Here is a 288,358-nt window from a genome sequence, read left to right as displayed (position 1 = left end):
TGGCCATTGTTGGTGAGGACAAATTGCGGACTGGCAGACTGGTTGTAGCCTTGGAAGGCCAGGGGCCTGAGGCTGGCGTTGTAGCGCAGGATGTCATCGTGCAGGTCTATCGGGGACTGCAGCAGGCCCCCACAGGAAGGGTAGGTCTTGGACCAGCTCTTCTCCCCGTCAGGACCTGGAAGGGGAGGTTCAAGCCCATGACTTAATCAGTTTTCCACTAGAGTTTTTTCCTCACCTTCTAATTCTGTGTGCAGTACAGTTATTCCTTTTCTGTTCCTAATCCCCAGAGGTATGCTCTTCAGGGTCCAGGGACCCCAGCCTACAGAATCAGGGCATGCAAACGCGGGGCCAGAGCAGTCCCATGGCAGGGACTCCAATTTGTTCTGTACATTGTTCATATTTCAACCCGGTGCACATCCATTCCGCAAGAAGACCTCATGACTCTCAGCAATTTAGCATCTGTATATTGAACACCTACTATAAGCAGAGTTGCTCTGAGTCTTGGGGCCACCCATGCTTGCATTCTAGTGGGGAAGAATTTTTTTTTTTTTAATTTTTTTTTTTAGAAGCAAAGGAAATTAGTTTTTTCTTATTTTTTTAAAAGTTCAGTTTAAAATCTCTGGCTCTATTCCCTTTGGTACTTTTAGAAATTGATGTATTTGTTGTTGTCATTGTTCAGTCACAGTTGTGTCCAACTCTTTGAGACCCCATGGACTGTAGTCCCCCTTCCCTGTCCTTCACTATCTCCCAGAGTTTGCTCAAACTCATGTCCACTGAGTTGATGATGCCATCCAACTATCTTATCCTTTGTCACCCCCTTCTCCTCCTGTCTTCAATCTTTCCCAGAATCAGGGTCTTTTCCATTGAGTTGTCTCTTTGCCAACTCAGGTGCCCAAAGTATTGGAGCTTCGGCATCAGTCCTTCCAGTGAATATTCAGGGTTGATTTCCTTTAGGATTGACTGGTTTGATGTATAGTTATTGTACAATATTATATGTTGCAGGTGCACAATATAGTGATTCACAATTGTTAAAGGTTATACTCCATTTAAAATTATTATAAAATAGAGGCTATAGTCCCCTTGTTGTATAATATCTTTGTAACTTGTCTTATACCTAATAGTTTGTACCCCTTATGCCCCTACCCCTATCTTGCCCTGGTCCCCTCCCCTCTTCTAGTAGGGAAGAATTTATTTAATCCACTGGAAAGTCCCACACTGGAAAAATTGGTGTCTAACTGACTACAACTCCAGGTAGGTCTTTGAGGCTGGTAATCTAGACTATGTTCTTCCTGATAGGAAACCCTTGAGGACATAGACTCTGAATACCCACGTCTAGAGTAAGTAAAAACCCTACAACCTGATAGGGAAACTTGAAAGATAGCAAGTAATTATCGCCCAAATCACAGAACTAAATGCAGTGTTTACACTGGGGAAAAGAATGACAATATTACAAACTAATTATTACAATCTAATTGACAAACTAGCAGTGAGGAGGAACAGACTTAACAAATAAACCCTCCAGGGCTCAGGCTTCTTGCTAACTACCAGGTAGTAGTCCTTCCCCTGGAAATGAAAATAAACAATCCAGTCCCACTGCTGATAAAATTTCTGACTCCCACAGGGAAAAGTCTTTCAAGAATGTCAGGCTGTGTTTAAAAGATTATCTCCCATGGTAATTAAATGGATTTTCAAGCTGAAGTTTCTCCAGAAAAGCGAATAACTGGCAGGTCATGGCTCGTTGGAGTGGAACAGCTGTGCCCTGTGGGCTCTCTAGGAGTTGAGAATCAAGGTTTGCCACCTGGAGTTCATTCATCAGTATTTCAGCACAAGGAAAGATGTACTGAGATGGAGTGGGGGGAAGGAACACCACTTCTGGGCACTCTTACATAGACCACAGCATTGTTTCAAAAGAGAGAGAGAGAGTGTGTGTGTGTGTGTGTGTGTGCGCGCGTGCCCGCTTCACAGAATCCCCATCCCCTACCTTGTTCTCTAACTGCTGAGTAGGGAGAGTCAGAAGCGAAACTTGGTGCGCACGTTCATTTAAAATGCTATGAGGAGGGACTTCCCTGGTGGTCCAGTGGCTAAGACTCCACACTTCCAATGCAGGAGCCCCCGGTTCGATCCCTGATCAGGGTGCTAGATCCCACATGCTGCAACTAAGAGTTTTCCACATGCCCCAACTAAAAAAATCCTACATGCCGCAGTTGGGAATTCCAGTGCTGCAAGTAAAGATCCTGTATTCCACAACCAAGACCAGGTGCAGCCAAATAAATAAATAAACAAGCAATATTTAAAATGTTGAAAGAAAACTGTCAACCCCAGAACTCTATAACCAGTGGAAATAAGTATTATCAGATAAAACTAGAGAATTTGTGACCAGCAGAAATACTCTGTAAGAAATGTGAATGAAAGTTCTTTAGGCTTTAAGGGAAATTATCCCAGGAGAAACTTTGAGCTTCAGGAGGCAGGGGAGAGCACTGGAATTTTTTTTTTTTAAGATGGTATGAGGAGTTGGCCCTATGTCTGGACACATACAGGAGAATCCTCTAATTCTTCAGGCTGTCAACCTTCAGGTATACCTTTTCAGAAATGTTGGAACTTGAAGAGATTTCAGAAATGGTGGAACTTGAAGGGATTCCAGACTCTAGTTCAACCTCTCACTGGACACCAGTTTTCTCAGCTCTCACATATCATAGTTTCTACTGGACTGTTTTGTTTTTATTTCCACAGCCTCAGAGCCCTGGACTCAAGGCAACTAAACTACACCAAGATGGCGACTAGGGGAGAGGAAGGCTGGAGGACACCCAGGCAGTCACTCCAGGGAGCAGACCGGAGCAGGGCGGTTACTCAGCTGAGGGCAAAACTGAATTCCTTAGAGACCGCAGGGAACAGAGGTGAAGCCATCAAGAGCTATCATGCAAACCCTGAGGGTCAGGAGGAGGTGCAGCTACCGGTGGCAAGCCTTCCAGAACGAGGCCGCCAGCCTTTGCTCTGCTCACAGCAGCATCTGGGCCCGCGGCCAGGGTGGCAGAAGCTGCCAGACAGGCCTGAAGGGAAGAAACTCAGGAAGTGAAGAAGTGGCAAAGCTGTGCATCCCGTAGATAAAGGGAACTGAATAAGAACAACTGTCTTTTCCCAGAGCAGGGGTTCACCTGAAGGTTTCCTGAAAGAGAGGCCCAGGCCCTCCCATTTCATGTCTGTGAACCCACATCGTGATGGGGAGCACGTGCGTAACAGGCACTGAGGAAACATAATCCCCAAAGAATGAAAGCCCTCAGAGAACAGAGAGCTCAGGAAGCATTATCAGGAGGAATTTTTCTTTTGTCCTAAGTAATTTTCCTTGGATGTTGGCTATATTAGGTGTTTGGGAGCAGAAAAGACTAAGGATATAAAAGGAAACCAAAGAGACTTCCCTGGTTGGTCCCTCATGGGCCAGTGGTTAAGATTCTGCCCTCCCAATGCAGGGGGCCTGGGTTCGATCCTTGGTCAGAGAATTAGATCCCACATGTCACAACTAAGACCCGGCACAGCCAAAGGAATAAATATTAAAAAAAAAAAAAAAAAAAAAGGCAGCAGAATTCATGGTTGAGAAAGAGAAAGAGAAATTCCTAGGACAGAGAAGTGACTGTATTGGACCCGGAGAGTCCAAAGAACCAGATCCAGCTGCTCCCCCCCCCCCCCCACTCACCCCCTCAACCGCCACCCCTCCGTGAGTGATCCCAAGCAGGTCACATTCCCTGCCTAAGTCTCCTTCGCCCTTTGTACCAATGGGAGGGGTGGACACTATGTTCTGGAAGATCCTTTCTGGCTCCTAAGCTCAGATTTACTAAGATTACTGGGACTAAGCACCTTCCTTCACCTCTGTATCAGGCCAGTTGGAATGGGTTGGAAAGAACTGCTCACGCCAAGGCAGCTCCTGGGCATGTGACGGGGTGCCTAGTGGGAACCAGCTGTGGAAATGAGGGCACAGGGCACTGCTGTTCCCCAGGCTGGTCCAGTGCTGCCAACCATGGGGTGGGGGTGGGGGGCCGCCCGTCCTGAATGCCCATCACAGGCCCTTAGGGCAGCGGAGTCTAGAAAGCCTTTTCTTCTCCTCCTCCTCATTATGGTTGATGGAGATAGTGATGATGATATTAGTAGTTTTGGTCCTTATACCTCTACAACTCTGTGGGGTCCACAAGGCAAGAACTGCCCCATTTTGCAGATGAAAAATTGAGATGAAGCAATTTGCCCAAAGTCAAATTGGCTTAGTAACAGAGTTACCTTGCCTGGATCACACAACTTGTGTTCCTTCTGTTTCAGGGTTTATCTGAGAGATTTTGTCCAGGCCCGTTTCCTCTCCCTCCCGTGATCTCCTTGAAGGCAAAGACCATGTCTCATTCATCCCTGCCTTGGCCACAGTGCCTGGCACAAAGCAGGCCCTCACATGTTTACTGAGCTGGATTTTCCTGCTAATTTTGTGCTTGCTCCTCTCAGGGAAGTAAGTGCCTATATTAATCCCCCTAGCTTCTCTCTATTCCCCCCACATAATTTTTTTTTCCTATCAAAAAAGAAATGAAAAATGATGTCACTTGCTCAGGTTCAAAATTTACGCTCCTAGCTTTCTTGTGTACCTGCATGAGGTTTTGCTCTGTTTGAAGCCACTCATTGAAAGATAAATCCGATTGCTGGCCCCTGGCTTGGGAGATGATCTGCCAAGTTTGGGATTTTATTGGAGTTCAAAGGACCCTCTGCCAGCATGTGATGGCTGTGTCTCCTTCTTACACAGCTAGGGACATTGTCAGAGCAGCCTCCCATCTCTTTGACTTGTAGGTGAGAGAGGTGCCAGGGTCGGGGGGTTGCACCAAGGCACCCAGTGTCGGGCATGTCAGCAGCGGCTCCTTTCTGCCCCCAGCTGCTGTGTGGGCAACGTGTGACTTGTTGATCTAATTCTGCCTTTTCGTCAGCAGCTACAGCCCTGGCTGTCATCTTTCAGCTTGTTCTCAGCTGTCACACTCATGCCAATGGCTGTGCTACCAGAAAACCTCTCCCAGGACTGACTCTTCCAAAAGAAGCATTTCTAGCTACCGTCAAAATGTGACTTTTCTCTTGAGTTGTGGCTTTCCCTCTTCCATGGATTAGATTCCTCCCAAGATCGTGATAAAAAGGAGATCATACGGATCTCCCTGTTTGTTTTCCCAACTAAAATCAAGGCATTATTTCTTTCCAGTTCATGAATTTTTCTGTTTGAGGCAAAACAGAAGCAGGCCAAATTTCTGTTTTGAACTGTAACAGGAGATTAACGTTGCACAGCTCAAAGTGCCTCTCATGCTTCCCAGCAAGGTGTTATTGAGGCCCAGAGTAAAGACTTGTTACCCCAAGGACCAGGATGGTTTCAGGGAAAATGCCAAATGTGTGGAACCGAAAAGAGAGGAGCAAAGTTAGCCCCACATCCCCTGGCTTTGACAGCTAACAATCCTTAGCCAATCTGCCTCCATCTCTACCGTACCCACACTTCCCAACCCTGGATGATTTTTGAAACAAATCCGAATATACTTCATCTGTGCATGTTTCAGCATGTCTTTAAAATACAAGGGCTCTTGGAACAAAAGCATAAAACCATTACCACACTCAGAAAGTTAACCGTTCCTTAGTCTTACTAAAACCAGGCAGAATTTTAAAAATTTCCAAGTATCTTGTATCTTTTTATTTGAAATAGATGATCTTTATCTTTAATAACTGTAATTAAAACTCCTCATTCCTCTTCTCCTATCTTTAAAAAATTTTATTTTATGGAAGTGTAGTTGATTTACATGGTTGTGTTAACAGCGAAGTGATTCATTATACATATACCCATTCTTTTTATATTCTTTTCCATGATGGCTTAATCCCAGAATATTGACTCTAGTTCCCTGTGCTATGCCGCAGGACCTTGTTGTTTTCATATCTTTTATAACGGTTGTTTGTAAAATTCAGGATTCAGATAATGTCCACAGAGTGCAGTTGGTTGATGTGTTATGGCCTAGATCTCAATTTGTTGGTGCTAAGCTTTATCAGAGGACAAATGACCCCACTTTTCCAAGGCTCAAAGGCTCAAAATCTCAGAGCCAGGCCAGTCTGGTCCATCCTTTGCCCTCAGGGTGGGTCATGGAGTCCCAAGTTTCCATCGCCACCACCACACCTACCATCCCGGGTTAGGCCTCCTCCCTCAACATATCACACTGCAAAGGATCCCTGCAGGGTCCCCACCCCAGCCTTTCCTGTTGGCTCCCAGGCTCCTTTCTTGTTGCAGCTGGGTTTAACCAGGTGGAGCCCTGCGCCCATCCGTCCACTCCCTTTCTCCACAGCATGCCCTGCCTTGCTCCTGTCCCCCAAAAAACAAAGTAGAACCATAGCCGTCTTTCACAGTTTTAGCCTGTCAAGGCCTTCATTAATTTTTTGCTTTTTTCTTTTTTTGGCTGTGCCACAAGGCATGTGGGATCTTAGTTCTAGGACCAGGGATTGAACTCACATCCCCTGCATTAGAAGGCAAAATCTTAACCATTGGACCACCAGGGAAGTCCCTATCAAGGCTTTCAAAAGCCCTCATACCTTCTCAGGGTCGACTGCCATAGTCAGGCCAGCTGCCCCATCCTCAGAACAACCTTCACAAATGTTGTTATGCTAAAAATCTGCTTAAAATGCCTCCTTTCCTCTCCACCTTTGCAAATCTTGTCCATCTTCAAAAACAAGCTCAAGTCCTGGACAAGCTACTCCAGCACTTTCTTGCATTGTCGTTCAACCACCTCCCCTGTGACTGTTATCATAAACCTGCTCCAGGCTAGAACTCTGCCTTCAAGTTCCAAAGACCTTTGGAAGCCTAGAAGCCAATGTCACATCCCTCCCCTGTGTCTGAGCACATAGTGGCATTTACTAGACACTTAATGAATGGTTTCTTAAGCTCATTTCAGAAATCTGGCCATAAAGGGATAGGAGAAGGGCATGTGTGAAGGAAGATGAGGGTGACGAGGGTGACAAGAAGCATTTTTGTTTTTTAATGGAGAGACTTCAGCACACTTCCATGCAGGAGGAAAAGGAAGCAGATAAGGAAGGATGGTTCCAGAAGAAAGTCATGGAGTGTGGCCCTGAAAAGAGAGCAAGGGAGGGGAGGGCCTGGAGGCAGAGGTAGAAATTACCTCTGGGCTAAAGGAGGCATGCAGTAAGTGTTTGCTGAATAGATCAGACCAGTACACTGAAGCCTTCCTAGAAAGGAAGCCCACAGACTGACAAACACAGCCAGAAATCCTAGAGCTCACAGGCCTGCAGGGGTGATCAGAGAGAAGACTGACTGTGGGATGACAGGCAGTCTCACTTTCTCACATTCTGAGATGCACCGCAGCCCCAGTACATCCATGAGCCTAAAAGAGTCAATGTGGTTTTTTAAAGAGAACTTGTCTTGTTTTAAAATTTAAACAACAAAATTTTAAAGCAGGTACAAAAGTAAAGAGCACAGTAGAATGGCCCCATGTACCCATCTATTCGTGACAGATTTAGTGTTACCCATGCCCCCACCTCATCCATTTCCTCGACCGGATTACTTTGAAGAAAATCTATGGATGCTTATATACAACTAAAGGTAAGAACTCTCTAAAAATAACAGTTTTTAGATGTGAAGATGATATGAGGTTAACAGTGATTTCTTAATGCCATCAAATATCCAGTGCATGTTCAATTGCCCCAGTTGTCTCATAATTTTTTCCTATTTTTAAGTATAGTTGATATACAGTGTTTCAGGTATACAGCAAAGTGATTTGGATATATACATATATATTTATATAAGAATATATATATATATATATATTCTTTTTCAGATTATTTTCCATGATAGGTTATTATAAGATATTGAATGTGCTAAAGTCTCATATATTTATGAAACAGTTTGTTTGAATCACGGTCCAAATAAGGTCTATGTACCATAACTGGTTAACATGTCCCATAGGTTTCTTTGTATCTACAGGTCCTCCTTTTATTTCTCTCCAACATGGGTGTATTTACTCATACTTATGTACATACAGACTCACTACTGCTTTGGGCAAATAACAATCTATGCAAGTAAATGAAGGATAACTTTAGCATTTTATAATGTTTGCAGACATGGTATAGGGGTAAGTAAAACACTTAATGGGGTTGAGTAATTTCTACATTTACTAGATATACTACATATTTGACAGCATATATTATAATTTAAAAAAAGCATATATAGCTCCGTAGAAACCAGAACCATGTAATTACTGGTACAGTTTGATTGCTGTTTCTTACTGATTATTCTTTCTCACTGACTGCATCCTATGTGCTTAAGAATAACAGAAAATTTAATGAAGATAAATATTGTTGTAACTTGGACTACATCTGACAAGTCCGGACCGAAAAAAAAAATGCATTCACTGTTATTTTATTTTGATATTTGTCCTTTGAGGCCTTTCTAAGTCTGTCCCTCAGACCTACCTGGCGCCCCTGACATTGGTATGGTAACAAGGGTGTGGTGGCAGCCATACCCTTGGGGTAGACCCTTCAGTGTCTGTGTGAACGCCTGCGCAGCTGGTCCTGACCGCTGTCTCCGGGGCCTGTCTCTGGACTGACTACCAAAACACAGCCAGATCAAAACTTGCCCCCACAGATTAAACTGTAGTGACGAGGTCTTACACATTCTAGATGTTGACATACCTTTTTTGTTTTTTAAACCAACAGTCAAAATTTTAGTACAATAAAAGCTTTTGATCAGTCCACAAGGTTTGTTTTTTAAGATCTGACTGGTAAAAATGCCCCTAGTCTGGGCATGTATATTTATTGAAAATGGTCATTGTGTATCAAATTTGAATACACACTTAACTAAATAGATACTTTCAGTTTAAGAATGAGTATTCCAATGTTGAATAAAGGAGAAAATCACTAAATACCCTCCTTGGAGTGCTATTTAATTTTGAAGTTAATTCTTTCATTTCTTGAACAAACATTCCTACTATGGGCCAGGCATTGTATTTAGTATGGAAGATACAATGGAGAACATGACAGATCTGGTCTCTGTACTCATGGACTTAACATAATAGGGACTTCCCTGGTGGTCCAGTGGTTAAGAATCTGCCTTCTGATATAGGGGGTGCAGGTTCAATCTCTGGTTGGGCAACCAAGATCACATATGCCATTCAGCAACCATTCCCATGCACCTCAACTACTGAGCCCATGCTCTGGAGACCGTGAGCCACAACCGAGACCCAACCCAACCAAAGATAAATAAATGTTAAAGAAAGAAGAAAAGACTGATAATAAATTACAAATAAGCAAACCAATGTATATGAGTAAGATAATTCCAGTCTGAAATCAATGCTATGGAGGAAATAAGCAAGGGCTGATGGAGAAAAATGGAGGGACTACAAAGGACCAAGTGGTACAGGCAGGCTTCTCAGAAGAGTTGCCATTAATGTTGAGATTTAAACGATGGGACTGAATCCATGGTGAGTGAGACTTGGGGAATAGCATTCCAAAGGGCAAGCACAGAGCATTCAAAGGCCCTGCTGCAGCAGAGAGCTTGTATATTTTTTGTGTATGTGATATAAAGACTCAGAAAGAATCTAGGGTTCATCTGGCTTCCTCTTGGCTAGGCTGGGCATTGCCCTGTGACAAGGCTGAGTGGGTGTCATTCGGCACCTGCTCAGGCACACTCCTTTCAGGGAGCTGGGACTCACCTTTCTCCAGGGGTCATCCATCCTCTGTGGTCCTCTGGCTGGAGCCACAGAGAACACAGCTAAGCCACGGGACCCCATTCAGAAGAGAAGGCAGCCTCTGTATCCTTTCTGCTGCTGCTGCTGCTAAGTCACTTCAGTCGTGTCTGTGCCACCCCATAGATGGCAGCCCACCAGGCTCCGCCGTCCCTGGGATTCTCCAGGCAAGAACACTGGAGTGGGTTGCCATTTCCTTCTCCAATGAGTGAAAGTGAAGTCACTCATGACTCTTAGCGACCCCATGGACTGCAGCCTACCAGGCTCCTCCGTCCACAGGATTTTCCAGGCAAGAGTACTGGAGTCAGGTGCCTTCTCCACTGTATCCTCTCTAAACCCATCTTAATGTCACACATTATGGGACTTCCCTGGTGGTCCAGTGGCTAAGACTCCATGCTCCCAGTGCAGGGGACCCAGGTTCAATCCCTGGTCAGGGAACTAGATCCCACATGCCACAACTAAAGAGTTTGTATGCCACAGGTAAAGACCTGGTGCAAATAAATAAATAAATATTTTTAAAAATACTACACATTCTCAGGATGTTGTTAGGATATAGAAGTCACATTAAAAAAATTTTTTTTTAATTTTTATTATTTATTTTTGGCTGCATTGGGTCTTTGTTGCTGTGTGCAGACTTTCTCTAGTTGCAGCGAGCAGGGACTCCTGTCTAGTTAGGGTGCTCAGGCTTCTCATTGCAGTGCCTTCTCTTGTTGTGGAGCACAGGCTCTGGGGTACAGGCTTCAGTAGCTGTGGCACACGGACTTAGTTGCTCCAAGGCATGTAGGATCTTCCTGGACCAGGGATCAAACCCATGTCCCCTGCATTGACAGGTGGATTCTAAACCACTGGACCATCAGGGAAATCCTAAAAATATGTTTAATATATATTCTATAGCTCCTGCAGTTCACTTCTGGAGTTGATTAAAAGATATATGGCTTCTCATACAAGTCAGGGAGCTGAACTGTTCAGTAGTATGGGGTTCCCACAGTATCTGCCCTGGCTGGATTCTTGTCCCTGCTGAGCAGAAAGCCACACTGTGCCAACTCGCTCTCTGTTTTCCTGCCAGTCGAGTGGAGAGGCATAGCCATAAAGCCCTATATCCTGCCCCAAAGGAAAGACGGCTACTAGAGGGGTGGGTTAATGATTAACCGGTGATGTCTTATGATTTTATTATAAACAGAGGTCAAGGAGCCAAACTGGTGTCGAAACTTTTTCTTTGTTAATGTTAGAATTGAAGCAGAGCAAGGGCTGGAGGATCAGGGTTACTTATTATTTACAAAACTTAAAGCTGGACAGCCGTAGCAGGCCCATTCTGCTTCCTTGGTTTTTAATTGTTGTAGGTCAATAAGAAAGATTATTCTTATTTCAATAGAAATAAGAAAGTTTTCTAAGGATGCTCTAATCCATACTTTGTATCAAACTTTTCCTTTTATTATTTCAATTTTTTGAGGGGGTCACTTTGAGAGGGAAGAGACTGGGACGGGGTAAAGTCCTCCCAAGCCACTCTTTGGCAGCCTTTCTGGTTTAGCCTCGGCAGTGGGGCCAGTAGTGCAGGCTGGAGGGTGAACAAAGGTGAGCTGCAAGACTGGGGCCGCCAACTCAGCTCTCTGCTAGCCTTGGGGAAGTCCTTCCCCCACACCTTGCCATATTTAGAGGGCCCCTCCTTCTCCAGTAATCCCTTCCCAGTTTTCCTGGGGGAGAGGGGAGGTAAGGGTATAGCTAGGAGGAGACTTTGCAGTCATTTACCTTTGGCTTCCAGGCACTTGTCAGGTTCTCTCTGGAGGGAAGGCTTTTATAGGGAGGAGGGTGGGGCTTCCTAGCTGTCAAAGATAGATGGTGGCAGCTATTTGCTTTTGCTCCTGTCTCTGGCACCCTTTTAGGTTCTGTTGCCTTAGTGTTCAGTGCAGTGAAGCTCTGTCTACTTCTCAGGACTCCTCTGAACCTGCTTTCCACCCCCTCTTTATTGCAGCAATGCTGAGACACACCCAGCTGCATCTCCTCTCCCTGAAACACCCTCTCCTGCCCCTCTTACTCCCCAAAGGCAGGACCAAGTGTCTCCCTGTCCTGGTGCTCCCATGGAGCCTTTACAGTTGTCTTTCCTAGAGGCACCTACACTTACCAACACCAGTAGACCAGTGGTTCTCAAAGTACAGTCCCTGGACAAGCATCACCACCATGATCACCTAGGAATCTGTTAGAAACCTTGGGACCCACCCCAGATGCCCTGACCCAGACACACTGGGGGTGGTGCCTGCCATCTGTCACTGAACAAGCCCAGTGGGTGATTCTGGTGCTCACTGATGATTGGGAACCACCGTGCTGGGCTCTCAGCTCATCCCATTCACTCCTGTATCCCTGACTCTTCCCTCTGAGCCCACACATCCAAGTGGTTCTTGAACAAAAACCACCAATAAGTTAGCCAAGTTGCTGAGGTGGTAACAGCTTAACCCCAGCAGGGAAACCTAGCCAGGCCCGTCACGTCTCCATGCTCAGTACTTGTTATTCTCTTTGATCTTCTTTGACTGGTTCACAAAGGAATTTTTGTCACTATAAACGTGCTAAGTCCCCAGTAGAGGCAGACATCCTGCCCTACCCTCCTAAAAAAAGCACATGAAAAATATTCTTTCTCCATGTTCAGGCAGGGACCATCTCTGACTAGTAAGAACTGCACACACCATCTTTTTAATGCACTGTTATATGTGTCATTATGGAAACATAATTATGGTGTTTAAAGTCATTTTTATTCAATGTTGACCCATTAGGAACATAACTTGCTTTTCTAAATTTGTTTTCATGGCTCATTTCATGTCTTTAATCTTGCATGTGTGTGTGTGGTAAAATATACATAAAATTTACCATTTTAAAGTGAATCCAGTGGTATTAATTACATTTACACTATTGTGAAGTCATCATCACTAACCCTTTCCAGAACTTTTCCCATCATCCCAAATGTATATTCCTGGTGGTACATGGCTGTGGAAAATAGTTTGGTGATTCCTTAAAAAGTTAAACACAATTATTATAATACCTTACAATTCTGTTGCTATTTAGTCACTAAGGTATGTCCAACTCGTTTGTGACTTCATGGATGGTAGCTTGCCAGGCCCCTCTGTCATAGAATTTTATAAGCAATACTGGAGTGGGTTGCCATTTCCTTCTCCAGGGGATCTTCTCAACCCAGGGATTGAACCCCTGTCTCCTGCATTGCAAGTGGATTCTTTACCATTGAGCCACTTGGGAAGCCAAGGTATATAATGAAAGGAATTGAAAGCAGGAACTCAAACAGATACTTGTACACTAATATTCATAGCAGAGTTATTGGTAATAGCCAAAAGGTGGAAATAACCCAAGTGCCCATCAAAAAATGAAGGGTTTAAATAAAATGTGGTATATACATACAATGAAATACTGTTCAATCATAAAAAGGGCTCATCTTGTTTTAATGTACAACTTCTTTCCCAAGAATCTAACTCACTAGATGGGTTAGATGTTTGAGGCGATCTGAGGTAGGTTTCTACACTTCCAAAGCATCTGTCACAAAGCAAGCTTATGATAGATGCTCAGTAAACAGTCAATGGTGGAGGAAAACTCTTTATCTTGGTCTAGATGCAGAAGAGTTGGTGTCAGATGTTGGTGTGTATCAGACTCCCCTGGAGGGTTTTGTTAAAATACAGATTTCTTACTAAAACAGAGATGACTCAAACACTCTTATAGTTTCTGATTCAGAAGGGTTTGGGTGCAGTCCCCAAATCTGTGTTTCTAACCAGTTCCTAGATGATGCTGATGCTGCTGGTCTAGGGACCACACTTTGAGAAGCACTGGTCTAGTCTAACTCAGGATTTCTGAACTCTAACTGTGCACTGGAATCTTCAAGACCTTCTCAGTTTACCCCCAGCCCCAGCCTCTGAAACCTGGTTTAATTGGTCTTGAGTGGAGTCTAGGTACAGGAAGCTTTAAAAAGCTTCTCAGGTGATTCTGCTCAGGTGTGCAGCCAAGTTAAGAAGCACTGGTGGAAAGCCCTCATTACTTTGATGGTGTTGGGGTTGGAGCCAGAGCTTTTTATTCTGCAGTGTCAAGGTAAGATTTTTTTTTAAATTAATTTTTTATTGTGGTAAAATGTATATAACACAGTTGGGCTTCCCGGGTGGCGCTAGTGGTAAAGAACTCGCCTGCCATTGCAGGAGACCCAAGAAATATGGGTTCAATCCCTCGGTTGGGAAGATCCCCTAGAGTAGGAAAGGGCAACCCACTCTAGTATTCTTGCCTGGAAAAATTCCATGGACAGAGGAGCCTGGTGGGCCACAGTGCATGGGGTCGCACAGAGTCGGACACGACTGAGCACACGGGCACACGCACGTATAACATACATTTACCATGAGTGACATTTAGTATATTCACAGTGTTGCACAGCCTTCACTGCTGTCTAGTTCCAGGACATTTTCTTCACCCCGAAAGAAACCCCATATTCTCTAAGCAGTCATTTCTCATTTTCTCTCTGCCCCTCCCCCGCCGCCAGCCCTTGGCAACAGCTAATCTACTTTCTGCTCTATGGATTTGCCTCTTCTGGTTGTCTGGCTTCTTCCACATACTATAATGTTTTCAAGGTTCATTCATAATGTACTTCGCTCCTTTTTATGGCTGAAGATTATCCCATTGTGTGAATATATCAAGCTTGTTTCTCCTTTCATAGCGCTGCTCTTCATTGTAGTTTAAATATCTGACTCTGGTTAACTTGCTCTTGTCTACTATAAAATAATCATCGACTGAAATGAAGCATTGGTGTTCCCCCTGTCTGGGTTTTAGAACATAAACTGTGAACAGAGCCTGCATGAAACAAAGGTGGAGGTGTTACAGCCTGGTTTCCTGGAAGCGAGGGTCTGGGGGTCAGGGAGGCTGTTACTTATAACTAACTTCTCAATAAAGAGGGAACACTTTTGAACATTCATGATAATAAAGGTGTGTTCTATACAAGGTGATGAAGCAGTGTTCCCCGACACCAAAAGGAAGCTGATGGGAGAGCAAATAATGTCAGCTGGGGCTGCCTTAATGACAGGCTCCTTCCCTGGCAGAGAGGGTGGACTATGTCACAGGTGCCTCTTCTGGCTACCAAAAAACTGCTCTCCTCCCCCTCCCTCTCCCCATCCCAGCTCTCAGCACTCACCTTTGTTAAAAGTGTGAGGCTGTGTGTGAGCAGCCAAGCCTGGATCGGCTGGTCAGACAGCAGGTCAGGGGTCACCCTGGATATCGAAGTTGAAGGCGGCCCTGAACAAGCTATTTAGTTGTGGGCTTCTGGTATCTGTTTACTAGGACGAGGACCTCCCCCTTCCTCCTGCTATGGTGCCTCGCTGCCTCTCTCACTTATTTACAGCTGCACTGGGTCTTTGTTGCTGGGCATGGCCATTTCTCTAGCCTTGGGCTTTTCTCCAGTTGTGGTGAGCGGGGGCTATTCTCTAGTTACAGTACATGGGCCTCTCGCTGCAGTGGGTTTTCTTGTGGAGCACAGGCTCTAGGCGTGTGGGTTTCAGTAGCTGCGGTGCATGGGCTTAGTTGCTCTGTAGCATCTTCCTGGATTAGGGAATGAACATGCGTCCCCTGCATTGGCAGCTGGATTCTTTACCACTGAAGTGGGTGGGCACCCCCAGGAAGTGCCCCCCCACCTCCTTTTTTTAATGTTTATTTATTTATGTGACTGCACTGGGTGTCAGTTGCAGTGCTCAGGATTCCTGATCTTACTGGTAGCATGTAGCATTTTTAGTTGCAGTATGTGGGATCTGATTCTCTGACCAGGGATTGAACCCAGGCCCCCTGCATTGGGAGCACAGAGTCTTAGCCACTGGCCCATCAGGGAAGTCCCCCTCACCGCCTCTTTGCAGCCAAGCATCGTATTAGAATTGTCTACACTGCTGACTTCTGCACCTCCACTCCCCCTGAGATCTCACGGCCCCAGGACTCTGACCTCCAGGCCCACCTCCCACTGGATTCACGTGGACACTTCAGCCCTCATTTTTCTCGTAGGCCTTGGCTCTGGTGATCCCACTCATTTCTGAACCTCTCCTCTCTGGGTTTGGGGGATACTGTTTGAGCTGTTTTCCCATTTCTCCTGCCCCTTTGCAGCTCTCAGTAGGCACCTGCCCTTCATGTCAGCTGTCTCATGGTTTTTGTGTTTGGCTCTTTCTCTCTCATTCACATTCCCCTGGGGTAATCCCGTCCCCTCCCATGGCTTCAGCACAGCCTCGGCCCTGCCGGGAGTTTCCTCCTGAGCTCCAGAGCCATCACTTATGGGACACCTCCTTAAGACGTCCCATGGCCTCCTGAAATCAGACATGACTGGAGTGGGGAGGCAGACAGGCAGACAAACAATTTGAAAAATAACCAAACCTGCCATCTTTCCCTCTCTCACCTTCCTCTCCCCCAAACCACCTCTACCTCCTTTGAGGTCCTCTATCTCAGCTAACATTGCCACCCACCCGCCAAAAGCCAGAGTCACAGTCTACTCCTTCCTCTGGCCCCCGTTTTCAGGCACAAGGAGGTGACAGTTTTCCTCTCTTAGCAGTCTTTTTTTTTTAGAACAATATTTTGTCTTTATTTTTAAACTTAAAAAAAAATTGAAATATAGTTGATTTACAATGTTGTGTTAGATTCAGGTATACAGCAAAGTGATTCAGTTATATATATATATATATACACACTATATATATATATATATATATATATATACATATATATATTCTTTTTCAGATTCTTTTCCATTATAGGTTATTACAAGATATTGAATAGAGTCCCCTGTGCTGTATAGTAGGTCCTTTTTATTTTATATATAGTAGTGTGTATCTGGAAAAGGCAATGGCAACCCACTCCAGTACTCTTGCCTGGGAAATCCCATGGACGGAGGAGCCTGGTGGGCTACAGTCCGTGGGATTGCGAAGAGTCGGACACGACTGAGCAACTTTCACTTTTCACCTTCATGCACTGGAGAAGGAAATGGCAACCCACTCCAGTGTTCTTGCCTGGAGAATCCCAGGGACAGAGGAGCCTGGTGGGTTGCCGTCTACGGGGTCACACAGAGTCGGACACGACTGACGCGATTTAGCAGGAGTAGCAGCAGCAGTGTGTATCTGTTAATCCCAAACTCCTCTAATTTATACCTCCCCCCTTTCCCCTTTGGTAACCATAGGTTTGTTTTCTATGTCTCTATTTCTGTTTTGTAAGCTCATTTGTATCATCTTTTTAGATTCCATATATGTATATGTGATATCATATGATGTTTGTCTTTCACTGACTTACTTCACTTAGTATGATAGTCTCTAGGTCCATTCATATTGCTGCAAATGACTTTATTTCATTCTCTTTATGGCTAATATTCCATTGTCTATATATGTATACATATGGTATGTGTGTGGGCATATATATGTATATTATATGTGTTTGTGTGTGTATATATATAAGCACATCACTTCTGTACTCTTTGTGCCAAAATGGACAACCTGAATCTCATAAGAAACTCTCAGACAAACGCAAATGGAAGGACATTCTACATGATATCCGGTCTATATGCTTCAGAAATGTCAAGGGCATGAAAGTCCTTAAAAAAACCACAAATAAATGCAAAGGATTATCCCAATTGACTCCCAATTCAGAAAAAATGCTGTTAAGATCCCGAATTGAGTTTCTTTTAAACTTGGCCTTCATCTGCCCCCACTGGATATCCTATTCAGACGCATAGCTCCAAATCTATAGGCCTCACTGGCCTCGTTTCTCCAGCCCTCCACTCCCCAAGCTAGATCCACATCCAGACATCTCTTTGCTGAAAGTTCTTCAGTGGCTCCTCGAGCCTTCAGGCTTAACCCCAAGGTCTGGAGTGCAGCCCCAAATCCCTTGGTGATCTCCACACACCCCCGCCCCAACGCAGCCTTGGCTTCTCCCACACTACCATGTGTCCAAAAAGTGGGGGTGGGATCTAAGACTTCACCCAGACTCACAAGTTAGCCTGCCACAGTTTCACAGATGCTGGTGAAGACACGAGACTCCTGAGTCGAAGCACAGTTTAATACTCACAGGGCCGGCAGAGTGACATTTGCACCTGTTTCCTAAGCTCAGATCCACAGGGTGATGTAATGAGGGCCTTGTGACACTTGGCTTGCTCCACATGATGAGTGTCCCTCCCAGCTTAAGAAACCCCCGTGTTTAGAGGAGGCAGTGAGCAAGCATGCCCAACATTCACCTCCGAGAGAGATGATATTTTCCTGGGCAGCCAACCAGTCTGCTTTCTGCCCTGGAAGGAGACACTGTCTCGATCTTACAGGATGATTTTCTACATAAACGTCTTTGAAAAGATAGTCTGGACCAAAAGGCGTCAGAGCCCCTGCTCCCAGGCGGAATATTCTCCCCATACCTCCACTCCAGCACGCTGCCATCCTGAGTCTGCAACCCACTCTTGTCTGGCTTGGGAGCTCTGTTGCCTGAAGTGGAATGCCATCCTCACACTCACGCTCCTTGTCCTGCTCATCCCTTTGTCTTTCAAGAATCAGTTCCTCAGGCAAGCCTGACAGCCCCGTCACCACCCTCCAAATGCAGGAATTCTGCCTCACCTTTGTGTCCCCAGGGCCAGAGTACACTATCTTAGGACTTAATCTGCATTGTGACCTGTTTACGAGTCTGCTCTACCAACTCTCAGTGCATGAAAGGCATGGCTGTGTCCTGCTTGTGTCTGATCCCCAGTGACCAGCCCACAAAGGGAATCATTAAGGATCAGTAAAAGAATAAGTGAGTCAGTGAATAGCCTGTTATTTTACAGCCTCTGGCAGTTTCTTGTTACTTGGAGGAGCAGGATGTAAAATGGATGAAGCTGGAAAATCTGCATGTGGTAAGGGGCAGGGCCAGCAGGGAGTACATAAGCATTTTCTATGATCTGGGAGAGGGACGAGAAATCTGTCTTTGGGGAGACCCTCCCTGTGTTATGGGGCAGGGCGCTTGGCCAAGCCCTCTTAGGGACCCAGGCTTGAGGCGGGTAACTATCCAGTGATGCTGTCAAAGCGCAGCTCCAGCTGTAACAGTGCCATTGCTGGTGCTTCAGGCCAAGATGCTAAGCCTTCTGTCTAGCCATCCAGTGATATACATGGGATGCGTCTTTAACAGGTCTGTGCCCTTGCAAAGAACACTGTTTTTCTAGGGATTTAGCTATCCTGGACTGGAATGTCGGTGCCTCACCTGTGATGTTATTACAGACTAAGCCAGAGGTTCTCAGCAGGAGCGATTTTGTCCCCTCAGGATGTTTGGTGGCATCTGGAGACATTTTTGGTGTCATCACAGGGGGGAATGCAGCTGGCATCCAGTGGGTACATGGGTAGGCCAGAGATGCTGCTAAATACTGTACAGTGCAGGGATGGCCCCCTGCAAAGAAATCTGCTGCCCCCAATGCCAGCAGTGCAGAGGCTGAGAAGCCCTGGACTATTGTGATGGCCCTGCCTGAACCACACAGATCACACATTGCAGAGAAGGTTTTTCTAAACAGAATGAAGCACTTTGGCTGTCAGTCATCCTGGGGCCTGGCCTCTGGAAAGAGGAAACATAGGAGTCCAGGCTAGAAGGGCAGGACTGGCACCCACGACTGATGGTAGGCTATCCCAGGGTCAGGGATCGTGGTTGCCCTCGGGGAGCACCAATGACAGACACACCCATTTTAGGTTTTTCTTTGAGGCTCTTTGTGTTGCCCCAGGACCTCAGTCAAATTCTGTTAAACCCCAAGGCTAGTGAGTTGTGTTTTTTTTTTTAAGTGACCATGTAATGAGTACTTTCTACATGCCAGACATCATTCTGCATCAGAGGTGGGCTAACATTTCCTACCAAAGGCCAGAGAGCAGATATTTTAGGTTTTGTGAGCTATATAGTCTCTGTTGTTACTACACAACTCTGTTGTTAAAAAAAAAAAAAAAAAAGCAGCCATGGAGAATATGCAAACAGGAGAATGGTGAATGTAGCTGTGTTCCAAGAAAATTTTATTTACAAAACAAGTGGTGGACTGGATTTAGTCCATGAGCCATAGTCCACCAACCACTGTTCTACATGCTTAGCAAGTGTTAATTATTTAAGTGCATAACAAGCCTAGGACAGAGGCAGTAAGCTCTCATTTGGCAGACGTGGTGACTGAGACCCAAATCAGTGCCAGTAACCAGCCAGGCTGCCGCTGACCCTGACCCTCACATTCTCCCCCACAGTAGCCTTTGGAGGGTCCGGAGCCTGGGCAATGGGTGGCGGTTATCAGGTGGTGAGAGAGGACCTGCAGATAAGCCCTGGCGATGGTCCAGAGCTAAAGGGGAGAACAGCAGTGCAGGGATTTGTGACCTGGTCAACATTCCTGGGGGTGTCTAGAAGTAACAGATCTGATAAAAGACGTGAGCTTTCTGCAGCTCCCCAGGGTGGAACCTGACCTAAGGGAAGGCTCATTGGCCCCTCAGTGTTGACCTGCTATGAGCCCATTCTTCACCTACCAGCTTTCACAAAGAGGAAGTCCTTTCTGATATCTAACCTGCAGTACTCTTGCTGTTATTTAAAGCTGCTCCCTCAGTTTTCAAACTTGCCGTTTGATGGTTCTTCTCACACCTAAAGATCTTCATCCAGGCTACTTCTGTCTCCCTTCCAGTTCAGTTCAGTCACTTGGTCGTGTCTGATTCTTTGCGACCCCATGGACTGCAGCACACCAGGCCTCCCTGTCCTTCAACAACTCCCCGAGTTTACTCAGACTCGTGTCCATTGAGTCAGTGATGCCATCCAACCATTTCATCCTCTGTCGTCCCCTTCTCTTCCTGCCTTCAATCTTTCCCAGCATCAGGGTCTTTTCCAATTTATCAGTTCTTTGTATCAGGTGGCCAAAATATTGGCGTTTCAGCTTCAGCACCTGTCCTTCCAATGAATATTCAGGACTGATTTCCTTTAGGATTGACTGATTGGATCTCCTTGCAGTCCAAGGGACTCTCAAGAGTCTTCTCCAACACCAGAGTTCAAAAGCATCAATTTTTCGGCGCTCAGCTTTCTTCACAGTCCAACTCTCACATCCATACACGACTTCTGGATAAACCATAGCTTTGACTAGACGGACCTTCGTTGGCAAAGTAATGTCTCTGCTTTTTAATATACTGTCTAGGTTGGTCATAACTTTCCTTCCAAGGAGTAAGCGTCTTTTAATTTCATGGCTGCAGTGACCATCTGCAGTGATTTTGGAGCCCAAAAAAAGTCTGTCAGAAATCTCCCTTCCAGAGCAGTGTGAAATGCAGTAGGAAGGTCAAGGGCTTTGGAGCCATTGATTAAGCTGCCGATCACAGCTCCACCACCTACTGGTTGTGTGACCTTGAATACAATTCTTAGATTCCCTGAGCTTCGCTTACAGAAGGAATGCAGTAACAGCCACCAGGCAGGACCCCAGAGCTGTTGGGAGGAATAAATGTGGCAGCTTAAGATCAGTGTCTGTTTGTGATGGACTCCCAAGACATGCTGGTTCCCAGGCCCTTCTGAATGGAATAGTCTCAAGTCTTTTTTTTTTTTTAACCTTAAGGGCTGTTTCCAACCTTTTAAAGCAAGTTCACCCTTTCACCTCACTGGAAAACAAATCTAGGGCTCCCTGCATGTCTCCTTTTACTTCTAATGAGGTATGTATGGAGATGTGGCATTTCATTTCAGACGGGTTTCACCTCTGAAATCCTACCATCCCAGATCAAGTGCCTTCTCCCTGGTGCCTTCCCTGACACCCAGAGCCAAAAGCAAAGAGAAACAAACCATTCTTTCCTCATTCACTCAACAAGTATATCTCCAGCTCCTCTCCTGGACTGGGGTCAATGCCTCTGCCCGAGCAGCCTGCTGGGGGAGGGTGTCACTCCCCACACACTGTGCTGATGTCCTTCTAGATAACTCTCCTTGAGACCAGAAAGGGCTCCTTCTCACCCCGTACCCCTCAAACACTGCCTTGCTTGCAGCAGGTTCATGCTCAAACACCACATGGAGGAAAACATTCTCCAGTGATAACCTGGCACGTTAGCCTTAGCTGGAGAGTAGGCACTTGGTCATTAACCCAAGAGGTACCTATGCTTATCAGGGCAATTAAGTGAAGGGACAACATTAAATTCTGCAGTTCTCAATGTTTTCCCCATAATGGGTTTTCTGACCAGGCATCTTTGCACACACAGTCTTCCCGACAGACCTTCTGTGCTCGGTTTTACTCAGTAATGGGGTCTTTCCTACTCCAGCCTTGCTGATGGCATTATACCAAGAGATTCATCAAGAGCTGGTTTAGGGGAGAATGGATACATGTATATGTAGGACTGGGTCCCTGAGTCCCTCTGCTCTTCACCTGAAACTGTCACACACTGTTAATTGGTTATACCCCAATACAAAATAAAAGGTTAAAAAAAGCCTAGAAACTTGGGATAGGGCAGTAGGAGAGAGGCTCAACAGGGTGGGGACATACGTATACATTTAGCTGATTCACTTTGCTGTGCAGCAGAAACTAACACAACATTGTAAAGCATCCAATTAAAAAAAAGAGAGCTGGGAGGCTCTTGGGAAATAGTCAGAAAGAAGCACCTAGGGGCGAGGGGCAGGCTGTAAGATCTTACCCCAGCACCGTGATGAGCAATGAGATGTCAACACACGTTCCGGTAGCTCAGAAACCAGCAAGGAGCCTCACTCCAGGTTCGGGGTGCAGGAGATGGAGGTTGAGTGTGGGGTAAGGACACATCTAAGAATGTATGATAGACGCACATGAATGTGGATGTGTGCGTGCATGCGCATGTGTGCATGTGTAAACGCATGCTTACACCTCTTTCCTGAGTCACCAGGACTAAGCACGGGGCAGGGTGGGGAGCGAGCAGCTCTCCTCATTCGGTCCCTGCTGCCTTGCAGAGCAGCTGCGTTCACTCGATGTTCCTCACTAGGTCCTACTTCCTGCCCCACTCCACCCGCCCTCTTTGATCTGCTTTTCCCTTCTGGCATCTATTCCATGTTCTTCTTTCCAACACTCATCTTTCTGACTCCTTCAGCTGCCCATCCTACTCCCAAGAATCTGAAAATGGTCATTACAGCCCCTGGAGGGTCCCTGACATCTCTCCCAGCTGTGTGCTGCCGACAGTAACAATGACTTGAGGATATTGATTTTTTTTTTTCCCTAGCAACCACGTTGGTCTTTGATCTACATTTCCCAGGAGTGTGTTACAAGGAACTGTATCAAATGTTTATTTATGTCAACGGGTATTAAGTGTATTGTGTTTTCTTTAACCACTAAGACTTTTACTCTGATAACAGAGAAGAAAAGCAAGTTATTTTGGCACAATTTGTTTCTGGCAAGTCTGTGATATTTACTTTTTTGAAAAATCACTGCATTTCCTCAGTGACTTTTGCCAGTGTTGTGATGTGTCATGTAGAGTACACAATGACTGGCATAAGATGAGCATCCACTATATGTCTGGGAAAATGCACGAGACTGAAATCAGGAGACACAGATTCCAGTCTCTGCTCAGTTTCTCATGCTTGGGCCAGTTGACAACTCTGTTTTTGTTGCCTCATCTGCAAATGATTGTGGGGCTTGGCTGCATCAGTGGTCCCCACTGGGGTCCCACCTGGGCAGCAATGGCAGGGGATGCTGATTTGAATACTTCACGCAGCCCAACAGAAACTAGCCCTCGTCCACAATCAGGCTGCTCCAGTGTCTCCATTGTCTCCAATGACAACATTAAGTGTCTACGTTTCGGGCTGACTTATATCAACAGGTCAGGACGCCCATTGCCCCTCCCTTGGTTCAGACTCCTGTGCTGTCTGGCCCCACTTCCTCCAGTGTTTCACACCCCATTTACTCTCCATGCTATAGCCAGGATGATCCTTCTAAAATGCTTTTCTCAGTTTTCTACTTAAAATACTCCATTTGTCTCCTGCTGTCTCCAGAGCGAGGTCCCAACTCCGGCCGGCTCATGAGCCCCTCACTCTCTGGTCCATCTCCCCAGCCCCTTTCCTCCTCCCTGAGATCCTTGTTGGTCCCCTGGACCTACCAGCCGAGTTGATCCCTTACACCCCAAAGCTTTTTTAACCTCTGCCCTTTGCCTGGCTAGCTCTTACATGTCTTCCAGGCCTCAGCTCGGACATCACCTCCTCCAGGAAGCCTTCTCTGATTCTTTCTCAAGACACTAGGCAAAGTCACTCTCTTCTGCACTTCATCTCTCTGCATTGTAAGGCCCTATCTTATTCACTGTCTCCTTCCAGACTCTCAGTCTTATTCACACCTTATTCATCATTTCCTCAGCATCTAGTCTAATACTTGGCATTTAATACTTATTAATGCTTGTGGAATAAATATGGATCAGTTATCTTGGGCTAGCTTAAAACTTTGATTGTCTTCAGATCTGTCTTTGACTAATAAAAAATATGGGAGGGACTTCCCTGGTGGTCTAGTGGCTATGACTCCACACTCCTGTTGTAGGGGGTGCAGGTTCAATCCCTGGTCAGGGAACTATTAACAGATCCCACATGCAGTACCTAATTAAGAGGTCACATGCCACACCTAAAGACCTGTTGGAGCCAAATAAATATATGAACAAAAATTTTAGAAAACAATTTGGGAAAATGAATTATTTCATTTGTTAAACCTTTTATTTTATTTTATTTTCATTTTGTTAAACCTTTTAAATAATGGTGTCCACAGAGGAGGGCAGAATAAAAGAGTGATGAATGTGTAGGGTACCATTACTCTCTGGTCCTTTCTAGATAATGATTACAAAAATTTATTTGTATAATATTTTGGTTCAGGATCAGGAAAAATACCTGAACTAGAAGGGCATCATCAATGAAGAATCTTTAGATTTGCAGATCATAGGAGAATGGGCAGTTACTCAAGTTGGAATCACCAGTTTGTCTCTGGGCTTCCTGGTGTCCAAAGCCAAAAGAGGAAACAGCCATTTGCGTCAGTGCCTCAGACTTGCTACAAAACTTCTTTGTTCCACAACCTTCAGAGTCACCTTTCTTTCTTTCTCCACTTCTCACACAGTTCCCAGAAGATGGGGTGCCAAGCAGGGGCCTCACGACAAAAGCCCAGGCCCCTTCACCCGTGTCACCATCCCCTGCTGTAAGCAAGCCTCACTCTGGTCATAACCAGGGAGTCCTTTCTGAGCCAACTATCCCAGAGGTGGGGGCATCATGACTGTTTGCCCCGAAACTAACCACAGGCATCCTTACAAGGTCTGGATGGGTCTCCTCCCATTCACTCAGAAGTCACACAGCTGATGTATGTCTCAAGTTAATGATTGCAAAATCATTTAAAAAGCTAAAATGAGCTAAATGAACTACTTTATTTAGTTATACCAGTTGTGAGGCAACCTTTATGGACACAAGGAGGTGGCAGCCTGTACTAGTTCCTTCCTGGTTGGCAAAAATCAATACTTGCCAGGTCATTGGAAAGCTTGTACCTTAAAGGAATACTTCTGTCAACTAAAAAAAAAGGAAAAGCCCACATAGCTATGGGAATTCCCTGGACTCTGCACACTCACCACCATGGCCCAGTTCAATCCCTAGTCAAGGAACTAAGATCCCACAAGCCATGTGGTATGACCAAAAATAAAAGATAAGCACATAACTTATTTTCCTTAAAAATATTTGTAATACTGATCTAATACCACTTAGGCATATAAGTAAACTGTTGCTTGACTGAAAATTGGAAGAAGTTCCAGTTCAAAATCTAATATGATGCCGCATTATTACTCTATGCTATGCATACTAGCCGTTAGTTTTACATTTTCTTGCCCCCACTGTTTCACTAGTTAATTGTGGAAATTTAATAATTTCAGCTCCTAGCATCTAACAGGGAACTTCTCTGGTGAGTATTTGTGGAACAGCTACCATATTTCATTGCTTCTAGATGCCATGGATTATAAGATATATCCCACTTACAGAGATGCTATAATGTAAAAAAAATTGTGTCTGAGAACCACTACAATACAGGTTTTTGTTCAGAGCAGGTGCTGGCTCTTTCCTGGTCATGTGGCGTGGCTAGCTATGTTCTTGGGTTCCTCAGTAATGCCTATGCCCTTCACCCCCTTTGCCCTCTACAGAGGAAGACAATAACAGAGCAGGCAAGAGGGCCCTTGCTCCCTCTGAGGAGACACTAGGAGCTTGTTGAGACATCTCGGATCCATTCTCCATGAAAAACCAGACCTTCTCTGCCCAGGGCACCTTCACTCATCTGCTCTGAATTCAGCCTTTTTGCTTTCAATCTTTTCTTATGATCTGGTTTACCCCAGGTGCTCGGTCCCCTCTCTCTTCCTGCTGGGGATGGACTGCCAAGGGCTTTAACTGGCTGCTGGAGGGATGTGCCCTGCCCTCACCTGACTGCCTGGGGCTTGAGACCAGCATGCAGCAGAAAGGGCAAGTTTGAGCACAGCCAGAGGCCCCACAGAGCCTCTGGCAGGACCCCTCCCAGGCAGCTCTTACCTCGCAGTTCCAAGGCTTGTCAGGGACCCTGCATGGGGCTGGGCTTATGGAGCTCAAAATTCCCTGTAGCCCAGCCCCAGATTTCTTCCCAGCTCCACTCCTACACCCGAAATCAAGGCTCAGCCCAGAGACTCAGAGGGGAGGAGTGCATTCTCTGGACAGGGCAGCAAGGGATGCTCCAGTGATTTTAGCTGCATGACTGAGGTGGCCACGGCTATGGAACTGGATATCTGTCCCGTAGATGCCAGGAAAGTGCCAGGGTGGCTGGTCTGAAGGACAAGCTTGGGAAGAACTTTCTGGCATGTGAAGCCCACGGGACAAGAGCTTGGAACCCTTCGGTTTTTTTTGCTCAATCCCTTTTTTCTCACAAGGGAAACTCCTTTTTATTTTTCTTCAGAATATGGATGAACCTAGAGTATTCTTGCCTGGAGAATTCCATAGACAGAGGAACCTGGCAAGCTACAGTCCATGGGCCGCAAAAAGTCAGACACGACTGAGTGACTGACACTTCTTTTTTTTCAAGAAGGTAGTATGCTGAGACAGATAACAAGTCAAACAGAGAAGGACAAATGTGGTATAATTGCATTCATATGTAGAGTCTAAAAAGTAAATAGTCATAGATACAGAGGACAAACAGGTAGTTGCCGGGGGGAGGAAGGTAGGGAATGACAAAGAAAAAAAAGATAATTATGTGAGGTAGGGCTTCCCATGTGGTGCAGTGGCAAAGAATCTGCCTGGAATGCAATGACCACGGAGACGCGGGTTTGATCCCCAAGTTGAGAAGATGCTCTGGAGGAAGAAATGGCAACCCACTCCAGTATACTTGCCTGAGAAATCCCATGGACAGAGGAGCCTGGCGGGCTACAGTTTTTGGAGTCTCAGAGAGTCGGACACGACTGAGCTAAAACAATGCTTATGCTTATGTGAGCTGATAAGTGCTAATTAGCTTGATGGTGGTGACCATTTCACAACATATATGAAACTTATCACATTGGAAACCTTTAGTATATACACAGTTGTTGCCAATTATACCTCAATAAAGCTGAAGAATGATCTAATAAAATAATAATAAAAATTTAAAAGGAATCCTCCTCACCCTTAAAAACTCAGGCAATTCAGAAAAACATGAAGAGGTAGATCCTTACTAAGATCTACCCCTCAGGTTTGTTCGGTCTTGTAGACTTGACAAGGCAGTTACCCACTGATTAGCTAATAGAATTCCACCATAACCGAAGGGAAAGATGGTGATTGGCCCCACTGCGTGCACACTATGCAAGCCCATTTCTGTGCATTATCTTACTACATCCTCACCACAACTTGGGGAGAACAGATTCTCAAACTCGAGGGGGCATCAGCATCACCTGGTGGACTTAATAAAGCAGAAGACTGGGCCCAGCCCCAGAGTTTCTGATTTGGAAGTAAATCTGATATGGGCCGGAGAACTTGTGTTTCTAACAAAGTCATGCATGGTGCTTTCCTTGCTGCTAAAGGACGGGAGGTGAAGCATTTGCAGTTTTTCTCCCAGACTCCTCCCGTGAGTTTCACTTGCAGTTCAGAGTATCTGGGAGGAGCATCCTGAGCCCCAGGGGATACTGATGCTGCCCCATCCCAGTGCCACTGAGGTAGATGCTGTTACGATTCCCATTTTGTAGTTGAGAAAACCAAGGTCCAGGGAGGTTAAGTTACTTTCCTAAGGCCATTCACCCAGAAAGTGGCCGAGCTGCGATTGCCAGGAGGTCTGGCTGGTTCTGGGCTCTGTACACTTTCCTCTTCTTCCCCCTGGTTTCCTGCCTCACCCGCCCCTCGCCACCACCGCCCTACCCCCACGACACCACCCCCGCCTTTAGGAACAAATGCTAGCTTCCCTATCTTTTCGCCCAGTTGGTGAGGCCAGTTGTGGACATGAAAATGCAGGCACCCAAAACACACAGACCTCAATTCTGCAACTCAGGAAAGATGAGAAATGATGACGAACGGGTGGACCACAGCACATCCAGGCTGACCCTGGATGTCACAACTCCTACTAGAAGTAACTGGAACTATAGCACGGATTTAATGAATAAATCATAGCGGGTTGGATTGCTAAGCCTCAAGGGAAATCCCCAAGATGCAGGCATAGCAATTCAGTTTCCTGGTATGAAAAACATGTTCTGGCCCTTCTGGTTCTCTTTCCCCTAAGAGTGCTTTGCGCCTCTTGTCATTCATCCTCAGGTTGGCAGAGGGAATGGGGAGAAGGCGCTGGGATTCTGTGAGTTGGCCAGGCTCTACCTTTGGTATAGATAAGAGTTCTCCTTAATGAAATCAGCCTTTTAATTGCATGTGTTCTGTAACTGCTGTTTTAAGTTCTCCCTTTAGCTCTAAGTGATAGTCTTTTTTTTTTCATTTATTTTTAATTGGATTACAATTGCTTTACAATGTTGTGTTGGCTTCTGCCGTACAACAACCAGAATCCACTCCATGTATACATATATCCCCTCCCTCTTGAGACTGCCCAGCCCCACCCCCCAGGTCATCACAGAGCATGGGCTGAGCTCCTGTGTTATATAGCAGCTTCCCGCTAGCTATCTATTAGTCTGTTTTTCATATTGCCTTTGATCATGAAGTCACATGGTATCTTTAACCACTCCTAAAGAAGAGAAAGGAAAGAGTTCTTCCTCCTAGCTTCCTTGCATGTGTCCCATGTCTAGTTCTAGCTCAGGAAGAATGTCCTGAATTGCAGGAATAGTTTGATTGTAGCAACCTAATATTCCAGCAGATTTAGGACAGAAGAGGGTGGAGGTGGGAGCCTGAAGAACCAATGAGGTTCGCCCTGATGGAGGAGCCCTTCCAAATTCCCAAAGGAAATCCTTTAAGATAAAGCATCTGTTTTCTGGGAGAGAGGACAGCAGCTTGAGGAATGCGGTGGTAGTGCCTGGTCATGGGAGTCCTGCCCCAGGCCAAGAAGCTGGGCAGGAGGGCCTATGAGTCTGGTGCCTGACACCCCCAGGCTAAGCTGCCATCTTTCCAGAGTCCCCACTCCAGAATAGAGGGGCTGGCATCTATCCCTAACTTGGGGTGAAATGGGACTTGCTCACCTGCCAGGATGGGGGCTTGACTTCCTCTTCCCCTTACATCCCATCACCCAATGATGTGAATACATGCTAAGTCACTCAGTTGTGTCTGACTCTTTGCAACCCTATGGACTGTAGCCCGCCAGGCTCCTCTGTCCAAGGGATTCTCCAGGCAAGAATACTCGAGGGGGTTGCCATTTCCTCTTCCAGGAGATCTTCCCGACCCAGGGATTGAACCCACATCTCTTACATCTCCTGCATTGGCAGGTGAGTTCTTTACCACGAGTGCCACCTGGGAAGCCGTGAAGGTTTGTCTTATTTCTCCCAAATAGTGAACAGTGGCGTTTGTCTGTTTCTGAACTACTCATATCGGAGGACCATCAGAGCAGTGTCTGGCAGCCTCAGGGATGGAGCCCCAGGTCTGTTCTCTGTTCACATGATGTGTTCTTGGCTCGCTAGTTTCTGTCCAGTCATTCCTTTCAGTTGCTCTGTTTTGAACACACTGAGGGTTTTTTGGTTGTTTCTTGTGGGAGGGCTGAAAACTCTATCCGGGTAAGCATGACTCTCCCAGCCAGCTGGAATTTAACTCTTTTATTGAATATAATATACGTACAGAAAAGTGCATGTATCATAAGTAAGCTTGATGGCTTTTCACACACTGAACACAGCACCCACATCAAGGAACTGAAGGTGACCAGTATCCCCTTCTTCCAATCACCTCCACACCCAAGGGGACCCCTATTCGGCTTTCTAACAGTCCTTGAACAGGCTGGAGTGAGTCAGCCTGACTTGCAGTTTCCCTCCATCTCAGAGTTGGTGGCTCTGGAGGATCGGGTTGGGACTGACTGCAGGGGGCAGGTCACTGACTCAGTACATGCCAACACATACCCAATGCCTCTGCCTCCCCCCAGGAGGGACACCTGGGGCGGGGTTGGCCCCATCCTGGCTGTCAGATGGCCCTCCTGTCTCCAGGAGGCCATCGAGGAGGTCAGTCCAGTGACTCAGTGTGGAGGGGAAAGGGGCTTGAATTCCCTTTCCACGTGCTTCTAGAAGTCCTAGCATGTGTTCCTGGCAGCCGGAGGCCCACAGAGCAGGATGACTCAGTGGCATCTACGTGCAAAGTGCTGAGGTCTGCACCCTGGGAAAACCAGCATGCAGCCTCGGGCTGGACTTGCCTCATTTGGTGCAACCCGTGTTGTTTGGAAACCATTTTCCCCTGGCATCTATGCCAGGCTCTCTGTTTACCATGTGACTGTGAACACTGATGCCAGCTGCCAGCCTGGACCTGTTTGCCTCCTTAGCTATCCTCCATCCGGCCTCTTTCATGGGCCCCCACTGACCTGACTCCACATCACGTGTGTGCTCACTTCACTAATAAAAAGCCAGGTTTTGCCTCTGTGCTCACCCCCGTGCATGTCTTGCATCCTTAGACTCTGCCCTCTGCTTCCTCAGCAAAGAGCCACCCTCAGTCTGGGATAGGAGGGACAGAGGGCTGGCCAGCACAAGGGGTCAGGAAGAAATGCTTCTGGATTAGTCAATATGGCTGTACTGAGGCCCTCCCCAGGGAGCCCCATGTCATTCCTAAGTGGCAGTAAGATTTTCCTCCTATACCTCTTGACATGGTGTCTCTCTGCTCTCCATGACTTCCTCGCTCCACTCTGTAGGCTGTCCTACAGAGGCAGGGAGCCCTGGAGAGACATGACTGGTGTCTCCACTCTACCTGGGAAGCCAGAAGAAGAGGTGGGGCAGGGTTCCTCTGACTCAGGCTAGAGAAGTCTTGGGAATCATCTGGTTAGAGATTCTCTAACAGATTGCCTAAGCATCACCTGAAATAGACACGTTTTTCAGGTTCCCTCCCTCCCCCAGGTCCAGGCTGAGGCCCAGAAATCTGCATATCTGGAAGGCATTCCAGGTGATTCTGATGCAGGTGACCCCAAGCCATAGCTTCAGGAACACTGATCAAACAACCCCTTCCCCAAGTCACAGGTGGGAAGAAAGTGAGACCCTGAGGGTTCACACCAGACCATATGGAATGAGGTGCAGACCTCAAGTCCCTGCTTCTTTCCGAGCCTGCCCTGCTCCTGTCTCCGACACGCCTGCCCAGGGTGGAGGGGTGAGGTGGGCGGGGAGCGGGCTGATACCCAGACTCTGTGGATTCCTCCTTCAACAGGGCTCTTGCCCTGCCCTGGCCTCTTACTGCCATCACTTTAAACTGGACATTAAGACACAGAATGGTATTTCTTCAAGGGCCAAACGTCTTCCTGCCTCTCTCCTGTTTTTTCTCTTGCACCCCCTATCACCCCCTACTCTCCTTAAAACACAGATTACCCCCAACCCCACCCCTCCATCCATGAGACAAAGTGGGGAAAGCCTGTCCTCCTCCTCCATGCTCCCCTGTTTGACCCACCTTATCTTTCTGACCTTAGAGTCTATCCCTCCACCCCCGCCCCACCCCACCCCCCGCCGTAACAACATCTCTGTATGTATCCCCTAAAATGCCATCTTGCTCTTTCTTGCCTCCACTCATGTGACGCCATCATCAACTTGGCCAGTAGTACTTCCTTCTGGCCATACTGAATCCTCCCCATGCCCCAAGGTCCACGTGAAAGCCCTCTTCCTCCAGGAAGCTTTTCTTTACCATCCAGTCCTAGCATTCTTCTTCTCTGAACCGTCAGAGCACAGAACCGTTTACTTGTTATCTGCTTTTATTACCTATTATATTCTGCTTTGAACTGTGAGCTTTAAGTAATTCCCAGCTACAGACCACAGCCTACCAGCCTACGCTTCTAATTATCCACCCACTTAGCAATGTGCTTTGCACACAGTAAGTAAGTAAGGGATGTTAGCAGTGATGAAGCCTTGCAGTGCTAGAGGCCAAGAGACCTTGGCCTGTAGGCAACTAATTGATTAGCTCAGGGAATTTTCTAAGCCTCTTGGGCTAACAAACATCTAAAGGCTAACTAGAAAATCCAAGTCAGATCTTTCTCCGGATTCTGCTTTCTCTGCTGTAATGGACTTCCCTGCCTGTTGCCATCCCTCCTGTGCCAATGTGGTCAGTTCCACCCTCCTGCTCCCCACAGCAGTCTCTCTTGCATTTCCTTGTCACTCAGTCCCAACAGGAGATTATTAATATCCCTGCACTTGCCAGTGGACCCTGAGGCTTGGCGCTCATTCCCCATTCCAGCTGATGACCAGTTCCCATTCACTGCATACACATGAGCTGAGCCGATTTCAAGCTGCTTATCTCAAAACCCTTTTGCACACCCTTGACAGCCCTGTCCCTCCATTTAAGACAACTATTCCTCTTTAACTGAGGATCAATCATCACTGCTTGGTCCCTTGCTTACTTACAAACATGACAACAAGAAGTTAATGCTAAACACACTGGCAGCTTAAGTTCTGGGACCTGAGCCTAGTTAACTTTCAGAAAGGAGCCCTTTATTCATTGTTTATTGTAGGATGAATGTCCTACAGAGGAGAAGGGCACTCTCCTGCTTAGGGCCCCTGCAGTCTGAAGGGAACCTGGGCATCCTCACCTGGATGGTTTGCAGGAATCTGAAAACCTTAACACTGTGACTCGCAATTTGATGCACGAAGCAGGCTCAGCTCCTCGGAGAAAGAGCTGTCTGTGACCCGTGTGGAGCAAGTCTTTAGGGAGGACTTTGTGTCCTCCTTTAACAAGACCAGAACTGCTCTCCCTAACCCCCTAAATAATCTCCACAAAACAAGAAGTTTCTCATTAAATACAGCCATCTCTTCAAAAAAATAAAGATCGCTACTTACCTATATAGGTCCACTTGGATCCTGCAAAGAAGAAAACAAAGCAAGTAAGTACAATTGAACTTGAACAAGTTAGAGAAAATAGGACAGATTTTACTACTATTATTTGGGGGATGCGGGCATGCCACACAGCTTGTGGGATTTTAGTTCCCCAACCACGGCTCTCAGCAGTAAAAGCTCTGAGTCCTAACCACTGGACCACCAGGGAATTCCCCAGATTTTAGTTTTAAATGGGTGAGATTGAAAAGGAGGTAGATGCTGAGAACTTCAAACTTTTTCATTGTGGAGAAAAGGGAATAAACCCTTTTGCACTGTTGGTGGGTATGTAAATTGGTACAGCTACTATGGAAAAGAGTATTCAGGCTTCTCAAAAAAATTAAAAACAGAACTACCAGATGATCCAGAAATTCCACTCCTGGGTATTTATCCAGAGAAAACAAAAACTAATTAGGAAAGATATATGCACCACCATATTCACTGCAGCATTATTTACAACAGCCAAGATATAGAAATAACCCAAGTGCTGCCCATCAATAGAGGAATGGATGAAAAAGATGTAGAATATATATGTATATATGTATATATACACACACACACACACACACACACACATATACACCATGGACTATTACTCAGCCATTAAAAGAATAAAATATTGCCATTTATGACAACATGGATGAACCTAGAGGGTATTATACTAAGTGAAATAAGACAGAAAAAGATAAATACTGTATGATTTCACTTATATGTGGAATCTAAAAAAAATGAAAAAACAAGACAAACAGTTATAGATACAGAGAACAAACAGTTGGTTGTCACAGGAAAGATGCATAAAGAAGAGGAAATAAACAGGTAAGAGAGATTAAGAGGTACAGACTTCCAGTTACAAAATAAATGAGTCACCAATATGAAACACACAGTGTGAGGAATACAGTCGATAACTGCAATATCTGTGGGCAGTGACATATTTTAAATGTATAGGAAAAAACCACTAATCTGTATAACAGGAAATAACATACTGTTGCAGGTCAACATACTTCAAAAACAAACTCACTCATAGAAAAGGAGATCATATTAGTGGTTCCCAGAGGCAAGGGGTTGGGGCAGGGGGAACTGGATAAAGGTGACCAAAAGGTTCTAACTTCCAGTTATAAGTCCTAGGAATGTGATCTATGAATACATGATAAATATAATCAACACTGCTGTATGTTACATATGAAAATTGTTAAGAGAATAAATCCCAAAGAGTTCTCATCACAAGGAAAAATTCTATGTAATTTTTTACGTGTATAATAGATGTTTGCTAAACTTATTATGATAATCACTTCATGAAATACATGTCACATCTTTATACCAGACACCTTAAATCTATATAGTGCTTTATGTCAAGTATATCTCAATAAAACTGGAAGAAAAAAATTTAAAACAAAACCAAACCTTTCTCAGAGTCTGTGTCGGAACAACTGCCTCTCAGAGCACCTGTGCTTCCAGGGGAGGCACAAGGCAGTGATTCTGTGCAGGGGTCCAAGGATCAGGGAGGGGCTTCATCAGAAGCCTCCCATGTATCTTAGAAAAGCCACATTTCACTATCCGAACAGTTAATAAGTTCACAAGGCTCAAAACTCAAAAGCCGCCAAGAGGAACACAGTGAGAGCACTGCCTACCATCCAACCTCCCGCTTCATTAGACTCAACCAGTTTCACAGCTGATGGGAACCCTTGCACCGTGTGACTGCATACAGGTATCTGTATTCTCTTCCCTTCTTTTTTTCACACAAATGCTGGCATCTGGGAAATGCTGTTTTGCATCTTGCTTTTCCCCCACTTAACAACACAGCCTAGAGAAGAGTTCAAGCTCATTCCAAAAAGGAAGGTTTTTATTTGAGGAAGCTGCCACCATCATCATTGGAGTTAGAATTCCATGGGTGGCGGCAATGTGGAGGAGAGGTCCTGCCAGGAATGTAATGAAAGTCACCTGTCACCTCCCATTCACACCCTTCACTCATAAACGTCCTTCATGCTAACTAAATAAGTTTTAAAAAGTCATTGCACAGATAACCAGCAGGAAACTATATTCAGTATTTTGTAATAACATATAAGGATAAAGAATCTGAAAAATAATATGTATGTATCTGAATCACTTTGTTGTACACCTGAAACTAACACAACACTGGAAATTATCTACACTTCAGTTTTTTAAAAAAGTCATTGTGGAGCTATACTCTGGACACGCCTCCCTCTTCATCTCCAGGATGAGACCGAGACCCTGAATTGAGACTCGGGGTGTCTGTCTCAGGACACATTACAGGGAAGGGACTGTTCAACTCCTATGTTCCCGTCTCTCAGCCTGTATTCCCGTCTCCCAGCCTGTGTTCCTGTCTCCCAGCCTATGTTCCTGTCTCCCATGCTTCCAGGATTCTGGGTCCACCAGGGTCAAGCTGCAGGAGGAAGACTCACATCTCCTTTCTCTTGGGAATTGATTTGCAGTAAAACTTACCTGACCAGTCACCTGGTGCTCACTTTTCACAACTAGGCATTTCCTATTCAGGCCGATTGTGCTTTTGAAAAACTTAAGAGAATTTTGCTTGTTTTTCTTTGTAAACTGGTTAATCACCTCTTTTTTTAAATTGCTTTTCTGTTTCATTTCTTTGTCTCGGTATTTTTAATTTTCAAATTCAATTTTTTTGGTTTTTTTTCAAATTTCACTTGTATGTGGTTTAAAGACTCAGATGGTTCTATCCATATCAGGCTTTCAATGAACAATCAGTCCCCTGACACTCCTGAGTCACTTTCCTGTTCCCTATGGCAACCACTTTGAATTCTTTAGACATGATTCTTTTGGCATTATCTTCACAACGCTATAAAAATATATCTATATTGAGCCTTCATGATTTGCTTAGGTTTAGGCATTATTTGTTGACAGCCCACTTTGGAAGAGAAGGACAAAAGGGTTCTTTCACACACCCATCTCCTTGATTTCTAGATAAAGCAATGAAAGGCCATAAGGCAAAGTGGATCAATGCCTGTTAAGAAGCGTTTCTCCACATTTCCCATCACTTCCCATGAACTTAGAGAATCTTTGAGCTAGAGGGGGTAGTCCAAACCCCTTAAGAGTATTTGCTGCCTTTCCTCATTAAAAATGCCTGTAAGCTTGAACACAAGAAATTTCACATACAGTTAATTTCAGGAGGTCCATAGAACTGTGTTGGTTTTTTGTTCTGTGTGTTTTTTCCTTTTTCTTTATTTTACTGTAAACTTCTTTGCCACAAGCATTTTTGCCAGAAATTGTTGTTGCATAATTAACTGGCAGTAAGACATTTCTGCCATGAAAGATCAAATAACTGACTGACAATTTTTGGTTTGGCAGTTGGATTTCCACTGCATTAGCATTCCAATGCATTAGCATTTCTTCCAGTTAGTGATGTTATTGATGGTTTTATCCAGCTGACCAGTGATGATCATTAGCACCAAGAATTGGTTTCTCCCTTTGAAACACACTACACTGGAGGAAAAAGAGGCTGAGGGCCTCAAAGGTTGAGCCAACATTTCCCACAACTTTGAAACATCTATGAACAGTTAGGTGACAAGATGCCAAGAATCTACCACAGGGTAGAGGCTTTCATACTGCAACAGAAAGCTCAGGTACAAACATGCACCCTCATACCTGCAAACCGGTACCTCTCTTAAGGAAGGAAAAGTGCAAGGCCGACTGAGGAGATGAATCAACAACCAACAAACAAACAAAAAGTATAAAACACTATGAACGAAAGACTTGGAAGGCAAATGCTTCGGTAGAGCCCACAAGATAAAATCAAGTTATTTGCACAGTATTACTATGAATCTACATACATTTTTTTATGTATTCAAATATTTTATATTTGTAAGAAAGTCTTTTAAATTTTTATTCTTTATGTTCCATTATGTCCTTTAAAAATTTTATTGAAGTAGATTTACAGTGTTATGCTAGTTTCAGGTGTATGCAAGCTGAGTCAGTTATATATACACACACACACACACTTTTTAAGATTCTTTTCCCATATAGGTCCATTACAGAGTATTGAGTAGAGTTCCCTGTGCTTTACATAAGTCCTTATTAGTTATCTGTTTATGTATAGTAATGTGTATATGTCAATCCCAATCTCCCAGTTTATCCCTCCTCACCTTCCCCCCCCCCCCAGTAACCATACGTTTTTGTACACTTGACTCTATTTCTGTTCATTATGTCTTTTTTGATGTCCTGCTTTTACTTTTTATTATTTTCTACAGCAAAATTGCCTTATGGGCCAATTAGTTATACCTTGAAAATGCTTGTGGCAAAGATGTGTACCATGAAAGTACCCAGGACCCCAAAAACCCCCTGAAACCTGCCATGGACTGGACAGGGCTTAATAGTCCCTAAATTCATCTCCTCTGAATCAGCAGTTGGATGAAAACATTCAGAACCATGGTGAACCCAAACTTCTATGTGACCCCCAAGTTTACTGCTACCCTCTCATTGAAACGAGTGAAAAGGGGGAAAAAATAGCATGGCTTGGGAACCAAGCTACAGAAAACTTTAAACCACTTTTCTGAACATTTTCCATCAGCATTCTGTTTGAGGGGTTTTATTAAAATACAACCATGGATTTGAGAGTCAGAGGAATCCAGAGGATTGTCACTTAGCTGGCCAGAACACTTGGAGGCCCAGGATGTAAAATCTCACAAGGAACAGGGAATTTCATCCTCAACGCTTCCCTGGAGAGACACAGGCCACTCAGTGATCCTGGAGAATCACCAGGATCACCAGCAAAAAACATCTGCAGCCTCTGAGTGACTGCATTGGCCAGAAATTTTAATTGCACCTGCACCAAAATCAAGCCATGGCCTTAACAGCCTATATCTTCTACTCCCTTCCCTGAAGCTTGCTAAGCTGAGGTTTCCACACTGTTGCAGCGCTCATCCTCAGATGAGGAATCAGCACAATGCTCTGGTAAGGTCAGTGTGATCACGTGCCTCTGGGACTGTAAGGGCTCAGGCGGTGACACAGGCCTGGGGACATGTTCTTAAAAAGCAGCAGAGCAATCTTTCCTGCCCGTGTTTCGCTGAGCGACCCTGCTTGGACCTCAAGACTCGGTGCTTTGGGTACAAATGGCCATGTCTGGAGGGGCTTGAAAGCTGGAGTCTGGAGAGGAGAGGCACTGTAAAATGAAGGGGAGGGTGATCTGAGTCAGGGGGTCTCACTGGATGAAGGTCAGTGCCCAGTTTGGTTCACTGTCTGCTAGAACTGAGGTCAAGAAAACTTTAGAAAGGAAGGGTGCACCTTTGCTTTATTTGGAAATGGCCCCTCCTGGTTTCCCACCTCTCACTTTAGGGGCAAGGGTCTTCACAGAATTAAACTGCCCCCCCTCCAGGCAGACCAGGCAAAGCCCCCACCCCCACCCCCGCCCCCCGTGGCTGCACTTCAGTAGCTTGCTCAGGGTGTCTGTTCTGAGATGGTCATCACTTCTGTCCTGAGCACTGGGAGGTCCAGGTGGATGCCCGTTAGAACCTGCAGCCCAGCTTATCCTGGGCAGGGAGAACATCCTGGCAGCTTTCGGAGGAGTTGATATTTACAAAGATTCAGGTCAGGGGTTCTGGGCCCTGCTTGCTTCCTGTCCTGGGTGCTAGAACCTTCCCTGACTAACCGACATCCGGGGAGCCCAAAGCTGCCCAGTTCCCCACATCCCCTGCCCCAGCAACTGAGAGTTCCCAGGTTATCTCTGGAAGATGTTTGACTTTTATTATGCCTGCTCCCTCCCTGACCCCCGAGGTTTGCCAGTGCCAGTCACTGAGAATTCAGGTGCTCTAGGAAGATCCCCTGGAGGAGTGCATAGCAACCCCCTCCAGGATTCTTGCCTGGAGAATTCTATGGACAGAGGAGCCTGGCGGGCTACAGTCCATGGGGTTGCAAAGAGCTGGACAGGACTGAGTGACTTAGCAGGCAGAGGGCAGACCATTTTCTCACCCACTGCCCAGCTTAACCCCTGCTCCACACTTGGGTTAGTACTGACACTCTACATCTCGGTGAGTTTTGCTCTGACTAAAAAGCCAAGAAACCTGCCTGAGGAAGAACAGAATAAAAACTGTGTTCTTAGAATCAAGGGGGTAAGCAGGCTGGCTGCTCGGTGTAGAGTGAAAGTAGATTTTTTTTTTTTTTTAACTGAAAACTTTCCCCAGCCCAGCTGGGAGAACGGAAAAGAGAAAAGGGCAAGGAGAAGGGGGAGAGGAGGGTCCAGAGGGTCAGAGAAGCACAGTAGGGAGAAGGAGCTGCCCCCAGAGTGAGGGGAGAAACAGGCTTTCAGAAGAGAAACAGTAAAGGGCTTCTCTCTCGTCTTGGAGCTAAAAGGGAGATTTCAAGTCAGACTTTGGGTTTCAGTGCAGCTTTCTTCAGAGGGGAATATATATCAAAGTCTGCAGTTTTATAAACTAATTTCCACTTTTATAACTCCTTTCTCCCATCCACTTTCTCCCCCATGAGATGAGGAAGATAACTACCAAGCAAATCAAGCCAGCTAGTGGACTTGAACTGAATTAAAAGGAGTGACAAAGCTGCTGACATCCTGGCTCCCTCTGCCTCTCCTACCATGCCCCAGGGGCACCATGCCCTCTGACGGGAGGGAGCTCCAGCTTTCATGCCTCTGAGCAGAAGCAACTTCTCACCACCACCACCCAGCCAGGGAATAGGGACTGGTAGCCATTCTAGTCACTCTGGGCCCTTCTAGCAATGTTTCAACCTAGCCTGGGTCTAGGAATGGTCGCCGGAGAAGGCAATGGCAACCCACTCCACTACTCTTGCCTGGAAACTCCCATGGACGGAGGAGCCTGGTAGGCTGCTTTCTATGAGGTCGCACAGAGTGGGACACGACTGAAGCGACTTACCAGCAGCAGCAGGAATGGTCGCACCTACAAATGTCCATACAACTTGGGGCAAATTCTGTCAAGGGCAGTAGCCACCATCTGTTACTCGGGAAGTTTCTGTAAGTCACCATCTACTCCTCCAGAAAAGGACTCACCCAGATATGGAGACCCAGGCAGAAGCCCTCACCTTAGCTGTTGGCTGTCTACGGGCTTCCCTGATGGCTCAGAGGGTAAGGATCCGCCTACAAGGCAGGACACACAGGAGAGCCAGGTTTGATCCCTGGGTCGGGAAGATCCCCTCAAGGCGGGCATGGCAACCCACTCCAGTATTCTTGCCTGCAGAATTCCATGGACAGAGAAGCCTGGGGGGCTACAGTCCATGGGGTCCCAAAAAGCGGGGCCCAACTGAGCAACTAGCACTATAGCTGCTGCCTGCAGCTCACCTCCCAGACCCAACCCCCTCTACCATCTCCTGCTACTGGCTGGGCACCGCCAGCCTCCAGCCCTTCAGGGTTCAAAGCCCTAACTCACTACACTCAGAAATAAGGTTATGTATGCTCGTCTGAGGGCACGTGGGGCACACACACGTACAACTTCAGAGTAGTAGAGCCCTTCCGGAGAAAAACAATGATTAGGGATAAGATGCATCATCTCTTTGACTTAGAGGTAAAACTTAATGGTAAAGAGGGTCTCCTCCAAAGAAAGCACCCACCACTGTGCCAACCCTCCCTGGTAAAGAGGCTGCTGGGGAACACCCCAGGCACTCCTCTGCCCTCAGCACGTGGGTCGGGGCACAGTATTTTACATCCTGGTTCTGTTTCTTCTCCCTGGGTTAGCAAATTCCCAAGCCACCTCTCCAGCGCTGCGGGTGGGTGTGGGGGGTGTACCCCGAGAAGGCACAAACGTATTTTAACACAAGGACAATGTGCGGCAAACCGCTCCCCCCACTACCCCGCCCACCCTGCGAAACCAGAACGGATCCTGCCTTCCAAAGGAAAATGAAGCATCCTTTGTAAAAACATGCTGTTGGAGACCCTACAGGTCCTTCTCCGCTCCCCGCAGATGATTTTACTTTAACGAGCCGCGTGAGGACTCCTTCTGCCCAGGTGTGGCTGAGCGCTCGGGGTTGCTCGGAAAGAAGAGGCAGAAGAAACTTTACCGTTGAGCGGAGCTGGGCTGGAAGGCTGTTCCTTTAAGACCACGAGCAGCAGCACGGCCGCCGCGTGCAGGCTGCAGCGAGGCATCTTCGGGCGGCTCCCGGCGCGGGCTGCGGGCGGCTGAGCTCCTTCTCGCGCTCTGGCTGGCACGCTGGGGCCGGCGGGGTGCTCACCGGGACCTCGTGCGCGCAGCCGGGGCGTCACGGCCAGCACCTCTGTTCTTTGGGCTCCTGGCTTCCCGCGGGCTGCTTTTATGGAGCGACTCAGCCCCAAACAGATGATGTCATCGGGTGGGGGGGAGAACGCCCTGCCTACGGGAGGTCTGGCGCCCCGGTTCTAAGGTGAGTTGTAACCCTGACTTCAGCCGCTCTCCGCGGGGCAGTGGCGCCGGGCGCTCCTTGAGCCGGGGCTGGCGCGGAACCCAGTTCTCCGTGGAAGCCCCGGGCGGGCGTGGGACAGATCCGCCTGCCTGGGCCGAGTGGGGAGGGGTGCGTCTAGGGACGCGCCTCAGTGGCCACGACCTTGGACTGTCATTTCTTCTACTTGAGAAGCCCCCCAAGTGCAATACCAGTCTGGGCCAGAGACTCCTGTGCCTCCATCGTGTGCTTGCCTGGACTGGGCACACCTTACGGACTGGACGAGTCACCTATGGATTAGGAGGGGTGGGCTGCATTCAAGTTAAGAATTTCTGTGGACTGTACAGTCAGTTCACAGAAAGGCCCTGATAAGGTCTTACCTTTGAAATATAGACGCAACGAAATTAACAGGTAAATAGCACGGGGCTGGGGGTGCACTGTGAAATAGAAATAGATATGTAGGTAAAAAGAATAAATGAACAGCTTTGCTAAGCAATTAGACTTTCACCTCAGAGCAGGTAAGTAGGCAAGGCTCCTGACTAGTTCATAATATCAGTCTTTCTCTAGGAAGCTGGGGAGGGAGGAGGGGGTCCCTTTTCTGGGCACTTGGATGATTTCTTGAGCTCCTACTTGACTTCCCAGGTGGCGCTAGTGGTAAAGAGCCCGCCTACCAATGCAGGAGTCACTAGAGATGCTGGTTCGATCCCTGGGTTGGAAAGAGCCACTGGAGGAGGGAATGGCAACCCACTCCAGTATTCTTGCCTGGAGAGCCCCATGAACAGAGGAGCCTGGTGGGCTCCTGTCCCAAGGGTCGAAAAGAGCTGGACCTGACTGAAGCAACTTAGCATGCAGGTTGGTCACTCAGTGTAAGACTCTGTACCAGGCATTTTGCATCTTGACTCAGATTAGTGTTGGTGTTGTTTTCAGTGCATATTAGCAGCACCTGTTGCTCATTTTTGCCCACTTGCCTCGCATGTCTATATTCTTTTAAATATATATATATATAGTGTGTTAAAGTTAGTTGCTCAGTTGTGTCTGACTCTTTGGGACCCCATGAACTGTAGCCTGCCAGGCTCCTCTGTCCATGGGGTTCTCAGGCAAGAATACTAGCACGGGTTGCCATTTCCTTCTCCAGAGAATCTTCCCTACCCAGGGATCAAATCCAGCTCTCCGTCTAGGCACACGCTGATACTTGTTGTCTGATCCCCTTTGTATTTAGTCCATGTTCAGTCACTAAGTCAAAGGTCTTACAAACTTGCTGCCTCTGGCATTCACTGAATTTTCCTGCTGCTGTTACTGCCACTGGCTGTTCCCACCACCAGTCTTGTTATTGGTGCTTCTGGCTTCCGTGGGTCCTCTGACTGTGTCTGGACCCAGTGGTTTGGCTCTGTTTCCTTCCTGCTCAGTGACTCTGCCAATTCTCTTGGCTCCCTGCCGCCCCCAGGCATTGTTCAGATCACATGGTCTGCCAAAGCGTGCCCACCCCCAGCCCTGGTACAGGACCCCTGGTCTTGTGACCTGAACCATCCTACCCTCTTCTCTTGGCCACAGGTGCCTGACCAGCCCTCCCCACTGTGGTCTGTGCTGACCTCAGTCCAAGTGGAGTCTCAGGCTGGCCTCAATGACTGGTGAAGCTGCCTGTCCGTGGTAGTTTCAGCTTTTCTGCTGAAGCCACAAGGAGCCCATGCCACCCACATTTCAAGGGGTGCTACCGTTCTGTTCATATCTGCTCAACCATTGTTTGGGTTAATAAAGGGCTAGGAAGTCTTATTGAGGAAGTTGTTACAAAGACAATCTTGTTACAAGCACTTTCAAACCACCTTAGGCTTAGGGATGACCTTTTCTGCTTCTAACTCTTGATCAAGAGCCACACCTCTAGGGTGGTGAGTGAGTGTTTCACTATCGTTCTTAAGACATGTCTCTGATTCGTCATCAAGGTCTTTACAAGATGAAGTGCACTAGAGGAACACAAGAGATTGTGGAGGAGCTGCTGCAGGTTCAGAAATGCACACTGTGGAGGTGAAATCACTCACCCCACATTTCACCATTAGTTCAAAGGAAGCTGGGTCAGACACCCACATTTTGTTACTCCTATTCTGGCTAAACAGTAAGTCCAGTTTCTTCTTGAGCATGCATCTCTAAGTGTTCCCTAGGGATCCCCAGAGATGGAGAAGTTTAAAAAGGGGATGGATTTAACAGAATGTTGTGAACTGAGTTTAATGGAGAGAAAGGAGAGGGTTGGGATGTTTATTGCATAGCTAGATCAAAGATCTGGTTAATTGGTAAAGGATGGATAGCAATTAAAAGAGGATTGAGAATATAAACAGACCTAATTGTTCTAAGTATTTTGTTTTTTTCTTTCTAGTTTTATTGAAGATATAATTGATACATAGCACTGTATAATTTTAAGGTATACAGCCTAATGATTTCACTTAAATACATCATGAAATGATTTCCACAATAAGTTTAGTGAACATCCATTATCTGGTATATGTACAAAACAAAAGCAAAAAAGGAAATTTTTTTTTCCTTGTGATGAGCACTCTTAAGATTTACACTAACAACTTCATATATAATATACAGCAGTGTTAGATTTGTCATGTACCTTACATCCCTATTATTAATCTTTTTTTATTATGAAAATATAACAGGAGACTTGGAAAATACGGAACAAGGTTACTTATAGTTCCATTATATATTACAATTATTTTTTAAGTAGATAAATTAAGATTTTTAGTTGGAATTTCAACATCAAACTCTCAAAAATTAATTGAATATACAGAGAAGTAGAAGGATATAGTAGACATAAAAAGCACTATGAATCAACTCAGCATAATTTAGATTTACATGCGTGCGTGCTAAGTCACTTCAGTTGTGTCCGACTCTTTGTGACCCTCTAGTCTGTAGCCCACCAGCCTCCTCTGTCCATGGGATTCTCCAGGCAAGAATTCTGTAGTGGGTTGCCATGCCCTCCTCCAGGGGATCTTCCCAACCCAGAGATCAAGCTCCCATCTCTTATGTCTCCTGCATCAGCAGGCAGGTTCATTACCACTAGTGCCACTGGGAAGCCCTAATTGAGATTTACCTAGTATTAGCATTTTAACTGGAAATTTATACCTTTTAACTGTCTTCATCCAATTCCTCTGTCCCTCTGCCTCTAATAACCAGAAATCTAATCTCTTTTTCTATGGGTTTGTTTGTTTGAAGTATAATTGACCTACAAGAGTAGGTTTGTTTGTTTTTCATTTTAATCTTCGGATATCAGAGGGAGGGAAAGTGAACAGAAATGAACGAAATGATCAAACTTCTGAAACATTGAAGCTGAATATCAAGTCTCTCCCTCCCATACCTCGGCAAACAGCACAAACCTAACCAGGTTTAGACCCTAACTCTGGGAACCCTCCCTGCCAGAAGCTTCCTGGGCCCTGTGCAACTGAACATGTATGGATTTGCCTTGCCAGCAACAGATGAGGCCGTTGTCAGTTGATATATAGCCCATTACTCAGTGGATTAAGGTAGAAAGTGGACCATCAGTGCTCAAGAGATAGCACCAGGCCAACGAACAACACGCCCAGATGGAAGGGTCCAGGGAGCAGAGCTTCTCTCAGATGTCACCATGTGTGTATCAACAGGGGGGTGAGACTGATGAGTCAAAGGGCAGAGGTGTGGAGGAAAGGCATACCCGATTTTGTGTCAAGAGGTCTGGACTGAAGTGTCTGCCCCACCGCTTACTGGGTGGCCTTGACAGTGGTGCAACTTCTCTGAACTTCAGTATCCTCGTCTCTAAAGTACAGATTATCATCTTGGCCCTATGCTCATCAATAGTACTGATATATGGCTGAAATGAGATAAAGTGGGTGGAAACTTCATTCATTCCTTCACCCTTTATGTGCCAGGCACTGTGCTAGGCATAGTCCTTGCTCTCGGAGAATGTGTAAACATAAAACAAGCCATGTCATAAATATTAATGTAATTATTGGGTTGGCCGACCAATATTTCCTTTTTTTCTTTTGTTTTGTACATATACCAGATAATGGATGTTCACTAAACTTATTGTGGAAATCATTTCATGATGTTTGTAAGTGAAATCATTAGGCTGCATACCTTAAAATTGGGTTCTAGATGAACGTTTCCGCCAACCCCAAACGAACATTTCTGCCAACCCAAAAGGATTATAATAAGCTTGATGTATAATCAGAAGAAGAGGCCCACTCTGTCCGGGGGCTGTGAGGGACGACATCATCTGTGTAAGGGTGAGATTCTGTGACTTCCTACAGCCTCTGAAATGCACAGCTAATGCCAGGCTCTTCTTTCTCAAAGTTGGTGCTGTCTGGCAGTATTTGCCCCTTACACAAGCTAACCATTGGCTTTTCAGGCATAAAGATTAAAGTACAGAGATTTTATTTCTTAAGGTGACAATTCATTCTTCAAATAGTGTCACTCAGTGAGGAAAGCCCCTTTGGATGGGGCAAAAGAAAAGGCTGGTAGGAGGAGATCTAACACTTATTGAGGGCCTACTGTTTGCCGGACACTTTATTCTTACAACAACCCATGGGGATTAGTGTTATGTTTGCTGTATCATGGAAGAGACACATGAGGTTTGGAAAAGTGAAATCCCTTCCTTGCTTAGGTTCACAAGTCTTCAGTAACAGAGACTGAATTTTCAACCAGATAATTTTCTGGAAAGATTTAAGGCAAGAGGGCAGCAGAAGATAAGATGGTTGGATAGTGTCACCAACTCAATTGACTTGAGTTTGAGCAAACTCTAGGAGATGGTGAAGGACAGGGAAGCCTGGCGTGCTGTAGTCCATGGGTTCGCAGGTCGGGTATGACTTAGCAACTGAATAGCAACAACAATTTTCTGTCTCCAAGGCCCAGGCAAGCATTTTCCATGGCTGCGGTAACAAATGCCTCAAATGAGGATGCTGTATTTCTGGGTCCCTCTGAGATGTGGATTCTAGATGCTGTGATTGTGTTTTGTTGATCTGCGGTACAGCGTGCCACTTCTAGCAATCGCATGATGCTCTGCCCAGGACCCGACTGTATCCTTCTCCCTAGGTGCCATGGGGAGGGATGCTGAGGGACCCTGCACTCTGATCACTGCATAGGGCATCTGCTCTTCAAATGGGATATGAGGAACCTGAGACCACAGAGCTTTGATTCAATAAGTTTTCTAGCAAAGGAGACTATGAGCCCAACCATGTAATTCTTTGTTATATTAATGAGTTCTGCTCTGACCAGGTAAAGGCAGTGTGGAAGGAAGGTGAGGTAGAGGAAAGAAAGAAAGGAAGGAAAAGGCCAAGAGAATGCTTGGCCTGGGCATTGGCTGAGGGAACAAAAAGCCAAGGTGTGCATGGAGCTGTTGATCCCAGTACAAGTGTCAAGGTCTTTGAAAATGCAATCACTTTTGCCACTTTCTTCACATCTTTTTTTTCCCTTTTGCAGTTGTGGCTTGGAGTCATAACCTCTGTATGAACCCTAGCTACCATGCTCAGTTTCAGGCAGGATCAGGTGGAGGGCAGTGTGACCCGCAGAAAAGGCCAGACTCTTGACTATGCCAGGAAGCAGCTCTGGGCCCTTAGCAAGTCTCTAGCCCAGTATGTGTCTTAGTTTTCTGACCTGTAATTTGAAATAAGAACGTCTAAGCCAGGGTGATGGATGTAGAATGAGACCACATATGGGAAATTACATTGGAAAACAAAAGCATCTGACATATATAAGATACTCCTGAGTGTATCTTGAAACAAAAGGAAGTTGTCTTGATCTCAGCCTTGGTTTACTAACTTAAATTGAAATCTGGATTCCAACAAGGGGCCCATAAGTTCTTACCCAGTCCCTGCCACCAGTTACCATGGTAACTAGTGACTCTGGTCCAATTATTTGTCCATGGACTCCCAACTGCTGCTTCTCTCAAATAGGGAATAATGGCTTCTCACCAGGACTTTTTTTTTTCCCTGCTGAGACTTTTATAAAGCAGTCTAGGTGACTGATAAAAATGATAATAAATCAAAAGCCTATGTGACAGGAAAGTTTGCATTTTAAGTGAAAATAAACCTTTGTGCAATATGTGTTATCTTCCTTCCAGGTGAATTACTCTGAAATCCATGGCTAGTTGACACCAAGACTGCTTAGGAGATATCATTAGACTATAGTAGCTTAAAGTTTCTCCTACCCATCTCTCCTTTCACATTGTCTGGTTAGATCCACTCTCCTCTAAGCTCAGAGGTTTGGTCCAGTTCCTGTTCTTCTTGTTCTCAGTCTGCGGCACTGTCCTCTCTCACCCCTGTGTTTTAAACCAAAATGCAGTCACAGACCACATTCCAGCAAGCTCACAGATACCTCCATAAAGCAAATAGTCCTCATATCAATTCTGACAACTTCACTGATGTTTAGGGAGACCAAATGGTGGAGGGGAAAGAACTTTGGCATCTCATGAACCTGGGCTTTAAGACTCAGCTCCACCACTCACTTCCTTTGTGATTTTGAGCAAGTCACTTAACCTCTCTGAGTCTCAGTTTTCTACTTTTTAAAGATGAAGGCCATATAATAAATATATCCCAAAGAGTAGGAGGAAGGAATAAATATTATGAGCTAGGCGTGTGGCGAACTCAGCACAGTGGCTCATAATAAGTGCTGTGTAGATATGTCAATGGTTCTCTGCTGTAGAAAGGTCTTGACTGGATGAAGGGGGAGACTATTTCATCCCAAAGTTCCTAGTTTGGGCAGCCCTATCAGCTTCTCTGGTTTGAGCAATCACACTAAATTCATGAACCCTAAGAAAAAATGAGTGTTTTCCAAGTTTCACTTTCCCTGCAGTTCTACATATTGGCCTCTCAAAGAATGTAGCTTTTGTCATAACAAGCCAGTCTTCCTGCTGAAGCAATGATGCCTCCTAACTCAGTAGACCTGAACCAATTTTCCACAGGAAATGCCCTATCACCAGACTCGTGGGGCTGGGAGGTATTCTTGGGTTCAGCAATGTCACATTCTATCAGCATAAATTGGCAATTTCCTCTTGTTTGGATGCTCTAGTTCTGTGCAATGGCAGGAATGTATGATCTGATCCCTCATTTCAGTTCCTTTCAAAGAAAACTGGCAAGCACTCCCCAGATGCTTGCATTTCAGTTTGCATCCGTCTCCCCTGGTTATCGGGTGCTGGAACACGTGGGATTCTTCTGCCCCTCGGCCATCTCATTGCAGTTGCAGTGCCTGATGAAGTCCTCAGGAGGCTGGAAGCCCAGTGCAGGTAGCACTGTCAGTTGCATGGCCTGGACAGATGAAGGCCAGTGAGCATCCTGACAGACCTCTCAGGTCAGGTCACCTCTGTGGCCAGAGGCCAGCTCTGTCAAGGATCCAGGTTTCTGTCTAGCTCTGAGAAAGGGCGCAGGTGTATCTGGTGACCAGCAGGGCAGGCAGACAGCCAAAAGCTCATAGTTCTCTCACCCAAGGCAGCACAGCCAGCAAACAAGAGATACTTCCTTGTGGAGCGGCTTCATAGCAAACCCACTGAGATGAGTTAAGAAGTCTTACCTATGGAGCTGTTAATAGCTTCTTTCTTAAAATGTTTATTTCATATTGGACTAGTCTTGATTTATTGTGTTGTGTTGATCTCAGGCATACAGCAAAGTGGTTCAGTTATACATACACATACCCAGAGCTTGCGTCTTCATGCCCGTCTCCCTCCCCGTCCTTGAAATAAGAGTTTGGAGCTCACTTTGTAGTGGAGTAAATTATAACTAGATTAGTTATATCTGCATCCTAGTTTTTCTTTTTTTAACACAGATATGCAAAACTTCTTTTTGATATTGCCTATCTATTTTCTCGACTTGACACGGTTTCGTGTGTGGTAGAAATGAGGACAGGATACAGAGGGTCCTTAAAGGGTATTCAAAGAATCAGAAAATTAAAACTCAATCTTAGGCTCACTCTTCAACTTTTGTTTTCCCTGGGGGGATGGGAAGGGGAAATAGCTTCAATACCTCAGTCATTCCATTTTTATCATAGAGATTATAGCACTTAATTCCAATGAGGATTTGTAAAATTCTTTTTGCGAGGTTTAGGAAGGATACTATACTCCAAAATTATAAAGTGTATTGAAACCTGTAACCATTGAGTTGATTGGTGGTTTTTAGTGGAGGCATCAGACATGTCTGTGATAAGAAGGAACCCAGGGCTTATTCCTCCTCTGACAGAACAAACAAGTTGATGCAGGCCCAGTTCACAGGAAAGAAATCAGTTCAGAGATCTTGGGTAGGAGAAATCCCATCATAATAGGTCTCATATAACTAGCTGTCAGCAGGAGAAAAATGGTAAGAAGTGGGGAAGAGGGCAGAGAAAAGTTCTGGAAGGAAGAGTTTGAACTTGTAGCCGTTACCTGGACAAAGGGTGAGAGGCAGGGAAGTGAAAGATGGTACCGCGGGCTTCCGCCTGGGGGCTGAGCAACAGGGCGGGCTTGTATAGACTCATCACAGAGAATCTGGTGCTGTACAAAGCATACCAGCCAAGACTGGAAACAGAACTTTTTTTTAAAATTGAAGTACAGTTTAGTTACAATATTATATTAGTTTCAGGTGTATAACATGCTAATTCAGTACTCCATTTGAAGTTGCTATAAAATACTGTGTTCCCTGTGCTGTACCGTATATCCTTGTAGCTTATTTACTTTATACATTGCTATGTTTGTGCCTCTTAATCCCCTACCCCTATCTCGTCCCACTCCCTTCCCTTTAAAGTTCCCTGGAAACAGAACTTTAAAAAATTTTTTTAACATTTTATTTTCTATTGGGGTATAGCTGATTAACAATGTTGTAGTAGTTTTCAGGTGAACAATAAAGGGACTCAGCCATACATGTATCCATTCTCCCCCAAACTCCTCTCCCATCCAGGCTGCCTTATAACACTGATCAGAGCCCTGGAAACAGAACTTTCAACATTGAAGTAGCACAGGGAAACATCTCAGCTAAGTGATTTTTATATACAAAGCTATATAGAGGGAGTTCATAAAGGAAAAGAATTCCCACTACTCAATCCTACCCGACAATAATGTCATTCTTGTATCTTTCATTTTTATTCCTGTCCATGTCAACAAAAAATATTTACTGAGTTACTACCAAGTTAATACACTGCATTTTGTATGCTACTTTTAGGGGAAACTAACAGTGGGTCGTAAGGATTTTTCCACATTTCTGCATAGCCTTAAAAATGTGTAGCATCACAAACATCTTAAATAGAGTTTCAGTAAGTCATGAGCTTGGCAAGGCTAGCGATGTAAAACAGGGAGTCAAGTTTCTTGAATGACTTTCAGGAAACTCCTTGGAGAGCAATAAGGACGCAATTTGACAGATTCAGATAAATATGACAGTGGGTAGATTGTCAGTAAGTGAGCAGCTTGATGTCTTTGGGGACAAGTAGGAGTGAATGCACACAGTGCTGGCCGGGTGGGGGGCAGTGAGCCCTTAGGGTGGATCCAGGTTCACAGCTGAGGGCAGAGGTGGCCACGTGCATGATGGTGAGTCTTCATCCTATCTTTATATGCTGAGCAGTGTCTTAGCACCAGTTCCTCTGAAGAAGCCAAGCTTCTGGGCCTCAGAGCTCCTCAGAGAGCCCAAGCGTGTGCACTAAGTCATTTCAGTTTTGTCCGACTCTTTGCAATCCTGTGGACTATAGTCGGCCAGGCTCCTCTGTCCATGGGATTCTCCAGGCAAGAATACTGGAGTGGGTTTCCATGCCCTCCTCCAGGGGATCTTCCCAACCGAAGGATCGAACCTGCCTCTCTTATGTCTCCTGCATTGGCAGGTGGGTTCCTGCGCCACCTGGGAATCCCCAAAGAGCCCAAGAGCCATGACTGAAAACAAAGATGTTCAATAAAAAATGGATTGGTGGGTCTTAGAGCTAGACATCTATGAGGAGCATTTCATTTCTCTTTTTACTTCCAGGTGGCTGCCAGCCATCCTCCTCATCTTTACTCCGGCTCTGTCTTGCTCTCTTCTCTGTTTCATCTACTCCTTTCCCTTAGTCTTTCTCTATCTTCAGCCTCAAGAATCAATGGGCAGCAGTCTTCCAGCTCCATAGAGTGAGTGCTTTCCTAGGGAAGCTGAGGCAGAGACCAAGGAAGAATGACCTCAGACCCCACAGAGGGGTCCGCTAGGGTAGTAGGAAATAAGCTTTAGTGTCCCAGGAAACAAGATAACAGTGGTACTTGTTTCACTACTGTATTATTTGGATTTTTTAATCAGCAGTTCTGTTACACATTAAAACAGTCAAGATAAATTTTTTTTTTTTAATTTAAAGGAACAAGCATCTTGTTTTTCTAAGAGAAATAAAAGAAGCAACAGACTATCACAGGAGAAGAGGGCATCAATGATGCCAATGAAAGCAGCAGGAAGATCACACATGGCAAGTGCAGAGAAAAGGTCCTGGGCAAGGCGCGGTCCTCAGTGCTTCTGAGAAATCTGGTTCTGCACCCAGAGACAGTGGACAGAAACTAGAGTGCGCAAAAGAACTTTGAGAAAAGTGGTGACTGACAATAAGAAATGGGTCGCTTCAAAACGTTAGCTGGGAGGACAGGGAGAGAGGGCAAGAGCAGAAGGAGCCCTGAGGGTTGGGAAAACTTGAGGCACCTGAGAAGAACAAGGAGAGTGCCAATTTCTGAGGTCAAGAGGGAATGTTCCAGAGACACAAGAGCTGGAAAGAAGGGACCAAGAGGAGTGAGGGAGAGCTGTGAAGGGGCACTGTGGAAAAACACTTTGGATTTTTAAAGACTGTTATTATGGGAAACTACCAAATGTACTTAACAGTAGAGTATGGTTGTAATGAACCCCCAGGTAGCCATCACCCCAGCTCCCACAATGATCACCTCATGATCCAGTTTGTTTCATACATATCTGCACCAACTCTCACCCTTCCTTGGGTTATTTTGAAAGAAATTCAAGACATCACATTATTTCCCTTGGGAAGGAAGTGGCAACCCACTCCAGTATTCTTGCCTGCAAGATTGCATGGACAGAGGAACCTGGTGGGCCATAGTCTATGGGGTTGCAGAGAGTCAGACATGACAGACGTTGAGCATACACGCACATTATTTAAGTGGTTGTCAAACTGGAGTGAGCAGTGGAATCCCTTGGAGGGCTTGTTAAAACAGATTGTTGAGTCCCACCCCTAGAGTTTCTGACTCAGCAGGTCTGGGGTGAGGCTGAAAATTTGTATTTCTAGAAGTTTCCAGGTGATACTGATGCTGCAATCCCAGGGGCTACACTCTGAGAACCATTGTATTATTTTATTTACATATCTCTTTTTTCAAAAGGACTTCCTTTTTAAAAATAATTTTTACATTTTGACAACTTTATTGAGGTACACTTGATATACAGTAAACTGTACATATTTAAAGTGTCTTAACTTGAGAAGCTTTGACATATGTTTATATCCTTGAAATCATCAGCATAATTAAGATAAAGAACACTTCTAGTGCCCCCAAAGATTGTTTGTGCCCCTTTCTGATTCCTCAACCTGTAGTACAGATCCCCCCACCGCCCAAGAGCCAGTGAGCTGCTTTATGTCATTATAGATTAAGACTTCCCTGGTGTCTCAGACGGTAAAGCATCTGCCTACAGAGGCAGAGGAACCAGAGATCAAATTGCCAACATCCGCTGGATCATCAAAAAAGCAAGAGAGTTCCAGAAAAACATTTATTTCTGCTTTATTGACTATGCCAAAGCCTTCGACTGTGTGGATCACAATAAACTGGAAAATTCTGAAAGAGATGGGAATACCAGACCACCTGACCTGCCTCTTGAGAAACCTGTATGCAGGTCAGGAAGCAACAGTTAGAACTGGACATGGACCAACAGACTGGTTCCCAATAGGAAAAGAAGTACGTATATTGTCACCCTCTTATTTAACTTATATGCAGAGTACATCATGAGAAACGCTGGGCTGAAAGAAGCACAAGCTGGAATCAAGATTGCCAGGAAAAATATAAATAACCTCAGATATGCAGATGACACCACTCTTATGGCAGAAAGTGAAGAGGAACTAAAAAGCCTCTTGATGAAAGTGAAAGAGGAGAGTGAAAAAGTTGGCTTAAAGCTTAACTTTCAGAAAACTAAGATCATGCCATCTGGTCCCATAATTTCCTGGGAAATAGATGGGTAGACAGTGGAAACAGTGTCAGACTTTAATTTTTTGGGCTCCAAAATCACTGCAGATGGTCACTGCAGCCATGAAATTAAAAGACGCTTACTCCTTGGAAGGAAAGTTATGACCAATCTAGATAGCATATTAAAAAGCAGAGACATTACTTTGCCAACAAAGGTCCATCTGGTCAAGACTATGGTTTTTCCAGTGGTCATGTATGGATGTGAGAGTTGGACTGTGAAGAAAGCTGAGCACCGAAAAATTGATGCTTTTGAATTATGGTCTTGGAGAAGACTCTTGAGAGTCCCTGTGACTGCAAGGAGATCCAACCAGTCCATCCTAAAGGAGATAAGTCCTGGGTGTTCATTGGAAGGACTGATGCTGAAGCTGAAACGCCAGAACTTTGGCCACCTGATGTGAAGAGTTAACTCATTGGAAAAGACCCTGATGCTGGGACGGATTGGGGGCAGGAGGAGAAGGGGACGACAGAGGATGAGATGGTTGGATGGCATCACCAACTCGATGGACATGGGTTTGAGTAAACTCCGGGAGTCTGTGATGGACAGGGAGGTCTGGCATGCTGTGATTCATGGGGTCGCAGAGAGTCAGGCACGACTGAGTGACTGAACTGACTGACAATGCAGAAGACCGGGGTTCAATCCCTGGGTCAGGAAGATCTCTGGGAGAAGGACATGGCAACCCACTCCAGTATTCTGGCCTGGAAAATCCCATGGACGGAGGAGCCTGGTAGACTATAGTCAGTCCATGGGGTTGCAAAGAGTCAGACAAGACTGAGCGATTTCATTTTCACTTTCAGACTTTATAAGAATTTTATCTATAGGGTCATAAAATATATATCTTTTATGTGTGGTGGCTTTTACTTAGCATAATCTTCTTGAGATATATCCAATTGTATGTGCATACATAGTTCCCCCCCACTGCCCCCACCGGCCAGGACTTCCTTATTTAAAACATAATCGTGGTGTTACTATCACTCACAAAATTCATTAATAATTTCTCAATATCACATTTTCCTCATTGTCTTTCTCTGTTTCACCCTTCAGTTGATATTTGATACCCATCATTATCATTAATCTTAAAATGGTCAAATCCCTCAATTTTTTCCTTGGCCTATAGTTGTATTTTTTAGGGGCCCCCCCCTTTTTTTTTTTTTTCAAAGAATCCTCCCCCACTTTTGAGATCATAGATATATTCTCCTGTAAATATTTCTGCTTGTTTGTTTTGCAGGGTTGCCTTTCACATTCATATCTTTAGTGTCTCTGAAGTTTATGTTTGTTTATGGTGTTAGGAATTCAAGTTAATTTTTCTCCAATAGAAAAACTAAGTGAACCAGTTTTCCCTGCACTATTTACTAAGCAACCTATCCTGTCCCCAGTGATTTGTGGTGTGTGCTTTTCCATGCATCAGGCACACTCACATCCAAATGCATAAGCGCACACACACGTTTCTGAACACTCTCTGGCCCTTGGTCTATTTGCATGGCTTTGCACCAACGCTATAGTGTCTTGGGCTCAGTTGTAAAGAATTCCCCTGCAATGCAGGAGACGCAGGGTACTTGAGTTTGATCCCTGGGTCAGGAACATCCCCTGGAGGAGGAAATAGCAACCCACTCTGGTATTCTTGCCTGGGAAATCCCATGGACAGAGGAGCCTGACGGTCTCCAGTTCATGGTGTCGCAGAGTCAGACACAGCTGAGTACAAGCACAGAGACTATAGTGTTTTTTTTTGTTTTTTTTTTAATATTATTTTATTAGTTGGAGGCCAATCACTTCACAACATTTCAGTGGGTTTTGTCATACATTGAGATGAATCAGCCATATAGTTACACGTATTCCCCATCCCGATCCCCCCTCCCACCTCCCTCTCCACCCGACTCCTCAGGGTCCTCCCAGTGCACCAGGCCCGAGCACTTGACTCATGCATCCCACCTGGGCTGGTGGTCTGTTTCACCATAGATAATATACATGCTGTTCTTTCAAAACATTCCACCCTCACCTTCTCCCCCAGAGTTCAAAAGTCTGTTCTGTACTTCTGTGTCTCTTTTTCTGTTTTGCATATAGGGTTATCGCTACCATCTATCTAAATTCCGTATATATGTGTTAGTATACTGTAATGTTCTTTATCTTTCTGGCTTACTTCACTCTGTATAATGGGCTCCAGTTTCATCCATATTACATGGCATTGGAGCAGAGTGGGGCAAGTCCTTTCTCTTTATTCTTTTCTCGATGTCAACTCAGTTGCAGACTTTGGTTTTATTTTTCCATATATATTTTTGAATATGCTTTTTTTATTCCCTCAGAATATTCGCAGGAAGAGTATTGAAATTACCTTGAATTTCTAGATAAATTTTGGAAGTGCTGGTATCTTTACATGTTAAGGAGTCTTGCTCACCACCATGGCATACCTCTTTGTCTATTCAAGTCTCATATTATGAACTTTAATAATTTTACATTTCTCTCCAAAAATTTATTTTGAGCTTTTATGTTAATTTTAAGTGCTTTATATTTTTAAAATTTTTATTTTCTATTGGAGTATAGTTGATTTACAATGTTGTATTAGTTTCGGGTGTATGGTAAAGTGATTTAGTCATTCATTTACATGTCTACTCCTTATCAGATTCTTTCCCCATATAGGTTATTACAGAGTATTGAGTAGAGTTCCCTGTGCTACACAGTAGGTCCTTGTTAATTATTTTATATATGGTAATGTGTATATGTTAAGCCCAACCTTCTAATTTATCCCGTGCCCCACCTTTCCCCTTTTGTAATCATGATTTTGTTTTCTAAATTTATGAGTCTATTTTTGTTTATAAGTAAGTTTATTTGTATCATTTTTTAAAATTGTGCATATAAGGGTATCATATGATATTTGTCGCTCTCTGACTACTTCACTTAGTGTGGTAATCTCTAGATCCACCCATGTTGCTACAAATGGCACTATTTCTTTTTTATGGCTGAGTAATATTCCACTGTGGGCTTCCTAGGTGGTTCAGTGGTAAAGAATCTGCCTGCCAATGCGGGAGACATAGGTTCAATTCCTAGGTCAGGAAGATCCCCTGGAGGAGGAAATGGCAACCCACTCCAGTATTCTTATCTGGGAAATTCCATGGATAGAGGAGCCTGGTGGGCTACAGTACATGGGGTTGCAAAAGAGTTGAACACTACTTAGAGACTAAACAAGAACAAAGTCCATTGATATGATGAACATTTAGGTTGCTGGCATGTCTTGGCTGTTGTAAATAGTGCTGCAATGAACACTGGGGTCCATGTACCTTTTCAAAGTATTGTTTTCTCTGGATATATGGTTTTATCCAGATATGTTAATTTTTAAGTACTTAAGACTTTGTTGCTCTTGTGAAAAGTATCTTATTTTCTATTATATTTTCTGGTTGAATATTACTGACATAGAGGAATGCTACTGATCTTTGTAAGGAGATCTTGTTCCTGATATCCTCACGGACAATAAGTAGTAGTTCTAAAAGTTTTTCTATTAATTCTGTGAGGTTTTCCATGTAGGTAATCCATGTAAAATAAGGATACCTTTGTCACACCCTTTTAAATCCTTACACCTCTTACTTTGTCTTCATGTCATATTACACTGGTCAAGACTTTTAGTACTTCTTGTCAGTTATGTTCTGTCAGCTCCAGTTCTTAGAGGGAACTTGGGCCTGTCTGCACCTGTTATCTCCTTCCCGACCCTATGGGTTCAGTTCAGTTCAGTTGCACAGTCATGTCCAACTCTTTGTGACCCCATGGACTGCAGCACGCCAGGCTTCCCTGTCCTTCGCCATTTCCTGGAGCTTGCTCAAACTCATGTCCATTGAGTCAGTGATGCCATCCAACCATCTCATCCTCTGTCGTGCCCTTCTCCTCCTGCCTTCAACCTTTCCCAGCATCAGGGTCTTTTCAAATGAGTCAGTTCTTCTCATCAGGTGGCCAAAATATTGGAGTTTCAGCTTCAACATCAGTCCTTCCAATGAATATTCAGGACTGATTTCCTTTAGGATGGACTGGTTGGATCTCTTTGAAGTCCAAGGGACTCTCAAGGGTCTTCTTGAACACCACAGTTCAAAAGCATCCATTCTTCAGTGCTCAATGTTCTTTATGATCTAACTCTCACATCTATACCTAACTACTGGAAAAACCATAACTTTGAGTAGACTGACCTTTGTTGACAAAGTAATGTCTCTGCTTTTTAATATGCTGTCTAGGTTGCTCATAGCTTTTCTTTTCTTTTCTTTCTTTTTTTTTTTTTTTTGCTCATAGCTTTTCTTCCAAGGAGCAGGCATCTTTTAATTTCATGGCAGCAGTCACCATCTGCAGTGATTTTGGAGCCCCCCAAAATAAGGTCTATCACTGTTTCCATTGTTCCCCCATCTATTTGCAATGAAGTGATGGGACTGGATGCCATGATTTTCTTTTTTTGAATGTTGAGTTTTAAGCCAGCTTTTTAGCCAGAAACTCCATCTTCTATTGGTGCAGGAATAATGATTCTGTTTTGTGTTGTCTTATAGTAGAGTTGGGGTAGACATGTAGTGGAGTTGGAGTAGACAACAATCTGTCCCTGAAAATATTGAGGGAAAAAAAGATCCCAAGATGAAAACTTTCCCACCTGTAGCATCTTTCCTCTTCTGTGAATTGCAGTCACAGACACACATAGCTTGGAACCCAAGTATTTCTGTCCTTCTAGAGGCTTCTCACAATTATTACATTAGATGCTCAGATCCAACAACTGCCCCATTTCTGAGGCACTCCCAAAGCTGGGTTGAGGGAAATAGCCAGTAGCCTAACGTGGATTGCCATTTTGTCAGAATCCAGAAGCCAGAGTAATATTTCTCAAATAACTATGATCATAAGAATGCTTTAATCATAGGCCATTGAAGACCCTCATTGTAAGGTCTTTAACAAGAGCATTCAGAGGTCCTGACATGCTGGTCTTACGTCCTTTTCCACTTACTACAACTTATCCCACACTCAAACCACTCTGGGTGATTGCCTTTCCCTGAACATGTGTATTTTAAACCTAATCTGTTTACCATATGGTGACCATACATAGAGTACTCTTATCCTTTCTCCATGTTGAGAAATCCTACTTATTCATCAAGGCTCAGAACAACTCATCATTCTTATGAAGTCTTCTCAAGTTCATCCCATGGGGGTGTATCATTTCTGCCCCAGTGTCCTCCATGGCACTTCTCCGTTAGATGTGTCTTATAGTTTTCTGTTCATTATCTAACGTCACATTAGATGTGACCTCCAGAAGGACAGGACTCTGTTTTATTCTTCTCAATCTCTGTAGCAGTTCTTAATATGTAGTAGATGTTCCATAAATTTTTATTCATCAAATTAGATTCTAGAGGTTACAAATTACAGGAAAAAAGGGTCATTTGTCAGGGTGAAGAAATGCTCTTGCCCAATCTTGGCGCCAGTAGGAGTGAATATGAATTTGCAGAGGTGTTGTTCCCTTGAGTAACACTTAGCAACATGCAAATAGGAAGAAGAGACACTGTGAACTCCTAGTCATTCTCTATACTATCTGATGAATTGTCTGAGTGCTGCACTAACAAGTGTTCAACCTGTGCAGTGCTGAGCAGCTATTCAGAACGAAATGTGCCTGTGAAGTCTAAAACACATAGGGGCATTGTGGAAGTTAACATGCAGACTGACATTCCTGGGTCTCTGTTCCTGAATACTACTCCTACTTACACCATGAGGTAGGTATCCTCACACACAGCCCTTGAAATGTACCTATTTACAGGTAAAGATTATGAGATAATTGGAAATTTACTTTGAAAATAGTACCTTTCCTTTCAATAGGAATTTCCAATAAGTGGGAAAGATAAGTCGTTTTATGGAGGAGACATGAGAAAGGTAAATGAAGAGACTGAAGTAAAATTAAAGTTTATATTGTTCCTCTTTTGAATAATATATAGCAGCTTCTTCTGTGTGTTTATCCCTTTTGCATTCCTGGACAATGGGTAAAGAAAGTATTATTACCATTTTAGTGAAAACTGAGATAAAGAGAAATGAAGTTTATTTTCTTCAGTAGATTGTTGGAGCAGTGGCTGTTAGTTTGTCCATACCTCCTTGGATCCACCCCATTGAATCACACCTTTCCCACTGACTCAGGCTTGGCCATGTAACTTGCTTTGGCCAATAAAACAAGAGCAAGCAGAACATTTTAAGCAAAACAAGTCACAAGCAGAACATTTTAAGTGCTCATAGGGATTTCTCTGGTGGTCCAGTGGTTAAGAATCCACCTGCCAATTCAGGGGACACAGGTTCAATCTCTGGTCAGAGAGCTAAGGTCCCACATGCTGTGGAGCAGCTAAGCCTCTGCACCACAACTACTGAACTGAGCCCGCATGCTGCAACTACGGAAGCCCGTGTGCCCTCGAGTCTATGCTCCATGACAAGAGAAGCCACTGCAATGAGAAGTCTGCACACCACAACAAAGAGCATGCCCCACTTGCCACAACTAGAGAAAGGCTGCGCACAGCAGCAAAGACCCAGCACAGCCAAAAATAAATCAATGAGTTGAAAAAATTAAGTGCTTACATATTGAAGCTTGCCTTCTCTTCCTGCTCCTTGGTACCCTGAGACCGTCATGGTGAGACCACCATGTGAAGCTGGAGGAGGAACGATCACGTAGGGCAGAGATGTCATCCCAGCTGAGTCCCCCTCGGCCAACCAGTCTATCAGTCTCCAGGTGTGTGAGTAGGCCAGCCAACTCCGGATGAACCATCTTCAGACCTCAGAGATCCACCACACCAACCTAGATCAGATTACTGTTCAAATGACTTATGGGATCATGAGAAATAATATGTTTGCTATTTTAAGCCACTTAGGTTCCAGGTGGTTTGTGACACAGCATAACTAAATGGTACATTTCCCAAGAAAGCCTAATCAGATTAGATCTCGAAGTCTTGGTGCCTAGGTTCACATTCAATTGCTCCTCTTCTAGTCAAAGGTCAAGTTGAGATATGCAGATCTAAGAATATTATTTTGTATCTTAGGTATGATCAAGCCTCTTCTTGAATTTCTCAAGATCAAAGGCCAGGCTTTGATTTTCTCAGTACATTGTTTTAGTTGTAAAGCAATGTGAGGCGTATTGCTCAGTGAGGGGTATAACTTTTCTGAAAAGGAATGAAACTTTAGTATTTATGAGGCTGGATAAACCTCTATGTGGTATGTTTAACTCTGAAAATGTATATGGGACACAGATATTTCTAGTTACAAAGATTTTAGACTAACATTCTTTCCTAAGAGAGAAAACAGAAAGTGACCAAAAAGCAGAGACCGTTGTTCTGTTCCCAAGCCTGAACCAAAATCTTGCAGAGCCTCCTGTCTGAACAACTTCAGGCATTACATTGAGGTCTATGTGAACAGTACCCCTCACCACTGCCCCCCCTCCCCGAGTTGTGCAGTGCACAACTTATGTGGCTGTACATGAGACCTCTTCTTGGCACACAGTAAATGTTGAATGAATCAATGAGCAAGCAGGTGACTGTACATGTGTATGTGCATACATACCATGTTTCTGGCATTTAGGAGAGTTTTCACTGGAAAGAAAAACAAACCAAATTAGAATGAGTATCCCTCTTTAGTGGACTCCCAAGAGCACAAGCCATTTTGCTTTTTGTGTGACAGAATTCAGAAACTGTCAAATACATTGTATAGATGAGATATAGATTCAAAGATGAAACTTTCACCAAATTTTGCAGGTCAAAAAAATTAAAACTCATTTTGGTTAATGGTGACACCTAGTGGTGTATCAAAACTGTAGTTTTTCCTTGGAGTAAAGTATTTTATTTTACAAGTGAAGGTGAACAAGCCCTTAGGGTATTGGACCCCTGCTCCCTTCGCAGACTAGGGAGTTGAGGCCCCTAGGCCTCCCAGGGTCAGTGCAGGTAAGATGTCATCCCGAAATTTAACACTCCAGAGTCTGTTCCAGTGGTGCTATTGCCGAGACCTCAGAATGAATGCCAGTGGTGTGGGCACTTATGGTAGCACAAAGTTCCTCTCTGTCCCTTAAGACTGTTCTCAACTGTCTGCCTTTCCACTGCATCTTACTCTTTTTCCATCTTCTTCCCCTGCTTCTTCTACTTGTCCTTTTATTCTCTTCCCTTCTCCTCCTCCTCTGACAAGACCCAACGGCTTCTTTCTTCTGGTCCCTTGCCTTCCTTCTTTCCTCATCTGCTTTGACTTTCCCCTCCTTTATTTTCTCCCCTCTTTTCACTCCCTTCTCTCTGTGTTCATTGATGCCTCCTAAGGATGGCGCACTGTCTGTGCTGGAGACCACTAATCCATGTGGCTGTATAAACTCAAATGAACTAAAATGAACAATTCAGTCCCTCGGTCACACTAGGCACCCTTCAAGTGCTCAGTAGCACCAGTGGCTGCCCTCTCAGACATTGCAGAACGCAATCACATCCACTTTTGCAGAAAATCCTCTAGGAAGGTCCTGGTCCAGGGTTTGGCTGACCTATATCTCCAGTCTCTCATCTCTTTCCTTTCTCGGTCCCTCTTCTGTAAGTGGTCCTTGAATAGTCTGTATTCTGTTCCTCTCTGCTCACTCCACTTTATTTGGTGACTTCTGTTTTCTGTATGTTGTTATATAAACTTGTCAAGGTGACCTTGCCATGTAAAAAATATATAATCATATTGGACAGTTCATTCAGGGCAGTGAATGATTCATAGCATCATGTTTTCCATGCGTTGGGACACATCAAAATATTTTTAAACTCAACACATCAACACAGCATTTAAAACAATTATACCTCAGACCTCTTTTTCTTCTTTTTTTAAGCCACAGTTTTCTACCTTTCTGTCTTGAGTTTAAGTATTTTTAAAAGTAAAAAAAATACAGCTTCCAATGCCTGAAAAAATACACATTTTGTGTATAGAATGGCTTTGAAATAATACACAGGAAACTAGTTACAGATTAGCGTTGGTTGGGATGGAATAACGTTTACTTCTTGTTGAATACCCTTTTATAGTATTTGAGTTTTTACCAGATTTTTATGTGTGTTCAAGACTTATTGAATTATACATTACCTTTGAAATTAAAAATACTATTTGAAAATGTCACATCAAGAAGATCAAACCAAAATGGCCCATGAAAATGAGCTCTCAGAAAAGGTAACTTTTGAATGAGCCTTTAGGGCTTTGGGTGGTGATGATCTCTTTCAAGAGATAATGTAGGGGGCATAGGACTGCATTAAATTTAGATTTATATCCAGTGATAATTTACCAAGAATCAGAATGCCCTGAAGAATGTCCCCTCCTGACTGCTGATAGAGATTGATACTAAAAAGAAAGCCTTCCTGAGGCTTCCTTGGTGGTCCAGTGGTCAAGAATTCACCCTCCAGTGCAGTGGGTGCAGGTTAGATACCTGGCTGGGGAGCAAAGATCCTGGGTGCCTCATGCATGCATGCTAAGTCTCTTCAATTGTATCCAACTCTCTGCGACCCTATGGGCTGTATCCCTTCTCTGTCCAAGGGATTCTCCAGGCAGGAATACTGGAGTGGGTTGTCATTTCCTCCTCCAGGGGATCTTCCTGACCCAGGGATCAAAACCCAGTCTCCTGCATTGGCAGGTGGATTCTTCACCACTAGTGCCATCTGAGAAGCCCCAGATGCCTCGGGGCCAAACCCAAAACATAAAACAGAAGCAATATTATAATAAAATTCAATAAAGATTTTAAAAGTTGTCCACATTTTTAAAACTCTTTAAAAAAAAAGCCTTCCTTTTTCTTCCCACCCATCATTGGGAGCCTAGCCCTTTGGTGCCCGACTCCAAAGGGATGGAAAACACTAACAGACAACAAGCTTCCTTTCTGGCATCTACTCATCCACCTCTCTTTCAGTAAGACCTTGATGAATAAAATGAAAGCTACCCTTTCTCTTCCTTTTCCTTGGCCCTTCGGGCTAATAATCATGGTTACTTGACCTCCTTCGTGCCACTGGATCTTCAAGGAAGAAAAAAAGATGAAACCTGAGATCTTGCATGACTTCAAGACTGGTTTCAGCCCGAATGTGCTTCGAAATTTGGATTTCTGTGGCATTTACAGTAGAGACTTGGGGTTCTTTAAAAAGAGGTTTGAGAATCTGGATAGGACTGTCATACCTATAAGATATGTGACAGCTGTGCTGCCAATTTGAGAAAAAGGGAAAGTGAGGCAGGGCACAGTAAATTTGGTGCGAGCTGGGATTCACAATCAGTGTTCTTGACTTGCTCCAAGACCACACGGCATCCAGACCATGTAATCATATGCCCAGACTGAACTGTAGCATCTCTGTGTGCATTCATCTAAATAAAGTGCCGCCCAGACCATGCCACCCAGGCGAATTAGTTTGTGGTTCTCTCTGACTGTGGACTGCTATGGTGCCAGCCTGGCCTCGGGAGGAATCATGGTTCTCCTAAAAGAACAAAGGTTTAAGTTCTGACTCTGTGGGACATGCAGGAGTCAGTTTCTAATGAAAGGCTCTCTGGTGCGCTATGTTGGGAATACAGATCGCAGCCCATCCCTTCAGCAGAGGACCAGCACTGTCTTACTCCAAGGAACACTGGCCATGGGAAATGGAAAACTCAAATCCTCAGTGCTACAAGGGCGCTTAAAGTGTTTCTAGTCTACTTTTGCATTGTAGAGAGAGGAAAACTGAAGCCCTGAAAGGTTAGGAGGTAAAGTGAGCTTCCTAAGGTTATATACCAGGAGTTTATAGGGCTGGAGCTTCCCACCAGGCTCCCCAGCCAAGCTGGGGCTGCTTCCACTGCGCCATCCCCGCAGCCTACAGATTCTTCCTCTAGTCTCATGGAAAGATACAAACTTACCTTCACAGTGTGCACTCACTCATAAGAAGACTGACACGTCAAGGATTCCACCAGATTTTGAGGGTACACTGGTGCTAATACTGAGCTTTTTAAATGTGGGTAGCACAGATTAGCATGTGCCCTAACTGTGAAATGCACATCAGATTTTGAATACTTGGTGTGAAAAATTATGAACTGTCTCATCATTTTTATACTAAGTACATATTGAAATGAAAATATTTTAGATGTATGAGGTTTGTTTTAGACATATGAGGTTAAATATGTTATTGAAAGTACCTTTTTTTAAAAATGTGGCTACCAGAACATTTATTTATTTTTGGCTGTGCTGGGTCTTCTTTGCTGCCCAGGCTTTTCTCTAGTTGCAGTGAGCAGGGGCTACTCTCTAGATGAGGTGTGCAGTCTTCTCGTTGCAGTGGCTTCTCTTGTTGCAGAGCATGGGCTCTAGGGTGAGTTGGGCTTCAATAGTTGCTGCTCCCAGGCTCTAGAGAACAGGCTCAATATTTCTGGCACACAGGCATAGTTGCTTCACAGCATGTAGGATCTTGCTGGATCAGGGATCAAACCTGTGTCTCCTGCATTGGCAGGCAGATTCTTTAAAACTGAGCTACCAGGGAAGCCCCTGCCAGAACATTTAGAGTGACATTTGGGCTCACATTACATTTCTGTTGGAGAACTCAGAGATATAGGACATAGAGCCTGCCTTTGCTTTGAATCTAAGACATTATATTACAGCAGAATCATCTCATGTACACACATTTGCCATACTTATGCTGGAAGGATGGAAAGAGGGAGAGACAGACACAGAGGGAAAGAGGTGAGCAGAACAGTGACTGTGTGGATGCCCTGAGTGGGTGTGAAATGGACGGAATGTTCCATTGTTCCCTCAGGTCTCCCAACCCCTGTTCTCTCATAGAGTGAGTACAGTTGGCCCCCCATATCCACAGGTTCCACATCCAGGGATTCAACCAATCTTGGATTGAAAATATTTGGGAAAAAGTCCCAAAAAGCAAAACATTAATCAGCTGTGTGCCACAACTGTTTACATAGCATTTATATTGTATCAGGTATTGTAAGTAATCTAGAGATGGTTTAAAGTATACAGGAGGACACGAGTAGGTTATATGCAAATACTTAAATGTTTTATACAAGGGACCTGAGCATTTGTGGATTCCAGTGTCCACAAAAGCTCCTGGAACCAATGCCCCATGGATCCTGAGGGACAACTGTATCTCCCCCCTCTATTATTATTTTTATTGTCTTACAAATACACATATCTGTTTTAATATCCAGGTAGAGATACCCAACCTCAGGATCCAAAAACAAGTCTAGAGTTTTTAGTATATTGAACATATTTAGCAGAAGTGAAGCTTAAAAATATTTCATCAAGCTGTTTTGTGATTCATTAGAACACAATTCAGCAAACTTTGGCTTGTGGGCCAAATTCGTCCAGCTGCCTTTAATTTTTACAGTCAACCAGCCAAGAATGGTTTTTACATTTTTATTTATTTTACCGATTCTTAACTTGGAGTATAGTTGATTTATAGTGTTGTGTTTGTTAGTTTCTGCTGTGTAGCAAAATGAGTCGGTTATAATGACTTGTATCTTACTTTTCTAAGAATAGAGTCCAGTGGGTTACCACCTGAACCAACATGGATAAACCTCAAAAACCTCACCCTGAAGATAAAAAGCAAGTTGGAGATGCATATGGATGATTCACTTTACATAAAATTGTAAAACTGCAGAGTTGTATATTAAATGTGGACATACATGGAAATAATAATCACCAATTAGCATTAGTGACTCCATCCAGAGGTAGAAGGAGGAGAATGCTATTGAGGAGGGGCTTTCATCTTATCTGTAACAATCTTGATATTTATTTTTTATCCTTTGTGTAGACTGGAAGTATTTCATAATGCTTTAACAACAAAACGGTGCTTTAAAATGCATGCTTTTCCAGCCCAGGTGGGATGCATGAGACAAGTGCTCGGGCCTGGTGCACTGGGAAGACCCAGAGGAGTTGGGTGGGGAGGGAGGTGGGAGGGGGGATCGGGATGAGGAATACATGTAACTCCATGGCTGATTCATGTCAATGTGTGACAAAACCCACTGCAATGTTGTGAAGTAATTAGCCTCCAACTAATAAAAATAAATGAAAAAAAAAATTTTTTAAATGCATGCTTTTCACACAGTGTTTAGGTACTTGAAGAGACAGTATATATTTTTATGTATATCTGTTTCATTTGCCTAATAATAATTTTGCAAATTCCTATACTATCCACTATTTACCGCTTTAAAAATCCCATTTCCTTGGAGAAGGAAATGGCAACCCACTCCAGTATTCTTGCCTGGAGAATTCCATGGGCCGAGGAGCCTGGTGGGCTACAGTCCACGGGGTCGCAAAGAGTCGGATATGACTGAGCGACTTCACTTTCACTTTCAACGCTCAGCTGAGAAGACTTTCAGCTCTAGTGTTTGCTATTGATTGTTTTCTTGAGTTCTCAAAGACCTGTGACCATATTTTTTTAAGTTGCCTGTTTTCTAATTGCATCACTTTACACACTGTTGTCTAATAAATGTGGTATGTAGAATGCCTTCTTAATTATTTTGAGCAGCCATTGCCTGTATTTTCTTAGCACCTCCTTGGTTTTCTTATGTGAACTCATCTGACAGGGAAATGCAGCTTTGTTGTTTGCCCTCTCTGCATACTGGACCGTCTGAGTCAGTGTTCTAACTAATCCCTGATGGTCTCTGAGCTACTGTTCTACCAGACTCAGTAGTTATGTGCTTCAGGAATTTTTCAGTAGAATTGGCCCTATTAGGAGACTCTTGGTGTCACCTTTGTTATCTTAAAAGCTGGTCCCTTCGCTGAGGCTCTTAATTTTTTGAAAACTTGATTCTATTTCAGCTGAAAATTGGCAAGGCTATTTAAAAAATTGATGGAAGCCATTTAAGAAACTGAAAAGTAATCGCAAACAACATTGGGTAGTTGTGACTTTCAGTTCTGTATCAGTTGAATTTTTGTGCTCTTTTCCCTGTGTACGTGGTGGTTCTATTTTTCTCCAATAAAACTTTTTATTTAAAAAAAAAAATCCCATTTCCTTTATTCCCCCAGGGAGAGGGATAATGTTTTTATTATTTAAATTTTTTTTACATTTTAATTGAAATATAGCTGACATACAATATTATGATCATTTCAGGTATATAATATAGTGATTTGATATTTATATACATTATGAAATGATCACCACCACAAGTCTAGTAACCATCCATCCCTATACAAAGCTACTACAGTATTATTGACCATATTCCTCATGCCATATATTACATCCCCATGGCTTATTTATCTTATAACTGGAGATATATACCTCTTAATTCCTTCAACTGTTTCATCCACCCTTCACCATCCTTTCCCTCTGGCAGCCACTTGTTTGTTCTCTGTATTTATGAGTCTGTTTTTGCTTCATTTTATTTGTTTTTTAGATTCTACATAATAAGTGATATCATAGTGTTTGTCTTTCTGTCTGATATTTCATTTATAATACACTGTAAATCCAACCGTGTTGTTGCAGATGGCGAGTCCTTTTTTTTCAATAGCTGATAATTATACTGGAATAATTAATATTCCATTGCGTATGATATATATCTGTGTGATACACACACAGACACACAGACACACCCTGGACATCTTGATCCATTCATCTATGGATTGACACTTAAATTGCTTCCATATCTTGGCTTTTTAAAATAATACTACAAAGAGACTTCCCTGTAGCTCCCTGTAGCTCAGGTGGTAAAGAATCTGCCTACAATGCAAGAGACCTGGGTTCCATCCCTGGTCAGAAAGATCCTGTGGAGTAGGAAATGGCAACCCACTCCAGTGTTCTTGCCCAGAGAATTTCATGGACAGAGGAGCCTGGCGTGCTACAGTCCATAGGGTCCCAAAGAGTTGGATATGACTAAGCCACACACACACATCTTTTCAAATTAGTGTTTTTGTCTTTTCCAGAAGTGAAATTTCTAGGTCATATAGCAGTTCTATTTTTAATTATTTGAGGAATCTTCATACTTTTCCCCTATTGGATGCACAAATTTACAATTCTACCAACAGTGTACAAGGATTCCCTTTTCTCTGCACTCTCATCAACATTTCTCACTTGTCTTCTTGATGATAGCCATTCTGACAAGTGTGAGATGATATCTCATTGTAGTTTTGATTTGGATTAGCCTGATGATTGATAAGTAGAAATCAACCTGGAGTAACAGGCAAATATGGCCTTGGAGTACAGAATGAAGCAGGGCAAAGGCTAATAGAGTTTTGCCAAGACAACTCACTGGTCATAGCAAACACCCTCTTCCAACAACACAAGAGAAGACTCTACACATGGACATCACCAGATGGACAACACTGAAATCAAATTGATTATATTCTTTGCAGCCAAAGAAGGAGAAGCTCTATACAGTTATCAAACACAAGACCAGGAGCTGACTGTGGCTCAGATCATGAACTTCTTATTGCAAAATTCAGACTTAAATTGAAGAAAGTGGGGAAAACCACTAGACCATTCAGGTATGACCTAGTCAAATCCCTTGTAATTATACAGTGGAAGTGAGAAATAGATTTAAGGGACTAGATCTGATAGACTGCTTGAAGAACTATGGATGGAGGTCTGTGACATTGTACAGGAGGCAGGGATCAAGACCATCCCCAAGAAGAAAAAATGCAAAAAGGCAAAGTGGTTGTCTGAAGAGGCCTTACAAATAGCTGAGAAAAGAAGAGAAGCTAAAGGCAAAGGAGAAAAGGAAATATATACCCATTTGAATGCAGAGTTCCAAAGAATAGCAAGGAGAGATAAGAAAGCCTTCCTCAGTGATCAATACAAAGAAATAGAGGAAAAAAATAGAAGAGGAAAGACTAGAGATCTCATCAAGAAAATTAGATATACCAAGGAAACATTTCATGCAAAGATGGGCTCAATAAAGGACAGAAATGGTATGGACCTAACAGAAGCAGAATATATTAAGAAGAGGTGACAATAATATGTAGAAGAACAATATAAAAAAGATCTTCATAAGCCAGATAACCATGATGGTGTGATCACTCACCTAGAGCCAGACATCCTGGAATTTGAAATCAAGTGGGCCTTAGAAAGCATCACTATGAACAAACCTAGTGGAGGTGATGGAATTCCAGTTGAGCTATTTCAAATACCAAAAGAGGATGCTGTGAAAGTGCTGAACTCAATATGCCAGCAAATTTGGAAAACTCAGCAGTGGCCACAGGACTGAAAAAGGTCAGTTTTCATTCCAATCCCAAAGAAAGGCAATGACAAAGAATATTCAAACTACTGCACAATTGCACTCATCTCACACACTAGTGAAGTAATGCTCAACATTCTCCAAGCCAGGCTTCAATAGTACATGAACCGTGAACATCCAGATATTCAAGCTGGTTTTAGAAAAGGCAGAGGAACCAGAGATCAAATTGCCAACATCTGTTGGATCATCAAAAAAGCGAGAGTGTTCCAGAAAAACATCTGCTTTATTGACTGTGCCAAAGCCTTTGACTGTGTGGTTCACAACAAGCTGTGGAAAATTCTTCAAGAAATGGGAATACCAGACCACCTGACTTTCCTCCTGAGAAATCTGTATGCAGGTCAAGAAGCAACAGTTAGAACTGAACTAGTTCCAAATTGGGAAAGGAGTACGTCAAGGCTGTATGTTGTCACCCTGCTTATTTAACTTATATGCAGAGTACATCATGAGAAATGCTGGAATGGATGCAGCACAAGCTGGAATTAAGATTGCTGGGAGAAATATCAATAACCTCAGATACACAGATGATACCACTCTTATGGCAGAAAGCAAAGAACAAAAGAGACTCTTGACGAAAGTGAAAGAGTGAAAAAGTTGTCTTAGAGCTCAACGTTCAGAAAGCTAAGATCATGGCATCTGGTCCCATCATTTCATGGCAAACAGATGGGGAAACAGTGGGAACAGTGACAGACTTCATTTTGGGGGGCTCCAAAATCACACAGATGATGACTGCAGCCATGAAACTAAAAGACTCTTGCTCCTTGGAAGAAAAGTTATGAACAACCTAGACAGCATATTAAAAAGCAGGCATTACTTTGCCAACAAAGGTCCATCTAGTCAAAGCTCTGGTTTTTCTAGTAGTCATGTATAGGATGTGAGAGTTGGACTATCAAGAAAGCTGAGTGCCGAAGAACTGATGTTTTTGAACTGTGGTGTTGGAGAAGACTCTTGAAAGTCCCTTGGACTGCAAGGAGATCCAACCAGGCCACCCTAAAGGAAATCAGTCCTGAATATTCATTGGAAGGACTGATGCTGAAGCTGAAACTGCAATACTTTTGCCACCTGATGTGAAGAACTGACTCATTTGAAAAGACTCTGATGCTGGAAAGATTGAAGGTGGTAGGACAAGGGGACGAGAGAGGATGAGATGGTTGGATGGCATCACTGACTCAATGGACATGAGTTTGTGTAGGCTCTGGGAGTTGGTGATGGACAGGGAAGCCTGGCACACTGTAGTCCATGGGGTCGCGAAGAGTTGGACATGACTGAGTGATCTCAACTGAACTGATGATTTATAATTTTGAGCATCTTTACATATACCAGTTGGTCATCTGTATGTCTTTGGACTGTCCAGATCCTCTGCCCATTTTTTAAATTGCATTGTTTGTTTTTTTGATGTTGAGTTTTATGTGTTCTTAGTATAATTTGGATATTAACCCCTTATTGGATATGTTATTTGTAAATATCTTCTCCCATTCAGTAAGCTGCCTTTTTGTTTGTTGATAGTTTCCTTTGCTGTGCAAAAGTTTTTTAGTTTGATGAAATCCTATTTATTTTTGCTTTAGTTTCCCTTGCCTAAGGAGGCAGATCCAAAAAATATTACTAAGACCAATGTCAAAGAAATTACTGCTTATGTTTTCTTCTAGTTTTACGGTTTCAGGTCTTACATGTCATCTATGTTGAATTTATTTTTGTGAATGCTATGAGAGAGTAGTTCAGTTTGATTCTTTTGTATGTAGCTGTTTTCTTAACACCATTTATTAAAGAGCCTATATATTCCTCCTTGTATATTCTTGCCTCCTGTGTCATAGATTAATTGGCCATGTAAGTGTAGTTTCATTTCTGGTCTCACTATTCTGTTCCATGGATCTGTGTTTGTGCTAGTACCATACTGTCTTGATGATGGTATCTTTGTAGTATAGTTTGACATCAGGGAGCATAATATCTTCAGCTTTGCTCTTATTTTTCTAAAGATCAACTTGGCTTTTCAGAGACTTTTGTATTTCCATACAAATTTTATAATTATTTGTTATAGTTCTATGAAAAATGCCATTTGGTATTTTTATAGGGATTGCACTGAATCTATAGATTTGCCTTGGGTAATATGATCATTTTAGCCTCTGATTCTTCCAATCTGTGAGCACACTATACCTTTCCATTTGTTTGTGTTATCTTCAATTTCTGTTATTAACATCGTATAGCTTTTCAAGTACAGGTGTTACCTCAGTGGTTAGATTTATTTCTAGGTATTTTTTTTAATGCAGTTGTAGATGGCGCTGTTTTCTTAATTTGTTTTTCTGAGAGTTTGTTATTAGTGTATAGAAATGTAACAGATTTCTGTATATTAATTTTTTATCCTATAACTTTACTGCATTTGTTTATTCTAATAGTTCTTTGTGGCATCTTTAGGATTTTCCATATATGATATAATGACATCTGCAAACAGTGACAGTTTTACTTATTCCTCTCCAATTGCATTCCTCTTATTTCTTTTTCTTTGCTGACTGCTGTGGCCTAGGACTTTTAATACTATGCTGATTGAAAGTGGCAAAAGTAGTCACTCTTGTTCCTGACTTTAGAGAGAAATTTTACATCTTTTCACCATTTAGTATGATGTTGGCTGTGGATTTGTCATAATGGACTTTATTATGTTGAAATATGTTCCCTCCATATGCAGTTTGTTGAAAGCATTTTTTTTAATACCACATGGATGTTGAATGAAAAGCCCATTTCTAATCTGTACCCTGAATATGGGGAACATCCAAAGGGAGTAATTTGCCTTTAAGGTCTAAGGAACTTGTTTTCTTTAAAATGCACATACTTGGATTTATACACACACACATACTCACTCTCACAGTGGCTTGAGGATGCCATGTTGTTTCATTTATATATTGTTATTTAACAAACCATCCCAAAAGCTGAGTGACTTAAAACAAAATGATTTATTATTTTTTGCACTATTGTGGACCTGCTGGGTGCTGGTTCTACTGGTATCACCTGGGCTCATGCAAGCGAAAGGTCTCACCTGAGTTCATGAGCAGAAAGGTCCAAAATGCCCCCACTCATGTCTGGCAGGTGGTACTAGGTTCTCCTTCAGGTGGCCTTTCACCCTCCTGCAGGAGAGACTGGCTTCTTAAAAGATAGTCTCAGTGCAGCGTTTCCAAGTGATAGAGGCAGAAGCTGCGAGTCCTCTTAGGCTCTGTGCCCCTAAACTCATAGGATGCCCGTTCTGCGACCTGTTATTGGTCAAAACAAGTCACAAGTTCAGCCTAGATTCAAAGGGTAGAAAAATAGACTCCACTTCTTGATGAAAGGACCTGCAGAGAATCTGTAGCCAGATTTCATCCATCACACACATATATTAAAATATTCATTTAATACTGAAATATAGATAATATACAGCAAACCTAGAAAACATAGTCTAAATTTCCTTAACTGATCAAAAGAAAAAACATCTATTACTAAACTATTCTTCCAAATGCAGAAGTTTTCACTCTGTTTAAACCTAGAGAATGTTCTTTCGTTACTGTCATTCAGTTACTACGTCATGTCCAACTCTTTTCAACCCCGTGGACTGCAGCATGCCAGGTTTTCCTGTCCTTCACTGTCTTCCAGAATTTGCTCAGATTCATGTCCATTGAGTAAGTGATGCCATCTGATCATCTCATCCTCTGTCGCCACCTTCTCTTCCTGCCTTCAATCTTTCCTAGCATCAGGGTCTTTACCAATGAATCAGCTCTTCCCATCAGGTGGTCAAAGTACTGGTGCTTCAGCATCAGTCCTTCCAATGAATATTCAGAGTTAATTTCTTTTAGGATTGACTGGTTTGATCTCCTTGCTGTCCAAGGGACTCTCAGGAGTCTTCTCTAGCACCACAATTCAAAAGTATCAATTCTTCAGCCCTCAGCCTTGTTTATGGTCCAACTCTTACATCCATACTTGACTACTGGAAAACCATAGCTTTGACTATATGAACTTTTGTTGGCAAAGTTATGTCTCTGCTGCTTAATATGCTGTGTAGGTTTGTCATAATTTTCCTTCCAAGGAGCGAGGGTCTTTTAATTTCACAGTTGCAGTCACCATCCATAGTGACTTTGGAGACCAAGAAAATAAAATCTGTCACTGCTTCCACTTTTTCCCCTTCTATTTGTTCTTTTTTAATGCAAGAATGAAAGAGGTGAAATTGACTATATTTGGAGGGAATGATGAAACACAGACCTGAAAACTGTCTCCAGCAGGGAACATATTTTACTACTTAATGTATAACTGTGTAAGCCCCAGACAATTAAGAGTGGGTGAGATTTTTGTAGTTTGGGACTTATTAAGTACCATCTATTTCTAAATCAATTTTTAGTTGATGTGGAATATTGTGTTTTAGGAAGATAATTTGAAGGGCACAAAATAAAACTAAGAGGAATAGAAATGAGTACAACTTGAGGCAGCTGCAACAGGAGAGCAAATAGAGGGGATTCTGCCTCTGCCTAGGTGAAGCTGGGTATTAAGCAGATGTTGTTATTTGCATTAAGAGAGACTGAAAATGTCAGTTTTGCACCACAAATGCCTGGAAGAAAAAGAGGAAAGGGAACACAGTGAGAGTAGAAGAATATTAAATGCTAAAAAGTGCAATTTGTATAAAAGCTTTACTTCCAAGAAAAAATTCATATAATTTTGGAAGAAGGTGTTCTGGAACAACTGCTGTTTTATTCCCTAAAACCTAGCCTCAATATGGGAGACTGTAGTCAGATAAAGAAACATGTCCTAAAAATGATTTATACACTCAGGCATCAGGAAAGTCACTGATAAGAGAGAATATGTGATTTTCTTGAGCAGAAAATGACTGATGGACCCCAGCGATTCAAAGAGCATGCAGTTGGGACTTCCTTGGTGGTCCAGTGGTTAAGACTTTGACTTCCAAGGAGGTGTGGCTTTATACCTCTGTTCCTTGGTCAGGGAGCTGAGATTCCCCCATGCCTCAGGGTGAAAAAACCAAAACATAAAACAGAAGCAATATTGTAACAAATTCAATAAAGACTTTAAAAGTCTTTTAAAAAAACAAAGAGCACAGAATAAAATCAAGGACTCCTTGAGCCAGGCTGAAAACAAGAGAAAAACATAAGCCAGGTGAAAATAGTCTGATTTGAAGGGTGTGGGAGTTATCTGTACATGCAAGAACCTACCCACTCCCTCTTCACCACAGTCCTGGGAAAATGTTAACTGGCCTTCTGAAAAATGAGAAACGGGAAATAAAAGCCCTGTGACTTAACCAACCTGGACAAACCGCCAAAATGGGGCTGTTCATAGTGAGTTGCAAGGAATTCTGGGTAGGGAAGATTAAGAGCCTGTGGCTGCTTTGGGGTCTTGACCTTACTAGCTCTTTGACCTTGGGTGAGTCATATATTATCTCTGAACTTCAAGTTTTTATCTGTAAAATGGGAGCCTAAGGAAGTGTACACAGCATGCCTGGCAATCACTAAAGCCTGGGTACTTAAAAATACCTTCTCAGTAAATTCACGTTATCCCCTTTGGGAGGGTTAAGCTCCTGCTAGTTAGTCCCATTTCCTGTCTCCTGGCCAGTCCTAACATTGAAGCTCACATGAGACAGGCCCTGATTCAAACATAGCAGCTTCGGGACTCCCAGGGGTACTGGTGAATAGCTCTCCTTCTGGCTGGGATCCACCTGTCCCCAAGTGGCAAACCTCAGTATGGCTTCAATTTTTAGACATCTTGTTGCCTTAAGAGGCTCAGTAAATTTCCAAGTGTTGCCTGTGTTGCTGCATCTGTGTTTCACTCCAGATATAAAATGCTAACTTTTCAGATGTGCATTTTCCTTCCCAAGAAGCCTTTAAAAAGAATATAGATATTCATTCACTTGAGTGCTTTTTGCCAGGAGACAAGAGAGTGAAGGGAATAATCTGCTGAGTTTTATTTTGAAGCAAAGATAGTCTTTAGCAGTGGTTGAATTCACTTAATATTTCCTGAACATTTATTATGTGCTTGGCAGATACAAGTGCTCAGTTGAGACAAAAAAGTAAAATACAGTCCCTGTCCTTGAAGAGTTTATGGTCCAAAACTAGTATATTGTAATAATTACATTCAGGCCATAATGTAATAAGGATCACAAACCAAGTTGGGACAAGGTTAATCGGGGATTGTGAAGGGAGGGTAGCATTTTTTTTTGAGATTTTTATTATATCAACAACATTCTAATAAAAATAGTACCCTAAGAAGTAATGATTTTCCTTTTTCTGTGTTCCTTTGCACATCTTTATTCAAATGTATATGTGATTTTTTATAGTATCTTCACGGTACAGTTTTATGCTCTCATAAGCATTATGTGATAAGCATTTCCTTTTGCTAATAGTTTTCATCGTATTTTCCATCTGGTGGTGAAAGTAATCTCCTTTATAGGCCCCTGGTGTGTGATAGTTGGGCTGTTTCTCCCGTTTCTTTGCCGTTAGCAATTATGATGTAAGTATGAAAGTGAAAGTTGCTCAGTCTTGTCCGACTCTTTGCGACCCCCATGGACCAAACAGTCCATGGAATTTTCCAGGCCAAAATACTGGAGTGGGTAGTCTTTCCCTTCTCCTGGGGATCTTCCCAACCCAGGGATCGAACTCAGGTCTCCCGTATTGCAGGCAGATTCTTTACCAGCTGAGCCACAAGGAAGGGGTACCTTTATTATGCATGTAGCTTTTTTATTCTTTAGTATTGTTTCCTTTTTTAATATTAATTAATTAATTGGCTTTACCAGGTCTTTGCAGCTGTGCGGGGTTTTCTCTAGTTGCGGCGATCAGAGGCTGCTCTTAGTTGTGGTGTACGGGCTTCTCCTCGTGGTGACTTCTCTTGTTGCCCAGCACAGGCTGTAGGGCATGTGGGTTCAGCATTTACGGCTCCCGGGCTCTAGAGCATAGACTCCGTAGTTGTGGTACAGGGGCTTAGTTGCTCTATAGCATGTGGGGTCTTCCCCAACCAGGGGCCAATCCTCTGTCTCCTGAATTGACAGGCAGATTCTTTACGACTGAGGCACCAAGGAAGCCCAGTATCATTTTCTTTTGCTTAGCTCTGCAAAGTAGGATTGATGGGGGTCAACAGGCATTGAACATTTCTATTCCCCTTGAAATATATTGCTCCATTGTTCCTCCCAAAAAGCTTGGACCAATTTATACCATCACCAGCAATAGACTTACCCATTACATCAGAAGTGCCTCAGCACTGGGTGATTTTTGTTTTTTGAGGGTTTTTTTTTTTTTTTTTTTTTTTTGTAATCTGCTAACGTCATAGCCATGCCATGATGTCTTGTAATAAATTTTAATTTCCATTTCTCTCTGATAACTATGTTTCCCTATCCTTCCTGACTGTAACTCTTACCTGACTTACCTGTTCAGGTCAGAACAGCAAAGTTTCCACAGGCAGAGAGCCGGTGAGGGGGCACTTGGAGGAGAGCAAGCAACCTACTCAGGCAAAGATGTAGGAGACAGCCGCATTTGAAGGGACACAGACTTGTTGTTTGTTTCTGTTTTTCAGACTTTAAACTTTTTATTTTGTACTGGGGTATGGCTGATTAACAATGTTGTGGTAGTTTCCAGTGAACAGGGAAGGGACCCAGCCACACATATACCTGTATCCATTCTCCCCCAAAGGCCCTCCCATCCAGGCTGCCACTTAACACTGAGCAGAATTCCGTGTGCTATACATGAGGTCCTTGTTGCTTGTCTGTTTTGAATATAGCTGTGTGTACATGACCATCCTGAACTCCCTAACTGTCCCTTCCCTCCAGCAACTGCAAGTTCGTTTTCTAAGTCTGTGAGTCTCTTGGAACACAGACTTTCTGACCAGGGCTAGGGTGGACAAAAAAGAGAAGTGGCTAGGGATGAGGCTAGAAAGGAAAGTGGAGGCTAGCATGTACAAAAGTTGGTTTTGAATCCTAGAGGATATTTAGTTTAACTTGGACAATGTGCCTCATAGGAGTAAACAGCTGGGAGAGCCTCTGTCTCCTTTTACTCTGATGGGTCCATGGGCCCAGCAACCAGAACAGCCAGCTCCACGAGCCCCTCTTGCCAAACTCCTGCCTGCCTTGCTTCTTTTCCAGCCGGGGCCTGCAGGTTCCCACGGCTGTGCACACCTGCCCGCCTTCCTCCATCGTCAGTCCTACACTCCTGCTCCTAGAGCCAGGGCCCCTCCCATCCTTGGGTGCCATCTGACTCCTAGCGTGTGGTGTGGTTCAGTCCACTTCCAACTGGTCCTCTATCCTGGTTCAGCTCAGGATCCCATGCTGGACCCCCAGTTTGGCAGGCGCCCCCTACCCCCACCCCACCTTGGCCCCCTCCGGGATATTTTCTGTCTGTCTTCCAAGAGGGTTAAAGACCCCAGGACTGGGAGGGAGGTACCCACAGTCACAGTGTCTTTCGTCCTCTACTAGGAAAAAGCAAGGCAGCCTGCAATAGAGCTATAAAGGAGACAGATGTTGTCCTTTGAGAAAACACTTGGCCTTGGGTCCTGAGAACTGCGAAGTCCCAGGGGTGTGTTTCTGCCCCCACAGAGCTGATAGACAGGCCTTCTCAACAACCATATTTCTTCTGTCACATCCCCAGCCAGAGTCCCATGTGCTGCTGAAAGAGGCAAAAGCTGACAAATAGCACTGGCCACTTTCCCAGGCTCAGTCTTGGTAACCACAGGGAAGCTTCCAGAAGGTGTGGAGAAGGCCCTGGATCAGGAGTCCCAGACTGTGGGAGTGAGCCCTGCCAGGCTAGCTGGGCCTCTGGGGACCTGGAGGTGACACACGACTGCACAGTGAGTTTTGTGGAATCTTAGGTGACTGAGCTTCCAAGTATGAAAACCTCAGATGTCAAAATAAGGCTCTCTAAGCTGGCTCAGATGTTAAAGTGTCTGCCTGCAATGCAGGAGACCCGGGTTCGATCCCTGGGTTGGGAAGATCCCCTGGAGAAGGAAATGGCAACCCATGCCAGTACACTTGCCTGGAAAATCCCATGGACAGAGGAGCCTGGTAGGCTACAGTCCATGGAGTCACAAAGAGTCGGACAGGACTGAGAGACTTCAAACAATGTCCTGAGAGCACCTTCAACCCAAGTGTTACACTCCTGACTTTTTATAAGCTGGTTTTTTTTTTATAGAAAGTTCTTGGTTCCACCACTTATAGCTGTGTACTTTGGGAAATTTCTTTTCCCCACTAAACCTCATTTTCCTTATCTGTGAAATGGGAATAATGAAACCAATGCAAGGTATTCTGAGGATTAAATGAGATAATGTATATGAAATAATTAGTGCTTGAAGATGCTCCATAAATGGTAGTGTGATCATTTGGGTTACTTTGGCCAGCTGCCTGCCCTTGTACCTCTGTTGAGTATATCGGCTTGAACACCCATGAGGTTGCTGAGCATCTGACCCCAATCCCTGAAAGGCACCATGTGTCCAGGACTATGTCTTCCAGCCAGATCTGCAGCCCAGAGCTCCCTTTCAGAAATCTGGGGCTCAAAACATGTGTCTCCAGATGCCTACATGTGTTACAAGCATCTGTTCCTCCAGGGCAGACAGAGGAAAGACCAAACCCTGTATCCACGGCATGAGCTTCCCCATTAGCCAGGCCTTCATGGGAAGGATTGCACTCAGTGGTCCATGGGTGGGGGTTTCTCTGAAGGCATTGTGGCTTCCTCACTTGTTAGAGGTCTTGCAGAGGTGAATCCCAGCAGCATCTAACAGGCACTTAATGAGCACTGTCCTCTCTCCAGCCCCCAGAACCAGCACGATTGTCTCCAAATGTTCTCCCAAAGGGAATTTGGGGAATGCAAGTGTTCTATCCTTGGGTTCTCTGTGTAGTGAGCACCACTCTGTCTCTAAATGAAGATGATGGGAAATCCTGCCTACCACACCCCTATGGAAATAGCAGAGTGCTACACAAGTGTAAGGGATGACAGCTGTGATTTCTGGCAAGAGCCACATGCCCTGCAACCTCACCAGCCTTTGAAGACTATCCTCATGTAGCATGGTTTGATATTTTAGCAGATTTCATGGTTATCGGCGTGGGTTTTCAGTTCTTCCTTTCTTTCCAGACAAGACAGATTAAATCTCACCCTCATTAAGCTGGATACCCCCAGCAAGGGTCTGGCATAAGCCATGATGATAAGACCATTCGATTCTAAGCTTTTCCCCACACTCACCTGGTGCACAACCATCAGGAATTCTGCCTGCTCTGAAAAGTAGAAAAACAATTGCTTTTGATCCCAAACTACAATTTTCTCTCATATTGTAGGTGAGCAATTATTAACTTGGCTAACTTGACATTTAAAAACGTCTTAGTGCCTATTTTTTATTAACTAGATCTGACCAGACATAGTGAGGGAAAAGGTAATGCTTTGAACATTATCTTAGGGACCAGCTGGAGGAAAATAGAACAATTATATCAGCATGTGCTAAGTGCTTACCTCCATGAAATACTGCCTGCATTCTCTGTTTATCCTCACGCTGATGTAGGGAACTATTATTACCATTTTTTTTCAACAAATGAATCTCAGTGATTAGAATAATTTGTTTTTTCCCCTGACTTTTAACATGAAAAATAAATTAAACTTGTAAGTCCAGGTTTATTAATGCAGTGACTTTGGGAGCACTTTTCTCCCTACACCGAGTTAGGAGTTCTACTAAATGTGTTGGTTTCATGATTCTTATGCTTTCTCTGAATGTCTCCCATTTGTTCTTCTTGGGGCTGGCCCACTACTAGCATTCGCAGAGACCAAGGCAAGAACTTAAATGAGGGCTCCCTGGCCCACAGTTCATTCTGCTGCTCCCTACACCTTTGTCTCTGTTTCTCATGACAGAGGGCCTTGCAGGCATGGGTACAGACAGCCCTGTCCAGACTTCATTGGCATGCTCCCACCACAGCCCCCTTGGCCCCTGTAGGGCCCTCCTTTGGTAGGATGGATCTGTATAAGAGTTCATTAATGGCCCTAGAAATGAGGTCAGGTCATTTCAGCAGAGTTCCAGGGCCCTTGGGACCCAGAGCCTGGATGTGGAAGGTCCTCCTTGTCCTCGGCTCCCCCTGGCTCCTTGATGTCACTCTAGGGATAGGGCCCAGCGACAGGAAGGCCTGAGCAGATGGTCCTGAAAGCGGAAGGTGTGGGACAGGCACCTTGACCACCCTGATCTAGGGATAATACTGTCTTTGTGTTTAGTGCTGGGTGACAGTGCCAACCCATGTCGGCTGGGAAGCTGAGAAGCTCTGGCTGCCCTGGACCCAGAGGACCAGTAAGCACATCTCTGGACCCAGTGACAGACCCCAAAGTGGAACTCAGAGGGACTGATCCCCCTCCTTACCTAAAAATTCTTCCTCTGTTGCCGAAACTTTGTTCTGTGTTTTGTTTTCAAAATTATTTCTTTTGCCAAATTAATTTTTTATTGTAGTATAGTTGATTTACAACATTGTGTTAATTTCTGCTGTATAACAAAATGATTCAGTTATACATATATACATATTCTTTTTAAATATTCTTTTCCATCATGATTTGCCTTTGGATATTGAATAAAGTTTCTGTGATATACAGTAGGATTTTGTTGTTTAGCCATTCTATATATAAAAATTTACATCTGCTAACCCCAATCTCCCACTCTATGCCTTCCCAACCCCCTCCCTCTTAGCAATCACAGGTCTGTTCTCTATGTCCATGATTCTGTTTCTCTTTCATAGATATGTTCTTTCTGTCATATTAAAGATTCCATATATGTGATATTGTATGTTATTTGTCTTTCTCTTTCTGACTTCACTTCCATGGGATCGCAAAGAGTCAGACATGACTGAGCAACTAAACTGAACTGAACTTCTGACTTCACTTAGTATAATAATCTCTAGTTATGTTCGTGTTGCTGCAAATGGCATTATTTTGTCCTTTTTATGGCTGGGTAGTATTCCATTGTGCATACGTACCACATCTTCTTTTTCCATTTATCTGTTGATGAAAATTTAGGTTGTTTCCATGTCTTGGCTGTTGTGAATAGCACTGCTATGAATGTAGAGGTGCATGTATCTTTTTGCATTATGGTTTTCTCTGGGTGTGTGCCTAGGAATGGAATTGCTAGATCATATGGTGACTCTATTTTTAGTTTTCAGAGGAACCTCCATACTGTTTTCCACAGTGGTTGCACCAACTTCTATTCCCACCAACAGGGTAGGAGAGTTCCGTTTCAAAATGATTTTTTAAGTCAAAATTCCATGGTTCTTACTTTACATTCATAAGGCAATTCAGTTAGAAAATCTCAAAGCAACTGGGAACAATTTTGCAAATGGACAAATCAGTTACCAGAGAGGCTCTCCATTCAGAGGTTTGAGAGAGGGACAAGTGGCCTTGATGCTAGATGTCCCTATTTTCAGCTTCTGATGACAAGGCGTCAGTCTCTCAGAAAGACAGTGCAGTAACTTGCATGTGTAGGTACATGGTGTGCTCTGGGTCTGGAATACTTACACATGAAAGAACGAAGCAGATCTGGGATTTATAAGGGCTGGAATTTCCAAGAGAATATAAGCCCTTTTGCTTTGAGGAGAACCAGTGTATGAACATGGAAGGAAGCTAGAGTTTTCCAAAGGGAGAAGCCTCAGCCATCAGTTGAGGGAAATGAAGATGGGGTTTCAAAAAGAGGGTGAGAACTCTTAAATTACAGAAAAATAGAATTTTCTTTTTTAGATACCCAAGGTTGCAGCCTGAGAAACATAATACCCACACATGTGTTATCTGATTTATCCTCTCAACCAGCCCTGCAAGATTAGTACCATCCCTATTTTACAGAAGGGAAAACCAAATCTTAGAGAAGTTAAATGACTTAAGATTTAACCTGACAGCTTCTCAGGTTTAGAACTGAGGTTTGAACCCAGAGTCCAAAGCTGACACCTTGTCAGGACTCCAAATTCCCTTGTAAGTGGGGTTTGTTTCAGCACTTCTAAAAGAGGTTCACACATTTGCTAACTACGAGGCTGGTTGGCTTTTAAGGACTAAATTATGCTTTTGAGTTGAGGGTAGGAGAGATAGAAATGGGATGAATGGGAGAAAATAAAGGGAAAGAAGTGACCCTCCTGCTCCCACCCATCTCTCTTTCCCTTTTTGGAGAAGGGGCTTGTCTGATGTGCTCTCTCTCTTCAGTACAGTTTGATCTAGCTGTGTCTCCCGCTCTACCTTGATTCCTGGCAAGCCAGTGTTTGGGGGCCTGATTTGGGAAGGCTTGAGTTGACAGGATCTCCAGTATTCTTGCCTAGAGAATCCTGTGGACAGAGGAGCCTGGTGGGCTGCTGTCCACGGGGTCGCACAGAGTTGGATATGACTGAAGTGACTTTGCATGCATGCATGCACTGGAGAAGGAAATGGCAACCCACTCCAGTGTTCTTGCCTGGAGAATCCCAGGGACAGAGGAGCCTGGTGGGCTGCCGTCTATGGGGTCGCACAGAAGTCGGACACAACTGAAGTGACTTAGCAGCAGCAGGAGCAGCAGCAAGTTGACAGGATAGGCCATGGTTTCATGTAATGGGATGTCTGTTATTGCCACAGTGTCCTCCTGAGGGACTGTGATGTGCCTTGATGGTAATTTCCCCTGAAGGCAAATGAGCTATGCGGTCTCAGTTACTCCTGAATAGAACCAAGGAATCACAGATGAAGCTACTGCCCAACCCAGGATGTTAGTTACTACTTATTGTATGAGTGAGTGAGTGGGTGGATGGATAGATGGGTGAAGGATGAATGGTAGGTGAAGGGAAAAATAGAATGATAGATGATAGATAAAGGAATTGTTTCTTTGGGAGCTCTACCTTTTTCTTACTCTCTTCTACATATAGTGGCTTACATCACTTCTTTCTATGCTTGGGGTCACTCAGAGATGCATCTAGGACTGTATTGAAAAGCAGGTCTCCACTCTGTCATAGACTGTTCTCTCCATTTGAATTCATAGGATTCAAAGGAGATTCCAGTGATTAAAGAGCAACAATATTCCTTGTGGCAAAAACTTAGGTTGTTTATACAAAAATAAAAAGGATGAGTGAGACTATGGAAACTGGAAATCTTTGCTTATTGTTAGTGATAGGAGAGTTTCATGTTTACTCAACACTTTCTTTCTCCTGCTGCCAGAGTTACTGAGTCCGTCTTCCCTGTTTTCATGTTTTGGCCTGTTATTTGCTCTCCAGGGTAGTTAACTAATTTCTCCTTACTCCTTTTCTGCACCTTCCATTCTGGTTGAACTAAATGACATGGGTCTGACTTTTCTACTTCTCTGAGAGGCAGGTTTGAAAATCTCAAAGAATAGTTGTGAATTTTTCTGTAATTCCTTGCAGTTCTATCAGTTTTTGCTTCATGTATTTCGAAGCTCTCTTATAAGATATACAAAGATTATTATTATCATTTAGAGGATTATGTTGTCTTAATGAATTGACCCCTTTGTCATTATGAAATTAGCCTCTCTATTCCTGGTAATATTGTTTCTCTGAAATTTACTTTGTCTGGTATTAATAAAAGCACTCCAGTTTTCTTCTGACTAATGTTAGCATGGTATATTATTTTCTATCCTTTTAACCTACTTGTATTTCTTTGGGACCCCTTGGACTATAGCTTACCAGGCTTCTCTATCCATGGAATTTTCCAGGCTAGAGTACTAGAGTGGGTTGCCATTTCCTTCTCTAGGGGATCTTCCCAACCCAGGGATCGAACCCGGGTCTCCCACATTGCAGGCAGACGCTTTACCATCTGAGCCACCAGGGAAGCCCTAATTATAAGATATACAAAGATTATTATTATCATTCAGATGATTATGTCATCTTAATGAATTGACCCCTTTGTCATTATGAAATTACCCTCTCTACTCCTGGTAATATTGTTTCTCTGAAATTTACTTTGTATGGTATTAATAAAACCACTCGTTTTCTTTTGACTAATGTTAGCATGGTATATTATTTTCTATCCTTTTAACCTACTTGTATTTTTGTATTTAAAGTGTTTTCCTTATAGGATCTTGCCTCGTTTGTATATAATTTTATTTATTTATTTTTGGCTGTGCTGGGTCTTTGTTGCTGCTTGGGCTTTTCTCTAGTTGTGGCAAGCAGGGGTTACTTTCTAGTTGCCATGCGCAGACTTCTCACTACAGTGGCTTCTCTTGTTGAGGAGCACGGGCTCTAGGGCACTCGGGCTTCAGTAGTTGAGGCACATGGGTTCAGTGGTTGTGGCTCCCAGGGTCTAGAGCACAGGCTCAATAGTTGTGACATGCAAGCTCAGTTGCTCCACGGCATACAGGATCTTCCTGGATCAGGGATCCAACTCGTGTTTCCTGCATTGGCAGGCGGATTCTTTACCACTAAGCCACCAGGGAAACCTGGGTCTTGCTTTTATATCCAAAATGACTATCTCTATTTTAATTTGGAATGTTTTGCCTTTTTTAATGTGTTGTGATTTTGGATATGGTGAGCTTTAATTCCACTGCCTTGCTGTTTTCTATTTTTGCCATCTATTTTTTGGTTCATTTTGCCATCTTATTCTGACTCTTTATGGATTAATTGGGTATATTTCATTATTTCATTTTATCTCTATTGTTGACTTACTAGCTGTAACTTTTTATTGTGCTACTTTAGTGGTTGTTTTAATTTATCATGGTTTACCTTCAAGAGATATTATGCCACTTCATGTAAAATATGAGAACCTTTTAATAGCTATTTCTATTTCTCCTCTTCCAGCCTTTGTTATTGTTGTCATACATTTACTCCTACATAAGTAAATTGTTTTTATTTTGTTTTGAATAGTCAATTACCTTTTAAAGAGATTTAGAAAAGAAAAGATCTTTAAATTATCTATCTAGGAAATTTCCTGGAGGTCCAGTGGTTAGGACTCAGCACGTCCACTGCAAGGGGCACAGATTTGATCCTGGTCAGGGAACTAAGATCCCACAAGCCACATGACATGACCGAAAAAACATTACCCATGTAGTGTAATTTCTGACACTATTCCTTTATGTAGACCTAGATTCCCTCTGCTATCATTTTCCCTCTGCTTGTCAGACTTCCAATAACATTCCTGATAGAATAAGTGGTGGTGGTGGTATAGTCGCTAAGTCGTGTCTAACTCTTGTGACCCCATGGATTGTAGCTTGCCAGGCTCCTCTGTCCATGGGATTCTCCAGGCAAGAATACTGGAGTGGCTTGCCATTTCCTTCTCCATGGGATCTTCCTGACCCAGGGATCAAACCTGGGTCTCCTGAATTGCAGGCAGACACTTTACCCTCTAAGCCACCAGGGACTGGTGGTGAATTCTTTAGTTTTTATATATCAGAAAAAGTATGTCCCTAACTCCCTTTTTTTCCTCTTATAATTCCTTTAAAAAAAATATTTTGTTTTTTTAGAGCAGTTTTAGGTTCACATCAAAACTAAGAGAAAAGTACAGAGATTTTCCATGTACTCCTTGCCTCCACATGCACATAGTGTCCCCCATTATCAGCACCCTCAATAAAATGGTACGTTTGTTGCAATTGATAAACCTGCACTGACACATCATAATCACCCAAAGCCCACATTTCACCTTAGGGTTCATTCAGGGTGATGCACGTTGTATAGTTTTAGACAAATGCATGATGATAAGTATCCACCATTATGGTGGTTTAGTCTCTAGGTCATGTCCAGCTCTTGAGACCCCATGGACTGTAGCCTGCTAGGCTTCTCTGTCCATTTCCCAGGTACGAATACTGAAGTGGGTTGCCATTTCCTTCTCCAGGGGATCTTCCTGAGCCAAGGATCAAACCCAGGTCTCCTATGTTGCAGGCAGATTCTTTACTAACTGAGCCACGCGGGAAGGCCCATCCACCATTATAGTATCATATAAAGTATTTTCACTGTTCTCAAAACCCTCTGTACTCTGCTTATTGTTTCTTTACCCCTTCCCCCACCTGACAATCACTGATCTCTTTACTATCTTTGTAGTTTTTCCTTTTCCAGAAAGTCACGGTTGGAATTATATAGTCCATAGCCTTTTCACACTGGCTTCATTCACTCAGTAATATTTTAATTTTTTTTATGCCTCAATATCCTGTTTCTTTTTAGCACTGAATAATATTACATTGTCTACAGGTACCACAGTTTATCCGTTCATCTTTTGAAGGATATCTTGATTGCTTCCAAGTTTTGACAGTTATGAATAAAGCTATTAAAACATCCATGTGGAAGGTTTTGAGGACATAAGTTTTCAACGCCTTTGGGTAAATACCAAGTGTATGACTGCTAGATCATGTGGTAAGAGTATGTTTGGTTTTGTAAGAAACCACCAAACTGTCTTCCAAAGTACATCCAAATAGGATGTACTATTTTACATCCTACTTGAATGAGAGTTCCTGCTGTCCTCATTCTCACCAACATTTGGTGTCATCAGCCTTCCAGATTTTGGCCATTCTAATAAGTGCATAGAGATATCTCATTGTTTTAATTTACATTTTGCAGTTGACATGAAATGTGGAACAGTTTTTCATATGCTTATTTGCCATCTGTATAACTTATTCGGTGAGGTATATGTTAAGGTCTTTGACCCACTTTTTAATTGAATTGTTTATTTTCATATTATTGAGTTTTCAGTGTTTTTCTGTATATTTTGGATAACAGCCCTTAACAAGTTGTGTCTTTTGGAAATATTTTCTCCCTGTTTGTGGCTTGTCTTCTTATTCTCTTGACCATCTTCATTTTTGAAAGATATTTTCATTGGGTATAGAAGTCTAGTTTGACTGTTTTTCTTTCTTTTTAGTACTTTAAAGATATCATTCTACTGTCTTCTAGCTTACTTTGTTTCTGACAAGAAATCTGTCATTTTTATTTCTGTTTCTCTATAATAATATATCTTTTTTCTCAGCTTCTTTTGATTTTCTCTTTATCACTGGCTTTAAGCAACTTGACTATGGTATGTCTTAGTGATGTTTTCTTCATGTTTTTGTGCTTGAGATTTATTGAGCTTCTTTCGATCTGTGAGTTTATAATTTTCACCAAATTTATAACATTTTTGGCCATTACTTCCTCAAATGTTATTTTTGGCCCCCTGCCCACTTCCCATTTCAGGGACTCCAATCTCTACCTTACATGAGTGTTAAAATTATCTCACAGTTCACTGATATCCCCATTTTTTAGTCTTGCTGTAAGTTTAATTTTGGATTGTTTCTGTTGCTATTATCTTCATGTTCACTGTTCTTTTTTTCTGCAATGTAAAATCTATTAATATTAGCAAGTGCATTTTTCATCTTGGACATCACCATTTTCATCTCTAAAAGTTCAGTTTATTTTATATCTTTCATGTGTCTATATATTATGTTGAGTCTTTCCTCCATCTTCTTGAAATATGGAATGTAGTTATAATAACTTAAAAATATTATTGTATGTGAATTCTATCATCTGTATTCTTCAAGGCTTTGATGATTTTTTATTGATTTTTCTCCTCATTCTGAATTGTATTTTTCTGCATTTTTGCATGCCTGGTACTTTTTGTTGGGATGCCAAACATTTTGAGTTTTACTTTGTTGGATGTTGAATATTTTTGTATTCATGTAAATATTCTTGAGCTTTGTGCTGGAATGCAGTTAAGTTACTTGGAAACAGTATTGTAGGGGAGCAAAACTCGCCACCCAAAATGTCTCTTTGGCATGTGAACTGTTTTGAACAAAAACAATCAAGGCCCAAAAGACTCAGAAAGAAATTTTGACCCCTCCCTGAGCTCCCTAAAAACTTTTAGATAAAGGGTCTGTTTCTGGATGAGAGCCATCACCAGAGATCTCTGCAAAGACATGGGCTAGGATGGTAGGAAAAACTCTAGGCAGGGCCTAAAGACCAGTGTTCCATTATCTCTGCATGGCTTTTCCAAACAGTTGCTTTTTCTTCTTCATTGTCAGTTGCCTACTTCCCCTCTGCAGTCTTAAACCACTGCTCCCAACATCCTCTTTTGTCTTTAGCTGAAGATGGTATTTAAGGTGAGGGCTTAGGCTATTTCTGTGAATTACTCAGTTTTCCTGGGTCTCTCCCATATACCCATGTTACTAAACTTTCATTTAATTTTTCTCCTCTTAATCTGTCTCATGTCAGTTTAATTCTTAAACAAACCAGAAGAACCTAAAAGTGGAGGAAAATCTCTTACTCTCCAACAGTTTGTTAATTTCAGGTCTTATATTTCAGTTTTATTAGGCCAGGTCAGAGTTGATTTAATTTAGAGTTCATTTTTTCCCCCAAGGCAAGACCCTCCTTGGTGCTCTAATCAGTGCCTCCTGAATTGTGAGATTTTCTACTCTGGCTGTGGGGAGCAGGCATTGTTCTTGGCACCATGAGTGCGGAACCCTGTTCCCTCAAATCCTGTTGGGTGGTTCTTTCTTTGGTTTAAGCATAAGTCTTCACATGCCAGGGCTGGTCAATACTCAGATGAATACTCAGGAAGGACCCTCTGCAGATCTTCAGAATTCTCCTTGTGTGCAGCTCTCTCCTCTGCTGCTCTGCCCTATGAACTGTAGATGCCATGGCTGCCCTGCACCCTATCTCTGCTCACCCAACACAGGGAGACTCCCAGGTTCTGCTTGGGTTCCCTGCCGTATGTCACAGATGGAAAACTTTCTCCAGGCAATGAGCTAAGTAATTGTAGGGCTCACCTCATGTGTTCCCATTGTTTCCAGTATTTCATCCATCTTTTTCATTGTTTTGAATGAGAGGATAAATTCAATCTTTGTTATACCATCATGAATAGAAACAAGTTCTTTAACTGATGCTAGAAGTCCCTTTGCACTGATGGGAATGAACAGAAGACCTTCCCACATGGTGGTCCATGGCAATAAATCCTCAAAGCAAGTCTGTCTGCTTGGGGACTCAAGTACAAACCCACCTGACTTGGGCAGTTTTTATAGACAAATGTTATAGTATCTTCAAACTGACAGTCAAACATTGTGTCTAGAACAACAGAAAAGTTGACATTTAAAGACAGACCTACTCCTATAAGACCACACTGGTCTTTATCTTTCCCCAAGAAAATAGTGAGGTGTAACCTGGAATTGACATTACTCCCGAAAGCCATCAGTGGTGAATCCCTAGACCTTTAGTAGTATAATATCCCACACTTATAATATCTTAATGGTTTAGCCCACAGGTTACTTCCTTCTGTAGACCATCTCTTTTTACCCTATTCTATTGGCAGTAGTCAAAAAGAACCATGGATCTTTTGCTTTGATATTCTATAGCCCCCCAATCAGACTTATTCTCTAGAGCCTGATACTCAGTGTGAGGTCCATGGAGCAGCGGCAGCACCTACAAGCTTACAAATACAGAATTTCAAGTCCTAATCTAGACTTACCAGATCAGAATCTACAATACAGCAAGATCTCCAGGGGATTTGTGTGCACATTAAATTTTGAGAACCTCTGCTCTAGAGGAAGTGTTCTGAAGATTTGTCTGCGATGAAATATATGTTATAGAACATTTTCAATATGAAGCTGTCTTCCCAATATATTCCTATCCTCAATCTTAACTTCCAACTCTTGGTCTAACCTCTAGTAAACTTGAAGATGTGTAACCCTGTTTTCCGAGAACTTGGCCTCCAGGTATTTATCTTAAAACTCCCACGGCGTATATGAAAGGAAACTGGTACAAAAAGGCCTAGTGCAGCATAGTGTGCAGTAGCAAAAGATTGCAGATAACTGGGATGTCCATTAATGGGAGAATGGATGTGTACCCTGAGATACATTCACTGTCTTGGTGTGAGTTCCCTCCAGAGCAGAGCCTGAGACAGGACACAAGTACAAGGAGTTTGTGTGGGAGGTGATACCAGATTTGTGACAGAGGAACAGAGGTGTGCTCTTGTGGTGCACGTGGACACACTGCCCAGAGCTCCCTTTAGGAAGGTCTTGCAGCCCTGGTGAGGAATCTGCCTGCAATGCCAGAGACCTGAGTTTGAACCCTGGGTCAGGAAGATCCCTTGGAGAAGGGCATGGCAACCCACTCCAGTATTCTTGCCTGGAGAATTCCATGGACAGAGGAGCCTGTCAGGCTACAGTCCATGGGGTCACAAAAAGTCAGACATGACTGAGCAACTTTCACTTTCACTTGCTGCCCAGCAGCTGGGGCCAGGTCCTCCAGCCGTTATCTGCTTCAGCGTCTGCCTCAGCTATCTGAGCAGCCTGGCCCAAGGTCACATCCTCCCCAGGGGAGCCCAGAGCCAGGGACTGAGTGAGTCAGAGGTCTTGAGACCCAGCCCTTTGGGGCTTCCATGAGCTATTCTGCAGGCCACCACTCCCTCCCTCCCAGGTCCCCCTGCGGGGTGGGCCAAGGCTTCAAGGCCCACACTGCAGTTCTGTTTTTCCCTCTGCCTGATCCTGCTTCCTCCCCACTTCCTTTTGCAGGTGTTGATTCCTAATAAACACCTTGTGCCCCAAGTTCTGGGTCAGCATCAGCTTCTGGAGAAGAGGGCCTAAGGCAATGACCAAACCAGTCACTACTGTGGGCAGCCACCCAGACCTGAATCCTACCCAGAAACTCCCAGAAACAATGTAAAGGTTCTAAGATGTGAGGTGATGGCAGTGGGGAGCCAGGCCTGTGGGCAGGGAAATGGGGATCATGGAGAGAATGGACATGGGTAAGACACCAACAGGGATGCTCCATTCATACACAGGAATAGTAAACAGCAGCAAAAAATGAAAAAACAACTTGTACCAATATGGACAATTCTCATAAAAAGTATATTGAGCAAAACAAGCAAGTTGCAGAAATTTATAGACAAGTTTCAAACATGCAAAACAAGAGCAAATATTTTTGAGAGCTTTATATACATAGTGGAAGCTGAAAAATATGAACAGTAAATTCAGGAGAGTCATGACGCTGACAGGGTGGAACAGGGAGATGAAATTAGGAAAGTGTACACTGTACACCTATAAAGCTGTATTTTAAGTGTTTTGTTTTTATACTGGGTAGTAGGTACACATATGGTCATTGCATTATTTTCTAAATTTTTCATATGTCTGAAAAATTTTCAAATTAAAAAATGTTAATAACCAAATTCAAATCTTACTAAAAGAATTCAAAAGATCTGAAAGAAAGACATAACAGCTGTTGTGCAGGAAATGACTTATTTTACTTGTGTTATAGTTAAAAATATATTAAGAATCTTTTTAAATTTAAAAACACATCCATGGAATGGGCACAAGAAAATGTGATAGGAACTACTATTGGATAATACAAATACTTTCAACTTTATACCTTCTTTATTGCTTGAAATTTTTTTAATGTGAGCAAAAATCGCTTAAAAGTAAATAAAAGCACCTCTTCCCTAGCAGCTCAGCAGTTAAAGAATCCACCTGCGATACAGGAAACCCCCAGTTCGAGCCCTGGGTCAGGAAGATTCCGTGGAGAAGGGATAGGCTACCCCACTCCAATATTCTTGGGTTTCCCTGGTAAAGAATCCACCTGCAATGTGGAAGACCTGGGTTTGATCCCTGGGTTGGGGAGATCTCCCGGAGAAGGGGAATGGCTACTCACTCCAGTATTCTTGCCTTAAGAATTTCATGGGCAGAAGAGACTGGCAAGCCCCAGTCCATGGGGTCGCAAAGACTGAGCAACTTTCCCTTTCTTGGTTCTATCAGCCTAACAGTGCTGTTTACATTTTCAGTAATTCTTTCCCAGGCTTTGCCCACATACACATATACTGTGCTTAGTTGTAATCACACTGCACATGTACTTGATGCTCTGCTATTTTCACTTAATCATACACGATAATATTTATAAATGTTTATCTGTTTCTGTATAAACTAGGTAATCATCATTGCAATGGCTGTGTAATGTCCACTTGTGTTGATGCGCAGTGGGCCACAGGAGTTCCTTATTTTGGACATTGACGTTGTTTCTAAATAGATTGAAATAACTTCATGATAAATATACTCATGGAAGTTTTGTTTATGTTAAATATAACTTCAGCAGAATCCCAGGGGTGCAATTAGTAAGTCAGGGGGCATGACTGTCTGCGTGGCCTTTGCCACGTAACACATAGAGCTTTCCCTTGGACAATGGCTGTTTACTTAAATCCCTGGGTCCTCCCAAACGCTTGGGAATCTTCATTTTAGAAATAATCTATTTGGGGCTTGTTTTTGTTTTACTGGGTTGTGGGGAGGCTAAAGAAGACAGCGGGGAGAATATGAGCCAACCCCAGTTTGCCCAAAGAAATGTCTATTTTCTCAGGGGCATGAAGAATTTAGGAGTCAGGCTGACCTCATTTCTAATCCTGACTGCCAGTAGCCAGGTGGATGACCTTGGCAAAGTGGTTGGCCGTCTCTAAGACTCAGTTTCTTCCTCTCTGAACAGAGGTATCAGCTGTCTCTCCCTCTCAGGGCTGCTCCAACAGTGAGGTGAGAAAAGGCACCTTGATGTTGGATGTAGTCCTTCACCCCAGGCTGAGTGCTCTGTGAATGTGAGCTGATTCTGAGCTCTATAAAAATGCTCCACCCACACGCAGACTGCGCCCCAAGGGCAGAGCGCAGCTGTGCTGAGGCAAAGACTGAGAAAGCCAAACCTGCAAAGCTTCCTGGTGACGGAGTAGAGTCCTGGATGAGGGTCTGATATTTTCGATGGCTCTGATGCTGGTGAATTAAGTGATCAAAGTGATCATCTCTTTTAGTCCCCAGAAGAGAAGAAAGTGGTGTGCACTGAGCACCTATTACGTCCCAGGTGTTTCACAGGCATTTTCTCCCTCAGGCCTCCCTGCAGAATCTTCTAGGTGACCTCCTAGAAGGTCCTCCTAGAAGGTTTCTTGATCCTCCTAGCCCTGACCCACAAGCTGGGGAACTGCAGTGACCTGTATGTAATGTTTCCTCGTGTGTAAAATGGGGTTGACTATCATGCCGGGAAGACACCATTTCTGTAAAGGGCCTGGCACATAGGCACCCAGGGGTAGCTTATCATCGGAAACTTGCCCTTGTGCGATCAGGCACAGCTGGAAAGTAACAGTGCTGGCACTGGGGCCAGGTCTCCTGCCTCCAAAGCCCACATTCTTTCCAGCACATCACGTTTTATTTCTTTGCAAACACTATAGTCTGTGTGATACAAATTACTTGAGAAATCCTCTTATGATGATTCAAATCAAGGATTCTTCTGGGCTTCTTGTATTCTGTTCAGAGTGTTCTATAATCAGGAAATCCATCTCTAGTCATTTCTGAAAATTTCCTTTTTTCTTGATAAGTTTAAAAAGGATGGGGACCGCCTCAACATTGTAAAGCAATTATACTCCAATTTAAAAAAAGAAAGAAAGAAAAAAAAAAAGAAGGATGCAGTCTCCTAAATGTAAGAAAATTTCCCAGAAATCAGAGCAGCCAGCCAAGAACAGCAGTGCAGTCACCTGGAACTTTCCCCGCCTTTTCCTGGATGGCGGCATTCCCTGGAATTACGAGACACTCACAAGAGGGGAAGTATGTTCAGAGAAAAGGGAAACCTCATTTTAGAGCCTTGGGATGTTCACTATACCTTGTCGAACCAGTTTGGCTAATCGATAGGGAAACTGAGGCCCAGTCAGTCACATTGGTCATGACTGCTCTGTGCTTTCGTGTCTGAAATGAAATTACTAACCACACTTGGGTTTCTGGTAAACAGTGTTTAAGGTTTAGCATCAATATGAGCGATCATATATGAGCACATCTCTGGTTGTATGGTTAAATTACCACCTTTCTAAAGTAATCGCTGCCTGAAATACATTGTGGCTGGAGCAGTCCATTGCACGTGAAATGACCATGGGCTCCAGAGGCGTGCAGACATCTGAATTAGGGGAAAGATGTTCCACTTGTGAAGATGCAAGCAAACTTCATGTATTTCATCTTTCTGGTGTGTGCATGCATGCTCAGTCACTTTGTCATGTCCAGTTCTTTGCGACGCTGTGGACTGTAGCCCACCAGGTTCCTCTGTCCATGGGATTCTCTAGGCAAGAATACTGGAGAGGGTTGCTGTTTCTTCCTTCAAGGAATCTTCCCAACTCAGGGATCAAACCCATGTCTCCTGAGTCTGCAGCATTGACAGGCAGATTCTTTACCACTGAGCCACGTGGGAAGCCCATCTTTTTGGTACCAGACTCAATACCAGTCAGATAATTCCTCTTTGTTGTGGTCCTCATGTGAGGGGTTTGATCCATCATACTAGGTTTTATCAGCCTGCTAGACCAGAGTAGGTGTTGCTTAGTAGGGGAAGACTAGGCTTAAAGAACTACCTGCCCATAGTAGGTACCATTCTTTCTTCTTAACCTCTGTCCTGTTCTCTAGAAGAATGCAGTAGTATTTCCCTGCATCCAGTCCTATGACTTTCAATACAGACTATAAGCTGATGCCTCCCCATTTGAGCCTGCAACCCCAGTTTCTCCCTTGAGCTCCAAGATTCATTTATATAACCGTCTACTCATGAATTTCTGCTCATGGACATCCAATAACCAACAGACCCCAAACAGAACTTCCCATTCCCTGCCTCCAAGCCTGCTTTCCACCCCTCATCTGCCTCTTCTCTGTAGAACCATCTGTTTTCACCCACCTGTTCAGGCCAGAGACCCGGGAGTGCCACCTTCTCTTCCTTCTCATTCCACACTTAATCCATCAGCTAGTTCTCCCAGCTTTCCCTGCAAAATATATCTAGAACCTGACCATTTCTCACCACATATACTATTTCCACCTTGTCCTGGCACCCTTTTTACCAGAACCTATGAATCCCTGTATCCAAATAATGTTCTTAAATACCTAAAATAAAGTACTGAGGATTACAAAGGAAATCAATCATATTGAAATGCAGTTATCAAAATATTTTAAAGAATAAACTTGATATATGAATATATGTGCTTTATTATTACCACATGAAATGAAAAGAGCTGGTGACAAGTCTAATAACTATTATAATTCCAAGGTAGTGATGAATACAGACAATGTTTCTAGACCTGCAGTAACTATATATAATGTGAAATGAAAACATTGGTAGTGTTGACAAAGTCACAGGCAATGCTCATATTAATGTGATTTGTTGCCTACATTGATAAATGAAGGGAAGGTTAAATTTAGTTGAAGGGTAATGAAAATAAAGATATATATTCTGTCACTGTTCCCGCCCCCATCTCAGTGCATGAACTCCCTGAGTCCCGGATGAGAACATCTGACGTCTACACTGCCAGTGTCTCTGACTTGGAGATGTGTAGGAGCCTCCAGGCTCTAACCTGGGCCCCTCTGTCCACTGCAGTCTACAAAGCAGTTCCAGGGATCCCCCTCCTTGTGCGTCATGTTAGATCACTGCTCAGCTTCAAACATTTCAACATCCTATCACAAAAAATAAAGCCCAAAGTCTCTGCCACAGCTGGTGAGGCCCTATGTGATCCAGGCACTGGCTACCTCTCTGTCCTCATTTCTACCACCCTGCCCCCATCACTCGCTTCACGCTGCTCTGCCCACAAGGTGTTCATCCAGTGATGCTCCTTTCCCCAGTGCCTGTGTAGTCCTTCACTTTCTTGGGCCTCTGCTCAGACATCACCTCCTCAGAGAAGCCTTCCATGATCTCTTCCCTACCCACTCTGTCTAAGATTGCCCCTCCTCTCATCACCTTCTATCCTTGCTGCTAAGTCACTTCAGTCGTGTCCAACTCTGTGTGACCCCATAGACAGCCTACTAGGCTCCTCCATCCCTGGGATTCTCCAGGCAAGAACACTGGAGTGGGTTGCCATTTCCTTCTCCAATGCATGAAAGTGAAAAGTGAAAGTGAAGTAGCCCAGTCATGTCCCACTCTTCACGACCCCATGGACTGCAGCCTACCAGGCTCCTCCATCTATGGTGTTTTCCAGGCAAGAGCACTTCTCCAGCCATTGCCTTCTCCTTACTCCTTGCTTTATGTCCTTTAGAGCAGGGGTACAAGTCTGTGACCTGTTAGGAACCAGGCTGCTCAGCAGGAAGTGAGTGGTAGGTGAAGCCAAAACCATCCCCTACCCGTATCTGTGGAAAAAATGCCTTCCATGAAACCGGTCCCTGGTGCCAAAAAGATTGGGGACCACTGCTTTAGGGCAGAATTCCTCCCTGAAATGTTATATGTGTATCTGTTTCTTTCTTATCCATCTTCCCCACAGAAATGTCAGGCCTTATTCACCCCTATTGGAGGAAAGCGATGCCTCCCTGTAGAGGGGACTCTAGGCGGAGTGAATGAAGAAATGTATGGTCCAGACTCGTCAGCCATGAGCATTCCAGCAAGAGAGAGGGCAGTCAGGAATGCGTTTGGAGAAACTGGCACTTCACCCCCTGCCAGCTGAAGCTGTCCTCTGCTTCAATGCCTCACTCCATGTGCTCAGTCCCCACGTCACTCGTGTTGACATGGGACTCCCCATCTCAGAGCCTGTGGAGACCCCCAAGAAGAACGGGGTGCCAGGCTGGAGGAAGTGCTACAGATGCTGAACCCACCTCCGCGGAAGGCATCCATGAATCTGCTGTCACAGCACAGTCCCTGGATCTCTGCCCCACCCCGGACTGAGGGCTCCTTCCCACCCCTGCAGAGCTCCCCACCAGAGGCCTGTTGGGAAACATTTCCAAAAGGGTACTAGCTCAGTCCATTTGGACTGCTGAACCACAGTCCGGGTAGCTTCTACACAACAGAAATCTCTTTTTAATCATTTTTTTTTTAGTGGAGGATAATTGCTTTACAATGTGGTGGTGGTGTCTGCCATACATCAACAGGAATCAGTCCCAATTATATGTGTATCTCCTCCCTCCCCACACCTGTTCCATCGCTGTAGGCAGTCACACAGTGCCAAGCTTGGCTCCGTGATATACAACAGCTTCCCACCAGCTATCTGTTTTGTACATCACAGTGTATATATGTCAATGCCGCTTTCACAATTTGTCCTACCCTCTCCTCCCTCTGCAATGTCCACCGATCCGTTCTTGCATCTCCACTTCTTTGTAAATAGGTTCATCAGTACTATTTATCTAGATTCCACGTATATGTGTAGATAAACAATATTTGTTTTTCTCTTTCTGACTCACTTCACTTTGTATAACAGGTTCTAGGTTCATTTGCATCATTAGAGCTGAGTCAAATGCCTTCCTTTTTTATGACTGAGTAATATTCCATTGTGTATATGTACCACAACTTCTTTTTCCATTCACCTATCGATGAAAATCTAGATTCCTTCCATGTCTGGCTGTTGTCAATAATGCTGCAGTGGGCATTGGAGTACATATGTCTCTTTGAATTGTGGTTTTCTCGGGATATATGCCCAGTCATGGGATTTCTGGGTCATACGGTAGTTTTGAGCTTCCCCAGTGGCTCACTGGCACCCCACTCCAGTACTCTTGCCTGGAAAATCCCATGGACGGAGGAGCCTGGTAGGCTGCAGTCCATGAGGTCGCTAAGAGTTGGACGTGACTGAGCGACCTCACTTTCACTTTTCACTTCATGCATTGGAGAAGGAAACGGCAACCCACTCCAGTGTTCTTGCCTGGAGAATCCCAGGGACGAAGGAGCCTGGTGGGCTGCTGTCTATGGGGTTGCACAGAGTCGGACATGACTGAAGCAACTTAGCAGGAGCAGTGGCTCAGTGATAAAGAATCTGCTTGCAATGCAGGAGCCGCAGGAGACGAGGGTCTTCTAGGTCGGGAAGATCCCCTGGAGAAGGGCATGGCAACCCACTCCAGTGTTCTTGTCTGGACAATCCCCATGGGCGGAGGAGCCTGACAGGCTACAGTCCATAGCGTTGCAAAGAGTCAGACACGATGGAAGCAGCTTAGCACAGCATGCATACATGCACATGGTAGTTTTATTCCTAGTTTGTTAAGGAATCTCCATACTGTTCTCCATAGTGGCTGTACCGATTTAAACTGCCACTAACAGTGCAAGAGGATTCCTTTTCTCCATAGCCTCTCCAGCATTTATTGCTTGTAGACATTTTGGCCATTCTGATTAGTGTGAGGTGATATCTCATTGTAGTTTTGATTTGCATTTCTCTAATAAGGAGCGATGTTGAGCATCTTTTCATGTTTATTGGAGAAATTGTGTATGTCTTCTTTGGAGAAATTGTCTTGAACAACAGAATCTTATTTCTCACCATTGTGTAGGCTGGAAATCCAAAATCAGGGTGCCAGCATGGTGGTGATCTGATGAGGGACCCCCTCCTGGTTCATGACTGGGAGTTTCTTGCTGTGTCCATGCATGGAGAAAGGGGCAAGCAAGTTCTTTAGGTCTCTCTCTCTCTTTTTAAAATTATTCATTGAGCAGTGTTGACCTTAGTTGCTGCACACAGGATCTTCCATGGTGGCACGGGGACTCTAGTTGTGGCATGCGGGCCCAGTATTTGTAGCACTTAGTTGCCCTGTGGCATATGGGACTTAGTTATCTGACCAGGGATTAAACCCACATCTCCTGCATTGGAAGGCAGACTCTTACCCATTGGGCCACCAGGGAAATCCCTCTAGGTCTCTTTTATAACAGCAGGAACTCAACCATGAGGGCTCTACCCCCATGACCTAATTACTTCCTAAAGGACCCACCTCTTTATATCATCACCCTAGGTGCTGGGACCTAGCACATGAATTTCACAGAGACATAAACATTCAGACCTAAGCAGGTACGACTACCCTTCATCCACTGGTCAGCTGATTCTCCTAGAACTGCCTCTGCAGTGGCTTTCAAGGCCTCCATTATGGTCTTGCCCTGGATCTGGGCTTTGTTCTCTCCTGCTCTGACTCACCTGATCTCTCAACTTTAGATTTTGGTAGAGCCCCAACCACCTTCAGCTCCCTCCACCCATCATGCTGCCTGTGCCCCAGATCTCCTATGTAGCCACCTTGAAGAGGCAGCCTCCCCCTTAATCGTCTCTGGCATCTTGCAGCAAATAAAGGCAATGATCTAGTTCAAGCCCCAGCCTGATTCACCAGGTTTGGTTCCCACTTGTGGAACCAGAACTCCACCAGAGCTGGGTGGAGTGGTTGGGTGGGGCTGTCTCTGGGCCTTGTGGGAGCCATAAATCAGGATTTGGGGTGAAGTTGGGGGTCTTCCAACAGGGCTGGGCTGAGAGGTAGTTACTAAGCCAAAGAGGCCTGCCCCAGCTCAGGCCGCCTTCACATACAAAGGTTAGAGTATAGATGCCACAGTCCATAAGCCTCCGTGTTTAAAGGTGATAAATCAAGCTAACAAAAAGTGAAATTTTAAAAAAAGTGAAATAAAATATGACCTATCTGCCTACCTTGACAAATATACCTTTGTAACAAGATGGAGTGCCAGGCTCAGCTTTAGAATATTTACACTCCTCTAAGTTCTAAGTCCAAAAATGGGGCACGGCCCCTAACGCCCCAACCTGTAGGTGCCCCTGCCCCATTTTCTTGTCACTCTTAGCTCTGTCTCACACCATGAGGGAGCCTTAAGGTGAATGCAGCTCCACACCCAAGCCCCACATACGAGAAACCCCACCCCCCGCTGACACAAGGGACTTCCTTCAGCCCTCTCTTAGCCAGAGGGAAGCACAGCAGCTATACTATCTGAAAAATTGCAGTTAGGCTTGGAGACCCTTGGGCAGGGAATGGGGGGGTCCCTGGTACCCTGAGAGTGGTCTTACAGGGAGGCACAGGCCGCCGGGGGCACAGCCACTTGCCCCGGTGAACTTCTCACCCCATAGGGAAGGGCAGGGCTGGAGGAGGTCTAGAGTAAACCCCATAAAGTGGAAGGCCCAGGGCGAGTGCCCTCTTCCCCTGGTCACAGGGCAGTCTCACCACAAGCCCACAGCTGAGTAAGCTGGCCTGGGAGGGTCTTAGAAAATGGAGCCTAGAGAGCTAGCCCCAGGCATGAAGAGGAATGGGAAAGTTTGATTAGAGGGTGCTAGGGACAGAGCTGCTAAAGCTTCAGAGGTAAATCCAGCTCATTTCTGGCTGTTTCCGAAAACCTGCTCTTAAAAGATTTTGCTCTTATTGAGGATCTGAAAAAGAATTCCCTACAAGTAGTTTCAGAATTCTAGTATGTTGGTGGAAAATAAGTTTTGTTGCTTGGTGGTTTCACCATTCATAAAATATTCTATCCCTTCCATTTAAAGATCAGAGCAGGGTATTTAAAACTCTTCCAATAAACACAGGAAAGAACAATGAAACTTGAATTGTTGTTAATATTGTTTTTTTTTAACTGAAGTATAGTTGATTTGCAATGTTTCAGGTATATGTCAAAGTGATTCAGTTATGCATGTATATGCACTTACTCTTTTTCATATTTTTTCCATTATGGTTTATTACAGGATATTGAATGTAGTTCCCTGTGCTATACAGTAGGTCCTTGTTTATCTATTCTATATAGAGTAGTGTGCATCTGTTAATCCCAAGCTCCCAGATTATCCCTCTCCCCTTCCTCTGTGGTAACCCTGTTTGTTTTCTATGTCTATGAGTCTATTTCTGCATTGTTGTTAATCTTATTTTTAAATTGTGACCAGTTGAAGGGAAAACTATCAAGGGAAATGGGAATAAAAAAGTAATTTAAAAAAATAAGTGAAGTGGGATAAATACAGCAAGAAACAGATGTATGCACAGACCATGAGAAAAAGAGTACAAAAGACCTGTATACACAAATGAATATTCTTACACCGGTGACTTTTAACACATTGTTGCTAAAAATTTCAAAACCATATAGCATTTTTATGACAAGAGGCACCAAGAGCCATATCATCTCTCATCTATAAGTATTGATACTTGCCCTGTGCGTTGTATGAGCTTATTGTGTGACGGGTTTCTCAACCCTTTTTAGAACTGTCTGGACATGATCCTGTAGCCCCAGATGGTGGAGGCGGCTCCTCTTATTTCATAGTCGCATAAAAGCATTAAGCAATTGGTAGGAGTCAGGCATCTGAATCAGCAGGACTCTCCCCTAGAGCAATCTTTCATCCACAGTAACTAATTTTTAGGTAGGACAGTAGCTAATTTAAATGTAATTAATTTATGTAGATATTTTTGGCTGCACTGGGTCTTCATTGCTGCGCTCAGGCTTTCCCTACTTGTGGCAAGTGGGGGCTACTCTCTAGTTGCTGTGCGCAGGCTTCTCATTGTGGTGGCTTCTCTTGTCATGGAGCACAGGTTCTAGGTGTGCAGGCTTCCATCTCAGAGTTGCAGCACGTGAACTTGGTGGTTGTGGCACATGGACTGAGTTTCTCTGTGGCATGTGGTATCTTCCCAGACCAGGGATTGAACCTATGTCTTCTACATTGCAAGCTGGACTCTTAACCACTGGACTGTTGGTCCTTTAATGGACCGGAACCTGGTGGTCTGGAGTCGACGATAAGAAAGTAAGAGAGAGCGCTTGTTGGTCCTTTAATGGACCAGAACCTGGTGGTTCCGAGAGTAAGAGAGAGAGAGGCTGATATCCCCTGGTTTACGTGGAAAGCCAATAGAGCCCTGTTCTTAGGGCTCGAAGTGCTGCACATAGGCACCAGGTGCCTTCTCTAGAGGGTCTTAGAAGCCGGGGCAAGAAAGTGAGCTCAGCGGGCCTCCGCACTCCAAGGAATTAGCCAGAAATAGAGAGAGAGAGAGAGAGAAGGAATAGAAAGACACGGGGACCAAAGCTCTGATGGAGCAAAGGTGTTTTAATCAATATGGCGTGGGCATATATACTGTAGTAATTCTCAGCAAAGATAAAGATTCAAATTCCAGAATTACAAAACATAAGATGATCCCTATCAAAGACAGAGAGTTGCAAACAATCATCTTTTACCATTTGGCTCATAATAAGGAAGAGGGTACCTAGCACTGTAATGAGAAATGCCTGGATTCCTCAGCCCCCGGGAAAGGCATGCCTTTTCTCTTAATTCCTGAATATTCATGAATCAATAAGGGCCAGAGAGTTCCTGACAGATCCAAAACAGCACACGGGAAGCCTCTTGTTAAATGCTTCCTGACACTGGACCATGAGGGAAACCCTAAGACTGGAACCTTTTAACACATGAAATGCAACCCGCTCCAGTACTCTTGCCTGGAAAATCACATGGATGGAGGAGCCTGGTAGGCTACAGTTCATGGGGTCGCAGAGAGTCGGACTTGACTGAGTGACTTCACTCGTTCTGTTTCTAGTGGTTCACCCTATAACCCTGCAGATAAACTGAAGAAGAGAAAAATGAAGCTGCTTGCCTGGGGTCTGAGAGCAAGTTAGTTACTGGAAGGTCGAGGACAGGGCCCAGGGAGCTCCTGTCTCCTAGTGCTGTGGGCTCACTGCTTTGCCTGACACTCTCTTTCCGCATTCCCCACCTTTCCCTACCTGTCATCAGTGGAGAAGAGCTCAGGGCATCCTTACTCCTAAGAGCCATGTGACTTGGGCGTGGCTGCCAGACAGTGACCACCGGGAGGCATCATTCTGGGCTCTTTTGGTGAGGAAGTGTGGGTGGAACCGTTTGTACGTGGCAGGGGAGGACCCAAGAGGCAGCTCTTCTGTTTCCAAGAAGCAGAGGTAAAAAAAAATGGTTCCAATGATGCTTTGAAATTAAACACATGACATCCAGGTGGGCCAAATATGGAAACAAAATAATAGCCGTGCTTTAGGAAATCACCATCCTCACCATGTCTGAAGACACTGACCCAGATTAAAAGGGAAAGAAGGAGGGAAGGGGCACACCAAGGAGGCCAAGCTACGGCTCTGAGTCAGGATTGCCCTGAGAAGAGGCGCCAGGCTACTGTTCTTAGCTGTGGCCAACCATGCCTGCTCGATGAGCCACAAGCAACTCAAGAGGTGGCCTCAAGAGTCAGAGCTGAATGCATACATGTTGGAAGAATGACAGCTGGATGGCCCAACGGACCTAGGGCGGGACCAGAATGAAAGTATCAGTGCTTTGCATCCATGTTTCTGCAGGCAGAGGGCTCTGGCTGCATTTGCTCAACTATATTTCTGGAACTGCTTTTCAGGTTGCGATATTGGATTCTGCCTTTAACCAATTTTTAAAAAAAATTTTATTTTTAAATTGGAATGGGAATTTAATAAGAGCAGCTGAAAATCCAGTGAAGAAATTCCCTCACTACAGCTGGATGGAGGAATTCAGCTGCCCTTCTGAACTCTCCTACCTTAGGGCAACTCAGAAAGAGCTCAGACTGTTTCCATGAGTCTTCTTTGGGGAAATTTATCATCCCCCTGAAGTTATTTTTACAGAACCATTGTCACCTGGCAGGTCATGTCTGCCTTGGCAGCTCTGGAAAACTACAAACATTGGGCTGGGGAACCACTCAAAAGCCACATTGAAACCTTTGCTTGATTTTATCTAGCCTTGACAAGAATTTACAATAACATTGACCTCTGATTTGAGTGTCATGACCCCTTGTTGTTTAGTTTTAAGGTACTTTTGCCCATACGGCAGAGAAAGAGCACTGGTTTGGGGGTCAGAAAACCTGGACTCTGTTCCAGGTGAGATAGTTCATCCATTTGAACCTGAATTTCCTTACTCATAAAATGATATGATTCTCTGCCTGTCCCAGTGTGTTTAGGAACCAAATGCAAATCAGATAACCCATCTGAGCATTCTCTTCAAATGTAAAACAGCTAGTTATAGGAATATTTATTGAATGCTTTCTTGATGCCAGGCACTGTTCCAAGAGCTTTACATGAATCAGCTCATTTAATCTTTATAACCTCACTGTGAAGCAGAGGAGGGGTGAGGGAGGAACACTCATTATCCTCATTTCTTTTTCTTAAAATTTTATTTATTTATTTACTTGACTGTGCTGGTTCTTCGTTGCTGCTCGGGCTTTTCTCTAGTTGTGGAGAGTGGGGGCTACTCTCTAGCTGTGTTGCTTGGGCTTCTCATTTCAGTGACTTCTCCTGTTGTGGAGCACGAGCTCTAGGGCTCCCAGGCTTCTGTAGTTGCAGTGCATGGACTCAGCAGTTGCAGTTTCTGGATTCTCGAGCGCAGGCTCCATAATTGTGGTGCACAGGCTTTCATAGTCTGGCATCTGAAATCCCAGACCAGGGATTGAACCCATGTCTCTCGCATTGGCCGGCAGATTCTTTACCACTAAGCCACCAAGGAAGCCCTGCCCTCATTTCTAGAAAAGGGAACCGGGATACCAGCCCAAGATCACTCAGCCAGGATTTGGAAGCCTTCAGATACGAGTCAAATAGTCGGGCTACAGAGCCTGCCCTGCACATACTACACGTGTGCATATGAGCATCACTGCCATCACTGTTTGACTATAACTTAGTCAAGTCTGTTCGTGTAGGAGGGAGTGCTTGGGTGACATTAGCACTGACATCACCATCAAAAGCTGATTCCAAAGCCCATCATTATTGCTTGTATTTGTATTTGCTGAAACCATTTATAGAGATGTTTCTGTAGATTGATGGCCCATGAAGTTGTCGCAGAAAAGGAAACTGAGGCCCAAAGAGGTGAAGAGCCTTAGACTACAATCACCTGGCCAGGAAACAGCATGGACAGGAATCGAACCAAGTCTCAGAACCCCTGCATTTGCCCTCACACCAGGCCACCTCTTCTTGTCTGTGCATCCCACTTAGATTCTGCACCCAGGCAGGATGGACACTGGGACACTTTCCTCCTGTTACTGGGGTTCTACCTGAATACAAAGCAATAGTTTGATGAGACAGGTATGGTGAGGCGAAGAGCTCATTTGGGAGCACAGGGCATTGTCTGGGAGAGGAAGACATAGACAGACGGGACTCAACAGTGGGGCCAGGGTAGTAGGAGCTGTGCAATGATGAGAGGGAAGCACAGAACACCAGAGGCTAACCCTCCCTATCCTGCACGCTTCTTCAGGCCAGCCTGGTATTGAGAAGAGGTTTGAAATGGACATGTTTACCCCACCACGTGGCAGAACCCTGCCTTGTGGTTCTTCTCCCCAAAGGAGTGTGTTTCTGGTACACACAGCACATGTGGTTCCTTAGGTAGGATCTGCTGAGCCTGGCCTCACCTTGGTATGTTGACACGTTCCATCTTCTCTGCTTTGAAAAGCTAGAAATGAACTTTTCTTTGAATGGGCAAGTCCCACCCACACAATTTAAAAATAAGAGTGGGCAAAAATAGCAAACTGGGATCCTAAACAGTGTTTTCCATCCTGGGCCCCAAATCCAGGGGGATGGTTTCCAAAAGCTCTTTCAGTTGCCTAAACACAGTGTCCACCTCAGACCAGCCAAAGATGTTGTTCATAATAGCCCCAGACAGGAGCCCAGGGTGGTTTGAGCAACTCAGGAGCTCAACTGAGTCACAGCTTTGACTTTTTTTAGGTCAAGACTGTTCACTTAAATAAGGCACAAGAGAAGCTGGTGTTTTAAGCCATTGGAACAAGCTGAAAATAGCTCCCCACCCTCCCTCTCCTTCACTATTCTACCTCTGACACCTGACACACAAGTCCACGAGCCCTAGGCCAGAGCTCTGTGATCCAACCTGTGGCAAAGGAAACGCCCACCAAGGAGGCTGTCCTGTTGGCTTTGGAGCCGCAAGTGGGGACAGGCCTGGGGTGCCTGGGCTCTGTGTGGCCCACAGATCACAAGCGTCTGAGAGGTGAGAGATGGCATGTGCAGGGCTCTGATCACACTCATGTGAGGGCACCAGTTGGCCAAACTGAATGACATGCCATCAGCCAGGGGCTTGGAGGAGACTTGTGTTTGCCCGATGAGCAGAAATAGCTGCCTTTTCTGGAGCTTGTGCATAGACACATTGCTAAGGTGACGTTGGAAAGAGCAGCCACCCTGAGCAGAGGAACAAATTGGAGATGGAGAGTGACTGTACTCATCAGCTCCATTAACTGTGGGCTTCATGGGGACAACACCACGTCCACTGCATTCACCGTCCTTCCCAACACCCAGTGCCTGGCCTGTAGTAGTAAATAGTGAATAAACTGTACATAGTTTCTGAGTGGACTCAATTTCTCCTCTTTTAACTACGGAATCAGTGTGCTTTCTTGGAAATAACAGAGATTTCAGACCTAGCTCTGTTGAGTACCTTTAGCCCACAGTTTCTTTATCTGTAAAATGGGTATAAGGCTCCCTTGCCTTTCTTCTAAGGTTACTGCATTGAATGTGGGAAATGCTTTGAAAACTAAAGCATATTATACATGTTAGGGTTATAACTATTGTTGATGGTGGATCTCTTCCCCTGAGTTCTATTGTGCCTGACTTAAAAAAAAAATTATTTATTTTTGGCTGTGCTGGGTCTTCGCTGCTGAGCAGGCTTTTCTTTAGTTGCAGCCAGGCTTCTCATTGCAGTGGCTTCTCTTGTTGTGGAGCATGGGCTCTAGCGCACATAGTTTTGGTTCCCAAGCTCTAGAGCACAGGCTCAAAAGATGTGGCTCTCGGGCTTAGTTGCTCCAAGGCTTGTGAGATCTTCCCAGATCAGGAATCAAGCCTGTGTCTCCTGCATTGGCAGGCAGGTTCTTTACCACGGAGCCCCCAGGGAAGCCCTGTGCCTGACTTTAAAAGCAGTCAGAACCTGAAAGTACATCAAACACGTGAATTCTTTCTTTCGATCATGAAAGATGGTGTCTTTAAAGATTTTTCCAGTTTCCGATTTCTATTATAATACTGAAACGTTAGGCTTCCCAGGTGACACAGTGGTAAAGAACCTGCCTGTCAAATGCAGGAGATGCAAGAGATGTGGGTTTGATCCCTAGGTAGGGAAGATACCCTGGAGTAGGAAATGGCAACCTTCTCCAGTATTCTTGCCTGGAAAATTCCATGGATAGAGAAGCCTGGCAGGCTACAGTGCATGGGGTCACAAAGAGTTAGACACCACTAAGCGACTGAGCACACATGCCCACACACATTCACACACAAACATACACTCGCACACAGGCACACACACATTAAAATGTTAGGGTAATGTTGCATCAACATCCACCAGAGGATCATTACCATCATAAGTTACTGTGAGCTAAGTATTCTTGAAAGTGAAGACCTGGAAATTCTTCACCTTTCTTATGCACATTAAAATACAAGGTATAAATTATCATCTTTAAAAACAAACTTTTTTGAATCTTTTTTCTTTACAATGAAGGGTCTGATCAGTCAGCAAATTCAAAGATTAGCTGCTATTTAGTGGGAGGGCACTGGGCCAGGAGTTTAACCAACATAATTTCATTCACTCCTTCCTCCAGTGCTATGAGGTCAGTATTATTTCCATTTTACAGATAGGAGTCATGCCCATGAGTCTGGTAATCTTGGAAAAGTTATTTATTGTTTCTAAGCTTCAAAGCCACTTTCTCAAGATCACCAACATCTGGATTTTTCCAGCAGCAACAAGGAGGAGGCAGAGAGAGCAACCTTAGGACCAACCAGTGGAATGATGGCAAGACACTTTGTTTTGTTACAGGCTGTTTCTTTCTTCCTTTTCCACCTCAAATCTGTGTAACAGGCTGAAGCTGTCTGTAAACTACCATCTAGGACTATAAAGCACAGTTCTTGGTCTGACTGCATCTAAATCAAGTCAGAGCAGTGAAATGAACTTAGGTGTGCCCCAGTGTCAGGGGTTAACTGGACCAACAAGGTGCTTAAGGATGTGTGTTTATGTTAGTCCCTCAGTCGAGTCCAACTCTTTGCGACCCCATGGACTGTAGCTCACCAAGCCCCTCTGTCCATGGAATTCCCCAGGCAAGAATACTGGAGTGGGTAAACTTCTCCTTCTCCAGGGAATTTTCCCCACCCAGGGATCGAACCTGAGTCTCCTGCATTACAGATGGATTCTTTACTGTCTGAGCCACCTGGGAAGCCTGTACTTAAGGACAGTTTGAAGCAATCATGTGGGAGCTTAACTATCCAGACCCCTGCGGTCCTTTCCAAAGGTTGCCTGGGAGACTCTTCTAATTCCACCAGGGGGTCATAACCAGCCATATTGGAACTGGAACCACCTGGGGAGATTTAACTACTGATGCGGTTGACCTCCGGAGGTTCTGATTGAATTATGCAGGCGGGGCCAGAGAAGGGGGAGGTTTTCAAATCTCACCAGGTCTAACAAGCAGGGGTTGAGAATCACTGTTTCAAGCCTTTGGGGAACTCTTCCTATAGAAATACCTTCAAAGTCTATGACACTTCTCATGAATCTTGTCAACAAGATTCTTATTTTAAAGACAGACTGGATTTTTTAAAAAAGAAATAGCTTTAAGTTGTTTAGAACTGAATCTGTGGAATAGGATTGAAATATTGGTCTTTGTCCTCAAGAGGAGGAGAAACCTCAGAAACACACCTGGGATCCTTGTGAGGCTCCCCAGGTGGCTTCAAAAGTAACCGTTCACTGAGCAAAAGCCGGAGCTCTGCTGGGGCCAAAGCTCTCAAGCAGATCAGAGCTGGTTCTCCAGGCGACTGGGGGCCAGGACCCAGGTCTTCAATTCTCCTGCCACTGGGACTTCCCCACATTGGCATCTATTTGAGGGGCTTTGCTAAATGCCCTGGCCCACTCCTGCCGCATGGAGTTGTGCCCTCAAAATGTTCCTGGTTTCCAAGGCAAAGGTGCTCTCTGTTGTTCCCGCTTTGTGACCAGCATCTCTCCAGGCTGCACTGAAGCCCAAGCTGTGGCCTGGGGTTGAGGGTAAGTGATCTCCTGAGCTCTCCATCATGCCTGCCCACAGGTCCTGCCCACTTAGCCTCATCTCTTGATGAAGGGGATCCCAGAAGTAGGTTCTTGAAAAGCAATCAAAGTGTCAGACAGGAATGAGATTCTGGGGTAAACTGACAAGGGGAAAGGGATTGCGTGACTTAATTTCTTGTGATATTTTGTTCTGACCACTGATTTCACATTGTAACCTTAGTGGGTGTCTAAATAGCTCTAGACCTCAGTTTCCCGAACTGTAAATAAAGGAGATTTAAATGGGTAATCTTTTTTCTTTTGGTTTTGTTTTGTTCCTTTTTTAAGTTGAAATGTAGTTGATTTATAATGTTGTGTTCGTTTCAGGTGTTCCCTGTGCTCTACAATAGGCCCTTGTTTTTTATCTATGCTATACATAGTAATGTAGATTTGTTAATTCCATACTCCTAATTTTTCTCTCCCCCTTCCCTTTTCCCTTTGGTAACCATAGTTTGATTTCCATGTCTGTGTGTCTGTTTCTGTTTTCTAAATAAGTTCATTTATATCATTTTTTTTAGATTCTGTTTAGAAGTGATATCATATGATATTTGTCTCTGACTTCACTTAGTATGATAATCTCTAGGTCCATCCATGTTGCTGTAAATGGCATTATTTCATTTTTATGGCTGAATAATATTCCATATATATATATATATGTATGTACATGTATTTATTAGGTTGCTTCCATGTCTTGACTATTTAATAGTTCTGCAGTGAACACTGGGATGCATATATTCTTTCAAACCATGTTTTTCTGCAGATAAATGCCCAGGAGTGGGACTGCTAGATCATATGGTAGCTCTATTTTTGGTTTTTTAAGGAATCTTCATACTGTTGTTCATAGTAGCTGCACCAATTTACATTCCCACCAACAGTGTAGGAGGGTTTCATTTTCTCTACACCCTCACCAGCCTTTGTTATTTGTAGACTTTAATGATACCATTCTGACTGGTATGAGGTGATAGCTTATTGTAGTTTTGATTTGCTTTTCTCTAATAGTAAGACATGTTGAACATGTTTTCATGTGCCTAGTGGCCATATGTTTATCTTCTTTGGAGAAATGTCTATTCAGGTCTTCTACCCATTTTTTGATTGGGTTCTTTGTTTTACTGTGGGCTTCCGTGGTGGCTGAGACAGTGAAGAATCTGTGTGCAATGCAAGAGACCCAGGTTCGATCCCTGAGTCAGGAAGACCCCCTGGAGATGGAAATGGCAACCACTCCAGTATTGTTTTATTGTTGAGTTGTATGAGTTGTTTGTATGTTTTGGGAATTAAGCCCTTGTCAGTCACATCGTTTACGAACATCTTCTCCCAGTCCATAAGTTGTCTTTTCATTTTGTTTATGATTTCCTTTGTTACGCATGAACTTTTAAGTTCAGTCAGGTCCCATTTGTTTATTTTTGAGTTTATTTCTTTTGCCTTCTGAGATTGATCTAGGAAAGTGTTGCTGCAGTTTATGTTAGAGAATGTTTGCCTTGTTCTCTTCTAGGAGTTTTATGGTGTCATGTCTTATATTTAAGTCTTTAAGCCATTTTGAGTTTGTTTCTGTGTATGGTATGAAAGAGTATTCTAACTTCGTTGATTTACATGCAGCTGTCCAGCTTTCCAAACACCACTTGCTAAAGAGACTGTCTTTTTTCCATTGTATATTTTTGCCTTCTTTGTTGAAGATTGATTGACTGTGAGTGTGTGGGTTTATTTCTGGGTTCTTTATTCTATTTAATTGGGTAATCTTTAGCATCCTTTCCAACTTTAAAATTCTGTGAATGTAAGATTCTGTGAGCCAGAATTTTTAAAACCAAGACTAGATTTTAAGATAAACTCCTTACAACTTTGGCCTCTGCTGATCAGGGGAACCAGGAATGAACGGAAATAAAAGTAGAGTGTGCATGCAGAGCGTGAAAGCCAGAGCTGGTCTTGATGACCTGTGGTATGTTCTCGATGTATCCACAGAGTTTCCAGAGAAGGCTGTGAAGTGCCCTGAGGGCAGAGTGAGAGAAATGCTTTCCTTGCTGCCTGCTATGTAATTATTGTCACATCTGCATGGTGGTGGTCATAGAGGTAACAGGAAATCTTCCTGAAAGGAGGGCAGGGCTTCTACAAGCACAATCTCTCAGCTTGATGGTTTTGTGGAGAAGTAAGACTCGTTCGTCGGAAGGACTGATGCTGAAGCTGAAACTCCAGTACTTTGGCCACTTCATGTGAAGAGTTGACTTATTGGAAAAAACCCTGATGCTGGGAGGGATTTGGGGCAGGAGGAGAAGGGGACGACAGAGGATGAGATGGCTGGATGGCATCACTGACTCGATGGGCATGAGTTTGAGTAGACTTCGGGAGTTGGTTGGTGATGGACAGGGAGCGACTGAACTGAACTGAAGACTTGTTCATGAATCTTATCCTCCTCCAGCCAGAGGACATGGTAGAGCTGATAATTTTTTGGGCCTCATGGAATAGTATAGTTTAATGTTGAGAGTGGCATCTGTCATTCAGCCCTGGTTTCCAGTCTTGCTACGTACTAGCTGTGTAACTTTGGGGAACTTATTTTGCTTCTCGGGGCCTTGGTTTTATTACTGGAGAGTAAGTAGGGATGATGTCTATCCTGCGGGGTGTAGAACCGATGAGACACAAGAGTGCACACGAACCACCAGGCACACAGCAGGTAGTCAATACACAGTAACTGAAAGTGCCCCAACCTCCAGACTTTCTGTCACCTGGGCAGTTTGAGAACTACCTTCACCATTTATCCCATGATTTACCCAGCTGGCCTCACTGCAGGCAAAACCAGGCATTTCCCTCCAGAAACCAAAGACATCTGCTCAAGGGAGAAGCGAGGAACCTTAAAAACCAAGACTCTTGGATCTTGCTCTGGCTGTTTCCACCACCCTTTGGACAAAATCATGGGACGCTGCCCCCTGTCTTTGAGGGCAGAGGCACTCAATACAGCCACTCCAAAAAATGCACTACAAGAACATAAACCCAAAGCTTCATTGTAATTCCCAAACACAAATTATTCAAATGTGGGCCAGGCTCCAGCCCAGCATGGAAGGGCATGACTGGGGGGCACCCATGTGGTCTTCTAGAAGCCTCTGCCTGACAGCACAACATGTGGTCAAGATGACAAGTCTCTGGTTAACCCCAGATTACACGCATAATGTGCTTATTATACGTATAAGTGTACTGTTGATGTTTTGAGCAGGCAACTTCAACATCATTTTGGTGTATCACTGTCATTAAGGAGCGTTTTTAAAAGTAAGAGCCTTTGTACTTGGGGAGGGGGGGAGTACATCAACACGGTGCTGCAAGCAGACGTTTTTAGCTTTCAAATGATGTCACTGAGTTCAACTGAAATACACTCAGGAAAGAGGCAGCCCCAGTGCATGGGTGCTAGTGTTTGAGAAGATCTGAAAGGCTTGAAAATGCCTTCTTTGCCACTTGCCCCAGACCTAGCATTGCCATCGTTAGCTACCCTTTTGGGTCATGGTCCCAAAGGAAGAGACGGGACAGCAAGATTTATGTTTATTAGCTCACTTAACATTGGAGGCATGGGGGGAGCTTTAATAATTAGTGATGCCTAGACTGAGCCCCTAAAGATTCTGTTATAATTGGCCTCTGGTGCATTCTGGGAGCTGGGAGTTTTTAAAAGTTCTCCATGTTATTCTAATGTACAGCCATGATTGAGAATCACTTTCTCATGCTCTCTTGCCCCAATGATCAACCCTCACTCCCTTCTACCTTCCATGCCACCCCTGGTTAGTCCAGGAAGCCCTGTGGCTCAGCAGATACCCAGAAACAAACTCCAAGGTAAGGTATTGTTATCCCATTTTACAGATGAAGAAACTGAGACCCAGAGAGGACTTTGCCCAAGGCCACACGAACAATTAATGGCAGATTGGATCTCTCTGGCTTCAAAGTGATTACTATTTCTTCAGGCTGCCTTGTTAACTTGGGAACATTAACTCATGGAGCTATTAATACACCAAAGGATTTCGTTTACAGTAATAACAGCTCCTCACATCTTTATGGAGGTGTTAGGGTTTGCAAAGCACTTCCATTTTAGTTTATGATATTATAGATGACTCCTGCCTTTTAAGGATAAGCAAACTGAGGCCCCAAATCATTAACTTGCTTGTGGACACACAGGTAGAGGAACCAGAGTTTGAGTCCAAACTCTTTTCTTCTATTTCCAAAGAATGGAATATGTTGGAAAATGGTAGGAGCGGGGTAAATTTTGGGGGTATAGGGAAGGTTGGAAAGTTCCAGAGCAGGACAAGCTCTCAAGTTCGCCAAAGATGGGAACCCAGGAGGCAGCAAAAGAAGGTAGGAGGCCACAAAGAATGTTCCATCACTTCTGTGTTTGGGCCTGTCTCATCCAGCTTGTCTCAGGGAAGCAAGTGTGGTGAGTGAAAGATGTTCATGTCGGAGGCCCTGCCAGGTAGAGACAAGAAGGACAGGAGAAGGCTTTTGTCCCTGTGCAGATGCCCCTACACGACCTGCCTTTCATTTGGTTTTCCTATTAATAAAATACATTCTCTACCAGACCCAGCACCTAAAATCTTGGTTTCTAAAAACCATTCTCCTCTAAAAGGAGCAAACGTTCCTTGGGAAAATGGTTGATTCCAGCACTAGGACAAGGAAATACCAGGTGAGGCTGGAACATCTTGTGGGGCCAGAAAATAAGGGAGTTAAAGTTTTTAATTCATAGAAAATACCCTAGTCAATTAAAAAAAAAAAACCCACAGAAGCCAGTGAAAAAGTTATTATTGGAAAAACCAGGATTTGGGGTATCAACATAAATAATAAATGTAAAAGATTATAATATATCCTATTCAAAGAATCTATTAGCCCATACCGACACTTAAAAATACAAACATATAGACAGATAAGTAAGTAATTTTGGGATAGGAAATGGTATGTGAAAGGAGAGTTCATCATCACATCAGATAGTAAGTGTAGAAGAAATAAGTAAGAAAATCACTATTTTGAAACTATTATACTAATAGAGGATTTGGGCAAAAAAATAAATCCTCAATGGGTGCTAAAATTCAATTCAGTTCAGTTGCACAATCATCTCCAACTCTTTGCAACCTCATGGACTGCAGCATGCCAGGATTCCCTTATCCTTCACCATCTCCTGAAGCTTGTTCAAACTCATGTCCATTGAGTTGGTGATGCCATCCAACCATCTCATCTTCTGTCATCCCCTTCTCCTCCTGCCTTCAATGTTTCCCAGCATCAGGGTCTTTTCCAATGAGTCAGTTCTTCGCATGAGGTGGCCAAAGTATTGGAGCTTCAGCATCAGTCCTTGCAATGACTATTCAGGACTGATTTCCTTTAGGATTGACTGGTTTGATCTCCTGGCAATTCAATGCTAAAATTATTAGGTGAGAATTTATTGGGAAGCAAGATATTTACACAGTCTTAAATCTTTTCCCAAATTATTTATTAGTTGCAAAGAGGAAAGTGTTTCTTGTCAGTTGAGAGATGTGGAAATACAACCTTAACCAAAAGATCAAAGTTAATATCACCAATAATGAGACAACCAACTCACATGCCTCCTGTAGATACACTGCAAAGGGCACAGCATTTCTGTAGTATTTCTGCCCAGAGTCATTCAGTTCAGTTCAGTTCAGTTGCTCAGTCGTGTCCGACTCTTCACGACCCCATGAATCGCAGCATGCCAGGCCTCCCTGTGCATCACCAACAGCTGGAGTTTACTCAAACTCATGTCCATCGAGTCAGTGATGCCATCCAGCCATCTCATCCTCTGTCATCCCCTTCTCCTCCTGCCCCCAATCCCTCCCAGCATCAGGGTTTTTTTCCAATGAGTCAACTCTTCACATGAGGTGGCCAAAGTATTGGAGTTTCAGCTTCAGCATCAGTCCTTCCAATGAACACCCAGGACTGATCTCCTTTAGGATGGACTGGTTGGATCTCCTTGCAGTCCAATGGATCCTCCAACACCACAGTTCAAAAGCATCAATTTTTCGGCGCTCAGCTTTCTTCACAGTCCAACTCTCACATGACCATTGGAAAAACCATAGCCTTGACTAGACAGACCTTTGTTGGCAAAGTAATGTCTGCTTTTTAATATGCTGTCTAGATTGGTCATAACTTTCCTTTCAAGGAGTAAGCATCTTTTAATGTCATGGCTGCAGTCACCATCTGCAGTGATTTTGGAGCCCCCCAAAATAAAGTCTGACACTGTTTCCACTGTTTCCCCATCTATTTCCCATGAGGAGATGGGACCTGATGCCATGATCTTAGTTTTCTGAATGTTGAGCTTTAAGCCAACTTTTTCACTCTCCTCTTTCACTTTCATCAAGAGACTCTTTAGTTCCTCTTCACTTTCTGCCATAAGGGTGGTGTCATCTGCATATCTGAGCTAATTGATATTTCTCCCGACAATCTTGATTCCAGCTTGTGCTTCTTCCAGCCCAATGTTTCTCATGATGTACTCTGCATATAAGTTAAATAAGCAGGGTGACAATATATAGCCTTGGCGTACTCCTTTTCCTATTTGGAACCAGTCTGTTGTTCCATGTCCAGTTCTAGCTGTTGCTTCCTGACCTGCATACAGGTTTCTCAAGAAACAGGTCAGATGTTCTGGTATTCCCATCTCTTTAAGAATTTTCCAAAAAAAAGAAAAGAATTTTCCACAGTTTATTGTGATCCATACAGTCAAAGGCTTTGACATGGTCAATAAAGCAGAAATAGATGTTTTTCTGGAACTCTCTTGCTTTTTCGATGATCCAGCAGATGTTGGCAATTTGACTTTTGGTTCCTCTGACTTTTCTAAAACCAGCTTGAACATCTGGAAGTTCACAGTTCACATATTGCTGAAGTCATTAAGTGTCCGGAGTCATTAAGTGGGTCTAATCATGAGAAAACTCAGACACATCCAAGTCGAGGAACATGTGACAGAACATCTGGCCCCGTAAACTTAAAACATGTCAATGTCATGAAAAACACAAAAGCATAAGGAACACTTCCAGATTGAAGTGGATCAAAGAGAATGAAAAGTACATAAGATGAGTGATCTTGAAGTGGATACTGGATTGGGGGAAAACATGCTTTAAAGGATATTATTGGAATAACTGAAGTTTGATTAAAGAATGTGCATGACTGTATTGAGGTTGAATTTCCCAAATTTGATTATTGTGATTATATAAAAGTATCTCCTTGTGCTTATAAGTTACTTGCTGAAGTATTTAGGGTGAAAAGTTATGGTATCTGCAACTTACTCTCAAGTGGCTCAGAAACAAAAAGGGAAATGCTAGGTGAGGCTGAACTGTGTGTGTGTGTGTGTATATGCATATGCATGCGTGTATGTATATATGTGTGTGTTCTTTTGAATATGTGTAGAGGTAAAATGTTAACACCCAGTGAATTGCATTGAAGAGTATATAGGCATTTGTTGTAATATCTTCACAACTTTTCTGCAGATTTGAGGTTTTTTTATTTGATTTTTTTTTTAAATCAAAAGTGAAAATAAAGGGGAGGAAGTACAGGTAGTTTTAGAAACAGTCAAGCAATATTCAAGGTGAATTTGAACTGGGAACAATCAGGGAAAGTATTTTGATTCTGAAACGTGGCTACTATTTCTAAGAGCATAAAATTTACTGAATTATTTGCCTGTGTCACTGCAGAAGTAGGAAAATATTGTATGCCTAGGAAGCACAGGTACATGTCAGTAGTTGCTGGGTCAAGTTCTTCCCACCAAAAGTTATTTTTTTTAATTGAAAATGAAAAGAAAGGAAAAGGGAGAAATGAAAATAAAAATAGTAAGCATTAGTCTATAGTCTTGGTAGGTTTGCTCAGACTTAACAATTATTTAGCAGGGCTTAGAATTCAAGAGAAATGAAAATATATACTATGTTGCTATATGAAAATAGCTACCCATAGAATGGATCTACTTTTAATTATTGGTTATATAAATAAAACCCCACAGAAATTTTTGTTCTGGGATATTGATGTGCACCCTGTGACTTTAAAAACATGTTAGAAGTGGAAACTTTTATAAAACATATAATTCATTGTAAGAGTCCTGATCGTAATGAGACAATATACAAAAAAGTTAAACACATCCTGTGACGTTACTCTCCTACTTAAAGACTCTCAGAGTGTCCCATTAAGCCAACAGAAGCCCGTGCTCCTTACCCAGGCACTCAAGCCCTCACAGCTGGCTGCAACCCATTTTCCAGAGTCATCTCCCTCCCCCAGCCCCAGCCACTCCACAGTCCAGCCAGGCAGGCACTCCCGACTCTTTCCCGGAAGGGCCCTGCCTTTCAGGGCAGGCTCTCCCTAACATTCTTCCCCAATTGGGAAGCCCCTCCCCTGTCTCCAGACATGACTTCCTTCTTCAAGTCCCAGCCCAACCTCAGCCCTACCCCACTTCACCCCTGCCAAGGAGAGGTGCCCTGCCCCCTTCCTGTTGTAAACATCGCTGGTATAGCAGCTGCCTCACTGGATTTTAGTAATGCATCATGATAGGAGGATCTTCCCTTTATTCCAGAATTGCCTCTGAGAGCCCACAGCTGGAAACTTCTTGCATTTTTAGAGCAACTCTACCTGTGGGCCCATCTAGCCCTTGTAAAACCTTTCTGAAAGGCAAAACATCTCTGCAGAAACTGCACCCCATTTCTCCCGCCGGAACACCATCACTCCACCCCCAATCTCATTGGGGTGGGGTTGATGATGAACCTTTATGTAAAGTAAGATCATTTTTTGCAATCTCCCCATTGTGAGGGGGCCACTTGATGGGTCCCATGCCTTAAAACCAACAGTGGAAGAACCAAGATAATGACCCCAAGACAATCTCGTGTTGAGCTGCAAAGCTTGCTTGCCTGATCAGAATTTGGAGGAAGGCGAGAGGGGGCTTGGGTCTTAGGATGAGATAAAGAGAAAGATCAAGACCACCTCCTTTTCTTTTTTTTTTTATTGGAAGATAATTGCTTTTCAATGTTGTGTTGGTTCCCACTGTACAGCGATGTGAATCAGCTGTAAGCATACATATATCCAGGGCTTCCCTGATGGCTCAGTGGTAAAGAATCTGCCTGCTAATGCAGGTTCAATCCCTGGGTTGGGAAGATCCCCTGGAGAGAGAAATGGCAACCCACTCCAATATTCTTGCCTGGGAAATCCCAAGGACAGAGGAGCCTGGTGGGCTACAGTCCATGGGGTCACAAAAGAGTCCAACACGACTTAGCAACTCAGCAATGTGGCAACAACATACATATGTCCCCTCCCTCTTAAGCCTCCATCCCATGCCATCCCACCCCTCTAGGTCATCACAGAGTACCAAGCTCCCTGTGTAAGGCCACCTCCTTTAATCATAGTTCTTGAAAATTACAGCTAGGCTGGGGGCCCTAGAATTAAGGACCTTAAGGTTAAAGACACTGGGATAGCATGGCAGAGGTGGGGTGCTACCCATTAGGGATGGAATAAGGCAGCTGAAAAGATGAGGTCAGATTCCTCATGGGCCAGCCAATGTCAAGGGGGCTGCTGAAGTCCTGCCCCACTGGGGCCTCCATCCACCTGTTCAGAACCTCCTGACAATTGAGACAGCTCAGGGTGCCAGTCCCTGGATCACCCTGGAGATCTGCAAACTAGAGCGACAGGGAGGAACAGCTGCAGTCAGTCATGGGACAGGACCATTTCTTCTCAAGCCCAGAAGAGCAGGACCAGGAAGTGTAGGGGGGACTGGGAAAGGGCACAGCCCCGGAAATCAACAGAGGGCGCTGTGGAGCTGGGGGAGGGTGACCACAGCCTGTGAGAGAGAAAACGTGAGTTTGCTGCAAAATTGCACGTTTCTAGATATTTACATTGAATAGTTTAAAAGCAATTTAAAGCCTACATGTATTTCCAAAGTATGCCCGTGTATATTTTGGTTGACTTTATTGTGAGAAAATGTTGAACACATAACTTCAATGCACAAATTCTTTCTTTTGACGGGCTCATCTGCTCCAGATGAAGGTATCTAAATTTATTTTTTTAATTTATCAAAGTGTAGTTGGTACACAATGTCATGTGGATTTCTGCTATATGGCAAAATGATTCAGTTATATACCTGTACTCTTTTCATATAGTTCTCTGTGCTATATGGTAGAAACTTACTGTTTATACATTCTATATATACTAGTTTGTCTCTGCTAATCTTGAACTCCTAATTCATCCCTCCCCCACCCCTCTCCCCCTTGGTAACCGCAAGTCTATTCTCTATGTCTGTGAGTCTGTTTCTGTTTTGTAGGTAAGTTCATTTGTGCCATATTTTAGATTCCACATGTAAGTGATATCATATGGTATTTGTCTTTCTCCTTCTGACTTACTTCACTTAGTATGATAATCTTAGGTCTATCCATTTTGCTGAAAATGGCATGATTTCATTCTTTTTATGGCTAGGTAGTATTCCATTGTGTATGTGTACCACATCTTTACTCATTCATCTGTCAGTGGATATTCAGCTTGTTTCCACATCTTGGCTATTGTAAATAGTGCTGCTCTGAACATAGGGGTGAATGTATTTCTTGAATCATGGTTTTGTCCAGATATATGTCCAGGAGTGGGATGATGGGCTTCCTTGGTGGCACTAGTGGTAAAGAATCTGCCTGCCAATGCAGGATACGCAAGAGTTGCACATTTGATCCCTGGGTTGGGAAGATCCCCTGGAGTAGGAAATGGCAACCCACTCCAGTATTCTTGTCCATGGAAAATTCCTTGGACAGAGAAGCCTGGTGTATTCCAGTCTATGGGGCCGCAAAGAGTCAGACACGACTGAGTGAGCACACAGTTTTTTAAGGAAACTCCATATAGTTCTCCATAGTAACTGCATCAATTTACATTCCCATTTACCAACAGAGTAGGAAGGTTCCCTTTTCTCCACAACCTCTTCAGCATTTGTTATTTGTGGGGTTTTTAATGATGGTCATTCTGACTGATTGAGGTGTTACCTTATTGTAGTTTTGATTTGCATTTTGACTTGCATTTCTGTAATAATTAGTGCACAAATTCTTTACCTATTAGGTGCTCATGCATTTTTATAGGAACTTCTGTTTTATGACTGGTCATGAAACAGCTATATGCTGAACTGCAGTGGTATTAAAATTGTTATAGTTATTTCAAAGTTGCATTTATTTTATACAATGGATTTTCTCCTGATGTCATAATACTTACTTTAGACTATGTGAATTTCCCCTATTCATGTGTCTGTGTTGTCATATATTGTTTAAACAATGTGTAAAATGCTCACAACTTTGCTGTAAGTTTGAATTATGTAAAAATAAAACATTACCCCCAAAAAGTCATTATAAAGGCCATGGTAACTATTGTTAGTGTTTAGAAATGGCTGATCATACATGGATCCCTTTTATTAATGCATTTGAAATTATTTAGCTATCAGATCACCTTTTCAAAAACTTAAATGGAAATGGACAAAGACACTTTGTTAATGGAAATAATAGCTGGTTCTATTTTTTTTTAGCAGCTTTATTGAGATATAATTCACATATCATATAATTCATCCATTTAAAGTATGTAACTTAAGGCTTTCAGATGTTAATTTTTTAAATTGCAGCAAAATATATATGTAACATAAAATTTGCCATTTTAAGTGTACAATTCGGGGCATTACATTAATACTCCCTGTCCTCATTCTATTTTTCTTAATAGAAAAAATTGATTTTTCAAGTTAAATGTCTTTCTCAACAAAGGGAATGAAATCTTTGTATTTTGATAGATATATAGTTTATGTGAAAGATGAGGAACAAATTAGGAGAGGCCTAAAGCAAATTTAAAAGCACTCAGATCTCTTTTTCACTAGCCCTATGGCTTATGACTGTTTTTTAGAAAATCAATTATTCATAGTTTCTATGAAAATCAATTATTCATAGTTTCTATGAAAATATGTTCTTTGAAAATATTTCATTCCTCAAGGAAAAAATGTACTTTTCAAAGGAGAAAAATCCCTTTTACTGTAAAAAAAAAAAGTCAACTGTGTTAGCAGGTATGTCCATGTAGTAGCGTGCTGATACAGTATAAATTGATAAATTTTCACCTCCCAAGGGAAAAAAAGGCGATCCACACCACACTGCATACACATACCCATTCAGAAAGTGAAAGTTGCTCAGTCGTGTCAGACTCTTTGTGACCCCATGGTCTATACAGTCCAGGGAATTCTCCAGGCCAGAATACTGGAGTGGGTAGCCGATCCCTTCTCCAAGGGATCTTCCCAACCCAGGGATTGAACCCAGGTCTCCCGCATTGCAGGCGGATTTTTTACCAGCTGAGCCACCAGGGAAGCCCATTTACACATTCAGAAGTAAAATGTGAATGTAGTTGCGTTTTTATAAAGGTCCTCAATATCTTAACCCAAAGAGACAGCTAAGCAGTGGGAATCTGAGTTACGGTGGCAGACCAGAAGGAGGACACGGTTAACAAGGGAGCATGAGGCATAGACAACCTGAACCTGAATCCAGATGCAACTGGACCTGGGAGCCTTTCTGGAGTCTACCAGCTCTGCAACCCTGGCAAGTCATCTGCCACCTTAGGCTCAATATGCTCTTGTTTATAAGAGGGAGTGTGTCAATGAAGATGCTTTCGACTGCAGAAAACCCAACTGGAAACAGCTGATACAGTAAGGAGTCTTATTATAACATAATGAGAAGGGGGAGGGAGGGCAGGCAGGCTTGGCTTTATTGGCTCAGTGCCGTTGCCCAGGGCCCAGGTTCCTTCCATCTTTGTGCTCTGCAGGTCTCTGCTCCACCTCCAGACTGCGTCCTCAGACACAACATAGTTCAGCAGGAAAAGAACAGGACAGCAGCTCTGCAAAGAGCCAGGAAACCACACCTCCAAGTCTCTCAACAGCTCTGCTCCAGCATTCCATCAGTTACAATCATGTCAGGGAGTTAACGTGGAGATTAGCAAAGGAAGGGTCCCGCCACAATCGTCTCCTGGAGCTGGGAATGGGGCTGCCCTCTTCTGAGTCTCGGAAATGGCGGAGAGGAGCAGAGCAGCGTTGTAATCATCACCAGCAAGAAGAGGCAGACGGGGACCTGCTGGAGTAACTGGTGAGTGGGCATCCAACTGTGTCTGCTGCCCGTGGTTAAAAATAACCCTTCTAAAGTCTCAAGAGACAAAGATCAAATGATATACACGTAAACCATGTGTAACATTTAAGACACTGGACCTATGTTTATTACTAAAAAGACAAAGCGTTAAGTAAGCACATGAAAGAGTAATTTTTGCTTTTCATGTGATAAATTAGATTATTAGCTGAAAAACAGAACTTTCCTTTCTCCATCCCCACTCCCCCATTCTTCCTTCTTTCCTTCCTGTCTTCTTCCCTCCCTCTCTCACTTCCTTCCCATCTTCAACAAACAGTACCAGAAACTCTGCTAAGTAACTGAAATAAAGCAAGGTTCGTTAAGCTCACATCTCCTCATTGCTCCCAGTCTTCTGGGAAGAGTTTAGAATCTGTCTTATCACATAAGAACTATAAGGTGGGAAAGAAAAAGCACCAGAGGGCACACTGCCCAACTGTGCTTGAGTGGTAATGAGTGAGTGGGGTTGCCAGATGAAACAGTGTGCTTATGTTTGAATTTTTATTTTAAAACACTGCAAACGTATTTCAAATTTAAATTTGAATATAACATGGGTCGTATACTAAAACTTTGGCTCAATGATCTAAAATTCAAATTTAACTGAACGTCCTGAATTTTTATTGTTATTAAATGTCAACTCTGTGGATGGAGACATGTTAGAATTGAACTATAGCAAATTAAGTTGCTTTGACCAGTTTGAAAAACTTCGAGGATGGGGGAGGGTGGACTAGGGAGATTGAATTGGGTTAACTTAAATAGAAAAGAATGGAATTTTTAATTAAAGAAAAAATTATTGATGTATAGTTGATTTACAATGTTGTGTTAATTTCTGCTGTACGGTAAAGTGATTTGGTTATATATACACACACATACATATTCTTTTTCATTATGGTTTATCACAGGATATTCCCTGTGCTATTTAGTAGGACCTGTTTATCCATTAATAGTCTGCATCTGTTAATCCCAAACTCCCAACCCTGCTCTCCACCACTCTCCTCCCCTTTGGCAACCACAGTTGTGTTCTCTATGGGAAAAAAATGGAGCTTAATTGGTTGGGAGGGGAATAAAATACAGTGAAGTTGGCTGAGTTAGGGTTGTAGGCCCAATTCTTGCTCCTAGTGAGTGTTTATTGAGCTCCTGAAGTGTTCCGGGCACTGGGAACACTTTATTTCCTCGCCCCTCCTCAGAGCAAGGAAAAAGGTGGTCCAGTGAGGTGCTCAGGATGCAAAATTTAAGGAGACTCTCGTGCTCAGGGTCATGCAAGTGTGTGCTCTTCCCAGCCCACGTCCCTTCACTAGCCCACAGGCCCATTTCACAGATAAGGAAACTGAGGCTTAGGATGGCTTAGCAGTACATTCTGCTCCACTGAATGACTTAGCAGTGGAGTCGGGTTGCAAGGCCAGAAGGTCTGTGTCCATAGCCTTCCTTTATATACTGCCTCTCTTGACAGCGAGTGGTAGAGCCAAGAAATTCACCAGCCTTCTTCCAGCCCACATCTCCTACCCGTGACTCAATTTATGTGGAAAGGCATTCACACGACATTTTAAATTCAGAGTGAGCAAAACCTCTAGGATAGAGTGGCTAGAACTCACCAATGGAAGTAGGGTAGGGGGATCTATTCAAATCCTTGAACTTAGTATGGCAGTTTGCCACCCTGGCCATTCATGAGAATGCCTGGGAAACTTTAAAAGTTCTAGTTCACCTCAGGTCTCTAGGGGTGAGGTCCCAGCATCACTATTTTAAAATCTCCCCAACTTGAAACCTTCTAGGTTGAAAGTCACACTCACTGTTATGTTCTTGAACGCCTAACTGATGAATTAAAGGACATATGCTCCAAACCAGAAGGGATGGTTTCTGCCTTCCCACCACACCCTGTCCTCCACCCCCCACCCCTGCACTCCTCCAAAGGCCTGAGAATTTTCAGAGGACAAATCAGGCCAAGAGATGTTGGGTGAAGGTAGACTGGTTACTAGCTAAAACTGGCAACCTGCAGCCTTCCTGCTGTCCTGTAAACAGCAGGGGCAAGAAGATAGCGTGATGGGTGTTTGGATCCCAAACACACTTGCTTTAGTGTCGGCAGGACTGTGACGTTTTTCAGTCCTCAGCTGTGGGATGGTGCCAAAGGGAAGGGTGTAACTAGAACGGGCTCGGTTACCTTGCACCTCTGAGGGTATCTTTGCTTGGGGTTCTCTAGCTTGCCTCCTTATCCCCAGAGCTTCTGTGTTTCTACACCCAGGACCGAAGGAAGATCTGAAATGCAGAGAATCCTCTGTCATGTCATGATTAGCAGGAGGGCACAGGACCCAGCTGCAGAGAGGAGCAGTCTTTCATGTGCCAGACTCAGCCAGGGACTGTCCGAGTGGCTGTAACAGATTACTTATCCTGCTTGAGCCTCATTTGTGTGTGTCTGTGTGTCAGTGACAGAGGACGGTTATTCTGCTCTGCCTTCCTCCTAGATTTGGTCTGAGTAGATTAAAGGAGTATTAGATGCAAGTTGTACTTGGACAATGCTAAAACACTTGATGAAACTCTTAATTTTTATGGTTCAAATTAGAATTTCATGTGTCAACCCTGGTCCCTCATGGAAAGCTGTAAATACGTCTGTGAGGACCTAAAAGTCTTTGTAAAAATCTTTGGTGTATTTCAGTAAAGAAACCCCATATCCATTAGCAGTTACTTTCCGTTCTCCTCACTCCAACGCCTCTTGAAACCATTAATTTACTCTCTGCTTCTGTGGAATTGCCTGTTCTGGACATCTCATGTAAATGGAATTATACAACATGTGGTCTTTGATAACTGTCTTCTTTCTCTTAGCATATATTTTAAAGTATTCATTTCTTTATTTCTGGCTGTGCTGGTTACTTGTCGCTGTGCTCAGGATTTCTCTATTTGCAGTGTGCGTGCTTCTTGTTGCAGTGGCTTCTTTTGTTGCAGAGCGAGCACAGGCTCCAGGGTGCCTGGCTTTCAGTAGTCATGGCCTTCAGTCTCAGTAGTTGTGGTGCGTAGGCTTAGTTGTGCCATGGCACGTGGAATCTTCCCGAACCAGGGATTGAACCCATGTCCCCTGCATTAGCAGGTGGATTCTTAACCACTGGACCACCATGGAATTCCAGCATATATTTTAAAGGTTCATCCATGTTTAGCACTTAACAGCCCTTCATTCCTTTTTATTTCCATGGAACATGCCATTGTATGTATATAGCTCCTTAAAATTTTTTTTGTTGAAGTATAGTTGCTATACAATGTAAGTTACAGGTGTACAATATATTTGATTCACAATTTTTAAAGGTTATACTCCATTTATAGTTATTAAGAAATGTTAGCTATATTTCCCATGTTGTACAATGTATCCTAGTAGCTTATTTTATACCTAACAGTTTGTGCCTCTTACTCCCCTACCCCTCTCTCGCCCGTTCCCACTTCCCTCTCCTCACTGGTAACTGCTGGTTTGTTCTCCACATCTGTAGCACATTTTGTTTATCCACTCACAGGTTGATGATGGATGTTTTGGTTGTTTCTACTTTTTGGTCATAGGGGTATTGCTGCCATGAACAATGGTTTACAAGTTTTGTGTGGACACAGGCATTCAGTTCCCTTGGGTTCATACCTTGGAAGGGAATTTGCTGGGTAACACTACATTTAACTTTTTGAGAAACTTCCTGGCTGTTTTCAAAGAATATTTTCACCATTTTCATACTGCGTTAGACTTAAACAAGATCAGAATTTAGTTGAAGAAACCTGTACTATATATATATATATATTATGCATGAGTGTGTGCATGCATGCTCACTCAGTCATGTCTGACTCTCTGCAACCCCATGGACTAAAACCCACCAGGTTCCTCTGTCCATGGGATTTCCCAGGCAAGAATATTAGAGTGGGTTGCCATTTACTTCTCCAAGGGATCTTCCCAACCCAGGGATCACACCCAGGTCTCTTGAGTCTCCTGCCTTGGCAGGTGGGTTCTTCACTGCCATACCACCAGGGAGCCATGAAAACTAAACATAAGAATAGACACCATTCCATGAACTGTAACCCAAAATACATCTGACTGTGTAGGTATGAGTAGACAAAAAACAGATTTGACCAAAACCCAGGAAAGACAGTTGTCCAAGAGTCTGTGACTTGATAACAGAGCCCAGGACCTTGAATCCATGGGCCCGAGTCCCTACTTGCCCTAATTCACTGTGTGACCTTGGGCAAGAGTCTTCTTTCTGGCCTCAGTTTTCTCAATGATAAAGTGAGAATTTGCATCTGAATGTGCTCTCGCTGCCTACAGTTCTGTGTTGGTCCTCGGCATTCCCAGGACTCTGTAGCATGTGCTCAGGGAGGTCACATGAGTTTTCTGGGCCCCTGATGCCTCAGGGAATTGCTGGAATTACAAGTACACCCAAGGACCTTTCAGGAATGATGACAATATGATGCTTTCCCAGTCCTGTGCTCAGTGCAGGCAGAGTCAAACACCACAGAGACAGAGGGTGGTCTGCCACTGTGACCTGCATCACGTGGGCAGCCAGGTCCTGGATCCTGTGAAACTGAGGACCGAGTTGCCTGCTTGGGGAGTAGTGGCAGTGGCAACCACTGTGCCAAACTCCACATTTAAGCTTTGCTTTTGGAAAAGAGCATTTATTACATATTCAATATGAAGTAAAATGTGCTCATTATAGAAAAAAGTAATGAGGAAAACAAGAAATCAAGTATAATACTACCATTCAGAAGTAACCACAGTTTACAGTTTGATGTTGGTTCTTCATATTTGCAGTTATTAACTTGGTATTATACTCTATATACAATTTTTTTCACTTACTCCATGTCATTAATGAATATTCAGAAACTTGATTTTAATGATTACGGGCTTTTCCATTATATAGATACACATGTTTATTTAATCACCCATTATTAGATATTTATGGGGGAGGCGGTTCCCTGAGCTTTAACTCTAAAAATAAGTGATGTTTATCTTTGTTTTGGGAATCCCAAACACCCTGGCATTCAAAGCCCTTCACAATTTAACTCCAGTCTGTCTTTCCATCCTCAGCTGCCTCTCTTCAATATGAGGCAGATGTTTAGCCTTTGTGCTCAGATGGAGCTGTCCTATTGTTAAAATTCTAAAATACTTTAGTAGGGGGGTTAAACTTCTAGGAAGCACCTCTGGCTGCTGTCCTGAGCACCCCCACCTCAACATCCCACCTCCACCCCAGTCTTTTCCGTAGGAACCTCCTCTCAAATTGGACTACTGAGACTCACCTGACCAGTAATCATTAGGACTGGTTAGGGCCTGGTCTTTAGCTGTGTTAGCTCTGGGCTTTCACACCTTCTCTGTGTGACCCTTTGTTTACCCTGCTTCCTGTTTTCCTGGGAAACAGTTCTCCTTCCTCAGAATCTTGCCACTCCTTCAAAACCTAATTCAGATCGCACCCTGTCCTTGAAATTTTATCCAGCAACTCCAGCTCAGTCTGATCTCTTGGTCCTATGGACTCCTACATCTTGGTTATATTTTAGTTATTGCTGTCTTTAGAATACCGTTGACATAGCATTTGCAGTTGAATTTCTTAATCAACTCTTCCTACATGCCCCTCTTTACACCCATGCTGCAGTCCACGGGGTCGCAAAGAGTCGGACACAACTGAGCGACTGAACTGAACTGAACTGACATGCCCCTCTTTCTCCCCAGCTACATCCTAAAGGCTGCTGAGACAGGAGCATCTTAAACTTTTTGTCTGTGGTAGAAACCATACCAGGCTTCACCAGTTTGCTGCCTCTTTCCTAACACGCAGGCAAACAACTTGCTGTTAGGTTGGGACCATCTGAGTTCTAACCATGACAGTGTACATAGAAGGGATGTGGCCCTTAAAGGACCTCATTCAAGCCTACAACCCTCTCTTCTTCTTTCACAGTTAATGGGGGAGGCATAGATGGTGGCCTCATAGAGGGAGGTCGTCTGGGTCCTGAGTCACTGCATAAAGGACAATAGGAAACTCACCAACCTGCCCTGGATGGTGAAGTGACCCAGAACAAACCTTTAACGTGACAACTTAGACTGGGAGTTTGTCAGTGCAATGTAGATTAACCCACAGATCCCCAACCTGGTTTTATATGGGCTACAAGCTGAGAAAGGTTTTGAAAGTCATACAAATAAACAAACAGCATGCAACAGAAAGATATGCAGCCCTCAAAGCCTGAAATACTATCTGGTCCTTTACAGAAAATGTTTTAGTGATGCTTAGACTGACCTATAACTCTAGCCTGACTCTGCCCAATTGCCGCATAGTCCAAGACTCCGGAACACCTCATCCTTCAGTATTTGTTTAGTACATGTGTCACGTGCTCGCATGCTTCCTTCATCACTTCGCCCTTTGTGGTATTCAGGAAATACTTGTAGAATTAGTGGATGAATAAGGATGTGCCTACATATACACAGATGTGCTCAGTGCTAGCTGTCCTGGGAAGCAGAGCTCGCATAAACACAGGAAAAGTGAAAAGTGTACCAGATTCAGCTTATATACCCCATAGATCCACGTGGCCCACCTGCCTTCCACATCCCAGGCCGCAGGCCTCACCCTGCTTCTTGGCTAGAGTGGTCCTGGCGGTAGCTTACACTCTCCTGAAGTCACGAAGCCAGCGATCAAATGGTGGAGGTGAAAAGGCAAGGCAAAATTGAATACAAACAGGCAAAGTTATGAGGCCTTAAACTTATGTTTTATACATTTTGTGGCCCCTAAATGTTTTGATCCTTTGGGAAGCCAGCAGTTACAGTGCTGCAGAGGTTTGGGGTACATCTAAGTTTATTTTTTGCTGCACTGGATCTTCATGTGGTGCATGGGCTTTCTCTAGTTTAGGCGAGTGGAGAGCTACTCTCTTGGTGTGGTGTGCAGGATTCTCATTGCAGTGGCTTCCCTTGTCGCAGAGCACAGGCTCTAGAGCACATGGGCTTCAGTAGTTGCAGCACGCAGGTTTAAGTACTTGTGGTACACAATCTTAGTTGCCCCCCGGCACGTGGGGTCTTCCCAGAGCAGGGATTAAAAACATGTCTTCTGCATTGGCAAGTGGATTCTTAACTACTAGACCACCATGGAAGTCCTGGGGTAAGCTTAAACCATAGCAGCATCTGCCCTAGTAAGAGATTATTGCCAAGGGGCCCCAAGAAGACAATATGGAGTCAAGAAGATTCCAAGGAAGGAAGAGGGCAGATTTGAGAGCAGGACTAGCTAGGAAGCTTCTGTGTGGTTCCTTCAAAAACGAGAGGAGAAGCCTGGCCTTGTCAGTTCAGTGTGAGGCTGGGTGAGGGCTGGGGGCAGCTACCCAGAGAGAGGTCAGAGCATCCTTGGCAGAAGCTGGGCACCGCCTCGGAGCCAGGGCAGACTGCAGAGAGCTGGATGCCTGGTGTGAAGGCGCCCCCTAGAGGTCTGAGGCTGTTGGAGAGGGAAGGACACATGGGGCCTTTGAGAGCTGAGCTTGGCAGCGCCCACCAGCCTGCTCTGTGAATGGAGTCTTTCTCTTGGCATTTGTCAGAACTCAATGCCCTCTGTGCTGAGAGCAGGCCCAGTGGACTGGAAATAACCTCAGGCTTCCAGAAACATTTTATGGAAATATTCAGGAGCTTGAAAGAGAGAACAGTCCCAAGAAAGACATTTGGAATTTTTAGAGAAGAAAATACAGATTATCTTTCTTACTTCAGGTTAAAAAAATAAATAATGATAATAATAATTTTTTAACAAGACAATACATAAAGTGAAAGGAAAAGACAAAATAAAAGATTGCAGTTGACTTCACTAAAACTAAGAACTTCTATTCACCAAAAGAAAAAGAAAAAAAAGGTACAGAGCATAAGATAAGCTGAAGGCTGGGAGAAAATAACACATTTAACTGTCAAAGAATTAGCATCCAGCATCTATAAAGAGCTACTACAAATCAATAAGATGAGTAAACAAATTCTTTTTTTTAAATGGGCAGAAGACATGAACAGGCACTTCAGAGATAAATACTAAAAGGACCATAAGCATGTGAAAAGCTGCTCAGCCTCCTTAGTAATAAGGGAAAAACAAGCTAGAACCAAATTGAGATACAATTCCGCAGCTATTAGGTTAGCAAAAATTTAGAAGACAATATCAAGCAGTGGCAAGGATGTAGAACAGTGTGAATTCTCATATACTGTTCATGAGGATGTTAATTGGTACAGCCACAGGGAACAGTTTGGCTTTATATTACAAAATTAAAGATATATATACTTCTCAGGGTTATAGTATATGGCATAAGCAATACAGTCAATAATATTGTAATAGCTTTGTATGGGAACAGATGGTTACTAGACATTGTGGTGATCATTTTGTAATGTATACTAATGTCAAATCATTGTGTAGTAACCTGAAACATAATATTGTACATCAACTATACTTCAATTGAAAATTTTTCAATAAAAAAAATTAAAAGACATACATTCCATACAACCCAGCACTTCTAGATGTATATAAATTCTTTCTTTGATAGTTTTTTTAGGTTTAAATATAGTTGATTTACAATATTATGTTAGTTTCAGATGAACAAACAGCATGGTGATTCAGTTGTACATACATACACACACACACACACACACACACACACACACATATACTTATATTCAGTCCTTTTCAGATTTTTTTTCCTTATAATTATAAAATATTGAGCATAGTTCCCTGTACTCTACACAGTAGGTCCTCATTGGTTATCTGTTTTATATATAGTAGTGTGATATGTATATGTTAATCTTAACCTCTTAATTTATCTCTACTCGCACCCCCATATTTCCCCTTTGGTAGCCAGAGGTTTGTTTTCTATGTTTGTGAGTCTATGTCTGTTTTGTAAATAAGTTATTTGTTTAAGTTTTTTAGATTACACATATAAGTGATATCATATGACATTTGATTTTCTCTGACTGGCTTATTTCACTTAGTATGATGTCTAGCTGCAACATGTCTACCCATGTTGCTGCAAATGGCATTATTTCATTCTTTTCTATGGCTGAGTAGTAGTCGATTGTACATACGTACCACATCTTCTTTATCCATTCATCTGTTGATGGATGTTAAGGTTTTCATGTCTTGGCTACTGTGAATAGTGCTGCAGTGAACATTTGGGGGCATGCACCTTTTCAAATTATGGTTTTCTCTGGATATATGTGCATGAGTGGGATTGCAGGATCATATGGTAGCTCTATTTTTAGCTTTCTTTCTTTTTCTTTTGCAGTCAATAAGAAATTTATTTGTTTTTAAAAAAATCCAAATGCTGGAATTGTCCAGAAAAATTTAACAGGTTTATTTATAATTGTTTTAAAGTTGAACTGCTGAAACTTGTTTCCTGAAACATTTTGACTTTCATTAAAGCTTTATGTCCCTGCATTTATATTAAAAATTCACACACAAATGAAAATGGAAAAACTGCCAATACCTGATTTCTGTCCCCTATTTTTCCACTTGCAATCATATACTTAGGTACCTTTTGACCCCATGGGAAAAAAATATCTAACGTTCAGAACTACCAATAACAGGAAGAAGAGATTTTTTTTTTTTTTTTTAAGAATGAAATGTCTCCCATCATAGTGGATTCTTAAGCATGTTCTCCACGTATGCGGCGTGCTAGCTGGATGTCTTTTGGCATAATTGTTACACGTTTGGCGTGGCTAGCACACAGGTTGGTGTCTTCAAAAAGGCCAACCAGATAGGCCTCACTTGCCTCCTGCAAAGCACCAATAGCTGCGCTCTGGAAGCGCAGATCTGTTTTGAAGTCCTGAGAAATTTCCCGCACCAGACGCTGGAAGGGAAGTTTGCGAATCAGAAGTTCAGTGGACTTCTGATAACGTCTAATTTCATGGAGTGCCTCAGTACCAGTGCAGTAATGATGAGGTTTCTTCACCCCTCCAGTAGAGGGCGCACTCTTGCGAGCGGCTTTTGTAGCGAGTTGATTCCTCGGTGCTTTACCGCCGGTCGATTTGCGGGCAGTCTGGTTTGTACGAGCCACGGTTTAGAGAACTCCTAACTTACCCCCCTCCTCCTTCGGCTGGAGCTCGGCGAGCTAGAGGCGGTGCTGGTGTTGGAGAGCGACGGCGGCGCGGCGGCGGCTGCGAACACCTATTTCTAGCTTTCTAAGGAACCGCCATATTATTCTCCATAGTGGTTGTACAAATTTACATTCCTACCAACAGCAGAGGGTTCCTTTTTCTTTACATCTTCCCCAACATTTATTATTTGGTCATTCTGCCTGGTGTGAGGTGATGTCTCATGGTAGGTTTGATTTGCATTTCTTTAATAATTAGTGATGTTGAGCCCCTTTTCATGTGCTTTTTGGCTATCTGTATGTTTTCTTTGGAGAAATGTATATGTGGATCTTCTGCCCATTTTTGGTTGGGTTGTTTGTGGGGTTTTTTTATGTTGAGTTGTATGAGCTATTTGTGTATTTTGGAGATTAATCCCTTGTCTGTTGCATCATTTGCAAATATTTCCCCCCATTCTGTAGGTTGTCTATTGATTTTGCTTATGGTTTCCTTTTCTGTGCAAAAGCTTTTAAGTTCCCACTTGTTTATTTTTGCTCTTGTTTCCATTATTCTAGGAGATGAATCCACAAGATGTTGCTATGATTTATGTGAAAGAGTATCCTTTTCATATTTTCCTCTAGGAGTTTTATACTATCAAGTCTTACATTTAGGTCTTGATTAATCTTTAGTTTATTTCTGCATGGTATTGGAAATGTTCTAATTTAATTTTTTCATATGTAGCTGTCCAGTTCCCAGCACCACTTATTGAAGAGTATCTTTTCTTCATTGTATATTCTTGCCTCTTCTGTCATAGATTAATTGGCCATAGGTATGTGAATTTATTTCTGGGCTTCCTATCCTGTTCCATTGATCTATATTTTTGTTTTTAATGCTAGTACCATACTGTTTTGATTACTGTGGCTTTGTAGTATAGTCAGCTTCAGCTCCATTCCTCCAACTCCACTTTTCTTTCTCAAGATTGCTTGGGTATTAGGTTCTTTGTGTTTCCATACAAATTAAATTTTTTTGTTGTTCTAGTTCTGTGGGAAATGCCACTGGTAGTTTAATAGGAATTACAGTGAATCTGTAGTTGCCTTCAGTAAGGTAGTCATTTTGACAATATTGATTATTCCAATCCAAGAACACAGTATATCTTTCCATGTGCTTGTGTCATCTGATTTCTTTCATTAGCATTTTACAGTTTTCAGAGTACTGGTCTTTTACTTCTTTAGGTAGATTTATTCCTATGTATTTTATTCTTTTTGATATGGCAAGTGGGATTTATATAAACTGTTATACATATGAAGCAGGACATATACAAGTATGGTTTATAATATCCCCAAACTGGAAGAAACTCAACTGTCTATTCACTGTGGGACAGATACATAAATTATGGTATAGTCCCACAGTGGAGTACTATACAACAATGAAAATGAATGAACTACAGCTACATCTGTCCACACAGGGAAATCACTGATGTGAAAAGCAAGTTTTAGAAGAATACTTATAATATGATCACCTTTATAAAAAGTTCAGAGACGTGAAAAACTAAATGATACTGCTTGGGATAGTATATATGTGATAAAACTATTTTTTAAAAGCAAAAGAAAGACGAACACAAATGAGGAAATGAATGTACAGTGAAGACAATACATCAGGGAAAGACAGGTGGGAGCATCACACCTACTATGCAGTTCATTTTATTATTCTTTAAATTGTACTTACATGTTATATATACTCTTATATGAGTGAACTTTTCACACACAAAAAACAAAAACACCCAAACCTCTCTTTTTAAGAACAATAGCTGGGTTTTTTAAAGGCCAATCAGACTGTTATCAGAGTATCTTCTACATAGTAGAAAGTCATACTAGTTGGGCTAAAGGTCCAACAAGATCAGGAGACAGTAACATAGGAAGCCTTCCCTGTGCCAAGCTTTACTGCAGAGGATCTCAAAAAACATCAAATGCTGCCAATAAAATAGAGCCAAGAACAAACTAAGGGGCTGAAATTCTGAGTGACAATGAATTAGAACTCTTTTGTACAGTGTTTCATTATTTATAAAACACTTTGATATAAGTTAACTCCTTCAGTTTCCATAATCCCCTGAGAAGTAGCCAGAGAAGGTTATTTTTATGCCTATTGTGAAGAAAAAGACACAGAGAGGTGATGTGACTTGCCTGAAGTCACACAGCCAGGACTAGGTCTTAGAACTCTTGGTCAAGTGCTTCTCTTCCCTCAGCTGCTGCCTCTCTGTTCTGAGTGTGCTAGACAGAGATTCTGCCACAAGGAGCTCCCAAGTCCTGTGCCAAACCCCCTTCCCCCACCACATATTTCCTGGAAACTGGTCAGCCTGCCCTGAGCCCTGGCCTCTTGCACCCTTCCACCGACTGCTCTCTTCTCTGGTCTCGAGCTATACTCCCCTGTGTCCCAATATTTAGGGTTCTTCTACTCATCTCTAAGGAATTTTTCCAGATGCTTATTTTCCTTGTCTTTGTTAAAGCCCCTCTACATGGATTTCTATATCCTGCCTTTTACAGTTGACCTTCAGTATCTTCAGGGGATTGGTTCTAGAACCAAGCCCCCCCCCCCACCCCCGCCACCAGACTACCAAAATCTGTGGATGCTGAAGTCTCTCATAGAAAATTGCAAAGCACAGTCAGCTGTCTATATCAGTGGATGTGGGACCCGCCAGTACAGTGAGCCGACTACAGTACGTCACCAGTTTGCAGACACCTGTCTAGAGTAGAAAATCCATGGAATGGCACCCTGGGCAGACAGATCCTACACATGGCCCTGTAGGGTGCAGTGATTCTCAATGGGAAGCATACATACGTAGTTTGAAAAAGCTCCCATGTGGTTCTGATTGGCCATTCCTTTCCTCAGTGAGGATCAGTTAGATAGTGACATCTTAGCTCTGGGAGCTGGTCAAGTTAGTAAACTAACCTCTCTGAGCCTCCATTTCTGAATCTCTTACTCCATAGTTGTTTTTAAGAAATGAAATGAGATAGTGCCTACTATAGGTATGTGTTAATCAAATGTCATTTCCCATCATCTAATCAGGCCAGAAAAAAAGCAGTGAGGTGTTAAACCAAAAAGCCTTACTGATTTAGTCAGAACCCCTCACCCTCACACAGGTCCCATTTCTAACATTTGTCATCTTTCAGAAGAAGGACTTGTGCGTGGAAAAGTATTTTAGTTACTGCTCAGAACCATGTATGGTGCAAGACTTTGAGTTCCCAGAGAGGAAAGGCCCAGGGTTCTTGTTGGAAGCTATGTGGGAAAGGAAACCAACTCCCATCTCAGAACGTGTTCCCAGAGCTGTGTTCCAGAGATCATCCAGGCTGGGAGGAGGCCACGCTGCGTGAGGGGAAGGCGGCCCCAAGAAGGAGACAATCACAGGTTCGTTCACATTGACATTCAGGACACTGGAAAGATGCAAGGGGGGTTCAGAGCTGGGGGTCTAGTTTGCTGTGTGAGTTTAGGTGAGTAACTTCACTTCTCTGGGCCAGGGGGTTAAACCATGGACCCTTACAACACTCAAGGACACTCTATTTCTTCAGAGTCACTAGGAAGCAAATTAACTCTCCAGTCATGTAATTTTCATTTGCATTATTGTAACTTAGGCTGATGTCCAGTTCTTTTTCATAAACAGGGGGAACTTATGTCATTTCCACTCTTGACTTCAGCACAGCCAAGGGTGTTACAGAATCACTTTTCTCACTTAGTATTAATAGCTCTGGGTAGCAGAAGAGACTTGCACTTAAGATTCTGGAACAGCTGAGCTTTCTTAGGAAGATTCCAGAAGGAGTTATTAACCCAATTATTAAAGCCCTAAGTGCCATTCTCACATCCTGGGCTGCAGTACCGCAGTCCTCTATTGCTTTTCTCTCGTCTAAGAGAAGACCTCAAACTAGGCACTCATTCAAAATTTTAATCACAATACAAAGGCATTTCACACAAGCAGTTATAGTCATGCGCAAAAAAGAACCTGCCTACTGGCATCAGAGAAACGCAGATTAAAGCAGATTTAGGACCTCATTTAAAAATGTTAATTGTCAAAATGTGTAAAAGCAACTATGTGCCTGATGTTGCAACAAAAGTAACTCATAGATATAATATTGGTGGCACTGTAAGTTAGTAACAGTTCTCTAGAGAAGCAATATGGCAACACACAGGATGAACCATCTTTATGATCATTGAGAAGTAATGCAATAAAAATCTGCATGAAGAAGTTAACATCAGCAATATCTACTCTAGCTAGAAAAAAAAAGGAAAAAAACAATTATGAGTCTAAGCTTAGGGGTCTTCTTACATAGATTTTGATACAGCCACATGTTTGCCTCTTCTAGAGCTATAAGGATAATTATGAAGATTAAGTAGTAACATAGAGAAGTGTTTATTGTGAGTGAAATGTATCTAACTTCAGAATACCATACTTTATGATTATCAGTTAAGTTCAGTCACTCAGTCATGTCCAACTCTTTGTGACCCCATGGGCTGCAGCACACCAGGCTTCTCTGTCCATCACCAACTCCCAGAGTTTACTCAAGCTCATGTCCATTGAGTTGGTGATGCCTTCCAATCATCTCATCTTCTGTTGTCCCCTTCTCCTGCTTTCAATCTTTCCCAGCATCAGGGTCTTTTCAATAAGTCAGTTCTTCACGTCAGGTGACCAAAGTATTGGAGTTTCAGCTTCAGCATCAGTCCTTCCAATGAATATTCAGGACTGATTTCCTTTAGGATGAACTGGTTTGATCTTGCCGTCCAAGGGACTCTCAAGAGTCTTCTCCAACACCTCAGGTCAAAAGCATCAATTTTTTGGCACTCAGATTTCTTTATAATCCAACTTTCACATCCATACCTGACTATTGGGAAAACCATTGCTTTGACTAGACAGATCTTTGTCGGCAAAGTAGTGTCCCTGCTTTTTAATATGCTGTCTAGGTTTGTCATAGCTTTTCTTCCATGGAGCAAGTATCTTTTAATTTCGTGGTTGCAGTCACTATCTGCAGTGATTTTGGAGCCTAAGAAAATAAAGTCTGTCACTCTTTCCATTGTTTTCCCATCTATTTGCCATGAAGTGATAGGACTGGATGCCATGATCTTAGTTTTTTGAATGTTGGATTTTATTATTATAGCTCTGTAAAAATGTGCACACAAGTGTACAGGAACTGGAAGGTGTTGAAATAAAAATAGCTACTGTGTTTAGAAGGTGAAATACTGTGTTTTAAATTTTTCTCCTTAGATCTCACTTAGTCTTCAATTAAATAAATGGAAGAAAGTATATCAGTTAAAAAAGAATCTTGTTCCTAAACTTCCTCACTAGGCAAGGAGTCCAGGGACCCTGCCGGTCTTATTCAAGACAGTTTATCAAAGCATGTGTCTGGCAGGTGATAGGTGCTCTGTAAATATTTGTGGACTGATTGACTGACCACTGCTGTCAGCCTCTCGAAACAAGGTTTAATAAATCACTGATGAAAAACTTCCTGCTTTTGCAAAGATGCCTTTGCCTGCCCCTTCACAGTCTCCAAAAGCAAAAACAACTTCCTTTATAGGCAACTTTAAAAACCCTGCATCATCTGTCCCCCAGAGTTGTACTGGCAGAAGGAGGACATTATCTTAAAGCCACACCTCAAATACTAGGGCCATTCTAGGCAGAAAGACTCCCCGCAACTTACTTCAGCAACTTGACCCTTGGGGCAGATCCTCACAGGGACACAAGGGGGAGCAGTTTGATCCCCAAAGTCATCTGGACACTAACTCTCTACACCAGAAGGTGGCAATCTGTGCGCTTCCTTAAGGTGCAGAGCTGGCACTTTCCAGGGCACTTTGATAGTTTATCATTCAAAGAGGGACCATGGTGGGAGTGTGACAAAGGTGACCAGGCCTCAGGACAAGGTCAGAAACAGATGGAGGCCATCAGTGTCCGCCTCTGTGAGAGATGGCATTTCCTCCCCCATCTTACACTTAGGTAAACCAAGGTCCAGACAGGCTAAGAGACTGCCAAGACCCCGGCCTCTAGTGGAGTAACATTGCCCAGATCTGAACCCAGCTCTCCTGACACTAGTGCTCACCCTCTTTCCAGTTCCCAAGCAACAGTAGTCTGTGAAAAAGCGCGCAAGGATGTTTCTAAACATTTGGTTAGGGATTCTCTGGGTGACTCAGTGGTAAAGAATCCACTTGCCAGTGGAGGAAACACGGCTTGGACCCCTGGTCCGGGCAGATCCCACATGCCGCAGAACAGCGAAGCCTGTGCACCACAATTATTGAGGCTGTGCTCTGGATCCCGGGAGCTACAGCTTCTGAGCCCACATGCTGCAACTACTGAAGTCTGCGCGCCCTAGAGCCCATGCTCCGAAACAAAAGAAGCCATCGCGGTGAGAAGCCCAAGCACTGGAACGAAGAGTAGTCCCTGCTCGCCACAATTCGAGAAAGCCTTCAGGGCACAGAAGACCCAGCACGGCCAAAAATAAAATATGTAAAAAACATTATATGTCCCTCATCTCCCTCATTTGCCCAAGTTCATGTCCTCTGCATCAGTGATGCCATCCAGCCATCTCACCTTCTGATGCTCTCTTCTCCTCCTGCCTTCAGTCTTTCCCAGCATCAGGGACATTTCCAGTAGGATGGCTCTTTGCATCAGATGACCAAAATACTGGGGCTTCGGCTTCAGCATCAGTCCTTCCAATGAGTATTCAGGATTGATATCCCTTCCCTTAAGATTGACTGGTTTGATCTCCTTGCTGTCCAAGGGACTTTCAGAATCTTCTCCAGCACCACAGTTCAAAAGCATCAGTTGTTTGGCGCTATGCCTTCTTTACAGCTCTCACAACCATACGTGACCACTGGGAATACCATAGCCTTGACTATATGGACCTTTGTCGGCAGAGTAATGTCTCTGCTTTTCAACACACTGTCTAGGTTTGTTATAGCTTTCCTGCCAAGAAGCAGTTGTCTTCTGATTTCATGGCTGCAGTCACCATCTGCGGTGATTTTAGAGCTCAAATAGAGGAAATCTGTTACTACTTCCACCTTTCCCCCTATTTGCCATGAAGTAATGGGAAGTAATGCCATTTTGTTAGTTTTTTTTTTTTTAATATTTAGTTTTAAGCTGACTCGTTCACTCTCCTCCCTCACCCTCATCAAGAAGCTCTTTAGTTCCTCTTTGCTTTCTGCCATTGGAGTGGTATCATCTGCATATCTGAAATTGTTGATGTTTCTCCCACCTATTCTGATCCCAGCTTGTAACTCATCCAGCCCGGCGTTTCTCATGATGTGCTCAGCATGTAGGTTAAACAAACAGGGTGACAGCAGACAGCCCTGTTGTACTCCTTTCTCTGTCTTGAACCAATCAGTTGTTCCATACAGGCTTCTAACTGTTGCTTCTTGACCTGTGTACAGGTTTCTTAGGAGACAAGTAAGATAGTCTGGTATTCCCATCTGTTTAAGAGCTTTCCACAGTTTGTTATGATCCACACAAAGGCTTTAGGGTACTCAATGAAACAGAGGTAGATGTTTTTTTGGAATTCCCCAGTTTTCTCTATGATCCAGTGAATATTGGCAATTTGATCTCTGGTTCCTCTTCCTTTTCTAAACCCAGCTTGGACATCTGGAAGTTGTTGGTTTGCACAGTGCTGAAGCCTAGCAGGCAAGATTTTAAGCATGACCTTAGTAGCATGGGAGATGAGTGCAATTGTCTGATGATTAGCACATTCTTCAGTACTACCCTTCTTGGGAAATGGAATGAGGGTTGACCATTTCCAGTCCTGTGACCACTGCTGGATCTCCCAGATTTGCAATATATTGAAGGCAAAGCCTTGATGGCATCATCCTTTAGGGTTCTGAATAGTTCTACTGGAATTCTTTCGCATCCACTAGTTTTATTAACAGCAGTGCTCCCTAAGGCCCACCCGACTTCACAATCCAGAATGTCTGGCTCTGGGTGACTGACCACACCACAGTAGTAACCCAGTTCATAAAGACTTTTTTTTTTTTTTTCAGTTCTTCCATGTATTCTTTCCATCTTGTCTTGATCTCTTTAATATCTACTAGATCTCTACTGTCTCTGTCCTTCATTGTGCCCATCTTTGGGTAAAATATTCCCTTGATATTTTCAGTTTTCCTGAAGAGATCTCTAGCCTTTCCCCATCTGTTGTTTTCTTCTAGTTTTATGCACTGTTCATTGAAGAAGGCCTTCTTGTCTCTCCATGCTATTCTTTGGAACTCTGCACTTAGTTGGGTGTACTTTTCCCTTTCTCCCTTGCTTTTCACTTTTCTTCTTTCTTCAGCTATTTGTAAAGCCTCCTCAGGTAACCATTTTGCCTTCTTGCATTTCCTTTTCTCTGGGATAGTTTTGTTAGCTGCCTCCTGTACAATATTACGGACCTCCATTCATGGTTCTTTCTCAAGGTACACTGTTAACTATGTCTAATCCCTTGAATCTATTTGTTACCTCCACTACATATTCATAGGGGATGTGATTTAATTTGTTCCTGGCTGGCCTAGTGGTTTTCCCTGCTTTCTTTAGTTTAAGCCTGAATTTGCTATCAGAAGCTGATGATCTGAGCCACAGTCAGCTCCAGGTTTTGTTTTTGCTGACTGTATACAGCTCTTTTGTTGATTATGAGGGCTACTCCATTTCTTCTACGGGGTTCTTGCCCACAATAGTAGATATAATGGTCATCTCAATTAAATTCGCCCATTCCCATCCATTTTAGTTCACTGATTCCTAAGATGTCAATGTTTATTCTTACCATCTCCTGCTTGACCACTTCCAAGGTACCTTGATGCCTGGACCTAACATTTGAGGTTCCTATTCAATATTGTTCTTTGCAGCATGGAATTTTCATCACCAAACATGTCCACAACTGAGCATCATTTCCACTTTGGCCCAGCCATTTCATTCTTTCTGGGGCTATTGTTAGTTCTCCTCCACTCTTCCCTAGTAGCATACTGGACACCTTCCAACCTGGGAGACTCATCTTTCGATGTCATATCTTTTTGTCCTTTTATATAATTCATGAGGTTCTCATGTAAAGTATTCTGAGGTGGTTTGGCATTCCCTCCTCCAGCAGATCATGTTTTGTCAGAACTCCCCGCCCATCTTGGATGGCCCTACGCATGACTCATCACTTCATTGAGTTACACAAGGCCCTTCGCCATGACAAGGCAGTGATTCAAGGAGATGATGATGTCTAATGATTATTAATTTCCGCCAGTTATAGTTGTAAGGAGTAACCAAGAAATAGGCTTTCGTTTTTTGAAGTTTTGTGAACAAATCTACAATGTAATTTCTTCCAGCTTAAGTGGTTTTTAAATCACTAAGTCAAATGACCAAATTGATCATACCATTTGACCTTGAAACACCACTTTGGGAAATGCATTCCAAGGAAACAAAAATATGAGACACATATTTATAAATACATACATTTTATGTATAGTGAAATATAAAAAATAAAGTTGCATATGCAGATGTTTAGAACTGAGCTTCATATTGTAGTTAAAACTGGAAGCAGCCCAAATGCCTGACCGTGGGCCAACACTGGGAGGATCATGCTGTAGTCACAACACCGACACTGGGAATGGCCACTGTGAAGATTGGAGCTGATGTCCAGTTCATCACAAGGGCACCATCATGCTAGTTGTTAAAATACTGAAATAGCAAAAGCAATAAAAGCCAAAATAAATAAGTGGGACTATATAAAACTAAAATGCTTCTATGCAGCAAAGGAAAGCCCATCAAGAAAGTGAAAGGCAACCTACTGAATGGCAGAAAATATTTGCAAATCACATATCTGATAGAGCGTTAGTATCCAAAATATTTAAAGAACTCATACAGCTCAATGGCAAAAAGGCAAACAATTTGATTTTAAAAAGGGCCTATCTGAAAAGACATTTTTCCAAAGAAGGCATATGGATGGCCAATGAAAGGATGTTCCACGTCAGTCATCATCAGGGAAATGCAAATCAAAATCACAATGAGATCACGCCATACCTACTAGAATGGCTATTATTGGAAAGACAAGAAATAAGTCTTGGCAATGATGTGGAGAAAAGGGAGCCATGTGCACTGTTGTTGGGAATTAAATTGGTGCAACCTCTATGGAAAAGAGTACGGTGGTTCCTCAAAAAATTAAAAATAGAACTTCCATATGATCCAACAATTTCACTTCTGGATATATATCCAAAGAAAATGAAAATACTAACTTGATATCTTCACCCCATGTTTATTGTATTATTTATGGTAGTCAGGACATGGAAATAAGACAAATATCCATTGATGGGTAAGTGAATAAAGAAGATATAAGATGTATATACATATATGTGTGTGTATATATATCTCAAATATATAACAGAATGTTAGTCATAACAATTAATGAAATCTTGGCATTTAGGACAACACAGATGGACCTTGAGGACATTATGTGAAATCAGAGACAGAGAAAGACAAATACGACATGCTCTCATATGTGGAATCTAAAAAACAATAAAACACCCAAGCTCATAGACACAACTTTTTCTCATAGAAGAAGTTGGTAGTTATCAGCAATGAGAGTTGGGGCACGGTGGTGGTAGGGAATAAGCAAAATGAGTGAAGGGGGTCAAAAGGTACAAGCTTTCAGCTGTAAAATAGGTCCCCAGGATGTGATATTCAGCATGATGACTGTAGTTGATAATACTGTATTGCATTCTTGAAGGTTGCCAAGAGAGTAAATCTTAAAACTTCTCATCACAAGAGAAAAAAAAAATACCAGTAACTAAGGGGACATATGTTAACTAGACTTATTATGGTGATCATTTCACAGTGTATACAAATATTGAATCATTTTATTGTACACCTGAAACTAATATTAATAGATCAATTAGACAGACCTCAATAAAAGTAAGTTTTAAAAAATACTTCAGTATTTCCATATCGTTGGAAATAGTAGGGGCTGAGTGTCCCCCTGGATCCTCCCTGACCCCTCCACTAGGATCTTCCTGGATCTCCTATCCAGCAACTAAATGTGAGTGCCTGGTCCAACAGGACTCTGCAGGATCCCACCCTGTGCCATGGTCAGTACACATCCTAGAACCAGTTATTATTAATAAATATTTTTAAACCTCCCCTGGCTAAGATTCTGTACCTTTACAAAAAAGTTGCCTTATTTTGGAATGAGACAAGAGATACAGGGATCAAGAGAGAGACATTTTATGACTTAGTAAGAAAAATGGAGTAGAACTTGATATAATGAATGCAGTTGACCCTCCCTATCTGTGGGTTCTGAATTCATTTTATTTAAGAGACTTGAGCATCCTCAGATTTTGATATCCATGGGGATCTTGGAACCAATAACCTCTGGATCACGAGAGAGTCATCTTTGGGAATAGCAATGACACAAACTTATATTTGCATAACCAAGAGTCTATAAATATTCAGTAAATTAGGGAATAGGAGATTTGAAAATATTATCAGGTGTGCACTCAACATCCTTTCCCCCTTTTTACTGCCTTTATTTTTTTCTTTTAAGACTTTCTTTACCTGGACCATTTTTAAAGTCTTTATTGAATTTGTTACAATATCGCTTCTGTTTCATGGTTTGCTTTTTTGGACCCAAGGCATGTAGGGTCTTAGCTCCCTGACTAGGGATCAAACCCACACCCCTGGCTTGGAAGGCAAACTCTAACCACTGGACCAACAGGGAAGTCCAGTCCTCTCGGCTTCTTTAAAGCAAAGTCCTCTTTGTTTCTTTAAAGAAAACTGTAATTTTTATTCACTCCCTTCTTACTCTTCTGGTAACAAAGTGGTTTGGGGAAGGCTGAGCCTGGAGACAGTGTGGGTGGTAGGGGTCCAATCTAGAATTCCTGAGCCCGGAGTGGCAGCTCATTACTCTGGCCATATAGTGAATTGGTATAGGCTAGTGACATAGTTTCAGAGAAGGCAATGGCACCCCACTCCAGTATTCTTGCCTGGAAAATCCCATGGGCGGAGGAGCCTGGTAGGCTGCAGTCCATGGGGTCACGAAGAGTTGGACACGACTGAGCAACTTCACTTTCACTTTTCACTTTCATGCATTGGAGAAGGAAATGGCAACCCACTCCAGTGTTCTTGCCTGGAGAATCCCAGGGACGGCAGAGCCTGGTGGGCTGCTGTCTATGGGGTCATACAGAGTCGGACACGACTGAAGCAACTTAGCAGCAGCGGTGGCATAGTCTGGCTAGGGAGGTGGAAAGAAAGTTGGCTAGGAAAATTCTAGCAAGACTTTCTTTTCCCATCTAAAAAGAGACCATGACAGGAATATCCCCTTTATTTCCTTTGAGGATATATTGCTCAAACCTAAGGCAAACATCTTGCATCCCCAAAGGGAAAGCTAAGAGAATTTCAGAGAACACAAATCTGAGCCAGGACGTCTTTGAGCTGCTAAATTAATCAACCCTGGATCAGCTCTATTATTAGCCTTTGTGTTACTCTTTAAGCACTTTAGCTGGATTTGCTGGTATTTGCAGAGTCCCACTAGAATGTATGTTATTTGTTCACTACTGTATCTCTGTGATCTGTGACACTGCCTGGTACACAGCAGACTCACCATAAATATTTGTTGAAGGGATAAATGAATAAAAAACATCCTCACTGATGTAGGAGGGTGTTAAGTTTTTCAGTGGTCCTGGCGTTAGATTTGTTTGTTTTAAGCATCCAGTCATCGTTGTTGGCTGTCCATTTTTTCCAGTGCTTCAGTGTTATGAAAAGTGACAGGCCTGGATTTGAATCTGGATCTGCTACTTACCGGTCAAGTATCCTTAGGCAGATTATTCGTCTGCACTGAGCACACCTGTAAAGTGAGCACAACCACCACTAAATTATAAGGTTGCTGTGAGGCTTGGATGAGAAGTGGCCATAGAGAGGCCATGGGAGAGGATCATCAGTTGGTTTTGTTCCTCACTTCCCTGTATTTCTGTATCACAGGTACCAGATTCCAGGAAGGCAGAGAGTCGCTTAACATCCCCAGGAATGAGACAGAGTGACATCATATACCTCCCGATATGATATCCTGAGATGAACCCAGCATCGCCTTTGGGGTACCCCAGCCAAGAGTGTACAGCATAAATCATCATGAGGAAACATCAGACAAACCTGAAATGAGGTACATTTTACACAATACCTGGCCTACATACTTAAAAAATGCCCACTGTTAGGAAAGACAAGGGAAAAAAAAAAAAGACCAGAGAAGTGTTATAGATTAAAGAATACTAAAGGGACATAGCAACTAAATGCAATGATGATCTGGGAATTTTCCTTGCTATAAAGGGCTTTATAGGATAATTTTAAAGGATAATTTGTAAAATCCGAATAAGGTCTGTATATTAGATAATAATTGGTATCAAATTTAATTTCCTAACTTTGATAATTAGTCTCTAGTTATGTAAGAGAATGTCCTTGGTTGTAGAAAACATACACATTGAAGGAATAGAGGAGTATAATGTCTGCAAGTAACTCATAAGCTATTCAGAAAAAAATAAAATCACACAAACACATAGCGAGGAAGAGATCTAGAAGGTTAAATAAAGCAAATGTAGGAAAACGTTAATATTTTCCTTCACCCGGGGATCCGAGGATCCGGGTGAAAAATGTGCTAGAATTCTTTGTCCTAGGTTTGCAACTTTGTTTTAAGTTTGAAACTATGTAAAAAGTTTACAAAAATGTTAAAGCAATACTAGAGCCATGTCTTGAAGAATATTAGGAATTTGTGGTTGGAAAAGGAGACTTCTAGGCTGAGTGAAAACTTGGGAAAGTATTCAGGAAGATGCTTGGGTGCTGGCAGGCCCATTTCACAGAAAGCTACATTTGAGCAGGTTTCAGAAAGAGGTATCCGAGTCCTCCAGGTGGGCCACAGGAGGAAAGGCCTTCTAGTCAGCAGCCAGTGGTATGAAAGAGCAGGGCGCTGGCAGGCAGGAGTTAGATGTGGACGAGGCCTGGCTGTGAGCAGCAAAGCTGGACATTTAGGTTGGGGACAAATTGCAAAGTATGAATACCCTGCTAAGACACTGGGACTTTATTCTGTGAGCAGGGAGTGGATGAAAAGATCCATGTTAGATGGAGTTGGGGAGGATACATGGAGCAGAGGGTGGGGGGAGCCAGGCCACAAACGAAAATTGTACGGTGTTTGGGGAGTGAAACAAGATGCCAAGGGCCCAATGGATAGCATCTTGGCCAGAACAAGAAGGATGAGGTATACATCCTCCTACCTCCAATCCACAGGGAAGCAGATGGGCTCACCAGTCTTGGTGCTCTGATTCCAGTTCACTCTGCCTTGCAGAGGCCACGGGACACTGGACCTTCCAGCATGGGCAAGCCCTAGCAGGCTTAGTGGGTGGACCAGACGCTAACATGGAGTGCTAGGGGTGGAGGACCACAAGCCATCTCAGGTGAAAGGCCTTCGTTAAATTAAAAAACGCCGCCTCCATTCCCGGTTCTGGCCAGAGTGGTCTCTTCCTGTTCTCTTAGTGTCTGCCTTCCCAGGATCCCACCGTGCTGTCCACCTGGCTGCTCTGGCCAGCGCTGCCCTAGCTCCACCCCAGGAGGCTAAAGACCCCGCCACAAATGGTTCCTTTTATTGCATAACAGTTGGGCATTTTCAAATCCAATTGAGCCAGTCCATTCATTCAGTTTGACAAATATTTGCCTGGTGCTACCGTGTGCTTAAGGGACTTATCTGAGAGGAAAGGGGAAGTAGGTGGGGCAGGAACATGGCTGGGTTGTATTGTAGCAAGAGTGGTTTTTCTCCTTGGCGTTTCGTTTGCTACATCCAAATTAGATATTTGTTTGTCATCAAATGTGAAAGGAATTGTTATCTTTTTTAAGTCATTCCTGGCTTAATGAGGGCGCAGCCAGGCAACCAGTGGCATCAAGAGGCATTCTGAGCAGCTTATTAAACACTCATGGATCCAGATGATCCCCACATGGTCTGGTGATTATCCTTAATGCACTCCACTTCTTACTCATCCAGGGGCCTCTTCACAGTCAGGGTGGTCATGATAGTGATGATGAGGATGTGCAGTTACTATGTGTTAAGCACTCAGCTAAATGCTTTCTGCACATTCTCTCCAACCTTAACCAGTTAATCCTGCAAGGCAGATATTTTATGCTTGAGGAAATCAGGGTTCAGAGAGGTTGATGGGTTTGCCAAAGGCCACACAGCCATTTAGAAGCAGAGTCTGTGTCTGAACTCAGGTCTTCTGGTCTCGAAAGGTTATGACCATTCCAGTGTCATGTCACCTCCTACCACTTCAAAATGGGAAGGATTTTTTGGGTAAGTGAATAAAAATTTTCTGCAAGGCGATGGTTCTCAAAACTTGAGCAAGAATCAGCATTACCCAGAGGGTTTATTAGAATACAGATGGCTGGGTCTGTATATTGATGTGGGCTTCCCAGGTGGCTCAGTGGTAAAGACCTCACCTGCCAATGCAGGAGATGTGGGTTTGATCCCTGAGTTGGGAAGATCCCCTGGAGAAGGAAATGGCAACCCACTCCAGTGTTCTTGCCTGGGAAATCCCATGGACAGAGGAGTCTGGTGGGCTACAGTCCATGAGGTTGCAAAGAGTCGGAGATGACTTAGAAACTAGACAACAGCAAATATATTGAAGTGTCTGAGGCAGGTGCTGCTGATTAGCACTTCTGACAAACCCAGGTGATGCTGAGGCCACCCTGGTCCAGGGACCGCTCTCAGGACCACTGCCCTGTGGGAGAACAGTGAGTTGACTCTGGCTCACCCAACCCTGACCCTGCTGTTCTGTTCAGTTAGGAATCTCCCAAATCTCCCCATTTCCTGGATCTGAAAAGGAAACCGAAGCAAGTGCCTCCTCCCTTCTTCCCTCTGTCTTCCTGGGAGTCTGTGCGAGGCTTCAGGGGCACAGAGGGTCCCCGGCTGAGCTCTTTGCTCTCAGTGGTGTAGTCTCGTCCACTCTCGGGTCACTGCCCTCTCTTTCTCTCTGACCCCACGGTCATTCCCAGGTCTCCCCAGCTTTCGCTCACTTGTTGATTCTCTGTGGACTGACCCTGCCTTCATCTCCGTGCTCAGGTGTGATGTGTGAGCTCTGTCACCTTCAGCACCCTCTCCTGATCTGCGGGGACACAGAGCTTGTCTCTGTCGCCTGAGATCCTTGTTCCTCTGGGAAGATTCACTTTATAGCAGTTTGGTAACCTTCCCAAGTTATAGTTTAACATGGGAACGTGTGTTTCAAAGGCTCATAGGCTTTTAGACTTGGAAGAGACTTAGCTGGAAGGAGAAAAGGAAGGAAGTGAGCAGTTTTTGAGAATCTGCCATGTGTCTGCACACAGCCAGGAGCTTAGTATGTGTCAGTGTTTACTCTTCACAGTAACCCTATGAGTTCAGGCCTGAGTGTGTGTGTTTTATAATCTCCACGAACAGTGGAGAAAACAGAGATTCTAGGAAGATATGATCAGACAGCTAGGAACTGAGCCACAATATGACCCCAGGTCTGTCCCTGCTCTTTCCACCACCGCTGACCCATCAGTTCATATCACTGATGTTCTCTCTAACTCAGAGATGAATTTATTGAGTTATTTATTGGCCCACACACGAGGCCCAAAGGCTGACCTTCTAAGACAAGCCCTGGGTCAGTCATGCAGTGGTCAGTGCTGGGGAGCTGCCAGGCAGTGGCGGGAGGAGCTGGGGAGCAAGGCCATTGTCAAGTGCTGAGTGAGCTGGGGAAAGGTGCCAGGACTCTGGAAGGGTTGGCAGGAAGAGCTGCTGGGAGCAGGTGAAGGCAAACAGGATCTCAGGGGTTTCCGAGGAAGAAGCCGCCACCAGCCGGGCCCTCAGCTTAGGCCCAGCTAGTTGCTGTGCTGCTTTGAAGAGCAAGGTGCCAGCCTTCCTGGCCAGGTTGTGGGCTTGGGGAAAGGCAGCTTCGGCCTGGCACATCAAGGGCCTACTGTTGTGCCCAGCATTATGAGGTATTGAGGCTATGCTTTAAAAGAAAAAAATTATTGTCTCAAAATGTATTATCTCAAATTTTATTAATACAATTTATTATCTCAAAGAGCTAACAGTTCAGGGGTAGGTACAAGCTTCTAACAAAACCCAGCCAGATAAATATGGTTTTTTGAATAATTAATTAATTTGGCCACACTGGATCTTAGTTAGGGCATGCAGAGACTTTTAGTTGAGGCAAGTGGGTTCTAGTTCCTTGACCAGGGATCCAACCTGGGCCCCCTGCATTGAGAGAGTGGAGTCTTAGCCACTGGGCCACCAGGGATGTCCCTATATGATTTTTAATATGGTGGCTTAGAACATATGCATTTGACGTCCAGGGATCCTCCAAGGGGCACAGCCGCAGGGGAGCGAGGAGGGGCCCTCTCTTGATGGTTCTGCCCTTCCACACCCAGCGCTTCATGGATCCTTGGTGCACCCCATGGGGTGCACAGAGGAGGGAGTCCTGACTGCCCCTCGGTGGGTGGGTGAGGCTCCCCAGAAGTGTGGTAGTTAGTTGGACTTGGGGAAATAGATAGGAGTTCTTTATGCAGAAAAGAGGAAGAGGAGATTACTGCACTGCGTATCTTGTACCTTGATTTCGGTGCCATAAGCACTTTTAGCCTTAGCTGCCAGGAGCAGGACGTGGGTCGGGCCTCTTGGCCTCTTCCATTCCAATCTGAAAAGCCCCGGCTCTTTGTATATGCGTCTTCCCATGACAGTTCCCTTCAGAAGAGCCAGAGGTCTGAAGTGCTGGCATCTCAGGGTATGGTGGGTGTGCTCTACAGTTGACTCAGGCTGTCTTGGGGACAACAGTTAAGATCGATTTCCTTTTTTCCCCTCTCTGCCAGCCATTTTTCTTCAGCGGCTATCTTCCTAGAGTCCACCATGTAATGACTGGCAGACCAGGGACAAATGAGGGAGGGGCCATCAACCATGCCTGTCATCTGTCCTTGTTAAGTCACCGAAAGAAAATGTTAGCTGTGAGTCAATGAAAAATGGAACATGAAGCCAAAGGGGGAGGACATTTAAATGCATCTCTTAATGAGTGTTGAGTGAAAAAGCGAGTTCTGGACTGGAATTCAGCAGGGTGACTTCACCCTAGGTAGCTGGGGCGAACAGGAGCTAGGAAGACATAGGGAAGGACTCTCAGAAAGATGTTAGACATCAGTTGGGTGGCGGTGGCAGGGGAGGGGAGAGCCTCAGGCTGCCAGATGGTCATCCAGCCGAGCTAGCACTGAGAAGAGCTTTGGAATGAGGGACAACCAGTCCTCCACCCCCAACAGCCCCTCTCTGGGGTCCTCCGCGTCTGAACGCTGCTGGAGGAAAGCTTAGTACAGCACCCATGGGGAGACCGCCTCTTTTGGTACAGTCCTGACTGAAGCAGGTGAAGAATCTGGCCCTCCTGCTCTCAGCCACACCCAGATGAGGCCATGGCCAGGAGCCAGACGGTGATGACTCAGGCGAGGGAAGCCCCAGCAAAGTTACTGCAAACCAGTTATGCAACCTCCTACTGTGATCAACCACCCAGCCCGCCTTCCTCACCCTCACCCAGTGGAGCATAGGCGTACTCTGTGTGGGGGAGGAATGATACTGAAATTATAAACTGCACAGTGACTGAGGTTTTAATAACCAGGTTGAATTGCAAGCCTGGACAACGTTAAGGGGACGCAGATAAGTTGCTGGCTCTGAGGCAATGGAGAAATCCCGGGCCAAGAAGGGCTAATCCAAGTATGGGAAGAAAGCTAGTTTCGTGTTGGCCCACATAAGGGTGATTATGAAAACAAACCCCAGACTCTTGGGTTATTTTCTTTTTTGTCTTTTAATTGAGGTGAAATTCACATAACATGGGATTAAGTATTATAATTGTGTACACTTCAGTGGCATTTGGTACATTCACTAGGTTGTGCAACCATCACCTTTAGCAGGTTCCAAAGCACAAAGAATTTTCATCACTCCTTGGGGTTTTGTTTTCTAATTGGCTGCAGTGGGTCTTTGTTGCTGCATTTGGGCTTTCTCTAGTTGTGGCAAGCAGGGGCTTCTTTCTAGTTTCAGTGCGTGGACTTCTCATTGTGGTGGCTTCTCTTGTTTCAGAGCACATGGTGCGTGAGCTTAGTTGCCCCACGGTACACAGACTCTTCCTAGACCAGGGATCAAACCCACATCCCCTGCATTGGCAGGTGGATTCTTTATTATTGGTCAACTAGGGAAGTCCTTTGGGGTTGTTTTTATGCCCTTGTTATAGAAGTGATGTTAAGGCTCAGGAAAGTGAAGTGAGTGATCTAAGTTCATCTAGGCTGGTAGAGACCAGACTTGAACCCAGTCCTCTAATTCCCCTGGAAGGAAAGAACCTTGTTTTCAGACTTTGGTTAATAGCCTCTTAACTGACTCCCTGTCCTCTAGTCTCCCCTGCCTCCTGTAGTCTTATACATAATTAGTAGATTCATCTCTTACAGCCAGGTTTCCCATCTCAACCTCCCAGTGGGTCCTCATTAGCATCGAAATAAAGTTTGAACTCCTTTATCCACTGTAACCTTTATGTTGATGCAATCACCAAGCAACTTGTTTCTCTCCAGTGTGTGGTTGGTCCATGGGAAATGCTCTTGCATCCTCACCTGGCAACCCTGGGACTAGAGGCCGATCTGAGCACAGCCCCTCTCCTTTATCCTGTCCATCAACTGCCAACCACCTTGCATTTGCCCTTTAGACTTCTTAGGCAAGATCTGACACCAATGCCTGCTCCAAAAACTGTAAGAAATATGTATCGGGTTCTCTGAGTATTGCCCCTGGGAGCTCCCCCTCACTTGACTCAAGGGGAAGGACAGGAACCACCCCCCATCTATTTACCTTATTATTATTAACTAAATTATTTTATAGTCAAATAGGGGATGCAATGTAGATATTAAAATGATTGATGGCAGTGTATACATGTTAATTGAAAAGATATTCATGGTGTGTTGAGAGATGCCAAAAGGTAAAAACCTATATATAGTGTATAATTCTGTCTCAGAAAAATATCTATAAATAGAGCATATATATGTTTTGAACCCATGCATATATTTGTATAAGAAAAAGTCTGAAAAGATATACTCCAAAATGTTAATGACAGTCCTCTCTAGGTGGTATAATATAGAGTGGCCTTAATTTTTTCCTTTTGCTTATTATTTGCTCAGGTTTTTTTTGTTTTGTTTTTTTTCTATAAAAACATGGCCTGTATAAGGAAGAGAATACCGAAGAGGAAAAGGGTTCCTGAAGTGCTTGGCTCACACTCCTCGATGTGGCTTATGTTACACCTAATTGTGTGTATGCATCTGCTTTTGCTTCACCTTGGGGACATGGATGTCATCCCGTTCGTTTTGTCTTCTCCATGACATCTCCATGACAAGCTCGAGTTATTAGCCAGCTAATGAGTAGACCTCGGCCCTTCTGTCTCTAACCCCTCTTGAATGATCAGGCTGGTTTAGGTCCTGATCCCAGCCCCTCAGGCACCCTCCAGGAGGTTGCCCTCTGGATCTGTGCCAGTCCTGGGTTCCCGAAGTTTCCTCCCAGGCAGTGGTGCCAATGAGTAAAAGCCGTACACAGCTACCTTTCCTGTTTCCCGCCTTCCCTAGGCCAAAATCAGAGGGAGAAACAGCAAGTCTGTAGACCTGGAAACGCTCCTGTGCTTGTGGGTTTCTTCTCAATATTATTTCATTCCTGTAAGGTGATGTTCCATTGCCAGGGCAACCAGGAGGGCTCTGCACATAGCAGCCGCTGCCTCGACCTTAACTCTATTTTCTTCAACTCCCACTGGCTTCTGAGCTCACTTCACACTTGTGGTCACAAGAATGTAAACATGCTTCGGTTCTGCTGGGATTTTTCCTTCATCTTGTTTTGTTTCCCTTCCTAAGGTCTGGCTGCCAGGTATAGTTTCTCCTGCAAAGTACTAGCTGAAATCATTTTATTTTTACCAGCTAAGCTTGGTATCTTTTACTCTTCCCATACTGTCTTGAGGCTTAGTCAAAATAGATGAGTATGTATTTTCCATGTGTGAGCCAAAATGTCAGAACTGGACATATCCAATTGGGAGAATGCTGGTTGCAACAGCTTTAACTGTTTGTTTTTCCCCCTTGCTTTATATTTTTCCCCTTGGTTTTCCTTTTCCAACTCCATCATGGCAGAAACACACGTTTCTAAACTACTTTGTAGGAGCAACTCTCTGTGACGCTGAAACTGGGCAGGACCCTGCGGGGCCCTCCTGGGAACAAAAGCCCCTCGGTGTGCCCTGTTTCTTGCTTGTAGGAAAAGGCTTTAGTGTCCTAGGCCTTGCCTGAGCTTCAAAGAGCAAACTCATGCAGTTGCTAAGTAGGAAAGAGAGGGAATGCAGAAACAACCAACCAAAAAATAGCAGTTGAAGGAGGAAAGTAATGGTAATAGGTCAGTAATAGAACAGAGTCCTGATTCCTCCTCAAGGGATATACATCATCCGATACACATCTTTGATTTGTTCTGTAGGAACTAAGACATTCATCCCCCAACCCAGGTGGAAGGTGGCAACTACACACTGAGGAAAAGCACTTAGATCCCAGACTAGCTGGAACCACAAGGCTGATGATTGAGACTCCTGAAATATCCTCCTCACCACCAACCAATCAGAAGAAAATCATGCACCCTACAGCCATCACCCCAAACATTGCATTTAAAAAGCCTTGCCTGAAGGGACACATAGTTTTTGAGAGGCAGGAGCCTGCTTTGTCCTCCTTTGCTTGCCAAAGCAATAAAGATATTCAAATACTTCACAAAAAACTCTGAGGGGGAAAAAAAACCTTTACCTGAAAGCTATTGGCGGAGTTTAGGTCTTTTGAGCATGCGATGCCTGTTCTCTTCGCTTGGTGCCTGCAATTAACAATGCACTTTCCTTCACCACAACCTAGTCTCGGTAAATTGGATTTGCCGCATGAGGGATGAGCAGACCCAAGTTGGGTTCTACAGCAGCACAGCCTATTTGGGGTAAGACATGAGTGAATTCTGCCTCTCCCTGGTGAGGCTCAGTGGTCTTATTACATAACTGAACTTACTTAGTTAGGCCCAACCAAAGGAGTGTGAGCCGCTCATGATCAAATGACCTAACTCCCCCATAGATTTCAGGGAAGGGTTTTCAAAGGCAAAATTTAGGGTGAGGGATACAGGGTGTGTGACTCTTTTCTGATGGGTTGGTGATAAAGTAACAGAGCAATGTTTCAGGAATTTCCATCATCAGCCTTCTGGTTCCAACCAGTCTGGGGTCTGTGTGATTGTGTTCACTGTGTAGTAGTCAACATCCACGGGGGTTGGTGACTTGGTGGGGAGGGAGGGAGGAGTCTTAGTTCCTGCAGAACCGCTCAGAGATGCATGTCAGATTGTTCTGTGTATCCCTTGTGGAGGAACTGGGACTAGCTATAATAGTTTTATTGCTGAACTATTATCATTACTTTCCTTGTTTAACTGCTTTCCTTTGTTTCTGCATTCCCTCTCTTTTCTACTTAGTAACTCCCTGAGTCTGCTCTTTGGACCTCAGGGAAGGCACAGGAGACAAACTCTTTTCTACGAACAATAAAGGGGAGCCTGAAGGGGCTGTTGTACCCAGGAGTGTCCCACAGGGTTCTACTCAGATTCAGTTCCCTCTTTTCACTGATACTCCTCAACTCCAGGGGGAACAGATGTGGGACAAGACAGGGACCAAGGTTTTGGATAGAGAAGTTAACCATAAACTCAACAGAGGAACTTGATTTCAGGGGGACTCAGTGTGACAGGCAAGAGAACTAGACCCCTCAATAATAATAAAACTCATAGAGCCTCCAATTCCCTCTCATTCCATCTCTTGTCTTTAAAATATCTGTGAATCAAACAGTTAAAATATCTGTAAATCAAGCTCCATTTCTGAAATTAATTCTGTAACGAAGTTGTTTTCTGAGGAGCCAAGTTTCAGCAGGCTAAACACATTAGCTTTGCCCAGTATCTGGCACTTAACTGTTGAAAGGAATTAAATCTAATTAAATAGAATCAAAGCAAATGGAATTGGCAGATGACTAACCAGCCTTGCAAATAAGGGCCACTGGCCCTTTAAATGCAACCCTGATGAAGCCTAAGAGGAGGCAAGCTCGGGACTGGGGCCCCTTCCACAGTCTGTGGGGCGGGGATTTGCTTTGCTCTGTGAGCCCACTGTGGTTTCTCATAGTCGCTGCCTGTGGTCAGTAACTGGCTTTGAATCAAGTCAAAAGTGAAAGTCTCTGATGACAGCTGGATATGAGTTTGGCCTGGGTGTGAAAGAGGGTGAATAGAGGGAGCTGAGGGAAAGAGGGGGGTGGGCTCCCCTAAAGTCAGTGAAGCAAACACTGTAACTATCAGAAACACCCCGGGTGGCTCAGTCAGTACAGAATTCACCTGCAATGCAATGCAGGAGACCTGGGGTTCGATTCCTGGGTCAGGAAGATCCTCTGGAGAAGGAAATCATAAACTCCACTCCAACCCGCTCCAGTGTTCTTGCCTGGGAAATCCCATAAACAGAGAAGCCTGGTGGGCTACAGTCTATGGGGTCACAAAGAATCAGTCACAACTTAGCGACTAAATCAGGAACCACCTTCAGAAACATGAGATCATTAATGATATAAAATGAGCAATGGAACTCATGTTCCAGCCCTCTCTGGACGGATCCCTGTCCTGATAGTAGCTGAGCATAGCCAGACCCAGAGAGGTATAGACAGGCAACCTCAGGGTGTGGCCGGACCCTGCACCTGGGGCTGGAAGGGAAGCAAAGGAGGAGAGTCAGTCACTGTGCTAGGTTATGCAATTAGTTTTCATGATGAATCTGAGACATAGACTTTATTCCCACTTTATAGAAGGGGAAACTGAGGCCCAGAAGGGTAAAGCAATATCATAGAAGGGATGCCACCTTGAGAGGCATACAGAACTGGGTTCTAGTATCTTGGGCGCCATCCCCTACCACCTGCATGACTTTGGGTAACTCCTTACCTGCCCTGCCCCCTCAGACTCCTTGTCTGTGAACAGGAGATATTAGCGTCTACCTCGCAGAGTTGTCATGAGGATGAAATACAAAGAAAATGATGCACAGAAACGACCCTGACACGTGGGAGGCAGATTTTCCTTGAGTGTGGCTTCTCTTGCTTCTTGCCCAAAGTCAAGAAGCTGGCAGGCTACCAGGTCATAGACTCAGGTCATCTGGTAGACTCACCCTCTGGGGGGGGTGAAGTGGGAACTCGGCTTTAGGGTACAACCCCTGTGCCTCCTCCTGGGTCTCCCTGTGCCTGCCCAGGAAGCAGCAGCTAGAAGGATTCTCCTACACCTGGGGAGGAGACAGAGTGAGAGGGGTCCCACACACATACCCCTCTTTCCCAACCCTGCCTACTCGCCCAGCCTTGTGACCCCTCCCTGTTAAACTCGCCTTCAGGTGACATATCCTTAGTGTCCGGAGAAGCCAGTCGTGTCCTGTGAGGATCACAGAAGCCCCAGCTCTGCCCTTAGCCTGCTGACCAGTCTTGCCACTTCAACCTCTGTGTTAGTGCTCACCATTTCCCCACTGCTGGCCCAGACCCCACTCCATTTCTTGTGGAGGCAAAATGTTTGTGGCCTCCTCTGGGAAGCTTTCCATCACACTGTTAGCTGCAAAAAGCAAAGAAAAACCTCTGCCTTGCCCAGCTCACCTGCTCTTGGCCCTCTCACAGCATCTGTCACCTCCTGCTCAGCATCCTGGTGGCTTGGGTGCGCCTTGTCCAGGGGACTCTGCTCTGCTCTCCGGGAAGGGGGCCCCCCTTCTCCTGTTCCCTTCAGTGGTTTCTCCTGCCTCGTCCTCTACCAAGAAGGTCCTGCCCCTCCGGAAGGGCTCAGCAAGTTACCTCCAGTTTGCATGTGACCACCTGGATCAAGCGAGAAGGGAGGAGAAACCATTTGGTCTCCACTTTCTCAGATCTAGCTTTACCAACAATAGAGCTGATGCTTTTAGCCCTGGATCAGCTTCTCAGTTGGTTGAAACCCCACAGGGGTGAGGAGTTTGACCTAAGGAGCAGCGTAGAAGCCCTGTGAGGGCAGAAACTGTTTCTTATTTTTATTTTTAGTAAATAAAAAAATTATATAAATATTTAATATATATAAAAGACAAATGCAGAATATCTGTAAGTTATAAACCACAAATATAGACCTTGAGCCTAAGAACTAATCCGTGGGGGGGAGGAGCAGGGCAGGAGGAGATAAATTAGGGGTTTGGGATTAGCAAATACAAAATACTATATATAAAATAGATAAACAACAAAGTACTACTGTTTAGCACAAGGAACTATATATAATATTTTGTAATAAACTATAATGAAAAAGAATTTTTAAAAAGAACAAATCCAATCGGCTTCATCCCAGCTATTCACTTGCCTTCTCACAAAAGGTAGTCTAGCATTTTGAGCCTAACATTGGCCTCCCTTTTATGTTTTCAGTTTTAGCAAAGATGCATGCATTTCTGAGCTATAGATGCTTTAATTTTCTTGATTTTGGGGGAGTAAGGTTCTATATAAATAATATCAAGCAAAATTTAATGTTTGGTGATTATGAGTTTTATCATTTTAAGCTGGATATGTACCTACCCTGCAACTCTTCAGTTCCATTCTTAGGTATGTACCCTAGGGCATTGGCGCTCAAGCTTTTTGGATTCTTTTATCCTCCTAAAAAGTATTGGAGATCCCATACCAAAGAACTTTTGTTTATGTGGGTTACATCTATCATATTTACTATTTTAGAAATGGAAACATTTAAAAATATTGACTAATTTAAAAATAAGTGCAGTATATTTTTTTAATTGAAATATGGTTGATTTATAATGTGCTGATTTCTGCTCTACAGCAAAGCAATTCAGTTATATATACACATTATTTTTATATTATTTTCCATTATGATTTATCGTAGAATTTTGAATATAGTTCTTTGTACTATGCAGTAGGATTTTGTTGTTTATCCATTCTAGTAGCTTACAGTTGCCAATCCCAACCTCCCAATCCATCCTCCCCCTAACCTACCCCTCCTTGGCATCCACAAGTCTGTTCTCTATGTCTGTGAGTCTGTTTCTATTTCATATTTAGGTTTATTTGTGTCATATTTTAGATTCCACATATGAGTAATATCATGTGGTATTTGTCTTTCTCATTCTGACTAACTTCACTGAGTATGATAATCTCTAGTTGCATTCATGTTGCTGCAAATGGCATTCTTCCTTCTTATGGCTGAGTAGTATTCCATTGTATATATGTACCACATCTTCTTTATCCATTCATCTGTTGATGGATATTAAGGTTGTTTCCATGTCTTGGCTATTGTGAACAGTGCTGCTGTGAACACGGAGGTGCGTGTATCTTTTTGCATTAGAGTTTTATCTGGATATAGGCCCAGGAGTGGGATTGCTGAATTATATGGTAATTCTATTTTTAACTTTCTGAGGAGCCTCCATACTGTTTTCCACAGTGGCTGCACCAAATTACATTCCCACCAACAGTGTAGGAGAGTTCCCTTTACTCCACAACCTCTCCAGCATTTGTTATTTGTAGAGCTTTTAATGATGGCCATTCTGACCAGTATGAGGTGGTATCTCACTGTAGTTTTGATTTACATTTCTCTAATAATTAGTGATGTTGAGCATCTTTTCATGTGTCTATTGGTCATTTGTATTTCTTCTTTAGAGAAATGTCTATTTAGGTCTTTTGCCCATATTTTAATTGAAACTCAGTACATGTTAACATATTTTATGAGAAAGAACTATGTATACTTTATTTGGTTTTTTTGTTTGTTGGTATGCAATGCTGTGTGGCATGTAGGATCTTAATTCCCTGACCAGAGGATGAAACTGTGCCCCCGAAATGGAGTTTTAACCACTGGCAAGGGAAGTTCCTATATATACTTTAAAATTTAAGGAGATGAGTAGCATTGTTTACATTTTGCAAATCTCTTTATTAACTGGCTTTAACAGAAGACTGCATCATACAAATCTATAATTCGAGATGGTAGGAGCATTTCAATAGACTTTTTGGATAATTGTGTATTTATCACACAGCCTCTGAAAAACTCATCAGTGTGTGCCTAACAGAATGAAAGTGAAAATTATTATGAAAATAGTCTTGACCTCATGGACCCCCTAAAAGGGCTTCAGGGACCCCTATGGGTTCTTGGACCACACTTTGAGAACTGTTGCCTTTGTGAAACTTGTACATGTGCACCAGGAAGGATGTGCCAGGTTATTCATTACAGCATTGCTTGTAAAACAACAACAACACTGGAAACAACCCAGATATTATCCATCAGCAAGAGAATTAGTAAATGAATTATGGTTCATTCACACAATGGTCTATTTTATAGCAGTTAGAATAGGGCCTTTTTCCCTATCTTTGTACATGGGAAGTTCATGTATTAATGGAGTTCTTGCATTTTGACTGAGTAGCTCATTTGACTGGTATAGACCAGAGTGTTGAATGAGGCCATGTGCAAAATAGGGATGTGAGAGATGGGCAAACAATGAACAAACCCAAAGACTGAACAAGAGGCAAAGCCAGAGTCACCTACCTTCCTGTTGTGACTTTTGTCATGTTAAATTCTCAGGCTGAAACCTTTCTATTTTCTGAAGCACTTGACTTCAGCCTAATGATTAAAAGTTAACTTCCTGTTTTAAAATGATGTGTAGATCATGGCAAAATAGTTTGCAAACAGTGGGAGTTAATAAACACAAACTCACGGAAATCAGCAAATTTAGAAAAGATCTTCCTTTTGGAAGTTTGAGAGCACAGGGCTAATACAAGCACATTCTGTGTTTAAAACTGAGCCTTCTTACTAGAATAGAAACATTTCAAAGCAAAATCTTCCCACACATCTGATCCTGTTAAAACGGAAGGAGAAACAACTGAGAGCTTTGTAGAGACCACACAGCCCACTGAAACGATCCTCAACAACACAAAATCCTAAAGGTTGTAAGGAAGTAGACTGGGATTCCTGGAATGGAATTGTTTCCCAAAGAGCTCCCCACTCCCCCACCATCCCATCTCCCCAACACACACACACACACACACACACACACACACACACACACACACACACTCACAGTCTCAATAGTGTGTACTCTTTCAGGTAAGTGGTAACATTATAGTGGCCAGAGACGAATGAACTTAGAAAGTGTAGTAAAGGATACATGCTGTATTTGAGCTTCCAATGCACGCTTGTGTTAGCAGTTCTTAGTACAGGGACACCCCATGTTTTCAGAGGCCCTCACCCAGCACACTTACTGGTCTTGAATGTGGGTTTTTCACATAGTAGTACTTTTTATTTTTTTTGAGATATCAAACATCAAATTTTCCCCACCAGATTTCTCCATTTTGTAGTGTTCCTATGTTGCCCACCAGTTTCTTCCCTAGCTTGACTCTCAAGGAGCAGGCAGCCAGATATGGACCCACTGCAGGAGACTGGAGGTTTCTTCCCGGGTGAAGCTTGTCCAAGGGAAAGGGTTTGAGAGATGGACAGCTGAAGGTTACCTCAATATACAAGGAGTTCTCTGCCTAGTTATCCTGCCTGAAGCCTTTTAATCAATAACTCTATTATCTCTCTCTCTCACACACACACTCACACACACAGATTTTCCAATCAATTTTCTCATGCTTCACTCTTCAGTTCAGTTCCATTCAGTCGCTCAGTCGTGTCCGACTCTTTGCGACCCCATGAACCGCAGCACACCAGTCTTAAATAAGGCCAAAAATCATATAATTGGGGGAAAAGTCTCTAAAGGCTAGCAGCTAAAACAGACAGAACAATGAACTCAAAGAAAATAGAGACATACAGAAAAGAGGAAGAAAAAAGATGTATTTATGGTTAATCCTCAGGAAGAGAAAATAAGTATCTATGAAAAGACTTTGTTTTTTTTAAAAAAAGAGTCATTTGGAATACAATAAAAGCCCATGGAATTAAAAATATGATAGCAGAGATGACAGCTCAGTAAAAGAATTGGAGGATAAAATTTAGGAACTCTCTAAGAAAGTAAACAAACAAAAACCCCCTAATTTTTTTTTATTAAAATCTGGCATTTAAATGAACTTGCTTTATCAATCAAAAAATATTCAAGAAGCCTTGGTTTAGAAAATCAGTTTTCAGTATTTCCTCCTCAATCAACACCTGGCTTCTCTGACATGAAGGGACTAGACCCTACCTTTTCTGTGTCTCAACTTCTAAGAGTTACTTGAAAGGTAGAGATACTTACATGGATGATTCCATAATATCAAATACTAGTTTCTGGCTAATAAGTAAAGTATTACTGACTGAGAAATAGATAAGCCAATTTTAAAAGGCCAGAAGTAGACTGTGAATGTAATACTTGATAAAATTGGCATTTCAAATCAAAGGAGAAAGGAAGGGCTATTCAATAAATGATATTGAGACAGTTAAGTAAAAAAACATTTTCCATTTGGGAAAGCCATTTAAATTATATTGCCACCTCACTCCTTAGTCCAAAATAAGTTCCGGATGAATAAAAAAAACTCAATGTAAAACATGAAATAATAGTACAGGAAGGAAATTTAGGTGAATATGTTTAGCATCTTAGAATGAAGGCCTAAGTATGCCATGAAATCCAAACACTGTAAAGGGAAATACTGATAAGTCTAAGTGCATAAAATTTTTAAATTTCTGTACAAGAACAAGCATATTTAAAAGGTAAAACAAACTGCTGAATAATTTCGACATGAACGGTAGATGATTGGTTAGCTGTACAAAGTTGTTAGATAGATGTTAGATAGATGTACAAAGAGTTTTCACAAATTAGTAAGGAGAAAAAACCACCCAAATGTATCGGTTAAGATCCAGTCAGAAAAACAGAAACCATGCCAGGTAATTCAAACAGGAAAAATTAATTCTTCTGGTTATATGAATGTTGGAGGGTCAAAAGACAATTGGGTAATAGATTCATAATTCATACCATAGAGAGCAAATACTGTTAATTTATAAAGAGCATCTACAAACCAAAAGGAAAAAGATGAACAGCTTCACAAAAAAATGGGCAAAGTATATGAAAAGAAAATTCAAAGTTAAGGAAAATAAGTAGATCTCAACACATAAAAAGATGCTTAATCTCATTCATACGAAAATAAATAAAAATTAAAATTGTCATGAGATAGTATGCTTCACTTACCATTTTGGAAAGATCAAAAGCCATTAAAAATAACAAGTACTGACTTAGAACCATCCAAAATAACTGAAGTGGAAAAAGCAAGCTGCAGAGTGGTGTAACACTCTGTGTCCTAAAAAAAGGGAGAAAAAGAATACATATTTACAGTATATATAATATAAGCACATATATAATAATATGAACACTATGGATAGAAGCACACATACATACATACAATAATCATCTCTGGAAGAGTAAAGATGGGAGAGTGCTAGCTGTTGTTTTTGTCTTCAGGAAGGGGACCTGGAGAAAGGGGAACTTCCTTTTTATAGAATGCTCTTTATTTGTATTGTGGTAAAATACATAATACACAATTTAACATTTTAAATATTTTAGAGTGTACAGTTCAGCGACATTTAGTCCATTGCACAGCCATCATCATTTCTAGCTACAGAACATTTCCATCACCCCAACAAGGAGACCCCATACTCATTAGCAGTCTCTTCCCATTTGCCCTTTCCCCCAGACCCTGGCAACTACTACCCTTCAGGTAAGAGCATCTCTATAGATTTACCTCTTCTGGATATTTCATATAAATGGAATAAAATGACACGTTGCCTTTTGTATCTGGCTTCTTTCAGTTAGCATAACATTTCAACGTCCATCCAAATAATAGCACACTTCAGTACTCTGTTCCTTTTTATCACTGAATGATATTCCATTGTATGGATATATTAATACCGCATTTTGTTAATCTAGTGTCAGTTGATGACATTTGGATTGTTCCCAATTTTTGGCTATTGTGAAAAGTGCTGCTATGAATATTCGTGTGTAAGTTGTTGTTTGAACATCTGTTTTCAATTTGGGGGGATATAGACTAGGGAGTAGAATTTCTGGGTCATGTAATTACTGAAAACTCTGTAGTGACTTTTGAATGTTGTACCCCATGCATATATTGCCTAATCAAAAGTTAACTGTTGCAATAAAAATAACTAAGTAGAGACAAATATATTGTTTTATTATCACAGTTTGGCAGCTCTGCAAAATCACCACTGGAACAGTAAGTGGCCTCAAAAGGCCTAAAAGAAACTGAGGAGTAGAAAGTAAAATATTGGGCTGGCCAAAAAGTTCATTCAGGCTTTTCCATAAACTCTAATGGAAAAATCCAAATGAACATTTTGGACAACCCAATAGAATCTAATTTTAAAATATGACTCATAGAACCAGTAGGTCTTCAGGCTACAAATGCTCCCCATCATTAAATGTTCCAGCAGCATTGCCCTGGTGAGCGTGGGAAGGGCTGTGAGAATGTTTTCTAAATCCATTTTTTAAAAAGGTAAAGCAGTAATTAAAGTTGACTTGGACCATGTGATTGTACTCTGAGTGGGAGCCCTGGCTCCCGCAACACCACCGATGTCCTCTAGGGGGCAGTCCCCAGAGACCCGTGTCCCTGGTATTGCTCTGCGCTGGTGACCAGGGAATGTTCATCCTGCAGAGCTTTCACAGTGGTGGGAAAGGGAGCACTGTGACAAAGAACTCAGCCGTGGAAGGACACTTGAAAACATACTTCTCAAGCCCTTTATTTCTTTTTTTATTTTCCATTTACTTTTATTAGTTGGAGGCTAATTACTTTACAATATTGTAGTGGTTTTTGTCATACATTGACATGAATCAGCCATGGATTTACATGTGTTCCCCATCCCGATCCCCCCTCCCACCTCCCTCTCTACCCGATCCCTCTGGGTCTTCCCAGTGCACCAGGCCCGAGCACTTGTCTCATGCATCCAACCTGTCAAGCCCTTTATTTCTAAGCAAGCAAACTGAGACCCAGAGTGCTTGCTGATGATCATACAGACTTGAAACACCAAGTCTCTACTATGTTGTAAAGTGTGGATAGCATGGCCTTCCAAGTCTAATAGAGCTGAGTTTGGATCCCTTCTTCCTGCTTTGGTCTTCTCCCCACTCCTCCCAGTTCCCAAAGCTTATCTATGTAACCTAGGCCCAGTTAACTTTTCTGAGTCTGTGTTGTTACCTGTATGATGGGGATAATAGCGTGAAGAAAGAAACGATGAAGGAAGGGAGAAATGATGTCATGTATGTATGTTGTTGTTATTGTTGTTTAGTGGCTAAGTTGTGTCCGACTCCTTTGCAACCCCATGAATTGCAGCCCTCCAGGCTCCTCTGTCCATGGGATTTCCCAGAGTAGGGATTTACCAGAGTAGGTTGCCATTTCCCTCTCCAGGGGATCTTCCTGACCCAGGGATCAAACCCAGTGTCTCCTATACTGGTAGGCTAACTCTTTACCACTTAGTCACTAGGGAAGCCCCATCACGTATGTATGCTACTGCTGCTGCTGTAGTTGCTCAGTCGTGTCCCACTTTGCGACCCCATGGACTGCAGCCCACCAGGCTCCTCTGTCCATGGAGATTCTCCAGGCAAGAATACTGGAGTGGGTTGCCATGTCCTCCTCCAGGGATCTTCCCAACCCAGGAATTGAACCGTGGGTCTCCTGCATTGCAGGCAGATTCTTTACCAGCTGAGCTACAAGGGAAGCCCTCATATATATATAGGACCTTGCTTATGCTTAGTACATAGTAGGTCCTCAAGAAATATCTGTATGTGAATAAACATGTCCCACCTCTAGCCCTCTTAAAGGCACTAGTTCTGCTGCCCAAATACATTTTTATTGATGACATTTTAGGCATCATCCTTATGGGCTTTCTCACATCTGGAAAGCTGACCCTGGGAGGAAAAGGAGAGTTTGGGGTGGTAGCACCACTCCTGTCAGTGTGAGAAGCTCCTTTGTGAAGCCTGAGCAGCCCCAGTTACTGCTATGCTCTGCTGCCAGCACTTGGAGGCCTGCACATCTGCCAGCCAGAGGCCCTGACAGTCTCTGCAGAAAAGTGAGGTCCCCATTGAGGACAAGAGAGTCACATCACCCTGACCTGGTTTCTGCCTCCTCTTCCCTGGCACTCTGACAGAAAGCCCAGTTTGGCCTTTTCAAGTAATGCTAATCAAAATGTTTTATGGGAGCTGTTGTTTATGTCTGGCTATAAATGATCATGCCTATCAGCAAACACATCAGAATAATGTGATAAATTTTATTTGGTCACATTATATAATTCAGGTCATGTTTTCAGAGCCTTCATAATTTATATGGCACAAAAACATTTTTTTTAAATTAGGTAATAAGTTATAATTCTCACAGATTTGTAGGGGGAGGGAGCAGGGTAGAGATGAGCTAAAAGTTTTCTTCATTATTAAAAAATGTTGCTGCCATATACAAAATGGGGGAAATAGAGAAAAGAAAGTCTCCCATAATTCCATCATTCAACCACTTCTTGTGTTTTTCAGTAGATTTTTTAAACATTTTAAAATGCACTTTTTACTGAGTTGTAACCTAGCTAATACTTCTTTCCCTTGGCAGTGAAAGAGTGGAGTCCTACCCACTGGACCACCAGGGAACTCCCCAGGCTAATATTTCTGATTCGAAAAAGTGGTCTTCCTCAGTGCCTAGCAGTGATATTCATTCATTCATCAAACATTTCCCAAGTACCTACTATGTGCCTAGCACTGGGGTACAGAGATCAATTAGACCTGGTCCTTTACTAGGATAGTGTTCCTTCTCCTATGACAGCTTCTTTAGTTTGTTTACGTATCTGCTAAAAGATGCCCTTTACTGGGGGGAAGCCCTCAAAAGAAGAGGACACTGATGTATTAGAGGCAGAGTTGGGAATGTGTCTGGTGGAGGCAAGGAACAGTGAAGAGCCTGGCATGGTAAGAGAACTAGGAAGTGCTCAGCAAGTCCTTGATGCATGAATGAATTATCCCAGCATGCAGTGCAGACACTTTGGTTTAGTCCTTAGAGTTCCAAAGTAGTTCTCAAATTGCATCCTCTTTCTGTCTCCTTTCTTTCAGTTTTTTTTAAAATGTTACCTGCACCGATGTTATCTCTTGACATCTCTGACCGACTTTTAAAGATCTCATTCTTTTCATGGTCCTCCTCTAACCGCACTTTCCATTAACTGAGGAACTGTCCATGACTGAATTTGAGTAACCCTCTTCTGGGTCACATGCATGGGTCTCTGCATCCTTCTTGATTTGATTACCCCAGTGTATAGAACTATACCTGATTTAATTAAGTGATCAGTGAAAGAGTTCTTGAATGAGTGACTGTGTTTCCCCTTGTGGTTTCATCAATCCTTTTGACATCCCCCTTTAGGCTTCATTTACTTGTGCTTTTCTTGAATTCACATGAGTTACTGTCCATTTTTCACTCAGTCTGTTTCTTTGCCCACAAGAGGGGCCATGTACTACCTCCCAAGAGTGTCTCCTTGCCTACAAGCCTCATTTGGACTGAAAGAGGATGGAGATCTTTTAAGGAAAGGAGGAGAGAATGCCTGCCTGCCACCCAGCACTCAAAAGAGTGGGCTGATCAAGACCTAACTGTCACGCCATGGACCTTCCCCATCTCCACCCCAAAAGTCCCTCAGAGTGTGAATCTAGAAACTATTTACACAAGTTCCCCATGAGAATAAGAAACTCAAGAAGCCAGGCAAAGAGTAGGTTGGGGCTCTAATTTAAGATTAGAATACATAAGATTCACATGTTGTTAGTCAAATCCAGATTTATCATTTTCAACCATGCGGTGACGCCTGCATCGCACCACACCACACCAAAATGTCTCTGTGGGGCTATCATAGAGAGACAAGATAGAAACCCCGGACTGGGAGGAGGAGACCTTGTTCTCTTTCTGGTTTGGCTTCTTGTTTGTTAATTGTCATTTATTTTTCAAGTTTCTTAAGGTGTAATTAACAAATATGTAAGGTAGTTAAAGTGTCCCTGGTGGTGATTTGATAGCATATACATTGAGATCAGCCCTGGGTGTTCATTGGAAGGACTGATGCTGAAGCTGAAACTCCAATACTTTGGCCACCTCATGCGAAGAGTTGACTTATTGGAAAAGACCCTGATGCTGGGAGGGATTGGGGGCAGGAGGAGAAGGGGACAACAGAGTATGAGGTGGCTGGATGGCATCACTGACTCGATGGACATGAGTTTGAGTAAACTCTGGGAGTTGGTGATGGACAGGGAGGCCTGGCGTGCTGTGATTCATGGGGTCACAAAGGAGTCGGACACGACTGAGCGACTGAACTGAACTGAACTGACGTTGTGAACTGGTGTGTTCTCCAGGTGCTGGTTTCCTCACAGGTAACAGGGTGACTGGGCTCCATGATTTCCAGAAGTTCATTCAAGTGCCAAGGTCCTAGTCCAGGACCCCATCTCCAAGGAAGAGGTTGCCACATGGCAATGCTGGAATCTAGTGTCACCCCCACCCCTGGTCACACAACACTGCCCCTTCACAGGGAACTCAAATTTGAACAGGTTGCTGGTGCACAGGAGGAAGTAGCAGATCAGTTTATTCAGGGAACTCAGTTCCTGTGAAGAGTAGATGGTCCCACCCAGTCTCAGGAGACTAAAATGTATCAAAGCCCCCTTTTAATAATGTGTACTGAGAAACACAGTTGCTACCACACCCCTCTCTGCCCCACGCTGAACCCTGTCTTCATCTTTTCCAGGCTGGCTGCTCCTGGAAACCAAGGTGTGATCAGGAGGCTGTTTGGCAAGTATGTGTGTCTCCATGACAGGCAGGGCTTCCTGGTCCTCTAGAGTCCTGCCCTCTGAGCCTCTGTTCCCTCCCACCCTCACAGCCAGACACGCACTGGTCAAGTTCCTTTGGAAATTCCCTTTCTTCGTGCTCCTAGCTGCCTCTCCTATCTCTGATTACTCAGGTTCCTGTTAAGGTCTGGCCATGGCTTTGGGGAAGTTCTCTAGTAGATGCTAAATGAGATTGGAGGAGCTGATTTCCTGGAAAGTGTCTGACTAGGTTAGTTGGGAAGGGTGTGGCCCATCTCCTAGGGTGCCCAGGGCTGCCAGCTTTTGCCAACCCCGTCCCCACTCCTCAGAATCCTTTCAGTCTTTGCCATCCCCTCTGGCCTCCTTGCAAGGAGGCCCAGGTTGTAAGGAGGTCATTTTTGTCTTCCAGTGGGAATATTCTAGCAGCCTTCTCCCCAGATATCCATTCTGGGGGGTCCAAGGCAAAACTGAGAGCTTCAAAAGCATGTATCAGGTGAAGCTGGTGACCTGTGTTTATTAGGAACCTACTTTATGAATGGCAAGAATTACATGCTCTACCCACATTATCTCAACCTTTCTTTACCACTCTGTGGGATAGGCACTGTTATAACCCCCATTTTACAGCTTTTGGACCTAAGAGGTTCAGAGAGAGTGAATTGCTTGTCTAAGATCACAGAGTTGTTTTGTTGTTGTTGTTGTTTTAACTGATTTTTGGCTGCACCACTCGGCATGTGGGATCTTAGTTACCTGACCAGGGATCAAACCTGCAGCCCCTGCAGTGGAACACAGAATCTTAACCCCTGGACAGCCAGGGAAATCTTCACACAGTTATTAACAGGTAGGACACTCAGACTCAGTTCCATTCATTGCCAAAGCCAAGACTATCCATCAGGTCACTGTCTTCAAGGACACAACATATCTTGAGAACCTACTAAATGTAAAACCCTGGGAGCAGTACTTTGATAAATATCCAGTTGAATGAAGGTGGGTAGCTTTTGCATTCTAGGCAGACAGTTTCTTACTGAGAAGTGGTATAAACATGAGGGATTCTATTCCAAAGCAGACTGAAATAAGCGCTGTCTGTAAGGACAAGCAGAGTCCCACAGGAACACAGATGAAGAAGAGAGATCAATCCATGCTGTGTGTGAGAGAGAGAGGGAGAGAGAGGGGAAGAGAAGAAGGAGGGAGAGAGAGAGAAAATATGAATGAGATGGGTGCTATGCAGAATTTTTCTCTTTTTTCAATGTTATTAGTTTGCCACATTTGCTTAATCTATATGGGTGTGTGCATCTTTTTCCTTTGGGCTGTGCTGCACAATTTGTGGGATCTTAGTTCCCTGATGAGGAATCAAACCTGGGCCCTGAGCAGTGAAAGCTCGGAGTTCTAACTACTGGACTGCCAGAGAATTCTGCAGAATTTTTCTAAAGATGGGCTTCCCTGGTGGCACAGATGGTAAAGAATCTGCCTGCAGGGCAGGAGACCCAGGTTCCATCTCTGGGTCAGGACGATCCCCTGGGGAAGAGAATGGCTACCCACTCCAGTGTTCTTGCCTGGCAAATTCCATAGACAGAGGAGCCTGGCCGGCTACAGTCCATGGGGTTCCAGAGCGTCAGCTAACCCTTTCACTTACACAGTTTTCTAAAGATGGGCTTTGTGTTGTACCTCAGTAGGTGGGAAGACTTTCACAGGCTGGAGTGAAAGAGGCAGAGGAGAGCTTGTGCAAGAAGCTAGGGTGAGAGCATTGAGGATCTGCCCAGCAGTCAGGCCTGTGTGGGGGTGTGGAGAGAAACAAGGCTGGCAGGTGGGTCAGGAGCCTTGAGGTGACGGAAGGGTCTAGGCTTGCTCCTGGGAGTAGTGGGCAGCTGCTGACAGCTTCCAGTAGAGCATAGGCAGGAAGCGGTGATGTAAGTTTGCAGTGAGATCTGGCAGTGGGAGGTGGGGATGTGGCCTTTGTGTGGTTCCTCCCTTCTTTGGCCAAGACCAACTGCAGGCTGGCCACTCAGCAGGGGACATTTAGAGGACCGGCTCCAGCCATGGAAGCTCCAAGTCTTAGCACAGGCTGAGCGTGAGGCCCCTTCAAGGCTTGTGGCAAGGGTTCAGAGAAGGGAGTATCCTGATTTTGTGTTTTTCTGGCTGGATGCTGGGGAGGTGTGGTCCAGTAGGAAACACTGAGGGTCCTGGGATGGGAGGGGGTGGCGGGCATGGGCAGGGGAAATGGAAAGGAAATGTACTCTGAGATATGGGAGAGAAGAGTCTTTGCATCTCAACCAAGGCACAGTAAGTGCCTCCTGCCTGTTAAAGACTCAGGCTCATTTCTGACTTTGAAAGTCTTGTTTAAGGAAGTACAGATGAAGTTGTCTTTCAAGTGCTGTAAAAACTGAATGCAACTGAGAACCTGATTGCCTGGGCATTCAATTCACCATAATTGGTTTTTTGATTCAGTGATAAGAAAAAGAGGTAAATGACTATAACCAAGTTAATATCAGGATGTCAACAATAAAAATACCCATTATAGACAACCACAGGCAGAATTAGCGATGCATGTAAAAGGTGAGCGCCTGGGACAGTTTGGGGGGTGTGGGGGATGCAAGTCTGCTTCTGCGTGTGTGTGTGTGTGTGTTAAGTCACTTCAGTTGTGTCTGACTCTGTGTCCCCATCGACTATAGCTCACCAAGCTCCTGAGTCTGCAGGATTCTCCAGGCAAGAATACTCGAGTGGGTTGCCATGCCCTCCTCCAGGAGATCTTCCCGACCCAGGGATCGAACCTGCGTCTCTGTGTCTCCTTCATTGACAGGCAGATTCTTTACTGCTAACACCACCCGAGAAGCCCAAGCCTACCTCTGTAATCATCTCTTTCTCCATTGGAATCAGCTTGCGGATCCTACACACACAGGAAAAGTCAAATGAGATGCATGAAAAATCTCTTTTTCAACTTTGCTTTGCACAGACTCTGGCAAGCAAAGAGCACTCTAGTGTCTGGAGCTGCCCAGAGGAGACTCTGTTGCTGGACAAGTGTGTCACCTCTCTAGGACCAGTCTCCTCCTCTGTGAAACTTCTGACCCTTCCAGTTCTCTAATCATTCTGCCCTAAGGACTCTCAGGGTAGTTTTCCATGAAGTCTTGTTGCTTCTGATCTCCATTTCCAGCCTGAAAGCACCAGCCCCTACACAGGGAACTGAGAAAGGCTGAATGGGCTCTAAGGCCCTTTCTTTTACATCATTGTTCTTTGGATGAAAAAAAAGGTGAAATACCTTTTTTTTTTCCTCCTGTTGCTGCCAATTTATATCTGGGTCAACCACAGCAGAGCTTTCCAGATGACAGAATTATAAAATATGCTTATAACCTTTGGTGTGACTACATAAATGCATAAATTATGGGTATTGGTGACCTCAGAAAATGGTTCTGACCATGATACATGGACCCCTGCTCTCTGTCTCCAAACATTAAATATTTGGTTAAGGGAGGGATTTTCCTGGTGGTCCAGTGGCTGAGACTCTGTGCTCTTGATGCAGGGGGCATGGGTTTGATCCCTGATCAGGGAACTAGATCCCACGTGTGCAACTAAAGATCCCGCCTGCCACAATGAAGATCGAAGATCCCATGTACTTCAACTAAGACATGGCACAGCCAGATAAATAAATAAGTGAATGAATATATTTTTTAAAGTATTTGGCTAAGGGAGACAGAACAGGAAAACCACCATTTTGCAAGCAGGTTTTATTGTTCCCATTTTATAGACGGAGGCTCCAGAGAGGTCAGGGTGCTGGCCCAAGGTCACACAGCAGGCCAGTGGTAGAAGCAGGACCCCCAGCCTGAGCAGACCCAAAGCCCTACATCTTTACAGTGCCTCAGGCACCTCATGGGAGGGTCTGGGACTATGAAAACCGATGATCTGGATATGTGAGAGTTTCATTTTCTGGTTAGCAGGATACTCCAGATAGCTGAATTGTCAGATTAGATAAGGTTCAGATAGAGGTTCAGGTTAGATTAGGCAGAGGTAGAGGTTCTCTAAGTCTAGGATTCTTTTCTCCACCCAAATCCTACTTCTTAAAGCATATGAGCCTCTCCCTCCCAGGGGTTTGTAGGCTCCCAGAGGACGCAGGGTCAGGGATCAAGTTGTGATTACAGTGGGGGGGAGTCACATTTGCATTCTAATCTTTCCTATTTGGCTCTACCTAGGTGTATGCTGTGGTTTTCATTTGCATTTCTCGGATGACTAATGCAGGTGAACATCTTACAGATTGTTAGTGGCTCCTTTCTTTCCTCTGTCTCATCACTGCATCTCGGCACCCTTATACCCTCTCCCAAGACCTGGCAAAGTGCAACCCCTGACAGATTCCTGAATCCTGGGGACCCAGATTTCTCTGTCATGGTAATTCTCTGCTACAGAGAGTCAGTAACCCTTTACCGTCTTTCCGCCTTCCTTGCTGACCTCACCTCCCAGCTTTCTACCTTCTTGCACACAACTCTCCAGCCAGACTGGCAGTCTCAGACTCTGTCTGAGTCTCTGAACCTTTGCAGGTACAGTTCCCTCTGCATGCGATGCCATGTCCCCCTCCCCCACCCTACCTGGTTAACATCCGTGTATCATTCACGGCTCAGGTCATATGTTACTTCCCCCAGGAAGTCTTGCCTGATGCTTCCCCCACCCCCACCCACCCGCCTGGGTTGGTTGCCCCTTGTTTGTGGCTAGGCAACATCCTGTAGTTCCCGCCATAGCACTTATCATGCTGGGTTGCAATTACCTCTTTGCTTATTTGTTTCTCTTGCTCCTTTCCCTGTCCCTTTGAGGATGAGACTTTGTGTTGTTTCAGTTTTATATTCTGTGAGTCTTGAGCATCAGTGATATTTATTGAATAAATAATCTGACCTGGGTTCCTTTAAAAAGGATAAAAATCTACCCTTCTGGGCTAACTATCAGTGATTTCAGGCTAACATCCTCCATCTCCCACATCAACCCTCCTACTAGACAAGGTCTCAAGGAAATGGACATTCACTGAGGGTCTACTGTATACCAAGCACCAAGCCAGGCCCTTTAAGTGTGAAGTCATTTTCACAGTTTTAAGGCTTAAGACTCCATGTCTAGACAGCACTTTAAAAATTCAGATCTGATGTCCAGTCAGTCAATGAAGAAGCAAGGGGAAAGGAGTGATATTATGCTTTCCATCTTGATAGTGGCAAAGAGATGTCAACGAGGAGCCCCCCACATAGCTCGGAGCTCTAAGTGTTTGTACTTTCAGTGCCCGGCGTGTGGCGGGAGTACAGACAATATTTGCTGAATATATGAACAAATGGTTGAAGAGAAACAGAAAGAAAGAGCAGACTTTCTTTCTGCTGAAGCCTAAAAGACCCAGCATTTCTTCCTGGACCTGACCCAATATATTTCCTCCACGTGTTGATAAGCAAAACTCGACACTGAAGTATTTTTGTCATGGGCAGCTGTCCACAGTGCCAGCCAGTGATTTTTGCTCAGTCTATTGAATAAAAATGACTACCCCCAGCTATAAAGGAAGCTGATAAATGTCTTTTCTGAACCTAGGAGGGGGAAAAAAAAAGATTTGAGGAACTTCCCTGGTGGGCCAGTGGCTAAGAATCCATCTACCAATGCAGGGGACACAGGTTCGATTCCTGGTCCAAGAGGTTTCCACATGCCCTGGGGCAACTGAGTCCGTGCACCACAGCTACGGAGCTTGCGCTCTAGAGCCTGAGAGCTGCAACTACTAAAGACTGTGTGCTCTAGAACCCGTGCTCCGACCAAGAGAAGCTACCGCAATGAGAAGCTCACAGACTGCAACTAGAGAGTAGCCCCTGCTCGCCACCACTAGAGAAAGCCCTTGCGCAGCAATGAAGACATAGCACAGCTAAATAAGTAAATAATTAATTTTAAAAAGAGTCAATCTTAAAAAGATTTAGGGTGAACAGTTAGCAGTCACTGCCGAAGGATACAAGGATGGTCTTACTTCTGCCAATGTCACTGGCTGGCCATGAGCTATCACAGGATCAATGGAGGTCCACTCTAGAATGGCCTTTGGGGATCATCAAGGCCCAGGGGGTTCAACTCCCTGATTTTACAAATGGGAGACTGGGGCCAAGAGAGAAAAGTGATTCCTTAACTTATTAGAGTTACTTGGTGCTGGAACCATTTGGTTTTGCATAGTTGGTCGGTGCTTTAGCTGCAAAGTTTTCTTTAAACAAGAAAACCTCATCTCCTTCATAAAACTGCCTTGAAGTTCACATTTCAATGACAAAGAGGAAAAGCATTAAAAGGAATACAAATTTAGATGCTGATTATACAATGATTATGAACATAAATTTTTTAGTTACTCAGGCTTTTTTGTGCCCTGTGGTCCCTAAGAATCTTCTTCATTGTTAGGAACTTCAGCTACCCCCAGAAAATACTGCAAAATTATTTATCTGACCATGTGTGTGAGGGGTGAAAACCACTTTTGATGAAAGAGCAACTACTTATTGTGTGTACTTGTGCAATTATTTAAACCTTCTTTGAGCTTTAGGTCTTTCATTAGTAAAAAGGAAAGGATTATACCTGTATCTAAGATATTTGCTATAGGGATTTAAGAAGAAATGAAAATCACTTGATAGAGTATCTGGCACTACTTGGGACCAGAATTGAGTTGAAGCCCTTTCAGTGAATCCCTAGGGGAATATTACACACAATGATTGATATAATCATTCTTGAAAGGGGCACTTCCAACATTTAATCAATAATTTTTTTCTTATATCTTCAGTTGCAGAACCCGTTGCCTAGGATCCACAATTGGAAAGAAAAGCATCTGCTCCCAAAGGAGACTGAAACATAAACAGAAAAACCTAGCACCGTGTGCAGGCTGCAGGAATGGAATGAGTGATGGTGTGAAGGGGAAGGCTTAGTCTTGAGTGAATGATGGAGGGCTTCTCTGAGGAGGCTATATGCTTCATGGGAGAGGAGTCAGCTGGCCAAGTAGAAGGGAAAGCCGGGGAGGACACAAAGTGTGAGGAAGCACATTTTCTATAATAAGGGAGCTACTTTAGATATTGGGGCTTCCCTGGCGGCTCACTGATGAAGAATCTGCCTGCCAATGCAAGAGACTCGGGGAAGATCCCTGTGCGGGGGAGGGGGAGAGGGGGAGATCCCCTGGAGAAGAAAATGGCAGCCCACTCCAGTATTCTTGCCTGGGAAATCCCACGAACAGAGGAACCTGAAGGGCTACAGTCCATGGGGTCACAAAGAGTTGAACCTGACTTAGTGACTAAACAACAACAACGTTTTAAATATTGCTGGCATAGTTTTGTTTTTTTAAAGCTTTAACAAAAGAGAAGGGATGAGTGACTGTGATGGCTGTGGGTTTCCAATTTTATCTTGCCACACATGGGGAGTCACTGAAGAATCTGGGGCAGGAAGATAATAGAGAGGGGTAAATGAAAAGAACTGAGAGAATGGCAGCCAGTGATGGCTAGCTGGCTGAAGCTCACACCCAGCCCCATCATTGATTTAATCATTCAAGAAATAGTTACTGAGGACCTGCCTGCCATGCACCAGGCTGAATTCCAGGAGCTGGAAATCAGGCATTGAACAGGATTAGCAAGGTCTCTGTTCTCCTCGAGGAGACTGACAATAGATAAACAAGTAAACAAGCAAGGAAGTATCAGATAAGTGCCTCTTGGAAAATTAAACAAGCTGATACAAGTGTCCCTGAGCGGCTGCTCCTCACCCTCTTCCCCTCCTTCCGAATACCCGCCAAGCCTCCTCATGAGTTTTCTAAGGAGATTTTTGCTCCTAGGAAAATCTCTAAGGTAAATCATTAACCTAGCTCTCTCGGTGTTTTCAATAAGACATCTTCCCCAGGGCCCGGTCAGCTTGTTCTCCTTGCTTCGGGACCACCGACTCTGCCAGAAGCTTGGAGTCTAAAAGTTAGATGAGGATGGTCTTGACAACCTTGAGAAGGGGCCTGATCGTGGTTCCCTCGGCAACGTATACCCCGCTCCCCAGCCGCCCCCTTCCCGCTCCAGGCTCAGCCCCTTTTCCCCCCACCCCGTTTATATAGATATCACCTCTAAAAGAAAGACATTTGATAATACGGTTGAAATTGTTCATTCCTCTTCTCTGAAAAATGCAGACTTTTAAAACCCGTCCGCTTCTGCTGGTAAGAGCCGTCCTCTCCTCCTATTTCTAACCCCTCTCCCCGACCGCCCCCGTGGGGACTCCCGGAGGCTGCGCGTTCTGGGCACCGGTCATGGAGGATGGCTCAGCACCGCCGGGCTCACCCTCCTGTAAGTCAGAGTTCCCCAGTGCCAGAAGAATGCAGGCCAAGAATCAAAAAGCGAACATTGGAATAAACGCAGCTGAAGAAACGAGAGACTAAAAAGGCAGATTCCCCAGTATGCCCTGTTGTCTTCTCCTTTTTGACACATTTATTCACCACGAGGATTTAAAAAACAATTTTTTTTTTTAACAGTATGAAAACTTTCAAAGACACAGTAAAGTTTTAGGTAAACCAGGCAAACGTCCCAGGAAGAACTTCTGATTTTTTGCAGCTTTTCTGAACTGCCTGATAGTCATAGTTAGCCTTCTGTGGTCCATAGAAGTCAGGGATGATTAAGTTAGGACCCCTGCTTGGAGAGGTTCCTATTCTAGTTAGAGACAGAAGACTAATAAAACTTTTCCTTTCCCCCTGCCACCCCTCCCCCCCCCCACCCCCACCCCCGCAGTTTGCAGCTTACAAGGTATATTCACATTCTTGATACTGTGAAAATCATAAACTCAAAGCTGAAGGGAAATTTAGAGATTAAGAGAGGTTAAGCAGGACAATTACTTGGCATATACTGGGCCGCTTCCTAACCATCTGCCCATGGTAGACATTGCTAATCGATCACTCATTCATGATCTAACTCTCACTTATTGGATACCCTCCATGTTCCACTCCTAGAAGTACAGCAGGAAACCAGACGGACTTGTTTGCTACCCTTATGGACCTTCAAGGGGAAGACAGACATTAAATAAATACACGCCTGAAGAGCGTTTTAAAAGGAGGAATATGGGGGCAGACAAGGGCATCGCACACCTGGAGGGAACCAGGATGTGGAGTAGGGTCAGGAAAGGCCCCCTTGAGGAAGTGATGTTTAAGCTGAGATCTAGATGACAAGGAAACTGAGTCTTCGTGAGGGTGAAAAAGGAAACACTACATGCTAGATGAAAGACCATCGTGAGTTCAGGGCATGTTTCAGGGTTAAATGAGGGGGCATGAATGATAAATGGGGGTAGGTGTCCAGAGGGAAATAGAGCTTGATCCAACCAGTCCTTGAATAAGAATCGGTTGATAGGAGGAGAGGGTTGGGACAGCCTGAGCTGAGGTCACATTTATTGTTTATTCTCCCCCTTCTTATGAATTATTTTCTCACCTGCTGCCATTTTTTAAAAAGCTATAAAAACATTTTTAATGTAAAAAGTTTTAATTTCGTTATTGGTTTAGCTGAGTTTATTCAAGCATTATTTGCAGCGTTGGAAAGCTATAAATTATTGACTACGAACTATGGGGGTGGCAATTCTCATGACTTCTCACATCTTTCTTGTGAGACAAGTATTATCTTCCCAGTTTTACAGATGGGAGGGGAAAAAAAGGCTTGGGAGGACTAGAGATACTTGCTAAAGTTGGTCATCAAGTAGGCAGCTGAGCTAGGAGTTGAGCAGCTGCAATTTCCACAACTCTGTCACTGCCATAAAACCTCCAAGTGGTTTGCTCTAAAGCAGTCAAGTAAAACTTGGGAAGCAACCAAAGAGCGTTGACTGAGGAGTTGGAAATACTAGGGGGATATGGGGTGGGGGAGGAGGGGGAAAGTGTCCGTAGAGATGCTGCAGGTGAGTGTCCACCTAGGCAGAGGAGCGCGCGGCAGAAGCAGAGTGGCAGCGGGTGGTGCGGGGGATGGCGAGGCGTGAGAGGTGACTCAGGGCATCCCTCGACTGCTCCAGGACTGACTACGGGGAGGTGCCCCGCTCTAACCTCTACCGGCCCGGCCCGGTTAATCATTTCCTGACCCTCCTTCCTCCTCTCCCCCAGCCCGCAGGATTGCCACATCAACCTCCCTCCTCCCCGCCTCCTGGCCTGTTGCTCCTTCGCCGGGTTTTACAAGGAGCCCCAACTTTGAGGCAATGTTTGTAACAGCCCCGGACGCCCTCGAGGCTGTTCCCCGGAGAGGTCGCGGGCTCGCTTGGGTGTAGCGTTTGCCCTAGCGGCCTCTTGAGGCTTGCCCTTTGCTCTTTTTTGGACTGAGAGGTCAGAGAGGCGGGGATCCAATCCCGGCGCGGATTAACTAATTAAAGGCTCGGTTTCCCCTGCGATAAAAAGGGAGGATGGTAACAGCAGCTGGCGGGGTGGTGCGCGGTTGAAATGAGGTATTGCGTGTTAAGTGCCTGGTTAGGAGACAGCAGTGGGTGTTTAACAAACGTTAGATCCCTTCCGTTTTTATCACCTGATCACCGGGACCTCCCGCGCAGCAAACCTAGGTTACAGCTATCTCGCTTAAACTTAAACTGGACGTTGAGCTCTGAATGTCCGATCATATGCTCGAGGTAATGCCAACGCTGATTCATAGTGACAAGGTTTGAACCCAGGTTCACGATCGCCCCCGCCATCTCGCACCTAAGTGGCTGGCTAAGGCCACATGTCCAGAACCTAGTTCAGAACTAGAACCCGGTCAGTATGGTACCTGCCGCAGGGAGCAGACAACTAAACCAGTACAGCTCTGGGACCCATGCAGCCCGCTGGGCCACCGGGGGCCAGGCCTTTAACCTCTCTGAATCTGAGCCACAGTGTGTAGAATGGGGGCTCTCTGTCTGCCCGTGTGGTTTTTATTTTCTTCTTCACACTTTCTTACGTGACCAGATTTTCTACCCCGGTGTAGTCAGACCACCTCATTACGCAGGATCAGTGTTATTCTGACTGTGAGCGCTCGCCCAGGCCGGGGTAAAAGCAGCGGACCGGCCCGGCGAGCCCCGGCTTGGCGCCCCACCCTTCTCCGGGCCGGGGGAAGCCGCGGCTGCTCTGGGCAGCGGAGTTGGGAAAGTCACTTCCGAGCGCAGTCTGACTCTGGGCCAGCCGCCTGCGAGCGCGCGAACCCCACCCAGCTGGAGAAGACGGGGGCGGGGCCGGGACTGGAGGCGGGGCCTGCCCAGGGGCGGGGCGGGGCCGGCCTGGGAAGACGGAAGCCCCCAACCTAGGGGTGGCTGCAGAACCCGGATCCCGGAGCACCACGTTTTCCGGAGCCGGACATTTGGAGACGGCGGGCGAGAAAACCCGGCGCCCGGAAGCTTTTGCTTTCTTTGACGCAAGGGCTCGGGACGTAGCCGCCGTCGGCCGAGCGCCCGGCGAGGAGCGACCCCAGACGGAGTCTTCGGAGTTCCTCCGCCCCCGCCTCGCCGGGTCCCGGAGCCTCAGTCCTTCTCGCAGCTCTCCTGGTGGCAATGGAGTGTCCGCACCTGAGCTCCAGCGTCTGCATCGCTCCGGATTCAGCCAAGTTCCCCAACGGCTCCCCGTCGTCCTGGTGCTGCAGCGGTGAGTGCGGCCCCAGGCGGCCCTGCAGCGCACCCGAGGCCCCGGCTCCGCCGGGCCTGCCGTCTAGGGGCCGCGGGCGGCGGACGCGCGGACTCGGGAAGCGGTGCGGGCGAGCCGGGCCCAGTGGCTGGGGAGGGTACGCGGTGAGGCGGGCGGAGCGGCGGCGGGCGGAGCGGCAGCGGCGGCTCCTTTGTTTCCCGTGGCCCGACGGTCCGGCCGGCGAAGGAGAGGCCCGGGAGGGATGCGAGCCCGCGGGGGCCACGAGCGCGTGGGGACGGCGGCGACCCGGGACCCTGGCCTGCGGCTCGCGCCCCCGCGCCGCCCGGCAATGCCCGGGGGCTGTACTGGCCCGTGTCGCCGGGTCGGGGGGCTGCGGGAGTGGGTGTCCGGCCCCCACAAGGCGGCCGCACGTGTGGCGGGGCCCGAGTTGTGTCCCCTCCTCGACCGGACGGGAAAAGCGCAGCTCTCGGGGGCAGCTTTGTCTGAACTGCTGGGCGCGCTGGGGCCCTTCGCTACCTGTTCCGGCGCCGCTTCCTTTCGCTTCCCCCTATGCTCCAGCGATCCGATCCACGCCCGGTGTGCGGGAGCCGCGACCCCGAGAGGTGCTCAGAACTCGGCAGGCCGAGGTCAGAGGCTTTCATCAGCCTGGGAGGGGGAAGTTTGGAAACAGGCTGCGGGCTAAAAAGCTCAGAACGCTGATGGAGCAGCTGCTTTGGAGGGGCGGCTCATGTTGGCTTTCAGGTCTTCTTGGTGGGTTGAAACAGCTTTGGGATTTCCGAGTCCATGTGCTGGAGGACAGTTATTAGGTTTATGTAATGCTTTTGCATTGCTTAAGCATCTTAACTCCTCTGCCGGGCCCCTTGGAAGCCCCAATGCCCTCTTATTGTCTGCTCTAGCGACTTAGGATCGCACCGGCCACACTGCTTTGATTACTTCCTGGTAGGGCCCTGGTGCAGCCGATAGAGTCTTTGTTTATTAGCTTTGAGATAATCGGTGGCAGCTTGGGTTGGAGTGTAGAATGTAAATTGTGCATTTCAGAAATCTTAAGTTCATTTGAAGAAATAAAGAGAAGAAAAGAGCAGTGGTACGGTTTGGCTCTGTGACGTTTCTTATTATGGGCGGGAGCTAGGAAGATAGTTTAGAGAATGCCTTAACACTTTTGACAGGTTACTTCTTAAATGGTGATTATTATGTCCTTGGAGAAAAACACAGGCAACAGCCACAAAGAAAAATGTACCCTGGGATAAGGAGTTGAGATAACGGTGGCTTCCTTGAGCTCTGAGAGGTTTGATGCTTTGATTGCCTTTGGAAAGTCAGATTGTCTTTTTCTGCACGAAGACTATAAAGATTGTAACAGGTTAATTGATTTTGCAGTGCAGTGTTGCAGTTCTTTTATGAGGGTGGAGAAAACTTATCTAGGAATGTTTCTTCCACAGTGAATGTTGAGTATGAAACAACAAATAAGGTGTGTCAAGTTGCTTTACAAATTAGTTGATGTTGCATTAGCTATAATTGTAGCTGTGGTGCTACGATTGTGGTAAGTTGTTTCTTTCTTTTTTTATTTTTTTCAAGAGATTTGGGGGAAGAAATGACCAAAATAAACACTAGGAAAAGCGTACCTCATGAGGAATGATGAAATTCCTTTCTCTGTGGTAAACTACAGGGATACAAAGCAGCCAGCTCCCTTATGGCTTTTTCTAGGTAAACTCACATCAAATTTTAAAATGGCCTCACTGGGCACATGCGTCTAGAGAAAGGAAAAGAGTTTATGCAAGTGACAGATATCCTGTTATGAGTCAGCCTTGCCTTTGTCAGTCAGGGCGTCCACTTGACTGTGGGAAAGAGTTACGGAAGATCGAACATCTCTTGAGGAACTTCAGTTAAAATGGAACATAACTTAGAGGCTTGTGCTGATACGAAGAACAAACTAGTGTGGCTAGCTCTAAGGGAGGGGTTATTTCTGTCCAAGGGCTAGGATGGCATCTTTGCATCTTGCAGCAAAGTTTGTCTCTGACATTGCTTTGGGAGGGTGATTTTAGTCATGTGCTTTCATTTGTAGAACCGATAGAGCTAGTTTCGCAACTTTATGTGGATTTTTTCCTTCTGCTCAAGTTCTGTGAATTGAACCCATTTCACGCGGGCCTCCCACTAACCTATTGGCATCCATTCATTGATATAATCTCATATTTTTATATTGAGCTTGATCTTGTTCTTGCCTGCCTGTTGTTTCAGTGATTAAACGATTATTAACTATGAGTCTTTGGCTAATTCATCATCTTGGAGGGTTATCTTTTCTGGTATTTATTCTCCAACACTCTCGAATTTCTTCTTTCCTTTCATTCTTTCCTTTTCTTTTTGGTAGGGAACCAAAAGAGTAGCTAGAGTGTGGAATAATGCGGTGACTGAGTGTTGAGTCTGATTACGTTCTTTTTAGGGAGGGGAAAATCCCTGTCTTGGCACTGGGACAATAAAAGTAATGCCCTTGCCCTGTTTTCTTTGGGAACTTGCAGTTACATCACAGTGAAACAGCCTTAAGGCAGCCAAGCATATTGCAAAAGACCAACATCCTAGGCTCTTCTGGGTAGCAACACATCCTTGGAAAGTAGTTCTGTTTCCTTTGAGCATAAGTCTTATGGTATCATTTGTAAAAAATGGGTAATACTTCACATTTACTTCACAGGTGGTGGTTAGGATGCACAAGATAATTTTTGTGCAAACTTTGAGAGATTCCAAACACTATTCAAGTAATAGGTGGTTTTATAGGTCAGAACATCTTTATAAAAAAGACTCTGAATACTTAAGTATCTAAAGCCCCTTAAATAGGGACTAGGACAGACTGGCTTTATGCTGAATTATGCTTTGCAAGGAGATCTATTACTCAACAAGATTAGGGGGGTGTAAGAAGTAATTATACTTTGGAATTAACTTGAGCTTCTTATCTGTGGAAAGACCTTGGTACATATTATTGTATATGTTATGTAATTGTGTACCACAGCGGTTCTCAAACTTTTTGTTTTCAGGCCTCTTTTACCCTCTTAAAATTATTGAGAACCCAAAGAGTCTTTGTTTGTATGACTTATAGCTATTGATATTTGTTGTACTGAAAATTATATTTACTTATATATAAGATAATATATATTTATTATATCCTTTACAATTAATAATAATAAATCCATTACCTGTTAACAAATAGTAATTTATGTAAATTTCCAAAAGAAAAATTTGGTGAGAAGATTGGCATTATTTTAATTTTTGTAACTGTCTTTGTTGTTTGGCTTAATAGAAGACAGCTGGATTTTTACATCTGCCTTTGCCTTCGGTCTCTTGAGATATCACACATTGGGAAGCCTCTGGAAAACTCCACTGCATGTTTGTGAGAGAGTAAGGGTAGAGGATAAAAGTAACATCAGTATTATTTATGAAAATAATTTGACCTCATGTACCCCTGAAGGGTTTTGGAAACCCTCAGGGGCTCAGGATCACACTCTGAGAACCCACTTGTATACAACAATAGTAACAGTTAAGGACACCTGCTCTTATCAAAAGAGCTTTCAAATATTAAGGAATTCCTTAAGGTCTTAAAACTAGCAGCATTTATGTCTGTGTGGAGATTCACAGAATTTATAATATATAAGCTGGGACGATGGAGTCCAGTAGTCAGTCCCTTGCTCTCAAAAAAGTTGCAGTCTAATCTAGTTGGGGGAGAGACAGGAAACTAACTGGTTAGAAGTTAAATCCATGTTGTGGCTTAAGGTAAGTGTTGAAAATAGTAATCTCCTAATAAGATAAAAGTTGATTTATGTCTAATTTTGTTGAATTCGTTCTCGTTTTTAAATGAAAATGTTTTAAATAAAAATGAGGTCATTTTTCAAGGTTTTTGTTAAGTGCACATACCAGATGTTATTTTCAGAAGCTGGAGACTTGGGCATTTCATTTGTGTATGTGTGTGTGGGTAAAAGGGTTGAAGCAGTGGCAAAATACTGGGGAGAAAACCCAGATTGGTTAAAAAGATGCCCTAAACACAACTGTTTTCATAACTAAGGTGAGTCAAAGACTTTAAGGGTTTGGGTTAAATAGCCAGTTAAATTGTAGATATTTTAATAGCATAGGCATGACAATTTTTTCCCTGATTAATTCTTTAAAGAGTTAAGAAGTCCTTTTATAGTTTCTAGTACACACTTGCCCTCACATTACCTAAGAAAAGTAAGTGTAGATTAAGTAAATATTTTGCAGTTTGGGATGGTTATTGGAGATTAATCTTTTTTTGAAGATGCATTTAGTTGGATAGAGTTCTGATTATTGATCCCATCTCAGTGGTAATAAGCTTGTCATTTGTGGTAAAGCTTGAGCTAAAAATTAGATATCACTTTGATGGGGTGATGGGTTATTTTGTACCAGATTTCTCTCACAACCTACATCTAAAGAAGACTCTTATATGCCCAGTAGACTAAATTTTCTAGGTGGGATCAGTCATTTGTTCATTGTAAGGTCAAATGCATTTACTGCTCTCTAGTAGTAACCCTGTGTGAAATTAAGTGCCTAGCATGTAATAAGACCCTCAGTAAATATTGGCTTAATGAATGAAGGAACTTTCTTCCTTTTGATGGTGGCTGGATTGGCCTTAAACTTATTTAAAATAAATGGAAAGCATAGTAAGTGAGCTTCTCCCCAGAATGCTTTCACCAGCCCCCACTCCTGGCTTTTAGTCTGTAAAGTAAACTTTGGATTGTGAGGAACTGACCATCTGCAGTCTTGTTACCATGATGAATTTGTATTCTTTTGACATTCTGTGTGATGAATTTGTATTCTGTTGACATTCTGTGTTTATAGGTGGGCAGATATGACATTTTAGTAGTAAATGTGGATGGGACAGTTAAAAATCAGTGGGCCTGTGATACTTTTGAAGATTAATATTTAAATTTCATACAGTTTTCTGAAGAATTTTAACATTTTCGATAAGCTTTGTAAGCTTAAGTCAAACGCAGTTGTCTTTCTAGTTTTTCTGGCAGTGTCCCACCTGGAATCCCAGCCCCTAGAACTTTAAAGCAGCCTAAGCTTATTTCCAAAGTCTCTGAATAATTGGTAGTAGATGTGAAGAAGCTGGGATTTAGAATGTGCTCCATGTGTTCGTTTGAAGAGACTGCAGTCTAGGGACTGAGCCTAACAGTTTGCTGTTGTGAAGAAGTTTTGACACATGGATCCGTAGTTATTCTCCAACTAGTATTCTTAGCAGTGTACAAAGAGTGTCCTTCATGGCCTAAAAGCAGGGGAAAGGATGGGGTTGAGGGGTGAATTTGAACTGTTTGTTTCAGTTTCTTGTTATTCATTTATTCTCAAAATAGCTCATTCTCATCATTCTTTGCTTTTATGGCATTAGCCTTAGGCTCTTATAACATCCTACTTTTTCCACTTTGAAATGTAAGCGATTTCCTTCTTTACTGGAATATGATAGATTAATTTTTAATCCTTTAAACTTAATTTAGAAATATTTATGTTTTTCTACTGTTTGTCGCTCAGTGGGCAGAACAGTGAGTAACTTAGTTTGTAGCTCATTGAGTAATTTAAATTCCTGTTTTAAAATTTAATTGAGTCCCTCCTCCATCAGGGAGTAATTTACAAGGGCTTTTTCCCTAACCTGTGTTGTTTTTTTCTTTTGCAGTTTTTTCCCACTTCTTGAGCTATATTAGGTACTTTCCTTTGAAAGAAAATACTAGTGTCCTTTGATTGTGTGCAGACCGTGGGTTTTGTGTTCAACCTAAGGATCCACGTAGAGTTGGATAGTAGCTTATCAGTGTTTGAAGTGGGAACTATGTATTGCTAATGTGTGTTAGTGTTTTATGTTTATTCATAGCTCCTTTAAACAAAAGGGCCACTGCATTCTAGGTGTTTTAGTAGAGCTTTCCTGGACAGATGGCTTAGAAGGAAGTACTTAGATTCTCAGCAGGGGCTGGTACTTTTTGGAGGGTTTATTTGTGATGAAGCTTACCTTGATTGACAGCTTAGAATGCTGAGAATACCATTAGCAGCAGCAACAGCTTGTTCATCTTACCTAGAATTGTTTCGCCCCAAGACCTCTCAAGATGCCCTGTGATTTCTAATAGTCTGTTTTGAGAATGTAGGTAAGAGAAGGTATCTCACAATGAAAGGAAATCTACCTAAAAATTGTTTATTGCAATTGTATCTTGAAATCTTTCTGGGTTGTTGAATGATCTTTGGCTTAGAAACTTGTAAACAGAGGTCATCTTTTAACTGCTGTGAGTCTGCAGATGTTAGCGTATATAGTAATTCCAGATATTTTCTCATCTACTAGTTATACTGAGTAGGAGGAGAACTGAGAACAACATAAAGGAACTTCAAAGCAGTTGGCCAGCATTTAATCCTGACTAATTTAATTAACTACCCATCCTTGTAGTTTTTCCTGTTTTCCTAGATTGTGAAACTGAGACAAAGATTAACAGAGTTGCTCAAGATGCTTGGGAATATTAGAGATAGCCCACAGCTTAAATTCAAATACCATTCAAACCATACTTTTGACTTGCCTTTTTGAAGCAAGGTCTTTATTTTGTCATCTAGTCACTTACTGCTTGATAATTTAAAGGATTATAAGTGTTTGGAGACATACTTGAAGTAATTCCTCTGAAGATTTTTGATGTGAAAGTGTATTTTAAAGTCTACATTTTGGAAATAATTTATTTTAAATGTCTGTATTTAATTAGCCCTTCCTCCCTCTGCTTATTGATTAAAATGCCAGCAAGGTGGAACAAGGTTGTTAATACGGTTGGAAGAACACTGTTTTTGAATGTCCAAATGTTGGTTCAGATTGAATTTTTTTTGTAGGCTGAAATGAGCTTTACTTTAGATATCATGAACCAGCCTTCTTACCGTAGCTGTGGATAAGGATGAAATGCAGTGAGCTCTTTGTCATTTTATAAATGTGGCCCCCTCCCATTTGTTCATTTTGTTTCTGCTGGAGGAGAGTCTTCTTGGAAGTTGTTTGTTATGGGGTGGGGGAGGGAGAGAATTCTTAAGATAGGGAATTTTCCTTTTGCTGCTGGTAGCTCAGGGGTTATTTGAATCTTTTGCTTTTAGGCAGTACCCTTCGTTGATTCCATTTCGTTATATTTTAAGATTTTCCAATCATATTTCTTGAAGAAGTTACTTATAGTCTTTAGGCTGCAGTGCTTAAAAGGTTTCCCTCCCCCCCCCCCGCCCCCCCACTTCTTAAGACATACTGAAAAAGAGGTATATGTTTGCTCTTTACAGATATATAATATACAGGTAAGCTTAAGAAGGCAACTTCAGATTTTGAAAACTTGTTGAAACAAAACCTGTGCATTGAAAAGTGAAGTTTGTAGTTGTCTTAGTATTTGTGTTAGCTAAATGCCTCACCATTAATCACCACTAGCTAATTAAATTTCTAAGACCCTTTTGAGGAGGGAATTGAGAGTTTGTTTTGAATATGAACCAGCTTGTGTCTTTGAAAAGATATTATAACTGACTGGATTTTATCTGGAAACTTTGTACTCTGCTTTAGGATTGAATAACTCTATCAGCGGGCTGTTTTCCATTTTGAGTAGATGTTCTTTCCTGATATTTTTTCTCTGCTCTAGCTGGGTTTAAGGCAGCCTTTGGAAATCTACTTGCCTATTTATCCATGACCTGTCCTGAAGACTCTTAATTTCATGGACTGTTCTTGAACTATCTCATCACCAGGCAGAGCAGACTGGCGATTAACTGTCATGTTCCTGCAGGTTTAATTTAACCAATTGTAAGATAGTACACTTGTTGATTTAACTTCTTTAAATCTTTGTTCTTACTGACCATGCTCAGGTTTTCCTTTTTAGATAACAGATCATTGTCCATTTCTTTGTTTTGGTCAGAGTTTGTGGAGATCATGCTGAAAGTTTTAGGCAGCAAATTTTCTTTTCTTTTCTTTTTTTTTTTGGTGACAGAATGTTTCCCTGGGATAATGGATAGATAAATGTTGAAAAATATTTTAATTTTTTTTTTTTTAAGGAACTTCTATTCATCTGGGGCTGAAATTTATATTATTGATTGAGTGGTTTTTAAATTTTAGTATCACACAGTAAAACTGAGATTAACTCTAGTTTCCATCTGAATTATTTTGAATGTTAATTGTGAGCTCTTTTGGCATTGGAGAAACTGTTTGCAGCAACAGATTCAAGCTTCACCTTACGTGTATGAAGTAACTGCCAGAGCTCAACATTCATGCTGTGAGAATTTAATTCTAATTTAATTTAACTGCTTCGGTTTCATTTCAGTTATTTCAAGTGTTTTGTTTGTGTGTAGTGTTTTTAGAACCTCATTAAGAAAGTATTTTTTGAGACTTTTTTCCTTTGAATGATTAATATAGATTTTTGGGAGAATGTGGGTCAGATTTTTTTTTTAATGTACCTATTGGTTGTAAAAAAAAAAAATTCCAGCTCTTGCTTTGCATCAAATAACTGATGCAAATTATTGAACAGCTTGAACAGCTAATGGAGTTTACAGGTGCCTATTTTCTGTAATACTGGGTTCCTAGCCTTTTAAGCAGAATATAAGCATATGCCCAGTTTATGTTTTTTTCTTTCCATTTCTTCATAAATAGTCCCATTGATTTTTAAAAGGATAATTTCCCAGCACACCAGTAAATACAACTGTGGTAATTTCACACCTCCACCCCCAGATTTGTACTTCAGTGCTAACCTATACTGTATAACCACAAAAAGCTAGAAAAAGGATTGTACAACATAGATATTAAACCTATCTCTGAGTAAAGTCTTTGATAATGAGGTTCCTTAACGCCTTAAATGTTTTATTGATTTATGGGCGGGAGTGCTTCCTATAAAATATGTGTGTGCATCTTTTCTTGTCTTGCATACACTTGCTTTTGTTTTGAAATAATAGTTGTGTGGTGTTTACATTTATGACTTGATTCATTTCTTTTGAAAATCCTTTTACTGTTTAACCATGGATTTGCTTACTCAGGTTGTTGGCAAAGTGTGGAATTGCATCAGATCTTGCTATACTAAATAAATGGAAATATTGGATGCCAGAATTTTTCTTAAATGATTCATGGCTTTTGTGTTCATCCTCTGTATAATCAGCTTCATAAGGAGAGTTATTTTTGAAACAGTATAAGCTCCTGATAATTTTTCTGTGGTTATTTGTGTCTGGCCTTCCAAAGGCAGAAGTGGCCATTTTGATTCTGATGTAGTAATCTGCTTTGACTTGAGTAGTTTTAATCCTTCTCTCCACTACCCTTTCCTCTCATTTGTAGGTAGGGGCACAGTTCCAGCATTTAGCTGAAGACTGTAGAACAGATAAAAGCATAATAGCTTCATAGGTGTCTTTTGTTTTTTTTTTTTCACCAAAGTGGGTTTGAACAAGTCTGAGTCTGTGATAGAATGAATAATAAAATAATAATGTTTAGTACATTACAATTGAGCATATGTAGTTTCACATACATTATCTCCATATGTTGTTTTCAATTACTTATGAGGACTGATTTCAGAAATGCATTTCAAAATAGAGTAAAATGCTCGAGCGAGTGAGGGGACCAGTCTTAGGGATCAGAATTTGCCTCTGTGTAGGAAATCAGCAGGACCAGATGCCCTGTCTTCTGGCTCTGTAGGTATCTGGCTCTGTTAACATACAGATGATAAATTTTGGCCAGCTTTGAAATTACATTCTCTAGTAGAGGACACATACCATTAGCTCTGGAAATTAGCCTTATAGTATATAGGGAGTTCAATAGGTGCCTGGCCCCAAATGATAAACAGCTTTTGTAATTTTTATTTCATGCAATAGGTGACAGGCATTTTTTAAGATGAAAAAAAGTGGTTTAGGCAACTTCATGAATTGATATGATTGTTATATCAGTTTACCTTTTAAAGATTAGTGTTTTTGAAAAGTAGTACATTATACAGTTACGTCATACAATTTAGTGTCAGAAGGTTTAAAATAGAGCAGCAGGCTCCCTGCCCTCCACCGTCAGTCCTGCTGTCCACAGACGACCACTTTCAGCTCTGTTAGCTTTCTCTCTCATGTTTAGCCACATACTTCAAAGTAATACATGGTTATTTTTCAGTTTATCCATTTTAGGTAGCATCTTGACATCTTGTGGTGGTAAATGAGGACATTAGTATTTACATTACCCTTTCCTCTGCCCCCTCTCCATTTCTCAATATGACCAGACCACAAATTTTTATTAATATTGTGAATACTTTTTTTTTCTGGCATTTTATTTTTCCTTTAGTTAGTAATTGCTTTTTTTTTTAATTGCTTAGTTTACTTTCTTTACATTTTCTCCCAAATGTAACCTATACCTTTGTAAAATGTCTATGAATATTATTTTCCAAGCATTTAAACACATAATCTCTTAGTAGTATTTTTCCTGAGGCTCTCCTTCCTAGAGTGCCCTCACTCCCATCTGAGCTGACTGTTCTCTAGGCCAACTGGGCAGTTTTTACCCTGTGATTCCCTCGCTGTCCTCTTGTATTATGTCTCCCGTTCCCTGGATCCCAGGTCTTTCTCTTCCTTGGTTTATTAGACCATTGTATGCTGGAGTACATCATCTAGCTCCCTTCTCAGGGCAGCCACATTTTTGATCCCATCCAAGTCTGATACCTTTATTCTACCTTTATACTGGACTGCTTGGTTGACTATAGACTGTTAGTTAGAAAAGATTTTTCTCTTAGAATTTTTTTTTTTTTTTTTTTTTTTGGGGTGATGCAGCACAGCTTGTGGGATCTTCGTTCCCCTACTAGGGATCATCAAACCCATGCCCCTCCCATTGGAAGCAGTCTTAACCTCTGGACCGCCAGGGAAGTCCCTCTCTTAGAATTTTGAAAGCAGTGTTCGTTTGTTTTTAGGCTTTCAGTTTTTTTTTTTAGGAAACGTGATGCCTTTTTGATGACTGTTTTTTGTTCATATATAGCCTTTTATTCTTTCTCCTGGAAGCTTTTAGGATATTCCTTTTATCCTTGGTGTTCCGGAATTTCAGAGTGATGTGTCTTGGCATGGCTTAGTTTTTCTTTTCTTGTGATGGGTTCTCAAGGGACTTTTCAATCTGTGCATTTGAGAGTACACTCATCTTCCCATACTTAAATCTCCTAGTTTGTACATTTTTCTTTGTACAACTCTTATTAATTGAATGTTGAGCACCGTGGGTAGAACCTGTAATTTTCTTATCTTTTTCTTTCTTTGCCTTTTGGTTCTAGTTCCTGGGATATTTCCTTGTTTTTATTTTTCCTTCTACCCTTCTATTGAATTTTGATCATAATATTTCTTGTTTTCAAGAGCTTTTTGTCCTTTTTCTGACCACTGTTTTTCCATACATCCTATTGCTTTTGTTTCGCAGTATCTCCTCTCGTTACTCCGGGTTTTAGAGTTTGTTCTGAGGCTTTTCTGTGCTGTCTGCATTGTTTCTCTTGTCTCTGGGTTCCTCTTTTTCTTTTCAAGATGATTCTTTCAAACTAGAGGTTTTCTTCACAGGATCTGATTTTACCTGTCTTATTTTTTTCATGAAAGGGTGGGGCACTAAAAAGCTCTGTGAATCTTGTATACATTGGGCTTCACCATAAAGTTGGGGCAGGCCACCTTCTTCATGGAGGAAGACAGTCAAAACGTCCGTATGGACATTTACTTTTTTAGCACCGTTTTTTCAGTATTCCCTCTGGGAGCTGTCCACCTGGCCACTGATGCTCTGACATGAGGAAGCAGGAAGTTCACGTGTTCACCTTTACTTTGCTGTCTGCTGGGCCCTGTGTCCCTAAGCCCAGGACTGCCTCCCGGCCGCACTCTCCTCCACTGGTGCTTGGGCTGTAGCTTTCTTCACGCTAAGAAGATTGTTACTGCTCCTTTGACTTCTTCCTGACTGCCAAAAGCATGCTGACATTTGCTTGTCTCACGTGTTCTCTTTGTGAGTCACGATCAATTTAAGATTTTATTGTCATTTTAGTGAAATGGGGTGGAGAGGAGATAAGAGAGAAATTGGTCTGCCATGCTTAATTTGGTGTTCGCTTTTGTTTAATTAATTAAAATTACTTGGCCACGCTCTGCAGCATGTGGGATCTTAGTTCTCTGGCCAGGGATGGAACCTACGTCTCCTGCATTGGAAGTGCAGCGTCTTAACCACTGAACCACCAGGGAATCCAATTGGTGTTTATTTTTAAATGAAATATTTTTAAATGCAGTTTTTAGGGCAAAAACATGCTTTGCCTTATCAGAGATGGATTTTATTAGTAATCATCCAGAGAGTTAAATCACTAAAACTGAAATTTTGCAGTACTATTTTTGAGTAAAAGTTTAAACTCAGATTTACCTTCCTTGATAAGCAGAGCAAAATACTGTTGCTATTACCAGAGTCAGCAGAGGGAGTAGATAAGCCTCTAGGCTTGGCTCTGCTTGGGAAATTGGGAGCCAGAATTTGGATATATAAAAGAAACATAGTTGTAAGGTCATTTGGACTACTGCAATTAATCTATTACAATATTTTTACTGGATTAGTTTGTCATCCATTAATAAAGGGAAGTTACTGCCAGGTTTATAGTACTGTTTGGCTCTGTACAATGGTAATTTAACCTTTTCCTTTGTGTTATAGTAATTTTCAAAAAGTATGTTTTTAATAGGAAGCAAAGAATAAAAATTTAAAAATCTCAAAACCCTTTTTATTTTGATACACTTTCACACTTAAAGGAACATTATTAAGAATAATACAAAGAACTCCTTTGTACTCTTTACCTATTCATGAGTTAGCATTTTGCCACCTTTGTGTTACATGTGTACCTTCTTTCTATATATCCCCCCGACTCCCATCACTGAATAATTTGCAGATCTAATGTTCCTTCATCCCTAAACGCTTTATTCGCCCCTTCAAGAACAAGGACTTTCTTTTCATTAAGCATGGGATATTGGTTAAAAGTAAGACATTTAATAACTGATATAGTAGTAGTATTGAATGCACATTCCAGTCTCAGATTTCTCCAGTTGTCTCAGTAATCTCCTTTATAGCTATTTCCCAGTTGTGGCACCCCACCCATGTCCCCTACATCTCACCCACGATCATGGGTTTCATTTTGTTGTGATAACTCTTTTGGTCTCCTTCAGTTTCTAACGGTTCCTTATCCCTTTTTTTGTCTTTCACATCTTGAGTATTTCTGTAGAGTGTACTTCAATTTGAGTTTTTCTGTTGTTTCTTTATGATTAGATTCAAGTTGTGCAGGGTTTTGATAGGAAATACAGAAGCAATCTGTCTTCTCAGGGCATTATATCAAGAGGTATATGAAATTGGTTTGTCTCATTTTGGTAATATTTATTTTATTAAGGTGATATTTGCAAGGTTCTTTGTTGTAAAGTTAGTTTTTTCCCCTCTGTTATTGTAGCAGATGCTTTGAGATTTTATGTACAATTGTCTTATTCCTTATCAAACAGTAATCTAGTAATTTAGCATCCACTGGTGATTCTTGATTGAATCAGTTGTTACCAGGATGGTTGCAGGATGTTGATTTTCTAACTTATTTCTTCTAAGTATATATGGGGACGCACTTTCCTTTCTCACTCATTTGTTCATTTATTTTATTAACATGAACTCAGGTTTTCATGTTATTTTTTGACATCCTGTTGCTATTTATTTTGAAGATCAAGTTGTCCTAGATTTGGCTAGTGGAGACCTTCTTAGGCCATAATTTTGACATTTCCCTATTGTTCTTGGAGCCCTTACTTTTCTGGCATGGCAAGGTGCTCCCGGCTCATCTTGTACTCAGCCTGCTCCAGTCTTGGAATCAGCTATTTCCCCAAGTAGCCATCATTCCTTTTAGTGCGGAATAATGCTTATAACCTAAGATCTCTCAGCAAATAGGAATTAAGAAATATGAAAATGTATATGTGTGTGTATATATATATTTGTTTATATTTATGTGTTTGTGTAACCATGAGTTCATTTTGATACCTTTAATTCCAGTTCAGCACTGCAGGTCTCATCTTGTGCCTTTCTGCATTTGTAATGCCCTTCTCTAACAGTGAGAATCTGGTTCCCATTATCCTCAACACATGTACTTGTTTGCTCCATGCCATAATCAGAGAAAGTAGTTCTGAACTGCTGACCTACACCATTGCAAAGAAAACTGCTTATAACTAGAGCTTAATATTTTTAATGGTGTTTTTTGTCTGTATACTCACAAAATATAAAGTATTATGTTAAAAAATTGTTTGTGTTAGTTTTCCTTCCCTTTCCTTCCCTCTTTTAACACACTTATTTATTTGGCATACAGTCTGCTTCATTTGTTTTTGTTTGATTTCCATTTAAAATTTTTTCACCTTATCCTTGCTGATTTTATTTTACTTTTTTTAGTGTGTAAAACGTGAGTATAGGCTTCCCTGGTAGCTCAGATAGTAAAGAATCCACCTACCAATGCAGGAGACCCAGGTTCAATCCCTGGGTCGGGAAGATCCCCTGGAGAAGGGAATGGCTACCCACTCCAGTATTCTTGCCTATAAAATCCCATGGACAGGGGAGCCTGGTTGGCTACAGCCCATGGGATCACAAAGCGTCGGGCACGACTGAGTGACTCTCTCTCACACACACACAGTTCCAAAAGTTAAAACCGTACCAAGAAGTGTTACTACCTCACTCTTCTCATTCCTATACACCCTCTATAAACAATTATTTTGATCTATCCTTGTTTCTTTCTTGTAAAACAAACGAAAAATTACAGATGCATGAGTGTTTTCTTTATCTCACAAAAAGTAGCAAACTAAGTATACTCTTTTAGAATTTCTTTCATTTAATAGTATATTCTGAATGTCATTCCATGTTTGTGGAAATTTTCCTTATTTTTAAACCACTCATAGTACTCTGTCGTGGTTCACAGTGAATTCGAACGTTCTCCTGTCTTTGGGTATTTAGGTTGTTTCCAGTATTTTGCAATTTCAGATAATGCTGCAGCTAAAAGCCTTGTACAAATATATTTTTTTTTTTTTTTGTATTATTGGCTATCTTCAGAGAAGATGGAAGGTTTTAACTTCTCAATTGTGTGAGCAATATTGTGTAAGTGACTTTATAATGTTTCAAGTTACTTGTCTGCCTGCTGTTATCTTCACATCTATGGTGACCTTACAAATGTATTCAAGGCTGTGGAAGTGAAGTACTTTATTGTAATTATATTTTTGCCTCGGAAACCTTGACATCAGAGCTCTAGAAGTGGCCTTGGAAACATTTTTAGCCTACATCCATGTTCGTCTTAATCAGTTGACTTTTCCTTTCCTTTTACATTCTTGTCAGTGCTGTTTTACTGCCTGAGTGCTCAGACCCAAGGGTTTCTAGTAGTTTTCTCTTTTAATTTAATTTGTGTTAGATTCCTTCATGTCATACTGTTAACTGGTTGCTCCGTCAGGTTACAGAATGGTGGTAGGATAGGACAGTTATACCTAGGACAGAAATAAGGATTTGGGCATCCATTTTCTCCAGTGGGTCTCAGCGCACTAGTGAGTAGGATAAACTCAGAGGAGCACTTTGGATTCCTGGATAATACTGCTGGTCCTCTCAGCTGGTTGATGATTTAAAAGCCTTTGTTCCAACAAGTGGGCATTGGAGTAGAAGGGGGACTTCTTCCTGCATTACTAGAAAACCAGGTAAAAGATTGGGAAACATAGCTTTCTGTCAGAAGGGCCATAAAAAGGTTACCTATGTGTTGAGATAACAGTCCCCTCAGCCTAAGGGTGGCTGGAGCCTCCAAGCAGATTACTTCTGGCCCCCACGATGACTCTTCAATTTACGTATGTGCACCATACAGATGTTATCATTTTCCATGCATGTCCTGACATGAAAAAGGTTTGAAAAATTGGCTCGAGCACAGTCTCAAAATTAGCCTCTGAGAGCCAAGGACAGTGTCCCTTAAAGAGAACCAGGTAATCCTATTTATCCTGGATAAAAAAGAAATGAATTATTTAGAGTAGAAATTTAAACCTACTGTCTGTAAAAATAAGCTGATCACTATATCTTTTTTTTTTTTTAATATTTATTTTTATTTATTTATTTGGCTGTGCCAAGTCATGGCATGTGGGATCTAGTTCTCCGACCAGGGATTGGGCCAGAGCCCCCTGCGTTGGGAGCTCAGAGCCCTAGCCACTGGACCATCAGGGAAGTCCCTGATCACCATATCTTAAATCTGGCGTGATTCGAAATCATTTTTATTTGCTTATTTGTTAAAACGAAAGTTAGAAATTTAAAAAATATTTTTGAAGACTTGGCCTGTAATCCCACATATTGGATATTAGAATGACCAAGGTACAATGTGTTTTGATTGCTATATTGGTGCGCCATGATTTAATCTCTATTCCGAATACCTCAGAATTTAGTGTATCTCAGTATGGTTTTGACACCCAAGTTGCTTATGTACTTAAGTGTTTTATCTGAGTAGCATCTTTTCAGTTGTCTAAACCTCCTTGAAATGTGCTTCTAAAGTACCTTTGCTTCTGAAGTATTTTACATTAACTGTGTAAAGTTTAATGATTCTGACATTAAGGTATATAGTAGTTATATGAAGTTTGAGATCAGCTTATTAGAATATTTTAATCTCATTCATTTGATGTTTTAAAAATAATTTAATTTCAAGTCAGATACCGGAGGAGTTTCTGAAGGATTTTTGCTGACTTATTTATTTGGAATTTTTCTGTGAAAAGGAATTGTCAGCTCCCATCCTTTTAATGTGTGTAAACTAAGGGGAAAATTTCTGAAAAATTAGCAGTCATGCTATATGTGGACATAATGTTATCTGCCTTGTGTAGAATTAACCCCAGATAGCTGCGTTTTTTATTTTAATATATTCTTAAGGGAAGGGAACTGAGAATCACTGGGGCTTTCTGTTTGTGAGGCCCCTCGTGCCCTTCATGCACTTCGTCTCATGAAACCCTTACCATAGCCATCTGAGGCAGAGGTGGTGTTTGTCCTCTGTTACAGACGAGGAGGCAGGCTCTGAAACCAACTCCTTAAGGTCATAGAATAAAATAATGGGAGAGCTAGAAGGTGAACAGAAGACTTATGTGGGTTCTGGAGCCCATGCTTGCCTCTGACATGTTCCTTCTGAGTCTACAGAGTAATAATCACATTCCTAAGGGTAACCAAGTCACTTTGGTACATTTTTGTATTAAAGCAGGAAGGAATTCTTTTGGTGGGGTTAAAGGTCAAAGCCAGGGGATCAAGGCCTCTGCCTCGTTCAACCAAAATGATGTGGAGCAGAGTCCTTCCACTACTCCCTTCCGCTGGGCTGACGGGGCGAGAGGAGGGTGGGACAACTTAGGAGATGGGGATTGACATGTTTACCCTACCAAGTGTGAGGTAGGCAGTGGGAAGCTGCTGTTCTGGAGCACAGGGAGCTCAGCTCGGGCTCTGATGACCTCGGTGGGTGGTTGGGGTGTGGGAGGGAGGAAGTGTCTATGTACGTGTTCATATAGCTGATGCGCTTGGTAGTACAGCGAAAGCCAAGATGACGTTGTAAAGCAGTTGTACTGAAAACAAACCAAAACCCCAAAATCCCATACATTTTATTGAGATCTTTAAGAGAAAAGTCGAAGTACTTCCTCAGAAATCTTGGGAGTCTGGTTAGGATGTGGACTCTCGACCTCAGCTGCAAAGGCTGAGATCAGACATTGCTGATGGGTGTGATGGGAATCAAGTCAGGCTGGCTGAGGAATATGTCAGCACTCTTAGGGTGAAGAGAGAATTGGAAACAGAAATGGAGGAGGATATTCTCGACTCATAATTATTCAATTAGGTTTTCAAATCCAACCTTAAATAAAATGCTAGGTTTCCCAGAATGCTTATTAGGGAACATAATCCAGAGAGGCAAAAGGAATGAAGGATAAGGCGCTGTAGCTTTTAATAAAGAGAAAAGGAATTCCTGCAAGTGCCAATGACATTTTCTTAATCTTCATCAAGAATTTGGGGTTGCTATGGGAATAGCGGTTTTGAGATTTTTGAAGGTCATTTTTTACTATGTGATATTTCTGCTCAACAATTAGGTTGTCTTATGCTCAAGACAGCACATCTAGATTTAAAATACTGACAGGATACAGAGAGAGCCAGTCCTAAGTGATGATGACAGCTCAGTTGATGATGGACTACAGCGTTTTACTGTCTTACCACCTCTGTTGCAGAGGGTATCATCTAGTCTTTGGATGGTTTTGATTCCTACGGCATAGAGCCTCTTGAAGGGTCTCATCCTCATCTCTACTAAACAGCAGTGTCACTCATTCCTGTGAGTTGTTTGGCAGGGGTGAATGGTGGATGCTGTCATCTTAGTAGCTTAAAACAATCATTTCATTTTGCTTATGATCTTGTAGGTCAGGAATTCAGGGAGAACCTAGCTGGGGCTCCCTCAGCTGGAGTTCCTTAAGCTGGAGCATCCACTTCCATGGTGGCTTCTTAACTCACCTGTCACAAGCCTCTGTGCTCCTGTTTCTGCACCCCTGTCCCCAACACACACTAAGGTGTCATATTTTGCAAGGTCTCTCTATGTTGTTTGGCTTTCTCATATTGTGTTTCTCACAGGGTGCTTAGGCTTCTTCCATGGTGGCCGGGCCACCCCAAGAGCAAGCATTCCAAGCAATAAAAAGGAAACTGTCAGTTTCTTAAAACTGAGACCTGCAAACTGACACCCAGTCCCTTCTGCCATATTCAGTTGGTCAGGGCACTGACAGAGCCTGCGCAGATTCAAGGAAAGAGGACCTGCCTCTCGGTGGGAGGAGTGTTCAAGAATTTGTGGTTATCGTCTATCATAGGGCCATTAAACAGAAGGGAAAGAACGGCTATAAGAAATACTGAACTATGACTTTACCAGAAAGCAATTTACTTATCTAATGATTCAGGAGAGATTAACTGATTGCCAGCCTTGAATAAGAATGGGACTGAGGCAAGAGAGAGCTGCAAGAGGGGGAAGGTGGAAAGGCAACCGAGATAAACTTTACTTCTTAACTGCCGTGGCTGCCTTGGCCCTGAACCCGCCTCCCATCTTCTGTGAACCTGCTACTCTGAGCGCTTTGGGTTGGGTGCTCCTGCTTGCTCTCCTCCTCGTCCGGTGTCGGCTCGCTTCGTTAGCCCTGGGCACTGCCTGTTACTTTATCGGGGAATTCTCCTGTTCCCGGGAACCCGGTGCCCACTCTCAGCTTGGGCAGCGGTATCAGGGTGGGCGTGAGGACACAGTGATTTGGGCTGCACTCTGGCTGCTCTGGCACTAGCTTGGTGTAGCCGGATTTCTTCTTGAGGGAAATACCTTATGGCCCATTTCCTGCTTTATCCATGTGACTTTACCACGCACCTCTTCCCCCAGTAATTTCAGAGGATTCAAGTTGAAGATAGACTTCAGAAATTTTAGCAGAGACTAGGCTTGTGAGTATATGGTTCAGAGAGTGTTTATGGTATAACAAAGATTATATGCCTTGTCTCTGAGTGACCGAACAACAACAAAGCATCTAAAAATATATCAGTTGGAGGGTAAACTGGGTTAGTCCTGGAGTATATTTCTACTTGTATATATACTGGAATATTTATAGAACTTTTTATGATAATTCTGCCCTATCCTTCAATTTCAAGAGGAGTAACACCACTGTTGATACTTTTATGGAGTATTTGTGTGTATGTGTGTGTGTTTTGAGTAACAGCTGCAAATGTTTTTTCATTGGTATGTTTTCAGACCCATAGAGTTGTAATATTGGGTTTTGTTTTCACTTTACCAGTCATGCTTAGTAATTTAGAGTAAGTCTGTTTCATTAGGACAGCTTTAAAATACCAGTATCTTTAAATTTAATTTTTGTTGTAAAAGAAGTAATGCTTTATGACAAAATTCAGACAGCATAGTTGAAAGTAGGGCTGTGTGGCTCCAGTCCCCCATCCCATTCTTTTTACATGACTGTTAACAGTTACTATATATCCTTCTAGATGTCGAACAGTTTATATACAGGTATGTAACACAGGAGCACATAGTATGGAATCTTTTTAAAGCAAAAATAACAACCTGCTGGACTTCTGCTTTGCAGCAGTCCATGCCTTCAAACGTTGAGTTTGAGTTCCAGTTCTGCCTCTTGCTAATGTAGCAAGGTATATAACTTCTTAGTTACATGCCACCGCTTCCTTATCTATAAAACAGGCCAAAGCATAGTACACACCTCTTTGGACTCTAGAGGATTAAATGAAGGAATATTTATAAATGGCATGGTAAAGTGCAGTAGCGCTTGGCACATAGTATGTGCCAGATGAATATTAAATAGATAAAAATGAACTTGACTCTTTAAAAAAAAAAAGTTGCGAATATTTTCTTCTGAGTTGCTAATTTTTTAGAGGGGTGCACTTACAAACTCTGTGTGTTGTTGGGTGGAGGGGGTGGTGTTCTGAGCTTTACTGTTGGAGCAGCACTTTTGTCTCCAGTGGTTTTGAACAGTGACTCCACAACAGTGACTCCGCTGTTTCTGACGGGCAATGTGCTGAGAATGTTTGCCTCTCAGGGATTGTGGAGCAGGGGAAAAAAAAAAAAAAGCTGAAGAGCATTGATTTAGAAAATCATACTACATTAGCAGTTAATCTTTTTGTTAAGCCTTTTAAGAAAATTAGGAGAGTGGAAGAATTTTGTCTATAGGGAATGATATGATTATTTCATCTATTTTTGGCTTTATCTTCTCTGAATAATTTTATACTTAGAGGGGACATGTGTATCACCTAGTCTTCATTTTACAGTGAAGAAACAGACCCAGCACAGTAATGATGTTCTCAGTTCTTTAAGTAGTAATGATAGGGCCAGGACTAGAACCCTGGTCATCCTCACGTTTGTGAATTCTTAAGAAGCTTAAGAGCCTCTTGCAAGTTGAAGCAACTGCTGAATAGTGGATGCACTGTAAATTGCTTGCCCATCAGTGCTGTGTGCTTGAACTATTTTTGCATGTAGAGTTGGTGACTAAGTTGTGTCATAAGCACTAGTGCATGATGTTTTATAAAAAAAAAATTAGGATTCCAGGAGAATTGTTGATGGGGCTTGAATATCACATGTACTCTATCTTATTAGATTCCATGTAGTGAATACTGAGGATATTGAAAATCAGTGGGAAGAAATTTATATTCAGTGTGGATGCCATTTTGTCTTCTGATACAACCTGAAAGGATTTGTGTGTAAACAGGCCTCCTTGAGCACAGAACTCCGTAGTTTTCTGCCTTTCTTTGTCTCTTGGTAAAGGAGCAGATCAGTCTTCCCTTCATAGGAACGTTGTTGTTTAGTTTCTAAGTCATGTCTGAGTCTTTTACAACCCCATAGACTGTAGCCCGCCATTCTCCTCTGTCCACGGGATTTCCCAGGCAAGAATACCGGAGTAGGTTGCCATTTCCTCCTCCAGGGGATCTTCCCAACCAGGGACTGAACTCATGCCTCCTGCACTGGCAGGCGGAGTCTCTGCTGCTGAGCCACCAGGGAAGCCCCCTTCATAGGAATAGTAGGGAGTAAAACCACTTTGGTTTGTAGATCACTTGGATGCCTTCCCACCATCAGTTGTCACTTCTGGATTTCCAGAGAGTTAAAGCTTTTGGGGGCTTTAGCAGGCACCCATGAAGATGAGCATGTTTTAGAGTCTGGGCTCGTCTACCTCTCTGCCTGCCCAGCCTGTGTCACAGCTTCTACCTTGTGCAGAATGGCCCTAGCTCGGGAGAGGATCCAGAGTCTCTACCCCCTTCAAAAGGGTGCTCTGCCAACTTGCAGAGCTTGTGGCTGAGGGTGAGAACAGGACAAGGTCCTGAGGCCACAGCAGCAGGAAGAGAGTGAGGGGAACTAGACAGTGTCTGCCCCCCAGGCTGAGATGCCCAGGAGCTGAGAGAGGAGACCTTGGCTCAGGGCTGCGAGAGTCTCAGCATACGGGACAGATTCCTGGAGGAGAGTAACTCTGAGGACATTTCATAACCTGAGTGAAAGAAGACCAGACTGTGTTTATGAGATCCAGTGACCCTCCTGTGGCCACGTGTAACAGTGTGAGAAATACACTGCATGGCTTCCTTGCCCTGACATCACCTTGAAGTATAATGAGGCTTAGTAAAAAGAGCCTTTATGAGTTCTCAGTTATGGCTTATCATTTTGAACTTCTATAAGTTTCCATCCTTATCACCCTGTTTCAAGTACCAGCATTTACCATTTAAAAAATAAAAACCTTTGTTTAATATTTTTATGTTTTGCTGAATAGTTTATAGCTTAAAAACATTTTTATAGGCTGTGTATGGTTTTATTTTATACACACACAGAGTATAGTATTTCAGGCTTGTAATGGTTCTTATAGAGTTTTATAGAATAACCTGCAAACCTCTAATGCAGTTTCCACAGGAAATGTGTTCATCCTACAGATAAATCTGAAACCCATCTGTCTGTAAAATGAGACTACGTTTTATAATAAGATATGTCCCCTTAAGATGATTAGAATGATTTTAAGATTATTTGTAGTAGTCTTTACTCATGGTATGATCTGTTTTATTTGTAGCAATAATTGAGCGTTTAACTTAAAGCCAGCATTTTTTCTTCTATTTTATAATTTTCCTTGGTACATTAAAGGTTTCATAATTTGGATAAGGGATATATAAGCAGAGTGAATATTAACCAAAGCAGTGTAATAAATGGCTTCATAATAACCCTATTCTCTGTAGTTTCCTAGGCTTCAGATGTTCTTCTGTTGTGAAAGTATTACGCACTGAGAGTACTGTCCTTTAAATAGCCAAGACCGAATGTCCTATCACACATTAAATCTTAACTTTCTTATTGTAAATATTCGTGATAGAAGAAATTTGGTTTCTTAATTTAGAAAGTGAGGTCTTTTTTTGAGATTTAGTAACAGACACACTCACTTGTTTCTAGTGTTTTGGAATGTCAGTGCTGTTTTACTTCCTTTTATTCTTTCTCCTTATCCCTGTCTTAAGCACCTATTTATTTATTTAATTGAGGTATAATTCATATAACAAAATTAACCTTTAAAAAGATTTTTTTTTTTAAATTTACTTACTGCCAAGCTGTGCAGCTTGTGGGATCTTCGTTCTCCAGCCAGGGGTCAGACCTGTGCGCCTGACAGTGAAAGTGCTGAGTCCCAGCCTTTGGACCCCCGGGAAGTTCCCCAAGTTAACCATTTTGAAATGAACAACTAAATTCAGTGCATTTAGTACATCTACAGCTCTCATCTCCATCTTGTTCCAAGACTTTCCTCACCCCCAAAATAAGCCCTACACCTGCTAGGCAGTTTCTTCCCTATTCTTCCTTCCCTCAGCCTTAGGGCATATTTTCTAAAATTTAAAACTAAGGAATTAAAACTCTATGAGGTTACTGAGATTTTATAAGACCAGAGTACACTCTTCTAATTTAGTGGGCATCCCCCTGGTGGCTAAAGAATCTGCCTGCCAATGCAGGAGATGTGGGTTCAATTCCTGAGTAAGATCCACTGGAGTAGGAAATGGCAACCCACTTCAGTATTCTTCCCTGGAACATTGCATGGACAGAGGAGCCTAGCAGGCTACAGTCCATGGGATCGCAAAAGAGTCAGATATGACTTAGTGACTGAGCATGCACGCATGTTCTAATTTAGTAACATGAAGAAATGCATTTACTGTACTGAGTAGAAAAATTAGATCACAATATTGTATGTGTTTTTTGTCCATACACACACTTTACAACCATCGGTGTAGGGGAAGGGGATGAACACTTGGTAGGAAACACAACAGTGATTTTGTTCTAGGTTTTCTTTTCCTCATTCAAAGGACGGGCAAAAATAATCTTCCCATAGTTACACAAAAAGTAAAACCCTCTAATGGTTAAAAACTTGGGGCCTAAGGACTTCCCTGGAGGTCCAGTGGTTACACTTTGCCTTCTAATGCAGCCAGTGTGGGTTCAGTCCCTGGTTGGGGAGCTAAGATCCTAGATGCCTAGTGGCCAAAACCCCCCCAAAAACATAAAACAGAAGCATTGTAACAAATACAACAAAGACTTTAAAAATGGTCCACCTAAATCAAATCTTAAAAAACAAAACAACTTACTAATATAATTACTTATTTCAGGATCATATTAAACTTTTTTCCAGACTGAATACAATATTTCTTAGTCTTTGCTAAAAGAAAAAGATTTGTGGAGGAATAAAACTAGATAATATTTGTAGTTTTTTAATCCTTCAAATTGTATCTCAGATCAGGATTATCTGTTTCAAGTAAACTGTGTTCTAATTTTTTTTTCTTTTTAAAAATATACTTTATAGGTCTTTCTTTTTAAACTATAAGACTGTCATGTTTTTATTGATATAAATCAGATACCACAGGGGTGTGTATGCATAAAAAGTCAATAACCAAGACTACCTCACAGTAGTCTTCTCATGTACCTGTGTTAAACAACTGTTAGCAGTTTGGCATTCTTCTTATTAGTCTTTGTCATGTGACTTATATGCACGTATAACAAACTTGGACCCAACTGAGTAAAAAACTAAAATGCCATCAGGATGGCCCTTAGCAGTTGATATAATGTAATAAGGAAAGGTAAAGGTAAGGTAAAGCCCTTGGTTAACTGGAAGGGGATTTTTACCACTGAAAACTTTCTTATGGGCTTCCCAGCTGGTGTAGAGTTGAAGAATCCACTTCCCAATGCAGGAGACCCTAGTTTGATCCCTGGGTAGGGAAAACCCCCTGGAGTAGGAAATGGCAACCTACTTCAGTATTCTTGCCTAGAAAATTCCACAGACAGAGAAGCCCGGTGGGGTACAGTCCATGGGCTATGGTTGGACATTACTGAGCATGCATGCATGCACAAACTTTCTTATGCACAAATAGAATCCTGTGCTAGGCAGACAGGCAGAGCCCTTTGGGTAGTGTATGATTGTACTCCCCTACTCCTCCTTGCCCTGTCCTCCCCTGCTACACAAATATAAAATGAATGTATGTCAAAGGCTTGTTTAACTCATTAATGAAGAAACCAGTGGGATGGTGAAGCCGATTCCAAGAGCATTTGAGAGATTGTGTGAATGCAGACAGTGAAGAATGAATTTTGAAGTAAATTGCTAGGTTAGATATAAAATCAATTAATATGTCCTGCAGGGTAGTAAAACCATAACCCTCAGAGTATGCGGGACAGATATGATCTCTACCAAATAAAATCCTACAATTTTACCTGTAACTTCATGGAATTTGAGTCCTAATCAGTAGTAAACAGCAGGTCATAATGTGTTTCATTATACATTGAAAGGGCTTATAGTTCTTGAGTCACTTTATTTCCAGTGTTGGCTAATTTTTCTTAGCAATAAGAAAGGCTGATTGTGACACACATTTAGGCAAGACCGATATAGTAGGGATCAGATCTTGGAAGAGCTTAGTATCGTGAACTGAGACATTTGAATTTCACTTCAACAAGTGTTTGTTGAGCATATGCTGTGTGCCCGGCTGTCAGTTCATTATGATCCTGGGTGTTGGTTGCGCTGCCCCTCTCATGCCCCTAGGAGACTGCTAGTGGTTCTCAGGGAGTCACCGGGGAAGTTACTTTCTCAAAATAGACGTGTTCTTTTGTCCTTCTGTCCGCACCTCGATGTAGATGTCTCTGCCCAGAGAACATGTGTATTTTGAAAAAGCTATTTTCAGGTGATCTCTTCTCTTTTAAAATCACTGTTATGTTTATAGGGCTTAAAAAATTGAATAAGTAAAGAGCAAGCAAAATTGTAATCAATATTTTAAAAGTTTTCATACCCTGTTTGCCTGCCTCATCCCTGTAATAAATAGTCAAAGTAATATCCTGATTATACCCTCAGCAAGAATTACATGCAGTTATAATTATAGAATTATATTTAATGCAACTGAGGCATTAATTTGGGAAGAATTGGGCTTAGTCTTCCGAATTGTATCCTTAGGCTATGCCTCTCACTAAAGGAACCGAAAGAGTTGTCATTTATAGTAGCTTATGATCTGTGTGGTAAAGACATGTGATTTAAAGAATTAGACTTAAAAAATGTTTTTAATGAGACGATAGATTGTCCCTCAGTTGTCAGAGACGCTGGTAGAAAGGAGTGAGTGATGGAGAAGTGTGTCTAACTTGTGGTCAGGCTGTCTGAGGAGTCAGCAGCGCCGCGAGCAGCCGCTGTGGACGTGTGTTCGGATTCCTCGCCGCGTAACTTTAGTCAGGCAGCCATCTTGTGTAAATGCACTCGCAAAGCGGGCACTTGTGATCCCAGTGCACCTAAGCAGCCGTGGAATTTATAGCTTAATCACGGGATGTGGTGTTACAGATTAGGGGAGAAACCGGGGACTAACGTGATACAATTGGTATACTGTGTGTTTTTCTTTTTATTAGTGTGCCGGTCCAACAAAAGCCCCTGGGTCTGTCTGACTTGTTCAAGTGTCCACTGTGGAAGGTAGGTGACTTACTTATCATTACTTAACTACCCAACCGGCTTGTTTTCAGTTTACCTTTAAGCTTTGGTCAAAGTTCTATTGATTTGGATTTGTTTAGCACCGTTGTTTAATCACAGTGTACATACGTCTCTGTAGGGCTTCCCTCGCCTGATAGAATCCCTTTGTTCAGCGGTGGAACTGAGGAAAATCTAGTGGTGTGTGTGTGTGGGGGAACCCCTTTCTGTTGATACTCAGAAGAATTAATTTGATGATCAAGACAGTCTATTCGTAATATTTGATTGACATGTGGCCAGTTTTGTTTCACCTGCTACCTACTCATCCCTACCTTTACTGACCTTTGAATCAAATCCAAGATACCATCTCATTCTTCTGAAAACAAAACAGATAAAGGAATTCCCTTGAAAATGGTCTCACTGTGAAGTTTGTTATTAATGGTGTCTAAGATGTTCCAAATATTTCACTGTTCCATTAAAACATTTTTGCTTTCTAGGGGCTTAACACTCCCAAACCCAGTTCAAGCCTAAGCATTTCCTCCTAGTTCTTGGCTTCAAAATGATGTTACTTAAATATCAAATACTTTAGTAACTCTTTCTTCTAACACAAACTCAAATAAGTAGCAGACTTGGTGTGCCGGGTAGTAGCACATTTATTTCTGTGGCTCTTTTAGCTTAGAAAATTTGCTTTGAATTTACTTCAGAAGTTAGTAGCTTAGCAGCAAGGGGATGGGAAATCATACTAAATCCTTCAGTCTGAAATTTATATTGTATTTATTTGGGTGGCTTCCCCGTTATTATTTGTAAACACTCAATGCATGAAGAGAGCATCTTCATTCAGTTAACGTTTGATTTTTCATATTTTCAGTCCTGGAATTGAGTATTTTTTTTTCCATGTACACTTAAGAGTGCTTTTAGAAAATGTTAACTGCATATCTTAATTGTGGTTGTTGTGGTTTTGAAATCTCTAGGATTTGGGGAACCTGAAAATACTTTGTACAGATAACATTAAAAAAAAAATGAAGAAAATTAGAAGCACTTAAATTCTGCACTTGAAGAGACAGATTCCTCTCCTAGATTTTGAGAGGTGAGAATTATAATGCAATAAAATTGATATAGTTCTGTCCTCCAGTTGTCTCCTAGTGCTCTACAACCAAAATCTGGAAGGTCATATGTCAACAAAAAGACCTGACAAACTCTCAAAAATTGGAGAGATTAAGGTTCTTAATAGCAAGCAACACATAGTTCTCTAAGTAAGTATTGGAAGTATAAATGGAAAATTTTCTAGGCTCTGTAGGTAGTATGTTTCCAATTTCAATCAATCTTAGGTTTAGAAATTTGACATAGTTTCAGAGAAATATGATTAAGTAGATTACATAGATAATGAGAGTACCCTGCATTTGAATCTTCATTTTATACAGTTGACTGAATATTTTTATTTTATCATGTAATCCTGGGATTTGACTGCCAAGAATTCTGAATTTTTTAGTAATTTAGATCACTTGTCTATAGGGGAGTCTTAAATTGAATATTCTTTCAACTAGGAAACATAGTTTATCAGTAGCATATTTGGGTTATATATCTTATTGGCCATTATGGCACCATACCATTTAAGTTATTTTTCCAGTTTTTGTATTATTAAGAAATCTGTGCTGTTGTATAATGACACTTTTCCTTTTTTCGACCGAATTATCTGGTTAAAATCCAAAACTGGATGAGGGAAATGTTTATTTTTATGTTAGTTTATACATGACTGTTAACTTCTGATATGTATTTGAATATTAGCCAAAACATTGCTAATCTTAATGTCATCTTTAATACACTTCTTACTTTATCACTGAAATTTATTATAGTAACCATGAAAACATCTAGTACATTTGGAGACTGCAGTATGGTTAGTAAAGGAACTATATACTCTGTCCAGATTATCAGTTTTCGAAGACTTGAAAGTGGTAATGCCTTTATTATTGTTCCATATTGACTTTTATGGGATTCTGAGGGTACTCATAAATATTACTGTTGTTTTTCATGACACAGTACAAAAACATGTAAGCATAGGCTATTGAGCTGATTAGATAGTGAACCTATACGGTTCCTTGGAAGTTATCTTTTAGTTAAATATTGAATGTTTTCTGATCTGTTCAGTGTGTTATCTTGAAGTATGTTTAAAGTATGTTTAAAGAAAGTATGACTTTCTAAGCAGTTACGTTATTGAGATTCTGAATGGATAGTGATTAAGCATATAAAGGAAAATACAAGTAAAATAAAACTGACATTCATTCATTTGTTCATTCATTCATGCATGCATGCATTCTGAGCTATGGATTATAATAATAATCACCTAACAGCCCATAGGGTATAAGTACTATTATCTCAGTTTGATAGATGAGAAACAGAAGTAGAGAAGTGAAGTAACTCACCCAAACGTACCAGACCAGCATGTGACAAAGCCTATTTTAAACCTAGGCTGTCTAATTTTTAAATTTATGCTCTTAATCATTATTTATATAAAAATTCATTTTAGTCCACTTTTGTGAACAGAAGACCCTACACACAAGTCTTCATTATGTTTATTACAGTGAAAAAAATGGGAGGAGACATGATCACATCCTGACGTTAGTAGTGCCTCTGATGCCTCTAGTTTTCCTCAGGTGGAGAGGCTGGGCTTGGAAGTCGATCCTCCCGGTGCTGTACTTAGTCGCTCAGTCGTGTCCGGCTCTTTGTAACCCCATGAACTGTAGCCCATCAGGCTCCCCTGTCCATGGGGTTCTCCAAGAAAGAATACTGGAGTGGGTTGCCATGCCCTCCTCTAGGGGATCTTCCCAATTCAGAAATCAAACCCAGGTCTCCCACATTGTAGGCAGATTGTTTACTGTCTGAGCCGCCAGGGATGCCCATGATCCTCCCTACTTAGCAAAAACTACCCTACTTTCTCCACGGTAAGTGTTGCTCCTGTGCAATTAGGGCACCTTATGAGAAAAATGTCACCTCAACTCTCTGAGCAGATTTTGGTACTATGTAAGCAACATTTGTTTTGACTCTTCTTAGTTTACAGTTAGGCCTTACCTTCTATAAACTGGCTGTTTGCTAGGAACTGGAAAGTTTTTGCTTTCTGAAGGTCTTTAAGTAGTAGCAGTTATGGCATTATATTGTACAGTGTTTAGGTGAAGGTATAGATGAAGCTTTATTTAAATTTCATTTTGCTTTTTGTGCTAAAATGATTTATTAAATCTGAGTTGGAAAGTGTTAGAAAATTTTTATGAGTATAGTCAACCTTTGATTATCTTTGTCCATGTAGTAAGAAATAACAGTTTATATAAGCTTAAGATGATTTGTGTTTTGTTAGGATTTCTTTTAAACAAGCCCTATTTCCATGTTAGTGGAATGATTATTCAGGCATTCAAATAAAAGTTCTGAAGCCATATTGATGAGAAAGAGATGGGAGATTATCCTGTTTCCATGTCTCACTCTCATGTTTTATATTAAGCAGAAACCCAAGCAGAGCCTGTGGCCTGTGGGCTGTGATTGAGTAATTCAGTTTACAAAGCTTGTCTTTGATAATAGCCTGAGTTGGGGGCTGGCAGCCTGAGAAAAGCTTAAAAAAGGAACAGGCTAGCAAAAGAATCAGCAAAGGAGTTGATAAGGTATTAAAACTGATTTAAATAGATAGCGCCTTTCCTTTCCTGGCCCTAGTCTTGTGTATAATTAAAAGTTGGTTGTATGTTTGCAAAAAAGGAGTATGTTTTAAGAACTCAGCTTAATAAATCACCAAGTGATGAATGCTCTTATAGGACTGAATGCACTTTATTAGGAGGAATTCTTTCTCATTCTTATTTGATTAGCATCTAATTTTATTATCATCTCCTGCTACTTTAACCTCCAAAGCAGTATTTAGATTAAAATGTATTTTCATTTGACTTTTGGAAGGTATGTGAATGGCCATGCAAAAAAACATTATGAAGATGCACAAATACCCTTAACCAACCATAAGAAATCAGAAAAGCAAGAAAAAGCACAGCACACGGTGTGCATGGATTGCAGTAGCTACAGTACATACTGGTAAGTGTTAACATTTTCTGAAAGTGCTATTCCTTTACCATGTGTGTACAAGTGTTTGCTTGTCTTCCTGGCTCCCCGCCATCCTCTAGTCTCTAAGCCAGTGGGGGGCTGCCGTCACTGCCCTCTAGACCTGTGGGCATGCACAGAGGACTGGGGCTGTCAGGAGTGACTGTCCTTGATCATTCAGATGTAAGCTTGCACGGCCCTTTCCACTTCTTGGCTGCCTCTTCTTCCCATCCCACTAAGCTTTAGGGAAATGAAAGGTAACTTTTGCTGTTCATTATGATTTCTTTTCTTTTTCTTGTTTTGTTTTTAATTAAAGAATAACATGATAGAAATCCATGTTCCTACTGTTACAGTTTACATCTTGTTACATAATCTTAAAATTTTCACTTCTTTGTTTAAAAAATTATTTTGACAGTCTCTCCTGTTCGTACATAGTTCCACTCTCCTCCTCTTCTCTGTAGGTGAATGTTAAGAATTTTGCGTGTAGTCTTTCAGGCTAATTCCTTTTTAAATTATTTTTTCTTTTTATATATTTTGCTGCATTGGGCTTAGTTGCCCCGCAGCATGTGGAATCTTGGTTCTCCAACCAGGGATCGAACCCAAGTCCCAGCATAGGTAGGCAGATTCTTAACCCCTGGACCACCAGGGAAGTCTTTCAGGCTAATTTTTTCTTTTTTTTAAGTATCACATCTTATAAAAGGACATTGGAGCCCTTATTCTCTCTTTTTGATACACTATACATGTCTGTTTCATATAAATGACAAGAAATTGAGAATTTTTCTGACTACTTAGAACAGGTTATTTAGGTTACAAGTGATATTTTAACAATCCACATCCATTTGGTATGCTCAGAGAGTCAGTGTATTTTACAGTTTTACTTTGGTGTGAAGCAAATCTCTTTCTTTGACTAGTAAGTTGTGAATAAATCTTTATTGTTTTTAATAGTTTTACTGAATTTGAAAGGTTTTTGACATTGAAAGGGGCCCTTTGGTTTTTGTTTTTGCCATACAGCCCTTGAATGCTGTGTGGCAAAAACAATACATGAAGGCAATACTGGGCAGGAATGGGGATTTAAGGTCCAAATACTGCTTTTGATTCACACTTTCTACTGAAGTTGTGTGCTTTCTATTTCATTGGTTGACTATTGTATTATAGACAGGTGTCCATCAAAAGGCAGGGGAAAAGGTCAATGGCTTCCCAAGTTTACGTTTTTACAAGTTTACAGTTACAATGCTGTTGCTACTGAATAAACCATGGTAAGATTTAGTCCTCCAGATCACTACCGTTCAGTGATCCTTTGTGTGGATGATGTCCAGACCTGAGAGACAAGCTAGAGACAGGCGAAGACATCAGTAAAAGTGAAAATCTTGTGAAGATTTTCTGAACCTAGTGCTCAGTTTATTGTTCTGTAATCTCATGAAACACTCCTTCCTACAAAAATTAAGCATTAGATAAGGTGTTAAAGTATTTTCATTAGATTTTCCCCCTTTCCCTCAGGACACTTATGTACTAGAATGACATAACTATCTAACTGACAGAACTGTGTGTTTCTATAAAGTTATAAGTATTTCTCTTTCAACAGCAGGAATTAAGATCATTCTTGAGGTATCTGTCTCATAGTCATCATTGTAGGTTGTGTCAGTCTCTATGCACCAGATGTTGAGAACATTCATTCTTCTTGATATTTAGTTAGCAATGTGCATGAGATGCTTGATGGGGAAGTTTGGAAATACAATTGGATCTCTGTGTGCAGTGGGTTTTGTTGCTATTGGTAAGATTATGAAGGAATAGTAACTCTTGAAGAAATTTAAAGAATTATCTTAGAATTTTCTTAATGGAGTAGAATTATATTTGTAGGTCTCTTTAAAAATAATAGACTGTGTACTTTAACATCTTTGCATATTGCATTTTGGAGGAATACCTTTATAACTTTGACTGGAATTTAATTTGCTTTCATTTGGTATAGGGTACTAAAGTACAAGTCATTTCATGGCTGAATTGGAATTAAGTGGTAGATCTTGAACCTTGGGGAATATACACCAAGGCAGGGGCTTCTTGGCCAACTGCCAGTCTTTTGTGTGAGGTAATACAGAGCCGCAAGTGTGTGGACACCCAGAGCTTCTGAAATGCAGGAAGGGAGCTGCAGCTGGTCACATAACTGTCTCGTTTGTGGGTTTAGAACAAAATGCTAGGGAATCATCCTGCGGTTTTATACTGACAGCCTAAAAGGAATCTATGATAGTGGTAAGCTGGTGGAGCTGTAGTTCAACATTTCTCCCACACCTCTCAATGATTAAGAAACAAAAAAGGATTTCTTTTCCTGTATAGGGGATGTGTGTGTGTACATGTGTGTATTTTCCAGTGTACCTTAGTAATTTTGCTTCAGTTTGTAGATTTTCCTTGTATATACGTTTCTTGTGGTTAGACCGATTGGTTTGCTTCAGAAATAAAATATTGGTGTATTAGATTTAACCTATTTGATTATTAGTTATTATACTTATAGTCAAAATAGCTGTAGACTGTATAATGTTAAGGCTCCTTCTCCATGTGCTCTGTCCTCTGAAGAAGTTGAAACCTGCTCTGAGGTCTGCAGCTCTTCTCTCGTTTTTTTCCCCCCTTTCCCTGAGTCCCTGCCCTGTCCTGTTTTTGCATATCCTTTATGAACTTATCACTGAACTGGCTGCATGCCCCTCCCCCACTCCCAGGCTCCAATTGTAGCTGGATATAATCTCTCCTAAGCTCACAGTCCCTGGGATACTTGTAATTTCCTGCTGCATGTTAGTTATTTGTAAATGTCCTTGGGGACTTTAGGAACCATATGTCAGATCTTTGTATCGTCCACAGTACTCAGTGTCTGGTGCTGAGTAGGCAGTAGATGTTTGAAAGATTTGAATTTTGTTAACTATTTTCCAAAAATGGTGAAGGTTATATCAAAACTATACTGCTGTACCCTCTCGATCCTCTTGGAGGACTGAGGAGCTGCAGAACATTTTTCCTGAAAAAGAGCCAAATCACTGCATACGTGAGCTATTCCATTGACTTCCCAAGAGGGACAGTCTTGCAGAGCAGGTCCCTTCACTTCCTATGTAAACAGCACATCCAGAAGACACACGCATCAAGCAAGCAGAACAACATAAAGTGGGTCATGATTTCAAGAGGGAAACCAGTGCCAGAAGGAATCATTTTGGTTTGACACAAACCCACTCTTTTAGGAGACACATGAAGATTTTAATAAAAATGAAAATCTCAAGATTTTCACACAAGGGCAGGTGTTCAGATTATTGTGTGTAATATTTCCTCTCCTCTCACTCCAAATTCTCTCCCCTAGTCACTACAAATGGAACTGTATGTGGTACATATTATTGTTTCAAAAAGAAAGAGAAGTTAAATTTAGGAACTTTTATTTGACTTTTTTTCCCCTTGTATTTTAGATAGAATTCATTAAGAAACCTTGTGAAATCTCCAAAATATACAAGCAGCTCGTGTAGTTCAATATCAGAAAAACAACCCAATCAAAAACCCAATCAAAAACCCAATCAAAAAAAAATCAAAAAAAAAAAAAAACCCAAACAGACACCTCTCCAAAGAAGACATACAGATAGCCAACAAACACATGAAAAGATGCTCAACATCACTCATAACCAGCTACAGTTAATAGATTTAAAATATTGAACAAGTCATTGTTGGTATCTGACTTAGTCTTGTCAACTTATCAGCAAAACTGAATTTCTGAGGATTCAGAAGTATAAACGGAATAGTAAAACTAAATTACTGGAATTTTTCCTTCCTGGCAAAGTAATTAATGTTTTAAAGCACTCTTTCAAACAAAGAAATATTATGAAATGTGAGTCGATTCACTTGTCTAGAAATAAGACTTGTATTTTAGATTTTAAACAACCATAACAGATAGCAGGTTTAATGAAAACTTATAAAAGTAAAGCTTTTATTTGTGGGCTTAAGTGGATGCTGAATCATTTTCAAAGGCAGTTGTGATTAAAAAGATCTTTTGTTGACTATCCTTATAAACTTTTTGGACACAGGTTTTCAGTGTTGTAAAGATTAAAGAACAGGAAGAATTTTGTTTATTTAAAAACAGTATTTCGAAGTTTTATTAAAAAGAAACTTTAACACACGGTCTGAAAACAAAGGCTCTTAATAAGCAAGTGCTTGTCTGCTTTTAACAAAGGAAATGGGTTTTCCCTGCAGGTATTCTAGTTTTCCAAAATTGGTTTAGTTGATGGCAGTACATTAGAATCGAATAAAAGAGAATTTAAAAATAAGTTGTTTTCTAAAAGAGTTCTTTGGATTTAACTTTTCTTGGTTTGAAATACATGAAGTCATTGAAATATCAGCTTTGCTTGTTTTGTGGTTTGCTCTCTGTAACTATATCTGTCATTTTTAATAAAGCTGGAGGTCAAAGTTTGTTCTAGACATCACATTATGGTATCTGTTACACCAGGGATGAAAAATAATTTAAAACTTAATGATCAATTTGTCATTGCTCTTTCTTGAGGGGTACTTTTTGCATAAAAGTTTTTTATTTTCTTTGTATTAGTATTATATACAATTTACTATATAAAGATTGCTGTATAGCCACTAGATTAAAGGACTTGTTTCTTTACTGTTGCTTTAAAAAAAAAAATCAGGTTCATTTGTATGATGACTGCCTCTTGTTTCACAAAAGTGAAGATTGGTTTGGTCTGGGAAGTTTTTTAGTACTTCAAGAATATGCTGTGGGAAAAAAAAAATGAAAGAATATGCTGTGGAGCCTTGTGACTTGGGTAGCTTCAATAGCACTAACAATAAGAATGGAAAAAGCTGTAAAATTTTAAAGCTGAGAGAGAGATTTTTCTTTGTTTTGGGTGTGACATCTTTGTCGTATTGTATGGTAGCAGTTGAACAATTAAAAGTGGCTGGGGGGACTGAGGAGTTGGATGTTCTGTTTTATTTTAATGATGTTTTAATTGCAACATGTATCTGGTAGCTACTGTATCAGATAGTGCAGCCTCAAACTAATAAAATTTAACATTGAGTATACTAATATCATGAAACTTTTAAAACCGTAAGACAAAAATCTGATAGTAAATCCAAAAAGAAAATGTCAGTTGTAAATAAGTATAACTTAAAGCCAGTCTAACCCAGGAAGATGTGTCAAAAAGAAAAACATGTAATTACTGAGTCAATTTCACAAGTCTGCCAACACATTCATTTTTAAAGGAAATCCCAGATTATTGTACCATTAGAAGCAAAAGTACATTTATAAATAAATAATTTCTGATTCTTAAAAACTAATAACATTGAAATAAAAGGAAACTATTAAAATAGGATGGTCCCCCCAAAAGAAAGCAAGCATCAAGTGCAAATTGTTGAAATACTAAAGCTGTTTCCATTAACATGAGAAACAAGGCAAATACTTCCAGTCATCACTTACATCATCACCACTGTTATTAAACATTGCTTTTGCAGTTGTAGTCATTGAAATAAGACAGAATAAGTAAGTAATTGGTATAAATTTGGAAAAGAAGAACAGATTACTCCTGCTTTCAACTTGTTTAATGCCCAGAGAACTCAGGGAGACTTTAGTAGAAAACAAGTGGAATTAATAATTAATTTTGAAATGGTCAGTTCAGTTCAGTTCAGTCACTCAGTCATGTCCAACCCTTTGTGAACCCATGAACCACAGCACGCCAGGCCTCCCTGTCCATCAGTAATTCCCGGAGTCCACCCACACCCATGTCCATTGAGTTGGTGATGCCATCCAACCATCTCATCCTCTGTCATCCCCTTCTCCTCCTGCCTTCAATCTTCCCAGCATCAGGGTCTTTTCAAATGAGTCAGCTCTTTGCATCAGGGGGCCAAAGTATTGGAGTTTCAGTCAACATCAGGCCTTTCAGTGAACACCCAGGACTGATCTCCTTTGTAATACATGATAAATATACAAAAACTAACAGGTTTCTCTTCATTAGTTAAAAATGGAAATGACCAAACAAAAAAACATTCAACATAGGACAAAAATTACAAACTAAATCTAGGAATAAGTGTATTAAAGAAAGATACCAAACCAAAGCTATAGATCCTTTTTGAAGATTTGTCATTACAAGTAGTTCCTTTCCCTCCTTCAAAAATTTTCCCTGGGCACAGGAACTGATGAACATGATGATACTCAAACATAATGTGAACAATATCCCAAAAAATCAGAATAGCGGATATGTTGCTTTTATTCAATAAGTAAATATTCATTGAAAACTAACCAGCTCTATGTTAGGAATCTAGTTTTTAGTGCAGGGGTCTATAAAACAATGTACTGAAACATATGGGAAGAAAATGTCAGAACTTCTGAAAAAATCTTTGGCAAATATTTTAATATACCTACTGCCAGAGGTCTGTGGACTAGATGGTTCTGTCATGAACTACACACAGAGTGTCCTGAATCAGCTGCATGTGTGGTGGCCTCACCCTTGTTCACTTGTATTAGCCTTTTGTAGTATGCTGCTGTGTTTTTTGTCTGCCCAGTTACATGGATTTACTTTATTTTACCAAAAATCAACCCTCATCAAGTGGATAAACATTTGAAAAGATTTTTATGAGGAAAAATCCTTCAAGATGAAAACAGTAATGATAATAACACAAATACTGGTGAAAAAGGAAAAGGCAAGCTGACATACTATACTCCTACTTTGATCTCATCAAACACACTACAAAATAAAAATGTTGGCTACCTAAAATAAAAACACAGACTAATCAGATTTGATTAGGACTTCCCCTGTGGCTCAGTGGTTAAGAATCTGCCTGCAATGCAGGAGACCCGGGTTGATCCCTGGGTTGGGAAGATCTCCTGGAGAAGGAAATGGCAACCCACTCCAATATTCTTGCCTGGAGAATTCCATGGACAGAAGAGCCTTTCAGGCTACCGTCCATGAAGTTGCAAGAGTCGGACACAGCTGAGAGATGTAACACTTTTCCCCTTCACTTTCAGTCAGATCTGATAAATCGGACAAAAAGTTTACGAGACTCTGTGAGATACGAATTTATATCCTTTATCATTAATGTCAAACTTCATCCTATGTATATATATATACAATATATATACAATATATACACTATATATATATACAATATATATGCAATATATACTATATATATGTATGTATATATACATACATACATATATATTGTATGTATATATACATCCTATGTATATATTGTACTTTGAGATACTGGTTTAACAAAAGTATTAAAGATATGAATAGCAAGACATCTTAAAAGTTTCTTTCATCTCTAGCTCATTCTTCTAAAATTTTTGTATACTATGCATATATTAATTTAGATTTCCTTACATTTCTAATTAGGACAGCCATGTATAAGTGTGTTGTGTGTGGTAGATGCTCAGTTTTGTGGCTCATTTTTAAATCTCATTAGAAGTCATTGAAAATAATTTGGAAGGTTTTGCCTTAATGGGCCTGTGTTTTGCCTTTATAATTAGAGGGTGCATGAGGTGCAGGGTGAAAACAGGAAGGAAACAAGTGTTTCTAAAATTAGAATTTCTAAAAGGAGGTAAACCCATATTAAATTTTAGGATGAGAAAATGATTGAGCCATGCTGTATGTTTTAGTTTTTGGAGAATGGGGAAATAAAGTACAGATGGGGATGACCAAGTAAGGAATACTTTTTGCCATTAAACAGTGCACGGTGTGCTACGTGGAAATGAGGGAGGGTAAGGGGGTTGATGATGTGTGGAATGAAAGCTGAAATCTAAGTGTAAAGAAGGTAACACTGAAGTGAAAGGGAAGATTGAGAGGGAAACTTGAGAGAGAAGAAAATTAAGGTGAGGTCGACATTGCAGGACCATCAAATACTACAGCTTAATTCAGCTACAGCTATTTATGGATTTGACTGTAATTGTACTTAGATAGGACAGGGACAAATATTATATGAAAGGAAATAGCCAAAGTATAGGATAAACTATTATTTGAGATGGAGGAGGAAAAAGGTGGTTTTGGGAGACGTTATAAAAATAAAAATAGACAAGAATTAGGCATGATTAAATGCTAGAAATTAGAAAAAAATAAAAATCTGAAAATGTATGCATAAGAAATCAGTGTAATGAAGAAATTGGACAATTCTGCTATTCAGTCGTGTCCAACTCTTTGCGACCCCATGGACTGCAGCATGCCAGGTCTCCCTGTCCATCACCAACTCCCGGAGTTTACTCAAACTCATGTCCATTGAGTTGGTGATGCCATCCAACCATCTCATCCTCTGTCATCCCCTTCTCCTCCTGCCTTCAATCTTACCCAGCATCAGGATCTTTTCCAGTGAGTCAGTTCTTCACATCAGGTGGCCAAAGTATTGGAGTTTAAGCTTCAGCATCAGTCCTTCCAGTGAATGTTTAGGACTGATTCCTTTAGGATGGACTGGTTGGATCTCCTTGCAGTCCAAGGGACACTCAAGAATCTTCTCCAACACCACAGTTCAAAAGCATCAATTCTTCAGTGCTCAGCTTTCTTTATAGTCCAACTCTCACATCCATACTTGGCTACTGGAAAAATCATAGCTTTGACTAGACAGACTTTTGTTGGCAAAGTAATGTCTCTGCTTTTTAATATGCTGTTTAGGTTGGTCATAACTTTTCTTCCAAGGAGCAAGCATCTTTTAATTTCATGGCTGCAATCACCATCTGCAGTGATTTTGGAGCCCCCCAAAATAGTCTATCACTATTTCCATTGCTTTCCCATCTATTTGCCATGAAGTGATTTTTTTTTTTTTTTTTGCTATTAGAGTAGCAGAATTTGAAATTAGTTATGCTATTATCCATTTTTTAGCCAAATTATTTAGTAGTGCAAATAATTGGTACTTTCTATGAAAATTTACCTGCTACCTGGTGCAAGATAGTAAAATTATTTGTATATCTTCTGCTTTGAACAACAGTATGTATATAATATCCTACTCTACATTTAATCAGTTTATTAACTATTGGTTTAAAATACTTTAAAACTAGTATCATGTTTGGTTCAAGGAATTTGGGTTGAGACTAATTTTTACATAGCTGAGATGATAGTATACTTTGTCTCAAGGTGTTATAAGTAGAGAAAGATAAGAATCCTCCTTCCTTGCCTTTTTATATCTCATTTTCTTATCTAACATCTCTAACATGTTGTCTAATATGATTTCTTAAGTATTATTTTTTGTCTTTAGTGTTCAGTTTACTTCAATTTTCTTAAGCAGTTCTTTCTTTTCAGTAAATACAGAAGTAAATGTTCTCTGTATCAGACAAGTAGTCTAGTAGAGGTGTAGCCCATCTTTACTTGAAGAATCACCTAAAATCATGAAATTTAAACTTGCTTCAGTATTGATTCAATAACCTAAAAGTTGGCTGTGTAATATAGATAGTTCCTGACTTTTGTTTGTTAGACACATAAAGTCCTATTTATATGAATGAAGAGAAGCCAAAACCTGCACCTCAGCTCCAGTTTCTCAGTAGAAAGAAGAAAAAGAGAACAACTTTTTATTTTATTTCAGTTACATTCTGGGACCCAGGTGTATTTTTACCTTACGACACTTAGCTGTATTTTTTTCCCATTTATTTTTATCATTTAGCCGTATTTTATAACAATATTTATTCAAAATGGGACATGCCTTCAAGTTTCTGATGCCCAGTCTAGAAGCTCTGGAACACAGCCTACAAGTTATGTACTCCTTTGTACTTCTTATTCTGGTGTAATCTCCTTGGAGGGAAAACCAAGAATGGTGGCTCATTTTTTTCAGGTGTTAGAGGCAAGCATAATTCTGACCTAATATCTTCAACATAATTGCAGACCAGGAAGAGATTCTTAGAACTTGTTTACTTTAAATTCTTCTGTTTGTCTTGGGACTTTTTAATACCAGTATTAATGAGAGAGTTTCCAGTTTGAAAGCAGTGTCTCATCTCAAGGCTAAGGCACCAGACAGCATTTAAATTTTAATTTATTTCCTACTTTTGTTACTTATTTTCTTTTGACCTCTGGGCCAGGGAGGAAGAAGAAATCAAAACAGAGGGGATGGGGGCAGCTAGAGAAGGGTGTGTTACAAGGCAGTCCTGGTTACACAATGGAAGGAAGCCGACATTTACTGACCCTGTACCACATGCCAGGCACCCCTGGAAGTTTCGACCTGTGGAAGCAGGTGCTTTCCTTTCATCATCGTCATAGATAATGCCTGTATAGTGTGATGAATTCAGACAGGACGAAAGTTAGAAGCCTAGAAATAAATGTCCTTCTTAGTGACTGTAAGAATTTCTAAAATCTACTCTTGGAAATAAGGACAATTGTGAAAACCTAAAGTTTTTAAAGACAATGAGACCAAATTCAGCCAAAATCAGATTGATTTCTTCTAGTCCATTGAAGTTATACTTCTTACCTCTTTATGACAATGGTAGTATCATAGAATAGTAGAGCAGTCAGGATCTTAGATATTTTCTAGGCCAGGAGTCCTGTCTAAGAGAAATAATTCATCATGTATGTAATACAGAATTTTTTAGTAGCCACAATAAAAAAGCAAAGACAAACAGGTTAATTCATTTAAATTGTATATTTTATTTAACCTGGTTATCCAAAATATTGGATGGCCAGAAAGTTTGTCCCGGTTTTGTCATAAGGTCTTGCATATATTGACCCTCTTAAGATCTTACAGAAAAACCTGAATGAAATTTTTGGCCAAACCAGTATTACCATGTCAACATGGTAATCCATGTAGAATTATTAGAGATAGTTTGTGTCTTTTTTTGAAATATGAAACCTTCAGAATCCAGTGTGATATTTTACACATACAGTGCATTTCCATTCAGATGCTAACTTTTCATCAGAAATGCTTGATCTGTATTTAGTCATAAGAGTTGCCATTGAAAATGTAGATTCCAAACACTATTAAAATTTTTTCCAATAAAGTACCCCCAACCCCCCCCCCCCATTTTCTTTAATACTTGACATGTGTATTGACAGGACTGGCATCTTTTTTTAGAATAATTGACTCTGAAGCAAAAGCATATCAGTTTCAAAACTGTATCTAAGTTAGGTAAATCCACTCACTCTTGTAACAACTCAGTATTATCAATATCAAATTCAAAGGGCCATTATATAGACTGAAAATCAGCTCTAAATTTATTCATGTCAACAAAGCATTCTTCAATTTTTCTTGTAGCTATTAGAGCCAACTTACATAATGCTATTGCATTTAAAATCTCTTGCGTATTTGTTCATGTTGAAACTTGTAAAACCATTATTAGTTTATAGTATGAATAGTTTAAGTTTTAACATAAATTCTCATACTTGTCTATGTCACAAACAAGCTTTTTCTCTCTCCTTGGATCTTTACATTTAGCTCCTTCATGTGCACTGTGCTATAGGTAAAATGTAAGTCATGGGGTGATGTTTTCTGTTATGTTGAATATTGGCAGGTGTCCTTTTGATTCAAGAAAATCTTGAATTAGAGTTAACAGAACAGTAAACCTTTGTAAAATCTGCCATGACTCAAGCAGTGAAAGTTGGCAAAGAGCTTGTAGTCATTCAATTATCTTCTGTCTCTTCTAACAGTTCCACTGGTGATGAGTCAGAGCATTTGTACATGTATACTGAACAATTTTAGTAACTGCATCATTTTAATAACTGCACCCATGATACAGTCCACTTCAGAGCACAAATATTTTCAGTATGTTAATGTGAAGTGGATCAAATAAGGGAATTAATTCCAGTAAATCTGGGGTTTTGATCCCACATAACTGGTTCTTGTTTGTGTTGATAGAAAGTAGCTTTTTCCTATCTAGCTGAAAGTGACAAATGTAAAAGATTAAAAAATATTTGCAGCATGAGTTTGATTGCTTTTAAGGTTGCAAGTAGACAAGGACATTTCAATTTGGAAGTCATTTGAGACAAAACATACCCTAAGTATTCATTGGCCACTGTCTCTTGTAAAGCTTATCTAAAGCTAAAAATAAAAGTATTTATAGTTTTTAAATGTTGAATCAGTTCTTGGTGAATCGGCTGAAGATCTTTCACTTTTTGTAAAATATCCTTTGTGATCTTTCTCTCAAATTTTAAAACATAATTCTCTTAACTGAAATAAGAAATTAATGTTTCATCTCTCCATCTAAAAATGGTTTTCTTTCTTGAGCAAGAATTCAGGCTGTTTTGTAGCTTGCCAGAATTATAAGCTCAAATCCCTAAAGTCAGTGAGAAATCATTTTGTTACACATTTCATTCTGATTTCATTGTGACAGAGTTCATTGATTATATTTTGACTGTACAGAGGCAGCTTCTTGTTAAATCACTATGCATTTGCTGAAAATGACTCAACATTGTCTATTATCTTAAAACTTTTTTATATGCAGCTTATTAATTTGGCTCTGCTGTGTTAAATCATAATTGCCATTCTTAGTAAAATTACACTCGATTCTACCTCATTAGCGCGCCTTAATTTGGAAGTTAAAAATTTTTTTTCATTCTTAGTTTTTGAGCCAGAAAAATAATTTGATTGTATTATAATTAAAATAAATATTTCAATTTAACTCCCAATTATGTATGTAGGTATTTATTTATGTAGGTATCACTGTAACTGCTGCTTTCTGCATAAAATATTGAAATAAGTACTTTACAGGACTTCATTAGTGCATAGAAAAGTAACAAAAATAGCTGTGCCACATTAGAACAGCTCTAGGGCCTAGAGCAACTTACTCACTTTAATGATGAACACTCAAAGAGATGCAGTAAATAGACCCAGTTAAGGCAGATTAGTTCAGAATGGAGCAAGGTCATAAATAAACTGTATTTCGATGTATGAAAATGTTCCTTTAACAAATGCTAAAGGCTGAATTCATGTCACACCAAAAAGAATTACTTTAATATGAAAAAAATCAGTTACTTCATATAATTTAAAGCAATTTGTTTCTTTAAACAAAGCAGCCATTTTTTTCCTGTGTGTGTGAAAGTTAAGGGGTTCACTTTTCAATTAGGTAGACTAGCAGCATGGAAATATGTGAAAGGCCATCTAAATTTGCTCTTAGACTTCATTCCCCAGATGAACAGTAGCGTTTGGAGTTTTTGTTTCGAACACTGGATCATTCTTTTAGTCAAAGTGCATGTATATGTTTATGCCAATCTAAAATGAAAATGTAAGCAGGAATTAGGGTAACAATACAATTTCATGCTCTAGTGCATGCCTGGGATTCACAGAGGAACCAAGTGCCCTAATCCCAGATTTATAGAGTAGACCTTACCCTCTTAACATTTATGCTGAGAAGAAGCAAGGAACTGAATCTTTCCACGAATTTAATTGCTTTATGTATTTGTTATAAAACCAATAAAGAATTATTTTCCTCCCATTGCTGATGAACTTGATCATAGAGAAACAGTCTGGGATGTGAATGGTAACTTTTGCTATTAGTAGAAATGTTAAGGATTAACCATGGGAGCTTGAAGAATATTAGAGACTCTTGATTGACAGCATTAGATAGTCAGATTTTGGGGGAGGGACTTGTTAAATAATTACATGTGTAAATTGTGGCTAAGAGATACAAGCCATGTTTTTGTGTGTGATCTTTTTTTAAACAAATTACTTTCCCCCATCCTCTTTACAATTTTTGAATAGCCTGGTTTCAGGTATGTAAGAAATAGTTTTTGGATTGTGCTAGATTTGACCTAATTTTTACTAATTGCTGCCAAGTCGCTTCAGTCGCGTCCAACTCTGTGCGACCCCACAGATGGCAACCCACCAGGCTTTGCTGTCCCTGGGTTTCTCCAGACAAGAACACTGGAGTGGGTTGCCATTTCCTTCTCCAGTGCATGAAAGTGAAAAGGGAAAGTGAAGTCGCTCAGTTGTGTCCGACTCCTAGCGACCCCATGGACTGCAGCCTACCAGGCTCCTCCGTCCATGGGATTCTCTAGGCAAGAGTACTGGAGTGGGTCGCCATTGCCTTCTCCATACTGATTGCTAGGCATTCAAAATTTTGCTCAGAAGAATGGCATTGTTATTGTCATTATTCTTTGGTAGTTTTAATAAGTGGTTTTGTACAAAGCTGCAGTTCAAAAGAATATTTTGGTACTAGCTTGTAAGTTGTTTCAGTTAAAATTGGCCATATTCCAGGGAAAAAAATTGAATGCTCATGTACAAGTTAGAGTTTATTATGTCTGATTCCTTATATTATTTGCTTATTGACTTGCTAACACACACACATACACACAATATCAATTCTAAAGAACACCTTAAACATCTTTCCTCAAAGCCTTTGTTTCCTGCAAGACGTAATCACTGTTTTATACTTTTGTTTTCTAACATTGCAGAATGAAAAAATTCATTCTTCTCAGTTTAGTTTATTTAAATTAAATTATGTGTAAAAGGGGCTTTCCTGGTGGCTCAAATGGTAAAGAATCTGCCTGCAGTTCTTTAGGCAGATTGCCTGGGTAGGAGACCCAGGTTCTATCCCTGGGTCAGGAAGATCTCCTGGAGAAGGGAATGGCAACCCATTCTTGGCTGAAAAATTTCATGGACAGAGGAGCTTGGCTGGCGTGTAAAATGTATAGCTTTTAGTTTTTTATTCAAATATCCCTACAGATTAATTATCTTTTTCCTGCTTTTTTCTTACATCTCTTCTCCGCATGAATTTGAGTTGGGAGGGACCACATTAGAGCTTTAGGCTTCATGCTATATGAATAGATTGGTGCTTTGTATTTCGTTTTCCATGTATTATGCACCACTAAAAGGAATATAACACATGTCGCAGCCTATTTCATTTTCGAAGAGGAATTGCAGAGCTTTTGAATAAAAATGTGAAAAGAAACTAGTGTTCATTGCCTACGTGGCTTTTTAAAAAGGCTCTTTAAAAACATCCCAGTGTGGATTCTAAGTCCTCTTTGAACTCACCGCTGACTGTAACTGCTTGCAGAGCCACGTGACCATCTTGGCAGCATGGTTTTAGTGATTTCATTACTGTGGTTTCCTCAAGCTCTTTACACACACTGATTAATATTTTCCTTGCAGTTATCGCTGTGATGATTTTGTGGTTAATGACACCAAGCTGGGACTGGTACAGAAAGTCAGAGAACACTTACAGAACCTGGAAAAGTAAGTAATAGACCTTGGGAAAGAAGGGATGGAATGGGGTTGAGGGGTCTTTCAGAATTTCTGAGTGGGATTTTTGTTGATGAGTTCCATAACCTCATCACACTCAATGTTTTTAGTGTGATTGAAATGTGAGCAAAATAAACTTTGGAGTTAGGTATATGAAAATTGTCAGTGATCATAACTCAGCATTTATTTCATTTAGTGTCTGTCATAACTGTATCCAGGGGCTCCAGAGCCTGTTTTTTAGTTACTACCCACCATCCTATAAGTTCCTCAGTTTATTTGCAAGGGGAGTTTTGCTAGTGCAAGGGAAGGGCAGAAAATGATCCAAAATCATTGTAGGGTTACCTGAAATATTAGAAAACCCTTATCAAATGTATTAATGAGGTCTTCTTAGAAGCTCTGAAATTTATGTATAAATTTTAAGGGGAAATAGGTTTAACTATATTATTGTTTACTTTGCATCTATATGACAGCAGAAGATCCTAGTTTCTTCTTTTTCTTTTTTGTTAGGACCAGTATTTATCACTTGAAAGTATAGGAAGCTGTGAAATGCTTTGTCATCATAAAGAAATTAAACTACTGTGAATAGTTCTTTTTATTTTTTCTGCCGAAGCCAAATAGGTTAGTCAGACACAGCTCACTGGACCCAAAATTCAAGCAGTAAACAGAAGCCCCAGTGGCAGTGTCGGGTGCTGCAGTGGCTGGAAGCATGGTCCTGGAATGATTGCTGACTCAGGTGAAATCCGTGTAAATCTCCCGATCATCAGGTGCCATCTAATTCATTTTGACAGTTGATGTATAAATGGCATTGTGAGAACATGCCAGAAGTGGGAGTCCTTTAGCAAACTTACACATAAAGCCAGCAGGGTATTTTTAAATTGTGTGGTGATAGAGAGTGACCTGAGTTCTCTAAGTTAAACACTGTCTAGCTTTGGTTAACCAAAGTCTCTCTGCGTGTTTCTGACTAAATATGGATTGTAAGCTGAAAAGGGAGGAAATGATTTCCTTAAAATCTAAACTAATTAGAACACTTTGGATTTAAGTACCTTTTGGCTTGTCCTGTTGGGGCACCTCACTTTTTCAAAGTGCTTCCCCCCTTCTCTTAATTTGAACAGAGCAGCAGGAGCCCTGTCTAGGATTAGAGACACAGCTGTAGACACACAGATCTAGACTATTGAGTTTGGTCTGAAATTGTCACAATTAACTGTAACGTAGGAGATTCTTGCAGTAGTTTTTGTAACATCACTCTCTGGTGTGATGACATCTTTGTAAAGATCTTAGTAACCTGATTCTTTGTTACAGAAGGAGGTAGCTGCCAAATTATTTCTCCCTGTCACCTAGAGTTTTCTCTTAAGAAAAGACTATCATCTCAATGACAACTTCATCAGAACTAAGTCAGAGGGAGAACAGGACTTTCAAGAACCTGCATTTTATATAAGCTTTTATATAAGCAACTTTTATATAAGCAGCTTTCAAATCTTTTATTTCCAGTGACCACTTCATTAGGTAAAAGGTGTCACAGACTACCTTGTCTCCACTGAAAAACGTACCTTGCAACCCTTCTTCTGTGTTGAGAAACATTATCTAAGTTTATTTCGATGTTCTCAAACATAGCCTTTAATCTGTGCTGGAAGCTACAGTGGAAGATCCATGACTGCATTTGACTTTTACTGTCAACTGTCCAGCCTATCTCTAGAGCAGCACTGTATACCAGAAACCTTGTATAATCACACTGTGTAGCCACTGGCCGTGCGTGCCTGTGGAGCACTTGAAAATGAGCCAGCATGACGAGGAACTGGATTCTATGTTTTATTTAAGTTGAATTTAAATTTACTAGCCACATGTAGTGAGCGGCTACAGGAGTTGGTAATGGACAGGGAGGCCTGGCGTGCTGCGATTCATGGGGTCGCAAAGAGTCGGACACAAATGAGTGACTGAACTGAACTGAACCTTGTTAAATAGCATGGATCTAAAGGGTTCTGCCATTTTGAGAATCACCAATGGTAGAATTTAATAACATATTTTAGAAAGCTAAAGGCTTTATTTGTATAGGTTGAATAAAAGTTAGCTATTAGGCATTGTCACTGTGCTTGTGACTCAGCTTCTTTCCTCAAAGAATTTGTGAAGGAATAACTTGACATTATACTATATGTGGGCTTCCCTTATGGCTCAGCTGGTGAAGAATCCGCCTGCAACACAGGAGACCTGGGTTCGATCTCTTAGTTGGGAAGATCCCCTGGAGAAAGGAAAGGCTACCCACTCCAGTATTCTGGCCTGTAGAATTCCACAGACTGTATAGTCCATGGGGTCGCAAAGAGTCTGACATGACTGAGCTACTTTCACTTTCAAGGCACTTTCTCTTTCATACTACATGCGGGGTTGATCACTTCTTACCTTGTCATCAGTGTATGAGAGGCACATACAGTTCTGAAGACATTTTTCCTAAGAATATTTTTAGATTTGAAGCAGCTGACTATCACTAGATCTACTGCTCTCAAGGCAGTTCATGTGGAAATTCTGGAAAGAAAAATAATTGCATATTTCCTTTGGATTAGCCTGATAATTTTGGAAGATGGAAAAGGGTTGGTAGACTTAAAAGTCTGTGTTGTTTAATAATAGTAGCTTTTACTTCCTTTGGATTAGTTCCCTGATACATCATTTTAAAGTGACCCTTTGAAGATAGGAATTACTTTCTGATAAATTTCAAACAAGATCTGTCTTTCATTGTGAAAAATTTAAATAATTTTGATTCAGAATTTATGTGCTGTTTAGGATCTGTTTTACAACATGCTTTGTAGCATAACTGAATCAAAGGAGTTGGTGTATGCCTATGTGCCTCTAATGTATTTTCATTCCACAGACTCAGATTATGTGATCATCTGTTACAACATACAAACAAAAGAGGATACCTTTACCAAAATTAAGAAAGAAATAAAATATTTGAGAGTTGATGTTAAATGTCAGAATAACCATGTCAGACCAGGGATTCCCTCTTTTATGTGGTGTGTATATTCTCTCGTTTGGAGATTCACCATCGGTAGACAGAGTCGGAGAGGAGAGGGACCATCTCAGAGACCACATCTACCTGGCCAGCTTCTCTGGGAAGTGCCCGGAGGTGGCAGATTCTAGTCCCACCCTGCTGGAGGAGCAGTGGGGATTTCCAGGGGAAGTGGAACTCCTCATTGCTAGAAGGACTCGTAGGCCACAGTGGCCTCCTGGGTCTCTCCCTGGCCTGGCTACTCAGTCAGCCAGGGCTGTACCCTCAAAGCTTAGCACGGCCACCTTTGCTCTCTTATCCTGCTGGGTGGTGTGTATGTAGGCATGTCTTTCTGACTGTCTGTCTGTTTGTGTTTTAATAGCTCATCTTTCACAGCTGACAGGCATAGGAAAAGAAAACTTTTGGAAAACTCATCACTGAACAGCAAGTTACTAAAAGTAAATGTAAGTAATCAAAATTTATTCAAATACAAGAATTGGTTGAGGTCTAGTCACTGATTACAACTCTAACATTAATGTTACCCCCTTACGAAATTTTATAAACGTATGTCTTGTATTTGGAATATTTTACAAAGTGTTTGCCACTGGTACTCACGACTCTTGATGTGACTAAATACCCCGGCGAGTCTGTCAGTGCCTGCCTTCCGTCAGAATTACTACCATGCTCCAGTACCTTAGCGAGCATCTGTTCTTAAGGCCTCCTCGTGTACCTTGTTACCCTTTTGCATGGGATCCCAGAGATCCTTGCTTCCCTGTGCTAAAGGTCCCTACTGCAGATTTTGTGGGTCTGAAGTTATGGTAAGTTTTGTTCCTTAGCTATATTTTTTCCATTTTGTAGTAGCTTTAGTAGTCTTGTGAAGGTGTTAGGGCTTCCCAGGTGGCTCAGTGGCAAAGAATCCACCTGCTCATACAGGAGACTTGGGTTTGATTCCTGGGTCAGGAACATTCCCTGAAGGAGGAAACGGCAACCCACTCCAGTATTCTTGCCTGGAGAATCCCATGGATAGAAGAGCCTGGCAGGCTACAGTCCATGGGTTCACAAAAGAGTCAGACATGACTTAGTGACTAAAGAACAACAATAATAAAGGCATGACATCTTAAACTTATTTCTTTTAAGGACCTTCCTGGTTTTTACATCATGTACTCCATAGTACTTATTAAAGCTGATTTCCTATTAAGTTTCCATTTAGAACAGTCCTAGGATCAGAAGCAGCTTTCTAAAAATATCCAGACACTTATACAGAGAGTAGAAAGAGAATTTGAAATATTCATTGGACTGAAAAGGATTGATTCCAACCTGGCTTGATGCTAAGAGTTTCAAATACAGGCCTTGGCCCTGTGATGTCTGAAGCAGTTGGCCTTCTCTTCGCGTCGCTGAGGCCGCTTCTCGTTCCGTTTTACAGGGCAGCACGACTGCTATTTGTGCCACGGGCCTTCGGAATTTGGGGAATACGTGTTTCATGAACGCCATCCTTCAGTCGCTCAGGTAATGTTACAGTCAGATCCCAACTATCTAATGTTAGTTTCTGGTGGAATGGTTAAGAGCAAAGGGTCCGTGTTCAGGTTCTGTCTCTGGCTCTGACTCTAGCCTGGTAACTCGGGGCAAGTTACCTCAGTTCCCTGTGCCTTAGTTTTCTCATCAGTGAAATGGGATAATAGTCTGCTTCACGGAGTAGCTGGGAAGATAGTGTATAATTTACATAAAGTGCTTGGAGCAGTGCCTGGCAGTAAATAACTGTTAGCAGTTATTATTTAGTTCCTGTCGCTTCTTAAATAGGCTTGACCACGGGCCAGCAAACTTCTGAAAAAGGCCAGATTAAATAAATATTTTTAATCTTTGCATGCCACATCCAGGCCCTCTCACATATTTTCCTCCTCCCTTCAATACTTCCCTCCCTTTTAAACAACTCTTTAAAAATAAAAAACTCACTTTAAAAATGAAAAAGCTCACTGGCCCAGGGCCAGATTTGCCCTGTGGGCCATAGTTCGCAGACCCCTGGGCTGTAAAGAACCTTGTTCAGAGAACTCAGTTCAGCCATTAGTTGAGTCTTAAGTATGGTCATTAGATCAGGATCCTCAACGTGTAGGATGAGCAGTGAAAAATAAAACAGGCAACAAGGCTGACCTAAGTTATCTAAAAGAGATTATTTAGAAAGTTGTGTACTTTCAGATTCTAATGTGGTGTCAAAGACCAGAATAAATTATTTTCCCAGGGCCAGAAGCCACATGTGCTGTCTCCTTAAAGGGGCTGGCTCTCCGCTTTTCTTGCTTGCAGAAGAAATTCTAGTTGCTACTGAATTCTCCTTGTTACTCTGTATAGTGTATTCAAACAATATGGTTGCTCTCATAGTTTGCTTCTGCTGGAGGAAATTATTGAACACCTGGAAACAAACACCCTGAAAAGAAAGAAATGGTGACAGTCTCTGAATGGGAAGGGGGATTGAGGATCTTGGGAACAGAGTTTGCTTTAAGGCCTTTCTTTATTTCTGCAAAGTCATCTACTTGTATTGTTTTCTGGGAACAAAAGAGGAATCTTAATGAAGAAACATGATGTAAGAGATTGCATTGAATACCACTTTAATGAGAAACTGACAGATCACATTTTCAAAATCCATATGTGGATCTCATAATACTTTCTTTACAGGCCCTAGGACAGTTAAAAAATAATTTTCTTTCCTTCCTTTTAAAATAGTAACATTGAGCAGTTTTGCTGTTATTTCAAAGAGCTGCCTGCTGTGGAATTACGGAATGGGAAGACAGCCGGACGGCGAACGTACCACACCAGGAGCCAGGGGGATAACAACGTGTGAGTCTCAGAATATGTCCTTTCTGGCTTTGAGCTACAGAACAAATGACTCTTACTGGTGATTTCCATTGTGTTATGTGAGTAGATAGGCACGTGCACTTAAAAAGAAACTCTTGACAGTTGTGTTTCAGTATTTAGCTGGCAATCTTAATAATTGTCGGAATTCTTTTAACTCTATTTACCTAGCAGGCAGGATAAATTCAGCACTCTACTTGTGGAGTCTATGGATTGGGGCATTCTAAAATTGACATCTATGAATGAAGCACAGTTCTAGGTATAGAGCAGCATGAATGTCATTAGTCTTTGTGAATTAACTTGTGTGAGCGGGTTAGGTAAACCTGTCTTGAATAATTAATTTGCAGTTATCAAATTCATTATGGGGCAGTACAGTCAATTATTAGTTGATGTGGGAGGAGGAAGTGACAAGTGATTGTTGAGAACCAAAACAATATGTATTCAAATTCAAACCATGTTCTATTGGGGTTCAGAAGTTGTGTCATCTTATCATGGTTGTAAGAGGCATCTTAACATTATTGAAATGAGGCTATAACAATGTAATGTTTTCCCTGTCTGCCCATCCCTGCTGTCACACGCCCCATCCCCACACATTCTGAAAAGCCACACATAATGTAATACTTAACAGTTTGACACTGTTCTTCCTGCCTGGCTGAGGGAGAATAGCATAGACCGTGTTAGAATAGTGTGCAGTGTGGAATACGCAGTGTAGCCAGACATTGGCGCAGGGAGTGAGAGTTGTAAGAGTGGAGTTTTAAGAGTCTGCTTTGGCAGCAGAGTGCAGGATGAGCTAGAACATGCCTGTGTTCAAGGAGGCTTCTTCACACTTCATAGTAATTGGTTAGAGGGAATAGCAGTGAAATGAAGAGGAAAAAATACATGTGCACAAAAGGGAAGAATTAGTAGTACTTGATGCATTAGTGTGATTTAGGGTTTAGTTACAAATTACAGAAATTGCCTCTGGCCATCTTATGCAGAAAAGGAATTCATTGAAGGTCTTTGGTGAACTTACCATTAGCAGATGGGTGGAAAATCAGGTTAATGAGTCCAGGCATCCATAAAGGTATCCTTATTAGGACCACTGTCCATGCCCTGCCTAAGTTTTCCCACTGCCAGCACTGCTGGAGTTGGTGCTGGGGGGAAGCTGCTGTTATTGCTCCTCCCACCTGCCACCCCCCCGCTCCCCCCCCCCCCCCCCGCCACACTCCTGAAGATGCTCGTTGCCACCTGAAATGATTTGGCACTGTCACAGTCTCGTTTCTAATTCCTGCTTCAAATAGGCACACCAAGGCCATGTACCTGAATCCTGGCTGCAAGGAGGGAGTGGGGCATGGGCTGAGGAGCAAGTATTTAGCGTTTTCAGCTTCCATAGTGGGAGGCAGGCTTTGACTCTCACAAGACTCTTAAGATGGAGTTCCTCAAACACAGGATGAGGATTGAGGTACTAGGAAGTAAAAAACATAATTTCTATCTCAGGAACCTGTTGGATAACAGGGGTTGAGAAAGAAGGTGGTGAGAATCTCTCTGGTGTCTATGAGGATGGTAGCTGTATTGATGAATATAGTCATTGCAGTTGAGGAGGTGTTTAAGTTTACCTTTGTGCATAGAGAACCAAAACTAATGGTGACTTAAGCATCCCTGGTTTATTTTCTTATGTAAAAGTTGGAGGTTATCCATCTAGCTTTGTTTTGTACAATCACCGGGCTCACCCGATGTTCCGTCCACCATCCCTGCCTGTGGCTCTCATCTACGCCGTCCACAGTGCTGCTGGGGAGTCACCGTTTCAACCTCACTCTTGCCGGAAGGCAGAAAGGAGGAGTGAAGAAGGACCACTCTTTCTCTTTAAGGGGATTTGTCAGAAGTTGGACACACTAGAATTTTTTATTCCATGAACTCAAATGCCAAGAAAAAAGTGGAAGCTGTATTCCTGTGGGGGGTGTGAGTGGAGACCAGGTGGCCGTAGGAGCAGGGAGCAGGTTTAGGACACACTGCGTGGGAAGAGACAAGAGGACGCCCAGAAGGAAATTCCTGCTGGACCTGGAGACACCTGAATAAAAGCAGTCATGAGAAAAATGTGGGTTTCAGATTTGGATTTGAGTGTTCTTGCCTGGAGAATCCCAGGGATGGGGTCGCACGGAGTCGGACACGACTGAAGTGAGTTAGCAGTGGCAGTACAGAGGTGAATTTTGAAGCTCTGCAGTCATTACCTCTCTGCAGCAGAGATGAGCAGACAGTCCCGAACAAGTCTGAGAGGTGCTCCTAGTGAGGGGCAAGAAGGAAAGAGCCAGGAGGTGGACAAGGGATTCTGTTACTTGTTTTACATGCTTTAAAATATGCATCAGTAAGTACTTTGGTTTGTAACTTATCCACTGCTTTATCTTACAAGTATGATGGTACTTCGGCATACTCAAGAGTTCACCATACAATTAAAAACTAGTCTTGTCAAGTAATTACCGATTTTTGTATGGGTTTTTGAGATGCTGTCACTTAACTGTCAGATTTAGTTCAGAAGAGACCAAATTTTTTATGTTTTCATATTTTATTTGTGAATTTTAGACAATTTGGCATTGTGTACTAAAACACTAGCCCCTTGCAAATGTGTCAGGGTCTCATCATCCCTTCCTCTCTTCTAGGTCTTTGGTGGAAGAATTTAGAAAGACACTCTGTGCTTTATGGCAAGGTAGCCAGACTGCATTTAGCCCAGAGTCCTTATTTTATGTTGTTTGGAAGATTATGCCCAATTTTAGGTAAGTAATATTTAATGAAGGATATTTAAAACATTAATAGTAGTCCTTACATTGTTCCTGAAACAATTTCCAACAAGTGGTATTCTTGGTAATGAAGACTGTTTTGTTTTTTAAGGAGAAGGTAAGTTGGATATATCCTACTAGACAATGTGTTTAAATAATAGACCTCAGAAATGTCTTTAACAAAAAGCAGGGCATTTTGTTGTTATAAAAGCAAAGACCTTATAAATAACTTATGTGCTCTAGGAAAACATACTGGGCAAAATTTCCTTGATTCTTTTAAAATCTTATAAACAGTAATTATCATTATACACTGTCTTACTTCAGCTAAAAAAAAAAATCCAAATGTAATCAGTAGAAAACCATGGTACTGTATTCCAGACTGTAGTTAAGTCCAGAAGATTCATTTTTCAGACAGTAACAAAATGAACAGATCATCTCCTTACATGGCTGCAGAGTCACTGAGTTTTCCATGTTGTTTATCTAGTCTCACTTGAGGGAAACGCCCTGCTGTCAGAAAAGCCCCTCTTCTCCTAGGCTCATCAGCCCTGTAGCGAGCAGCAGATTTGAAGCACTGCGGGTGTTTGACAACAGCCTTTGCCACCTTCTGCTGATTTTATCTTTCTGAAGCACATCATGGTTCTTACTAGTCATGATTCTGGCATCTAATATATGCTCCTCTCCTTTTTTAAAGCCAGCACGGTGTAGTAAACATTAGCAGTCTATCTTGCTTGTCTCAGAGTGGTTCAGATCTATGGGTAGTGTGGAGAAATGTCTGAAGGGTAACAGGACTGTAATTTGTTGCCTTCCTGAAGAGTGTGGCCTTGAGGGTCAGATGTAATTGACTATTGTTAACTCTGGTCTTTGTTTTGAAGGATATTTCTTTTCTATTTCATGTTATTTAAATCTCTTCTCAGGAAAGAATATCTTGTAAGAATTTTAGAATTATCTGACTCTAAATAGGAAAGGTAGAAATGATTGTTAAGTTATTGTTAATCACTGGTAGAAATTTCTATCAATCACATAGTTAGACAACTTTATTTTCTTGGGCTCCAAAATCACTGCCGGTGGTGACTGCAGCCATGAAATTAAAAGACGCTTGTTGGAAGAAAAGCAATGATTAACCTAGATAGCTTTTTAAAAAGCAGAGATGTTACTTTGCCGACAAAGGTCTGTTTAGTCAAAGCTATGGTTTTTCCAGTAGTCATGTATGGATGTGAGAGTTGGACCATAAAGAAAGCTGAGTGCTGAAGAATTGATGCTTTTGAACTTTGGTGTTGGAAAAGACTCAAGAGCCCCTTGGACTGCAAGGTGATCCAACCAGTCAATCCTAAAGGAAATAAGTCCCAAATTCATTGGAAGGACTGATGCCGAAGTTGAAGCTCCACTACTTTGGCCACCTGATGTGAAGAACTGAATCACTGGAAAAAACCCTGATGCTGGGAAAGATTAATGGCAGGAGGAGAAGGGGACGACAGAGGATGAGATGATTGGATGGCATCACCGACTCAATGGACATGAGTTTGAGTAAGCTCCAGGAGCTGGTGATGGACAGGGAAACCTGGCGTGCTGCAGTCCACGGGGTTGCAAAGAGTCAGACATGACTGAGCGACTGAACTGATCTAGTTAGACTCTTGATAGGGATTTAATCCTTGTGTTTTGTTACCAGATAAAAAGTGCTTTCATTTGTTGAATATCTGTTATGTGCCAAGCACTTTGGGTATTTTATATCTGATCTTAGTTAAGAAACACAACAGAATTCCCATCAAGGTAGGAAGCATTGCTGTTGTTCAGTTGCTAAGTCATGTCTAACTCTCTGCAACCCCATAGACTGCAACACGCCAGGCCTCCCTGCCCTTTGCTATCTCCCATGAACTTTGCCCAAGTTCTTGTTCATTGAATCGGTAATGGACTTGATTCAGTGGACTATCCATGATTCAGTGGACTATCCATGATTCAATCGGCTATCCAACCATCTCATCCTCTGCCACTCTTTTCTCCTTTTTGCCTTCAATCTTTCCCAGCATCTGAGTATTTTTCCAGTGAGTTGGCTGTTCACATCGGGTGGCCAAAGTTTTGAAGCTTCAGCATCAGCCCTTCCAATGAGTGAGTATTCAGGGTTGATTTCCTTTAAGATTTACTGGTTTGATCTTCTTGCTGTCCAAGGGACTCTCAAGAGTCTTCTCCAACACCACAGTTCAAAAGCATCAATTCTTTAGCACTCAGCCTTCTTTATGGGCCGACTCACATCCATCCATGACTACTGAAAAAATCATAGCTTTGACTATTTGGACCTTTGTCGGCAAAGTGATATCTTTGCTTTTTAATACTCTGTCTAGGTTTGTCATAGCTTTCTTTTCAAGGAGTAACCATCTTCTGATTTCATGGCTGCAGTTATTATCCACAGGAAGTGTTAGCCTCATTTTAAAGATGAAACTTAGACAGAGGAGAGCAGTTCAGTGTTATGCATCTAGTAGGTGTTAGGACCAGAATGAGAACCCAGGTCTTTATGGCGCTGGTCACTGATAGATGTGTTCACAGTAAACTTGTAGTAACTTGTCCGCATGCCCAAGTGAGGCCCACCAGCTGTTTCTGTACTCTTCTACTTGGATTGCATGGTGACTCAGTTCCCCCTTCATTTAATAGAATTCTGTTTTTCATCTATATCTTCCCATTACCTCTACCAGTTTGTTTATTCTAGCCGTGGGCATGAGTTAGTTTTTAGCTACCTAATATTACACATTCTGTTATTCCTACCAATGAAAGAAAAGAACTGGAAAAGCTGACCAGGTTGAGAAATTTGGATGGCGTTGCTGGAGTGATTCCTGTAAAACATGGCCTCTTAGATCTCGCTAATGACTGAGCGACTAAGCAGAATAACATGTCTCTGTTCTCAGCAGGGCTTTCTCTTTGTTCTGTAATAATTATTGTTCCCCACTTCCATGTTGTTGTTCAGTCACCAAGTCATGTCCTACTCTCTGTGACCTCAAGGATTGTAGCCCACCAGGCTTCTCTGTTCATGGGATTTTTCAGGCAAGAATACTGGAGTGGGTTTCTCAAAGAATAATTTTCTCTTGGTTAGACCTAGATCTTGAGACTGTATCATGGATAAAGTTTTAGTGCAGGGTCACTGCCCAATGCCCAGGTGTAAGGCTGTGAGGTAGGGTTTTCGTCTTATAATTGTTACTCCTATTATATATATTGGGCTTCCCTGGTGACTCAGTTGGTAAAGAATCCTCCTGCAGTGTAGGAGACCTGAGTTTGATCCCTGGGTCGGGAAGATCCCCTGGAGGAGGAAATGGCAACCCTCTCCAGGATGTTTGCCTGGAAAATTCCATGGACAGAGAAGCTTGGCGGGCTGCAATCTATGGGGTCACAAAAGAGTTGAACATGACTTAGTGGCTAAACCACCATTACCTATTATGTATACAGGGTAAAGTTCTTATAACATGCCAAAGTGGAAATGAAGTGAGTCTTGAATTATGTTCTTATTGTTATAATCCCAAAGTAAAATTTTTTAGAGTTTAGAAAACCCATTTTCCTTGGTTAACAGATGTCAGTATCCAGGGAGTTTGATCTCTGAAAACAACTTTCATCTCATTGTATGTCTCCATCAGAGCTCATGGACAACACGTCACGGGTGTGTTGTCCTTGAGCAGTAATATTTTGAAAGAAATCTTGTCTGAGAGTAAGTGTCAACAGTGTGCTTAAAATATTCAGTAAATCGTGTTGTAAACAGATGTGCTACATCCAGGCCTTGTGGCTCCATTTATAGAGCACAGGCAGAGTGGATTGAGCATTATTCTTATGCCCTTAGGATTTTCAGAATGGTAAATGAGCACTGGCTTCAACTTCAAGTCTCCAGCTGCATTCGCCCCTAACAGGAGAGTCACTTTGTCCTTTGAAGCCAGACGTTGACTTCTCCTCTCTAGCCGTGAAAGTCCTAGATGACCTCTTCTTCCAGTATAACGCTGTTTTGTCAACATTGAAAATCTGTTGGTTAGTGTAGCCACCTTCATTGTTGATCTCAGCAGGATCTAGATATCTTGCTGCAGGTTCTGAGTCAGCGCTTGCCGCTTCACCTTGCACATGTATGTTAGGGAGACGGAGTCGGAGTCTTTCTTTAAACCTCGCTTACCAACCTCTGCTGGCTTCAAGCTTTTCTCCTGCACTTCCTCACCTCTCTCAGCCTTCCTGGAATGGAGGAGAGTTATTAAGGCCTTGCTCTAAATTAGGCTTTGGCTGAAGGAAATGTTGTGGCTGGTTTGATCTTCTGTCCAGACTGATAAATCTTTCTCCCTATCAGCAATAGGGTCTCACTTTTTTAATCAATGGTGTCTTCCCTGGGGCAGCACTTTTAAAGTTCCTTCAAGAACTTTTCCTTTGCTTTCACAACCTGTCTGTTTGGTGCCAGAGGCCTAGCTTTTGGCCTCTGTCGACTTTTCACATATCTTCCTCACTAAGCTTAATCCTTTTAGCTTTTGATTTAAAATGAGAGACTTGGGACTCTTTCTGTCAGTTAAACATTAGAGGCCATTAAGGGTTGTCTTTTGGCCTAGTTTGAATATCATTGTGTCTCAAGGAATACAGAGGCCCAAAGGGAGGGAGAAAGGCGGGAACAGCCTGTCGGTGGAGCAGTCAGCACACACACAGCATTTACTAAGCTTGCTGCCTTACATGGTTGTGGCACCCTGAAACAGTTACCAGAGTAACGACAAAGGTCACTGACCACTGATCACAGCAACAAACATAATAATAATAATGGAAAAATGTAAAGTATTACAGGAATTGACAAAATGTGATGAGAGACAGAGTGAACAAATGTTGGACAATGGCCCCAGCAGACTTGCCTGAAGCAGGGCTGCCACAGACCTCGGGCTTGTAAACACCGCGGCTCCTGCAGAGCGCAGTGAAGCAAGGCACAGTGAAGCGACACGCCTGTGCTAACCCTCATCAGGGATTTATCTGCTGGTGGGGTTTTTGTGTTTGTAAACAAAACCACTATTATTTTCATTTTCTTTTTTTTTTTTTAATTTTTATTTTCATTTTCTAGTATTTTTGTCTCAAAGAAACTCAGCCTTGATTAACGTCTTACACTGGGTAGGAATAGCTAAATGCAACTGCTTTTGGTTTTGCAGATAATTTGGGCAAAATTGTAACTTATTTTAAATATGAACAGAACCTAAAACTCTTATGTGTCCTAGGTATTTCAGAAGAAGCTTGTTTTAGAGTGATAAAATCTGATTCCGTAGAGGCATATCCTATTACATATTGGTCTTTGCCATTTTACACGTAATGCACTGGTCCCTACTGAACAGCAAATGGTCAGTAATGCATAGGCATGTGTCACAGTTGTGCATGTTGGAGCCTTGCACAAGTGCTTGTGTGTGCCTGTATTATGTGGTGTCTGTTTCATTTGGAATATCCGCTTTCCACTTAAACAGGCACAGAGTAACATTTTCTTCATTGGAACCTTTCTTTGTTCTTAAGATGAAGAGACAGTTGCTCTATGTTCCTGTGTGTTGTACCTCAGCAGCGTCCCTCATTCAGAATGGAGGCCTTATGATCGTCTAGGCTTTTTATGTTTGCAGTGTGCTGTCTAAGATGATTTATCTTTGATACAGATTTTCTATAGACATTAAAGAGAAAGAGGTAATCTTTATGTAAGGTCACAAACAAGTGAGGATAAGGAACAGTGGTAAAACTGGAGCTGCCATTCTTCAGATAAGTCAATGAAAGACTTTATTTAAATGTTTAGAAATGGAATTGTAAATGTCTCTTTAGTCAGAATTAAACAAAAAAAAAAGTCCTCGTCCTAGAAGAAACACAGACTTTTCCTTCTCTGGGTAAAGATCACAAATTGTAACAGATGCCTATAACTTACCTTTATGAAACAATGAGTGTTCCATGATCTCATATAGGACACCAAATGTATTTCTAATGGTAAAGGAAACAGTAGAAAGTAATGTATTTTGATATAAGGAAAGTGAATCATGGTGTGGTTGGAAATGTTCATTAATGTACATTATTTTAAGGAATGGATATGTGTTTGATGAAAATGCAAATTGACATAACTACAAGATACAGGTTTTAATGATCCATTTTAGAAAATGATGATTAGATATTAGGTTATTTTGGTCAGAGAATAAAACTTTTTTATATAAGATAGAATTTCAGATATGACCTGAGATACTGATCTTATCTTTGAGTCATGAAAAAGATGTATATTGAAAGGGTTTAAAGCATCTCCTTAGATATATATAAAGGAACTACCAAGTTTGAATAGTTTTACTTTTAACTTAAGTTTGACATTTTATTCATGAGTCTTAAATACTTAAACAACATATGTATTACTATTTAGTTGCTAAATATTTTAGAAAAAGTTACAGTGAAATACTTTCGATGTAAATTCCATTGATTAGGCAGATCATTTCCATAATTTATTTCCAGGAGAAATTTTAGGAAAAGGGAGAAAATCTGGCTAAAAGAAATTTTGTTTCTGGAATCACTGCCTAGAAGGGCGATGAAAGTTTTGACTCCAGACCAGGTCAGAAAACTTGCCACTTAGGGCAGAGATTAAAGAGAACCTTCCATGCTGGTAAGGGCAGAAGTCTTTCTTATCCATAATTTTATAAATGTACTTTAGACATCACTGCTGATTTATCAACATAAACCTCTAACCCTTCTAGCTGTACCAGCTTAATTTTGTCAGATTTCATTATTCTGCACTTGTCATTGATCTATATTAGCACAAGAATTCCATAGAATTTCCTGACTGAATAGAGTATAAGAAATAACCTCAGAACATGTGGCTATATATATTCAAGTTTTAGGCTACAGCATAATTGTATATGAGTCAATGCATTTTGAAAATTTTGTTTAAAAAAATGTCCTTTGAATCAGAGATTAGGATGATAGACTGCTACACATCTTTAGCTCTTTAGATAAAATTTTTCTTCCTTTCAGCCAGTGTTTGAGGAAATTCACAGTCCACCCAGGAGACAGGGTTGTGGTCCCATCTCTGTTACTCTCCTGTTGTAGGACTTGAGGCAGGTCACACAACCCCCTTTTTGCCTCTCAGTGTTCCTCTTGGGTGAAGTCAGTTGAGGTTACTGCAAGTCCAATTAGCTCTACTAGTCCGTGTTTCCAAACTGATTTTTAAGAAGTGGAATTCTGTCTTGAAGGGAATTTTATGTGTAAGACAAGAAGGAAGTGAGGGTGAAGGACAAGGGAGCCCTCCTGTGTTCTGAGCGCAGCATCGCGACCCTCCCAACACCACCCTCCAGCGTGCTGGGCCGGGTAGGCAGAGCCCTCAGTGACTGACTGCGTTTGCTTCTAGGGGCTATCAGCAGCAGGATGCCCATGAGTTCATGCGCTACCTGTTAGACCACCTGCACTTGGAACTCCAGGGTGGTTTCAACGGTATTTCCCGCTCATCAATTCTGCAAGAGAATTCTACTCTGTCTGCAAGTAACAAATGTTGCATGTAAGATTTCATTTCCATTTGTTCACTAATCACAAAGGCTTAAAATATTTTGAATGTGTATTTTCCTACAGCTTCATTTTGGACTTAACTTTTCCAAAAATAATTTTATTTTTTTAACCTGTTCTTTAATCATACCAAGGCACTGATAACTTTTCTGAATTTTGGGGTTTTTTTGCCTCTCAGTATGAACAAAACAACCTTTTGGGTTGCTTTCCCAAGTACTAATACTTGGCATCAAAATGTTTATTTTGCTAAGGGAGACATAATCGACTTTTATTTCAGCTTGGAGTTTGGTTATTTGTCTCCTTGTGTTCAAATTTTGGGAAAAACTTTATACTTATCTATGCAGGAAAGGGACTTTATAAGATGAATTCCCCGAAGAATGAAAGAAAATAATATATAGGGTTGCTGTAGTATTATTGCCTGGCAGTCCATAAATCTGTAGTCTCATAGTTAATCTAATTGTATCAGAGAAGGGCAATTAATATGAATGGCCATACTTCTTAAAATGTTTGATCCTCAAGGTCCTAGGAGCTGTGTTCAAGTTAGAAACGAGGATAGAGGGGGAAGGAACTGTGATGTGGTAGAAATGTTCCTGCTGCTAGCATCAATTCAAACATAGGACTAGATTACAAATTCTGCTTTGTATTTTATGTGGTGGTATAGTCATACACCAAGGATGCTGAGTTGGGCTCTATAGGCGAGTCCATGTGAAGTGAGGGGGCATCACATTTTGTGATAGTCACAGGTGGTTCTTTTAGTAACTCCTGAGTTTTCAGTATTAATCCATATCTTTTAATGATATTTTAAATAATAGTAAATTTTAAGTTTCATTAGTGAGTTAGGAACATAAAAGTGAAAGTCGTTCAGTCGTGTCCGACTCTTTGTAACCCCATAGACTATACGGTCTATGGAATTCTCCAGGCTTGAATACTGGAGTGGGTAGCTGTTCCCTTCTCAGATATTAAAAACTCAGGTTTCTTTATATTTCCTTAAATTCACTGGAGGATGCATTTCAGGATCTAAGGATGAGACTTGCTAAAACTGCAAAAAAAAAAAAAAAAAAATCAACAAAAAAGGTCTCCTGTATTTGTATTTATTTGTATAAATACATCAAACCCTACTGAAGGTGGGGGTGAGGATGGCAGAAATAAATAACAAGTGGGTTCTTTTTAATATATAGAAAATCGTTAGTGCAAGTATAAAGGACCTTCTCAGCATAACAGCCTGTCCAAATAGCTAATATTTACACTTTCTTGGTGTGCAGTTATAATAAGTAGAATAGTGATTTTGAAATAATTTGTGAATCTTGTTTTAAAATAGCCAAGACTTGATTAGTATCTTTTTTTCAGAGGAAGAAATTGTAAAGGAAGAAGTACATTGAGTTTAAATGTACTGCTTTTTAATAAAGCAGTTTCCACTTTAATTAAAGGCAGCAGAGTATGTGAATATCAGTATGAAAGGATCAGTCATAAACCCTTTATTTTAAGTAGATTTTTGGGGGGGTATATCCTTTGTAATACTAAAGTCATGTATCTTATGAACAACTTAAAAAGCTACATTGTATTTCTTTTACCAGTACAGAAGGAAGCCCTTTCAAAGAAAAGGAAGCAGAACTTTTAAAATAATAGGTTTGCTTGGGTAGGTTTTTTCTGTCTCATCATTGCAGTAGGTTTCATTTGGAGCACTCAAAGTGTGGTTCAGTGTGTTAGGAATACTATTGACTGCAAGTGACAGAAACCACCTCAAATTACTGTTTGTAAAAAAGAGCAATATACTGGGTCAGATAACTGCATAAGTGTACAAAAGTTCACATTTGTGTTCACTATAGTGCTATTAATGAAAGCACACAATAAAAATAACCTTAGTACCATTAATAATTTATTTATATTCTGATTTATCTTTATTTGTTCTGTTGACAGTTTTATGTGGGTTCCTGTGGTTGCAGTGAAACCTGGAGCCATTTGGGATTTTAAATATTTTTTACCAAAGTATATACCCATCAATACTATATTGTTAAGAGAAGGTGCTTAGGTCAGGCCAGCTGTGTGAACTTGGGCCAAGTTATTTAACCTTTGAACCTCAGCTTCCTTGTCTGTAAGATGGGGATAATCTTCTCTGCCTCAGAGTTGTTGTGAGCATTAGTTTAGCACACGGAAAGTACTTAGAATGGAGCCTGCTGGCACGTAAGTACATAAGTGCTTGTCAGCTGTTGTTGTCCAAACCGTGGCACGCCGTGCACCTGTCACAGTGAGGTGCACATCCAGGATACATCCTTAGGGAAGAGAAGACAAGCAGAAGGCAGGTATGACCCTGGTTATTCAGATCAAAGATGCTTACAATACTCAACAGGCTTTCATTTCAGTAAGCACTTGTCTAAAAAGCATTGTATGTATATTCTCATATCATCATCACCAGGCTTCTAAGGTAGATAGATGTTATTCCTATTTTACATTTGATGAAGCTGAGGCACACATAGGTTAAGTAACATTAGGACAGTTAGTGTCTTATTGTTCTTACAGTGCTGTACATATTTTTGATCTCTACAAGGGAAATACTGTTTAAGTGTTTAATTGTGAAATCATCTCTCTACCAGTGATGACTAAGTATAAGTTAAATTTGTTTACCTCATTTTCCCCAAATGTGAACATCTAAAGAAAAAATCTTAAACTATCTTTGATGAAGGTTGTTGTTCAAAGTAACATAATTTAGAGAGATCCCCATATGATGAGAAATCTTGCAAAGGATCTAATATAAAGGGGTTTCCTATTTCCTGAGGGGTATATTTGAGGGAAAAGGGGTCCTCTTCCTCCGAGTGCAGGTATGTATGTGATCTATTAGTAATGGCAAATGTTCAGTGTTAGTATAGAAAGTAGTGGGATTGGGAGAGGGGTCAGAGGAAGGCCAGTGGCTTAAACCTTTTATTTGGTATACATCTATGTAGCTTTTAAGCTTTTGTGTTATTCTATAATTTAAATTAAAAAACATATATATCCCCCAAAGGGAGTGGGGAGTGACCTAGAGGAGCTTTTACATATATTTTACTGAGATATTTTCCTATGTGATTTTCTTTAGAAATGGAGCATCTACAGTTGTCACGGCTATATTCGGAGGCATTCTCCAAAATGAGGTTAACTGTCTCATATGTGGGACAGAATCTAGAAAGTTTGATCCATTCCTAGGTAAGACATATTTGGTATGTGATGATATGATACTGTATGAAAATAATAACTGCAATGTTTTCTTTGAAAGCTAAGACAGTAAAGAGATAAATCCGTAAAAATACATCATTTTTGGAAATTATTTTTTGCTTGGTTATATATTCCTTTAACAGTTCTGTTTTCCTATTTCCTTTTAAGACCTTTCATTAGATATTCCAAGTCAGTTCAGAAATAAGCGCTCTAAGAATCAAGAAAATGGACCAACTTGTTCATTACGAGGTAAAGATACTTTAATATTCTGGAGTTTTTCCCCCACCCTGAAATAGCTAAATAATACATTTATAAACTTCATCGGTAAGTGCTGTGTTGTTGATTGTTTTAATGAATTTGTGCTACAACTTAAGTCAAACCTGAATGTCTCTTCCTGTCCAAAAAAATTGTTTAGCAAGAATACCTGCCAGAGGTATTGATCTGCTGTCAAATGTAAAATATTTCTTATCTTTATTTATTTTTGAACTTTTTATTTTGTATTGGTGTGAGGTCGATTAATAATGTTGTGATAGTTTCAGGTGGACAGCAGAGGGACTCAGCCACATCTATATGCATGTGTATCGTTCTGCCCCAGACTCTTCTGTCTTCTTTTTAATAATTGTAAATCTGTCACAGAACTTTCTTCTGATCTAATGAAATAGGATTCTATGGCTATTTCCCTAGTACCAGAGGGAGAAAGAACCTCAGAAAAGCTTTATAAATTGTGGTGTCATTTACTCTTTAGTATGATAATTTGAGAGCTCTTAATGATAACAGCTGTTGGTTAAGCCTGAGGCCTTGCTTTTAATTGGAAGATTAAAATTCACATTTGAGAGATTTCTGAACAAATTTTTTCCTTCGTGATTTAGTCAAGGCAAAAGACCTGTCCGTGATCAACCACTAAAATGACTATTCTTTTCAGTCAGAGAAAGAAGAACCTAGGATAGGGGGAAAAGAAAAAAAGAGGATCTAGTATGTGTCCTGTCATTAAAGACTGCTACAGTGAAGGCAAATAACAAAATTTCTACCCTGAAGGGCATGTTCACAAAAAAGAGTTTTAGGTAATGTTGTCATAATGATTTATATACATATTATGTAATCTTTTCTTACAGAACAGAAGGTTCTGTTGGTCTAAACATGCAACCACAAAGTCACATGTGCCTATTAAAATTTAATTGAAATTTAAAACTCAGGTGCTCAGTAGCCATATATGGCCAGTGGTCAGCACAGATGCAGAATATTTCCACTATTGCAGAAAGTGCCATCATGGACAGTGCTGCTCTAGAATCAAATTATTCAGCAAAATGTATATGAAAACACTTTGTAAATGCTTTTAGTTTGTTCTCCATCTGTCTGACAGTGTTGTCTGTCTTTTCTGAACAAGAGTATGGAATAAATTTAAGGAAGCCCCATTCATGCTGCTGCTGCTGCTAAGTCACGTCAGTCGTGTCCGACTCTGTGCAGTCCACCAGGCTCCCGTCCCTGGGATTCTCCAGGCAAGAGTACTGGAGTGGGGTGCCATTGCCTTCTCCCCATTCATGCTACTTCCCCCTAAAATATGTGGCTACAGTATGTTTCTCTAAAACTGTTTCTGGCCTGTTTGAGATTAAGAAAATATCACAGTTTACTTAATAGCAAATGTCAGATCATCTTCCCTGTATATATACAGCACGTGAATTCAGGCTAATTTAAGCATAAAACAAACATTATTTGATCATTTAGAGAGGAAATCAATGAAAATTTTAAAGGAATTAACTTTAAACTATATAATCTAAATTAGACTGAATTCATCTTAAAATTTCAATAAGAACACTAATATTAATGCTATTCCTCAGTGTGTGTATATATATACATACATATATGGGTATATATCTGAATAATATTTCCTCATGTTTAACAACACTGATTTAGTCCAGATGATTTTTGACTGCAAGATACAGAGACACTCATTTGTTCATGTTTCTTTCCTTCTCTTCCTCAGTGCTGATTCCTCCCACCCCTCCTGAATTGGTCACATACCTGGTTCTTATTGCTTTCTATAACATTTCACTTAAACTTATCCGAGAATGCTCTAATACTGAGAGATTTTTTTCTGGAGACCATCCAGGAGAGTGTATGACACACCTTACACAGGTGGTTATAAGCTGTACTTAACTACAAACAAGAAAAGTGACAAGTCGCATTTGCCTCACATCCCAAATGGTATTTTTCTTGGCATAGACTCACTGAAATCTGATGCAGGTTGGTATTAGCATCAGGGGGCCCAGAAATATGTTTCCTGTATTCTCAACTGACTTCCCTTTGAATCCTCAGACTTTTGATTTTTATTTTATTAAAAGAGCTTACTGTCAGCTTCAGAATTTCTAAACCATGCAGTATCTGTGAAACACAACAAAACGAGATTTTCAGATGATGCTGGTAATTTTCAAGAAGGTGTAAAGGATCCAGAATGCTAGAAAAACTTCAAGATGAAAAAGCACCTCATTTTAGAAACTTTCCTAAGGTAACGGAATTGCACAGTAGAGACACAGCAGCAGACAGTGGCATTATCTTTTATGATGAACCATCAGAGACATCTGCCTGTGAGTCAGGGCTCAACTTCTGCTTAAGAATGAGAAAGAGGCAGGAGACGAGATGGTGGAGTAGGACATGAACTCACCTCCTCTCACAAAAACACCAAAATCACAACTAATTGCTGAATAGCCACTGACCAAAAAAAGACTCAAACCCACCAAAAAAGATATTCTACACCCAAAGACAAAGAAGTCACAGTGAGATTGTAGGAATGCTTCTGTTTTATAATCAACTCCCAAATCTAGTAGTGGGAGGGTGACCTGCAAACTGGAAAATAATCGTATCACAGAGACTCTCCCATAGAAGTGAGAGTTCTGAGCCCCACATCAGGCTCCCCAGCCTGGGGGTCTGGAATCAGGAGAAAGAGCCTCCAGAGCATTTGGCTTTGAAAACCAGTCGGGCTTGACTGTAGGCACTCCACAGGGCTGGGGGGAACAAGAGACTCCACTCTTGGAGGGTGCACATGAGGTTTCACACGCACTGGGACCCAGGGCAAAGCAGTGACTCCATAGGCACATGGGCTAGACCTACCTTTGGTTCTTAAGCAGGGGTCCTGGGGAGGCGGGGTCAGCTGTGGCTCACTGTAGGGGCAAGGACAGGGGTAGTGAACACCCCAGGGAAGGCTCATCATTGTGAGCTCTTTCAGAGATGGCCATTTTGGCACCTGGCTTCACCCAACAGCCACCTATAAACACATCACTTGAGACAGCCCTGCCTATCAGAGGGACAAAACCCAGCGCTACCCACCAGTGGGCAAGTACCAGTCCCTGGACGAAACTCACCTACCAGGGGGAATGCACCAGAACCAAGAGAATTATAGTCCTGCAGCTTGGAAAATAGAGACCACAGATGCACAAAATTAGATACAATGAGATGGCAGAAAAATATGTTCTAGATGAAGGAATAAGATAAAACCCAAGAAGAACAACAGAGTGAAATGGATATAGGCAATCTCCTTGAAGAAAAATTCAGAGTAATAATAGTAAAGAAGATCCAAGATCTCAGGAAAAGAATGGAGGCATAGACTGAGGGGATACAATAAAGAGCTAGATGCTTTAAAGAACAGAGATGAACAATAACTGAATTGAAAAATACCGTAGATGGAATCAATAGTAGAATAAATAAGGCAGATGAAAAAGTGAGCTGGACACCAGATTGCTGGATATCACTGTTTGGAACAGAATTAAGAAAAAAGAATGAAAAGAAATGTTGACAGTCCAAGAGACTTCTGGGACAACATTAAATGTACCAATGTTTGCATTAAAGGGGTCCCAGAAGGAGAAGAAAGAGCCTGAGAAATATTTGAAGACATAACAGCCAAAAAATTCCCTAAGGAAAGGAAACACACATTCAAGTTCAAGAAGTGCGGAGAATTTCATACAGGATAAACCCAATGAGGAACATATTAAGACACACAGTAATCAAATTGACAAAAATTAAAAAAATGTTAAAAGCAACTAGGGAATTCCTGTCTGGTTATCAGCTGATGTTTTTTAAGCAGAAACTCTGCAGGCCAGAAGGGAGTGACATGATATATTGAATGTGATGAAAGGGAAAAACATACAAACAAGAATATCCAGCAAGGCTCTTGCTTAGCTTTGACAGAGAAATCAAAAGCTTTACAGACAAGCAAAAGCTAAAAGAACTCAGCACACCCAAATCATCTTTACAGCAAGAAAGGAACTTTTCTAGGCAGAAAAGTAAGGCCACAACTAAAAATGAGAAAATTACTAATGGGAAAGTTCACTGGTAAAGGCAACCAAACAGTAAAAGTAGGAAATCAGTCACACCAAATACAATATCAAGACCAGCAATAGTGAGGAGAGTACAAATGCATTTGAAATTAAGAGACCAGCAACTTAATCTTCGCGCGTGTGTGTGTGTGTGTGTGTGTGTGTGTGTGTGTAGACTGCTATATCAAAACCTCATGGTAATTGCAAGCATTTGAAATTAAGAGACCAGCAACTTAATCTTCGTGTGTGTGTGTGTGTGTGTAGACTGCTATATCAAAACCTCATGGTAATTGCAAGCCAAAAACCTATGAGAGATACACGCTCACAAAAAGAAAAAGTAATCCAAACCCAACACTAAAGATATTCATGAGATCACAAGGGAAGGGAAGAAAAAGGACCTACAAAAACAAATCCAAAACAACTGACAAAATGGCCTTAAGAACATATATATTGAGGATTACCTTAAATGTAAGCAGATTAAATGCTTCATTCAGAAGACACAGATTGGTTGAATGGATATAGAAACAAGACACACATATATGCTGTCCTCAAGAAACCCACTTCAGATCTAAGGACACATACAAACTGAAAGGGGATGGAGAAAGGTATTCCATACAAATGAAAATCAAAGAAAGCTGGAATAGCAATACTCATCAGGCAAAATCAACTTTAAAATAAAAAATGTTATAAGAGACAAAAAAGGACAGTACAAAATAATCAAGATTAATCCAAGCAGATACAACAATTGTAAGTATGCACCCAGTACAGCATTTGTCTTATACATTGGGGAACTCCTAACAGTCATAAAAGGAGAAATCGACAGTAACACAACAATAGTGGGGGACTTTAACACCCCACTTACATCGATGGACGGATGCAGACAGAAAATCAATAAGGAAACACAGGCCTTAAATGACACATTAGACCAAATGGACACCACAATACAAAACCTAGGGGACACAGAAAAAGCAATTTTAAGAAGGAAGTTTAGTAAGACAATCTTACTTCAGAAAACAAGAAAAATCTCAAGTAAACAGCCTAATCTTACAGCTAAAGCAACTAGAGTAAGAAAAACAAAACTCAGAGTTGGTAGAAGAAATCATAAAGATTGGAGCAGAAATAAATGGAGACAATGAAAACAATAGAAAAGATCAGTGAAGCTAAAAGCTGGTTCTTTGATTAACCTTTACCAGACGCATTAAGGAAAAGAAGGGAGAGGGCTCAAATCAATAAAATTAGAGATGAAAAACTAAGTTACAGTGGACATCACAGAATACAAAGGATCATAAGAGACTACCATAAGCAACTATATGCCAATGAAATAGACAGCTTGGGAGAAATGGACATATTCTTAAAAATGTACAATTTTCCAAGACTGAACCAAAAGAAATGTGAACAGACCTATCCTTAGTACTAAAAGTGATACTGTGATTTAAAAACTTCCAACAAACTAAAGTCTAGGATCAGATGGCCTCACAGGTGAATTCTGTCAAACACTTAGAGAAGACTTAATATCTATTCTTCTGAAACTATTACAAAATATTAAAGAATAAGGAACCACTGCTAAACTCAATTGAAAAAGCCACAATCACCCTGATGCCAAAACCAGATAAAGATGCCACAAAAAAGAAAATTACAGGCCACTATCACTAATGAACACAGATGCAAAAATTCTCAACAGAATACTAGCAGACTGAATCCAATAATACATTAAAAGGATCACAAACCATGATCAGGTGGGATTTAGCCAGGGATACAAGGATTTTTCAGTATCTGCAAATCAATGTGATATGCCACATTAATGCATTGAAGAATAAAAACCCTATGATTATCTCAATAGATTCAGAAAAAGCTTTTGATAAAATTTAACATCCATTTATGATTAGAAAAATAAAGCTTTCCAGAAGGTGGGCATAGAGGGAACCTACATCAACATAATAAAGGCTACATACAACAAACCCACAGCTAACATTACACTCAACAGTGAATAGCTAAAAGGATTTCCTTTAAGATCAGAAACAAGACAAGGATGTCCACTCTCACCACTTTTATTCAACATAGTTTGGAAGTGTTAAGCCACAGCAATCAGAAGAAAAAAAAAATAAAGGGTTCCAAAAGAAGTGTCTGTTTTGAGATGATATGATATCACACCATACATAGGAAATCCTAAAGATATTACCAGAAAACTACTAGAGCTAATCAGTGAATCTGGTAAAGTTGTAAGATACAAAGTTAATACACAGAAATTTCTGGCATTTATGTATACTAACAATGAAAGGTCAGAAAGAGAAATTAAGGAAACAATCCCATGTACCGTCACATCAAAAAGAACAAAATACCTAGGAATAAACCTGCCTAAGGAGGCCAAAGATCTGTACTCAGAAAACTGTAAGATACTGATGAAAGAAATCAAAGATGACACAAAGAGATACACCATGTTCTTGTATTGTAAGAATCAATATAAAAATGACCCTACTACCCAAAGCAATAAACAGATTCAGTGCAATCCGTATCAAATAACCAATAGCATTTTTCACAGAACTAGGATAAAAAGAGTTTACAGTTTGTATGCAAACACAAAAGACTCCGGATAGCCAAAGCAGTCTTGAGAAAGAAAAAAAACAGAGCTGGAGGACACAGGGTCCCTGACTTTAGACTGCACCTCAACTGCAGTAATCAAAATAGTATGGTACTGGCACAAAAACAGAAATATAGATCAGTTGGAACAAGATAGGAAGTCCAGAGATAAACCCACAGATGTACGGTCAACTAATCAGTGACAAAGTAGGCAAGACTATACAGTGGAGAAAAGACAGTCTGTTCAATAAGTGATGCTGAGAAAACAACAGCGAGCTCATGTAAAAGAATGAAACTAGAACATTTTCTAACGTTATACACAAAAATAAAATGGATTAACGACCTAAATGAAGGACTAGATATTATAAAACTCTTAAGAGGAAAACACAGAACACTCTCTGGCATAAACTGAAACAGTATCTTTTTGGATCCACCTCCTAGAATAATGAAAATAAAAACAAAAACAAATGAGACCTAATTAAACTTAAAACCTTTTGCATAGCAAAGGAAACCATAAACAAAACAAAAATGGGAGAAATATTTGCAAATAAAGCCACTGACAAGGGACTAATTTCCAAAGTATATAAACAGCTCATGTAGCTCAATAACAAAACACCAAACAGCCCAATCGAAAACTTGGCAGTAAATCTAAACAGACATTTCTCCAAAACAGACATACAGGTGGCCAAAATTCACATAAAAATATGCTCAACATCACTAATTATTAGAGAAATGCCAACCAAAACAATGAAGAGGTGTTACTTCACACCAGTCAGAATGGCCCTCATCAAAAAAGTCTACAAACAATAAATGTTAGAGAGAGGGTGTGGAGAAAAGGGGTCCCTCTTAACACTGTTGGTGAGAATGTAAATTGGTGCAGCCACTGTGGAGAAAGGTATGGAGGTTCCTTAGACTAAAAATAGAACTACAATATATATGAGCTAGCAGTCCCACTTCTGTACATATATCCAGAAACCCATAATTTGAAAATATACATGCACCCCAGTGTTCACTGCAGCACTGTTTACAATAGTCAAGACATGGAAGCAACCTAGATGTCCACTGATAGAAGAATGGATAAAGAAGATGTATATATATACACACAATGGAATACTATTAAGCCATAAAAAAGAATGAAATAATGCTGTTTGCAGGAACATAGATGGGCTTAGAGATGATTATACTAGGTGATGTAAGTCAGAGAAAGACAGATACCATGTATCACTTATATGTGGAATAAAAAAAAAATCCTAAATACAAAACAGAAGTAGAGTCAAATACATAGAAGACAAACTTATGTTTACTAAAGGGGAAGGTGGGGAGAGGGATAAATGAGTTTGGGATTAACAGATACACATTATATATGAAATAGATCACCACCAAGGACCTACTGTGTAGCACACTATACTCAGTATTTTGTAATAACCTATAAGGGAAAAGAATCTGAAAAAATATATATTTGTATGTATAACTGAACCACTTTGCTGCACACCTGAAACTAAGAATAATCAGCTATACTTCAATAATAAATAAATAATAACCTTACTGTTAGCTTTAAAAAATATATGATAGGGTGTGGTTCTCTTTTTGTTTGCTGTTAATATCCATTAAGGGCACTATTTTTTCTTGGATGGTTCATAGTGTGATTAGTTTTAGTTGAGTGATACACACTTGTTTATTAAATGGGAATGGAGATGTGTAAAACTATTGCTTTTGCATGCTTAAAAGTCTACTTGGCTAGTATTTTGCTTTTGTGCTTTTTGGATTTGTAATTGTTAATGTTAGTCAGGCTCAGTGATGTCCCACTCTTTGCAACCCCATGAACTGTAGCCTGCCAGGCTCGTCTGTCCATGGAACTCTCCAGGCAAGAATACTGGAGTGGGTTGTCAGGTTAGTTTTCATTTAAAAAGGAACAGTGATGGTGAGAAACACGACTGACATTTGAAATCACGTAATTGAAAGGGTCTATATTATGAGAGGCTAAAATAACCTCAGATCTAAATTGTAACAAAAATATCATCCAAAAGGAAAAGAAAATGTAGTTTAATATTACTAATATTGTAAATCAAAGAATCCTAAATAAAATGTTAGCAAGTAGAACCCAGGACTGTCCTAAAACAATATATATAGAAATCAAGTAGGATTTAGTCCAATAATGCAAAACTGATTTAACAGTAGAAAGTATAATTTATTGGGAGTAGAAAAAGCAAAATCCCCAAATAGGTTTTGGTAAAATTCCAGATTTATTACTGATTAAAAGCAGAAAAAGCCCTTTTATTATAGGAATAAACATGTTCTTAACCTGTTGAAGATTATCCATTGAAAGCTATCAGTGATCATCCAGTTAACAGTGAAGCACTAATGACTTTCCATTACAGTCAGGAATCATCCAGAACTACTGCTGTGGGACAAGGCAGTAGATAAGGAAGAGAAATAAGAATAAGTAACGAAGAGGAAAGACTAAATTCTTGCATACCTAGAATATTTCAAAAGAACCCATTGGAAATTATGAAAGAATGTTTAACACTAGCCATCTCTGGAATATGGGACTGGGCAGGAGACCTGCTTTTTCTAGCACTCAACTTAGAAAAATAAGCACAAGTATTAATTAGATAAATAAGTTCTTAATCTGGAGCCAAAAAGTTTAGTAAGATGGCCAAATAGAAACAGGCAAAAAAAAAAAAAATTTTACCTTCTTATGCATAGCAAAAGATCCTATTCACAGTTGTATTCAAAAACTCTAAAGTACTTAAATTTATTGAGAAATGTGTAAGATGAAAAAATTGTAAAACTTTATAGAAGGACAGAAAAGGCCAGAATAAACAGCTGTGTCATATTCTTGGATGGGAAGACCCAATATGGTAGAGATGTCAGTTTCCCCCAAATTACTCCCAAAATTCCGATTAGTTCAGAATTTCTTCTACAAGCAGATATTCTTAAGAAGAACTAAAAAGTTTTAAAACAAAAATAATGGAGCAGGACAGAGATAAAGGAAGTAGTGTCCTAGAGGCACTAATTTAACAGGTACAGGTTTAGAAAATATGTATATGGGAATTTACTATATGGCAAAGAAGACACTTCAAATTAGTGGAGAAAATAAGAAATTAGTCAATAAATTGTATAAGTGAAAATTTATTGGGAAACATTAATTTCATTCTTAACGTACATGTTTTCCCAAATTAACTTGAGGCTTCAAGATTTAGTGTGAAAAATAAAAAAAGGACATCATTGGAAAATATCTCTATGATTGTATTGTAGGAGAGAGCTTTCTAAGTATATCACCAAGGCTAGAAATTAATAAATTTAGTCGTATAATGGTAAAAGATGCCATAAGCAAAGTGGAAAAGGAGTTAATAAACTTGAAACTAATATTTGTAACACACACACACATATATGTATTTATTTATTTATATATACATATATATATATATATATATATATATATATATATATATATATATATATAAAAGTACTTGGGCAAATACATGAATAAGAAAGAAATGCAAGACTTTCCTGATGGTCCAGTAGTTAAAAACCTTCCTGCCAATACTTGGGACACGGGTTGGATCCCTGGTCTGGGAAGATACCACATCCCATGGGGCAACTAAGCCTATGTACCACAATACTAAGCCTGAACCCTGGAGCTTGTACTCCGCAACAAGAGAAGCCACCACAATGAGAGGCGTGCGTGCCGCAACTAGACAAAGCCCACACAGCAACAAAGACCCAGTGTAGTCAAAAATAAATTTCAAAAAAGAGAGAAAGAAATGCACATGGTCAGTTTAACATCTGAAAAAGTACTAACTCTCAGTTATATTCAAGAAAGCGTAAGTAAAGCAAAATTGGTCAAGATGATAAAGGCTGATTACATGCATTATTAGTGAATGTTTCCTAAAGAGGGCACTCATATATTGGTGTTAGGATCAACAGCTGATCATACAGCTCGATCCTACAGTTGTGGATCCTACAACTGATCAATAGCTAGGCCACAGAAAGAAAGCTACAAAATACTGGAGAGTCAAACACCATCTATGGAAGTATGTATATAGGAGTATCCCATGAATTCTTCCATTTTAAAAATATGTGCACTAAAATTCTAGAGTGGCGTACACCTGTTCACAGTGATTATCTTAGTGGGTAGTGGGATTCAGAAAGAAATGGAACTATTTCTCATCTCTTTTATATTGTTTTTTTTTAACTTAACGCATCACTTTCATATATTTGCTTTGAGGGAGTAAAACAAAATGTGGATTGTTTATGCATACTTCCAAATTACTGCCCTGTTAGATTTATGTAGTAAAGTGATTCAGTAATTTTAACAAACTACTTTTATTTTCTGCTCTCTATTGGATACTATTTAACAGGTCTTTTTTTAAACTTTTATTTTTTTTTACAAGTCTTATATTTAAATTTTTAGCTGTACCCTGCGGCATGTCGGATCTTGGTTCCTCAGCCAGGGATCAAACCTGCAGCCCCTGCATTGGAAGGCAAAGTCTTAACCACTGGACCACCAGGAAAGTCCCTTTAAACAGTTTATATAATTCGTCAGACTGACACTTGTGACATATTATGCCCTGAAACCTTTAAGAATCTTAGGAGTTTCAGAAGCCACCATGGCATACACACACACACACACACACACACACACACACACACTTTTCCTCATGAAATGCAATGAAGTACAAATGAAAAGGTTAACCAGTTTCCTCAGATCCTTAGTGAAGGTAAGTAGAGAACAACAAAACTTGGCCGAGGTGTGAGTGCTGGATGCCTCGTAGACTGATCACCGACCATATGACTCACATCTTTATCTGAGCTCTGAGGTGAAGTTCACACTCATGCTGCTGCAAAATATTAAAATGGAGTACATTTCAGGGTCATTCAGACTTTTCATATAGTTAAGTCATCAAAGCAATTGTCAAATCTGTGAATGTCAAGGAGATGTTTCAAACAAAGAAGTCTTTGTATGTTTATTGTAAAATTGGGGGGAAATTCAAAAGAGCACAAAAAAGGAAAGCAGACTTCCCTTATAAGCCTATTTCCAGAAATACCATGGTTATGAATATTTTAATTTAAAATCTCGTTCAAAAACCTTTATAAAAAGGCAGCAGTTGAAACTTTAGAATGATTGTGAGTTGTCACTTTTTAACCCATAGAAACCTTGACAAACAGGCCTTAATTTTCCAGGCGCGCTAAAGAAGCTTTCTAAAATTCATAGGAAGATGACTATGGTAGTGGGGGTAGTTCTCCACAAACCCAGCGAGGATTTGTAATGGCATTTATTGAAACTCCCTGGAGGCTGCCCCTGGCACAGCAGTCTACTGACCATGGCCTGGGTTCAGCCGCAGGTGTGGGCTTCCTGTGGCGGCTCCAGGGAGAGTTGAGAGAACACGAGGAGGGCTCCTAGAAGCAGCTGGGTCACCCTTTAAAACTGAGGGCTCCTAAAGCAGCTGGGTCACCCTTTAAAGCTGAGCGCAGTGCACGCCAACCTTAGCCTGTACTGAGTCGTCTAATGGGCGTTTCATGTCTTCTGTTCCGTTTTGGTGTGTCATGTATGGCCTCACTGGAAATGGAGGGAACTCTGTACTTTTTTATGCAAAAGTTGGCTGTGGGACCACTTCCTTGTTGGTTACCCTGTAAGTTTAAGCCTCTCAAAAATTCAGGAGGAATCAAAACACAAAGGAAGAAAATGTTGGAAAGCAAAAAGATGCTGTGGGAGGTTGCAATTATGTCAGGCAGAAGGTAAGAACTGGAAGGTTGCTGGAGGGAGGGGCTCTTTTCAGAAAAGGAACAGGTGATGCGGGCCGAGGCCAGGTGAGGTGCAGAGGAGGCTCGAGGGTGTGTGAGTGGGAAACGGGCTCGGCCTCCCCGCGGAGGGAGGGCTGCACTGTGGCTGCGGAGGCGCCGACCAGTGCGGCAAGGAGGAAAAACCAGAGGGCAGTCCAGAAAACCAATGCATTTTACATTCTGGTCTCAAAAATGCAAATGAGTTGCTGCGAAATACTGATACATTCTTTCACTAATCTCAACATTTATAAGGGTATCAAGTTCCTGAAATTAGAGGTTCTAAATAATTATCATAAGGAGACTTTTACAGTGCCTACCTACGAAGTCACTAGTATGTCCCTCTGAACAACTGCATGCTTCCACACAGGAAAGTAGTTCAGTGCAGGTTAAATATAGGGGACAAATGCTTCCCCACCATCAAGTTGTTTTCTTTTTCAGTGTTGTGTGGCTGGGGACACCTAGAGAATGGTGTCTTGCTAGCAAATCATAAAAGCACCTCGTTAATATGGGATAGAGAAGCTGAGTGACCAGGCATCTCAGAATCATCATTCTTGCCTAATCTCTTATTCATGCGAGTTTTAGGCAGATACTGATTTTCACTTATTTTTTTAAAAAAGACTTCTTTTTTTAATGCTGGTAAAATATACATAAAATTTACCACGTTAATAATTTTTAGGTGTACAATTCAGCAGCAGCCAGTAAATTCACATTATGCAACCATCACCACTGTTTCCAGAACTTTTAAAATCACCCCAAACAGAAAACGTACCAATTAAACAACAACTCCCCATTTCTCTCTCCCAAGGCCTGGTACCTCTATTCTACTTTCCATGAATCGTACTATTATCCTTCTGTGACTGGTGTATTTCACTTGTTTTCAAGGTTGATCTTTAATGTGGCACATATCAGAACTGCCCTCCTTTTTAAGGCTAATACTCCATTGTACATATATAAGACATTTTGTTTATCCATTAATCTATTGATGTAAACTTGGGTTGCTTTTACCTTTTGGCTATTATGAAAAATGTTGCTGCAAACATAAGTGTACAAATATCTGTTTGAGTCCCTGCTTTCAGTTCTTCTGAGAGTATACCTAGGAGTAGAACTGCTAGATCATATGGTAATTCTTTAATTTTTTGAGGTACTGTCAGACTGTTTTCCACAGTGGCTGTACTATTTTACATTCCCGCCAGCAATGCATGAGGATTCTAATTTTACTAATCTTCCAAGACAATAGAAATGAAAACAAAAATAAACAAATGGGACCTAATCAAACTTACAAACTTTTGCAGAGCAAAATAAACCAGAAACAAAATGAAAAGACAATCTACAGAATGGGAGAGGGTATTTCCAAACAGTGTGACTGACAAGGGATTAATCTCCAAAATATAGAGAGAGTTTATACAACTCAACAACAAAAAACAATTCAACAGAAAAATGGGCAGACAGCGTAAACAGACATTTCTCCAAAGAAGAAATACAGATGGCCAACAGGCACATGAAAAGATACTCAACATCACTAATTATTAGAGAAATGCAAATCAAAACTACAGTGAGGTACCACCTCACACTGGTCGGAAAGGCCATCACTAGAAACTCTACAAATAAATGGTGGAGAGGGTATAGAGAAGAGAGAATAACCCTCCTATACTATTGGTGGGAATTTGGTGTAGCCACTATGGAAAATAGTATGGAGTATCCTCAGAAAACTAAAAATAGAATTGCCATATGGTCCAGCAGTCCCACTCATGGACATATATCCAGACAAACCTCTAATCCAAAAAGATACATGCACCCCTATTCATAGCAGCACTGTTCACAATAGCCAAGATGTGGGAATAACCTAAATGGTTATTGAGAGATGAATGGAGAAGGAAGATGTGATACATATACACAATGGGATACCACCCAGACAGAAAAATGAATGAAATAATGCCATTTGCAGTGACATAGATGAGATCATTTTAAGTGAAGGAAGCCAGAAAGAGAAAGACAAATGCCATATGATATTACTCATGTGGAATCTAAAATATGACACAAACAAACCTATCTATGAAATAGAAACAGACTCACAGAGAACAGACTTGGGACTGCCAAGGGGGAGAAAGCTGGAGTGGGAGGTTGGAGTTATCAGATATAAAGCTATTATATACAGAATGGGTAAACAATAAGGTCCTCATGTATAGCACAGAGAACTATATATTCAATATCCTATGATAAACCATAATGGAAAAGTATTTTTTAAAATATATATATATATATATAAAACTGAATCACTTTTTTATACAGCAGAAATTAATACAACATTGCAAATCAACTATACTTCAATTTAAAAGAAAAAAGAATGTATGGGGGAGGGTTCCAACTCAAGATGGTGACACAGGAAGATCCTGAGCTTACCTCCTTCCATGGATGCACAGATCTCCAGCTATGTATGGAACAATTTGCTTTGAAAAAATCCTAAAAACTAACAGAGAGACTTCTGCACGTTGGGCAAGTAAGAAAGAAACCAGATTGTAGTGGGTAGGAGAGGCTGAGACATCATCTCACCATGAGCCCTCACCCAGAGCTTCTCTCTAAGGAGGGAAGGGTTTGAAACCCACACCAGGCACCCCAACTTTTAAGACCCGCACCTGAGAGGTGAGGCCTCAAAATATCCTGCTTTGAACACTAGCAGGGCTTGTATCCACCAGACCCACGAGACTTGGGAGTGGCTCTTAAAGGGCTCGTGCACAGGCTCTCATCTTAGGGTTCCACACTGAAGCAGCCATTGGAAAAGCACCAAGACTTTACTCAGGCTTATCTGCTGATCTTAAAGCATCAGCCTGAGAGGCTGGGGCCTGCTGCAATACCCTCTCGGGATGGAGGCTGGGGGCACCACCTTCATGCTCTCTGCCCTGGTAAAACCCCAGATGCCGTGTTGTGTGTGGGTTTTTTGTTTTGTTTTGGTGGGTGCCATCTTTATACTCCTTTTCTGTTTTGCTCCAGCCAGCAGGCACCATCTTCAGGCTGTCCTCTGCCACACTCCAGAGCACCACCATTTCCTGGAGGGGAACTTTTACATGTGTCAGCTCCCACCCAGGGATGCCCCCTTGATCACCTGGCATGCATTCCTGGGCCCCATGAGACTATTAACAGTGGAGAGACGGTTCTTGGCCGACGGCCATCCCCACAGCATTGCACAGAAACAGAAACACAGGCTGAAATACACCCAGTCTTGAGACTGCTTGTGCAGGAGCCTTGGCCTGAGGGGCAGGCTTCCAATCTGGCACAGTCCTAGGGGCCAACAGAGTTGCTTTCAGGGAATGGAGGCCAGTGGACACCACCTTTGTGCTCACCTTCGGCCTTGCCCTAGCTCACCAGTGTCTTCCAGCCAGAGGCTTACACCCTTGTCTGGCCTTTGGATTTTTGTAGCCCCTTTCAGGGGACACCTTTATATCACCTGACTCTGGTGGCCAGCAGGGTCATGCTCACAGGTCCCACAGGACTGTAACCAATGGAACAGCAGCCACCCCCCTCTAGGCACAACAAGAAGCAACAGACTGGGAGCTCAGCCTTTCTTTGAAAGAGGCCTGTTAGCACATCATAGCTGCAGCCTGAAGGGTAGGCTTCTAATTAAACACACATCTAAGGCTCACGATAATCCTTTCCAGAAATTCTGGACAATGAGTGAGTCTTCTCCTGCCGTGCTCCACGGCTCCAGTATCTCCTGGAGGGGAGCTTTTACACACGTCTGCTGTTCCTTTTTTTGTGGCTGCAGCCTAAGGGATGCCCCTTGACTGCCTGTCTCCAGAGGCCAGGGGAGAGGGGTTGGGTTCCTCGGTCACACAGGACTGTAACAATGTAGGCCACCAACCCCAGGGCACTGCTCAGACAGCCGACTAAAACACACCCAAGTCTTCCTGTGAAAGAGGCCAATCTCCCTCTCCTAGAGCTTTGGCCCGAGGGGCAGGGTTCTGGTTTGACATACGTCTAGGGGCTTACAGAGGCCCTCTCAGAAAACTTAGGCCAGGGAGGCCATCTCATAGATCACTGGTATCTTCAAGAAAAGAAGTTTATACCCTCATATGGACCCCAGTTTTTTGGATTCTGGTGGGAGGGGCACCTCCAGATCTCATAGGACTGTATACATTTGCATACTTTAAAATCTGCCTTCTGAGATTCTTCCCTTTGGGAAAATGACAGGTCTTGGCTTACCTTCAACTACTGAGAGCGATTAACAATAAAATAGGCAGCTGTTTAGACAGTCAGAGAGCTTTGAGAGACAGCCAACAGCTAGAGCAAGGTTAGGCAGTAAGGTTCATCTCCTACACAAAATCCACTCCTTCAAGAGTGGGGAGTTGGCTCTTATATCTAATGTGCAGAGTCAAGCAAAAGGACTATGGTCCAAATGAAAGAACAAGATAAAGCCCCATTAAAAAAAAAACTTAATTAGATAAGTAATTGTGACCTGGTAGAGTTAAAAATAATTGTCATAAAGATGCTCACCTGTCTCAGGGGAAGAATGGGTGAACAAACAGTGAGGACTTCAACAAAGAGATAAAAAATATAAGTACCAAGTATCGAAGTCACAGAACATTTGCATTACAGAAGTGCCAGAAGGAGTAGAGAGAGGAAGGAGCAGAAAACTTAAATTTGAAGGCATAATTGCTGAAAATACCCCTAATCCGGGGAAGAAAACTGACATCCAGATCCAGCAAGCCCAGGGAGTTCCAAAAATACTGAGCCAAAGTAATTCACCAAGACACATAATTAAAATGTCAAAAGTTAAAAACAAGGAGAGAATCTTAATTTTTCAGCAGACTCTTTGCAGGCCAGAAGGGAGTAACACAACATATTCAAAGTGCTGAAAGAAAAGAAATTCTATCAAGAATATTCTACCTGGCATATTTGTCACTCAGAATTGAAAGTAAGATGGAGTTTTCCAGACAGGCAAAAGCTAAAGGAGTTCATCACCACTAAAATGACTTTATAAGAAGTGTTAAAGAAACTTCTTTAAGATGAAAATAAGAGGCACTAATTACAAAAACATACAAAAGTGTAAATCTATCAAAGGTAAATATTTAGTAAAAGCAGTGGATTAATCACTTATAAACTAGTATGAAGGTTAAAAGAAGTAGTAAAAATAATTATAATTGCAATAATTAGTTAAGGGATACACAATATAAAAGGATGTGACTTAAATAATATGTGGGCAGGAAGAAATTTAGAATGTGTTTTAACTTACTATCAACTTAAAATAGATTGTTATAAAGTTGTAACTCTTTCCACTTTCAACAGGAAGGTATTTGTAAGCCTCTTGGTACCCACAAAGTAAAACCTATAGCAAATACACAAAAGATGAGAAAGAAATTTAAGCCTAAAGAAAGTCATCAAACCACAAAGGAAGAGAGCAAGAGGAGAACAGAGGGGAATTATAAAACAGCCAGAAAACAATTTAGAAAATAGTAATCGGCACATACCCATCACTAATTATGGTTAATTATGTTAATAATTAAATGTAAATGTACTAAGTTCTCCAGTCAAGAGACAGAGCAGCTGAGTGGGTTAAAAAAAACAGGACCCATTTATATGCTGTCTAGAAGAGACTCACTACAGATAGTAAGGACACAGAGTGAAAGTAGGAGGATAGAAAAATATATCCCATGCAAAGGAGAACAAAGGAAAGTTAGCGCAGGCCTAACAGACAGATGGATTTTAAAACAGACTGTGAAAAGAGACAAAGATGGGTGTTACATAATGATAAAGGGGTCAACCCAAGAAGAGAAAGTGACATTTGTAAATTTTAACAGACTTAAAGTGAGAAATAGCAATACAATAAATAGTGGGGACTTTAATGCCCCAATTACATCAGTGCATAGACCATCCAGACAAAAAATCCATAAGGAAACCCTGGCTTTAGATGATATGTTAGATCACATAAATGTAACAGACATACATACAACATTCCATACAAAAGCAGTAGAATACACATTCTTAAGTGCACAAGGAATATTCCCGAGGTAAATCACATTTTTGATCACAAAACAAATTGGTTTTGTTTTTTTTTTTGTGCCACATCACATGGCTCGTGGGATCTTAGTTCTGGACCAGGGATCAAACCCGGATCCTCAGAAGTGAAAGTGTGGCTTCCTAACCACTGGACCACTAGGAAGTTCACCAAACAAGTCTTAATAAATTTAATAAGGCTGAAATGCTGTCAAACATCTTTCACATCCATGATGGAATGAAAATAGAAGTCAACTATAAGAAGAAAATTGGAAAATGGCAAATGTGAAGATGAAAACCACTTGCTACCGAACAACTGGTAGGTCAAAAGAGAAATCAAACAATACCTTCAGACAAATGAGAAAGGAAATATACCAAATTCCTAGGATGCAGCAAAGGCAGTTATAAGAGGGACTGTGCATGTATGCTCAGCCATGTCTGACTCTTTGTGACCCTGTGGACTGTACCCTGCCAGGCTTCTTGTCCATGGGATTTCCCAGGCAAGAATACTGGAGTGGGTTGCTGTTTCCTTCTCCAGGGGATTTTCCCAACCCAGGGATTGAACCCATGTCTCCTGCATTGGTAGGCAGATTCTCTACCACTGCTTCATCTGAGAAGCTTGTCAAGGGGGAAGCTCATAGCAATAAATGCCTATCCTCAAGAAACAAGAAAAAATTTGAATAACATAGGTTTATACCTCAAGGGACTAGAAAAAGAACAAAAAAATGAAATCCAGAGTTATTGGAAGGAAATAACAAAGATCAGAGCAGAAATAAGTAGAGACAAGAAAGACAGGAGAAAAGATCAGTAAAACTAAATGCTGATTCTTTGAAAAGATAAACTAAACTGCCAAACCTTTAGCTGTGATTTACCAAGCAAAAAAGACAGGACTGGGAATTCCCTGACAGTCCAGTGGTTAGGACTCTGTGCTTCCACTACAGGGGGCACGGGCTCAATATCTGGCCGGGGAACTAAGATCCTGCATGCTATGTGGTATGATCAAGTAAATAAATAAAAGGCATTATTAAAAACAATTTTAAAAAAGAGGACTCAAGTAGATAAAAATCAGAAATGAAAGAGGAGACATTACAACCAATACCACAGCTATGTAAAGGATGATAAGAGACCACAATGAACAATTATATGATGACAAATTGGACAATACAGGTGAAATGGATAAATTCCTAGAAACATGAAACCTACCAAGACTGAATTATGAAGAAACAGAGATCTCAACAGATCAATTACTAGTAAGGAAACTGAATCAGTAAGCAAAACCTCCCAACAAACAGCATCCAGGATCAGACAGCTTCACTCGTGAATTCAACTAAACATTCAAAGAAGACTACACTCCTTCTCAAAGTCTTCCAATAAACAGAAGAGAAAGGAACATTTCCAAACCCATTTTACAAAGCCAGCTTTACCTGATAGCAAAATCACACAAGGACACAAGAAAAGAACATTAGAGGCCAATATGCCTGATGACAAGAACACAGAAACCTCACAAAATACTAGGATACATGATTCAACAATACATTGAAAATATCATATACCATGATCATGTAGGATTTATGTCAGGGATGCAAAGATGGTTCAACATCTGCAAAGTTGATCAAAGTGATACACCACATTTACAAAATGAAGGATAAAAATCACATGATCATTTCTATAGATGAAAAAATATTTGAGAAAATTGAACATCCATTTTTGGTAAAAACTCTTAAAGTGGGTGTAGAGGGAATATACCTCAACATAATCAAGGTCATATATATCAGGTCTGGTTTTCCCAGGTGGCACTAGTGGTAAAGAACCTTCCTGCCCCCCACCCCCCAAAAAAAGAACCCTCCTGCCAATGCAGGAGATAGAAGATGTGGGTTCGATCCCTGGGTTGGGATGACCCCCTGGAGGAGGGCATGGCAACCCGCTCCAGTATTCTTGCCTGGAGAATCCCCACAGACAGAGCAGCCTGGCAGGCTGTAGTTCACAGGGTCGCAGAGAGTCGGACACGACTGAAGTGGCATAGCATGCATGCACACGTGCCAGGTCCACAGCTAACATACTCAGTGGTGCAAAACTGAAATCTCTTCTTCTAAGATGAGGGACAAGATAAGAATGTTCCCTTACACCACTTTTGCTCAATACAGTATTGGGAGACCTAGCCATAGCAGTTGGGCAAGAAAGAAAGGGCATTCAGATCAGAAAGGAAGATGTAAAACTGCCACTGTTTGCAGATGACATGTTATATCTATAGAAAATCCCAAAGACTCCATTAAAAAAAACAAACCTGTTAGAATAAAGCAAAGTCAGTAAAGTTGCAGGATACAAAATCAATATACAAAAATCTGTTGTAATTCCATAATATGTTAATATTGAACTCTCAGAAAGAGAAGTTAAGAAAACAATCCCGGGGCTTCCCGGGTGGCTCACTGGTAAAGACTCTACCTGCCAATGCAGGGGACCCGGGTTCCATCCCTGATCTGGGAAGATCCCACATGCCGCGAAGCAACTAAACCTGTGGGCCACAACTATGAAGCCTATGCCCTAGAGCCCAGGAACCAGAACTACTGAAGCTTGTGTGCCTTAGAGTGCCTGCTCCACAAGAGAAGCCACCACAAATGAGAAGCCCATGCACTGCAACTGGAGAGTAGTCCCTGCTCGCTGCAACTAGAGAAAGTCCATGTGTGGCAATGAAGACCCGGCACAGCCAAAAATATATAAATAAAATCTCTTTTTAAAAAAGAAAGCAGTCCCATTTACAGTTGGATCAAATGGAATAAAATACTTAGAAATAAATCCAACCAAAGATGAAAAAGACATGTACTTAGAAAAGTATAAGACATTAACAAAAGAAAGTGAAGATGACACAAACAAATGGAAAGATATACTGTGCTCACAGATAGGAAGAATCAATGGTTAAAATGACCATACTACCCAAAGCAATCTATAGATTCAATGCAATTCCTGTAAAAATACCAGTAGCATCATTCACAGAACTAGAGCAAATCATTCTAAGACTTATATGGAACCACAAACAACCCCAAATAGCCAAAGCACTCTTGAGAGAAAAGAAAAAGCTGGAAGTATTATGCTTCCTGACTTCAAACTATAATTCAAAGCTACAGTCATCAAAACAGTATAGTATTCACACAAAAACAGACATATAGATCAATGGAACAGAATAGAGAACCCAGAAATAAATCATGTTTACATGGGTCAGTTAATTTATGACAACAGAGCCAAAAACACAATGGAGAAAGGACGGTCTCTTCAATAAATGGCGTTTGGAAAACTGGACAGTCATATGTAAAATAATGAAACTGGACCACTAATGTACACACCAGTTAACTCAAAATGGATTAAAGAATTGAACGTTAATACCTGAACCCTAAAATCCCTGGAAGAAAACACATGCAGTCAGTTCCTTGACATCAGACCTGGTGATGATATTTTGGATCTGACTTCAAAAGCAAAGGCAACAAAATGAAAAATAAACAAGTGGGACCACATTAATATAAAAAGCCTCTGTAAAGCAAAGGAAATCATCAACAAAATGAAAAGGCAACCTACTGAATTTGCATCATATATGATAAGGAGTTAATATCTAAAATATATTTTGAAAATTTTGCACAACTCTGTAGCAGAATAAAACCTGATTATAGTCAACCCTTGAACAATGAGGAGGTTAGTTCATATGTAATTTATAGTCAGCCCTTCATATACACAGTTCTTCTGCTTTATGGGTTCAGCCAACCACAGACCATATAGTATTGTAGCATTTGCTACTAAAAAGTATCTGCGTCTAAGTGGAGTCAGCTGTAAGAAATGAGCAGATCTAAGTAGACATTTTCCCAAAGACATACAGAGGGCCAACAGGTATATGAAAAGATGCTCAACATCATTAATGACCAGGGAAATAAAAATCAAGACCACAATGAAATACCACCTCACACCTATAAAAATGGCAGTCATCAAGAAGACAACTAACAAGTGTTGAGGAGGATGTGGAGAAAAGGGAACCCTCATTGTTAGTGGGATTATAAATTGGTGTAGCCACCACAGAAAACAGTATGGAGGTTCCTCAAAAAAATTACAAATAGAACTATCATATGATCTAGCAACTCCACTTCTGGGTATTTGTCCAAAGAAAACAAAAGCACTAATTTCAAAAGATACATGCACCTTCATGTTCATTGCAGCAGCATTTACAATAGCCAAGATACAGTGTCCAGTGATGGACGAATGGGTAAAGAAAATGTCACATGCACACACACTCTCATACTCACTCACATGCACAGTGGAATATAATTCTGTCATGAGAAAGAAATCTGGCCATTTGGGACAACACGGATGGATCTTGAGGGTGCTGTGCTACGTAAAGTAAGTCGGAGAAAAACAAATGCCATATGACTTCACTTAACGAAATTTTAAAAACAAAAATAAGTTCATAGATAAGGGTAACAGATGGGTTGGTGCCAGGGTTGGGGGTGGGGTCGGTAAAATGAGTAAAGGGAGTCAAAAAGTACAGTTTTGCACTTGTAAGTCATGGGGATGTAATGAATAGCATGCTAACTACAGTTAATTCTTTTTTGCATATTTGGAAGTCACTAAGAATAAATCTTATAAGCTCTCATCAGAAGAAACAAATTTGTAACTTACGGTGACTAATGGTAGCTAGATTTATTGTGATAATTTCACAATATATACAAATACTGAAACATTATATTATACACTCAAAGCTGATGTATGTTATGGTTTTAAAAAGTATGCCGAAAAAAAAAAGAAGCACATGGGGCCTCTGGACATGTGTTGGTCTGTGTAGAATCTGGCCCGCTCATAAACCCTGCTAGACCTTGCCCCACCAACTCCCCTGAAGGGGGTCGTCCTTACACTCTCCCTAATGCCCAGGTTGACTATGACCTGAAGACTCTCGAGTACAAGGCTGCCTTTCCTTATATGCTGTTTGTGCTTGCAACCCAACTAGCTTCTCAAACTAAGCATCATATTGTTTAAAGATGCATAAGGGCATTATATATGATCTAGAAAGACAAGCCAAGAAATGACTGAACAAAAGTCAGGATAGTGAGTTCTTCTGGGGTGCGGGGAGGGCTGCTTGGGAAGAGGCACCTAGGAAGCTCTGAACAGGGCTGGCCACCCTCTCCACAACTCTAGGGGATGCCATTCACATAAACTGGTTTCTCAAGTACTAGACAGTTCATATCCTTACCAGAGTGGTGGATACAAAAGCATTCATATTTTTCTCTAAAAAAATAGTATATTAATTCTCACAGGACAATGCATTCATTTCATATGGACTTCTGAATACATTACTAATTGTGCCAGGATTCAGCAAACTTTTTCTTTAAAGGGCCAGGTGGTAATTATTTTAGGCTTTTCAGCAAATAAAGTCTGTGTCACAGCTGCTCGGGTCTGCTGCTGTAGTGTAAAAGCAGCCAGGGAGTATATAAATGAGTAGGTGTGATTATATTCCAGGCTTTATTTATAAAATCAGGTGGCTGGATTTGGCTTGGGGCCAAAGTTTACTAAACCCCAGGTCACACAGTTAAATCTTTGAAAGGAAAAAATATACCTATGGTTCATCTCACAGGATTTTGAGTAGAGTGTGAAACACAGGATTCATTGGAGATATTGAAGGAAGGTCCAGTGATGCAGCCTTTTGTAATTTATGTTTATTTTTTAATAAGTTCTGACTGTGAAACATTTGATCTAAATTTGACTTTTTTATGAACTTGGGGTTCTGTCCTTTGTTATATAAGACATTGAGAGAAAACTGCTGTTTGAACCTTGATTTCATTGGGGAACCACTTTTGTCAGAATTATTCAGATTAATTATTTTACTAATTATAGTAAACCCAACTACAATAATATCATCTGTCATGAACTGATCATCACCAGATGTTAGACATGATGCCAAGCATATTATTACATGCTACTTCTCTTTCTCACAACAGTTCTTCAATGTAGACTTTTTCAGGGTCTCCATTTTGCAAGAGAAAAGCTGACTCGTCTAAGGTCACATAGCTAATAAAGCTGAGATCTGAATCTGAATTGTTCACTTTCAAAGTTCATAGTTTTTTTTTCCCTACAGTACACTTCCTCTATAAAAGGCATCCTCTTTTAATGCTGCCAAAATCAATTTGGTTTTAGATTGTCTTCGCAGTTTTACTGACTTAGAAGAACTTGATGAGACAGAGTTATATATGTGCCACAAGTGCAAGAAGAAACAAAAGTCCACTAAAAAGTTTTGGATTCAAAAACTACCCAAGGTAAGCATTGCATTTAAAATTATAATGCAGTTTTGAGGGGGAAATGATTGGTTGGAAGACAAATTATTTTTCTAACTTTATACTTATATAATCTGTTCTGCATTTGTCTCTAGGGTTTTCAGTAAAGCTAAGCCCTTTATGAATTCATAAGTAAATATGTCCTCATCACTATTTACAGAGCTTGACGGGTGGGGTTTCCCCACCACACCACCAACATGCAGTTCTCTGACACCATGGGCATCCTACATACAATTCAACTCCATTCTGACACTGTCTACTCAGAGAGAGCGTCAGATCCCACAGGGTAAAGGGGCTCAGTCCCACAAAATCGCCTTCCACATCAGACACCATCACAAGCCCAGGCTGTTACTTTGGGCTTAGGCTTCTGAAAGGACAACTACAAATTGAGGGTTCCTATGACTCCTTCCTTGGACTTCAGACACCAGTCACATGTCCCCATTGTTACTCCTACTTGTGACCGACTAGGTAGACATCAGAGGTCCCCATGACCCTTGTCCCTTCTTGGGTTCCATTAATTTGCTATAGCAGCTCACAGAACCCAGGAAACCTGTCTGCTCACCAGATTATCAATTCACAACAAAGGATGTTAAAGGATACAAATCAACAACCAGATGAAGAGGTACAAAGGGGAAAGTCCTGAACAAAGGAGTTTCTGTCCTCGTGGAGTTTGGGGCCTTGCATGGTGGCACATGGAAGAGCTCTGGTTCCCCAACTGGAAGTGCGCCAAACTTTGTCCTTTGGGCTTCATTACACAGACACGACTGATTAAATCAGTGGCCGTTGCTGATGGTTCAACCTCCAATCCCTCTCCCGTCTTGGGGGTCAGGGAGGTAGGACTGAAAGTTTTAACTCAATTTCTTGATTGGTTCTCTTGGCAACAAGCCCCCATACCTCACTAACATAACAAAAGATCACTCTGTGTGGTTCTCTTAGGAAATTTCAAGGCTTTTAGGATCTTGTGTCAGGAAAGGAGACAAAACTAAACACATTATTATAAATCACAGTACCATAAAAAGTTATTCATGGAAGAAACCAATATCAAGAATCAAAAGAAAAACTGATAGACTGCCTAAAATATTATCTAAGAGACATTAGTACCATCAAGTAGTTAATTTTGATTGAAAGGTGAATTAGGTGCTTGTTTATAATTTTTATCTTTATCTCTCATCCAGGTGCTGTGCTTACATTTGAAAAGATTTCATTGGACAGCATATTTAAGAAACAAAGTTGACACATACGTAGAATTTCCCCTGCGAGGCCTAGACATGAAATGCTACTTACTAGAGGTAACGTAATTACATTTGTTAGTAAAATTAAGTCTTCACAGAGAGAGGGTGGAGGTCGTTGAGGTAGGGAGATGCTGATGTCATTGACCACTGCTCCTAACTCAGTCCTGGGATGCCTTCTCCCCTGATCTGTAGCCCGAGAACAGTGGCCCAGAGAACTGCCTGTACGACCTCGCTGCTGTGGTGGTGCACCATGGCTCTGGGTGAGTACGCCAGCGGGCTCTCTTGGGGCTGGGAATAGGGCAGTAAAGACCTGCAAGTTTGTACCGCTCTCAGTAACTCTGTCCCAGCTCCCTCTACAACAGTTCAGATTCATTCACTAAAATGGACGGGAATGAACAAATTTAATTCAGAGGCCCACTATATCTATTACTGTGGGTAAGAATCCCACAAAGAAATGGAATAGCCCTCATAGTCAACAAAAGAGTCCAAGATGCAGTACTTGGGTGAATCTCAAAAATGACAGAATGATCTTGGTTTGTTTCCAAGGCAAACCATTCAAATCACAGTAATCCAAGTCTATGTCCCAACCACTAATGCTGGAAAAGATGAAGTTGAATGGTTCTCTGAAGACGTATAAGACCTTCTAGAACTAACACCAAAAGAAGATGTCCTTTTTATCATAGGGGACTGGAATGCAAAAGTAGAAAGTCAAGAAATACCAGGAGTAACAGGTTTGGCTCTGGAGTTCAAAATGAACCAGAACAAAGGCTAACAGTTTTGTCAAGAGAACGTTCTGGTTCTCTTTTTGGAAGAGGCAAACATCCTCTTCCAACAACACAAGAGAAGACTTTACACATGGACATCACCAGATGGTCAGTCCTGAAATCAGATTGATAATATTTTTTGGAGCTGAAGACAGAGAAGCTCTAAACAGTCAGCAAAAACAAGATTGAGAGCTGACTGTGGCTCAGATCATGAGCTTCGTATTGCATAATTCAGAGTTAAACTGAAATAAGTAGGGAGAACTACTAGGCCATTCAGGTATGACCTAAATCAAATCCCTTGCAGTGGAAGTGACAAATAGATTCAAGGGATTAGATCCGGATGACAGAGTGCCTAAAGAACTATCATCGTAGGAGGCAGTGATCAAAACCTTCTGCAAGAAAAAGAAACGCAACAGGGCAAAATGGTTGTCTGAGGAAGCCTTACAAATAGCTGAGAAAGGAAGAGAGGCAAAAGGCAAAGGAGAAAGAGAAAGATATACCTATCTGAATGTAGAATTCCAAAGAATAGCAAGGAGACAGAAGAAAGCCTTCATATGTGAGCAATGCAAAGAAATAGAGGAGAACAATAGAATGGGAAAGACTAGAGATTTCTTCAAGAAAATTAGAAATACCAAGGGAATATTTCATGCAAAGAAGGGCATAATAAAGGACAGAAATGGTATAGACCTAACAGAAGCAGAAGATCATAAGAAGAGGTGGCAAGAATACCCAAAAGAACTGTACAAAAAAGGTATTAATGACCTGGACAACCACAATGGTGTGATCACTTACCTAGAGCCAGGCATCCTAGAGTGTGAAGTCAAGTGGGCCTTAGGAAGCATTACTAAGAACAAAGCTAGTGGAGATGATGGAATTCCAGCTGAGCTATTTCAAATCCTAAAAGATGATTCTCTGAAAGTGCTGCACTCAGTATGGCAGCAAATTTGGAAAACTCAGCAGTGGTCACAGGACTGGAAAAGGTCAGTTTTCATTCTAATCCCTAAGAAAGGCAATGCCAAAGAATGCACAAACTACCGCACAATTGTGCTCATTTCACATGGTAGGATAATGCTCAAAATCCTTCAAGCTAAGCTTCAACAATACTTGAACCAAGACTATCCAGATGTACAAGCTGGATTTGGAAAAGGCAGGGGAACCAAAGATCAAATTGACATCTGTTGGATCATAGAGAAAGCAAGAGAATTCCAGAAAAACATCTCCTGCTGCTTCATTGACTACATTAAAACCTTTGACTGTGTGGATCACAACAAACTGCGGAGAATTCTTAAAGAGATGGGAATACTAGACCACCTTACCTGCCTCCTGAGAAACCTATATGCAGGTCAAGAAGCAACAGAACTGTATATGGAAAAACTGACTGGTTCAGAATTGGGAAAGGAGGACATCAAGGCTGGTATGTTGTCACCCTGTTTATTTAACTTGTATGCAGAGTACATCATGCAAAATATCAGGCTGGATGAAGCTCAGCCTGGAATCAAGATTGCCTGGAGAAATAACAACAACATTTGTTGCATAACAACAAATGGTGGTATGCAAATGATACCACCATTATGGCAGAAAATGAAAAGGAACTAAAGCGCCTCTTGAAGGTGAAAGAGGAGAGGGAAAAAGCTGGCTTAAAACTCAACATTCAAAAAATGAAGATCATGGCATCCTGTCCCATCACTTTATGGCAGATAGATGGGGAGAAAATGGAAACAGTGACAGACTTTATTTTCTGTCTCAATGAAATTTAAAGATGCTTGCTCCTTGGAAGAAAAGCTGTGATCAACCTAGACAGTGTATTAAAAAGCAGAGATGTCGCTTTGCCAACAAAGGTCTGTATAGTCAAAGCTATGGTTTTCCCAGTAGTCATGTACAGATGTGAAAGTTGGGCCCTAGATAAGGCAGAGCACCAAAGAATTGATGCTTTTGAACTGTGGTGCTTGAGAAGACTCTTGGGAGTCTCTTGGACAGCAGGGAAATCAAAGCAGTCAATCCTAAAGGAAATAAACCCCAAATATTCACAGGAATGACTGATGGCTGAAGCTGAAACTCCCAATACTTTGGCCACCTGATGCAAAGAACTGACTCACTGGAAAAGACTCTGATGCTGGGAAAAATTGAGGACAAGAGGAGAAGGGGGCAACAGAGGATGAGATGGTCAGATGGCATCACTGACTTAATGGATGTGAGTTTGAGCAAACTCCAGGAGATAGTGAAGGATAGGGAAGCCTGGCGTGCTGCAGTTCATGGGGTTGCAAAGAGTTGGACACGACTGAGTGACTGGTAGAAATTTCCTTCAGTCTTGGTGGCAAAGAGTATTCCTGAAATATGTTGCAAAGCATGAAGAGAAGGCACACGAAAGGAAAATGGAGAAAGGTTCATTTGAGTCCAGCATTCACAACTAGTCTGTTGTCCACAAAATCCTGAGTAGTCATTACTCCAAAAGACTGCTGATTTCCTTGGCCAATTGATATTTAAATGGAGGGAAACAGGTATTATTTAGAATAAACTTCATGTTCTCTGCTTTACAGATACATTTCTTATTTTGTCACATAACATTCTTGATTACTTTTTTCCCTTGAAAACCTGTATTAGGGGTATATTCCTTCCTTTTCCTGGTCTGCTTGAGGATGTTAGTTTTACCTTCAGACCTGTCAAGCAACTATCCATGTTGAAAATCCTCTTCCCTCTGAACTTTGTAGACATTGCTCTTTTGATTTCACCATTCATAGTTATAAATGATAAGTCCACTACACATCTGATTCTCATTTGCTTGTTTTTTCTTTGGACTTAAGAAATTACTTGAGATGTATTTGTTTGGTAGTTGACAGGGATACTCTTAGTCTAGTGTCTTTAGCTCATGAAATGTTGTGTTTTTCTAGCAGTTTGTGAAGGTCTTTATTCTGTCTACAGGCTTTCTCCTACCCAGGAGGACTGAGTCTGGGGCTCCATGTGTGAGTGGGTGGGTCATGCTGAGAAAGAAAATCCTTTGATGGTCAAACTAGGAGAGAAAGTGCTTCCCTGGAGGCAGATTTCTGTTCTGTGCTCAGGTTTCTTCTAAGACTGATGGGAAATCTGGTCCTAAGTTTTCCCTGTTTCCACAGGCCGTGACCTCTGCTTGTTAGGCTCCTTTGATGTTTAGTTTCTCTGTTAATCCAGTGCCATGTAAAGCTCTGTGTTCCTGAAAATCTTCAGTTTCTGCTCAGTCCATGGCACGCTTCCCTGTTCTCCAGTGTGACTATATTCCTTGTCATTTCGATGGGTTTCAAGAAGATAAACGTGAGCTTAATCACCTGTCTTAAATTACAAATCTCTAGAATTTATTCCATACAGTAATTATTAAAATTTATTGTCCTTCTAATAATTTATATGGTTGCACAGATTCTTGTGTGACTTCTGTAGTCTTTTTCTTTGATCATTTGACCTTTCTTCACAGGGTCGGTTCTGGACATTACACAGCATACGCAACTCACGAAGGTCGCTGGTTCCATTTCAATGACAGCACTGTAACTCTGACTGAGGAAGACACCGTGGTGAAGGCCAAGGCCTACATCCTTTTTTATGTGGAGCGCCAGGCCAAAGCTGGATCGGACAAACTTTAATACCTCCTCCAAATCATTATTCGTCAACTATACCGGACAGACATTTCCAATTTCCCATAAATACTTGATCCAAGATTTAATTTCATTATGCACTTTTCAGTTTCCTATATTGGGTTTAGTTTTATTTTGTCAATGGTAGTGACTTATTGAACATGGGCACCAACTAATTTTTTTTTTTTTTTAGTTCTACCAGAAAACCTCAGCAGATATTTTGATTTGCTGCTTTAGTTGTAATAATTCAGTTTTTATATGTAGTTTCAAGAACTTAGTTCTATTTGACTTTTTTATATTAATGTTCAGTTCTCACTTTGAGGCACATTTACATCAATGTTTTGTTACTCTCGTATGCTGAAAGCGAGAGGTGTTCCCCATTGTGAAGAGTGATGTAACCACCTGCTGCCTTCTCACTGATCCAACGGAGATCAGGTTGGCTCTAAACCAAGTATCATGTGTGCACGTAAATTTATGGCTCACGAGAGTTCAGTGACTGCTCAGTAATCATTCTTTCTGCTTGTAAAAGAGAAAAGGAAGGGCGTCATTAAACAGACCAGGTGACTGCTGCTCTTGGCATCTCTCAAAGGTGCTGTTTATCAGCACTAACTAAATAAATCGGTTGACTCAGTTGTACCTACACTGCAAATTCAAGAATTATTTTATTTTTATTTTTTTGGTTTGGGGGCACTTTCATAGATGAGATAGGGGTACTGAACAGTCCAAATAAGACCAAATACACTTAAAAGTGTTTCAAAAGTTCTGTGACTCAGCTACATGTTATCCAAGTGTTATTTATCCAGTGTGCAGAAACTGTAGTGTCATGTTTGCCTTTTTGAGTCAGCACCTCATTCCCCCATTGGTTGTAGCACTGGGATTAACTGCATGTCCACTCTGGTCTTACTTACTTGGCCACTAGAGGTTGAGATGCTACCTCCCAAAGTTGATTCTGACCATCACCTGAACTTGTGGTAACACTGTGGAGTCCACAAGAGGAAACTAAAGTCTTTAACAGCTCTCACTGGCCTATCCTCATAGCAGAGCAATTGAAAATACTTTCACTTTGAATAAATAGAGTTTTTATTGTTTAGGTTAGCAGTCTTTTAAAATTGTTTTCAAGAAAAGTAGGCACCAGCACTGCTTAGCTTTAATTCAAATTGAAATCTGGAACCAGAATCCCATCTAATGACGCTTCCTGTGCCTTCCAGAAGTGTTTTCAAGCCAGCCTGCTGATCTTGGGGTGCTGGTGCCCAACGTCCAAATTAGTGAGAGGAGGAGGGAGCTCCAGCTGGGCCTGTGGGATAGGACCATGCACATCTTCATGTTCGCTCCTTGTTCCAGTCGGTATTTTCCTCCCGTCCCAATTCTTTACAAGTTGTTACGGGGAGGGGGGGGCGGGGAGGGGGGCAGAATGTAGTTAGTTTATGTTAAGCCAGCCAATCAGACGTTCTCATATTATTTTTTTCTGTTTAAAAAAAAATGGTCCAGATTTTAAGTATATGGATGTAAAAGAAAGTTGGGTGGCCCTCCTCCTGGCCTGGATGTTGGAAGCTGCAGGAAAAGAGCTGCTCCGTCCCCACTTCAATATTAGCTGGAAAAATCCCGCATTTTCTCAGAGCAGAACACACCTGTTCAACAGTTTAAAATAACTAGGAGCAAATTATGTCTAAACGTCTACTGTCCAATACAGTGGTCACTGGCCACGTATAGTTAGTTAAGTGTTGATTTTCATTAAAAACATATTGAAAACTCAGTTCTTCAGTCACACTGGTCATGGTTCAAGTTCTCAGCAGCCAATCATGGCCCAGGACCAGCTAGGGCTGGACAGTTCCACCTGTCTGCAGCGCTCTCCAGACAGTGCTGTGCTACAGTTTCACTCCAGAGAAGGAAGCTTTGCCATCATGTATAGATCTTACAGCTTAGAAACAGAGAGCCCAGAAGATAAAATTAAGAGGAAAACATGTATTTAAAAGTTTACAATGTTAAATTACATACGCCGAGCCACAACTTTTTGAACTACAAAAATGACAGTTTCACATAATTTGATCTACTGTATCAGTACATTAACATCACATGACATTGAACTAGAAATGTGCATCTCCTCTGACCTCGCTCCTATGAATCCAGTCTCTTTTGCTTAGAAGATACACAGCTGTAACTTCTAACATTTGCACTTAGATCACTAGTCTCTGCGTGGGCAGCAGTTGTAACTCCAAGAAAGCCTTGGGCTTGATGGAGGAAAATGGCCTTTCTACCAAATGGAACTTACAACAGACTAGACTACTTTGTTGGGGAAAGTTGTCCTCATACAGGCAACACTGTTGGCTTAAGAGATGAACACACCTCCTCTCTTGAATTTTGCAGTGTTTTTCTTTCTTCATTTTACTAAAGCAGACATGCCTGAAGGACACCATGAAGATTCTCTGGAAAAGCGACTGGACCCATGTGAACTGTGCACTTAAACACCAGTGATGTAAATGTGCCTATTTGTATTTTGAAAATTTAACTGTGCAGCCTTACCACGCCTATTTCAAAAGCTGACCTTCATCCTCTTCAGGGCTGTTCCCTGGTGCCGTGTCGTCTGGAGCACGTGTGTGGCTTCCCACTCAGAGAGCAGTGCTGAGGCAGGGCCTCGCGCTGAGTCACAGGGCTCCTCGGAACAAAACTTTCTCAGAAGTCCTCCCACACAGGTGGGTGATAGAAACAGTTTGTGGCAACACAAATCTCTCTCCATGGTGGAGAAAACCTTTGCTTATCCACTGTATTCTACTCAGTGTCTAGTGATGACAAATGTAATAGAATTAAACCAGTAAAGTGTATGGGCCCTGGTTAAGTGTTAAATGTGTATCTCACCTGTGGAACCTACTCAGCAGCTTGGTTTCTAGGGTTGGGGACATATTTATTTCTTAAAGCCAAACCTCTCCTTCATTGGTTTAGTGTGTGTACATATGTCTATTTAGATACACTTATCCCACTTTCACCTCTACCATCCCCTGAACTCTCTCACGTTCCCTTTGTAGCTGAAGTGGCCTCTTCCTGTGAGCCCTGGAGAAGCTCCTGAGCAAAGTCTGTTTCTGCAGCCAGGAACAGATAAGAGGGAACCAGAGCGTGGCCGCAGGAGGGTGCCCACAGCGCAGGAAGGAGTGGGAGTGGGTGGCGGTGTGCTGTAGTCCAAGGTCTGTGCGTCACCTCGCTGGGTGAGGACCTTCCCCCTCAGGTCTGACTGCGACGGACTTCAGACTGCCCTCTGCGAGTGTTGGTTGTGTGAGAGGTAATCATTTCCACTGAAACCTAATCTGTATGATGCTGAGAGGATTACTTGTGCAAGTGACTGATTTAAGTTGTAATCACAGCCTTTTGCTGCTTCACCAACCTGAACTGTTTTATGGAAAGTATCATTAAAGATCTGGTCTCTTCCCTTTTGACTATTATTTCCGAACCTCTTTCAGTGGAGCAAAGTGAAGTGATGATGTACTTGCTCAAGCCAAGGGCCTTTGGAATGAGTCAACAGGTAGTAGGTTTCTACGAACCCCTCACCACCTGGCGCTGCTGTGCACTTGGGCCCAGACAGAAGGACCTGGAGGGCAAGGTTGGTGGCAGACCAGGCCGTCCAGTGGCGCATCAGGTCCCAAGGGAGTTCACCCGCACTGTGTGACTTTGTCCTGTCCTTCATTGTGACACTGATTTTATAAGAATGAGGTCTGCTTGCCTCCGTCAGAGCCAGACTACCCTGAGGAACCAGGTTTGGGGCTCTGACCAAAGGATCAAACAGGGAAACAAGCGCCACTGTTAAAGAGTAAATACCTGCTTTACAGTAAGCTCCTGTAAAAACCACCCTGTGTCCACACCCATTGTTTTTCTGTGTTACTCATTTGCCTGTTTCTATCAGTTTTCTAAAGCTGAAGACAGAGACGCCTGCAGCCCAAATGGTTTTGCCTCCAGTTCTCAAATCACACGTTTCCTTCTGGCAGCCATGCTGGTCAGAGGCTATGGAGGAGTCGAGCTTCATGGGGCAGAAAGGGAGGAGCTTGGAGGAATAGCTGTCGGAACACCCAGCTGAGAGCCACATTCCTCCCTGCAGGCAGGCATGCCTGTGGACCCACCCTATATCCCGGGGTGCCTCCTACCACCCCATGTGAGGAGCAGCGAAGTGGCCCAGCTCTGCCCATATTTGCTGCTCAAGCAGAGCTGTGGACGTGCAGCTTGGGAGACACAACGAACAAAATGACTCTCCCCTGTAGCTGGCAGGCTTACACTACTCTGCCTTTAAGAAGGTGAAAGAACCAACTACTTCCAGGGATCAGCCCTCTAAAAAGTGTTGGTTTGGAAAGGATTCAGGAGGGAAATCCTAAAGGCTTTCCAGTAAACCCACCTGTAGTGCAGCAGTACCTTTTGAATAAGTTTAACTAGAGCCCAAAAAGGGACTCTGGCTGTCAGCGTCATTTGAACAACTGAAATGCTTAGTGTGAAATATGAGCAGTTCTTAGTAACCCTTTCCTTGAGAAATACATCTTGCTTTTGGCTGTTTCTTGATGTGTGCTGTTTTTAAGAAAAGTCATGCTTTCCACTTGACCTTGGCAGTGGTGGGGTAAGCCGGGCACAGGGGACCACTGAGACTGGCTCCTAAAAGCAAGGGAGCTGGCCACAATGGCTACTTTCTCCCTTAGGCTGCATTCTGCTTTCACAGGCAAAGCTGCACCAGGTCTGACCAGCCGCAGTTCCAGAAGAGGATCCTGGCATATGTGCTTCATCCACACAAGTGGAAACAGTATTCCCATTCCTTCCCATTCTAATTATGTGGGAAAAAGAACAATAGTAACCACTGAGGTGGTGTTTCCTGGTCTAGCAGAGAAAAAAATGGTTCTCACTACTGCAGCCCCCAAACCAAGCAAGACATAGGAGACACAGACCTAGGAGTTCACAGGAGGGGAAATACAGCAGGGTTGGTGAAGGACTGGGAGTGAGGCGGTACTAGAAAATGAGCCCACAAATTAAGGAATCTCAGTTTTGTGTTAGGAAGGGAGAACTCATGAATAAAACCTCCAGCAATTTACTGAGCAGCTTAACTGCCAGGAACTAAATTACACACATTCACAAGGAGGATGTGAGGCTGACTTACAGGGCAAGAGTGAAATACTTCAACTTATAATTGCTTCAAGTAGTTTTGTGTTAAGAGTTACTTCATCCATCCTGGCACTTTGGGAAATATAGATTAGATACAGCAGGACACATAATTGGAAAAATGTAAAGCCAAGTAAACAAGTTTACACACATACACACAGAAGAACCTTGGAGAGACAGAAGCTACTTAACATAAATCTTTTATGAAAAAGCTCAGGGTAAAAACAAGGCAACTGGGAAATCCCTCTGCCTGGAGGGGAGCAGCAGGATTTGATGGTAGTTCAGCCTAGGCTGGAAACCATCACTATGGAACAAAATAACACAGAAAAGGGGCATCGACCATGGCTTCTGCTTACACCTCCAAGCATAAAACCACAAGCTTTAGCTTTTTATAGACAGCAGGCTTCTTCCTATTGAAAGTAGAGACAAAGACTCATATTGATGTCCCAGGAAATAAAACCAGATACTATTAACAATTAAAGTCCCTCCCAGTGAGTAGAGATTGCAAGCCCGGACAAAGATAGTCTAGCCAGTACCTCGAATGAAAATGCCAAAAGAGCTCTCTGCCTAACACCATTGTCAGCTAAAAGGAAAGAAATCCCCTTTAAGTAGGCTATTGAACTTCAACATGCTGATTTTCTGCCAGGGTTTTCAATTCCTCTAAACATAAGCCGAGCCACAGACTACTGCACGTATGTCTGGGTCTGGGCTTCCCTCCTCCTCAGAGCGCCAGCACCAGTTGTTGGCCAAAAATAAACACCATTCTTCAACCATATATGTCCACCAGCCCAGAGCTGGGGAGGAGCAGCTGGAGGTAGGTCAGGTCCCTGGGCTCCAGCCACACTCGGTGTGGCCACTGTGGACCATGCACATCACCCAGCTCAATCGGGAGTGCCTGCTGCACCTCTTCTCCTTCCTGGACAAGGACAGCAGGAAGAACCTTGCCAGGACCTGCCCCCAGCTCCAGGACGTGTTTGAGGACCCTGCACTCTGGCCCCTGCTGCACTTCCGTTCCCTCGCAGAACTCAAGAAGGACAACTTCCTCCTGAGCCCGGCGCTCCGGAGCCTCTCCATCTGCTGGCACTCCAGCCGCGTGCAGGTGTGCAGCATCGAGGACTGGCTCAAGAGCGCCCTCCAGAGGAGCATCTGCAGCCGGCACGAAAGCCTCGTCAACGACTTCCTCCTCCGGGTGTGTGACAGGTAGGCCGCCGCCTGAGCTGCGCCGGCCTCCAGGGCTCTGGGAGGCCCCTGGGGGTCTGGGAAGAGCAAATGACGAGACCAAGACGGCTCTGCGTCGGGCAGCCTCAGACTAGGCCCAAGGGAGACCCCCCAGGCCCACCCACCGCGCAGTCTCCACAGGATGGAGAGAATTCTGGGGGGAAAGGGCGCCAATCCTCCCCTTAGCCTCACAGGTCCTGGAGCTGCTTCAGCAGAGAGGAAGGACTAGGCTTCAGCCTGTCCCTCTGCTTCTGGCAGCTGTCCTCCCTGGCAGCCATGAAGGGCTGGGTGGGTCCAGCTGGGCCTTCATTTGCAGTGTCAGGTCCCAGGAAAAGGTTTCAAGATTCAGCAATCCGCTCGCCCCCTTGACTCTGCTCCTGGCAAGCAAACCCCAAGACCTGTTAAGTGCAGCTGAAGGAGGGTTAGGCTGCTCGGCTCTGGGTTAGATGAACCAATCCAGACTCCAGCAGGGGTGCAGACAATGGTTTCCTTATGAGAAACTTACTAATCTTCAGAGTACCTGAAGTTACTGCGAGGATCAGTACGCTGAAGGGAAGAGTGTTTTAGCCCAAGTTTTCAAATGAGCAAACCCAAAAGTCTGACAGGTTGTGATTTGTGCCACAGTCTAGGATTCCCAGATTTTAGCAAATAAAGATTCAAGAGGCCCAGATAAATCTGAACTTCAGATGGACGGAATAATTTTTGGCACAAGTATGTCCTAAATACATCCTGTCGACCCCATGGTGGCTGAGCCACGGGCGAGACTCCCTTCACTGTCACAGCCTCCTGCCCAGAGCAGTCCACGAAAGAAGAGTCTTCCTCAGCCAGGCTCTCACTGAGCCTTTACCAGCCCTGCCCTGCCTTTGAGGAAATGATCCCCTTGTTCACTAACAAACTAGGTTCAGTCTGCTTGTTGCCACCCAGGTTTAACAGCTGCTGTATTCTGGCAGCCTAACAAGGAACAGAAGCAAATAGTGTAGTGGCCCCTCCTTTCTTTCTTTCTTTTTTTTTTTTTTAAGGCCATAGAAGAAAATAGAAGATGGATTTGGGGTTGGCCCTAATGAGACCATGCCATTTTGATGGGTTTAACAAGACCCAGTATAACAGACAGGGAAGTGAAACGTACAGGGTAAAAAGCCTGCCCTAGATTTCTTCCATTCTTCTTAGAAGCAGGTAAAACCCCCCAAACCAGCAAGGTGTGGACTGCACCTGTCCAGGCACAAGTGTCAGAAAAAAGCAAAGGGCTTGGGGGGTGAGTCCCCCAGTACTGCTACTGTCTGACATTGTGACCCCCAGCCCAAATATTTAAATTAACTCAACTTCATTTCTTCCCCTGTGGACTGGGATACACTGTCTTATCTCACAGGCTAATTTCAGATTAAATGACACAGTAGCACTGGCACACAGTAGGTATTGATGCCTGTGCACCAAACCTAGATCTGGCAATCACCTGGGGACAGCTGAGGATGGCTGGTAGGGAGTCCATGGTTTCTTTTGCTGGTTTCTTCCTGCCTCAGGATTATTCTAAAGGTTCTCAAGAGGAAGGAATCATGTTAACAGCCTTGGGGCTTAAATGCCTACCTAATCCTCACCACCACCCTGAAGGTAACAGTTTCTCTCCCACTTGACAGATGAAGAGGTGGTGCAGCAAGGTTCAGATATGTCCTGGGTTAGACAGCAAATAAGTCACAGGCAAATCACTTGAGCTCCCCGAGCCAGTTTCCTCATTCAAGAAACTGGGGGTGGAAGGCGGATAAGAAGACTAAGGAAGATGTCTTAGAAACTTGGAAAGATGGGGTGTTCTTGGTTTATGGATGCAGCCATGTCCAGTTCCTTCCTTCCTTCCTTCCTAAAGCAAATGGAGCTGAGCTGGCTCAGTCAGGGGCAGCCCAGGGGCATTGATGGAGGCGGATGGGGAAAGGGAAACCCTTTGTGGCCTGACTCCAGCTTCCTCTGGCTATAGGAAGCCAAGGCCTGCACCCATGAGACAGGTTCTTGACTGGAAGCAGTGTGGTCCTGCCTGCTCCCAGGAAACATGGCTTAGAAGCGCCTACAAAAGGCCCTGCACAGGCTCCAGACACTTCAATAATTTAGTCCTCAGGACAACCACACTGGTGGGCATTATTCTCTCCCAGCCAACCTCAAACATACATACCAGGTAATGAATGACAATCAAGGTCATGGCACAAAGAAACCACGTCCAACTGTGCTCAAGATCTTTTTCCCAAGCAGTTGCTGGCAAGGTTGGTGCAGAGAGACACCTCCCTCCCCCCATGCTTTCTGGACAAGCTACCTGTGTCCCTGACTGTACCCACAACAGGCCTGGGTCTAGCTACTTGTGGATCTTGACTTCTGGCAGGCTGGCATCCCGGTGGAGTTGCAGTAACTGCCTCCATCAACTCAGCTGAAACCAGGGCTCTAGAACTTGGAACCAATACTCAGAGGGGGCCCCGATGGCCAAGAGTTGAAATGGGGCCTGATTCTAAGACACTTTACGGAAAACCCTCTCTGCACTGTCCTGCCACGATCACCAGGGCCTCAGCTTGAAGCTAGACTTGAGCTGTCACCATGCACCGCTTTTCTCACCCTCCTAGAAACCAGCATCGCACAGCAGGACGGGGGTTTGGGCTCCTGGGCTAAAAGCCCACTCACAGCCAAGTATGGTGAGGTGGAGTAGCAGAAGAGCAAGGGAAGCGGGCCCCAGTTCAGATCTGGGCCTTGTCACAGCGGGCAGCTTCCCAAAGAGAAACTCACTAGGTCCGATGAAAGTGAAGGTGGCTCAACAGGATCCAACTCTTTGAAACCCCATGGACTATACAGTCTATGGAATTCTCCAGGCCAGAATACTGGAGGGGGTAGTCTTTCCCTTCTCCGGGGGATCTTCCCAACCCAGGGATCGAACCCAGATCTCCCTCATTGCAGGCGGATTCTTTACCAGCTAAGCCACAAGAGCTAGGACCGGTACTCCTCTCTAAGATGCGGTCTCCCAGAGTTGGCACTGGGACCAAAAAGCCAGGGAGCTAGGGGGCGTGACCGGGGGCGGTCGCACGCTAGCACGCTAACCGCATCCTCCTCTCCGCAGGTGCCCCAACCTGGCAACCGTCACCCTGTCTGGCTGCGGCCACGTCACCGACGACTGCCTGGCGCGTCTGCTGGTTTCCTGCCCGCGCCTGCGCGCGCTGCACCTGGAGAACTGCGCGCGCGTCACCAACCGCACGCTGACGGCCGTGGCGGCGCACGGGCGCGCGCTGCAGACGCTGCACGTGGACTTCTGCCGCAACGTGAGCGCGGCCGGCCTGAGGCGTCTGCGCGCCGCGTGCCCGCGCTTGACGCTGCGCGCCGAGCACAGCGCAGCCATGATCCCGGACCAGCTCCCGCGCGGCCCGCACGCGCCCGGCACCGCCCTCCGCAAGTTGCTTCTGCGCTAGGCGGGCAGCACACCGGCCCCAGGTCTCCGGAGGAAGGAGCTACTTGTGTTGAACGCCAGCTCCTAGACAACCGCAACATCCTCAGCCAAGACTCGGATACGAGTGCCTAACCCATATTACGATTTTATACATCGGCTGAGTGCGAGATTTGATGGCCGGATGCTTGGAAAACACTCGATTGTTTCTCGCTAAACACCAGCACACTTTTCTGTTTCCCCTGCGCACCGGGTTCTCCACTTGGGCTCTATCTCATCCTTCGCGGCTGAGACTGCAGCTGCGGGGAGGGGAGGTGGTGGGGGTGTCCTAAATCACCCCCCCCCCCGTGGGGAAGTGTGGCTACCCGGAGCTCCCCAGAGCTGTGTGAGGGACAGCCCTCTCCCCAACCCCTCCTTGCTGCGCCAGAGGGAGGAGGGGTAGAACCCTGAGCCCGACAGAGCCGTGGCTTTGCTCCGTGCCAACCCCCAACTCGGCTTTGAGCGATTCTAGGAAATTCTCGTTGATGTGATTCTTTCATAAACTGCAGCTATGCTTGTTTTCTACCGTTTTCCCATCCATCATAAACGAAGAAAATCATTTGACAGTCCCAAAGTAAAGACAAACACAAAAGCAGCAGCCCTGGTTAAATCTTTGGTTGACGAAACCATTAAAAGCCAATGCAAAGTTAAGTTTTTACCTGCTAGATTTGAACGTTGGGCCAACGCCTTGAGTTCAATTTCATAGCTTTAGTCACTGCTGTCCCACCTTCAGCCACCAAAGCAGAGGCTCTCAGTCAGCAGTCATCCTGCAGCCTCCTGGTTCCAGGTACAGCGGGAAAATTTTGGGTAAGGGGGGAAGGCAGGGAGAATGGTGAAGTGGTGGGTGATGCTCACTCTGGCTACTCCCATCACCAGCTGAAATCAAGGCCCTTGACCCACCTGAGACCAGGTGTTTCTTCTTTGTGAAAGGGGCTCTTGATGCCTACTCACTGGTGTTGGGCTGTACCCCATAGGCCTACAAAGCCTGCACTTGCCCAGCTTTAATTCTGAGAAAGAGCCCCGAGTCAGTAACAGACATCAGTGGTTTAATGGATGGAGGAAACTTACATGTCTGAAGCAATGTCCTGGAGTGACACCCCACTCTGTGCAGCAGGCAGGACACTGTGGCAGTCTTTGCTTGGGAGAGGGGAGGGGAGACGACCAGTTATAGGGGAACTGATGTCAGGTGGGCTCATTCGTTACCAAGGAAACCAATGGGGGCATGCCCCTCAGGGACCCTTTGATATGAACAATCATCAGCTGGGGCCTGGGGCAAGGATCTAGGAAGATCGTTCCTTGTGTGTGTAGGGTTTAGGTGAAACAGGTACTAGTCAGGCAGGGGACTTACAGAGAACAGCTATCTTGAGGGGCCTGACCAAACATATGGGTTCCTTATTCATTGCCCAGATATTGGGGAAACAGCAAGGAAAAAAAAGACATTCTGTTCTCATGGATCTTATGTTCTAGTGGGGGAAGAAACAGTGTACCAGTCAGTGTATAAGAAGATAAGTACTGGGGAAGAGGGGAAGGTATAGGGTAAAAGAAATTTGGGGACTGCTGGGACTTCTGACAGAGGCCAGGAAAGGAAAAGCAACTTAAAAGAGGTTGACAAATGTAAGCCCCCTTGAGAAGGAGGCATCTGAGAAATAAAGTGGAGGGGTGCAGCATCTGGAGGAAACTATTCCACAGAGGGAAGAGCCACCAGCACAAAGGCTAGGAACATGGCTGGTATGTTGCGGCTGAACAGAGTGAGGTGAGAAGACAAGGTGAGCAGAAGAGGTAATTAGAAAAATGAGGGATAAAGGAGGCCTCAGTGGTTATTATGAGGATGAAACGAGAGCTGGAGATCCCCACACTCAGGCTACCCCCAGCAGGCGCCAGGGCCCCAAGATGATGATGGTGAAGGCCCAGAGGTGCTGAAACTTTTAGGCAGAGTCTGTGGGCAGACAGACAGCATCCCACCTTGCCTAAACACCTCCAGGGACTGCTGAAGGCCTTAGTTGCTGCCCCTGGGCCCCTGGTTGAACCAGCACTTAGCCCAGAAATAAAATCCCGTTTCATCCCCCTGTAGAAAAAGCCAGCCTTGCCAAGCCACCAGCTGCAGTGGAATGGGAGGCCCACCACTACGCAGGCTTCCTCTGGGTGATTTTCTAGTTTACCCACCATTGCTGTGAAACTGGAGAGAGGCTTTTTAAAGGAAATTAATTTTTCGGCCACTACTGAAAACAATGTTGAAAGCAAGTTCAGGCTTCCAGGGAGTTAAATGTTTGTTTACAAGGAAACCACTTAAACCCCATAGATTTGCTTTCATCATCTCTGATAAGCCCCAGTTCCCAGAGGTCCCATTTGCCCTGAGTTGGTGGTTTAGTCTGGGGAACAACGGGATCCTGGTTTCTAGCACTCCTCTGCCCAAGCACAGGTCAGCCCTCTCCAGACCTCAGTGCTCTTACCCGTGTATTGGGACAGCGAGAAAATCTTGCTTTGCAAAGTTCTTTTCAGAATCATGGGACTGTATTTGTAAAGCAAACAAAGGTTATTGTAAGTTCAGTTGGAATGTCAGTAACCTGGAATGAAAAGTAACCGTGAGGCTCCTTTTCCCACAGAAGCTCTTTTATAATGAGGGTTCGGTTCCCTTTGATGCCTACTAAACCCCCATATACCAAGACTAGTACACAGAACTGAAGCTGTGCTGACACTTGTGTCCAGCATTGTTCCTAGGGCTCCAGTTAGGCCCTGCCCCCTGCATGGGAGCTTTGGGTCTCTGAGCCCAGGCCCATCTGAGATGCTTCCAGAAGGCAGGCACTGACTGTCCACCCTGCCTTCTAACAGTCACTGTTCACAGCAAAGGCAGTGGACAGAACACAGTGCCCTGCTTAATCTAAACAGAGCTTTCACAGTCTTTCCTCAGATTTGCATATACCGGGGGGCACTGTATGCTTAATTAACCCACCAACTCATTCATCTCACAATCATTTACTGGGTACTGGCCCTGGGCTGGGCTAGGCCCTACTTCAAGGGAGTCAGTCTAGTCAGAAGACGTGCTGCTGGGTTGGGCGGGAGTTTTGAGTTCTCTCCCAGCTCTGCCATCTGTAACTTCTGACAAGTTATCCTTCTCTGAACCTCCATTTCTCTATTTGTAAAATAGGACCAGTTCACTTTCGGTGACACTGTGACGAGATTAGGTCTAACTGTGTAGTGCCTGGAAGGGGGAGGGCAGGGAGACGCGGCCTCACATCCATGGTGGGGTTGTGCCTGGCAGAACCCACGAGGCCCAGGCACTGGGAAGCAGCAACACATGTTCAGACAGGCCCGTTAAGCCAGACCTGGGAATGACTCCAGTTCCCGTAAGGTTGATATCTGCAGGCACAGCTCAGAAAAGACAGGAAGCCCAGTGCATCTCCAGAGGATGAGCTGGGGCAGATGTGAGCCTGACCCGGAGCCACTTGGAAATGGCCTGGGGGTTACCTGGGCCCTCAGAGCCTCCATTAGAACAGACCACAGGCTTTGCCCAGGTCCTGAACGCTAACTCTTTTCACTTTCAGTTTTGGCCAAGGCAGCCAAAGTGAAAGCTAGGGGGAGGGTGCAGAACCTCA

General features: G+C 42.3%; 5 protein-coding genes across 7 annotated transcripts in view; 3 read left to right on the top strand and 2 right to left on the bottom strand.

The window, feature by feature from the left end:
• Positions 1–3,600, top strand: part of APH1B (aph-1 homolog B, gamma-secretase subunit) — a 77,288-nt gene extending 73,688 nt beyond the window's left edge. Inside the window, exon 7 of the mRNA XM_065940918.1 lies at positions 2,731–3,600. The gene's annotated coding sequence lies outside the window, so the exon portion shown is untranslated. The remainder of the gene's footprint in view (positions 1–2,730) is intronic.
• CA12 (carbonic anhydrase 12) overlaps positions 1–41,452 on the bottom strand; it is a 49,480-nt gene extending 8,028 nt beyond the window's left edge. Inside the window, exons 1-3 of the mRNA XM_065942032.1 lie at positions 41,060–41,452; positions 33,029–33,049; positions 1–175 (exon numbers count right to left, since the gene is read on the bottom strand). The exon at positions 1–175 is cut by the window's left edge and continues 5 nt beyond it. Of these exons, the coding sequence (XP_065798104.1) occupies positions 1–175; positions 33,029–33,049; positions 41,060–41,144 (281 nt within the window). The 5' untranslated portion in view covers positions 41,145–41,452. The remainder of the gene's footprint in view (positions 176–33,028; positions 33,050–41,059) is intronic.
• A 90,134-nt stretch (positions 41,453–131,586) lies between these two features.
• On the bottom strand, positions 131,587–132,334 carry LOC136172621 (histone H3.3A-like; the record flags this gene model as incomplete). The annotated part of the gene is made up of 1 exon (XM_065942031.1): positions 131,587–132,334. A coding segment is annotated over one exon (414 nt), but the record flags the coding sequence as incomplete, so codon positions are not given.
• Positions 132,335–179,316: 46,982 nt separating this feature from the next.
• USP3 (ubiquitin specific peptidase 3) lies at positions 179,317–278,400 on the top strand. Of its 3 annotated transcripts, XR_010663893.1 has the most exons (16): positions 179,720–180,272; positions 205,974–206,034; positions 209,956–210,087; positions 225,100–225,183; positions 228,546–228,627; positions 229,587–229,669; positions 230,876–230,989; positions 233,638–233,751; positions 241,091–241,237; positions 244,313–244,419; positions 244,597–244,677; positions 269,253–269,371; positions 270,565–270,678; positions 270,814–270,881; positions 274,828–277,674; positions 278,005–278,400. XR_010663893.1 is itself a non-coding variant. In XM_065940240.1 (15 exons), the coding sequence occupies exons 1-15, from the start codon at positions 179,556–179,558 to the stop codon at positions 274,991–274,993; spliced, it is 1,563 nt and encodes a 520-aa protein (XP_065796312.1). In that variant the 5' UTR covers positions 179,317–179,555; the 3' UTR covers positions 274,994–278,400. The 3 variants fall into 3 exon arrangements, 2 of the variants coding, with proteins under 2 accessions (XP_065796312.1, XP_065796311.1); XM_065940240.1 differs by lacking the exon at positions 179,720–180,272 and adding an exon at positions 179,317–179,646 and having other exon boundaries at positions 274,828–278,400; XM_065940239.1 differs by having other exon boundaries at positions 274,828–278,400.
• Positions 278,401–280,851: 2,451 nt separating this feature from the next.
• Positions 280,852–285,753, top strand: FBXL22 (F-box and leucine rich repeat protein 22). The gene is made up of 2 exons (XM_065941002.1): positions 280,852–281,305; positions 284,406–285,753. The coding sequence occupies exons 1-2, from the start codon at positions 280,971–280,973 to the stop codon at positions 284,749–284,751; spliced, it is 681 nt and encodes a 226-aa protein (XP_065797074.1). The 5' UTR covers positions 280,852–280,970; the 3' UTR covers positions 284,752–285,753.
• The last annotated feature ends 2,605 nt before the right edge of the window (positions 285,754–288,358 follow it).

Source organism: Muntiacus reevesi, chromosome 7 (genome assembly GCF_963930625.1).
Source record: "Muntiacus reevesi chromosome 7, mMunRee1.1, whole genome shotgun sequence".
NCBI lineage: Eukaryota > Metazoa > Chordata > Mammalia > Artiodactyla > Cervidae > Muntiacus > Muntiacus reevesi.
The sequence above is the reverse complement of the archived record's forward strand: the minus strand, read 5'-3'. Positions and strand labels throughout refer to the sequence as shown.

Bases quoted from the DNA above. Each gene is read 5' to 3' on its own strand.
- USP3 (XM_065940239.1), top strand. From the start codon at position 179,888: ATGCGAGCCCGCGGGGGCCACGAGCGCGTGGGGACGGCGGCGACCCGG. The intron at 210,088-225,099 runs GTAAGTGTTAAC...TTTTCCTTGCAG, and splicing joins AGTAGCTACAGTACATACTG to TTATCGCTGTGATGATTTTG. The intron at 228,628-229,586 runs GTAAGTAATCAA...TCCGTTTTACAG, and splicing joins GCAAGTTACTAAAAGTAAAT to GGCAGCACGACTGCTATTTG.
- FBXL22 (XM_065941002.1), top strand. From the start codon at position 280,971: ATGCACATCACCCAGCTCAATCGGGAGTGCCTGCTGCACCTCTTCTCC. The intron at 281,306-284,405 runs GTAGGCCGCCGC...TCCTCTCCGCAG, and splicing joins CTCCTCCGGGTGTGTGACAG to GTGCCCCAACCTGGCAACCG.